This window comes from Myripristis murdjan, chromosome 23 (genome assembly GCF_902150065.1).
Source record: "Myripristis murdjan chromosome 23, fMyrMur1.1, whole genome shotgun sequence".
In the NCBI taxonomy this organism is placed as follows: Eukaryota; Metazoa; Chordata; class Actinopteri; order Holocentriformes; family Holocentridae; genus Myripristis; species Myripristis murdjan.
Window position 1 is genome coordinate 3,140,167 of NC_044002.1, and position 288,358 is coordinate 3,428,524.

Consider the following 288,358-nt stretch of genomic DNA (forward strand, 5'->3'; position numbering starts at 1 on the left):
ACTTAAACCGAAAGCCTATCCATTTGATATTGCATTAATAATGTAGTAGCTACTTACTTACTTGTTCAGTGAAGCTAGGGTTTCAAAATGTAATTACCTACCTTAGACTGTTTATCATTTTGTTACTATTATTATTATTATTATTATTATTATTATTATTATTGATGTTATTATTGTTATTGTTATTATTATAGTAGTAGTAGTAGTTGTAGCCTAGTAGTAGTAGTAGCCAGTGCTGGGCAGTAGCGGCCTTAGAAGTAGCGACGTTAGTACTAGTTTAACTACATTTGTCAGTAGCGTGGTCGTAACGCCGCTGTTTTCTAAATCAAACAGCTTTTAAGCAGTGAAACTGGTTTACTGATCAAATAGCGCGGTAGTGTCCACAGAAACTACATTTTCCCAGGCATTTCTGAACCTTAAACGCAGCGGAGCTTTTGCTGCGGTTTGACACGTAACAGCAGCGGGTGACGTCGCCGCAGCTCACGGACCCGCACATGACGTCACATACCTGTCCGAATTGTCTGCTGCAGCGGGAAACGAGCACGCAGGTGATGAAGATGACAGAGGAGGAGGAAGATGATGATGTTGTAAGAAAGATCAGGATGCCTGTTTGCCAAACAGGCATCCTAGGGCATATTCAACGACGTCTCATTGAATTCATTCATTCATTTTTATTTGTTCCTTTCATGAAAATGCACAATAATACAATATGAAATTGGTACAAAAATTCGCAATACATATTTCAGATTTATGCTTTTCATGATTGGAAAGTAGCAGAGAGAAGAATATAATTCTTATTTTTTGTCTGCCCCTTACTTGAGCACAAGGAATCTTGGATAGTCCATCATTTCCAGTTACCTAGCCTTTGCTCATCATTTACCTATACCATCGACTACACCTTTGATTACAACAACATAAAACAAAAACCCATTAAGTAAAAATGTACAAGCTCAAAACAAATAAAGATAAAGTTCAATTTCAGGTGCATATTTCCTAATTTTTACACCAGCACCAGAAATACACATTTGTTTTAAAGTGGTCCGAGCAACTTGATGCTTAAAATCAAATCTCCTTCTGTGATTTTCATCTTCTGAGGTAAACACAAAAAGTTTTTGCATGTTCTCTGGCAATACTCTATTTTTGGCTTTAAACATAACCAATAATGTCTGCAGTTCTATTATCTCATTAAGTTTCAATAACCCTGACTTAGTAAATAGTCTATTGGTATGTTCTCTAAATTCAGCTTTGTGAATGGTTCCAACTGCTCTTTTCTGTATTAAAAATAATGGCATTATATTGCTTATGTACGTGTTTCCCTGCACTTTTACAAAATAACTAAAATAAGGCAGTATAAGTGCACAGTACAACATTCTCATTGTGTCACAATCTAAAACATACTTAGGTTTGTTCAAACTGAAAATATTCTTAGACACCTTTGCTTTAACATATGATATATGATATTTCCATGTCAAATTTTCATCCATTATAACTCCCAAAAACCTAAACTCAGATTATTTCTTAATATTAACTCCATCAATAGATAATGAGACTTCATCCTTTCTTTTTATTCGCAAAAAACATAAACTTAGGGTTTGTTTTTTTTTCAAATTTAAGGACAACTTACTTTCATCAAACCAAGATTTAAGCTTAACCATTTCATTTTCAATGTTTTCTGATAATGTTTTTAAATGATGTCCTGAACAGAAGAAATTTGTGTCATCTGCGAACAAAACAAAACAAACTGCAATAATTTTGAGACTTCACAAATGTCATTAATATATAAAATAAAAAGTTTAGAATATGTTTGGTTGTAACGTTTTTTAACAGAGAGCAACATGCCTCAGAGGTAGTTTTCCTCCGTTTTGTGGGCGTGTCACAGGTGTTATCCAATCAGCATCAGCCTGTATTTAAGCCTCCGCGATTTAAAACGCTAGTGGTCCATTATGGCTTCCAAGTTGCTATATTAGTGCAGCCTATGTTTAACATGTTACCCATCATTTGAAGAGGTAAAAGCACATGTATGTGGTAAGTATGATGATAGATCAGACATAGATTATTGTTTTTCTTCAATAATATAGCAACTTTTATTCAACTTAATACTGAAAACACACTTTTATTCCATTTTATAAACAGTGGTTGGTAAGTCTACGTCTAAGTGATAGTTCAACTCACAAGAGGTGCATTTACAGCAGAGAGCAGATCCGTCACCTGAAATGTTTCTCTTCTCGTCCTAAAATGAGCGATATATTATAATGTCTATAATTTCATTACAACATTCAGCTATGCAAATTAAAAACGACTTTCATTGACATAGATATACTGGTATGATACCTTACATGTTTGCTTGATTTTTTTTTATGTAGCCCTACCTGGAAAAAAATCCACCAGCCGCCACTGCTGTTTGGAATGCAGAGGCAGAAACTTGTTCCCTCTCTCTCTCTCTCTCTCTCTCTCTCTCTCTCTCTCTCTCTCTCAGACACACACACACACACACACATATCACGTCATTTATTGCCAAGCTGTTACTGTTTGGAGCAGGTTTCTTCTTTTGCTCCTGTGGTTTGAACCAACTTATTGAGTTTTAAGGTCATTTAGTAGTCATCGTAGTAGTAGTAGAGGTAGTAGTAGTAGTATCTTACTTGTCCCCTGGATCAAGTCAGCTGATTCAGATTCAGATTCAGTCTTTATTGACAGACACAAGGTCCAATAAAAGCACACAACAAAAGCAGATAAAGCTGACAAAATCTTGTTATCATTACTGGTATTGTTGTTATTATTATTATTATTATTATCTTATCTCTCTCCTCCTTAGAGTCAAGTCAGCTGATTCTGCTGGGTGTTTTAAAAAAATAAGTGTATTTAAAAGAACAATATTACGCCAAGGCTTTTAATTTGTGTTTTAATTTTCAATTTTTTATTTTTATTGATTTATTTAGTTATTTATTGGCTTGTGTTTATCCTTTCTCTCGCTTGTTTTTGTATCTCTATGTTTTTAATCTGTTTTAAATGTCATTTGTTGTTTCACTGGATCTTATTTTTATGTGTGTGTTTTTTATTTTTTCTTTTATTCTGACGCATTTGTAACTCTGGTTTTTGAGAAGTACATAAAATCGTATTTACTTACTTACTTACTTACTTACTTAGTATTAGCCTACCACTATACTGACTATTATTATTAACCATCTTGGGACACTAAAACTGTCCTTTAACACCCAGGCTGATAAAATACACACACACACACACACATACACACACACACACACACACACACACAGAGCACATACAATGAGAGGGGGGGGGAGAGAGAGAGAGAGAGAGAGAGAGAGAGAGAGAGAGAGAGAGAGAGAACCAGAGTGTTGGGGAGGTGGACAGCACTGACTGGCTGATGTAAACCTTTAACAGAAGGCCAATATTGATCTAATATAGCCTATCAAACCAATATGATGGTCTAACCCTGTTTCCATCACAAAGCAATGACAGCAATTAATTTGATTAGAGCTGATTTTATTCTATTTTTAGCCCTATGCCAATTCTGAGCAAACTGCACAGTCACATTCTTCTTGTACTTTAATCCACCTCCATATGTTTTGACTTTGCTCAGTATGTAGGTACAGAGCAGAGGAAGGTGAAAATGAGAAATGAGACTTCACTGGGCTGAGACAGGGAGTGAAACAAACTAGACGTTCATTGTTTGTCAGAGAGACACAAAGGAGCCAACCAGCCTGAACAGCTGCTCTGAAACTTTCACTCATTGCTGAAACAATGTCTTAATTAAGAAAAAAAAATACTACAGTCTTGCCTGGTTCTCTTATTTTCTTCAACTTTTTGATTAAGCCCCATGTAATACTCCAATCAATGGGAAAAAGTCAGTCGTCTGATAGGCAGTATGTGCTGAAGGTAATGTGACCAGCATTCATTAGTGCTGTCTGCCTCCCTGTGGTAGCACCTCCACACTGCTGTTACTACGAGAATTTTTATAATTAGGAAGGGAGGGAGAGGAAGACAAAAGAGAAGAGCAAGACAAGGAAGAAGAAAAAACAAGAGGAAGAAGAAGGAGGAGTAGAGAGCAGGAGCAGAGAACCACGAGGCAAAGAGGAGGACGACGATGAGAAGAAGAAGAAGAAGAGGAGGAAGAAGATAGAGAGGAAAAGGAAGATAAAAAGAAGAGCAGGAGTTGTTGGACAAGAAGATGAGGACGAGGAGGAGGAGGAGGATGAAAAAGAAGAAGGGGGAGGAGGATAAAAAGAGGAAGAAGAAAATTCCACAGATGGTTTTGAAAAAGACTCTCAGTCACCAAATCTAATTTATAATGATGTTAAAGTCAGGGTTAGAAGATGAAGGATAGAAAATGAGAAAAGATGAATGATAGCTTGGTTATTTTAAGTAGGCACTTTTTCTGATCCCTGATCAGACCTCTGTTTGTTATTGATTTATTGACTGATCGATTCTGATATTTATTTATTGTAATTTTTTATTAATAATTTTACTTGATTGTATATTTGTGTGCAAATACTTTGGGATTAATGTTACAAGTTAGATCTTTTTTGTTTAAAGATTGTTTTTAGAATTTTCTCTTTGCTGTGTTTTGTGAATACTTGCTCTTGTACTGGCCAATTTCATTCTACAAAAAAGTTGGAGAAGAAGAAGAAGTAGAAGCAGTTTGCCTAGCAGCAGGCGTCTATCACACAGGCAGTCTACAGGGAACATAGCTGTGCAAACAGTAAGGGGTTTATTGCTATTCTGATTTGAAAATCATCAAATGTTCAAAGTCAGCATGATGGACCATTGAGACATAACGTTTGCTTATTGTCTGCATCATGCAGATATTTTGAGTGCTTCTGGAGCTGAATGTGGCCTCGTTTACCTCCATTATAAATGAGGCTGGCCAGCAGGGCCTGCCTGTCTGGTATGAGGCAAAGCTTCTGCTTTAGCTGAAAGTGTTTGCTACCCACTGACAACATGATAAAAAGAACAAAAAAGTAGATGTCAAGAACTTCTATGTCCATGCTATTATCAGAGAAAGCTATGTTTCTTATTGTCCTACCACTGCACACCATTTTCTTTCATTCAACTCCAAATAATATCAAAACCAAATAATGATAACAATGGATCATATAAAATATCATATAAAATAAAATAAATCAGGATACAAATCAGAATCCTTAAAAATCTTAAAAGAAAAGGTAAGATAAATAAAATAAAATAAGCAAGAACTGAATAATAAATCAAATCAAATACATTTAAGAGAACTTTCACTTAAAAATTGGTTTGAAGAAGTGATTTAAAAGATGATCATCTAACCTTAGGTTCTCAGGCAGGAGGTCCCACGGCTGAGGGGTCTTAACAGCAAAAGCCTGGTTACCTTTGATAAGAGCCAGCAGGGCCCTAACTGAGGATCTCAAGCTGTGCTCAGGCTCGAGCATAGCAACTGCCAACCGTTCCAGCTGTGGGCAGGACATGGCTTTCTGACTGAGGCTGAAACACAGAGAACTGCAATAATCTGACTGACCTTAAAAATAAAGGCATAGGCAACCTTTTCAGGATCTGCTGATAATGAAAAAAACTAATTCTCATGATGAAGACCACAGTTATATCAGAGGAGATGAGCGCTAACAAAGAGCTTCAGTCTAGCAAAGAGCTTTAGCTAGCAATGGGACCAGATATGAACCTTTTCACATAAACTCTACTGCTACAAATGAAACTATGAAAACATTAGTTGACATGTTGTTGTAGTGATAGTAAGACCTGTAGCTCTTTCAGTTCCAACAAGCGGGATATTTTCACTTTGCTGGACAGCTGGTTGGTCTTCAGGGTCCACACAATATTGTTGCACTACAAGGGCAACTAAAGCCCACCCTACCCTGCTGGAATGGATTACTATGGAACATGCAGGCCCTAAAACTCAATTTTATTACAGTTATTGACTTTCAGGAACTCTCAAATCTTGGTGGATGATAGAGATAGTACTCAAGAATGATACTCAATAAGAATATCCCTGGGATTGTAAAACCCCTGGTTTTACCATCCCTTTAACATTCATAGCCACTATTCTAGGATTGGATGAAGCTGAATTTGGAGGGATAAATAAGAGGATCATAGATTTACATTCATTTATCCGGGGGCGGTTTTGAGAGATCCAGCATTCAATATCAGAGAGGCAAGACACAATATGCCCCAATTTGATGCATCACCAGGTTTAAGTGGGACATAGAGCTGCATATCATCAATGAAACTGGATGTTAAATGGACTGCATTACTATAGCAGTCCATATATATATATATATATATATATATATATATATATATATATATATATATATATATATATATATATATATATATATGTATGTGTGTATATATATATATATATATATATATATATATATATTCTGTATATATATATATATATTCTGTATATATATATATAGAAAGTTCTGTCACAATGTATAAAACTACCAAGTACAATGCAACCAAACACTCTACACAGGTCAGGTTTACTTTACGGATGTCAAGTGACACCTAAAGTTTCTCTGTTTTCCATTTGTGTTCTATTTTCATATATTGCCTTTTGCTGTCAGGGGATAAGGTTTCATGTTGTTGTTATTGTTGTTTTCATTTAAGTACAATAGAATCAAGGATGATAAAGGATGAATCAAGGATTTAGACAATATATATATATACATTAGTTTAAAAAAGACTCTACACTTCCCAGCAAAAAAAAAAAGTCTCTTCATAGGCCAGAGTTTTGTTGAGTTGTTTGTTTGTTTGTTTGTGAGGTTTTGTCCAAAGGTTAAATAAAGCCTGTGAGTTTCAGAGGGTCAAACACAGACAGCATGGGTAAATGGTACTTCATCTGCATGGTCAAGTGAGAGTTTGAGTGTTTTCACACCACTTTCTGCCGAGTCTGGACATTGTGCTCCTTGTAGGTTTATTTTCAGACACTAGATGGCACTCTTGTACCATAAGAACACCACCACCAGTATCTGCAATGAGATGAATCAAAGAATGCCTTGTCAGTTTCTATTCGACCTGCAGAGCTGCTAAATGCTAATTTTCACTGAATATCTGGGGGCTTACTGAATTTTGATCCTGGCACAATGGTAATTAAATCATAGAAATTGCTAGTCTATGACTGTGTATCATAAGCAATCTTAAGGTGGAAATCCACTGAGTGTGAGAGGCATTATACAGCAGCACTTAAATAACAACATCGTCTAGATACTTTATTTTTCTCTTTTATCCACCTAATGTTCAGCTGCACTGTGGCAGCAGGGATGTAGTTTCCACGGTAACCACAATGACCACATTCCAGGACTCCCCCTTTATGGAAAGATCAATGAGGAGTATCTATCTGTCCGATCTGTCCATGTTCCAAGATATTCATTAACTCCCCACGAGTTTCCAAGAACACATTTGTGTTGCTGTTACTGAAGGATAAGCGTGCAATAAACTGATTACGATAGGTCATGATCCTCCTTCAGCCTTTAAGGAAGATTAGTCATTTGCCAACAGATTTGACCCATGCGGTTCTGCTGATCTGCATTGCCTCAGATCTTGCCTATGTGTTATCAATCGCCTTCATCCAAGTCATGGCAATAGGGTGACACTGTGCCAACCATGATATCCTGTGCTGAGATATGGGCATCTGTCTTGAGGGGATTATTGCAGAACTCTGGCACATAATCCCTTTTTTTTAATGTTTAACATATTTTAATGACTTTTTACGAGAGTACACAAGACAGGGCAGCATGAAAACTGAAATCCACCTTTCTCAGAATCCACCTTTCTCTGAAAACTATAGAGTTAAACAGTACCTCTGATTTAGTGTACAGAGTCCCTCAACTTTAACAAGGTGGCAGTAAACACAGTTAAGGCATTATGGCAGGAATAGTAAGGTATGTGGCACTCAGAGCCCCTCTCAGACAGGATATGTAATATGGAGCGTACTACATGGATCCTAACTGGATTACAAGCTGGCATTGTGCCTTAGCACTATTCTCTGGACAGATCATCAGTTCTCAGGAGGGCCCATCAGTCGCTTCATTGTAATACTCTGTGTTGGATCTGAAAGCAACAGGGGTCTTCCATGCTGACAAGAGAAATGTGGCTCCAGCCTCTGTGCATTAGATGAATAAACATGTGCCTGGCTGGCAGAGCTGTGGGGCCCACTAGACACATCAGGCACAGTTCCTTGGGCCCCATCTTCTTCAAAATAGGGCCCCAAAACACAATCAGATTTTTTTGAAAGTTCATTTAAAGCATTTTAACCCAAGAAATCTGATATCTATCCAGCATCACTGATCTGACCTTTAATTTCCCCTTCTGATTTGCTTATTTCCAACATTTAGCCCTCTGAAACCTGAAGAAATTCACTTGATTTCTTTCAAAAACATGGGAAAAAGGTGATGAGCAAATTTGTTTAAAAAAAGGTGAAAAAAATCAAGCTAATTATTTTAATAAATCAATGAACAATCAGTGCAAAATTAGGAGAAAATTAGCCAGAAATGCTACAAACAAGTAGTAAAAAAAAATTACATAAAACTGTATGTAGAATTATTATAATTCTATATTTAAAATGATATTGTTGTTTCTCTTTTGGACCCACATTGATCAATTTTCGGTAAAATGCAGGGGACGGCACTGCTGGCTGGACATGTGTTTCCAGAAAATTACTCTGTGAGTCCCCCTCTTTTTCCAGAGTTGTTCCATAGTTTTCAGATGGAGCACCTTGGCTCTGGTGTGAGCACAAGTCTTGAAACAACTATGATTTGTTTCTCTCACAAGGTGTGCATAAATTAAAATTAAAATCTAGCAGTACTGGCTATTATCCAGTCCTGTTTGTCTCCCTCAAACAGCCAGTCTCTCTTACTAAGGAGCAGGAGAAGTAGTCTGAAACGCTCTCTGTGAGAGACAGAAATGAATAGGAAAGCCTGAGGAGGAGCTGGATATAGCAAACTGCATGTTTTCCTCGAAGCTGTGCTAGACGGCTCCGCTCGCTGGCAGCTCCAAATGGCAGCGAGAGGCAACTGTTTGAATTTCAAGTACCTCAATACCAGGAAATCCTGTAAGGTGACGTCAGTAATCTACACAGAGAGTGCTCATGTTTACCAGCCTGGCTGCCCTGTGATGCTTTAGACCAAAGGATACCAAAGCCACGACAGAGACTAAAGCCCTAATGTTGGTGAGTTGTTGAGCTTAATCTGCCTTGTTATTGCTAATCTGACTAACATGCATATGAATGTCCGCCTCTCTGTTTACCTTTTTTTGTTATATGGCTGCAATGTTTGTTTACTGCATATTTCTGTATTTATAATATCCATAAAACATTCACAGCTAACATTTTCTAATCTTAGCTATTGTGCACATAATTATATAATTTTTGGGCTGAAATACATAATAATAATATAGAGCATTTTAACAGTGTGAATCTATATTGGTGATGGGACACTCTTCTCTATTACATCCCATCTTCCTGATTTAGGCCTTAGGGATTTTAATTTTTTTTTATTTACATTGTTTTCATATAATAGCAACACTTTCTTTACCTTGCATTCATATAATCTTTTTCACTGTTTTCACTGTTTTTTTCTGTTCATTTGGTCTGTTTTCGGTTTGTAAAGCTTGGCAAAGTGCCTTGTAGCTGTGTTTTGAAAAATGTAGGTAATATAAATGTAGGTTATAATTACTGTTTAAATCTTGACTGTACTCAACCTCTGACTCTCTCCTCCTTCCTGTTGTCCATCTTTTTGTCCTTGATCCGTCTTCTGGTGAGGGTCACCAGGTTAGAGAGCCAACCAGGACTGAGCAGAGGAAACAGATGAGTCACAAGTGTATGTGTGTGTGCATTCATGCATGTTCAACAAAGTGCGGCAAGCCCCGGCCTGTTGGCCAGTTGCCAATTCCCTCTAATCAGGCTTCTGGGAAACCTGTGTCCATGTGCTGCTGCATTTTGGACACCAGGCAGTTAGTCAGTAAGAAAGCCCCAAGAAATTCCCCTCACCGCTACCGGCCTCCTGGAGCTGCGTAACAAGACGTCTGCTCCTCAGCTTTTTGTACAGAACTGTTTTCTAATAAGCAGGGTTTTTTTTCTGTGATTTTTATATATTTATAATTATCTGCCTTTTTGTACACTGGAAAAATCTCCATCTTAACAAGTCATTTAGACTCATATAATCTTGTTTTTCTTCAAACATGGTAAAAAAAAAAAAATCATCATTAATAAATTATTTAGTCTAATCTAGTTTTTCTTGGAATGAGATAGTGGGATGAGATAATCCCATTAGTTTCCAATGCAGTTTCACTTGTTTCAGGATTTTTCCAGGCAGAATAAGGCAGATCAGCCCACTAGGCTCAAGAAAAAGACACCTGACTGATCTGGAAACAAGATGATGAGCTTTGGAAAAAAGTGAGATTATCTTTCACCAGCAAATTTTCCACTAGTTTGAAGAAAAACAAAATATTTAAGACTGAATAGGAGACTAGATGATCTGGTAAGATGGAGACATTTTGCACTGTAATAAATCACTGTCACATTCTTCTGTCTCAAAATGCTCCTGTGTATATTAGTGAATCCCTTATTTTCTCTATTCTTATTTTTACTGCTTTCTTTGCAGTATCCTCTGCTGCAATGATCCAATTCCCCCACGGGGATCAATAAAGTTCCATCTAATCTAATATACATGTGAAGTCAAGTGAGTGTGCTTCTGGTAGTATGTGTTTGCGCTAAAATTAGTGTGTGTGTAGTGTGTGTGTGTGTGCGTGAATATGCAACAGAGACACACTGTAACCTTGCTGCAGCACTGAGCTTTACCAGGAAGGCAGATGCTCTTCTGGGAAGCCAGGCTCACACAGGCGTGGGATCAGAAAACAAGCGTTTGAGGCAAAAGAAGCATTCATTTACATGTACTCAGCTGCAGATCTCTCACTCACTGTTTTTATGATTTTCAACAAGAAAATCATTACAACCACATTACAAATATTCCAAAACCAGTTTTTAAACCTCATTACAGTGTCCAGTGCTGTTTATTTGTGCTGTTTGTCTGCCAGATGTTACCCTTCTGCCCTACTGGTCCACTTCTTCCTGCTTTAATTATGCTACACTCTGTATGTTATGTGACCATGTGTTGTTTACATTTTGCTTAATTTATTCACTGCATGTCTCTTGCATTTAAAGAGCCATATCAGTGAATTTGCATGTTTAGCATAATGTTTTCCAACTCAGTTACCAGAATAAAATGTTGCCAATTTACATTTCTGCAAAACAACACATATGCTGAAATGTCAACATTTCTGAATCATAAATATGTTGCATATCAGCATTTAGACCTATAGCTGATGGGGTGGAGCCTGCATCAGCATCATGTGTGAATGCTAGCCAATGTTAGCTCGTTAGCCACTTTAGCCGCTAAGGTTGAGGAAAAGATCATTGTCAGTGTTAAGGTTAGGAAAAGGATTGTTATCATGGTTTAGGTTTGGAAAAAAAATCATTGTTAACGTTAGGAAAAAGATCATTATCATGGTTAAGGTTAGGAAAAGGTCATGGAGAGGGTTAGGAAAATGAGCGTCATCATGGTTAAAGTTAGGAAAAAGGTTGTCGTCTTGGTTAAGGTTGGGAAAAGGTCATGGTTAATGTTACAAAACGATAGTTACTCGCTAATATTAATGTCAGCCCACTGAAAATGAACATGGCTCTTGCTTGTCACAGGAGTTGAACTGCAGTCTACAGAGGGAAAGTCCTGTGCATTGAGACATCCATCACCCCACTAGTTTTCCTAAAAGCAGCAGCTCTGTTGTGTTTTGATGACTTGAAATTGGGCGGAGTGGTTCCTCTACAAAAAAAAATAGTCCCCAGGGAAATTTTTACTATACACAACCAATTATCAGTTCTGTGGTTTCTGAATGCAGACAATGTTGTTAGCTCCAGAAGCAGAACATCATAAGGCGATTGTTTCAACCAAAAATTCATGATTTTGATTATATGTTGTGAAATCCTTAGTATCCCACATGATTTGTGAAGTATTTTGTTGCAATGTAAATGTGGGGAACTGCAGTAAACAGACCAAATAATCAGAGTCACATGGTGTGGTCCTTTCACTGCTTTCTTGCTGCTTTTGTAATTATTGTTTGTATACATGTCTGTGGCATTTTCATGTCAGTTACTGCTGCAGTTTCTAACCTTTTAAACTGTTTGTGACTCATCTGACTACTTGCATGCTTGTCAGCTGCATTAATGCTCAGTTTGATATCGTCTGTGTCTATATTTGTGTTTAACTGGCATTTAACATCTCAACCAGGAGCTACAGCTGGAATTTACAGACAGATAAACAGACACATAAGACTGGATTATGTGTGTGTGTGTGTGAATGTCTGTCAAACACACTGACATTTGAAGATGAGTTATGTAACGTTTCTGCTAACTCCTTGAACCCTTCTTCTCTCTTTCCATGTACGTCCTGGTTAGTGAGCTTATAAAGACGGTTATCAGGAGATTAAGAATGAATACCAGCAAATGTTTAACCACATGCCCACCGGACTGGAGCAGCAGAGGATGTGCATGTTTAAATCCAGACAATTACCATTCATGGAATCAGAGCACTTGTTGAGAATCTTTGAATGCTTCCTGGAATTAAATGTAGGGCAAACTGTAATGACAAAAAAGCTTTTGTCTTCAATTTGTCATATTTTGTTATGACCCAGCTCTTAGGCCACAACAAAAATGGGAGACACAGCAAGATGAAGGTTTAACAAAAATATTACCCATTCAATTAAAGTAAATAACTAAAAAAATAACTAAATCGGGGTCCCACAGGATGTCAGCAAAAGAAACACAAACACACACGTTCACAATGAGGTCCTCACTGCAGTAGCTTTGTAAAACCAGAGAGACGACAGGAACACACTGGAGCATGAGAGATTGCATCTGCCACCTCATTAACTTTGCCTTTAATATGTCTGATCTCCAGCTCATAGGACAGTAGGAACTGTAGGAGAATAGCTGTAGTCCACAGCATTAATGGGCAGTTTGCACACCTCAAACAGCAAAGGAAAGTTAACAGGTTGTGATCGGTAAACCAGACCCAACACACACCTCAAAATGCTGCAGTGCCCAAGGGGGGTTTCTACTCATTTTTACATTGCATTTGGTAATTTTGTGGTAATTTTATTGTCATTTTTTATTCATGTATATGTGTATTTATTTATATATTACAATTGTGGGAGCGTTAATTTAATCTGAAAAATATTATTATAATAAATTAAATATAGGGGCGTAGTTTTGTTGCCATTTTTTTTTTTTTTTTTTACTTTATTACATATTTTAAGCTTATTTATTTATTTATTTATTTATTTAAATAGCTGGTGGTAATTTTTCAATATTCCATGTGTTTATTTGGTAATATCCTATGTGTTTATTCATTTATTTTGATTTTTTTCTTTTCCCTTTAACAAATTTTTCAGTATTTTGTTCTCATTACCCCACACCCTCCTCTCCCTGAGGAAATCAGGTGAATGTGCTCAGGTTTCAAAGGGTTTACAAATAGCCTGTCTAAGCCCCATATTATCAGTCCCACCCTAATGTGTATAGATTCATATTTATCAGATGGATTTGGATCACGAGTGCATGTGCGCACTTATTAACCCATTTAGAAACGACTGTGAACAGAACAAGATGGCACAAGTATATTGATTGGTCACAGCAATCAGGCGGACACTGAGCTGACATTTTACCTGCTGACGTACAGCAGACGATGTGGACCGCCGGCTAATTTGAGCATTTGGGCCCTGCAGATAAAATAAGTGAACTCCTGATTTTAAAAACTCAATTGTCCAGATTTTTTTTTTTTTTTTAAATTTCTATTAGTGTTAGTGCTCCAGTGTGGAATAATGTAATAAAATGTCTGCTACTGAACATCAAGTGGCTTTAAAAAAGTTGCCGTCATATTGTACAACATTACTTCTGTAGCCTGACTGTACACTATCTGCTTTACGTTTCCTATTTTTTCAGTCATTTTAGATGCTGTTGGGAAGAAGATGGTCATTATGTGTATAATATAGTTATATAATGTAATTATATTATCCAGGCTACATTGAATTGTACACTCAGTGGCCTCTTTATCAGCTCCACCTGCACAATCTAGTCCAATACAATCCAACTGTTGTGCCATAAAGTTTCCTTTCCTGCTGCCTATAATACTCAGCTTTTCTTTTTGTTACAGTAACAGAGGTGTTCAATCACTTCTAGTACGTTTACATGCACACCATATTCCGATTTGGGTCAATGACCACGTTTACATGCACACCATATTCCTGTATTATTCAGAATATCCTCAATATTCCGGTTGCACACAAGTCATGTAAGAACGCACCAAACCCGATTAAGGTCATATTCCAGTTGGAGAATATTCCAAATAAGACCCCAGGTATATGCCTGTTTTAACCAGAATATTGTGCCATGTAAACACCTTAATCGGAAAAAGCCCCGTACCGGAATATTCAGTTATGTCTGCGCATGCTTGATTCACAATCAATCCTGGGGCGTCTTTGTTGTTATGGTTACTGCAAGCGGGGAGAACGACATGGTGAAAAGCAGCAAGAGCCAGCAATTTTGGAGTGAGGAGAAGACTGCAGTCTGCCTTCAGCTAATGAAAGACTTAAATATCATCGAGTATATCGATGGGAGAAAACACCGAAATAGCGACAGCTTCTTCTTCTTCTTCTTCTTCTGTATTGTGTACATTTTGTGGCTACATTTATCAGTATCCTTCATCAACCTGAGCAGTTGAAATGCAACCAGCCAGATGACCAAGAGCTGCTCTGAGCTCTGGTTCTCTCACACTGCCTGTACCCTGCAGCTACATGATGCTGCACTGTGCACCACACACAGCCACCATCTGTCTCGTGAGCGCAGGACAGCCAAGGTTCAAGAAGTCAGTGTGTTCCTTTAAGTGGCAAAAGAAAGTATGCAAACCAGTAGCTAACAGTTTGGCCTGCATTTGCATCGAAATATTTAATTTCTACAAACTGTAGCTCCTGCCATCAGGAGTAAAAAAATCAAAGTTTGAGGGGTCAGCCCGTAAAACTGGTTTCATGCTTCCTTGAAAGCCAAGAACATGCACTTGATTTCTTTGGGGGGAAAAAATATATCTATATATCTATATCTATATCTGCACACACACACACACACACACACACACACACACATATACACTCCTGATCAAAAATTTAAGACCAGTTGATAAATTGCAAGAATTTACATTTTGCACTGTTGGATCTTAAGAAGGTTCTAAGTAGAGCTTCAAAATGCAAAAAGAAGAAATGGGAGTGGGACAAAAAAAAAAATATATATTGCAAACAACCGTTAAACTGAATAGGCTGTTCATCAACTGATCAAAAGTTTAAGACAACAGCCTTTAAAAGCCCAAATCTTCACAAAAATGTGGATTCAGTGTCATTTTCTGTCAGGTATCCACACTGTCATGACCTCCTGATGGCAAAGGCAAAAAAGCTTTCTTGGTAATCACCTCAAAAATTTGTTTCGGCATGCTTGATGCTAGTGTTTCCAGGAGGCTAGTGGGAATGCTGCTCCAAGTGGTGAAGATGGAGGAGATATGTGGAGATGTTGCAGGGGGCATCCCTCATGACTGAAGGCCATCGTCTGTGTGGTAATGACTGGGTTTTTCAACAGGACAACAATGCAGTTCACAATGCCCGCCTGACAAAGGACTTCTTCCAGAGAAATAACATCACTCTTTTGAACCATCCTGTGTGTTCCCCTGATCTAAATCCAGTTGAGAACATTTGGGGTTGGATGACAAGGGAAGTTTACAAAAATGGACACCAGTTCCAGACAGCGGATGCCCTCCGTGAGGCCATCTTCACCACTTGGAGCAACATTCCCACTAGCCTCCTGGAAACACTAGCATCAAGCATGCCGAAACGAATTTTTGAGGTGATTAACAAGAAGGTTTTTTTGCCTTTGCCATCAGGAGGTCATGACAGTGTGGATACCTGACAGAAAATGACACTGAATCCACATTTTTGCCAAGATTTGGGCTTTTGAAGGCAGCAGTCTTAAACTTTTGATCAGCTGATGAACAGCCTATTTCAGTTTAATGGTTGTTTGCAATAAATTGTTTACCCAATTTTTTTTTTTCTCACTCCCATTTCTTCTTTTTGCATTTTGAAGCTCTACTTAGAACCTTCTTAAGATCCAACAGTGCAAAATGTAAATTCTTGCAATTTTTCAACTGGTCTTAAAATTTTGATCAGGAGTGTATATAAAATTAGCAAAAAAGTGACAAGAAATTATCCAAAACAAAACAGAAAATTAACAAAACATTCATTTAAAAAACAAAACAAAACAAAAAATCAGAATCAGAAAATTTTGATTTTAATTTTTGATCCCTGAGGGGAAATTGGGTAAAACAAGAGAGCTATATTTATGTTGATTCAAATTATATATTTAAACATTATAGTACCACAAAAATTATCAAATAAAATGTAAAAAAAAAAAAAATTTTAAAAATTACCAGAAATCTACAAAAAAAGCAAAACAAAACAACAACAAAAAAAAAAAAACCCTCAAAAACTTAAAGTCAAAAGTGAATTGTGTCTAGAGGGTTAAATAAAACCTTTCAAAATAAAAACCTGGGTTCCAAACAGTTAACTAATCTTGCACGTGTGTGTAGAGGTGTGTTCATGTTATTTATCATGACTGGTGTTTTGTCGGGACGTTGTTGATGTTGCGTCAGCCTGCTGTCGAGGCGTGCCCTGCCCTCGCTGTGTGCTCACCTCTAAATCATACTCCAAACTATAACGTGTCAACACGATTTATGGTTTGGGTTGCATAATTGTCCTTGCAGTGGAAGTGCTACGTGTAAGAGATACAGTCGAGAGCGGCCCGAACCCAGGCCGCTCTGCGCTGAAGCTCTCTGTGTGCTTTATGGCCCAGAGAGAGCACCAGCGTCCGAGTTAGAGCAGTACACCACAAAGTCCTTCACATCAAACTGTCTACATGTCCAGCCTTATTAAAATGCCATGAAGGGACAATCAACACCTAACAAAATGCTGGGTTATTTCACTGACCTGCCTGCTGGCTCCAGGTTCATGGGGTTGACCTCACTCTGGGTTGGACATGCAGCCCAAAATGGAGGCTCAACTTCCTTCGCAGTCATTAGCAGCCATTTTTAGCCAGACGGTGACCTGAGCTGACTCTCTGCCCTCCTTCCTCCAACGTGTAACAGGAAGCAGCAAGATAGTTAAAGAGTAATTAATTCATTTTCACACTTTATGTGAAATGAAAAAATAACATTAGCTTGTTGATTTATTAACCTGAGCTCACACAAGATAACTGTTAGTGTCAGCTAGCAAGCGCGACCTATAAGTATAGCCATATATAACTGTAGTTTGCATTAGCTAGCACTAGTTTTTGCTAATAGTTAGTTAGTTAGTTAGTTAGTCAACAGTCCACAGGCGACCGTAGGCCCTAACCAACACCAAAACAACAGAACCAACGCTAAGCTCACTCTTCAGCGCTCTACTTGGCTTCCCGCTAAAAAAATAGTCAGGAACCAGAGCAGTGTAAACATCCTGTCTAGCTCTCTGCCAGCCGCAGGTACGCTGTCTCACCACGTCACTGTCACAGGTGCTGAGGTGACAGACAGGCAGCACACGTCATGTTCACTGACCTGCTGGAAATCTCAGTGACAGCACTAACAGTCTGTTTCTTACTTAACTATCTTTTAGCAAAGTGACACTCAGAGCAGTGAAACATTAACATGTCAGTCCATCAGCTAGCATCAGCTAACATGAACTATGTATAGTGTTTTCATTGCTATTCACAGGTATATATAGCTGTTTACAGTTCTAGATATTGATAGGCATTGTGCTAACAGCTAGCACAAGCTAACAGCTAGCACATGCTAACTGCTAGCATCTCTGCACTCCATCTGGTGTTCTCTGGGTGTCTGGACTGGAAACTGGAACCCTGTGTTCTAGACTTCAGACAGTCACAGACTTTTCCTCCAAATATTGAATATAATCCTTATAGTTATGTATGTTATGTACAGTTTGTCCAGTTACTTATATGTATAAAACTGGCTATAATTCCTAAATGGTTAATGCCACTGGTGCATTGTAAAAGAGGGAAACCTCAACTGTCTTCCGAGAATAAATAAAGGTTTCAATCAATCAATCAATATTTTTTTTTCAACCTATTAAATTAAAGCTGATCGTCTGCACTTCAATCACATCTTGATTATTCCATTTTAAAGCCACCAGTGGTGGTATACAAGGACAAAATTATGGATATTGTGTCACTGTCCAAATACTTATTGACCTAACTGTAATTCAGATGGGCAGGAGGACTTTTATACATTTTATATCGGAATGTATTGGAATGTTCAATTAAAAGTTCAACTGACTTCTTAATACAAGGATACAAGGAAGTTTATTGGTCATTATACAACAGGTTGTATAATGAAATTAAAATGCAGAAGTTGATCAAAATTTAAGTGACACTGATACCGGAACTCCAGATTTGTGGAGCTGCTTTTCCACCATGACAGGGAAAAGACTTGCCAATGCAGTGAAGATGCTCCAATTCAACATCAGTATGATAGTGGCCTGCTGGCAGCAGCATCCCCACGAGACTGCTAAGGCCCATGTCAGCTGAACCCTGGTGCACACACCAACACGTCATAAACACACATCTGGTCAGTGTGAGGCCATGTAAGGTATTTCCTGCAGGCGGCTGCTGACATCACCAGCCAGCCCACATGGATGTGCACATGTCCCGTCTGGTAGACATGAAGTTGTGCATCATGTGAGTGGCAGCGTCTGACCAGCGCTGTCCTGTGCCGGCCCAGTCACTGTCCCTCAGGAAGCACCGCAATAATAAGTCACTAATCACACACAGGGTCAGGGCTGTGAAAAGGGACCAAGGCAGTAGAGTGACTAGAAACTACATGGTTGATGTGATGTTTCCTCTCAGCTGTAAAAGGCTGAGGACAGAGCTCAAAGTGGATTCTGTCAGATGGAAAAACAGTGTTTTTCTCGGCTGATCGCGCGATGACCGCGATGAGCCACATGTTTGGCCAGTTTCTGATGCTTATACGGGAAAATACAAAATCTGTGCTGATGACTTAGAGTGTAGCAAAGAACAATTTTTCAGTCATAACATGCTGAAGTAATTAAGCTCTGATCTAAAAATAAGACAAATATAAGACAAATATTCAGTTACTAAATTAGAAAATAGAAAAGTCATTGGTTACTTGAGCAGGAACCCATGGATAGACTGTTTTTTTTTATTTTTAAGTATTTCTTTTGTCTTTTTTCAGGTGATTTTTTGTGCATGTTTTCTGGTACTTTTATTTGACATATAATTCAGTAACTGTGTGGTACTGTTAAGATAATTTATTAATTTTTACATAAATTTTACATTAAATGAATTACATTTTTACACCAAATGTTTGGGGATAATTGGAGGTAATTATATCGCAATGTTTGTGTAATTTAATTTGAACTACTACTTAAAGTTTTCTCATAATTTATTGCCAATTTTTCAATCAGAAAAGAAACTACTTTTTTTTCTTACTGTTATCGTTACTGTTATCGAGCTAGTAAACTAGCTCGGGTTTCAAAAGGTTACGCACAGAGGAGGCTAAACTCTCACCTCCACTGGTCACATGACAAACCTCAAATATAATTCCAACTGGAAGCAGCTCACTTTAGTAGACAACTACACACTGCCTCGGGCTGATCAGTAACAAGTATCCTCAAAGCAAAATTAGATTTGTGGTTTAATTGCTGTGACTTTCAACTTTCAACCTTTAATGATAGCGCCCCCATCAGGCCGAGTGGTGTAATGTTTTTAAACACTGGACTGCAAAGCCAAACTGCATGAAGTCAATCCGTGTCTGATTTCATCGGCAAAAAATGATTTACACATGGTTTTTTTTTTTTTTTTCATGACACTATCTAATTTTGGGAAGAATATGGCCATCGTGTCTATATCATCAGTATATAATTTAGAGGGAATATGTAGCCCAGAACGTCCAGAGTTGTCTTGCTATTACTAATTAAATATTTGAACTGTTTTCTCAGAGAAATCTGGAAGGACCTCAGCAACCTCAGTACAATCTTAAAACTTGAACTTTCTTTTTTGTTTGGTGCTTCGATTTTTTTTCTCCAAATTTTTATTGTTACTTTTTTTTAAACACGCGCTCTTAAATTATATATATTTTTTCTTTTTCTTCCTTTCAAGTTTCATTTCCCTTTTTTCTGTTACAGCTGAATCCTATTACCCTTGCTGCTGCAGCCACCTAAATTGCCCACAGGGATCAATAGAGTGCCATATTGTCTAATGTGGAATGGAAAATTCTTGGTGTAAGAGGAAATTATTGAGAGAAACAAAACCATTTTGGTCTCATCATACGACCAGTGTTTGTTTCAAATAAATCCCTCGATCCAAAACAACAACGAAACCTTCATTTTCCCCCACAGATAGCAGCATTCAGCTGGTGAAGTCAACATGGGTGAATGTCTGCAATAAAAAAGTGAGTAAAAAGAGACTTCGATTTAAGCAGCAGGTCTCAGAGATGCAGCTGAACATGTTTCCTAAACCTCAACACAACCAAGCCTTCCCCTGTTTCACATAAAACATCATGAAACTTTATTGATCTCTGTGAAATGATGTGGTTTCAGCTGCAGTGGAAACAGGAAGAAGCGGGAGACTTGAGTGCTAACACCAAAAACAGAATTTAAAAGGATTAAAGTAATACTAGCAAACACTAGAAACGATGAAACCAAATAACAAAGTGAGCTCATTAAAGGCATGAGTTGTTTACATGTTAGTAACAGACTGAGTCACTTAATAGGGATAAATACCCATGGAATAAATACAACTTTTCTAGAGGGGAATAAGAACATGTGCTTATGCCTAAGGACATATTGTTCTATCTCTATTTTCAGAATGTCTTCACTACCATGATTTGTAAATATGTTCATTTTGTTACTATTTGTTATCATTTTGAAAAATTATTTTATTTTTATTGTGTTTTTGATTTGATGAACCTTTGCTTTTTACTGCTGCTGTAATAATCTCATTTCCCTACATGGATCAATTTATTTGGATCAATTCATCTAATTGTTGTACATAGTATATAAAGGTACCCATTAAAAACATGTATAAATATATATATAATAAATAGTATAGAATGATATAGCAGTATATACACACACACATATTAACATTAACAATTATGTCATGTGTTTAAATATGCCCAAAGGAAAAGTGTTATTTTATGAGTAAATATATGTATAAATGAGTAAATCTAGCTGAGTCTAAGTGTGTGTTAACAGACAAAATAGAAAACAATTTATATGCATATTTGACGAGCAGCTTGCTGTGTTTGCCAGCTGAGGCATTTGAGAGAAAAACTTGGAGTGTAAATAAAGCAGGAGTGACCGGCTGTTGCCTACCTGGCCTGGCCTAGTTTCCCCCCCGGCCGGCGCTCTGGGCCACTCCAACAACAAAAACAATGACAGAGGGCTGGCTTGGAGAGCTGGGAAAGCCGGCACCCTTTCAATATTTCCAGGGTTTCTAAGAAATAGAGGATATAAACCTGGAGTTCACAGCTTTCCCAGAAACTCATAGGACTGGCGTGAGGACATTGGATCAAATCACGTGCAAGACTTGACCGGAGCTCAAACAGTGTGTGTTTGCATCTTTGTATACTTTCATGGAAAGGAACACAAAAATATTAACAGTACAGCCTGCATGAATCTTCAAATAAGAAAAGAAGAGGCAATAAGAGGTCATTTCTTCTTAGCTTGATTTTATTTGCACTTTATCACATTTCAACAAGTAAAAAAATAATAAAAGAAAAAAAAACAAAACAAAACATCCAATCAATTGTACCAAAGTTGTGACTGGTTTAAACAGGCTTTATCAGATAAATATGTGCATAAAAAATCCACAAGGCACCAACAGCTGGACGATTTTGAAAGGACTGGAAATCCCATCAGACCACCTTAAAAACTTTGACACAAACAGAAAGCTGACCTTGGTACTGGCTGTTGAGGAATTAATGAAATATAGTGAGAGGAGCTATTGTTGCCGTGTTGGCCGTGTGGGTTGTTGATTGCTTCCAGGCACAATGGGCTGTTGATGGCGCTTTACAGCGAATCAAGTAAGTCCGTTATATATCTGTGTGAACTTTTATTTCACTGGAATTCCAGGAAAATGTGAAAACCACTCAGTGAGCCAGACACCCAGTCAATTGAAGCTCGAGATACACACATCAGATACAAGTTAATGCATGTCCAGGGGAACAAATGATGAGCGGATTAGCCACAGGATGATCTGAAATAAAAACCAATCAGCAATACACACGCTATGTCCTCTATCAAAATATTAAAAACTCCTGTCACGCTCACAACCAGTATAATCCTGATGTTCCAACTGTAATTAGGGCCACAAGGTTTAAAAGCACTACATGTAGCTCATTAAAAAGTCATGGAGTTCAAAAATGATTAATTTGGAGAGAGAAATATAAATATAGCTGAGAGAGCTGTCTGTAAGAATGCTGGCAGGCATGAGCTTCTGCATCATATGACACCACTCACAAGCATCTAGGCCAATCAGTGTTAATTATAAGCATTTCAAAAATTCTAATTTTAACCATGTGGTGCCCCAAATTGGCAGATTTGCGCCAAATGTTGCTCATGCTCTCCACTGTGTCATGTCAACTTAGCAAACCAGGTTTGGAGGAAATGGGCCAGTGATGCCATGGCCTGATTATGTTTCACGTAGTTTTGTCCCAGTCAGACAACCGGCCGATGACATCTACACTTCGGTTCCATTTTTAACGATCGTAAATAGCAAAAAATTGCCTTAGTGACCAATGGTTGACACCAGTGGTGCAAGAGGCAAAACTGTCCATCTCAGCGAGGAGCATAACAAACATGTGCAATGTTCTGTATCAAATTTGATGCCTCCTGATAGGATTTTGTTCTAAAATTTTTGGTGGACGTACGGCTCACCGAGGACTTGATCCTGATGAAATTTCATGTCGGTATGTTCTTAAAATGTTTTAATCGCTGCTGCAATTTAATTGGCTTGTGGTGATCATGTGGTTTGAAGCTGCGACTCCTCACTAACTGAGCATCAAGGAGCTGCAGTGAAGATGTTTTCTACAAAGTTTATCTGTTTATTAACTTTAGTGTCCCTGAAGGAAATTTGCCTTGGACACACTGTCTGCTGTATCAAATATACCATTCAGCAGCAACCAGCTCTCCATTCAGTCGCATCTTAGGCACGCAGACGCTCGCAGACACACATACACACACACTCACAGAGTTCATACAGCAACACAAGTAACACAGAAATACAGTGCAAAAGAACAAATCAAACCGATTCAATTCAAACCTTTGTCTCATAATGTGAAAACTTTAACTCCAAGGACTGTCTGACTATTTTATCCAGTAATATTTGGAGAGATTGGTAATGCACATGTATGGCTGCTGAGTGAGCATCACTTTTCCTTTCAGGGAAAGTTTCTATCTGGTAGTCTGGAGGAGAAATATAAAAGCATCAGCATTGGTTTTCACATTTGCTGTTTCAGCAGTTCAAGAGAGTCGTTTGTGTCTCATCAGCTCTGAAATTAAACTGCTGCTATTAGAAAAGTTGGACTGATTTACCAGTATCAAATCAACAAAGCTGATCTGGTGTGATATGCAATGAATCAGAGTCCATGATCAGCCAGAGGCCAGGAGCAGCCAGTCAGATTCAGGTTGTTACCTTGTAAAGTCAGAAAAATATCATGTGACCATCTCGTATTTACCAGGTGTTTGTGTTCGGGTGGTAATGGGTCACTGACATTTATAATGGCCATGTCCACTGGGAGGTCAAGAAGCACCAAGGGCATTATCCACTTAAAGGGACAGTTCACACATTTTGAAAAATGTGATATTATTTCCCTCTCCCCTAGCTGTTGTGTAGGACAGTAGTGGTGCTGTCTTCCTCTCATTGTTACTGAGTGCTGGCTGGATGCTCCAAATGCTAACTGTTGCAAACTGTCAATAAGTGAGACAATGTTAAGATGAGAAAAAATAAAGCTTTGCTGGCTTTTAGTCCTCTCTTTTTTGCACTTTACACACAACAATAACAGGACAGAAGGAGGATGGGAAGTTTGCAGGCTTACAAATCCATGGCAGATCTGGAATGTTAGGAATAGTGGTGGGTACATTTCTCTGAAGCTGCTGGAAGGCGCTGCAAAGGATGGGAAAGCTATCTGTCAGTGGAAGACCTCCTCCAGGATAGAGGGGTGGATGTCTGCAGCCTGGAGGCTCTGGAGGAGCTGCTGCACTGTGGCTTCCTTCCCAAGAGACCGCCGCCATTGGATGAGGCCAGCCAGGACCTGCCCGTGGGTGCTGAGGGAATGATCGGCTCGACAGCGAAACAACGCCTCCGCAGACAGTCCCAAGTCCAGGAGAACTGACTCCCATTCGGGACCGAGGCGGGAGGCTAGCCGGGACAGCTCCCGGTCGGACGGAACCTTCTGGAGGACTGCTTCAGGAATGTGCCAGTCATCTGCAGAGAGAAGATGAGAAACATAAGAGGTAGGAAGCCATGGGCGTTTGGTGACAGTCCAGGCTGAGCAGGCCACAGACACACTGAACCGTTCAGATTTACATTAGCATACATTTACAATTTGATTTCTTCAGCATTTCCAGAATTGGAGTTACCACCAAAACGGTACTGATCGTCTCTGGCACCTTTTTTGTCTTTTTTGCAGCTGCCAGCAAATGGTTTTGATGCGTATCTGTTCAAATCAACATGATAAGTTTGCAAATATTTGATGGCCAAGTGTGCTGGGTAAACAAGCAGCTTACGTAACAAAAACACCACCAATTTACTATGAATGAGATTTTCAAATAAACCTGTTAGAAATAGTAAAGTGGCAAAGTTTCATTCAATTTAGGGCAGCAAAAATACCCACACTACTAATGTTCTGCCAAATCCTTTTTTTTTTAATTTCATTTTATTGTCAGGCAGTTTAAACAACCCGACCTTCAAAATGTAAGTGTGGGCTCATTTCTCAAAATTTGATCATTGTCAGTTAAATGTTGATGACTTTGTTAGCTGCAGAAGCAGAACATTATAAGGCGGGTGTATCACCCAAAAATTCAAATTTGAGAATGGAGGGATTATTTTCATTATATGTAGTTAAATCTTTAGTGCCCCTTGAATGATTTTCAAAATGGTTTGTTGCAATGTAAAATGTGGGAGAATTGTAACAAAGGGGATAAACATTCAACATTCAAAATCACTGTTACGGTCCTTTAAGCAAGTGGTTTTCCAACTTTTTGCAACAGGCTCAACCCAGCTCCATCAGTGTGTGAAACAACAACCTGATACTGAGAATATTTTGTTCTTTCTGTTTTTGCTTCTTTTTCTCTTCTTTCTCCTTGTTTTCAGCTGTATCACTGCGACATATCAATCACTAATCCATTTTCAGCTTTTTTTTTTTTTTGTCTTGGTTTCCTTGGTTCCTTGGTTGAACAAATGTCCTCACTTGACAACCGCGGCAGCAGATTTAAACCACAAACACAAACATTTGACACCTTCGGGAAACCTGGAGGGAAAACTGAATATAAAATGTGCTTTAGCAAACTCACATTTCCATTTTTTTACTGAACTTATTATAGCATAGGCTAATTATTATGGGAATTATGCATGACTCATATTTTGAATTAACATTTTTAAAAAAAATCTCATGTACCCCCAGCAGCACTCCAATGTACCACTAGGGGTACATGTTCCCCCATTTGAGTCCATGCACTAATTTCAGCGTGCATGGACTGGATGGGACAGTAAAACTCTCCATTGAGACAAACTGATGAAATCCTTTTCCATGGATTAGCAGCAAGAATGGAAACAAGAGTGAATGTGCAACACATGCAACCATGTATACATGAACATCCACTAGAGTGCAGGGCGGGATGCATATTTTGGTCCGAGCCCAACCTGAGACGGGAGTGCAGTAACCAAGCCTGACCCGAACCCGACAGGCATTCTTTTTTTTGTGTCTGAACCCGACCCGAGCCTGAGATTTCACTTGTCCTCCATTGCTAGGTTACATTTACCAACTGAAATAGCCTACGTGTTGCCTTCAGTGTCGTCACGTAAACTCCAGCACCACACAGGAAGTTACCGTGAACAGACAGTAGGTCTGTCATTTTTCACTAAAATAACACCAATGTGACCGAACCCGACCTGAACCCAAACATAATTTCTAAAATTTTGTCTGACCCTGGCCTGACCTGTCGGGACCCATGGGCTTGGGTTGGGTATCCACATTCAAGTATCCACAGGTACACGCCTTCATACACACATAACCACACATACACTTGACCTCCATGGCAAATTTCAGTACCCAAGAGTGAAAACAGTAGCCATCAAAGGATGGGGAAATTTTTGTGGACCGCCCCATAGAGAGAAAGGAACCTTCAACATGCAGGTAGACCATGCTGCCTGACCGATACTTAATATTTACTAAGAGCGCAACACTGGCCTGAAATATTGGCAAGCTGATATATCGGGCTAATACTAACTCTAGGTACTTTAAAGTGGATCAGGGGGTTGTGAAATTTTGTATCCATTCATTGGTCAGAAGCATCAACAAAAAAATACTATCAGTTCTTTCACTGTCAACAGTTTGATGTTGCAATCTTTCAGTGTTGCTTACACTCATTCTGTTTGTTTTCTTTCAGGTCTCTGTGACACAGAGGAAATGTGTGTTTATGTCTCTGTGCAGGAGACTGGAAAGTGCAAAAAGGTTTTTCACCGCACATAACCTTCGCATGTGTTTATCTAATAAAGTCTATCCTGTATGTGTATGGTCCCACTTGACAGGCCGTGCAGCCATGAGAGTTGCCATTCTTTACAACTCGGTGACCTGCTGGTTGTGTAACAGCTGCGAGCGTGCAGGCAAGGAACTATTCACCGTTGTTCCAGGAAATAAGCTTTATAGCTGCCTGCAGACACCCAGCATCAAGTCACCCTCACAGAGGCAACGGAGGAGAGCAGCGGCCACGGTGAAGATAGAAAATAGGCCAAAGGGCAGACGCTGTGAAAAGATGGAGATGATATAAAGGGATCTTTCATTTCCTGACTGTGTTTCTGCTTTGCTTATTTTTCCTGTTTCAAGAACTTTTCCCTGCTCTGCTTTTCCTTGAGAGAGCTCAAAGTCTGAACAAACTCACCTAACTCGCAATTTAGAGCTGAGTAGCTGAGTCTGACTTGAGTGCACACTAGTTATGCCTGTGCATCACACTGGGAAAAAATGTCACAAAGAATGGGTTTAAAAAGAAAGAAAAAAAAACACTTAACCATTATTGATAGAAAAAACCCTCCTCCCAAGTCTGCACACTTTCTTCTTTTTTTCCCTCTCTGATACAGAGAAAATACAACATTTAAACAGATGTTTGGACTCTCTGTAACAGATTTTAAAACATCTTTTCAACTTGACTCGGCACCACAGGAAAGGTAAATAGGAAAAAAATCCTTTCATCCAGTCACAATGAAAATTTCTCCATGAAAGAGAGAAATATGCAAGAGTTTTCTGTATTAAGACTTCTTTTGTCATCGGCACATTCAAATTAGCAAATATTTCATAAGAATTGGCCCATGTTGCATATCAGAACATCATTTTACCCTCGGTGGCGAGGCAAAAAGAATTGTCCTTTTTCATTCTGATGAATAAATACTTCATTTATCTCATTTATAGAGGGAGCTGTAAAAAACATTTTCACCAAGTAACAATTATTATTATTATTTTTAATGAACAGTGTACAAAATGTATACGGCGAAGAAAGCCTCTATAAAAAAAAAAAGCAGCAGGTCAAATTTGGTGGGCAGGTTAAGTTGTGTTTTGCATACAGGGACTAAGTCATGTTACATTAACTGATAATTTTTTACATTTATTTATTGCCTCTCTTTAAAACGTTTACCCACAGTGCAAGAAAATGCTGTTTACTGCCAGTTGTGCATCACAGTTTAAAGGATCATACCAGTGATTTTGAATGTTTGGCCTCTATACTTCAATTCCTCCACATGGCAACATGGCGACGTTTTTTGCAAATCAGGTGGGGCTACGAAAGATTTCATAACATATTATCAATACAACATGTAATCCATTTTCAAATATGAATTTCTGGTTGAAACATCCACCTTAAAATGTTGTGCATCTGTTGCTAACAAAGTCATCACATTCATAAACCACACAAATGATAACTGGCTGTGTAAAACGCTTGCCCGGGGACTATTTTCCTTGGTGGAGGGAGCATTTCATTCCGCCCAAATTCAAGTCCTGAAAACACAACAGTGCTGCTGCTTTTAGGAAAACTCATGTGGAGGACTCTATTCCAGTGATGGAATACTGGTGTGAAGAAAGTTTGAAGCCTCTGAAAGTTTATTTTCATATTGTAGTGGAATGAAAGGAAACCAACGCCTGGATAAAAGGTATAAAAATGATATGGGAGTTCTAAAATATGACTGCTTGCTTCGGGAAAAGATTAGCAGAAATTAGGAGAATGAAGTCTACATTTTGTAGATTTTATGCTTAGTATGGAAAATAACTGGCATGGTCCTTTAAATAATGATTCAAAAACAAAACAAAAAACAGCTGGCTCCATGGATCACAACAAGTGACTGTGTGAGTGGGTTTGAGGAGAGACCTTGTGGAAGCTGATCTTTAGCCTTGGGTAACTGGGTACACACTAGTTAATCTGAGGTGAATGGCTCTGAGTGATGTGTGATATTTGAGTTCAGCTGTATCATATGAGCTAGTGCATGGCCAAAGTGGAGCAGAGTGTGTTCAGCGGATACTAAAGCACCGAGGAACATGACCTGGACAGCTTGTATTTTCCTTCCTGGCCTTCTTGCTTGGCAACTGGTGGATCTACTTTTTCTGTAGGCCCTATCATTACGCAATAACTTCATGCAATGATGTGAGGTCACATGATGGTGAAATATCCTCATTAGTTGCTCCATGCTCCGCTGACTGCCAATCTCTCAACTCACTTCATGGTGCAGCAAAAACACAACCAAAATACCTTTTTAGCACGTTAACCAATATAAAAATCAGATTATGCCAAAAAGAAAAAACAAGCCCTGGTACCCTTTTTGGTGTAATTACATTTTTTGAGAATACTGTCCAGTAAGAAAAGAGATATTTAATTTCCTCAAAATGGATACTGGAATTTACATTGCCATAATGTGCTTTATTGGTTTTTGTTTATGTGCTAAAAGTGTTATTTTGGGAGTGGTTTTGCTTTTGATCAGCAGCCTGGGGAAGCATGGGGCAGCTAATGAAGATACACTATATTGCCAAAAGTATTCAGTCAGCTATCCAAATCATTGAATTCAGGTGTTCCAATCACTTCCATGGCCACAGGTGTATAAAATCAAGCACCTGGGCATGCAGACTACTTCTACAAACATTTGTGAAAGGATGGGTTGCTCTCGTGGTACTGTGATAGGATGCCACCTGTGCAATAAGTCCAGTCGTGAAATTTCCTCACAACTAAATATTCCACAATCAACTGTTAGTGGTACTATATCAAAGTGGAAGTGATTGGGAACAACAGCAACTCAGCCACGAAGTGGAAGGCCACGTAAAATCACAGAGCAGGGTCAGCGCGCATAGTGCGCAGAGGTCGCCAACTTTCTGCAGTCAGTAGCTACAGACCTCCAAACTTGATGTGATCTTCAGATTAGCTCAAGAACAGTGTGTAGAGAGCTTCATGGAATGGGTTTCCATGGCCGAGCAGCTGCATCCAAGCCTTACATCACCAAGTACAATGCAAAGTGTCGGATGCAATGGTGTAAAGCAACGCCGCCACTGGACTCTAGAGCAGTGGAGACGTGTTCTCTGGAGTGACGAATTACGCTTCACGTCTGGCAATCTGATGGGCGAGTCTGGGTTTGGCGGTTGCCAGGAGAACAGTACTTGTCTGACTGCATTGTGCCAAGTGTAAAGTTTGGTGGAGGGGGGATTATGGTGTGGGCTTGTTTTTCGGGAGCTGGGCTTGGCCCCTTAGTTCCAGTGAAAGGAACTCTTAAAGCTTCAGCATACCAAGACATTTTGGACAATTTCATGCTCCCAACTTTGTGGGAACAGTTTGGAGCGGGCCCCTTCCTGTTCCAACATGACTGAGCACCAGTGCACAAAGCAAGGTCCAGAAAGACATGGATGAGCCAGCTTGGTGTGGAAGAACTTGACTGGCCTGCACAGTCCTGACCTCAACCCGACAGAACACCTTTGGGATGAATTAGAACGGAGACTGTGAGCCAGGCCTTCTCGTCCAACATCAGTGTTTGACCTCACAAATGCACTTCTGGAAGAATGGTCTAAAATTCCCATAAACACACTCCTAAACCTTGTGGAAAGCCTTCCTAGAAGAGTTGAAGCTGTTATAGCAGCAAAGGGTGGGCAGACATCATATTACTATGGTTTTACGAATGGGATGTCACTCACGTTCATATGCGTGAAGGCAGATGAGCGAATACTTTTGGCAATATAGTGTATTTCCCCACCATGTGACCTCATATCACATCCAGGGAACTATTCAACCCAGCGTTCTGCTTTAAGAAACCTGGTGGTTGTTGCTGCTTTGGGTCTCCACTCAGCTGCACAGTCCTGGCCACGCAAACGTCCTAACAGCAGGGAAGGAGCTGACTGACTAACAGACTTTTCCACCTGACTAGAATTCATTTGTGAAAAAACTGCACATTTAAGGAAAAATATGAATGTATTTAAATGTATTGAGTAAAAGTATCAGCAGCTGCAATGCAAAAATATTGGCATGAGTATGGACTTTGAAAAACTACTACCAAACGGTCAAACTGTAGTGTGTGGAGGAGCAGGGACACTGTGAGCATTTGGTTTGTTACGCCAGGATATGAACAACAAAGGGGCCTGTCACCTTTGGACAGTATACGGGAGACATGCCTGCTGACTCTGAACCAAAACTCACGTCATCAAAACCCTCCGCTCTGTGTTCTATGGCTGGACTCTTCGCTTCGGCAAATAACAGTTGTAACAAGTGGATCAAAACTGTTTGCGATAAAAGGTTGTGCCAGGCGAGATTTGCATGAGGTCACCTCCCACCCCCGCTCTGTCACCTATTTTCAGCCTCCCCTCTGTAAGGCATCAACAAAACAAGGCAAAAGCCAACTGTGAAGCTGGATTTTCATTCATGTATATTGTATCAGCAGTTGCTGTGTTAAAGTAATAGTACATGGTTTTTTCTGACGTCTAAACGTCTCCAGAATAGCTGGAAGACTATTAGTTGGTGCGTTAGAAGTGAGTTTCTTTTTGCTCTCCAGATGAAAGCATCAAATATGAACAGCATTAACTCATGCTAGAGCACAATAACAGCTTAACCAAAACTAATAAATCCTTGAAAGACTCTTTTCATCCATTCCCAACATTCAGAAAATTCAATTTATTCAATTCAGATGAGATGATGGAAATACCTCTAAATGGCATTTTGGGTTTTATGACATTTCGAGAGTTTGTGCAAAAATCTGCTTGACAGTTGGATGGAAAGAAGGCTAATGACACAGGCAAAGTACGCACAACACCCACTGACAGTATAAGCACATGGAGAAATACACACACTCTAAGTAACCACTAGTAGCCACCTTCTTGTTAGCGGCAGTTAAGCACCACGTGAAGGCAAATTTGTGTGTTGGTGTTTGGTACGATTTCAGCCTCTTAACAACAAAATTCCCTTCATTTCTTTTTTATTTTTTTATTTATTTATTTTTTAGATATATTTATAGTAATCATATTTATCTATCTCTCTATATTTTTTGGGGTAATTTTCAAGTAATATTTTTTTCTTGTCCTTCGCTAATGATCTTTCCCCATAATTTTGAAAGAAATCAAGTAATTTGGGTAATATTCTTGTTTTTTGTGTGCTAATTGTTTGTTTTGTTTTCTATTTTTTTGCTGATTTGCTAGTTGCCTTTAACCCTCATGTGAAATCTGATGTCAATCCAGCATCACCGATCTGCCATTTAAATATATATTTTTCATAATTATGAAGATTGTTTTCTTGTAATTAAAACATGTAACCTTCAGGCAGAAATCAAGTGAATTTGCACAGGTTTCAAAAGGTTAAAACAACATGTCCACCATTGGTAATATGACATAATAGTACCTGAACTCAAAGCTACATGCAAACACGAGAGGATTTCAAAGTTCACCGACACAAATGTGCACCTGTATCCTCCTGTTGTGCTTTTGGATTTGCTCTCCATGAGAGGCGTTGTCCCAGCAGACTGTCTTCTCATTGGACAAATCCACCCCCTTATGCCACAGAAAGAAAGGCTTGACGTGGCAACTGCACATGACTGAGGTGAGGCTCTGTGCCACTGAGTCAGGAGTATGACATAACATGATCTCCGGTTCATGCCGAAAAAAATGTTTGGTGCACTCAATCATAGAAGTAAGAGCATTGCTGACATTTGGTGCAATGTAGAGCCGAGCTTTCCCTCTTCTTAGAAAAACTCTCCACTTCTGGCAAAATATGCACGTTTTCTATAAACTTCTACTTTATGAGTATAAAGAGAGCGGGTGGTCCACCTCTGTTATGTCTTTCCCTTTCGTGGAAATGAGTAGGAAAACATGTCGTGTACATTTTCACACAGAAGGGTGAACACAATGTCTAACACTTCATAAGCAGACAAACACACACACACCCAATAAACACACCCTGTAAAACCAGGCTCGGACTGGTCTGCTTTTACGTAAACAAAAAATAATCAAATCTTAATGGAAAGTCTTTTTTTGCCATTTAAAGTTGGATTTCAAGAAAAACAGAAATGGAAAAATGCAAACACTCAGAAGTACAATGCTGTACTGCATGGAATAAAGGTGATGGTTTGGTGGGGTGAGCTGAATCTGAGCACAAAAGTTCACTGAATTAAGAAAAATAAAATTCATCAGCTCAAGACTTTTTATACAGTAGCCATTTTTACACGTGCACAAAAAACAGGATCGATATGTACTTACAGAAACACTGAATTTTGGTAGAGGTTGGGCTGTATGGTTACTTGGACATGACACGAGTCCACATGGTGGTAAAATCTCCTCATTAGTTGCTCTGTGCTCACCTGGGCTGCTAATTCAGTTTCTATAGAGCGGCAAAGCAGCTCTTAAAATAACATTTTTACTGCATAAACAAATGCAAACAAAACAGATAATGTAAATATAAAAAACAAGAAGTTCCGGTACCATTTTTTGTGTGTTTTGTGTGTAAATACAATTATCTGTGAAAGTACTATCAGGTTGTTTCTTCTGTAGTGTAGTTTTTCTGTAGATGCAACCTGCCGGATCTACTTTCCAATTCAATTCAAATAGGAAAATAACAAGAACAGAGCTTTTTTTTTTTTTTTTTTTTAATAAAAAAAAAAAAAATGGGTACCAGGTCTTTCTGTCTTTAGAATATTGGAATAATCCCCTTTGTTCACACTGGGTTATGTGCTAAAAGTGTTCATTTGAGAGCTGCTTTGCCGCTCTATAGAACTGAATGGAGAGACGCAAACACAGAATACAACCCAACACTCTACCAAAGTTCAATTCTGCTTTAAGGCAGTAACAGGAATTAAAGCATAACTCAGGTAAATACCACACTCTGATGATTATTCTAGTGTAATTACAACAGCATATGGAGAACCCCCATTTTGCTGGCATTAACACAGACCAGTCAGAACATGGACACACCTTAACTGTAAGTGTCATCAAGCTGCTCATGTGTAGGCGATGACGTAGTCTGCCTTGTCTGCCTATTCACAGTAACAAGACGGAACATGTAAAGCAAGATTATTAGCGGAAAGGTCACTTGGTAGAATCATGTGAACAGTTTTACTGCACTATTATCTTTGGTACTGGGCTGGCAGTAGTTGCAATATTGTGCACACGTAAACATGGCCAGTGTATACGTTATGGCTTAACCAAACCTTTTTAACAGGCAGCTTCATAATGCCAAATTTGTGGTGTACAATAGAGACTCACTGTTACATGCTTACATATGTGGAGTGAGGGAGTGAACACAGCTTTGACCTGTTTAGATGAAAAATCGCTTAATTCCTTGTTTGACTCCCAGGGAAGAGTGAGAGACATCTGACTCCCTTGGCTTTTCAGAGAAAAGCACAGCTTGGGGAAAAAAAGATGCTAGAGCTTTGTTGACTACTCTGTCCACAAAGCATGTCTTGTAAAAAAAAAAAAAAAAAGAATGTCAAGTTAAACGGTTTAAAGTGTCTCCAAAATGGACCACACACACACACACAAAAAAAAAGCCACATCAGGTGTTCAGGATGAATATGGATCTTGAGCATGTGATTGGTCCACTGCCAGTGTCTCTCTGGGCCTGTGTTAGCTTCTGCAGCTCTAATAGGGAGAGGCTGCTCCTGCCAAGATTCCTGGAAAGCAGGAGGCAGGCAATAAAAGAAGGGGGGAGTCTGGCCCGGGCGCTGCTCGCCAGGAAAACAAGAACACAGCCCTGCCTGCTCCGTCATGAATTTATGGTCTGTAATCGGTATGGCATGTCTCCAATACCCCGTTCTCTGCAGCAAGGGAAGGGCCACATTCTCCAGCCCTGTTTCCCAACAATACCAGGAAAGGACCGAAGAAAGGGGCTTAGTCTATACTCCATCTGATAACAATGGCTCTTCGGGCCATGCCAGTGGTACTTAAGTTTTATATTGCCATGGTAAACTTACGCAAGTCTCACACAAGTTACTGATTGCTGGGAGAAGCTACACAAAGTCAGGCACAGAAGAGAAGATAAAAGAGCCACTGGCTAAGGCGCAAACTGCGTTTGATTTTAGGAAGAGAATTTATTACAGGCTGATTTCATTAAATTTCATTGAAATTCATGTTTTATTTGGAACTGGTTTGAAAAAAAAGTTCATCAAATGGTGACACAACCGTGTAGCTCAGCACATCAAAGAATAGCAAGAGTGTGATGCCAGATTCCTCTATCACACCATGAAGTAATAAAACTATGAAATAATAAACCCTCTACACCCTTCAAAAGAATAGTGCTGTCTTCAAAAAATGGTAGACTACCTCCAGCAACTTTTACAACAGGTCACGCATATGTGGAATAACATAATCAATACACCACATTCGTAGTCAGTCAATAGTTGCCATGTTCTCCACAATTCCACATGACATCAGATTCCTGATAGCTGCAGTAAGAGACTGATATGGTCAAATATGCTTGGCGACTCCCCTGGGCTGCTAATCCACAATACTGCATTTACATCTTGTTTAAAGATGCTTACTGTGTTTTTTCTCAAACAGAGTTAATAATGGGAGGCAAATGCTGAGGTGAATTTTTTTGTCCCAAAATAGGAAAGATCACTTAAATATAGAGCCTCTTAAGTAAAACTGGCTTTATTTGGAAAGATGACAAAAAGGGTAGTGTTACTTCCATCTGCCTGGAAACAGTTAACTAACGTTATTATTTCCCTCCTCAGAACCTGAAAAGCGTATTATCTTTGCTGGCCAAGAGCCGATGCATAGTTGTAGCACTGAAAAGCCATGGATTAAAAACATCTTATAATGTGAGATATTATTTGTGTCTTCAAACAGAATTCACATGTAAATCTTATGACATAAAGATGATTATATAAATATCTCTGCAAATAAACAACTGTGTCTCAAAGCAAGAACTGTAGTGGCTGAGATGTGGGATGAGCAGGAGCAAGGCGATGCCTGGAGCTCCTCCACTCGGAATGAAGTGCAGAGTGGCTTCGTGAATTCACAGATTGCACAACTAGGACGTGTTGCAGGGACATACTGACAACTTGTAGTTTCCCTGACAGATGGGACACAAGGACGACGAGGCCTCACTAACAGTGCATGGTGACAATGCAAGGTATGTTGTGGACTGCAAACTATATATTAGGATCGAACAATGTGGCAAAAAAAAAAAAAATCATACTGTCATTAATTTGACAGACATTGCAAATACATTATGAGTCACAATTTAGTAGGAATGATAATTTTTGCATTAGAATTTTCACTGAAAAAGATATTAAAATAGCAAACATGGAAAAAAATTGGAGCCAAGGTTGTCTCTGTAGCTTCATAAGAGTTTACTAATGACAGTGTTTTGTGGCACATTTTCCCCAAAACATTTGCAGCAATTGGCCAAATTAAGATTTTGATATTTCGATTAATTGTTCAGCTCTACTGTACAGATTTTGAGCATTTTACAGCTGCATGTGTGTGGGGCATTTGGTTTAGTTGTCATGGCAGCAGTCACTTCCCATCTGCAAGCTCATCTCATCTCATCACATCACACTTCTCTCCCCCCTGAATCATGTGCTCTCTCACATATGTTCCTGCTATACTCACTTTAAAATGCTCTTATCTTTAAATAGAAAAATCCCATCTACTCTAATGCCAGCTCTTAATTCTTTTCCAAGCACTTAAAGCTTATTCTCCTGTTGCACTGGTTGCAAGTTGCCCTGGTTGAGTGCTTCAGCAAAATGCCTGTATTGTTTTAAAAAATAAATAAATAAATAAATAAATAAATAAATAAATAAAAATCATATTATGGTCTGTTTTGCCATATGGACCTCTGAGTGACTTACAAGATTAACAGTGTTGGAGAGTCAAATGGAGACAATCATCTTGAGATATTTACAGTTGGGATATACGGAGAGGGTTGCCTACTATTTAAACTCATAATTTTACAATGACATAGCAATAATAATAAGGCATAAAACCAAAAAATTGCTTTTTTAAGCTGAAATTTGCAAATGCCCTCGCTGTCATGTAACCATGTACATAGGCTATTATAAATACAACCATAAAAAACAATTGCCATACAAAATTATAAACAGCAACAACAACAACAAAATCTCCACCCTTAACTCACTGTAAATCAGAATGAACTGCATGACACTGAACAGTCCGCTCAGCTGGGAAAAGAAGCATATATATCAAAATATTGCTCCTCATTCTCACTCAGAAATACTTTATGGAACTATCTGAACCCCCTCACCCCAAGAAATCTTAGACATGGAAAGTGCAATTGAGACTGCACGCTTTCTTTTAGTGTTTACAATATTCCTTTGTGTGAAGCTCTTAAATCTGGTATGAAGAAAAATGAATAAAAAGCCTCCCTGAAGGAGCTGGCTTTATTTGTGGCTACTGTGCCAAAGTTTTAATTTGCGGAACGCTGAGGAAACACAACATCCCGCTGTACTGAACAGACTCAGGACAGGGAGTCTTCATCCACTCCCGGCTGAAGCACAATCTGTCAGCAGAGCGGAGAAGCAGGGACAAGGGAAAAATGGGCCTCACCAATGCTAAATTACTAATCAAAACAATTAAGACTATTCCTGGAGCACATGAAAACATATGAACAAGCATCTCTCTCTCTCTCTCTCTCTCTCTCTCTCTCTCTCTCTCTCTCTCTCTCTCTCTCTCTCTCTCTCTCTCTCTCTCTCTCTCTCTCCTCTCTCTCTCTCTCTCTCTCTCTCTCTCTCTCTCTCTCTCTCTCTCTCTCTCTCTCTCTCTCTCTCTCTCTCTCTCTCTCTCAGCTTTAGCTGGTTACTGGAGAACTCCAACACACTCCATCCCATTCTCTCCTGGGTTCAATAAGAAAAGCCAGTCATGGTATTTTTACATAAGCAAAACATTCAAATGCAACTGAGAAAACCATTAAGGAGCAATTATTTGCCTCAAATGCAGTGTTCATGCTTTGCCTAAATTTGGCACTGTGATTCAGAAGCATCACTAATTTCCAGCTGCTACATGGACTTGTTTCAATTATCTAAAACAACAATGACATCAGGTTTTGATGTCAGTCCCTCAAAAAAGGGCTTCTTTCCTTCGTTCAGCAATCAAATCCATGGTAGATTTCTCCACTGACTAGACTAAATAGACCAGAATGCAACCGCCAAGACATGTTGTGGTGGGCACAATCACAGAGATGGCCAAATTCTCTAGCCAGCCACAACTTTAAATGACTATATGGTACACTAACTTTATATGGAAGCCATGAGTTTACGCAGGTTTTCTTTGGGCGTGGCTGAAAGGCATTCTAGGAAATGTAGGAAATCACTGACTGAAGTGCATGAGGCCAGTTGAGGGAATGTGGGCACAAGTAAACAAGTAAATGACAACACTTCATTCCAAAACAAATCCTGGAATGTGTTTAGCACCACTGATCAACAAATATGTAACAGTATGAGAGCAAGGGGGAGTTTATTTATACATGATGTTTTACTGCACTGGTACCATCTCCTGAAGTGAAGGTTTTAAATCTGATGGCTCCCTGAAACTCTATGCACACATTTTTCCCCACTGTCATGCCAGTGTGCATGTGCTCAGGCCTGTGGTGCAGAAGAGCAATGAATGGGCGATGGCTGTCTGATTTTCAGCAGGATGATGTGTTAGGAAATTGGGATGGTTACAGTGAAATGCCATTTTGACAGCATCTTGCTTACATAATTGGATGTGTGTCCAGTGTAAACAGGATGTTGGGGTGGGGCATAACATGGAGAGAGGGATTGGACTATGTTGTGAACTGATGGGGTTATCAGTGTCCTTTCAGGGACACAAGGGCAGTTTTAACTAGTGGGAAGTTTAATTTACACCATAAACTAATTATTTGACCTTCACAAACTATTTCTCTGGTAGTAAAATTAATGGGGTTTTGGTATATGAATGGGATACATTCCATTTTTGGAGTGTATCATGACATGGAAAATTAGTGTTAAGATAATCTTATTTTGGTTATGGCTGGAAGTTCTATATGCTTTGACTAATGGTTTATGATTTGGTAAATCCACTCTTTATATGTTTATGTAAATTAGAGACTATAACACACTATACAGCGTGTCTGTGGGGATTAAGATCGGGCGGAGTGATATGACGTACATGAGTTAAGGCTAATGTACTTGAACCAATATGTCACTCAGTACGTGTCAGGAAAATATCTCCAGTATTTGTGTCTGAGGAACTCGCTCGTTTTTTATGAGGTCACTGAAGTATCATAAGAATGCCTGAAATGGATTAGGCTCCGTGTTTTCCCCTGAAAGCCTCACCTTTCGAGGCCAGTCCCGCTGCTCGCTGTGCCTGGAGCTCCTGCAGTATTTTGTCCCTCAGCCAGCTAAACTCCTCCAGCGACCTGAGAAACGCGTCGAAGGCGAGCGGACCGCGGCTCGGCAGGATATCCAGCAGCCTCAGCGTTTTCTTTTTGTTGCTTATCTGCGACTCAATCTCCTCAACCTGACTCTCCGTTAAAACGCTCTCCTGGTACAGGAATGGAAGCACCGTGTCGCTGACTAGCAGCTGGTTTGACAGCTCCACTCTGTGTTTCCTGAGGATTTCTCTGTGTCGTGGCTCCATGTTAGCTGCACACAGACTGCTAACTAGGAGTCTGCTGTCTCGTAAAACCATATCGCCTCATAACTCAACAGAGTGACTCAGTTAGTTCATGGAAACTAGTTGTGGAGCAACAACTAATCCAGTTTCGGTGGTTTTGCTCAATAATATTTGGTCCGACTGGAAACGTGCCAGCGGAACCAATGTTATGATTAAAAAAACGAGGTTAACGCTCGTCTAGTACGGTATGATGATCAAGCCAAACGCGCTGAAGAGGTCGACGTGTTTGTCAAAATAAAACACAATTTATGACGGCCTGGGAAGAACTGCTCAATTTGGCTTCCATGCAGTGCACCAGGCTGCACTTATACCAAGGAAATGACTGTTGTTTCCAAAATCCTCTTGTAGAAAAATACACCGTTAACAAGCACTGTGAACCAATTACAAAAAAATATATATTTTTAAAATTATAATTATTTTAAGTGTCGCGTGGTGGATCATCTGTGGCGAATTTACCAGAAAACCCTGCAAATTCATGAGATGTTAAGTTATGTGCTCCCGCGTTATTTTTAACCCTTTGAAGGCTGAGTAAATTTTCTTTATTTTTCCCCAAAACAAAGGAAAAAAGGCGATGAGTAAATTAGCAAGACATGACCAGAAAATTAGCCAGAAATTAGTTTAAAAAAGCACTTTAGAATTACTTTAACTCTATATTTAAAGTAAAAGAAACCTACCCCAAATTACAAAAATAAAATTGCTGTTACTATAAATTGCCCCATAAATAAGCAATTGAATAAGTAAATACACAAAAAATAATAATAAAAATAAATAAACTGAATTTAGCTTAAAAGGTTAAATACAACCTTTCAAAATAACAATCCGCCCACTGACCTCTGGTCCTCAAAGGGTTAAGGTGTCATGGAAGTGATTTGAGAGTTTGATTTATCATACTCAATACAACAGAGATCTGCACACATTGAGGCAAGAATTGCCCTTATTGTGAAGTGCGTTTTGCACTACTCCATTTTTAACCATATATTGCCAAAAATACATAAGTTCAGAGGAGGTAGCATAGTTGGGCATGTGATCCTATTTTAAAACATTATACCTAAATTAGATGACACACATGTGAGAATGTGTAGAAATCTGAAGCAGACAGTCTGTGGTGCTGTGGAAGGAGGGCATCCACATGTACTTAAGGGAAATCAGGGACAAACCCAGGCCCACCCAGAAAATACCATCAGGAAAAAAGGCATGTCACAAATTTGCAGGAAATGACAAAAAATTACAAAGAAACCAGTAAAATAAATAAATTATATATATATATATATATATATATATATATATATATATATATATATATATATATATATATATATAATTTCTTGAGAAATATAATTTGATATTCAAAATTAAATTACTATAAATCACAAAATCACTGGAAACAAATGGAAAAACAAGAAAATTATCAAAAATATATCTGTCTAAAGATGTTCATAGAGGTCTTTTATCAAAATTGCCAGGACCCCATAAGATATGATATAGTGCCATATGATACAGGGAGACACAACCAATATCAGAGTAAGAGTGGAATGAGAAATACATCTGCTTAGCCTCTGTAGGGCATGTATGGCAAAATATTTATAAAAGCAAAACAACTGACAGCGGATTCTCCCTCCTGATTGCTTTTTTGACCCAAAAAGATGTAGACTAGGCCTCCAGCCATGCAAATGAAAGGAAGGGTGTGGTCCTTGTTTTCATCAAGGAACTGCCTGTGAAGTAGTGCCAACAGAACTAGTTCAGCTAGTTGACCACACTGCTAAATAATACAGTGCAGTACAGCAATACAGCGTCAGCACTACCAAAGAATAAACCAAGGACATTTTCACACCTGTAGCTGTTTTCTGTAGTTCAAATCGGTTGCTGCTTTGTCGCATTGTACATTTGGTTCAGTTTGATTTCACATGGGAAAGAATTCAGATGAAACAAAATGTATCAACAAAATGTGGGCTGTGTGCCAAGTGGGAGCTGTCAGCCTGCTCACCGGTCAGGGTCACACAGATACCACCAGCTTGAAAATCACAGAAAGGAAATGTCTGTTTCAAGGTTTACTTTCTCACTTTATCATACAATTCGGCCAATCCAGTGTCCAACATGGGCATGGAGCGCCATCAGCAGCTTTGACATTTCTTCATTATTACACTGCTGTTTTGGGCTAGGCTCTGTACCAATATTTTGCCTTGTTGCTACATGTCAACAGGATTCCCTGACAATTGCTGGTTTCACACCTGATATTACTGAACAGATACAGTAGGATTATGAAAACCATCTTCCAGTAATCTTTGAAATGCTTCAGCCTGTCACCAAATACCCTCATAAACTTGCTTTAGTCTTTAGTGCTTTAGTGCATGCTCAAATAGTATTCAAAAAGGTCAATTAAAAAATAACTGATTCTAGAGGTGTTACCTGCTGCATTATCAGATGCATTATCAGCTGTAGACATAACTTGTGTTCACATGGACATCTTGTATCTTCTGCACACACTGCCAATGTCTGCCCTTATCACTGGCAAAATCAGCTCAACAAGCTTGGTGCAGCCTACCTAATATGGCTAAATTCATAGCATTTTCCGTGTGGATGCAGGTTTGCTCATGCCTCAGATGTGTGTTTAAATCTCTATGCTAATCCATGTTGGTCTCTTCGTGCTATAATACCCACTAGCAGTAACTTTGCCAGTTGGCTGGTAGGGTTGGTTTGTTTGTTCCAATTTTTCCAAAGAACCTCTCTGTGCACATATAGTCACAGGATACAGAGACATAATACCTTTAAGTTTCTTAGGTGTAAGCTACACTGGTGTTTTAAGAGTACAGTGGTAATAAGCCCAAGGCTTCAACTTGTCACAACAGCCTCATCAAGGTCACCTGCACCTCTCAGGTTGCACCTAATCCCTAGTTTGATGCTCATTTCTTTGTCTAAATACGTTCTGCTGCTATTGTCATTCAAATGTTATATGTATATAGATTTTATTCATATATTTGCATGTTCTAATGGTGCTGTTTATTATTTAAGATATGCCCTGTTTTCTATAATGTTATACATAGTGTTTTTTTTTTTTTTTTGCTATGACTGTGTCTTGTCACAGTGACCCACGTTGCCCACAGGGATCATTAAAGTTTCATGCTATGTTATTTTAAGACATTAGGAAGCTGCCAATGTCAACAATTCAGTGAGCCGTTTACTTTCAAAATGCAGTTTGTTCCAGAGTAAGTGTTCCTTGAAGTAAACTGTAAAAGTCAAACTAAGTTACATAATCGCATAAGTTTCAGTTACTTTTGATTGATGTAGCCTCCAAAATCCACAGAATTCACAGTGTAGTACATCTCTCCAAACTAAGGCTTATGGTCTCAAAAGGGCCAACGCTGCCATTTAAACAGTTTTCCATTCTGCAAAACAACCCTTGACAACTTAGCCTAAGGCAACTCTAGCAACTCTGTTTCAGGAGGTGCTGGCAGATGAACCATTATCCTTGGACATATTCCCAAAAGAGTGGGAGATCCCTTCTGACTTTGGCATTGTGTAATTTCAGTTCCATTGAATTTTCATTCACTCTCCCATTGTTCCGAAAGCCAGTGGTAGAGGAAGAGTCGGCAGGGTTTAATTCCAAAGAACCTCTACAAGCAGCTGATTTTGCTGAGTAGCACCTTCAACCGGAGGGAATCAATTAGTCAGTAAGTCAGCTGGAACAAAAATCTGCACAGTCATGGCACAGGACTGGACACCAGAGGCAATTCACTGACCACAGCGATGACAAAATGAGGAACCAGCAAGACGGTGACCTTTGACAGATTTTGCAACGACTGGTGAATCTGCCACTATTCACCACTTCTCTCCTGTAGGATCTACCTCTGCCAAACTAACGTCTGCCTCACTCGAGCGTACAGAAGATGCTAGCGGATGATCCCGAGGCATTCCTTGGCATCTTCAAGGGGTTTGTAGATACTCCCTCACATCTTCAAACGATCTAGAGGCATTGGTTGTCGTCTTCAAGGGGTCAGCAGTTGCGTGTGGCATGAATAGTAGACCTTTTACCTGCTTCCGGGGAGCAAACACCAAAGCTGTTTGTCTGATGTTGGTGGGACAGTCACTTTGGTTCCATAACATTGTCCTGAGGGGAGGTGGCAGCCCCTTCTCCAATCAGCTTCATTACTCATGTAGGCAAGTAGGGCTGGAGCAATAAATCGATAAATGCAATATATCGCGATACTTCCTCTTGTGAGACGTTGTTGATACACCTGAGCCCAGTATCGATATTATTATTGAATGTACTGGCACTCCATTTGTTTTGAGTTTTCAACTTCATTTGCACAAAAGGCATATTTTAGATCCTGCGAGGCACCTTTGTTCCCTGCCTTTGGATATTTTAACTGTGACAGTTCTGTCATGTACATGCTGCAGTTGCTGTGCACATTAAAACACTGAAAAACATGACTGATTCCTGCTGGAAAATTATTTTGCCTTTTCTGTGGTGTTTTTTCTTCTTCAGTTACAGATACTGTGATATGTCATAGCCGATTAACTTAAATGTATTGCATATCACAGAATCGCTTGTATTGTGATAAAATTGTTACCATGGGTAAAACATCTTGGAATTACCCAGTTATTCCAACCCCTAGTGGGCACTGTTTCAGCTTGGTATTTCAACTCCAGAGGATTTTTTAATAAGGTGTCTTTTCTTTTCTGTCTTTTATCCTTGAGACCAGAGGATCTCAAATTGGGAGGTGCCGGAGGGTAATAAACAAGAATTTCATGAAGAATTAGGAACTGTTTTTTTTTTTTTAATAGTTATCAAAAGGAAACATGCTGCCGAAAAGTCCAAATATGTGTCATTTGGTTAAAGAGATAGTTCTAGGGAATTTCACAAACCAAGAGGCAGCTCTTTTTATGCATTGTATGCAGTTTGAGGTTAGGTCATACCGCAATGTTAGGCTCTTCTAGCACAGTTGTTGGATGTCTGTGGGATCAAATAGCACTTGATCCTACAGACACTGAGGAATTGAGCTAAGCAAATGGGTGCACCATTTTGAAAGAGTTGCCCAGGGTAAAGCCCTCAGTCTCAAACTTTGAAAACCTCTCTTCCAGACTGATGTGTGGAAAAAGAGGGCTTAGAGGAGCAGAAGATGAGAAGTAGAAGAGATACATGTTACGTGTTGAACTTAAGCCATTCCTATTGAAGTGATGACAAATAATGACTGACTGAAGAGGGTTCAGTGTCTGGTTCAAGCACACATTGACAGTCCTGTTATGGGGATTACGCTGATGATCTTACAATTAGGGGATCGTCTGACTAATTACTATGCCACTCTGCTCCCCTCAGATCTTCACAAAGACTTTTGATAAACTTTTGTCAAGTTCTGTAACCTGACTGGATGCTCACTGATGTGCAACTTAGTTTTCAAGCTGCCTATGGTTGGACCCCTTCAATATTTAAGATACTGAATAATATCATAATGGTTCTTAACAAAGGAAGTCCATGTGACTGTGATTATTGACACTGCAAAGGCTCTTTACTCTGTGAAGCATCTTAACCTACTGACAGGATTCACTGACCTGGGATTTGCAAAGGACGTTCTGGCCTTTTTCAGGAGCTACAGTAATGGTCTGAGAAAGTACAGCGTGTCCCCAGGTTTCCATTCACAGGTTGATCAGATACCTGGTGAAAACCTAGTGTCAAAATGTACAATGATTGTATAAACACCGGAACATTCGTAGCACATTCTCCTTCTTTATTCCATTTTCCATCCGCACTTAGGTTAACTTTGAAAAAATGATATTTATGTTGTTATTGCCTTGTGTCATATTACCTTTAAAGACCTCTTTGTATTAGAGCTGTTGAGAATTTTTATCACACATATTCTCTAAAATATGAACTATTTCCTTGATTTGGATTCCTTGATTGTGACAAAAAAAGAAATTTTTATTTGAGGTTGTGGACACAGTAGGATGATGTTTTGTAGATGTGTTAGGTAACTGATATTAAAATAGCTGCCCTGGGGAGTGATGAGCTGCTTAGGCCTCATGTGACACTGAGCAAATAAGACATTGAAATACAATCTGTTGACTGGCTCGCATTAATTTGATCCTCTGCACAGTGAGATTATACTCTGTCTCCACTCTTGACTTATTAGCAGTAAAGTATTCCCTCTTGAATGGGTTGATGCATGGAGGGTTTTTGTTTTGTTTTGTTGTTCTGCCCCAATATTCTACCTAAACCAGCTGAAGCCATTCAAATTTCAGTCTCACAATCATGTTAACATAGAGTTGTTAAACTGAAGTTAATAACATTAATAGAATTTTAGTATATACATAAATATTAACATACATTTATATTCCTTTTGATGTTTTTTTTGTGCTTGTGTCAGGCACAACATGCAAGCACAAACAAGTGCACATAATTTACATGTTGCAAATGAGTCAAAGCTAAGAGGCTTCAAACAGCACTAATGGTCTTACCAGAGCTTTACAGCACTGACACCTGGCCCACTAAGGGACTTACTCTGCTCTGAGAGTGTAACACTGACAGTTGTACAGCTTTCATTCAGCTACTACATACATGACCCTGCACCTGATACGGCAAAAGCTGGCAGCGAGCCAAAACAATGGATTATTGCAGCACAAAGTATAGCCTGGTACCTAACTACTGTCATTTCAGAGTGTACAAGTGGATTCCTGTTGCTGATAAGGGTCATGCTGACATATTTGCCTACTTCAAACACGTTGGTCATCTACCCTCTAATCTGTCACAGTTATCTACTTATCGTTATCCACAACAATAAGGCACAGATCTTCAGTCCAAAGAAGGAAGTTGCTTTGGGTTACTATGTAAAGCAGCTCCAGTTTATGCCTCAGATGCAATCAAATTACAGTTCCTCTTGCTTGAAATTGAACAAGTTAATGAGTAGTTATATAACAAAAATGAGAGGGAATGAAATGATTAAATGTTCCCAAGTGACTGACTTCCCCAAAATGTGCTCCTATCAAGACAAGTTAGCTCAGCAAAAGCCTCTGTGACTCCAAACTGGCCAATGAGGGAGGTTAATTACACCAACAATATTTTAGTTCTAATTATGAATGTTTTACTGAGAATGATTCCTGCGTATTTTAGTGTGTATACAATATGCAGAGAGGAGTTTAAGTCAATCGAAACGGAATAGAAAATAGAAGTTGTTGCTCTATGTACCTTTTGTCATAACAACCCATCTGACTTTTCAACATTTCCTTGACTGGTATTTGGGTAAGGTATGGGCACTTAAAATTCTTCCGTTGTCCTATAGTTATCAACCAAGGAATAGTAATTTTGCTGTCAAAATTTTAGACACCACCCACTAAAACTCAGACAGCAAATGTCATTAGTAAATCAAGTAAATATTGAGTTATCAGGTAGCAAAGTTGCATTCTGTTGTTTATTTCGTATTTGTTTCCCTTACAAAAAACATGAAACAACAACATGATAAAGCACCGTATAAAAATTTTATTCATCTCATAAGTGGAATTCATCCAGACCTGCTTCTATACCATCTACTGATAACAACAGCAACAATACAGAGGCACAATAGCCGCACATCTCATTCAATGCTGGCCAGCATGTAGAAGGCAGACTGGTGATCTTCAACCCAACTGCAATTTTTTTTGCGCAGCTTTCTTAAGATGTACCAGGAAACACAGTGGGGCACAATCAATAAATAGTTTAAAAAAAAAAAAAAAGAAAAGGAAAAAGAAAAAGAATCAGGTCTGGAGTTTCCCAAAGCATTTTTTGCTGCATAATCACCAATATTAGCTGATTCTGTATTGTCACAGCCAGAGATGTGATGTGTACAGTAGACCCACCAAGTAGCAGAAAAATAGACCATGATGCTGCTCATTTATTATCTTGCTCAATGCTGTTTTATGTAGATACTACAAAATTATTCATCTAGAATATTTAAGAACTGTCTGTATACTATTGCAGGAGGATGAAGAAAAGAAAACTGGTGTTTGGCCTACTGCCTACTGTATATCACCATGAAATCTTAGCTGAATGAGCAACAAAGCACCCCTTCCCTTCAATGATTAGCCTACAATACAAAAATAAACACAGATAATGAACAAATTAAAACATGATTTAGAACCAAAGTCAACACAGTGTCGGATGCTCATGTCTCAGACATGACAGCAACAATAAGAGCATCAATATGTGGACAAAGGTGTGCAAGAACCAACCCCTGACAGAGGTCAAGCCCTGTTTACCTGAGTGACCTACTGTAGAATGAACACCTTGCCATGAAAACAGACTACAGCCATGCCCTCCCATCCTCAGAAACCCAGAAAGTTCTGTGGAAGTGACATGGCAAAGTCGAGATCAACCAGGACCCCAGCCTTGCGCTTCTATTTTATTTTTCGTTCCCTGGTACCCTTTAATGGACCAGAGGTGACACCGTTACAAACATTACCCATCTGAATGTTAGAGGTGACCAGTGCTGAAGTCCAGAATGAGCGTTTTGGCTGGCCTGCCATGAACAAAAACAAAAACAAAAACAAACAAACAAACAAACAAACAAAAAACATGACCATAACCAAAATTGTCTATACACATTTATCACCTTACCCATTTTCAATGCTGTTTTGAACAGAATCAGAGACTGTGGGAAACATTCAATATGAATCGCAAGGGCAAACTTAGAGCTTTGAAAAGGACCATACCAGTGATTTTGAATGTTTGGCCCATTTACTCCTGTTTACCCACAATTTACATTGCAGTAAACCGTTTTGCAAATCATGCATGGACACTAAACATTTCACAGAATGTAATAAAAAATACTCCATTTTAAATTTGAATATTTTGTTGAAACAGCCAACTTGTAATGATCTGCTTCTGCAGCTAATAAAGTGGTCGCCATTCATAAACCACAGACATGATAATTTCCTGTGTAAAGCAAACATTTCCCCAGAGACTATTTTCCTTGGTGGAGGGAGCGTTTCACTCCGCCCAATTTCAAGTCATCAAAACACAGCAGTGCTGCTGCTTTTAGGGAAAACTAATGTGGACGACTTTATTATGGTGATGGAATACTAGTGTGAAGAAAATCTGAAGTCTCTGAGGTATTAACATTTTGCAGATATTACACTAAACATGCAGAATAACTGGTATGGTCTTATTTTACACTTCACTCACTTATACACTGAATCTTTCTTGTCTTCATTTTATTTTCATCTGTTTGGTGGCCTCACACGTGTGTTGCGCAGCCACGTGAGAATAATGTTGAGTTCCAGGTAATGTTCAGCTTTTCACCCATCCAAGGAGTTTGGATTTTGCTCTGATGTGATTGGCCTACAGTCTGAAAAATATATGGTGATCGGCAGGGACAAAGGTGTCCGAGGCCTTACAACATTATTGTTATTGTCAAGTAAAGCTGTGAGTGATCCTGCATTCAGACTGCAAGCAACATAATCAACAAGTCCCTGGAAGTTTATACATTTCCTTTAGAGCTGAGTGATCAGGGAGACTCAAACATTTCACGGCTGTCAGCAGCCAATGAAATTTCCAAAGACGACTTCCTTGTTTTGTTACTGATGTGAGTTTATTTCATGAACAATGGTTATGCTTCTTGGTTATGCTTCTCAAGTGTGAAATGGACAAAGAACTGAATCCAGCCTTTCAAAGCTTCTTAGTTCTCTGTCACTACCAGAAAAAAAAATGTAAAAAAAAAAAATGTTGTAAATGGGAGCTCAAGAATCATTTTAAAGAGATCTTTTTCTGTTCCTTTTTGATTAAGGCTGTTTAATTAACAATTACAGGATGGCAATGTTGACGTTAAAAAAATCATGTTACAAAAGACAATACACAAACAGCAAAACTACATTATTTGCCTGTTGAAAATTTGTAGCCGCAGTCACAGACACATTTGGAGCAAGTGACACCAAGTTGCTTGCAGTGTGAACGCCCTGTTGTCGATTTATCCACCAATAACACATTTTACTGGCATTTGGCTCTTGGCAGGTAGGATATTCGGATCAGGTGATGACAACACCACACTTCTTACCACCTATCACCGCCAGTCCCTCGAAGTTCTATGAAGAGATTTTTCTACTTGTGGGGTCCACGGCATCACTCACAGGGTCAAACAGTGGTCAAATGGGCTTTACACGTAGCTGATGCATTGCACTTGTATTATTCCATACTGTAGATGAATTGCAGTCCCATGCTCTTTAGTCCCTACACGTTGTAGGTGTAGTCTGTCAAGTAGTCTTTCAGTCTGTTGGGTAATGGCAGCTCTTGGACCTGCCTGGTAGTCTTGTTGATGGCGATGCGGCAGAGGTGCTGCAGGGAAGGGATGGCAGTATAGACGGGCTTGGTCAGGAGCAGCTGTACCGTCCCATTGGGGGGCGCCGAGGGCTGAGAGTTTGACGCCCCTTTCTCAGTGGTCCTGGACAGCTGGACGTAGTGCTCCACCAGGTGAACCACGCTGTCAAACTGCTTCAGCTTGGGCTTCACCAGCACCACAGAGTCCAGCTTGAACTTGCCATGCTTGTACTCTATACGTAGGTTTGTGGGGCCTGCAGATGTCATGGCGGAGATGGTGAAGAGGTAGTCCCTCTGGGAGCTGTCGCGGACCAGGAAGGTGCCCTCCGAAGCATCCTGGAGAATCTCTTTGGCTTCGTTGGCAGTCAGGCTGCCCCAGTACCAGCCTGTTCCACAGAGACACCAAGCAGGAATGAACGAAGTGTGAGGGAATGCTTAAACCAACACTGCCAAAACGAAAATTACAAGAAATGCATATACACCACATACAACTGAAACACAGCAGCTCCTGGTGATGGAGACATGAGCTTTTGAAATGAGTGAATTAGCCATGTTTTCATCAGCTGCATTAAGGCAAGGCAAAACAAAACAAAAAACAAACAAACAAAAAACAAGGAAATGGAACAAGCCTTTCAAGAACTGACTGAAACCTAGAAATGGCTTTTCAAGAATTAATCAGTTGTACTGACTAAAACTCATGCAACCACAAAGGCCCCCTTTTTCTGTGGGAGACACCAAGAATGATGTTTCGGAGAGATCATGGTGTACAGTTATTTTACAAATTAGATTTCCAAACATCAAAGCCACTTTTGAACTGTTGCAGAATGAAACTCAATTTGTTCAATTGATCATAGACAGTTTATATTATTAATTCAACAAATGAAACTTTTGTGTTACACTAAGGGATTTTATTCAGTTTTGTGGTTTCCATTCAACTTTGCTACATCTGTAGATCATAACACTGAAAAAAAAAAATACACTTGAACAAAACCCAGTTCATTAACCTCCCTCTGATATACAGACAGATAGACAAGAAGGCAGAAAAGTTTCACAGATCTTTTCCACACTGTCAGCAATAAAATTAAACAGAAACACTGAATGCTTCAGTTTTTGGGATTTTTTTTTTTTGGCATTAAATTGTCATTTTTCCAAAATCCAAATTGGGGACATTTATGGAATCGTCAAAATATATATTCACATACACTTTTAGAACGTGAAGGTGAAATTGTCAGCTGAAGTGCAAGGCAGCAGTGGTTGTGTGGTTGCCTCCTCTGGCCTCAAAACAGCCTCACCCTGACAGTGAAATGGCCCAGACTCTGCTGCAGCACGTCTCATCGAATCACAACTGCAGTCTGCTCTCAAGACCGGGTTACACCACCACTACATCACTGAGCACTTTTCAAGGCAAGCCTCGAGAAAAGACTCTTACATGACTGTGGCAATTACAGTCAAATTCAAAGACTGTGTCAAATTCATAAGTTTACAAACTTTCACATCTACATATTTTTGGCAGCTCAACCGATAGAAAAAATATCTTTCATTTTGTAGGTCCATAAGCTGAAAGAATTTAAGAATGTGAGATATTTATGCATATGTGCATATTGTATTTGTTTCCAATAAAATATTAGTAAGTTCCAAAATATTTATGCACACACACACACCCACACACTGAATCTTCAATGTGACTGACTGAGATGGGAAATACGATGAAACCACAAGGCCCTACCTGTGTTTTTCAAGTCTTTCATGGCTAATGCAATGCGGCTCTCGTCCGATTCTGCAACCCTAGAATCGCTGTCGGCTCTTCTGTCGCTCTCGATGGCTTCTGTAGACTCAGATGACTGGCAGGTCATTGGAGAACTACCTTCAGCCTAATTGTAGGCCCACAGCAGAGACATGGGACAGGGTCTGTAGCAGCCAGACGCTTCACGGTGCTGGACGGGGAGGCACTGCTTGCCTCTGGATCTGCAAACTTCTTAGATGCTGTCCTGCAAAATCGACAAATCAAATTAGGTTTGATTCTTCTAGGCAACGGCTAGAGCCATCTATGGAGTGGCTTCAACCAGCAAAATATTCTTCTAATCTATTATTATCATTGTCATAAATTATCTTCTGTATTATGATCATCATCACTATTCAGGCATATTTGGTTTGACTCGTCTAGCCCCACACCTTTTACTCTGTCACGCAGAAGTTCATTCAGACTTAAGAGTGAAAAGAATGGCAATTTCACAAAATCACGTTCATACGCAAAAAAGCACGACTTGGGAACCTATTACACATCGAAGGGGGTCTCTTGGAAAATTCAGAAAACCTATGACGAACAAAGCCGCAATTTTTTACAATACCATCTCAACTTATAAAACGAGTTTACTGTGCCCGATGCACGCTCTTCGGCGTTAGAGTACCGTACAATCAACCAGCGAAAAATGTCAAAACCTTGTCATTTTATTGAATTGAGCGCTGCTTAACCGATCACATATAGAGACAATTTAAGATAATACCAAAAATAATACTTGAAATATATTAACCAACCTCTATGGGTTTGAATATATGCCGATAAAGAGGTAACATTAAATCGACAGATTTTTTTTAATACAGGCTGGTGTACCTTACCACCTTACCTTTCTCTCCATGCCAGAGTAAACGGAATGTACAGGGAACTAACTCACTGGATACCGCATGCCATCAAAGGTGATGCAGAGGCGGATATTCTCTACTTATCATCACATGTGCAATTACAATAAACCTATATGATATATTTTTATTCACTGACATAGCACACATTCACAACTATATACCTGAATGGGTCCAGTGTTGCTAGCCTAAAAGCTAGCTAGCCCGGTGCGTTGGCTTTGGAAAAGCGAAGCCAGTTTCCTCGGTTTTCAACACTCCATATCAGCTGCACTGCCTGAATGAAGCGGCTCCTCTCACGGATAATTCTGCTAGCTCGTTCGCTCCTTTAACTCGGTCAGGGTGTACAAGACGGAGATGGAGGCTCAACCGTCGACGGTGTTTCTCCAGCTTCGCCTCACTCACTTAGTGTATGTGTCAGGTTAAGCTTTATCCGAGCGTCGACCTCCTGCTGAAAGCCATTTACTCCCATAGTATCCGTCACTCTGCTGGCAACACGCGCGTATACGGATAACCAATAACCAATATAACCAGTATGTGTGCCATTAACACAAAAGAAGCATTTCCAGGAACTTTCCAGGAATCGTATCACGTGGTGTACAGCGGAGCGATTTAAGGTAGTCTGAGCTGACACGCGCTGTTCTCCTCGCCCGCTCCGCGAGCGCGCGTGTGTGCGTGCGTCTCCCTCTCCCTTCCCTCCTCTCTTGCTGTCTTCACGTGCTGTAGGAATTTAGTAAATGTCATGATCAACGAGTCGAGCGAGATTGACTAGTCGAAATAGGATATGTGGTAAATATGACTTAGAACGTCGAAATGTCAGTGCTGCTTGTGTTACTGACTCATGTTCTCTTTTTCTCCTATACCACCTTGACTTATCTCTCTTGTAACACCCTGCTTAACACCACTAAAGACACTTTGTCATTATGTCGGACGTATTTACTGATTTGCAGCTAGGATCTTACTAGGAGCACATGAAGGCAGCACCAGTCCCTCCGTTCCAATGGCAAAAAACATCAAAAATGCTGCCCTTTCATACAAATACAGTTTAGTTCTATTCAAGTCAGTTTAAATTATGAGTGCACGTGTACCTTATGTCTACTATGACAGCGTGCATAAATGCATGATACATAAGATTAGTGTTAATAGATAAGCTGCCGCTATGCAGAGCGTAGAGAATACAGTGAGAGAGACGATGAATAGCATATGACATTTTTTTGTTTAGACTGCGCCATAGTTTTTAAAGAATGCTGTATAGTGTTAGAAATCGCCCCGGCCAAATGTAATGACACCGGAGAAAAGAACAGAACATACTGTAATACCAGGGTATACTAGCGATATGAGGTGCCAGCAGGCCATCTGGCGGACAGAGGAATGAAGTGCATCACGATGAGTCCGATAGGTGGCAGCACCGATTCCGAGCACCACAAATCTTACCAGCGAAGAAGAAATTAAGCGCGGGTTATTTGCTTATTTGACTGGCTGTGTTAACTGCTACGAGTTTAACATCAATTCAGCTTCAATACTGGCGAGCTGTTTCTCATGCCTCGTTTAACAGCCTGGGTGAGTGCGTTCATATATCCTTTCACTTAATGCGACTTGGCGTTATTTACCACAAGTTTGCTAAGTTGGTAAAGCTAACAGCTACCAGTTTAAGCGTAGGTTAAGTTAACGCACCTCCTAGCCTACTTTGGCCAGCTTCCACTGTCTCCTCTTGTAATGGAAAGCTAGACCAATTTTCCTTCGCTTCCTTTCTGTTCGGCAGTAGTTCGTACCTGACAAATGATGACTTTGAACCTTTTATTCATCGATAGAATGCTCCACTCTTTAGTATGGCATACGTTCAACACACTAAATCAGTGATAAATGTCGATAAGCCAGAGCATTTTGGGTTGCCTGGATTTTTGAATGACCTTTTGCCATACAACAACACAGCATGCTGTATTTGTGTTGCTTGTATTCCTAATTTAACACTAGCATGACTCCTGTTTATGTAATCTACAAATTTTACTGCTGGTGACGCCGAAGCTTGTTGACAGCTGGTATCCGTGTGTTAAAGCAGACATTACAGTGGCAACACAGGGCAGATATTGTTAACCCTTTGCCATGCCGGCCCTTTCTAAGACCCATATTGGTGAGGGGGCAGGGGTTCAGGGGGAAGTAAAAAGTGGTAAACATCACCTGAAGGCAGGCAACCTGAGGATTCATTTGATTCATCTGTGTGTAAAGTTATTCTAGTCATAAATCTGTAGTTCATATTGTGTTTTGGTTGGGCTCCTACTTATTTTTAAAATTTATTTATAATCTATATGGGGTAGAACACCATGACTGGGGTATGTGATAGCCGTTCCCATGCTCAGTTATGTGTCATAAATTGTTGCCGCAGTTTTTATAGCATTCCTTTCACATATTTGGTGCAAAATTTAATCATGCAACTGATGCAACTCCAAGACTGTTAAGGCCCCAGTCTGCACAAATACACCATTTTACAACAGGCCAAAAGAACACATTTGGACTGCATGGTTTGTGGCCCAAACTGCATGGCATTCGAATAAGGTGGGCATCTCTGCAAAGGGGAGAGCCGTGGCTGCCCAGAGAACCCATTTTTATCCAGAAATCTGGAGTTCAAAGCTCAAGGGACTTCTTTGAAAATGGACATGCCAGTTTTTCCCTGGCCAAAATTTAGTCGAACTTTGCAGCAATATTTAGCTCATCTACCATAGCCTAGAATAACATACTGAGCCCTCTACAACCTCTGAAACACAGTACGTCAGCAGGGCCCATGGCCCATCAGAACCTTAAGGGGTTAACTCAGGTAGCCCACTTACTAAATAGTCACATATTCTAATTCATAGTGAGGAAGACATGGAGTCTGCGGAGAACCGTTTTGCCCACTTGTTGCAGCCCATCCGTGAGCTGACCAAAAACTGGGACATCGATGTGGCTTCTGAGTTAAACGACTACCTGGAGGAGGTAATGACTTCCCTGTGTTTCTTGTTCATGATGAATGCACGGCAGACTTCTCAGGCCTTTTCAGAAACTGAGGTCCAGGATACTGTGACAAATTACAGATGGACCTACTGAATGGGTAGGGCTACATGATATGGAAAAAATTTCATACCTTGATATTTATGTCAAATATCTCAATAGTGATATGACTATGGCCTCACACTTACTGGAAATTTTAAGTGTTGCAACAGTGAACGTTAAGCATTCTTCAAAAAACAGCATGACAACACCAACTTGATACAGAAAATGCAGTTACTTCACAAAGTATTGGCTTGATCAGAACAGACCAATCAGTGTCTTAGGTTAACTGCTAACCCTAAATTTGATATCATCCATATCATTGCCTTTTTAGATATTAATATCTTGCCTGTTCATAATGATATGACAACAACATACTGTTCAGACCTACCCATGGAAAGGTTTTTGTGATGGTGATACAAAATCACAAGGTGATGTTTATTGTTCCTCTGAGAATACTGCATCTGCCAATACAGGACCATCAGGGGCAGTGTTTTACATGACTATAATTGTGTGTAATAGTATTGTGCTTTAGTTTTCTAATCATCAGAAAATACTCCTGTCCTCCTGCCCTCATAGCTGGATGAGATGTGCATCACATTTGATGGAGGGAGGATCAAGCTGAACTTTATAGAAGCAGCACTTCTTATCCAAGGTTCAACATGCATCTACAGCAAGAAGGTTGGTATACAACATGAAATAAAAGTCATTTTATCTAAACCTTAAAAGCCTCGTGCCCAGTGTCACTGCCATATTGTCTCTGTTTCAGGTGGAGCTCTTGCACAGTCTAGTCTACCAAACCCTGGACTACATCAACGACAGAAACAAGAAGTAAGCTCCTGGTCTCCTCAAATCAATATGTGGCCCATCATAGGAAAGATGGCTCATATTAGAATGTCTTCATATTTCATACTTGATCAGCCAAAACATATAATACAAGCTGCATTATCTAAAGGTTGACAGTGGTATGTGAAGTTTCATGTGTCACTGAATTCATTAATGTCTTCTTTATTTTGGACAGGCGTGATAAACAGGCAGCCTCTCAAGACAATGATGAGGAGGGAGCATCAAGCAGCCATGATGCAGATAATGGTGCTGTGGTAAGAAACACAAACATCGCTGTCTAAAGCGAAACCAAAAGATTGGCCATAAAACACTTTGAAGTAGAGGATGCAAAGTAATGTGCAGATCCATCCTGAGTTGGGGATTTGGGGAGTTTCCGGACACAATCACAAATTACTGAAAAGAGAACAATGTCCGCCCACTCTAAATCAAAGCTCTTGCACGATATTTATTGTGCAGTGTTTTGATTACCACAGTGTATATAGGTCTGTGTGTATAGCCCATCTTACCTTAACATTGGATTTTGCCTGATGAAGACCATATTGGTTGAAATGTTTGCCAAAACAACTTTTCTAGGTGCATTTTGTTGTTTGTCAGTGTATTTTTGTTACCATAGACTTTAAGTCACATTCAAACTGCTGCAACATTGGACTTGTATAGCAGAAAATGCCCCTCCTTAATTCCTGTGTTTTTGTCTTACCTGCTCTCATTCTTTTTTTGTTAGAATGACCCACCTCTAAAATGACATGAACAGACTACTAGATCATATTTGTGAGATAGCACTTCATGGGGCTATGAAAGATGATGAAATTGTGGTTCAGGTATTTATGTAGATATGAAAACTCGCTGTGTTCTATTGACTTCTGTTGTTGTGGCTGTCCTTTCTTCCTTTGACGGTCACCAGTGCAAGAAAAAGATCTGTTCTGTACAGTGTGAAAATAAAATCCACATGGATTTTCTGACCACTCATAGTCTGGGTGCATTGCTGCATATTATCTATGTATTGCATAAAGGATAATATATGAATGGAGCTCAAATCAGAATAATCTAAAAAAAGGGGAAAAAAAATCAGATTCCATGAACAAACAAAACAGACTTTGGCCACCTTGACCTGTAGTGTGAGACATGCTGCAGCAGGCTTGCTAGCTTCTACACTTTTATGTTCACCTTTGAAAGCAACATATCACACTCCTTCTCTAGGGGTTGATGAAAGACATTTCTATGAAATCACTTTCTGAAGAAGTAGATGAGGCGTGTTGAGGGAAAGTGGGTACACCAGAAAAGTGAATTATGTGAGTGGAACGAATTGGCCTTAGGGCTGGGCAATATGAACAAAATGAAATATTGCAATATTTTTGACCGAGTACCACTGTATTGTAGGGATTACTACTGGTGCTTTCATAAAATATTTATGAAAGAGATTTTTGATAATCAATCATTAGTAATTTGGATATTATGATCAAGCTGCTAGAAACAAATAATAGAATGACTAGAACAGTCTGATAAGCTAAAAAACGCCCTCCCTTTACTGTAATGCAGCCTTTAAAACCAGGAAAAGGCATCACTTATGCCAAATCTCAACATGATATCTAAAATCCCAGATGATATCTAGTCTCAAGTCACGATCAGTATTATTGATACAGCATTGATATATTGCCCAACCCTAATTGAATTTCAGCAGCTGATGTATCATGGAGTCCTCTGTTTCCTTTCAGTTTTTGTGTCAGGACACTGTCTCAGAGAGTTCACAGGAGGCTGATTCCAGCACGGTCAGTGAATACCTGCAAACAAATTAAAATATTTAGAGTAAAGTTGAATCAACTTTAGAATAGCTTATTGTGACCATGTAATTGGTATAGACTAATTGTGTCTACCTTTTTAAATCTCTCATTGGCCTGCATGGGACTGATTGCAATGTCAACTGTGTGTTGTTTAGTCGGTGCATTTGGCGCATCTCCCTCCTGAGTCTCTCATTCTTCCTGAGACCCACGAGAAGCAGAAACTGCCCCTCATCAGGTGAGTGTCAGGTAGCTCAGCATTAAGGAAAACACACTAACCTTGTGAATCCCAGGAGCCGAACAAAATTCATTTCAGTTTTCCTTAACAAGTTTTTTTTTTTGTCTAATTTATTTAATTATTATGATTTTTTTAAAATATATATTTTGGGGCAATTTTGTGACAATTTTGTATTTTATTTATTTATTTGAATTTATTTTGTAATTATAAATACAGTTCTCATTAATTTCCACAAATTTTAATTTAATTTTAGTTAAATTAGTTCTGCTCATTTTTTTTTTTTTTTTTTACCAATTTGTTATGTTTTTTTCTTTTTTTTTTTTTTTTTTTTTTTTTTTTTGGCTAATTTGCCTATCACTTTTCCCCAATGTTTTTGAAAGGAGCCAAGTGAATTTGCTCTGGTTCTACAGTGTAACTTTCAGTTTACACTGTGAAATTGAATGAAATTCTACAGCTCTTAATTTTTTATATTGTGGGACACTGTCATCTAAATGGTGAGTGGGTGTAGACATAGTCCTATAAAAACAGAAACTCAAGCACTGCATGACAGTGATTTAAGTGGGAAACTTACATCACAAGACATGAAAGTAACTCCCATGTCTGGCAACACATTTTGGAGCTCCTAACACTGCACAGTTAGGACTTGAAGCAAGAGAGAAAAGGGGGCAACAGTTCTTAGACCTCAGCTATTTTGTGTCCCTTTTTGTAAATTGTTCCTTACAGCCTTGAATCAAGAACTTTTAGTGTGGCTATTAATTGGATTGTAAGTCCAAACTTGCAAATACACTAATGCTCACAATTTTTGTTGTGTGCTGCAGCCTGAAAGGCGAGATACTGGGGAGTCACAAGGACTTCCGGATCAACACCTTCATCCCAGGTGCTCAGGATCTAATTCTCCTCATCCTGGGTTCAGCTTGCTCCAACTTACTTGGGAACAGTCAGTGCACTGATTGCTCCAACTTACTTGGGAACAGTCAGTGCACTGATTGCTCCAACTTACTTGGGAACAGTCAGTGCACTGATGCCCCGGCTGGCATCCCCATGCCTGAGCAGCAAGGTAGGTCAGCAGAAACACTGACGTGTCACTTGTTAACATGACAGATTGATACCATCTTATGTTAAAGAATTGTACAAAGTGTTTAGGAGATTGTCCCTGTGACTGCTGTATCTTATGTGCAGTTATTCATAGTAAATGTACTTTGCCAGCATGCTTTTGGCTCACAGCAGTGTTAAGTTTTGGTTGTTGATCAGCAAAAGCCACAACTTCAGGTGTCACAGCAGCCTGAATGAATGTAAAACAAAATTTACTGCACCTGTTAATGTAGTTGACTAAGCCACCCAGATATTAAATCAAACTTGAATTTTGGAAGGGTGTTGGTTGTGTAGTTACCTGGTTGTTATGACCACTTCATAAATAATGATGGGACAACATTCAATAACTTTCTGAGTTTTATTCTTAGTTCCATGGACAATTGTAGAGTGCCTCCATAGTTGAGGTTCCTTCTGCTGTGGGTGAGTCTTAAAGGAGTATTGAACTTTGGTCGAGTGATGACTGGTACAGTTCCCTGGATGTGATGAGTCCACATGGTGGTGAATTCTCCTCATTAGTTGCTCTTTGCTCCTCTGGACTGCTAATCCACAATTCTGGACTTCTGTCTCCATTCACTTCCATAGTGTAGCAAAATTGGTCCCAAAAACACACTTTTTAGCACATAAAGCAGTGCCAGTAAAGTGGATTATGCCAATATAAAAACACAACAAGTCTTCTTGGAGAAAATAAAATTGGATTATAATCTTGCACCTTATAGCACTTTCACAAATTATTTTAAGTACATGTGGGGAAAAAGTGGATACTGGGAGTTATTTTTTCTTTCTTTCTTTTCTTTTTTTCATAATACACATTGTTGGTGTTTCTTTATGGGCTAAAAGTGTTATTGTGGAAGCTGTAGAGAATACAGCAGTCCAGGGGAGCACAGAACGACTAATGAGATTTCACCACCATTTAGGCTCATATCACCACTTACAACCCAACACTCTACCAAAGTTCAGTTTTGTTTTAACATAAATACCACAGGAAATTGAATGCTGTAGAAATAAAGTTATCATGGGATATCGATTGCTCTTAAATGTGTCATTGTGGGTCATTCTTGGGTTTGAAGTGTGAAACTTACTTGTGCCTTTGGTTATCACAACCAGGTAACTATACAACCCACCACTCTACCAAAGTTCAGTGTTGCTTTAATATTTCATCTCAAGGCGAAGTTGAACAATGAGACAGTCTACTAAAAACTTTGATTTCCTTGACGTAAATGCAGTATTTGATTGAGGGTGTAAATGTAAGCAGGTATTTTGTCACTTGCAATCTGTAGACAGGGCTAAGGCCATTTTCCGTTTGAATGTAGCCTTATCTTCAACTTGTGTTTCTGTCCAGATGCAGTACCTGAAGCTGCAGCGGATGCTGGAGTTGCTGTGGCCAATGATGATGAGGGGGGAATTGATGAGGGAGAGGAAAACTTCCTTCCTATAGAGGACAACGGTATGGAGATGGACCATGAACCAGAAGAGCATATTGAAAGACACCAGGTAAATATACTCATGTGATACAAAAGAACATATATCACAAAAACCTAGGTTCATAAGTTTAAAATTGGAGACAAATGCAAGGTATCCTGAAAAGAATAAAAATGTAAAAAATAAATGATCTAAATTTAAGGCCCTAGAAAACATGAAAATGTATGTAATCCGGTGAGTTGAAAACATTGTTTTGTCATCATGATGGCTTTGTGCATCCTATGTGCTGCGTTACAATGTTCAATGAGAAATGGGCTGCTTTTGCCATGTGGGTTTGTTCATTTTGCTTTTTAAATAGGGTTTAAATCTGGTTCCAGGTGGCAATAAAATTATAATGAAAAGCTCAAATTTAGAATTCTGAAACCTTGAGAGATGTTAGAATCCATGATGTTTGTTTTTGGTCTCTCCCAGGCCCCTAGTGAAGGCAGGATGCTTCGAGAGAGACGGGACATCGAGCATGACAAACAGCGGAGGGAGGAGGAGAAAACACATGCTGTAAGCCAGTGTCTCTAATAGAGTCAGATAATAACCACTTGCCAAGCTTGTAAAAACCTCGTTTTGGTGGATAAATCAGTAAGGGTCTGGTTGGTAACCTCTTGAGATGATTTTGAGATGATATTTTAGCACTGAAAACGTGTAGGGTGGCGCATTTCTCTGAAGCATGTTTATAAATTTGATAAGTTTCATTCATTCATTATTTGCCAGTAAAATTAATACGATTTTTTTTTTTTTTTTTTTTTTTTTTTTAGTTGCCAGCTTCTGTCAGGTGACACAAAATGTTAATAGCAGATGCTGGTTTCTAATTTTCTCTGTATCAAACACAAACAATGAAGAAACTGTTGGAACTCCTTATAGTTGTTTTCTCGTTTGATTTCAGGCAAATGTGTGGAGGTTACATGATCCCTATGCCATATTTGGGGAGGACAAGTCACTTAAAACCGGTAAGGAACCACTGCTCACAGCTATCCCTTCTTTATAAAAGCACACAGTAATAATCAGCACACATTCACTGTCGTACACTGTCTCTTGACCTGCTAGGAAAATGCTACAAGGTTCCTGAGGGCCTGGATGATGGAGGAAAGAGGAAACGGAAACGCCCTTCTTCACTTCAAGACTTCAGGAGCTGGTTCACTGGAATATGTAAGGGACTGTGTACAGTGTGTTTAAATTTCTTAGTAGTCTCTGTGTGGTTAGACTGGTTGTGTTGTGATGTTTTTGTCCTGACAAACTTGTTTTCCTTTGTGGCAGTTGATCCCCCTGAGCACAAGTTAAAAAATGGGCCCACTTTTACAGGTAATGACTTTGTCACATGCTGTACTATAATACTACTACAAAAAACAATACATTTTACTTGTATTTCCTGATTAAGTAATATATGTAAAATAAAATATAAGGAGGCAATAAGAGAGGAAACACATGGGTGAAAAGAAAATACGCAGATCCAAACACTTGCCAGGTGCCCAAGCACGAAGTGGTAGCAAGTTGAGAAGATAGTACCCACACAATCATCCATGCAAGTATTATGTATTTATATATATATAGAAGTACAGCTAACACTATTCGATACATCTGACCATTTCTTTTGCAGACCTGAACTACATTTATTTGAGTACAATGAAAGACAAGTTGAAGAGTCGCAAGAGGATCTTAAGAAAAGAGGTAAGGGAGTGAATAAGTACTTTATATACAAGGTGTCTGCAGATAAGACTTAAAATGTCTTAAATTCAATTAAAAATAAAATCAGTTTGTTACAGGACCTCTTTGCTATCTAACCCAAAGGATGCTGATATAATTACAGATCATATAATCAATAGCTTGCCATACACCTATCTAAAATTTACCTCTGCCTTGGACCAGCTATACAGCTCTTACCTTTATACCTGCCTGCCCATTTGAATACAAAAAAAATAATTTGTCAAAAAAATATCAACTTTACTTAAATATTTTTCTTCAAAAGCATTAAATGAAACTCTGATGCCTGTATGGAGGATCTGTGGTTCTGTATATTGTTGGATGAGCGAGTTAATAATGTGGCCTTCACCTTTTCAGGGTGTGGTTATTTCTGATGAGGAGCTGCAGAGGACGTTGCTGCAGCCAGAGGAGCAGAGGGAGCAGGAGCTCTGCCACCCAGACCTGCAAGGTGACCTGCCACCCACCTCCCATGATGCTGGGAGCCATGTTCAGCCCTCAGGATTCCAGCTGTATACGTTGTTGGCAAAATGATGGCAATTCAAATATTAAGCTACCACAGTGGCATAAATAATAATAGAAATATGAAATTTGGAAGTATCCTGAAACAAAGGGGAAGATAAGAAAATGGGATTCTGGAGTTTGCTGCCATTCATTTTGATGATATTAGCTCCTAGCCTATATATCCTTAACATAGGTTTTACTGTTGCTGCACCCGCTGACCTAGTGGTGTATAAGAAGAATTGAGTAACTGCTTATGTGTTAATGTATGAACACCAGTTGTTCATTTGTTAACATGGTTAATGTGTATAACTCTTTGATAAAGGTCCAGAGGCAGACAACTCAGACAATGAGCATGAACCCTTTCCAGACGACATTCCAGCAGAGTTTGGTGGTGGACAAGACTTTATATCGCCAGGTAAAAATACACATACTGTCTCAAGCCTTTTATTCTTCAGAACTGGGTCCATCTGCTCCATCTGTCACACTGTCTCAGTCTTATTGTGCCCGGAAAGCATCACTGCAGCGCCATTCATTTTCCATGAGCAGAAAAATATTGTGACTGATCGGCCTGTTTTCTTGTTGTGGCTGAATTTGTGGGTGACATCACTCATCCGCAGCTAAACCCATATAAGCATTGCTATTTGTGGCATCCAGTCTGTCACTGCAGCAGCACTGGTGATAATAATAATAACAATAACATAGCAACCAGACAGCTCAAATTGGCCTCTTGACAGTAGCGCAGCCACGTGATTGGTAGCGACCTGAATGTAGGGTCAGTCTCCTTTACTGGCTTCCTGCACATAGCATGCATGTTGATAATAAAGTGATAAATAACAATGCATTAAATGGCTTTGGTCCACAAAATATTATTATTATTATTAATGAACCTTCTCTGACAGTGTATAGGTCTGTTCCCCATATTCAAAGGCAGGGCCTATTCCTGAAAGGGTTGCCGTTTTAGTAAAAGCTCCCTGCCAAGATGACATTTACATTGTTTATGTTTACATTGTATCCTTTAACTTAATTTCCCTTTTCTCACTTTGATCCTTTGATCTCCTTTTGCTATTACGCTATTAAGTTAGTTCCCATGAAGTGATTTTCTGTTTGCTATGAATTTACCTGACATGGGGCATGCCAATTGTCATCACAGCATCTTGTATCATCAGATTTCTAGTAAGGTGTGTTTGATCATAGTTTTTTTTTTTCTGTGTTCTTGGTGATTCCAGAAGCCCAGAAAGATGAACTGAGCTATGAAGATCTTGTCAAGAAAAGTGTGGTATGCATTCTATGTGCACTGTCTTTATTCACTGTGTACTTAATACATTTCCTCCAGTTTAGGAGTTGTGATCTTGTGATGAAGCCAGATTTGATTTAGACAATTTAGAAACACAGTCAACATTTCTTCATGTCATGGTAAAGAAAATACTATTTTTCTTTGTCACATAGTTACTCGTAGTTATCAAAATGTGTTTGTCCTCAGGGTAGCTTTGCTGTGACTTGGTTTTCTGCCACGTGAGGTCACAAGTAGCTTTAAAAACTGTAATTTTATGGTAGCTTTCCCCAAAACAGCCAAGTCTAACTGCTTTTTGTTAAAACTCTTTCAGGAGCAGTTCCTGGTGAACTCACGGGGTTACGCCCAAGAAACAGCGCTGTCTCGAAGAGTCAAAGACTGGGAGGACAAGATCCGTCCTGAACTGGCACTGCAGGTACGGCACTGAGGCTGATTTTACCAAATACTGTGTATCTCCAGTGCCCTGTCTTTTCAAATAATGATGCAGTTTCTCAGCTTTGTGTATGTATGCTATCTGAGGAGGCTTTATTTTAGCTGTGTTTTTATTAATATTTAACTGGGTGTGTATAGTTTCTTTGTTTAGGTGCAAAAATTTCATCTACATCGGTTCATTTCCAGTTGCTGCTTATTCCTAATCAGAGCTCTAGGGGACTGGAGTCTCTCCCAGCATACATTAGGTTAATTCTCTGCCTCTTTTAACACTAAAACGTTAATGAGGCTAGAATTGGCTTGCCTTCTACTGTGTTATTAACTTGCATGCTAAAATTTAAATTTTGAATAAAAGTGTGGGCATTTTTTATTTAGCCTTTCAGTTATAGTCTGTTATAAATCGCAGTCTTTTTGTTTGCCAATTTTTGTATTACTATACTGATCCTGATCCAGTATTTTAAGTTAGTAATTATTTATTTTTTAATTTTTTATTTATTACAGGTGGGAAAAAATGTTGGTGCTTAGAATGCAAGTTGGTTTACAATAAATGTTAAAAGCTCAATGTAAATTTGATTGACATGCTCCTGATCATTGTCTTTTTCAGTATGATTCAGCTTGTGAATTGTATCAGAAGATTCCTTTAGTATACAATAAATTTGATGTGTTGTAAATAAATTGCCACAGTAGTCACTGTAAAAGCGACTTTGACGTCTGACTGTAACTGTAGCATCTAAATATAGAACTGCTTCATCTCTAGATGAAAGTAGGAATTTCTGACTTTGCAGCGTAACTTTGCTTGTCTGTTCAATTTATGTCAGCAACAACATAGTAACCTGGAAGGAAATGAATGCAAGAAAGGGGATGGCTGTTAATCAGACTGTGTACTCTCTAAATATAATCAGTAAATAGGAACGCTGACTGTTCCTTCTGTCACCTGCTATCTGTCTCCAGGAGGAGCGCCCGGCTTTTGATATCCACGACTATGGGGACAGGATCGTCGGGGCTTTGAATACTGTGGGCAACAGGAGGTCCTTTGCCTCAATCGTCCACGGCTTGGACAACTTCGAAGCTTGCAAGTACATGCTGGCATCACTGCAACTGGTAAACACATTATTCATATAACAACCTTCTGGCAAACTAAATGTATTTATTACATTTAGATTGTAGCTTTTTACATATGGAGGAAAACAATCCATATGTAATAATCAGAGTAAGAGACTTCTTACTCTGTTCGTTTTAACTGAGTGTTAAGTTGCCATACAGATTGCCTGTTTGTCTCTGGTGTCTCCCAGGCCAATGACTACACAGTGGAGATCGACAGTGTTGAAGGGCTGGAGGAGAGCCTTGACACCATGGGACTGACACTGCTTAGTACACACAGGGCCACGGAGCGCTTCAAAACCCTCAAGGCCTCAGCATCATAGGGGTACCAGGACTTGGCTTCCAGATAACAATTTAAAAAGTGGAACCTTTGATTATTATATGTATATTTTTTGTGTTGGTAAGGTGGAAAAAAGAATTATGTGCAACATTGCTTTGTCTTTTCATTTATACCTCCAGTCTATTTTGTGTTTATGTGCTGTAGTTGTATTGCAGTCCAATGGGGCAGAGGTAATATAACATTTTGAGTGATATTTTACTTAGGTAAAACATTTTATTTTTGACAGCTGACCTTCATGAATATTAACCAAGCTGCCCTCAGGGATTATCTCTTTACTCCTCTTTCTCTAGACTTCCTGGCATTTCTTTATTTCAGCATACTGAATATTAATATTATGAGGGCTCATTTTCCTGTAAATCTGTGAATTTGTACTTGCTCTTCAAAGTGACACCAATGTGTGCTAACTGAAATATTATGACCTGTACAATCTCGCACTATTATCAGTTCACTGTACACTGCCAGTGATTCAGTAACGCTGTTCATCCATTCATTCCTCTTATGGTTTGTATTAATGCTCTCTGATGAGACAATTTAGTGGACTTGTCACCCAGAGGTAACTATACAACCCAACACACCACCAAAGTTTAATTTTGTTGTATGTACATGAAAATATCAAGGTGTTTTATAAAAAAAAAAAAAAAAAAGTAAAAATTGGCTATTTGCAGTCATTTTTGCAGTATCAACATGGCTCTAATATTCAAATTCAGTTTTAAATTCAAAACCTTAAATTCAACCTTTCTGATTTGGTGCTCAAGTATCAGATAGGAGAGCACAAGTAGCTAATATGAAGACGACTCATAACGCTGTATGCAGCACTCCCATGAGGGTCCCGATGTAATATTCCATGACCTAAAAATATTCTTTGTGGTTAATTTTTTATCAGTCATAATAAATTAATATGTGAAGAAATTAGTTCTTAAATACTTTCTGTTACTTGTATATTCCCTGACTCCTGGATTACACATGAGAATTACTTGAGATTATTGGAATTCCATGAGCAAAAGTGCTGAGTTTGGGAAAACACAGTAGGGGATCCACAGGAAGAAAAGCAGCTGGGATCAGGGGGACAAAGTTACTCAGTGTTACCAGCCCAGATTTTCCTCAGCTGCACTTGGTTAGTGAAGAAAGAAAAACATCATCCAAGTGAGCCTCAGCATGCTTCTGAACCTTAGAAACCTGTGGAAATCAACTTGATTACTGACAAAAATAAAAATAAATCAGAAAAAAAATTACCTCATTTGTAAAAAACAAAACAAAAAACAAGTAATTACAAGAAAACTATATAATTATGTACTTAAAAACACAAGAACATGACCATAAAATTACCCAAAACTTTTAAATTACAAGAAAATTATAACAGTTTTGAAAATAAATAAATTAATTAACTGATTGAAAAGAAAGCTGCACTCCCCACAGGTTGCTGGGGTTTGAAAAGGTTAATGCAGATGTTAGTGTGCTCCGGCCGCATGCTGCTTACCTCCAGCTAAGTGACAGTGCGTCAATATGAATGACAGCTGATGAGGCCGGAGTGCCAAAAAAACGTTGCCTTGAGGAGGAAACATATTGTAGAATTGTACCATGTTGCATACTGTAGCTCTCAGGGAGCATGTGGCAATATTAAAGAATGACAGCACACAAACATGTGGTGCCAACTTTGATTCTTCTTCCAACACCCACTGTCTAACACAAGTACATTTCCTCTGACAACTGGGCCATGACACTGACAGACAGAAATATACTTTAACAAAAATATTCATGAACTAAAATCACATCCCTCATCATTTTCCAAAAAGTTTATTTCTTTCAAATCTTGTGCAGATTTGTACCTGTTAACCTTTTCCCACTATGAACTGCTTTCAAACTAACTTTATGAACAAAGTAAAAGCCACAAACTGTTTCATGATGTGTTTATATTACGTATAATTTATGTATCCTCACACCAATCCACTAATGAGGCATCAATGGTGTTGAACAGTCAAAACTGCACTAGGTGTGTTTTTAAATGTATAAATATAGTTTCAGACTGATTTTTTGACCTGTGGCACAAAAGAATAGAAGTTTGACCAACTGATTATTTCCCCTTTCAAAATAAGGTGGATTCTGTGTAGCTGATACACTGAAATCTCAAATCTCTACCCATGTAATTCTGCTGGTGGTGTATGGAGGAGGTAATATTATAGTTTTGCATTTTTTTTTCTTTTTTGTTTGCAGTTCCGTTTAGTAATTCTAGTTTTTATTTTAATTTCATTTGTTTTTCATTTATGTTTTGTCACAGTGAGTAGTTTAGTTTTAGTTAACTATAATAACCTTTGTATGGACACTAGTGGGGAATCTTGTGCACACAATAAAGCATCAATCAAAACTTCCAAACAGCAGTGAGCCGCGCTCTATCCAGAGACAGCTGGACTCGATGTGTTCAAATGTGTGCCGTTCTCCTTTTAAACCCATTATGAGCTGCTACACTCAAAAAGTACAGCATGAAGTCAGTGCATATGTATGTATGTATATAGTAGAAAGAATCCCAAACCAGTCAGGATTTATAGGTACTTAAAGTTTAGTTTTCTTCCATTTACATTCTGGAGCTGCCAACATATAAAAGCTGCCTGGTGCAGCTTTAATGTTCTGTCCCAGCAGTTCAAACCATCCTCCAAAGCTGAGGTATCAAACAATATCATGGCCACAATGTGTTGGTTCTGATGAAGCTCGCTCTCTTATAGCTTCACATGGACATTCATGTGGTTCTTGATGCTCTCGGTGATCTGCTCTGCATTCTTCATCCTGTTGTAATAGTCCAGAAACAGGCCGTCCGGGGTGATCAAGTAGATGAGGATCGTGTGGTCCACTATATAGTCCCCATCGTCGTCCTTAGGGCCCGGGCTGGCGTACACTCTGTAGTCCCGTCCCGCGTGCTTCACCTCCTCGGCCGTGCCCGTCAGCCCGATCAGACGGGGGTGGAAGTCCTTGACGTACTTGGCCAGCGCGGCCACGTCGTCCCGCTCCGGGTCCACAGTGATGAAGATGGGCTGGACAGGCGGTAGCGAGGGCTCCTTGTCCAGAGCGGCCACCACGGCGCTCATCTTGTCCAGCTCGTCTGGGCAAATGTCGGGGCAGTGGGTGAAGCCAAAGTACAGCAACACCCAGCTCCCCAGGAAGTCTGCTTTGGTCCTGCGCTGCCCCCTGTGATCCACAAGGCTGAAGTTCCCCTGACCCAGAGCTACTTTCTTCAGCTGCTCCACACGCTGCCTCTGCAGCTTGTACTGCTTCTCCATGTAAACGTACCACCACGTGCCCACCAGGCCCCCGCCAAACAGCAGGGTCACCAGCAGCCTAGTCCTTAACTTCACTCTGGCAGCTGCTGTGGAAGGGTTGGGGCCCTGAGAGAGAAAGGATCTCAGGGTCACAAGAGGAAGCTGATGATGCCTTCCATGCCACAAAGAGCCACAAAGTCCTGACATCCTCTTGACGGTGTGAAGACGTCCTCTGGTTAGTGGTTCTGATGACAAATGCATCTTCTGCATGACAGAACTGGGGAAACTCTGCTGGGTGCCCGGCGTCATCAACACGCATCTCAGAAGTCTTCCTCCACTGCGCAAATCACCTGCCAAACAGCCGAGTCCCAACATGTTTGTCTCCACACTGGTGTCTGTCTCCAACTAGGAAAAAGACAAGACGCTGTGTGAGTACAGTATCTTTCAACTTCATTTAAACAGAATCTCTTTCTCAGGACAGACCTGGTCAAGAAAACGTCAAGACCAACAGAAACGCAGCCCACCAACACACTACGGCTGCACAATATGGACAAAATTTCATAACTCCACATTTATAACAAATATCTCGATAGCAATATGACTATTGGTTCACACTCATTTGAACTTTTAAGAGTAGCAACTTTGAAAATTAGGCATTCTTCAAAAAACAGCATAATAATATCAACTGGATGTAGAAAATGCAGTTTCTTCACAAATTATTTCATTGATCAGAACAGACCAATCGCTGTCTGAGGCTAAACCTAAATCTAAATTTGATATCATCCATAATGTTGCTTTTTGAGATATTGATATCTCACATGCTCATATCTAGGTAATGATATGATAACGAGACATCATTCAGCCCTACAACATACAACACCATACAAAGTCAGAATCATGTCATACTGTCTGAATCACAAAAGACAGTGATATATCTGCATACAGTGCGTAAAAAAAAAAAAAAATGTATATATATAGAGAGAGGGAGAGAGAGAGAGAGAGAGAGAGAGAGAGAGAGAGAGAGAGAGAGAGAGAAAGCATGGGAAGTAAAGTGATAATTCTGTGCTCATAAGATGTTACAGTAATTCAAAAGTGCAATACACCTGTGTACATAGGTATGCTTTTTATATATCCTCAATGTCTTAGTTCTGTGTATATATATATATATATATATCTACAGTACAGGCCAAAAGTTTGGACACACCTTCTCATTCAATGCGTTTTCTTTATTTTCATGACTATTTACATTGTAGATTCTAACTGAAGGCATCAAAACTATGAATGAACACATGTGGAGTTATGTACTTAACAAAAAAAGGTGAAATAACTGAAAACATGTTTTATATTCTAGTTTCTTCAAAATAGCCACCCTTTGCTCTGATTACTGCTTTGCACACTCTTGGCATTCTCTCGATGAGCTTCAAGAGGTAGTCACCTGAAATGGTTTTCCAAAAGTCTTGAAGGAGTTCCCAGAGGTGTTTAGCACTTGTTGGCCCCTTTGCCTTCACTCTGCGGTCCAGCTCACCTCAAACCATCTGGATTGGGTTCAGGTCCGGTGACTGTGGAGGCCAGGTCATCTGCCGCAGCACTCCATCACTCTCCTTCTTGGTCAAATAGCCCTTACACAGCCTGGAGGTGTGTTTGGGCTCATTGTCCTGTTGAAAAATAAATGATGGTCCAACTAAACACAAACCGGATGGGATGGCATGTCGCTGCAGGATGCTATGGTAGCCATGCTGGTTCAGTGTGCCTTCAATTTTGAATAAATCCCCAACAGTGTCACCAGCAAAACACCCCCACACCATCACACCTCCTCCTCCATGCTTCACAGTGGGAACCAGGCATGTGGAATCCATCCGTTCACCTTTTCTGCGTCTCACAAAGACACGGTGGTTGGAAGCAAAGATCTCAAATTTGGACTCATCAGACCAAAGCACAGATTTCCACTGGTCTAATGTCCATTCCTTGTGTTTCTTGGCCCAAACAAATCTCTTCTGCTTGTTGCCTCTCCTTAGCAGTGGTTTCCTAGCAGCTATTTGACCATGAAGGCCTGATTGGCTCAGTCTCCTCTTAACAGTTGTTCTAGAGATGGGTCTGCTGCTAGAACTCTGTGTGGCATTTATTTGGTCTCTGATCTGAGCTGCTGTTAACTTGCCATTTCTGAGGCTGGTGACTCGGATGAACTTGTCCTCAGAAGCAGAGGTGACTCTTGGTCTTCCTTTCCTGGGTCGGTCCTCATGTGTGTCAGTTTCGTTGTAGCACTTGATGGTTTTTGCGACTCCACTTGGGGACACATTTAAAGTTTTTGCAATTTTCCGGACTGACTGACCTTCATTTCTTAAAGTAATGATGGCCACTGGTTTTTCTTTAGTTAGCTGATTGGTTCTTGCCATAATATGAATTTTAACAGTTGTCCAATAGGGCTGTCGGCTGTGTAGTAACCTGACTTCTGCACAACACAACTGATGGTCCCAACCCCACTGATAAAGCAAGAAATTCCACTAATTAACCCTGATAAGGCACACCTGTGAAGTGAAAACCATTTCAGGTGACTACCTCTTGAAGCTCATCAAGAGAATGCCAAGAGTGTGCAAAGCAGTAATCAGAGCAAAGGGTGGCTATTTTGAAGAAACTAGAATATAAAACATGTTTTCAGTTATTTCACCTTTTTTTGTTAAGTACATAACTCCACATGTGTTCATTCATAGTTTTGATTCCTTCAGTGAGAATCTACAATGTAAATAGTCATGAAAATAAAGAAAACGCATTGAATGAGAAGGTGTGTCCAAACTTTTGGCCTGTACTGTATATATATATATATATATATATATATATATATATATATATATATACTTACTTATATATATACTTTTGCAAATTAGGATCATTGCACAACTTGGATTTATTCACATGTTTCTACATAATGCACACATTTTATTTCTAATGCACATAGTTTTATATGCCGTTTTTTTTTTTTTTTTTTTTTTTTTCTTATAATGTAACTGATCCTTATCCTATATTGTTGGAGTGAAATAACAACAAGAGGCCAGAGGCAGAGAACAACTGAATGCTTAAATAATTCATTTGAAAATATATCAACACATACACTCAGTGGCCACTTTATCAGGTACACCTGCACAATCCAATCCATTCCAGTCCAACTGTGCTGTGCCGTAAAGTTTCCTTTCCTGCTGCCTATAATGCTCAGCTTTTCTCTTTGTCACAGTAAGAGAGGTGTTCAATCACCTCTGTGTTTGGCATTGAGCTCATAGTTAGTGCTGCTGTTGGACTGGACTGCACTTTATTGAGAGGTGTTTTAATATTCTGTCCCCCCTCATTTATATAAACAGAGTAGAACAAAAAATTAGAAACACCTCTCAATATCATGTAGTCCAGTACAAGACCTCTGCAAACTACAACCTCAATAATAAGCACAGATTTAAACTGACACATTCTTTACAATGTCAACACAAACTGAACATTATAAACTTTATTAATAGGTAGAATTTATGGTAGAGCTGCTGACCTGAACTGCATCAGACTGTACGTGGACCTGATAAAGTGGCCACTGAGTGTGTATGTATGTAGGCTATAGTAAATTATGACATTATGAGCATATAAATGCATATATGGAAGCAGTATTAATGCAGTCTGTAGCAATGAGATATGGGACTCATTAGACAGACGAAATTTACAGTAATTTACATCACGTGCCAAAAGTGATTTTGTATCATCAGTAGAGTAATGGCAGAGCTGTGTTTAAACACCAGGAAGCACGCGGAGGGATCCAGCCTCGCGCTGCTGGAAACAAAGCTAGCAAGCTAAACGGTGTGCTGGAGAAGAAGACATATAGGTGGGACAAAACGTCGAGAATATGAAAATAGTAATACCTTCAGTTGAGGAAGCAGTCGACCTTCCTGGGTGGACTCATGTAACACGGAGGCAGCCGGTTGTGAAACACATGACCTGCATTTACCTAACGCCGCTTTGGATTCACCGCAGCTGATTCGACGGAGCGGGAGAGCGGAGGAAATGACGGTATGGCTGGAGAGACAAATAATAACGGCTTTATTTCTCCGCATAAAACTGCTGTATCGATATGTTCCGCTTATAAATGAATGAGGTAGACCATATATATATATATATATATATATATATATATATATATATATATATATATATATATATATATATTTAAATTGAAGATTTAACGAGTACATACATACGAGTACTGCTTCTTAATTAACGTTTGACTTCTATAATGGTGTCTTGTAGTTGCGTCCCCTTCTAAAAAAAATAACAATATAGGGTATATTTGATAAAATGACCACATCATCAGGTTACATATCATGAGTACTGTCTGAATAACCATACTTCAGTAAAATTTGCAACATTTTCAGTATGAATTATTGACCAATATACCGTCACAGGTTGAGCAAAAAGATATAAATGACAAGTATCACGTATAGATGATTGCTGTCTCTCTCATGCAAAAGAAAATAGGAGGGGATAGTGTTCAACACATTCTGCATCATAAATCCCAATTTCATCCAACAGAAATTAACATTGCATTTCTAATCAATGCGTATATCATTTCTCTGTACATTGTTCTTATTTTTTTTACTACCACTATTACTTATATTCTTCTTCTTCTTCTTCTTCTTCTTCTTCTTCTTCAATGATATAAATCATTCTTGAAAATAAAAACATACATATATTTATATCTATGCATGTGTTACATATATATGTACATATATATAAAAACTGACCATGATTATTACACACATAGCTATGGCACTACTGTGGTTTTACTGTGGTACTTTATGGTAACCATCCAAACCACAGTACTGTTATTTTCTGTTTTATTTGTTTGTTTTCAGGGATTTTATGTGATAACTATGATTAATTGGTAGTAATAAAAACAATTATTAAACCATCTAACCACGGGTCAGACACAATACATTTCATTTTAGTCTTGTGTCCGTGAGTAGCTACACTGCTCTCAACAGGCAAAGTGACTTTAAGCAGGTCATTTTGGTGTATGTAGACGTATTGTTTGCTGTATTATCAAAGTCACTTTAATGACTTCAATATCAAAGCTGCAATAAAGCTAAATTGTAAACTATCATGATGTAACTGTGAGGCCGTGTCCTTTGCTGGTTTTGAAAAAAAAAAAACAAAAAACAAAAAAAAAAACTCCCAATACTGTGGAGTGTCTTCACCCCTGAGCCCTGAAGCTCCTAATTCTCAGGCAGAAACAGCAATGACGAAGCAGGATTATTATTCCACTGTTTAGTGTGGTGATGTATGACTTCTCCACTAGATGTTTCTGTTGGAGCCCGCTCTGCTCTAATTAGATAGCTTACTGCTCCCAACTTAATGTGCTTTTAATGTGGTACAGGGCTCGCACCATGTTATAATTGGGTGACATGTACGCGCACTCGCACACACACCCACACACACCATCACTCCTGTATGCAGGCTATTCTGCCCCTGTGGTGATGGTAATAACATGCCAGCGTTCCCCTCTGCGTTACGTATTTCAGGCTACCGTGGTCACTATGGAACAAAAACAGTAATTAATCTCTCTCTCCCTCTCAGGATATACATACTCCCACAATCACTCATCTGAATTTCTCTGTCCTCTGCGTCTTGCCTTCACTTCATGCAGTGCAGTGAAACTCCATCTTCCTTTGGCTTCCATTGCACCAGTGCTCCCCTCTGATGAGTTTGCCTCTCCTCAGCTGGGCCTCCATGTTTTATTAATAAGCTCTGTAGGCAACAGGGCGGCAGAATCCAGGTCATATCACAGTATCTGACTGCACTCCACCAGCACCAGCACACACACACGCACACTGGACAGTTGCTCATGTCATAAACAGGAATGTTTCATAATGCAGCCAATATCAAAATATGACATGAACTTGTTGAGTGATGTTTTATAATGTCTCTGCAGTTTTAAAGAGATAGTTCACCCATTAAAAAACATATCACTTCACCCCCAGCTGTTCTGTAGGACAGTAGTGGTGCTATCTTCCTTTCATTGTTACTGAGTGCTGGATACTGGCTGGATGCTCCAAATGCTAACTGTTAGCCTCCTGCCATTGAGGTGGACTTCCCCCCAGCTAACGTTCTAAAAAATAACCACCTTAATCCACTCAAAAAAGATTTAACATCACTGTACAAGTGTCACTTTATAAAACTAAAATGCACATAAGACTACTGAGTGCAATTGGACAGTAGCTTTGCTCAAATTACTGTTTATAACTGTATTTTTCCTGTTATCAACATACAGAGAGATCCGTTACCTTCTGCATTCCCTGTATCACTCCTCACCAGAGCAGCAGTAGCCACCACAGAGACAGAACTAGGTTGTTTGAGTTAGCAGTTGTTTGTTTTCTTCATTTAACATGTGTACACATGTTTGAGGACAAAAATAACTGCTTTCCTTGGAGTACTCAAAGACAGCTGGCAAGTAATGTTCTGGCTGTCCTACAAAACAGCTAGGGGGTATTTTTCAAAATGAATGAACAATACCTTTACTTTTACAGTTGTGTCAAAATGACAATCATTATGACCTCTAAAACTCTAAAACTGAATTTATGAGATTTTAATACTTAACTAAGCCTTAAATGTAGGACCTTTTTTCAGACTTTTTAACGACACATGCAAACCCTGATTACTGTGTTTATATCTCAAAGAGTGTCCAACGGCCAGTGGAGATCTGGCAATCCAACTATGCAGATTCTGTCACTGTGCATCTCTCTGCATCATGGTAAAAGTGATTAGAGCAGCACATTAAGGGCTGGAGTAGGTATTCATGCAGTTCTCCAAATGAAATTTGTCATCAGAGAGTGATGAAAGTGGTTAGTTTTGCCTCTGTGCCACCTAAAGTGTTACGTCTCAGCTGGCTTCCTGAAGCCCTTACATAACTGACACTGCAGTGGTGCACAGAGATGCAGAACACAGAGTATTTACAAGTCCTTGAGAACTGTTAAAAGCACTACATTATCTATATTTAGTACCTAAAAAGCCTCAAATATAGGTATGCCTCATTTCTTTTTTCTTTTGTGTTTGCATTGCATGTCTGCTCTTTTATCAGTACAGAACAGGGTCAGCATTACCATATGTGCCCTATCTACTTTATTAAACACAGCTGGATTTCATGCCACTTAATAATAATTTCCTTATGTTTTTCTTAATCTGCGCAAATGTTCAGAAGCTGTGTTCAATAAGAAAGCTTTGTTTCTCTCATGTGATTGAAAAGTGGACTTCAGTTCCAGGGAACAAGTCTTTTAGTGCACTAAAAGCTGTGGATAACATGGAACGATATGTTCCTGATTTTCAGTGAAATTTATCCTTGTCTGGTATAAAGAATGAAAACTAGGTCATGGGTTAGGTTTAAATGACCATGGTTTGGATCAACATTTCATCTACAGCAGAAAACAAAATATTGCTGAAGACAGAATCCAACCCTGGAGGCAAGGCTGACACTGATGTTGGTTGGCAGGCTCCTCAAGTTAAACTGTGAAACCTCCTGTAATCTACATCCACATAATATTAAATTTTTGACCTGATTACTCAGACTGTCTGCTTTTGGTCAGACATATGTAAATATCAAAACTGCATCGGGGAAAGCTCCTCTGATCATAAGAAACCTGGTTTAGCTGCCTGCCTTCTTCTTATGTTAAAGTGGTTACAGCAGCATGGAAATGCCTTGCTGTTTTCACTTTTGGGTTCTACTCTTTGTATCTTGTACACACTTGCACAGCATTATGGGCACATTTTGATGTTTAAAACAAAGCAGCAAGTTATACTTAGTGTTACCATTACTATTGGGGTCATCATTTCGTTCCCCAGTATTAGAAGTCAGCGACTGATCTCTCCTCAGAACATTCTGTTAAATGGTTTATTCATGACAGCTTACATTTTTATGATGGGAGCACAGACACCAAAATCATCTGTATAGATCACTGGCTCTGCTGCTCCAGTCTGATAGTTTAGCATACACTACACTGAGTGATAGCCACCAAAACCAATTTCACCTTGGGGATCAATTGTAGTTCTTAGAATGCTGTTTGTATAGACTTTTTTTAAAAACTCTTCCTTAAATCCAGATGGGTACTTCTCGAGCAGAGGAGGAACCATGAGTGATGTAAGTGTGCGGTGATTGGTCCAGACATAAGCGTACGTTGATTTCACATCTACTGACCTCATGCGCCTTGCCTGGTTGCTGGATGTCATAGCAAAAATACAAGCTAGCATGTTTAAATCCCAAACCAAATAAACATTGCATATATTATATCATAATAGCATTCACTTTAAAGAAACATTCATTCATTATTCATTCAAAATTGACTGACTTGGAAGGCACGTAGGTCCCTTGCCAGACATGGTGCCAGAAGAAATTATTTACAGTTGGTAGGTTCATATTCACAATACAAAACAACAACAACAACATCAACAAAACAGTCTGAGGTTCATAAATAAATTGTTGTGCGTTTGTCCTTTTGTTCATCACAGTGGCATAACTTCTAAACGGAGGCTTCTAGACGGAGGCTCCCACGTCCACTACTGCGGCCAAAAGGGGGTGTAGTAGTGGATGTGGGATATCACAAAAAGGCTCATAACATCTGAACAGATTCACACATCATCACAAAACTTTAGCCATATATGTCATGACCCACAAAAAAACCTGATTAACTTTTCAGGCCCTTCAGTCAAAAGGGGGCGTGTCAGTGGGCATGGCCTGCTACACACACTAACATAACTTCCCAATCATAGGCACAACACCACAAAATTTTGTCTTAAGTTTTGCCCTGGGCTAAAGAGCAACAAATTAACGTCACACTGACTGGGCCACATCCATTTTGTCCCAAGCCACGCCCGCTTCAGTTTCTTGCAGTTTCTCCAAAGTGTGCTCTGACTCGGCTGTTACTACTGACCCAAGCTGTACTGCACTGTATAATTTTAGCATTCATACCTGCACTAAGCATAGTAACTGGGTATATTGTAATCAGTGGCATTGCTGTGTTGCAGCAGTAACTCTTGACAGTTTTTACCTGCTTTGGATTAAAGGTTTGGCAGGTTGGTTAAGGGTCCGGTCATGGCCTTGGCTACCAAATTTCTTTCAAAGTGGGACATCACATTTGGCCATATGATAATACAAGGGGCATATTATGCAAAAGAGGATGTACCATGAGTGTAGTGCATTTCTAGGCTTACTTTTAGATTAAATATACTGTCTAACTGAGCTGCTACAGGCTCACATTTTCTCGATTTTGAGAAAATGCTGGAGACCTATTTTCTTTATCACACAACTTCTGCGTGATAAAGTGATTTATATGGTTTGCATGATATACTAGAGATAATGATCTAACAGGGTCATGTGGATGGATTTGATATGTATCTCATCACTACAGCTCTGAGAAGCTGGTGAACTACTTACACCTGAATAAGACCTTAACCAGAGCACGGTCAAATGCCCGGTTAGCCCAAGCAAGTAAAAATAGCCACAGTCACTCTGCAGCTACTATGAAGGATCATTTGCCCACTGAGTACAAGTAACCTAAAAATGCCTCCTCACAGACAGACAGACATGTTTAGTTTCTTTGCTATTCATTGTTTATATTTTCATCAAGTGGCCTTTAACGTTATCCAGTGGATTTGTGTTGCCTAGCAACCCTCTTAAAAGCAAGCGAGATGTGCAGAGTCTGCTGCATTTCCATTTTTACCACACAGGCCACAGAGGCTTGTGAGTCACTGTGTGTTCCAGTGTGTGATACCTGGTGTGAATTCAAAAACATGATTATGGCTCATGGAGTCAAATAAAAGCGTGGATTTCTTCTGCTTTGTGTATCTCATAGTAAATAAGATGATAAATAAAGTGGCACCAGTATCATCTATATGAGCCAAAATCAACACGTTGTCAGAAAAGCATTGATACTTTGCTTTTTGTCATATAAGTTACATCAGTTTGCTACCACTTAAAATGATTTATGTTATACATTTGCCTCAGAAAGATGTATGTCACTCTATAAATATGGGAAAATTCTATATCACAAAGAAAAAGACTTGAGTTTAGGTGGGTTTACCCTCCACAGCATCCCTGCTTATAGCGCTCATGCACAGAAAACTGATTGTGCACACTGCAGTAAAATAGCTGTAAGGATATTTGGTCCTCATTGCAGGACTAACATACCTGTCCTTGTGCCAGGAAATGGTTAATAAATAACGTCATGGAGGTTCATTGGGTATTCATGTCATTCCCTCTCTCACCGTGCCTGTCTCTGACATGGATGGCTGCTGAGATCACAAGTGACGTATGCCCTCGCATCAGGTGAGAGAGGGGTTAATGCTTAGCATCCAAGCAAGGGGCAGAGCGAGAGGGGAAATAGGACAGGAAGACATTGCTGGACGCAGCATCTGAGCCATAGCTGGGGAGGTCTGCATAGTTAACCCACTGTGAAGAGGGAATTAGAGAGCGAAGAGAGAGAGGGGGAGGGAGGAGCGAGCATCAGAGGGGAAATGAATTGCGAGCTGCTGCAGAATTAGTTGTCAGCACGTTGAGCTGCATGGTCTGGATTTCACTTAAGGTATTTACTATGTGTGTATGTCTGTGTCTATATAGCATGTGCATTAGCAGCATTCAATTTTGTGCATTCAGAAATAAAACAGTAAAGAGAGATGAGAGAGAACTGCAAATGAGTGAGCTTCATGTAATTAAGTCTTGGCAAGTAGACAGGCACATAAAAGCAGATTGAGAGAGAGAGAGAGAGAGAGAGACAAGAGGAAGTAGACTGCAGTGCTGGGAGATCAACAAACACAAAGCAAGGTCATATAGAGGAAGAGGGAAAAAAGAGAGCGAGAGAGAGACGCTGGGGCTGCATGGTAAATAGCAGAGTGACGGAAAAACAGGTGTATTGTCGCAGTTATCACATCGCTCTCTCTCTCTCTCTCTCTCTCTCTCTCACTCTCTCTCTCTCTCTCTCTCCAGCACTCGGTCCATCCATGTCTCTCAGCTCCAGGATGAAGGGGCTGCAGCGGCTGAGTCTGCCCGGAGAGTGAGGAGCCTTCCTGGGCTCCGTCTGCATCGTCCTCCCCTCTATTTCTCTCTCTCTCTCTGGGACGTTTCCTCCAGCCTCCCTCCATCTCTCCAGCTCTGCAGCAGAAGTCAACATCAACATCCTTCTTTTCAAGCTTCTGCCAAACCTTCACCACAGTCATGGATGGACTGCGTCTGCCACCAGTCATAGAGGAGGTCATGGATCCCTCTGGTTAGTATGTGTGCATGTGTGAAAGGTGATAACGGCTACGTCTACATCTGTGTCTATGTCTGGATGGAGTAACCTCACTGTTGGCAAGTTTCGCAGTGGTTGAAGCCTGAGTATCCAGACTAAGGTTTTATTCAGGTTAAGCTGATTGTTGTATACTCGGCTCTGATTAGCTAATGAAAGCATTATTAGGTCTGGACAAAGCATGCCAAAAATGTCCATTTTTTCTCTTCACTATGCTTTGAACGACTGCAAACTGCTCTAGGAGATTTGGCTTAATCATAGATGGGAACAGTAAGATATTCCAAATATGTGCAGTAATTTTAGCGTTTTCTCAAATAAAATGTCCATTTTTGAAGCTGTTTGTATACTAGCTAGATGGTGTTTGCTACTCAAAAGTTTATTGATTCTACTCACTTACACAATGTATTAACTGCATTGTCTAGTGGCAGTTTATTTCTCAAGTGGGCGGGTTCATGAAGGACAGCTAATCAGTGTGGTTGTATTGTAGGCCGACCACACTGCCATCCACAACCATTTGTCAGCTGAAGCGTTCCCAGATGTAGCTCTTCTGCAACACTCTAACAGTCCTTCCTAGAGGCAAGCGAGTAAATAGAGGACAAGAGTGCTTCGTAATCGGTGTTTACCTGATCCATCTGAAGCTGGTTCATTGTTATCAAGCTTGTTGGCAAAGATGACAAAATTCACTGAATATTTGAAATCCCCCAAATTTGAGCAATCACCACCCTTATAGCTCACTCTGATCATTCTGATCTGATATCATGAGCTCTGCCTCTACCTAGAAATTATTAGATTGTATTCATGTTGCCCCTATGTAGTTTTCTCATCAGCACTACGTCAAACCTACATCAGTTTTTGATGTCTTCCCTACTTTGTACTGATGTAGTCTGGAGATTGTTTTAATGTCACGCCTCTGTAGTAAAACTGATGGAATGCCGACATTGGACCTACGTAGATAAGATGCTTTTTCCGATGTTAGTTGATTTACTATCTTAGATCTACAACCTGTGTTGGGTCAACGTTTGTGTGCTATCTTGGTACCCGTTCAGTTCCCTTCTTGAAGACGTCTTTGTATCATGGACGCAATGGTCCATATAGAACCCACCTGCTGTACACATTCCTCAGCCATGCTGGTGTAGGGATGGAGCATCAACACATGTGGAGCATTTGGTATTCAAACTTCTGAAATCAGTCGGGTGGTGGCAAGTTTGCAAAAGTTCCTCATGTGAGGAGGAGGTAGCCATGGAGGCTGGCTACTGGTAGTTATTTGGTTCCAGTCCTGCTTAATTGTTTTGGGGGAAGCTTGCAAATGAATCTAACTTGCAACTGAATGATTCTAAATCAATATTTCATGTCAAGTGTTTAATGACTTTTGTGAGTTGCCACATAATAGTATACAGGGAGACAGTCATTATCACAAAATAAGCTTTGGCAGGGTGATTGAGGACCCCAAACTCAAAGCTGAGCACTATACATTATCTCACATGCACCTAACAGACCCTTTGACTGAATATTTTAAATACCTTAATGTCTTGAATCTAGAAAATCTGTCTGTTGTACGTTGTGTGTATATTTTGCTGTACAGGTCGGGGTGTGTGTGTGTGTGTGAGCAGACACATACACACTAGAGTTTTTGACTATGTCAATGAGTCGTGACTTCTGTAGGTTTGTGTGTGTGTATAGATGCTCTGCTAGTCTGCCAGCCTCTGTTTACTGAACAGACGGATTAGTGGATCCAGGCAGGCTTTACCTCAGAGGGAGGGAGGAAGAGACAGCTTGCCATAGTGACACCTTTTATCAGCCAGGGCAGAAAAAGGGCACAGCAAGATATTACATTTGCAATACCTTTGTTATTACAATATTGAATGGTTGTTACTGCTGAGTATACGTTGAAGTCCTCTGTAAACTGAAGAATAGATACGATGATTGTGATTCTGTGCAAAGCCCTTTCTTAACTGTCAAGTGCAGTTCAGTGCTTCTCTTTGGTTGGAATCTAAATAATGGAAGCTTTTTGCTGGCTGTTGTTTCATTTTACAAACTCAAGTGACACATTCCTACTTTATGGTGCTGCAGCAGAATGAAGAGATATATTTGTTCATTAACCAAAACTTGCGCACTTATACATTTTTTACCATCAGTTAGCCATGCTTTTCCTCTGAACACATGATCCCTGTCATAGTCAGTTTCAGTATCACTGAATATTCCTACCAACCCTTTGTTGGTTTGATCTTGCTCACTCAACTTATAATTGCACTACAAAGTTGCCTGAATACTGCTAATTGTAGCTAAGTGTCTCTGTCCTGTCAATGGCCTCTGGATTACTGGTTATATGCACTATATGCTTGATGATGACTAATCAGCGTTTCTTAGAAGTTTGAGCTGTCGTTGTTGAGTGTTATGTGCAACCTGTTAATTAGTGAAGACACACACTGCTTTAGCCAGCAAATTTAATTCTGTGTGTAATATTATGTGGCATATTCCCAGCAGTTCAGAGTCAGGGCTTTGGTTAATAACAGTTACGTTTACTTGAGCAGGTCTCAGTCCACCAGTCCACCATGTCTCTGAGGAGAAATGGAGCATGTAAACCTTTGGGTTTTCTCTCCTTCTGTAAACTGCCAGCTTTGATCAGAGCCAAAGTCCGCTATGATCTTAAGAGGCTGCTTTGTTCTGGGTTTGACTGAGCTCCATTAGTGCCTAGCACCAAACACTACGTGTGGTGCTAGGCATGAGCTTTTATATTGAAAATCTCTGGGAATAACCTCTCTGGGGATTGTTGCAGCACTTTGACTGCATGTGGCAAGATTTTCCAGGCAAAATTTGCCACAGTAAAAACATTTAATTGTAGGCTTGACCCCTTTTCTATTGTCTGTGCTCTTTGTGTGCTCATCACTAGTCCCTTAAGTCAGGCACACACTGATTTAAGTGTCCCAGACAATCCCAGACAAATCACAGTAAAAATGTCAGAACTTTGCATGCACCATGTGAGAAGGTCAACAGATCACATCCAGATTTCCCAAGATGCAATCTGGAACATCCAACATTGGCCACACTGGCCAATTAGGTTGCAGCAGGATATGATATCACTCTGTTTACTGCAAAGCACACAGATGAGCAGACAAATACAGTGGGTATGACTGCACCTTTAAGTGTGTCTGAACTCAAACTCTCTTTAAAAAGACTGTAGATGTTTGGTCAAGATGGAAGATGTCTTTAGTTGCTTAAGTGAAAACATCTACAATAATGACCTATTTGGCTTTCCATCTTGTGGGGTCTTGTTCTGTGAGGGCACCTCAACATCTCATCTCGACATCAGTTCTATTTGAAGACTGTATAATGTCCAAACTCATATTGTCGCCTCAATCTAAAGTGTGGCACTATTTTGATGTAAGACGGGATTATGTTGCTCGGCAATTTATCCTGCAACATTTGGTTGTGTAATATGTTTCTGGCCTTGGTCCACCAGTGAAAATACACAGTTTCCAGTGCAGTTACTGACTGGTTAACAGGGACAGCAAAAACGATGCTTTCCAGCTTCTCATACTGTGTAGGCAATAGATGAGGAGGAAATGTCGTCTCATATAATGCAGCTTCATGGATGAGCTGCATAAAGATGAGATTTAAGACTTTTTGCAAACATTCCCTGACAATATGTTTAAGTCAGTCATGTTCACTTTGGCTGATTCCACTCAGGAATCTGTGCCCACACACAGTCAAAAGTGCCGCAACAATCCCCAGAGTGGTTATTCCCAGAGGTTCTCTTTGTAAAGATTCGTGACTTGCACCATCCACTGCATGTGGTTCTAGTCACGAACAGGGCTAGGTTTCAGTGAGAGTTTGCTGGCGAGCGTGTGCATGCAGAGACATTTTGTATGTGAGCATTTGTGCTTGAAAAGTGTGTCATGTCTTGTCAAGGATGTCAGTCTGCTGCACCCAAAGCCATTGCAAAGTTACTGCATCGAATATTATTTGCCCCAAAACTTTCAAATTTGTTCATGTCAGCTGAACTGCGGACTACAGTAGAACTATGACTGACGACTGACAAGATATTATTTTAGAAAGAGGTCACCAAATGATCTTCTAAGTGGAATCATTGGACATGAATTGCAGTCATTTTAAGTTATGGCTTCCAGTTAAATTTCTGGAGAGTCACTTCTGGACTCGAGTGCCCAGACCTGTCCATACTGACATTTATGGCTACATTTGTGGTATTTTGTGTTTTTCCTTACCGTTTATTTCTTTATGTGAGAGGAATGCAAGACCTGTCCTTACCTGATCTGACTGGCAAGTCACGCACTGCTGTTACTGCATACAGGCAGGGAGGGAAGCAGGAAGAAGAGATGCACAATGAGGAGAACAGAGGGAGAGAGAGAAAGATGGTGATGGAGCTGCTCCACCCACAGCATCTAACTTTCCTTTGATCTGAGTGCGACATTCTGCATTGACTGTCTCTCTGATTCTCTCCTTGTATCCTGCCAGCTTCTCTCCCTCTCTCACAAACACTCAAAAAAGATGTGGGGTGGCGTCGTGGTGGTGGGGGTACCAGTACTTGAAGCATAGACCAATATATTGAGCCAGTTTTGGCTATTTACTGAGTGCTGGATACTAAAGTCACCTCATCCACCTCTGTGACCGTTGTAGAGCGGCATACTGTGACTAAGCCTCAAGCATGTTACTCATGGTTGTTAGGTGACCTTTCTGATATACAAGGCATGTCCAGCTCTAAATTAAACCTATTTTTATTTATTTTCATTATAATATTTTATAATAATTTGGACTTAGATTGTTATGAGAAAATATCTTTGTGATGAACAAACTTAGGAATAGCCATGGAATTGCCATTTTGATGCTTTTAAAAAGGAAGACTGTAAATGAACCACAAAAGACTGAGACCTAACTGACCTACTTGTCTTCATTCTAAGCAGTCACTCAATTTCAATAGTCATCTGTTTTTCTTGGCTCTTTTTTGGATTGTTGATTTTGTTGTGCAGCAAACCTAGTCAAGCTGGACCCTGGGGATAGCCATGTTGGTCTGTCCATCCATCTGTCTGTTCAACATTTTTCTTCAAGGCAACCTGTCTTGAAATTTATCTGACGGATTGCCATTAAATTTGGTGAGCACGTTCATGCTCCCCAGAGGATGAACCCTGTCTGGTTATCTCATGATCTTTCCTCTTGTGCGGGCCTTCTCAACCAATGGGTTGTAGCCGGCTGATGGGCTGTGAGCACCCTTCTAATGAGCCAGGAATACCATTTGTAGAAGTCTGCATGGGTCCAGTTTTACAAACCTGTGTCCAACCTGTACCCACAAAGCTGAATACTGTAACCCTTCAAACCTTTACTGCAGTTTTCCCAACTTGTTAAGGCAAAACCGGCAACCCAATCGCTGTGAAATACATCCACATTCTGTTTAAAAGGTTATTTTAACGCTAGTTTGGCTAAACAGCAAAGCTGTTCACAACGTCATTCTCACCATCTCACCTTCAAGGATGAGTTTTCAACAATTTGATGTTCACTACTTCATCCATACTTATGATGATCAATGTGTGGTTTTGATTGCTTTGATTGTCAGGCCAGTGACTTCCTCTTGTTTTTACTTCGTTTTTTGACCTGGCTGGATACTGTTCAAAGAGGTATGGTAGCTTGTCACAATTTCAGTCACAGGCAATAACTTGGGATGTTGTTGCCATATCATGTTTTCTGGATCTAGACCTGTTTATGCATCCAGACCTTTTTTTTTTTTTTTTTGTTGTTTTTTTGTTTTTGATAATGACCTTTTTTTTTTTTTTTTTTTTAAAAAAAAAAAAAAAAAAATAATAATAATAATTAATTTGATGGAAGGACTTTCATTGTGGCGCAGTCATTAAAAATATGTTAGAGATTGTAATTATTCTAATTGAAATTTTTGAGACATTTATGGACAATTCAGATTATTATAATAATAATAATAATAATAATAATAATTCAATTTATAAGAAAAACTGGTATTAGTGTCAGCACTTTATTAGTAATCAAAAGAACAGATTTACCAAAAGTTGACGAGTACATTTATGCTCCCCAGAGGATGAACCCTGTTGAAACTGGAGACTCATGATCGTAGTAAACTCAAGTCAAAATGTCTAATTAATTATTTGATTGCCACGATATTTGGTCAGTGCATTCATTCTCCTCAAAGGAAGAATCCTTGTGTCCTATGACACCGACACTGGCTCTGAGGGGCAGGGCTTAGCACAACCAGGGTGACGTTTAGCCACAACTTTCCCTGAGAGAGAGGAACATAGAGAGGAAGAAAAGTCAATATTTTCATATCATAAACACTCTTCATGACTTCTGTTCAGTGCTGGGGCAGGTCACAGATATGTTTTTATGACAATCTCCATATGCGTGTCTCTGTGTGTGTACTCCTGTTCTTTGTGTTTTCTTTTTTCAGTATTTCCCAAATCCTACTGTTAATCATTGTGACTCAAATGTGTCCAGGCTGAGAATGTTTTTCTGGATCGATCCATAAATTCCAGTAAAATAAATTGAGCAAGGACTCTACAGGAGTGAACATTAATACCAACGATTAGAAGATCATCTGCTTTAGCTTTTGATGTATGTTGTACGTAAGATGTGTCACGTTGCTGATGCTTGGTTCCAAGTCTTGTGAACATTAGTCAGTGGTATTTTTTTCAGTCATGCGATTATGTTTTATATGACACTGCAGATGTAGAAATGATCATTTTTTGACATTTGCTTGAACTACTTTTTCAAAGTTCCTTCTGTTAAAAACATATTTCTCTGGAGGCAAGCTTTGATATAGTTGGGCTTCTTGTAACTTGTAGACTTTCTAAGTAGCTTCTCCAGCACTGTGTACTCATTATGTCTTGAGTATAAATATATGAGAGGCATCACAGTGATGGCCAGGGCTGTTTTCAGACGACGCTGAAGATGGAGGGCTGTGGTGCTCAGGTTGCTGATGCTGAGCCATTGATATTCCAGCTCTGTCTCCTTTGCTCTCAGCCCCTTGGATCTATGGCTTTTTTTTTTTTCATCAAGGCCACCGTTGATTTGAGTGTGAGTGTGTAGACGTGTGTGCTGGAATAATGTTCACTTGGGGAGTGATAAAAGACTGGTGCCGGCCAGATTGATTTATGATGGGTTGAAAATGGAAGGAGGGAGAGGGAGAAGGGTAGAGGCATGGAGAGAAAGAGGGACGGGTGTTATGCTCCTCAGTATTCAACCTGCACCTTCAATGTCACCATGTCCTGGTCAGACCACTTGAGAATTTTAATGTGTGTGATGTGTGTGTGAGAGTGAGATAGGGGGACGCTGCGTGGGTGTGTTACTGAAGTGAAAACATATGTTCTAATTTCAGTCAAACAGTGATAACAGAGGTGTGACATGTAAATGTGTAAAAAGACACACACAGATAGGACAGCCACACCTAAGGGCTTATTATTTATTCTATCCACATTATTCATATGACGACCAGCATTGGCCAGGTTACCACATGATAAAGAATGTGCCGGTCATGTCGGATTTATCAGGTATGTGAGTTTCCCACATGTCAAATCACAGCCATGTTGACTTGCTGCAACGTTAGCATTGCCAATCAATCTGACAGTAGCCTAGCTAGCAAAAATCCATGGCTATTTCAGGGGGTATTAAAGCAAAACTGAGCTCTGGTAGAGTGTAGGGCTGTATAGTTACTTGGGTGTTATATGAGTCTACATATCTCTCTGTTCACTTCCACAGTGCAGAAAAATAGGTCCCACAATAGCACTACACAATAGTACAATTATTTGTTTAAGTACTATCAGGTCTTTTCTTCTCGGCTCAATGCAGTTTCCTGCAGATGCTACTTGCCAGATCTACTTTCCAATTCAAATAGGAAAATGGGTCAAAAAAGTATCAGGACTTGTTGTTTTTCATATTGGCATAATCCACTTTGTTCTTGTTCGTTTATGTGCTACAAGTGTCATTTTGGGACCTGTTTTGTCATGCTACTGAAGTGAATGGAGAGATAGAAATTCAGTATTGTGGATTAGCACCCCAGAGGAACACAGAGCAACTACTGAGGACATTTCACCACCATATGGAGTCATAAGACACCCAGGGAGCAATACAACCTAACATTCTACCAAAGTTCAGTTTTGTTTCTATGTAAATACCACAGGCAATTGAATGCTGTATTATTATAGTTTCCCAGGAATACCATTTCTCTTAAATGTGTCATTGTGGTCCAGTCATTGTTTATGTGAATTTACTTGTGCCTTTGGCTATACTGAAAACAGCAACTACATCATGTTGGGCATTGTTTGTGGCACCTGGAACCCAAATTGTCGAGCCTGGCAGAGAGTTCACGTGGTCCCTCCTGGTGAGAAACTTATACCTGACATACCTGATTTGACATCACATGAACACAGGATGAGTGATTGTTCTGCAAGACACTGTGGGTCTCAGAGTGATGTTCACAAAAGTTATCCTTAAAATGGTGTTTTTGCACAACCTGCAATTTTCAGTTGAACTTTTTGAATAGACATAAAAAAAAGTCTTTTGACATTTTTTGGACTGATCACAGGTTTCTGCAGACCAGGTAAAGGCATAACCAGTAAATATATTTGCCAAATTTTACTGGTCATTCTGACTGGTAATGGTTAATTTTTATTCCAAAAATCCTAAATGGTTACCACACATTTATGGCAGACATTACGGAGCTAAAGGCAAAAATGCTCATCATGTCCAGATACAGTAAGTTTCACATGTCATCCAAACTCCCTTTTCTATGAGCCTAGGGGTATTGATAATGCTCATTTTTGAAAGTGCTGATACACAATATTCTGCTGATCCAAACATGGTAAATATAATGAGCACGGTAACATCCTCCAACCTGTTAATGTCACATTTGCTGTGGATCAGCCAGCTGCATATGGAATGATGCAACATTTAACAACCTGAAGGCCTGTGTTTGGCTCCCTCTGAAAACCCAGTCACATTCTTGATGGGAATGCATTCAGAATGAATTGGAGGGGATGCTTTCCAAGGGCAAAGCTGTCAAAACGGCCCCCGAAACTGTCAGTCAGCTACTGCATGAAGTCAACATGGTGAGAAATATTTTCCTCTCCCTGGACTGGTTATTGTTGGGAAGTACACACATTCTCCACTCAAGCGCAACCTTGAAAACCTCCAGTGTCTTGTGGAAAGTGTGGACAGCAGTTTTCCAATCACACACAGAGTTGTCCTCCCACAGCAGCTTGCAATGGGCTTGTTAAGATGTAATTTAGTGTTTACCAAAGACCAACAAGATCTAGTTTTTTTTCTCATATTGCAAAAAACTGCAAACATACAGTAGTTGCTGTGAGTTGTGGTAATAGAATTCATAGCTTCCAGACCATGGTCCAGTCCTATAATTCCATACCTCTAAAGTTCAAAAAGTTCCTTCTTTGTTTATCCTTAGCTCTTGTTTTTTTTAAAAATTATTTTTCTGACACTTCAGTTTTGGTCATAGCAATATATCTGATTTTGTACTCGCTAAAGCTACTAGTTGGAGTAAAATGCCTAAAATGAAGATGTAGATGTATTTCTGTGTGTGTGTGTGTGTGTGTGTGTGTGAGTGTGTGTGTGTGTATGTGTGTGTGTGTGTGTGTGTGTGTGTGTGTGTGTGTGTGTGATTTAAGGTTATTATTGTTAATGTAAACTAACGAAGAAGGAAAACTAGGTATGAAAAAACATTTTCATTAACTGAAATGAAAATAAAATGGGGTTTTCCAGAATAAAAACTAATGGAAAATGCAAAACTATAATAACCTTGTCTATCCCCAAATCATATCCATTAACCTCATTTGTCACTATTTCATCGCACATTCAAAATATAAGCAAATGTGTTATATTGCTGTTATCACCCTACAGGAAGCCCAGAGGCATTTTACCTTGCTTTGACTGCAACACATTATGTTCAGCAGTGTTCAGAGAGACACATGGCAAGCTATTAACCATCGCAAATGATTTTTGAGGCATTGTGTGTGTGTGTGTGTTTTGTCCTTTATCTGCACTAAATCACCCGCCTGTATGGTGCCACTTAACTTGCCCGTGGTGACCATGGCTTCCACAGTGCAGCTTTATGAGGCAGTGGTGACAAGTGAGCCGTAACACCCTGCCACCTGCATCTGAGCAGCTGCTGCGACTGGACACATGGACAACAATGATATTGTTGTGCAGCTGTTAGGATGACAGGGGAGGACGGTCAAGCTCTGTAGTCTCAAAGGAACCATCCAAGCTCTCTTAAACAGTTCTCATTGACCTTGCTTGAAAACGTTGCTTAGAAACGTTAGAAACGTTACAGGGAGAATGGGCAGGTACCTCAGGACGTTAGGATTAAATGGAATGTCCTTTCCTTCAATGGATCATGAAGGAAATGACGATTGATATTGACTGTTTTGATGGAAAAAATCACAACTTCAGGAATAATTTGCCTACATATAGCAAACTTACAATCCATATAATTTAAAGCAATATAAAGCCAACTAACTGAGGTATTATGTGACATGTCTACCCTTTGCATCATAAGCATAAATCTTTTAGAACATAATGATGGATTGGCTTCCCATTGTTAAGTTTCTGTACTTTTAAACAAACAGCTAAAATGACTGTGCATAACCCACAGATGAATTAACTAAGCACCAATGATGTGTGTGAAAAACTTTAAAAGGCAGTTTGCTTGTTTTTTTAGGGATATGTCTGAAGTATCCATGACAAATCACCTATACAAAAATATTTCTAGAAATGTAGTGGCATATTTTTTTTTATGATGTCAGTGGTTTGGTAGATTTCAAGTTCAGATCCGTGTCACAATATTTAGCTGCAGGTACATAAAAAATCTATGTAATCTATCAAATAGCCTGAGAGAGCAAGCACTTGGCCCATCTGTTTTCAGTTTCTCAAGCTGCAAAAGATGGAGATCCATAATCGATCATTGGTTCAGTTTTCCTTGCTGGAGGGAAGCAACAAAGGTGACTGTGGCCTATATGAACCATAATATCAGGGGATATTTTGGTTTGTGTTTACTATTAAATGCCTGTGAAAGGTGCCTGAGCATTAAAATTCCTTTCACAAGCATTAAAACACAACAAATCTGACGGCAATCCAGCATCACTTTTCTTGTAATTAATTAAAATATTTTTTGCTGCTTTTCAAGTTTTTTTCTAATGTTCTTTGAGAGGAATCAAGTGAATTCACTCAGGTTTCAAAGGGTTAAATTGTTTACATGTCATACTTGAACTTGAACTTGACAAATCTTGGTGAGATTAAACCAGAATGAAGAAAATGTTAAAATGATCCCTCATACATTTTCACTACTGTAACAATTTCTAGTGAATTTAATTACAGTGGAATTTAATGAGGAGGAAGCCCCCCAAGGACCCCTGGGGGTCCCAGGATCTCATTTTGAAAACCATTGAAATAGACAACTGGGACGCTCCTCATCATGGAAGAGATTTCAGGGGCACATCCGTGGGGGAAGATTCCTCATGTCTGTGTACCAAGCTTCTGAAAGACAGATGTAATGAGACTGTCTCAGGCAGAGAAAGATGACAGCAGGCAGGGTTAAGGAAAGCAAAAAGTGAGGAATGTAGAGTACAAAATGAACAGGAAAGGGAGAAGAAAGAGATCAGGGCAGGAAGGGAATTAGAGCGGGGAAGGAGAGTGATGATGGAGTGATTATTGAATGATCCCTGCAGCCATTAAGACAATAATAAAGGGCTTGGATTGGTTCCTTGCCAAGAAGCTCAGCCAATCAGTAGGTTTAAAGGTGCAGACGTGTAGGATGTTCATTACAAAGGGTGGAAGGGGAGGAGGAGGAAGGATGCAAGGTGAAAATGTCTCTTATAATCAATGACAAGGTTTAAATCAATGGTAAAGCTCAACCTCCAGAAACTGCAGGGAAAAAATGCCACTCAATTTACTTTATGTATTAAATGTGTGCGTGTATGCATCTGTGCATGGTGCGTGTGTGTGTGTGTGTGTATGTATGCCATGTTTACCTCAGTATTGTGTCCCCTAGGGCTCTGTTTGCCTAATCTGTCTGTCTAACTGCTGCTGCTAACAGCGTTTGAATGACAGAAATAGCCGCTAGCTTCTTCCCTCCCACTCATTCATGTCTGGATGATAATGATTGAGACAGATTAACAAGTAAATTGGTTGCAGTCAGTGGCAGACCCAGGCAGAGACCCCAGTTATACTGCTGTGATGAGAATTGTTATGGTGTCAGTTTTAATGAGTCAGACGGAGTTTCAGGGTAGCATTAGGAAAGTATGTTCAAACACACATCCTCGTACTTCTATCCTTATGAGGATCCTCCATTCACTGCATTCACTATATTAGCTTCCTAACACTAATTCTAAGTAAGAAGTGAGGAGTGAACCAAACTGAACTTTGGTAAAGTGTTGGGTTGTAGTTAACTGTGTTATGTGAGTCGACATGCTGGTGAAATCTCCTCATTAGTTGCTCTGTGCTCTCCTGGGCTGCTAATCCACAACACTGGATTTCTGTCACTGCATTGAGTTCCATGGCGTGGCAACACGGCTCCCAAAATAACACTTTTAGTGCATAAATGAATGCAAACAAAGCAAATTATACCATTATAAATAACACAACAAGTCCTCTGAACCAGACAACCACATAGGTTCATTGTTGCTACCCCCTAATACAATCCACAGGAATTAGCACCCCAACTGGCAGCAGCATGTGCATGTGTCAAAATGGTCAAACTTTGTTTATGTGTGGGCACCAAAATACTTATGGTTATGGTTAGGGTAAGGCTGAAGTTAAGGTTAGATGACCTTTAAAACAGAACTAAAGGTTGTAATAAGCTGAACCGCAGAAAATCAGCAGCTGTGATAACAAGCCAATAGTTACTGTTACTACTGTATATTGAGCCTAGTGAAGGATGGCAGGTGCAACTGAAGAGTCAATCAGATGGGGGGTGGAGGATCAAAAAGTGAGGCTGTGATTGGATCACTCTTATGTGTGAAAGTAGCTCTCAATCTTCTGCACGAATGCTCCTTCGACTCAGGAGAGATCAGCTGATAGGGCTCTCTCTGCATAGAAAGGCCCTCAGATTCTTGCTGTTTCAACATGTTTTCTGCACCCAATGACAAAAAAAAAAAAACCTTTAACGAACAATTTCAGTTACAATTTTAGTTTACCATCCCAAGACATCTGGATATAGTCTCAGAGGTCTTTGAATGCTGCAAAAGACAGCCTCCACACTTTGAAGTCAGCTTTAGAAACTGCTGAGGTTCCTTGGTGCTCACAGGTGTTTTTCTCCCCTGTGACTCCACATATGTGATTCTCCCCTGTTAATTACTGTTTTTACTGCCCGTCGCTGACTCATACGTCCCTCAGTCACACGAATAAAAACATGTGGCGTAAACATACCTGCGCACACACTGGTTTAGCACGGTGCTGTGATCCATCAGTGCCTGCATTGCAGATTGAGGTGCAGATAGGAGACTGCAGCAGATGCGAGCAGAGAGGGAGAGACAGAGATTGAGAGCTTAATTAGCTGATGACTTACAGAGCTCAAACTTGACCTGAGGCCGTCCTTCATGGTGTAACTACATTTACTAGCAGCACCAGAGGAACAGCCATTCTCTACAGTGGTATGGAGGCATGAGTGAAGAAAAAATGTGAGAAGGAGAGAACAGAAAAGAGAAGGAGCATGAGGATGACAGTATTAATGACAAGATTATAAGATCAAGTGACAGTAGAAAAGGGGTGGATGTGATTGGGGAGAGAGAGGTGAAGAGGTAAAGACAGTGTGGAGGGGGAACGGGGGAGAGAGGGATCTATTTTTAGACGTCCTGATGACGACAGACAGGGATGAAGGACGACAGCAGGAGGACTGATGGGAGGCTCGGCTCTTTACCTTTTGCTCCATGACTTTAGAGATGAGACTGTTAATCAGAAACAATATTGCATCGGAAGCATGCAAAATATGCATTTTCACATACCAACAATCAAGTGTTTATATAATCGGACTTTGTATTGGGATGGTAAATTATTTGAAAACATGAAAAAATACACAATATAATATAATCAACAGTTAATTTGGGTATCTGACATTTATCTAACTTAATTTTCTTCCTAAGTTTTAATGTAACTGTAAATTTAATGATTCTCAGACGGGAAATTGTGCAAATTACAGATGTATCAAATATATCAATATGTGCATTATAAATGTAAATAAGTATTTCTGTGGGAAAAAAGTGGAAAAAACAAAGCCATATAAACAGAGGTGAGAAACCCTGTTTTTCCTGGTGATTTCCACTAGATGGAGCCATAGGACAGTGAGTCTGAAAGTGAGGCGCTTGAGGGATTCCTATCAGGTCCCTAGCAAATTGTTGAATAATTTAATTTCTCCATAATTTCTCCATGTGATACACACAAACACAGACATGTATTTTGACTTGTTTTATTCAACCATCTGAACAAAATAAGCTTTATGTCTTTCAAAAAATGCATTACAAAAATAATTTCTTCAGCCTTCAAGAGGCATTAGAAATACAGTGAATGGGTTGGGTTAATTCACAAGACTTTATTCCAATCAGAAAAGTTAACAATAACAATAGCTGTTGTGGTCACAGAACCATAAAACAGGGCTAATTCTCTGGATAACCTCTAATTATCTGGATGTGAAAGCAAATTAGTGTTTTAAGCGTTTTAAGCCGATTAGTGCAAACTTTGGAATGTTAGACTTTTAATTGCCATTTTTGAAACTTACCTTTAGTAAATATCTCTGTGTGACTCTGCTTGAGATTTGATCAAGCAAAATTCAATTTATTTGAATTTGTTAAAATGCAGAAAAGATTTGTAGTTTTTTTTTAACAAGCAAAAGCAAAATTGAACATATGAGTTTTGGCCTTTTTTTTGACATGGATGGAGGTGGATGGATTAGCACCTTATATAAACAGGGAGAATCTGACAGCATTCTCACCGATGAGTTTGTGTATGTCATAGATCAACATTACAAGAAAATGACCACCAAAATTAGCCAAAAACTACCCCCAGAATTTGGCAGAAAGACAAGAAAATTACCATTAATATTTCCACAAAATTTTGTAAACAAAAACAAAAAACAACACAAACAGCACCCCTTCCAAAAAAGACTGAAAGAAAGAAACAGAGAAAAAAAAGTGAATTTTGTTAAGAGGATAAAATAAAAGGTTTTCTCTTGGTTTCACAGGGTTAATGTGATCTGTGTTGATATGATCTTAGAAATGCTCGGTACATCAGCAGTAGTTGTTTTTTCCCCTTTTAAACGAGATCTAATGAGGCCCTAATCAGCTGTTTGCTGGGTGGTGGGATCAAAGCATTTTTGTGATATCAAATCCCCCCACATCAGTGAGGATTTACAACTTGAATCAAACCAGCAGCATAGGCAGAAGTTGTCGTTTGGGCGGGCCTAAATAAAAGTGAGTGGGCCAACATTTCCCAGTAAATATTGGCTTACAGTACAAATTAGAATGACAAATAGATGCTGCTTTCATCAGGCTTATAACAGTGACAAATGTGGACCAAATGCCCTTCAAATGTTAATAATGTCACAAATACAATAAAACAATCCTCTACAACATGCTCAACAAGCTGACCAGTCGTGTTCACAGGATGGAAACAAAATTAAAGCCAAAAATGTATCCAGCCTGTCCAACCATCAGGTTAAAAGAAATGGGAGGAAAAGAGAACGATTGAGATTGCAGTGACAGCAGGTGAGTGCTGCAGCCTGTTGAATGAGTGGCTGTGAAAACACCTCTTGCAAAATAAAGAGACGGCAGCATGACACATTCAAAATTAGAGCCATCACAGGCTCAGTGGTGTGATGTGTTATTACAGCCAACCAGCATTACACAAGCATGCAGTCATTCAAAAAGACAAATTGAAAACTCAGAGGGAGAAACCCTAATCCTTCATGCATGCATCATATTGTTGCCTCCGAGTGGTTAGCTCAGTGGCCTGACAGCTAAAGACAACACTATAATGAGCAGAATATTACACAACTCAGCAGTAAAAGGTAGTGAAAACAAAGGAAAAAGAGTCTGCCAGTCACTGAATTAAGACAGGATGGCACACTCATTCACTTGTATTAAATCAACCTCCTCAAATACACTCTGACCTGTCTTGATCACAAGCAAACCTGAGAAAACTGACTTGATTTCTTTCAAAAACTGGGAACAAAGGTGATGAGCCAATTAGCAAGGAATGACCAGAAATTCAAAATTATAAAAAATAATAATAATTAAATAAAAAATTGCAGTTACTGTAATTATATATTTAAATGAAATTATCATAAAATTGCAAAACTATAGAAAAAAAGTATGTAAAAAATAAAAGGAATTAAATTGAGTATTGTTCAGATGTTTAAATAAAATCTTTCAAAATAAAAGCCCACCCACAGGCTCCTGGGATGCAAAGGGTTAAAGTCCCCATGAAATGGGGACTTTTTCTAGTTCTTGTAAAACTGAGTATCTTAAACAGTGACATCATCCTGCACTGGTGGGTGTATATTAAAATTTCAACCAATAAAATGTTCACAGATCTTTAAACATGCACTCTCATCTACTTTGTCCCTTCAAAATAAAATTGTGTCTTGTGTCTGTGGCTGTCAGAACTAATCACATCCTGGGTAGCTGACTTCCCACTACATATTCTGAACATGAATTTTATCGTGAACACAAACTCAGTTAGGACACAAAACAAATTCATTTTCACTATTGATTTATTTGTTGTCAGTAAGCCTGCCTTGGCCTAATACTGTCTTAACGCCTGAATCAAACACTAGCTGATGCTGATGTCTCCTCTCTCTCTCTTTCTTCTCTCTTTCACCCAGATGACCTGTGTGACCTCAAGGTGGAGAAGCCCGGCATGGGGGGAGACACTTTGACGGCCAAAGAGAGGGAGTCCATGGAGGAGAACTATGAGAGGGAGGAGAAGGAGGTGGCGGTAGGGAATGGAGAGAAGGGCCAGCAGGAGGAGGGCAAGGAGAAGGAGGTGAGAGAGGAGAAGGTGGAAGAGGAGGAGGATGACAGCGGGAAAGGAGGAGGGGGAGAAGAAGAGGAAGAGGAAGAGCTGGAGGAGCTGAGGGCTCAGGTGCTACAGCTGCTGCTGGAGCTGGAGGAGACCAGGGAGGTTTCCCAGAGACATGAGGAGAGCTTCCTGGAGCTACAGGGTCAGTCCCACTGTGTGTCTGTGTGTATATATATATATATATATATATATATATATATATCTGTCTGGTTTCTCAGACAATGGAGTGAATCAGCAGGGTGCTGATCAGCTATCTACCCTGAGAATCTGAGGACCATCACACATCACCTGCTTATTCTATATATCACATTCCTCCATGTGAGAGCGTATGACATAATATTTTCACATCCATCCACAAATAGTGGTATGCTCTGATTAAAATATGGGTGGTGAAAACAGACCTCAGTGCATCACATTCTCTATACATATAGTTCCTCCATCCTCGTATTTGTTAGAATGTAAAGGCAGCAGTTTATTTGGACAGTCCAGCAAGTTGCTCTGTGCACCCCTGGGCTGCTGATCCACAATACTGTATTAATCCCCATTCACCTCCATAGGAAGGCAAAGCCAGTCCCAAAAACAAACACTTTTGGTGCATAAACAAATGTAAACCAAGAAGACTTTACCATTATAAAAACAAGTCCCAGTGCCCATTTTTTGATGAAATTAAACGTCTGTTTTCTTGTTATTTCCCTATTTGAATTGGAAAGATCTGGCAGGTAGTGTCTGCAGGAAAGGTCCAGATAATAACCTTTTGCCAGGAAGAAATGACTTGATAGTACTCTCACCAATAATTGCAATTAATCAAAAAGGGTACTTGTTCTTTCATATTGGCATATTTTACTTTGTTAGTGTTTGATTATGAATTAAAAGAGTTATTTTGCTTTGATATTTAACAACTTCCAATCAACTTAGAGGCTGTTCTTGAATTCTTCAGCTCTTTGCTAAGCAAATGTTCATGCTTGCACATTTTAAAGTGAGCGAGCACCATCCTTAGCCCGTTGTCAGTTAACCCTGCTTCAGAGCAGAATTAGCACAGGCTTTTTTGGGGTTAACCCCAGAGCTTTCCCCAAACCCAGTGCCAACTATAGCCAGTGTGAATCAGGGCCAGTGGCAGCAACATTAATTGAGACCCAGTTGCAGAGCTCATGGAATAGACGTTAGCCCAGGGCTTCATGGTACAAGTTTGGATCACTAACCCAGGGCTAACTCATAGCCCAGGGTTAATGAGTGCTTGTGTGAAGACGGGATAAGTGAGCTCTGGGCTCTGTAAGAAAGCTCCTGAGGATACCCCATAGCTTAAGCAAGTGCAGTGTAAAAAAAGCCCTTTGTATCGTCTTTCATTTGGACTGTCTAATGTTAATATGCAACTTAGTATCAATCAAACTGTGATGAACCATAACCAAATGCGGACCGTCTAAATAAAATAATCTAGACATAAACTTTAGGTACAGATGATGTACAAATGTTACCACTCCCAGGGTGCAAACAGCTCAAGACATTCCCTTCTTATTCGTAATATGTTATATTAATCATATAATAATTTTCCACACCGAGCCACCGACCTGTGGTGGTAGCAATGGGGGGATAGGGGAAGAGCTGAACAGGTCGGTGTACTTTACAAGAGCTCTACTCCAGGCCTTTCATACCAAGTAACCCCATAGTGACAACTGATGTTACACAAAGCTTTGGCAGTGGCTCTCAAATGCTTTGATTTCAAGGACCCCCAAAGTGATACACATCAGGCCATGTATTTGATAAGATGTAATATCAGGGATCCTCATCTGATAAGATTTAGTTATTCCATAAGTGTCTATACTATAGCTTTGCAGATTAACACTGAAGAATGTGAAACCTTTGAACCTAATAGTCATTCTTATACATCCTTTCATTTGGCTAACTTCTAGGCAATGAAATAATTGTGAAATTAGAATATTCCCTATTTTTCTAAGGACCTCCTGGAGCCAGGAGTGCCATTAGGGCCCTAGTTGGTGAAGACAAAGGTGAGGGGGTGATTCCATAAGGCTGGAAAAATTCTGACCATAGTTTCTTGTTAAGTCGCTGAGATGAGGTAGCTGTGAAGACTCAAGGTGATCGTTTCCTAACCTAACCTTTACCCTAACTGATACAAAGTTGATGCGAAGATAAAAGTCAACTGATAAACTATTGATGCTAAGTTTAATTTTTCCAATGGACAGTTTAATCTGAAGTATCTACATCGTCTCAACTGTGAATCTCAAGTGATTCAAAGTTGATACTACATTCTGTACCAACACTGGAAAGTCCAAATAAATTGTGTCCATTTAAGCAGCTGGTAATGCACATACCCAAATCTGTAAAATATATCTGTTTGGAAGGTATACAGTTTTTACAACTCATCTGCACGCCAAGATACTTTTCTGTGCGTGCCTGTTCATGTGATGACACAAGAACTGAAACTAATAGGTAAGTGTATTTATGTCCCCGTATGTATACTTATGTTCTTCTTATTATACTATTTTTCTTTGCTGTATTTTATTACCAGTTGTTGCTGCAACAAGTGCCCAGATTCCATGTAGAAGTAATTAAAGTTTCATCTTATGTTATCGTACTTTAGTGCAGAGTTTCTCAGAAATATACTCTTAATCCCAAACAGCTCCATGTCACAGTAAACGTGCTCAGTAAATCTGCCATAATCTCTAATCTGGCAGGATGACAAGTTACCAAAACTCTGTCCCATAAAACAAGCTGCCTCTGACTTTTGTTTTGTTTACAAGCCCCTTGTTGGCTTGTAACTGGACAATGTGAACTTAAATGAACCAAATACAAAAAAGTCAACTTTTCCACTGTGAGTTAGACCAAGGAAAATGACATATAGCTGTCATTGCACCCTAATTCTCTCTGCACTCCATCCTGATTCCATCCTCTGTGCTCCCAGGGCTGCTGGAGGAAGAGCGTCTGGCCAGTGCCCACCAGGCTGAGAGCTTCACCAGGCAGATTCAGAGACTGCAAGGTAGACACACACACACACACACACACACACACACAACTCAGCCAAAACTATTTCATTAGCGCACCTCCGGTTGTGACAAATGAGCTTAATGCGATTATATTCCCCCCATGTCTCCTGATGTATCAGTGTTGCTGCACAGAATAATGTTTATGGATTAATGACCTGCCATTTTCTATCTCTCTCTCTCTTTGGAGCCTCATGGCAGTGGAGAGGACATTCCTTAGAGCAGCTAATAGAAACAGCTGTATTAAACTCTTCACTGCCCTGCCATAACACAAGCAGTGTTGTAATACAGGCAGCTAGACGATATTACATCCCTCCCATGGCCCAAAGCCTTGTGCTTTTCTGTTGTTTGTAGTGAGGATGAAAGGATTTGTCGTCCCCAGAAATGGATTCATATCTGAGTGAGTGAACTCGAGCTGATGGTGTCCTTTCATCAAAGATCATAGGAGCTGGGAGGGAGGACTAGGAATTAAAGAGACTTGAAGTTATTAAAGGAGTGTAATAATAGTAAGTATTTTTGAAAGGAGTAATGTGAAAACAAAGCGTTCAAATGTGATGCATTACATTCTGTCTTACAAAACGTAGTTGATTGTTGCATTAGGGAGATATACTGTGAAATCAAAAAGTGAGAAGTTATTGCAAATCCATCCAAAACTTCCTTCCCTGGGAGAGAAGCAGCTGTCACTTTCCACACTCTTACTCTTACTTTCCACATGCAGAGGTTCTACATAAATATCACTTTTTCACATGAATTTTCTTGGTGCATTGTAAGACATTGGGCTCATTTCCTGAAATTTCAAGGTTGGACTTGTTCTAACTTTTTCCACTATTACAGACAGGAATTGGAATCTAAATTTAATTGGAGGAGAAACCTGAGCAGGGCGCTGTGTTAGTGTCTGTATTTAGAGAGCAGACCACCCAAGGCCTATAAAGTATGGAAACACATCAGTCTATCCTCACGTGTGCGTGTGTGTGTGTGTGTGTGTGTGTGTGTGTGTGTGTTTGTTCATTCATATTGTTTTAGACCTGTGGGGTAATCCCAGCATGCTTAGCGTTCTTTAAATGCTCATTAGATCGATATTTATCTATCTGTCTATCTATCTATCTAGAGAGATAGATAGATAGATAGATATTTTGTTGTGTAATTGCTTTGGCAGTATAAGAAAAGTCTTACCATTCCAGTAATACTTGAACTAGAAATAAGGATATCCGCACACTTAGTCAGTGCAAATTTCATGTCAAAGTGAAAATTGCTCTGACTAAGTGTGCGGATATCCTTATTTCTACTTGAATTTTTGGATCCTCCAGCACTTCACACAATCATTTGAGCCGGGTGGAGCAGTAGAACTCCTACATTATCAGCAGTACTTGAACTGAAATGAACTGAATAAAAAAGTAAATGCAAAAATCATGCATAGTTTGTCTGGATCTGAGATGTTTCTCTCCTCTCCTCTCCTCTCCTCTCCTCTCCTCTCCTCTCCTCTCCTCTCCTCTCCTCTCCTCTCCTCTCCTCCAGCCCAGCTTCGTTCGGTGCAGGAGGAGATGGACAGTCTGGAGGAGGAGAAGGAAAGTGAACTGGGGGAGGTGCAGGAGGAGCTGCGTTCGGCGCAGGAGGAGGTGTTGGTGTTGCAACAGGCTGCTGAGGAGGCGGCGGCGGAGAGGGAGAACGACATTGCCTCCCTGCAGGAGGAGCTGTGCCGCCTGCGGGCCGAGCTGCAACGCCTGCACGCCACTGCCCAGGAATATGAGCTGGAGATCACCACGCTGAAGGCTGAGATCAGCATGAAGAGCCAGCGGAGAGACACTGACACTGAGGGTGATGTATCAGACTGCAGCTAAACAGCAGGACATGCAAAATGCATGCTCCTCTTTAGTCTGGTTCAACAGTATATGAAAATGATTCTCAGTGTGACATCCCCTATGTCATCAAAATGGGCTAAACCACACCATGCACAGTAGTTGCAAATGCCATTTGATCCCGAGTCCAGTAGAATAGCAACATAAAAGTTGCTTGTCTGATTTCTTGTGCTGAACAAAACCTGACATAGTGCCAGTTAAGCAAAGGCAAAGACAAGCAAAATGAGGCACTGTAGCACCCCTATAGGAGGTTTCTAAAACAGCACCTATATGCTGGTTGGATATTCACAATTTAGAGCTTAAATTGGTTGGCTTGACCTTGCCAATGATTTTTATACACAAGTAATGCCCTTCTGAGTCTAGTAAAGTAATTAAATGTCCACTAAATCAAGAAAAATCAGCATGGAAATTTAGATTTTGTTTGTATTACTTTACATTTAGCTACCCAAAAGGTAGGTGCAGCATTCTAAGGGCCCAGCGACATACTCCAAATTTATCTGTAAAGAAAGTGTTTCAGTCTCATACTACATTCTTGAGAGACCTGTATGCATGTACTAACCAAGTGTAATCCTCAGAGCTGCTGATTCAGGCCAGCTCATGTCCTCACTGTGAATACAGACAACATCCTGCGGTGTTATACAATGTTTTCAGGATATCTGACACACACAGGTACATTTATTTCTGATTATATCAGACAGCATAACAGGAAATATATTTACAAGCAGTGGCAAACATATGAGGAACAAGAAATTGGAAATCTGGCACAGGAAATAGACACTTCAAGACCTTTGGAATTTTTTTTGTTTGTGCAGTTTTGCCCAAATCTGAGGTACAGCTTTAAGAAGCAGATCTTGTGTTTTAGTGTCATAATTTATATTTTTCAGAAAGATAATGGGGGAGCTTATGAGGTAGGGACTTATAAATTACACAATGTAATGTCCTCCAGATGCAGCACTGAGTCACTGAGTCAGAAATTTGGCACTTGTTTTAAAGTGAAATGCACTATGGTATACTAGGTGTTGCAGTACTTTGTTTTAGCCTTTTAGGCAGCTCATCAAACTGCAGATTTTGCTCATTTTAATTCTAATTATTGTATCTGTTGCATATCCCAATAAACAAAAGCAATGTCATGTCTTTGAAAGAAATGAATTGTAAAGCTGAAATCCATGTTTTCACTGTTTTCCCAGCATGTTCAGACTATAGCAAACATGTAACAACGTAGGGTGGCAATGACATTCTGGACTGTCCTGACCAGTCTCAGGGTGCCTGCGACATAGACTAAGACATATGATAAGATAAGATATGGATTTCTGTTCTGTTGTGGTTGCTACTGATAGGCTAGTTCTACAAAGTAGCTTTTACTAACTGATGAAAATTGTTGCTATTTTAGTGCTATAGCTTTTTGCACTTACCCTGATGGAATGATGTATTGCTGTTCTGTTTTTATCAGGACTGTAGATACTTATTTGATGTGTTTATATTTTTATCTGGCTGAAACCAAATTATTCCCCGTGGGATAATAATGAACACTGCAAAGAGTGTTGAGGGATTATACCTGCATGCAGTATGTAATGCCTCCTCTGATTACAGTGGTTGGATTTTGAAGGCTACACTACAAAGCTCCTACCATTTTACATCTGTGGTGATCCACTAGAGACTCCTTTATCATTTGGAAAGAAATGTACACAGTTATGCCTCTGTCTGTTTTGCTCTTAGTCTTTACTATCACTCTATTTGCCCTGGTTTTGCTCTTGTTTTGGACCCTCATTGGACCTGGTTTTGACTTTTGACTTTACACCTGGCGTTGGAATGGACTTTGACTCGACTAAGGTGGTCTTGACGTACAGCTCTGGCAGAAACTCTCCACTTTGCACAGTTAGTCAAATGGGACTATTTGGCTACTCAGGCTTCTTAGCAGGAGAATGTAATTGGAATATATGAGAGATTTGGGACTCATCTTGTAGCTGTAGAGTTGCCAGGTCTGAAATTATCCCCACTATTTTCATGTAGACCACAGACAGAACATGCCAGAACACATTAAATCACAGCTTGACGTTGTTATGAAAGGACCAAATGACTATATAAAATTCATGCTTGATTGTTATATGCAGTCATGAATGGTGGTAGTAACATAATACTGTTTATGTTTGAACATGATCACAGCTGGGCTGATTTCTATAACTGTTTTGCATTTTCAGCATCCCAGCGCACTGAGCCATCCAGGGAGGCCCTTCCATCTCTATAGGATATACATTCATATCAATATGTCAGCTGTGTTGTAATTAGTATGAGAAAGCATGATTTGGAAATAGTTATTTCATAGTGAGTGATGGGTCTTCTGATTTCAGACCTGGCCCTCATCACTCAGCAACCCTTGGAAAGAGAGGAGAGGTGAGCCAGACTCCCCAAGACTAATGGAACGGTTTAATTCCCAGGCTGATAAGTAGCACAGTCTAAAAAGCAAAATTGGGATGAAATCCATCCTTGCTAATGTTACGATTAGGTACTCAGAGTTAATGAAAAGCCTACATTCAGGAAAAACACAGGCACAACCTTTTAAAAGATTTACAGGAGTCCCGGTATCTCTCATTTGTAGCAGCACCACCTCATCGATGTGAATGTGACATTAATTAAACTGAAAAACAACTGGCCTGTTTTGCATGTGGCATAATGAGATTAATAGCCATGCCTGTAAGGAAAAATAGTGAATATGAGCAGCAGAAGAATCTGATAGATCACATAGCTGATCCCTCAAGCTTACTTACTCTTATTCTGTTTTCTACTGGCTGAGCCTGAGCGGAAAAGTTAATTTGTTGCACTTTTGTATTTGGTTTATTTTTAGTTCACAAGTGAACCAGGGCTTGTAAACACAGGCTACATGGACTCATATGTAGCTTGTTTACTGGACAGAGTCCTGCTCCCTTTAACTTTAGCTTTGCATGATGGACATGTCTCTGCTCTTCTTCTCTGGAGTTCACACCAGTTAAAAAGCCCATGGGGGTGATTCTATTAAAGGATGTTAGCTGGGGGGAAGTCCACCTCAGTGGCTGGGGGTTAGCATTTGGAGAATCCAGCCAGTATCCAGCATGTCCTTAGGGTTAGGGTTAGCTCTCCTTCTGTTTATGTGTTTAGAACTACAAATGTAAAAGCTTTCATGAACTTGGTATAGATTGAATCATTATTGTGTAATATCAGTGGGTGATAGAAAGTAGCAAAATGGACCTTTATATAGAAGTATGTTACTTTAAAGACCTGCAAAAGAGAAGCACTTTATACCAGAAACTTGTTGAATGCCTGCCAGCAATAATATCTGTGTATCTGTGGGTGCGTGTGTGTGTGTGTGTGTGTGTGTGTGTGTGTGTGTGTGTGTGTGTGTGTGTGTGTGTGTGTATGTGTGTGACTGAACAGGTGATATGAACCAGCTGAAGGAGGAATATCGTTCACTGAAAGATGAGTGTCAGTCGCTGACGAATGACAACAAACACCTGAGCAGCAAACTAGAGCAGCTGCAGCAGCAACAAGCCAGGTGAGTGGTTGAGCTACATGCCAATCAATCAGCCTTCCAACCAGAAATTTCCTGGAATTTCCACACACTGCCTTTGTGCACTATTCATTGTTGGACAAAGGTTGCGGACGGATATCTTCACCAGGTCTTGGATTTTTGTTTCATACCTGAAGTACAAACTTTGCACACTCATCACAACTAATAGCCATAGTTTTTTCTCACCATCAATTTCCAGATTTTACAATGAATCACAATGTTGGTAAAATTATCCCTCAATGAAAACTGAAACTCCTCATTTTTTAGTGTTACTAATGATGTTAATAATGTTCCATTCCATTTCCATGTGGCAGAGTCTTTCCTGTGAGCCAGCATGAACAATAAGCAGGGCCCTGACTCTGTTGGAGCGAAATGGAGAGGAACCTTAATTAATGTCAGTAGTAACACCTGTGTTTACCTGCTATTCATGTCTAAATGGCTGCCATGAACACGGTATATTGCTGCTTTGTCATGAACTACAAATTTTGTTGTGTCTTTAATTATTGCACAATGCTGTCATCCATGTACATGAATTTTTCATGTAGTTGGACAATAATTACACAAATACAGTCTCACCATAATTATGCATCATAATTCATTCTCCTTTTTCACAAATTTATATTTGCACACTCTCCCAATGATTTCATTATTTATTTCTTAACTACTTTGAGATGTTGTTGCTGAAAAAAAAAGCTGAGACAAATAATAGCCTGCTCACTTTGAGTTATGGCTGAACTGGCCTGTTCCGTCCCAGTCCCTTTCCCTGAATAAATGATGCTGAGAGTGAATCTGTAATGAGTTAAGTGCTGCACTGCGGGTTACAACACCAGAGAAAGAAAACAAAGCGTGCACATGCATTCACACAATCTTTCAAATTGTCTTTTTTTTTTTTTTAACATTTGCTCGCGATCTAATGTGTCCTCTTGGGGAGCAGCTGTGACGACGATGTGTACCTGGCTGTGAGAGTGGAATCAGAGGCAGAGAATGAAGATGAGCCGGAGGAGGACGACCCGGTAAAGTCTTATGGTTACATCACCCTGTCCCAGTCGCAGCCTGAGCAGCAGGGCAGGGACCCGGTTGATGGCTCCATCCAAAAAAACGTCTCCAGCGACGGCATCGGCTCTGAGCTCAGTTCCCTGAAGGTTCAACTCAGACAAGCGGAAGAGAAGGCGCTGCAAGTACAGAGAGAGGTAAAACTCCCCTCACTTTCAAAAATGAGTTGATGTGGAGCTTACTATCACCATAATTTTGCAAATCATGATGTATCAGATAAAAGCTGAATGAAGCAGTGAAATTTGATGACATTTCCTTAGTAATATTTTTTTTCACTTTCACCTTTCAACCACCAACATTTTTGTACATTTGCCAAAACAAACAAACAAACAAACAAACAAACAAACAAAAAAAAACAAACAACGAGGTTGGTTTGGCAAAATTGGACCAATGAATAGTTTAATTTCATTGCACAACAGCTGGCTTTGCACCTCCTAAAATGTCTAAAATATCTGTAAAATATGTGTCTACCATAATTTCCAGAGATGTTAGATGTGTTTCTTCTCCCACGTTTCCATATTTCTCATGGTTATATGATAATGATTGTTACATTATGGTTTGTGTTGTTTATAAGATGTTTACATTTCCACTGTGGATGTACGACCATTGGTAGGTGCTTTAAAAAATAAACTCATTTGTGCTGTTTCTGACATGTTTAAGTCTCCATAGTGGTTATATGGCCATTTTTGCAACATTTTAAAAGTGTACATGAATTTTGCTTGACATTTGGATGGACGTGTAGCTATAATCTCTCTCTGTCAACTCTGTCTGTCAATTCCCACATCAGTGTGAGGGACTGAAGGGGGAGCTGGCAGAGCTACAGCAGCTGTATGACAGTAGCCAGCAGGAGAGAGTGGCGCTGGAGAGAGAACTGCAAAGCTGCAAGGCGGAGCTAGAGCGGCTGGTGGGCAGGAAGTCACAGGTGAGAGGTCAAAGGTCATGATCCAGCAGTGGGTTCCTGCTCCACAGTCTGCTGTATGTTCAGTCTGGGTCTTATCTTTGTATCTTTTTTTTTATTATCCTTTTTTTTTTTTTTTTTTGACAAGGTTTTCATTGTACATACAGTGGTGCACATGTAAATCAGTCTTGAGCAATATGTTTGTGTTTTTTGACTGACCAGCTGACCAGACGGTATGGTTAGCATGCTAATTAACAAATACTGACATTATTGGACCAAAAAAGCCATCATTTTTCTCTTATTTATCATAATTTTGAAGACTTCCAAATTAATAATTGGATAAAAGTAATTAATGACATTTCCACAGTTGTTTGTGTAAGAAAAAAAGCTAAAAATTCTTTGGAACCTTAACTAGATTGATGTAGTTTCAAAAACAAAATGCAAAGTGTTTATCACCCATGATGAGCTGTCACACACAAGTGGAGTTGTAATGATTCTCCTCTTAGTTTCCTCCTGAATAGTTTTGTTGTTGTCTTTGAACAAAGATAACAGCTAAAGACCAAAAGGTAAAGATAACAAAAAGAGAATTAATAAAAGAAATGGATCTAGCTAACTGCGTATTTTTATTGGCTCAGCAGCAAACTAGAACAGCAAGCTAGCAAGTCATTAATTTATCGGCCAAGGCCAGTCACAGAACAGCCAGCTATGAATTTAATGTACACCGCAGTGTTAGCTTTTTGTTAGTAAAATAATATCTGGGTTTGACAGGAGCAGCAGAATTCAGTGGATCCAGTTTCATTTAAGAGAGAAACATGCAGGTAAAACTGTCCAAGTTTTAAAGACCAGCTTAGAGCTAAATTAAACTTTGGTAAAGTGTTGGGTACCCAATCCTGGTACCCATTTTTTATGTAATCACAATTATTTGTGAGAGCACTACCTGACTGTTTCTTTCTGGTGCAAGGTTACTATACTGTGCAGAAGTTTGCTACAGATGCGATCAGCCGGATCTACTTTCCCATTCAAATCAGAAAATAACAAGAAAAGAGCCATTCAGAAAGAAATGCACTATAGATCCTTGTGTCAGTGGAAACTGCTGTTGTTCAGAACTTACAATATGGCCGCTAGGGGTGCATTACATGACATCAAATCCACCTCAGTGTTCATCAACCAAGAACACTGAGTATGTATCGGGTAGTTACAGGCAGAGAGGCAGAAAGTAGGGCAAGGAGTAAAACATTTTGAATGGAAAGCAGCTTAGGAGTCAACAAGTAATCGTATAGTGAAGGGGCAAGGTAGGCCTAGGAAGGAATCTAAAATTTCAAGGTAAGTGCAAGGACATATTCACATGCATATAGTCCTATGATACACCACTAACACATACACTGCTACTTGAATGACAATATACTACAAATCCATTTTCTCTCCACCATGAAGTCTGTCTGTCTGTACTGTGTGCATGTGGGTCAATAACAGCTTGGTCAAAGCACTCTCTGGATGCCTCATTGGTCGTCTTGCTTACCGGTTGTGACAGCCACATTTTTTGGCTCTGTTGATGTAGCCGGTTACTAAGCGTTTGTTGTGAGCTGTTCTGAGCCTGGCTTCTTCCCAACATGTGTTGCAACAGGGCACTTTGTTATCGTCAAGCAGTCATCTGTCTGTTCTGTTTCTACTCAAATTAGCGCTTCCTCTTCCTTGCTGAGGCCATTACCACAGAAAGTGCTGAACAAGAGCTTTATTCCAAATTGTCCAACTGAAAAGATAAGAAACATAGCAATGCTTAGAGACATGCAGGGTCCATCTATTTGGCTGAACATCACAAAGACATCCAAACGAAAGGATTTGGATTCTGTTGGCCCTGCCTCACTACTCTCTATCATGTCATTCACTTTTGTCCTTGTCCTCCATAGCAGTAATTTACCTTGTGGTTAAAAAACCGCAACCTAATACCCACAACCTGTAACCCACATTGCAGTGCTGCCGACAACACCCAGGGGTTCCCGCCGTTCGGGATGCATTCGATTGGAAAGGCAGCACTTCAAAGTGTAGGCAGAGATCTTTAAATGACAAGATGTGACTTTCAGTATGGATCTGGAGCGGTCATGAACTGCTTTTAAAGCTCTCCATCTTGTCTTTAACCATCTTTGATGCAGTTCTCTAATTGCTTGCTCTTTCTGTTTCCTCCCTTCCTTCCATGGTCATGTTCTGTTGTAATCTAATCGCCATCATCTTTGTTGCACATGAAACTAATGCAATGGATTATATCAAATTCACTACAAATTTGATGGTTTTTGATGCCTTACCTGCCTCATGTCAATCTGTCTTTTCTCTTTCTATTCTTCCTATCTTTGTTTCATGTTTGATTTAACCATGGATGGATCTATTTTCTCCCCATCCCTGATGTTGAATCATTTGTTTTCGCGCACTCCATGCCTGCCTTTCTCGCTCACATGCTCTCTGACTGGGTTATTATGATTTTATTATTTTGTTTTCTCTTACACCCCTCCTCTCTCCATCTCCCTACACTCCCTTTGTCTTCTCCTCAGAACTGCACCCCTCCGTCTGAGCCCCCTGTTCTCTCCATCCCCTTCATAGGAATGATTGTAATAGTGGCCTTGATTTGGTGCTGGTGGGAGGAGCTGGCATCCTAGAGGGGACCAGGTATGGCCAAGCCCTTCTTTCTCTACCAGACACTCTGCTTTTTATCACATCCAAGAGTGGCTGAATAGGGTTGTATCCACACTAACTCCCTGTATGAAGCTGTTTGTGCATATGGGAATTACTGACTAAATCAAGGTTCCCACAGGTCATGGAATTTCTGCGGAATCATGGTATTCGGAGGGGTGTACTCTAGAAAAGGAAAATCAAGTGATTGGATCAATTCTCTGGGGACGTCAGGGAATCCAGGAATGTAGCAGAATGTAATCATCTTGTTCACATAATCATTGCATTAGATAATTTTCAGTCTAATCGTGGTGGAAAGCAGATTGTTCACCTCTTTAGAAAAACAGTGTATGCAAACCAGAAAGGAGGAGCATTTTTAGATCATGGAAAGTACTCCAATTTAGAAATTTATGGAAAAGTCACGGGAACCCTGATATATGTGCTGAATCAAGTTTTGTTTAATGGGACAGTGATTACCAACTGGCGACCCACACGCAAAATCCATCCCGCTAAAGCTTCTCATCAGGCCTGCAGAACATCAGTGAATTCAGAAAATACGAGGAGGAAAAAAACATGTTCTTTATATGTCTTTATATCTAGAGGTTTTTTTTCTTCTCATATTGACTCAACACCAAAAACAGTTGAGATGGAAATATTTTTATTAGGAATGATTTACCGATCCCAAACGTGTGTTGGACCTGGCGGTTCTAAAGACTTTCTGAATCAACCTGTCAGCTTATTACTAGTTAACCAGTAGCCACACAACCTGATGCAGGACTCTACCTCACTCACAAAGCTGTGTCTGATTGGCTGGGTGTGCACTGAATGGCAGCAGTCTGATAGGTAAAGCTGATATGAATTCCTGTCTTTTGAATGTCTTCTTGTCTTTTGAAAGAATGGAATGCAGCTTGTGCCGTATCTTCACACAAGTATGGGGACGTTTTCCACGAATCAGGACACTGCGTAACAGCATCAAAGCCGGTTTAAGTTGATTAATATTTCCTGCCAATCAGGACTGCATTCTGCAGATTTGAGCCCTCAACTTTTCAATAAACTGCATCCTTGGTGGGGGTCTGCACTCTACTAGCATTTTGTAAAGTTTCTAGTTATTATTCTGGATCTTCCATGTTTTTTAGGAGTTAGTTCACACTAATACAGACTAATAAAATAGGATTAATTTTGTAAGAAAGTTACAATGTTAAACAATAAAGGGCTAATTAGACCTAAAAAAAAAAAAAAAAAAAAACTCAAGTTTTGTTACTTGAAAATCTGGCCCCAACAGTGTTTGCTTGGAAAAATTCTGGCCCTTGAACAAATGTAGTTGATGACCCCTGATATCTACCCTTTGATTTAAGCATGGTTAGAGCAGCTCTGTCACTATAAAACTTCTTAGCAACAATGATGTCACCATCACACATCATACATGAACACTCAAACAAAGGCATAAAAGCAAACAGTCCCACCTCAGTGACATTTGCGCCAAATGGGGTGGAACCAAAATGGCAGTGGAGGGTTGCAGAAATGTTGGAGCAAACTGCGATGAAAAAAAAAAAAAAAAAAAATTCTGGCTAAAGCCATCAGCTTTTTCCTCTGCACAGCTTGCGCGCTAATTGAGGTGGACAGTGAACTCAAGTCATTGACTCATACTAGTTTCCAAATATATCTTCATGCACAGTGTGACTTCACTGTAAGGAATGCCTCAGTTAAGCCTCTGGGATAAAGACTGGGAAATAAGAATAAACAGCCTCTGGACTTGTGATTTGATAGCCGTGAATAAAAAGTAAAAATGAAGAGAAAAAAAAGAGAGTTTCACACTGGCTTGTCTGTTTCTCATATATGTTCTCATCAAGCTGCAAAGACTGCTTTTATTCAAGGGTCCATTACACTTAGTCCCGGGGAAGACAGTGATGAGTGGCCGGATAAATATCTCCATTGGGACTATGCAGAGATTGTGGCTTTTGCCAAGATGGATGACCCAGTGCTGATTTTTTCACCGCTGTCAGGGTCCAGAGGCAGAGCAGTAGCCAGTGGGGGCCAGCTAGCCTGCAGCCGAGCCAAACACTTAGAGGACTTGGCCTTAGATTGACTCACTCCCTCTACAAAATGCAGCCAACTGGGGTAGAATGTGACTGATGAGGCATGAAACTCATGTTGCGATGTCTAAAAGTCAGAAATTCCAACTTCCTACAAGGTAAAACACAGTGCAGTGACCCAGTTCCAACTAGGAAAGCCTGTCAGTACTGCTTAACCCTGAGATTTCCAGGATGCACTTATCTGACAACTGCAAATACACAGTATTACTTATTGCTTTCCGCAAAAAAGACTACACGATACAAAACAAACACTCAAAGAAAAAAAGCCTATTACCAACAATATAAATGCAATGCAAATGCAATTGTTAAAGGTTATAAATCTTTCATCCGTTTCAAAAACTCCTGGATGACATCTTTATTCCTATAGCTTAAACAAATGTTCAAATGTATCAGTTAAGACTAATATATAACAACTGATATAATCAATTCAAGGAATTTTATAATTGTTTGGGAATTGTGTAAGGCATGCATTCAGTGTTGTATCCTCTCCTTGCCAAAAAACACTGAATGATGGAAAATGTATGTATCATTTTTACTATACCAAACATGTTCTGGAATTCATGTAACTATGTATTAATGTTAATGTTTATTCTGTATGTCCAATTACACCTTTGGCACTCATAAGCCCAATAGACACTAGTTTATAAAGAGCTGAGGGCCCATTTTTAGATGGATGCACAGCATTACTTTTAACATGTTTAACATCACACAACACACCTTAAATCCATCCAAACACTTGGTAGCACACGGAAATTTAAAAAGTAACACTTACAGTTGCTAACATTCTGTGCAAACTAGCCAGCTCTGTTTGCCAAGCGAGTTAACATTTGCTATTGCATGGGGAGCAGTTCCTCATGCAAATGAAGTCTCACAGGCATCCATGTTTATCCTGTGGTTTTTCTGAGCTAGACCTCTGGCATGCACAAAGGTTGTAATTACACACTACCAGTTGAGAATTTCTGAATTTCTTTGAATGGAAGGCAGGGTCATACCCACCTCCCCAAACCTCAAGCTGATAGGTGGCTGACAGCCGTCTAACTAAACCCTGGGATATGTTAGACATCACTGGTTTGGGGGTGTTTGGGGATCACAGTGTTTTCCAGGTGGTGGTGTGAGTGAAGTTGATGTGATCAAGGCTGACGAGTGTGTGAGGTTTCCATGTTGGCGATTTGGTCATGGGGCCTGTGTGGTGGCTGTGAGCTTTAGCAAAGCTCTCACTTTACTGGGTATTTCCAAGTTGACATCACTGCAAAAATCACAGTCGCAGAAATGCTTTGATGAAATAACAGTGTGAAACATGAATGGTTCACCAAATTCCTCAGCAGTGAAGTTATGTGTGTATGTGTGTGTGTCTGTGTGGGAGGGTTAATGTATGAACACAGTGGAGTTGTTGCCATTAGTTCACACGTGTAGCTTATGCAGTGTTGTGGTCCAGTGAACGTGAACTTTTGCCTTTGAAATATAACCCCATATGAGCACTTCTTACTCTTCACTTAGCCTGGGCTAAGACCCCCGTTAACACTGGGCTAATGGCGTGTTCACACCAAACACAAAGTGAATTTTCACGTCGCGGATTTGTGTGAATATGGCCGCAAATTTTTTGGTGGAATTGAAAAATTTAAACTCATGTGATTATGTGAATGATGTGAAAATGCAAAACTCGCGCTTTAGCATTGACTTTGCATGTAATTGTGCCGTGTGAGAAACTCGCTTCACATTTGGTCTGAACACACGATAAGACCTCTGTTAGCCCTGAGCTGACTGTCTTTTCACACTTTGAATGTAGAATGTGGGACATCTCCACCGTAACCCAGGGCTACGATCTGCAGCATGAATCAAGGTTAAAACAAAGTGTGTGAGCCCTGTGCTAACCCAGGGCTAACAGTTAGACCCGGGTTAATGAGTACAAGTGTGAATCGAGGCTAACCTAACCTAAGCACTGGTCTGCAGTCAGCCCGGGTCTTAGGTTAGCTTAGAGCTAAGGAATGCTGTGTGAGAAGAGCTGTGGTATTCTTACTAACATTATTATACCGTCTTTCTCAGGAGAGTGATGCTGAGGGCTGGAACCTGGTGGCGGCAGTTGCCATGGCAGCCATTGTAGTTCTGGTTGTCCCCAGCCTCATCAGGGCCTGAGGACGACACGGGAAGTGACCTCACAGTGACCCTGGGAACTCTGGGATTGCTATCGCCCATCCAATGCCACTTCATACACACATATGGCTCTGTGCCGTCGCTGTCCTGGCGTCTGTTCCTCGCATCCCCCTGTTTAGTGGAGGGCATCATGCAGCAGCACTTTCATGCACACACTACACACATCAGTGATACTGAGCGCCGGAGGGAGAGGCAATAAGATGGTTGAATATACAAAGCTGCACACAAAGACTCTCTTTGCTCTTGCTCTGCACAATCTTTTGGGTCAGCCTTGCCGTTCAGTTGATTGATGATTGGTTATCTCTGTGGTTTTCAGCCTTGTGCCATTGTGACCCAACAGTCTGCAGGTTTTCATACGCGCAGTTGTCACTTTGTGCCATCTTGTCCAAAAGTTAGTATCTCTGACATTTGGTGTGTATAGCCCAACATTCCTGTGAAAATTAGGGTTTCTTCCAAAAATGCCAAAAATAAGGGTGATTAACCGTGACATAGTTTAGTTATCATATATGTTTTAAAATATATCCACCACCACCAACTTGTGAATTGTGATTGTGAAAATTTTTTAAAAGATTTTTTTTTAATGCATGTGACGTCGACTACAGTAGCAAAGAGGAGGTCAGAAGCGACTTCATTTCTCTCGTCTCCTCCTGACTGTTATACAATCAAATTAAGATTTTCATAGTGTTGCTTTGAATAGTGATTATAGTTTTGCTCACAAAAAAGATACAATAGAAAGATGCAAGCGCTGGCATTAATTGATGCGTTTTATTTCATGGACCATAATGTACAGCTAGCCACTATGTAGCATAGGGTCTCTTTCATAATCCCTTCATATTTTCTCCAGGTATTTTGGACTACAGACCAAATGGAAACTTTATAACCTACAAATCTATGTCAGACTTTGCTTCTCTATTCCAACCAAATACTAAATCAGTTCAGCTCACTGATTCACACACTTAAACCAATACAATCATCAGCTGTAATATTTAGCTGAAAGGAAAACCTGCAGACTTGGTGCACGACTGAAAACTACTGGATTAGCTTATTGACTAAATGCTTTGCCTTATATTTCCTCTTTGAATTAAATATATTTTGCACTCGTTGAGTTGCACCCGTGATGGGGAGAACAGTTTGTTAAGAGAACTAACTGTAGCAGATAAAAGTTACCTAAAATGCCATAGTACGTGCTTGCTTAGCCTTATTCTTAATACACTACAACTCTCCTTCAGTCCTGCTTACTCCTCTGCAACCATGTCCAACAAACTTACAGTTACCTTTGTTCAACAGACACAATTCATTTTGTAGCATGGGTTGAGTGATGTCAAAGCAAAAAACAAAAAAAAAAGAAAGAAAAAAAAACTGATAGATTGAAGAAAATGAATTCAGTCAGCTATATTTTAACTACCTAGCCCTTTACAGAACAGATTCCAGTGTTGTGATGTCTGTGATTTTTAACCCATACTACATTCTCTCTCAGATCTTTCACTGTATTTGTATGTTTATAGTACTACAGAGGTATTAAGCACATCTACAGAAGAAAATTACAGTTTTATAAATGCATATAGGTATTTGTCAGGCAAAAATCATTTCCAGTTAGAGATTGTTTGTGACGACTGATTTCACTGTGTCTGGGTAAAGTTCAGATTGTGCTTTAAGATTCAGACGGATATTTTTGTACATAGACAAGTTTTAGTTTTCAGCGGATTCTAGTAGGATTAGTTAATGTTTTGATGAGAGAATGCTTTATTTTATGATTTTTTAAGTGAATGCAGTCAATGCGGTGACCAAATAATCACAGAATAAAATAAGACGTAGGAGTCTCCCTCCCTTGTCCTTTAACTCTGTGTCCTCGTTTGGTTTGCACTCAGTGACGTTAATTGGGTTGGCATGAGGCATTTCCAGTAGGTTACACAACTTGCACAAATGACTTGTAACTATAACTTAATTAAACCCACTGTTGACTGCTTGCCTTGGTTTCTAATGACGCATGGGACATTTAACAAGTCATTGTAAGCTTCAAAATGAAAGACATTCCAGCTTATCCACAAGCACTGGCAATGCAACACTACTGAGAATGACCTATATTAACCTTTTTCTGACTAAAATGACCACAAAACTGAGTGTTTGGCAAGCTTTGGCATGTAAACGGCCATGCAAAGGCAAAAAACTAATTCACATTGACCTCATGATGTATGGACAGTGCTGAATGAGAGATGTGTTGCCTTTGACCTGTGTGGGGTCATGAACTGGGTCCAAGCCTAATGCAGTGACATGAGAGAGCAGGCCTTTCCTTATATACTGTAGGAATTTGAATTGAATCTTATTATTTTGATGAATAACCTGTTGATTACTGTGTTGTTGTATTTTAATAGGGTTAAGGTTGGTGTGTGTGTGCTGTGGGTATTTGACCTTATTACAGTATCTGTCTTAATACCGGGACATTGTTTAGTATGTGAGCTGCACACACTACATACTCTAACAGGTTCCACTTTGTTACAAATGAGAAATCGCATGCTATTGCAACCCTCATTTTTTGCATGATAGATTCTAGGTGTTGGAAATGTAGTTTATTTGATTAGATTATTGTTGAAGGGTGAACATAGAGAGACATATTGTACATAATGACACCCCATGTTTGATGTTAGTGGTAATATGATTTTAGAGAAATAGAGGAATGCGATATGAAGTGGTTGACATGTGTGGTTTAGGTGAGCTGAGGCTCTGAAGTGCTCTCTAATGGTGTCCTGTGTGTAACATTTTCCTTTGTGCTATTGCAGTCCATGTATACTGTCCCATTTGTCTTGATATGGTGATAAATGTACACACATAGTTATTTCATTTCCTTTGGGACTTGTCACAAATGTTTCACTCGAGCTAACCTGAAGTAGCAGTGAAGTCTTAAGAGATTTTGTGAAATGAGCATAAATGCCTGAAAAGGACGGGCAGAGGTTTCCTTTTGTTTATCTGAACATGAGCCAAACCTAACCTTAACCAAAGTTGCTTTACATGCCTTTAGCTCACTCTTTCACGAGACAAACACTCTATCCAATTTGCGTCCAGTTGTCATGTAATTCAATTTGTGTTTGAGGAGGATAATCTTCACATTATTTATGTCCACAACAGGAAGTCTGTTTCAGAGTTCATGCTCATTTCGCATTTCTTAGGCTGGACTGTGAAACTACAGCAAGTCTCAGTAATTTCAAAGGGATGGTTCACCCATTATGAAAAATTGGATATTATTTCACTTCCCTCCTCCAGCTGTTCTGTAGGACAGTAGTGGTGCTATCTTGCTCTCATCAGTCCTGAATGCTGGATACTGGCTGGATGCTACAGATGCTAACCGTTAGCCTCCTGACTTTAAAGTCGACTTAAAAATCAGTTTTTAAAAGGAATATGTTTTACACCATCTTGGGCTGTCAAAATTCTGCTGCACATCCTCAAACTCAAACTCTGTTTATTTAACAATTTGAGTGGATTAAGGTGGTTATTTTTCAGAATATTAGCTGGGGGGAAGTCCACCTTAATGGCAGGGGGCTAACAGTTAGCATTTGGAGCATCCAGTCAGTATCCAGCACTCAGTAACAATGAGAGGAAGATAGCAGTATTAAGTGAAATAATTTTTCAAAATGGGTTAACTATCCCTTGAATGTTTTGGTTGTGATGTCTCAACAGTAAATCAGCCTGTTCTCAAGACTTGGTTCCTTTGTCCATAAGGCCATAGAAACACAAAACCTTCCTGGAAGGGCAATGCATGCTGATATTATCATGTACATATCTCTGTACTTATGTATTTTGTACTGACATGTGACATGATTTGTACTGTAATGTAAATAGAATAGAGTTAAAATCTCACTCACTGCAGGCACTTACTTTGCAAGGGGTTATTTACTCAGTTTTTTGCATTTAGATGATTCCAAGGTAGCTTTAAAGCATTTCTGCAACATTTGCAAAACAATGTAGCAGTAGATATAGTAGGCTAGTGTCTTGATAAAGGGTAGCTACTTGATAGATTTTGGTGTTGCATGTTAGATTTAGAGAATGAGAATTAGTGATGTTGCATGCACTTAGGTGGATAGATTCAGTTGTCTGTAGCAGCCATAGGCAATGTTAGGCAATGCATACTGAATATGATAGCGGAAGCATGCATGTTTACTATAATCAAATTCTTCCATTAGTTACTTTTGTCAATAGACTGTTTTATTACCATACTTGGTAGGTAAACCCACCAATTCCACCTCAGATGGCTATTCTATTCTCTTCTATAATGGTTGCATAATTGTGATAAATATATTGACTTTTCTGTTGCACTTCATACACTGTAGCAGTCACTATCAGAGAATGTATATGAACTATGCTCTTACCTACACTTCCAAACTTTCGGTGTGTCAAGCAAACTGGCATGTCAACCGGCTGCTTGCTGTATTGCTGTTGTTTCCAATGACACATAATATGCTAAATGTTGTTCTGTGTGTTTCTGTGTCTGTTTCTGTTCTTTTCTTCTCTAAAGGACTGTATCGAGCTGTGTTTCTGATGTTTCCGCAATCTCAGCACTACGCTAATGTCTCTCTTTTTATTTTGTGAAGATTTTGTTAAACATGTCTGTACATTTTGTAAATGAACAGAGAAATTAAAGTAGTTTATCCTTGCCTTTCATGTCAGACGTATGTGTTAATGATGCATGTGGATTTTTTTTTCTGTGCATTATGTGCATAAACAAGCTCTTTTTCAACCCCTTTGAGTTTTTCCACATTTCAAGGTGTTGCAGCTTAAATTCAAATGCATTTTGGATACAGCTTCAATCAGTTTGGAGTGTCACTGTCACTAGAAGGGGGTTGAATACTTACTGACTCCAAACATGTCAGCTCTTCACTGTATTGATATGTAAAGAGGGAAATTGTACATTTGTATATTGCCTTTGACTTTACAAGCTATTGTGTGTAGATCAGTGGCAAAAATCCTGATTTAATCCATTCTGAATGGAGCTGTTTGAACTTCAGTAGAGTGCTGGGTTGTATAGTTCCCTGGATGTCATATGAGTCCACATGGTGGTGAAATATCTTCAGTAGTTGCTCTGAGCTCCTCTGGCCTGCAAATCCAGAATGCTGTTTTTCTGTTTCTCTATTCACATCCAAAGTACAGTAAAACAGCTCCCAAAATAACACTTTTACAACATAGAATGAATGCCAACAAAGTTGATTATGTCAGTACAAAAAGCAACAAGTCCTGGTACCCATTTTTTCATGTAATTATAATTATTTGTGCAAATGCTAGTAGTTGTTCTTCCTGGTGCAAGCCTTATATATAAATGTCCTGCAGCTGCTACCTGCTGGATCTACTTTCCAAGTCAATCAACAAAATAACAAGAAATGATAATTTAATTTGCTCAAAAAAAAAGGGAACCTGTCCTTTTTTTTTTTTTTTTTTAAATATGGTATAATCCAATTATTTGTGTTAGCTATTGAGGACACCATGTAGACATGCATCACACCCAGGTGACTATATATCCTAAAACGTTTTGATTTAAAATCCTAACTGATTTTGTGAATACACTGCATCGCCAACATTGGAATTCAAAGATTGTTTCGTCTCCCATTGTAAATCTGCTCAGATTAGACAATTAGGAAAGGATGGTGTATCACACACTACCATAACTAAGATTATCCAGTCTTCACACTTTGATTATGTGGCAGTGACAGAATTAACATGACAAAAACTTACAAGCAAATTGTATACTGGTTCCACTGTCATTTTATATTGTGGCCTATGACCTCAACACATTACAGGACCTAGATGTTGGGTCATAAATATCATATTTAGCTCAGATCAGCCTATTGGTGGTTCAGATTAAATACAAAAAAAACTCACACTGTCTGAAAATTGTGGTCCATTGATCAAGGCTCCAATCAGAGTTTCCTGTCCTGGGTTTTGGATGGACACACTTGGTGTTGATCAGCCCAGTAATCCTCCAGTGTGTCCCAGCCTGCAGCCCAGAGCTTCCCTGATTCACAGCGGGGGAATGAAGATGATCAGCTGTGGTGCAGCATGGTCTCCTCAGTCTGCCTTGCTTTTACTCACTGCTCTTATACACAGAATCATGCATACATAGATCAAGAGCTAAGTGCCAGAGCCTCTCACACAGATGCATTAGACACCACGGCAGTACACAAGAACAGAATGACATGCTTTACTGACAATAACAATGCCACTGAAAACCAGGGGTATGTGGTCCATTGAGGGTCCAGCAATTCCATTTCTAAAATTCATATTAAAAAAAAGGTTGTTCTTGTTGATGTGTGGTGTGTATGTGTATAAACTTCATTTAGCCACTGATAGGTTGACACTACACACCGAAAATAACTGGATCAAAGGTAAAAATTTCGCCCAAGCATGTTGTCAAATTGGTCCATTTTCGGCCTGGTTGATGAGTCGCCGCCAAAAGATACTTTTCTAAACTTTTAGAAGCCACTAGCCTTGCAGCAAGCCGCCAGCAGCTGGCTCTCAGCTGCATCGTATGGTGCATGCACGCAGCCAAAATGCACAGTGCTGCATGGAGATGTAGCCCCACCTAGTGGAAAAGTCACGCCACGACACATCAGAAAACAGAGCTGTAGTCGTCCAAGAGGAGACCAGGAATCCCCAGAGTCCTTGAGGGAATTCTGTGAGTGCATGAATAGTTTCCAAGGGTCCTTGAAAGGTTTCCAGGAGTAATTTAGGATGTTCCAGAGGTCCTTGAAGAGTTTCCAGGGGTCCTTGAGGATGTTTCACAGGTCCTTGAAAGGTTTCCAGGATTACTTGAAAATATAGTACTTGATAGGGTCCCAGGGGTCCTTGATTGTTCTATTGGTTTTGATGTTTTTTGGGGGGTCCTTGAAGGGTTTCCACAGATCCTTTAGGGGCTTCCACAGGTCATTGAAGGGTTTCCAAGAGTACCTGAGGTGGTTCTGTGAAGTCCCAGAATGATTTCCATGAGTATTTGAGGAAGTCCCAGGGGTACCTTAAGGGTTTCCAGCAGTCCTTGAGGAGTCCATAATGGTCCAAAATAAGGAATAATTTCATTTTAGTGTAATTAAATCCACAATTTAATTATGCCACCTAAAAATGTGTAGGAAAGACTGTGGTCACAGGTTTCACTCTCTAAGTCACTGCTTCCCCACATACAGTTCAATACTAAATCAACAACTTTAAATTTCCCACATGGCTTTTTGGGATAAAATTCTTCCCAAATGGGATTCTGTATGATTGGGGATCTGAGATATGAAAATGTTTGTGCACCCCTGCTATGGACCCCCATACCCTAACTGATTTAAAACAGCCACAAACACCCTAAGTTAGCTCTAGTGTAATAGTAGAGCACAATTATAATTAACTGTAGGTCATAAGTCACCATACAATCCCTGTATGAGTTACAAGTTATTCTAGTAGTTATTATTATTGTGAAAGAGGTCAAGAAAAGAAAGATCAAAGGATTGGATCCACACATTTCCACCATGAATCATACTGTGGAGTATAACTGTAGCTTGGTGCCATCGTCCACGTGCATGATGCTGTCATGAGTAGCTGACCGGGGGAGGTAACAGTAAAATTAGTACACTGCTATAGGGATCCCTAGCTCAATAACATATGAGATCACCTACAAGAGGGGTAAGATGGAGATATTTTCAGACTTGTGTGTGGGCAAGGCTGCAGCCCCATCCCCTGCTGGCCCCAGTGACGGAGTTAACCCTTGCAATTACAATGCATCCTCTGAAATCAACATCCTACACCCTACAAATTAAAATCAAAGTAAAAAGTTTTTGAAACTCTCCAGTATGTACATTTTATTTCATCAAAATAAAGGAAATTAGTTCTTTGAAACCTTAATGGACCAATGTCAACAAACCAAAACCTGTTGTTTGTGTTACACACAGTTAAAGCCAAGGAGTGGCTTCTGGTTCAGTGTTCATAAATATACTACACTGTATGATTATAAATAAAAATGTATTTTTAAAAAATGACTGGTGGTTAAAAAAGGCACACCAAGAAAAATAGATCATAAAATGGTCAGATCATCATGTAAAGACAGTGTCAGAATATGATATATGTACATATTTAATGATACAATTTTTGCAGGGACACATGTACTACACTACAATACAAAACAATATTCAAGTTAAAGTTTTTTTTTTTTTTTTTGCTAATTTGCTCATCGACTTTTTTCTTCCATGTTTTTGAAAGAAATCAAGTGAATTTTCTCAGGTTTCAAAGCATTACTGGGGATAGAATGTTAATAAAATGTGCTAGACACATGCAGAACAGCTGGTCTATAACTTTGACTTTGAAGAGATCTCTCTTTTTTATTTATTTTTATTTTTTATTTTTGAATAACTCATCTCTCTGTGGGTGTCTCCTGCCCGGAACAAGAGTTTTGTCAAATTAAAGTCCCAATTTCTTCTTGCTGGCTGGTCACAAAAGAAATACTGTATACATAATTACACTGAAAAAAACTTGCTCATGAACAATCCTTCATAGTATAGTCAGGATAAAAACATGGAAACACATGGCACAGTGTGTGTCAACCATCTCCAGAGCCTGTATTTCACAGGTGGCCAGCCCTCCAGTTCAAACAGGCCTATCAGATGCAGATTCTGTAATGGAGGAGTTCTAGTAATTAGGGGACTGAAGTATCACCCTGGGGCCAAATTTAGAGGTGATAAAAACAGAGCAAAAAGTTGATTATGCGGTTAAGGGGGGAAAGAGGGAGTAGTCTCAGGAAAACTTGAGTTATTATACACAGCTTTGGCCTTCAAGGTGCTAAAATGGGATGTTTTATTTATCATACACACCATTTGGATTAACACTTAAGAAGTGCTGTGAATTATGTGAGACTTTTGCCATGTTGGAACCAAAAGACTGAACATAAGAGTACAATTTTGCAATTCTAGTAGAAAATATAAGCCTAAACTGTTTCTTTATGCATCTTTACCTTAAACAACAAAACTTTACAAGTTATTGCAGATATTGAAAATGCTGAAATGCTTTAATAGATCAAGATATAAGCACACTATTAAAATGTGACCGAGGGGACAGTGGGCTTTTATTACTTGAATTCTCAGCCGAGTCCAGTTCAACAGTTGAGTAATAATAAACCTTCCAAATGAAAACCTGCAAAGTCACCTAAACTGCCAACAAGGTTTTGGTGATTTTAAAATCTTTTTTATTATATTGACTGATCTGATTTTAATTCAGGATCTGTAGAGTATCATTATTAAACATGTATTTTTACATTTTTTCCCCCAATTTTTGGGGTACTTTTTGCTTCAAAATCACTCAAATGTAACAAAACAATTTTGAGAAAATGACCAGAAAATTACCCAACAAATAAATACATACATAAATAAAACTTCAAATTAGAAAAAAACAAGAAAATAATTTATTACACTTGTATATGTAAAACTAAGTTACAAGAAAAGTACTAAATAAATAAATAATCGAGTAAGTCATGTGAGAGGCACCTTGTGTTGTGCTGCTCATGCTGTTTGTACACACACAGCGGGGTGCTGCGCCTCTGACTGACACAGCTCTGGATATTGTGACTGGATATCCAGGGATGAAGTCATATTTTTCCCTCTCATAATTATTACTGGCGTCTTGGGACTATTTTACAACCGGTCCAGCTCTCCCACTTAGGACAGCCTAAAAATACGCGGAGGTGTCACTCTGTCCCGGAGCCCCGGGTCAGGCCAGTCACCGCCCCCGTCTTCGGTGTTACCCAATGGGCTCTGGCCTCCCTATCTCCGTAGGATTAGAGAATACCCATCCTGTAGTTGTATATGGTCATGACAGGGGCATTCCAGGGAGTCCAGGGGAGTGACGCCGAGCTTTTTAAACCTCAGCCTGCCCTGGAGTTTCATTTACCCACCCAGTGTCCCTTCCCTCACCAGGCCTCCAACGCGCCGTTCGCGCATCTGTCAACCCGGAGCAGGGAGTGTGTCCGGAGAACAGCAACACCACTCTCTGCTGCTACTGTGCTGCTGCTTCAACTACGACCACATCCTCCTTGTTGAGCCACCAAACGCTCCGATGACTCTTCCAGGAGAGAGGATAAACTGATTCTTTGATTCTTCTATTGATTAGGACACCAAGCGCGTGATTTCCCAGCTTCACCCTGCAGCGCAACTTTTGCAGCAGCCCACAACTTCTCTCTCCTGACTTCATTTCTCCTCGGTGAAGTGTGTCACTCCCAGCAGGCTTGGCACTGCCCCGCAACACTTTTTTTCCCTTTCTTTTCGTCCCACTGTTTGTGGTATAAAAGGGGGCACGGAAAGCGGCAGTATGATGAGCAACAACAGTTACTACGAGCAGCAGCTGCCGCCGCAGTACTACCAGGGCACCAACAACGGGGAGGAAGAGGAGGAGATGCCGGCCACCGAGAAGGACCTGGCCGAGGATGCTCCCTGGAAGAAGATCCAACAGAACACCTTCACCAGGTGGTGCAACGAGCATCTCAAGTGCATCAACAAGCGGATCAACGACCTGCAGAAAGACCTGAGCGACGGGCTCAAGCTGATCGGGCTGCTGGAGGTTCTCAGCCAGAAGAAAATGTACAGAAAGTATCACGCCAGACCCAACTTCAGACAGATGAAACTGGAAAATGTGTCGGTCGCGTTGGAATTCCTGGAGAGGGAACACATAAAGCTGGTATCGATAGGTGAGTTGCGCAACGGACACCTTTTTGGACACTTTACGCAAACATTACGCACCGAATTTCCCGGAACAAGCAGCAGCAACAGTTTAGTGGCCGTGGAGCGACTGGTTTAGAGGGCGTGTGTGAGCCGAGGGAGAGGCTCAGATTTAGCTGTAAAATAACTTCGAGATATGTGAACAGTTCCGCAGCCTTGGCCAGCTCATTTACAGGCATGCGCCTGGCTGAAAAAGTAACCCCAAGTAAAGTTTCCCAAAAGTTTTCTAGCCCATTTATCTGAAACCGAGTGCCATGAAAGAAGCAGTGGTATCAGTGAATGAAGTCAGCTACATTATTTAGCTGCTCTTACAACCGCGGTGCTGAATTAGAAATTAAATTGTGAACTAACTTGTGGAATAATTGTGGGATAATAGTAAAATTCTCTGGAATTCCTATATCTGGAGGGTAATACGTCGGGGTGCAGGAGGCATATTCCAGAAGCTACTAGTGTGGGTTCCCAGAGATTCCCATATTTAATGTTAAGGACCCTGAAATATATGCACAATGGTCCATAGACCCCCATTTAAGAGGATTTTGCTCCAAGGAATCCCTGGAAAAACTGTTTTATTGCTAAATTTGGAGAAAACAAAAGCTGGTGCAGCCAAGCTATGAACAAACTAGGATCACTGTAAATTTCACGTAAACTGGTTATCCTTATTTTACATTTTCTTGTTGTTCTAACTTCCAGAAAATGTAAATTATTCTATTCCTATTTTGCTGGGTCCCTGGTTACACAATCAAGGACCCCTGCCCGCCCAGACCGAATTTGAAAACTACTGTGGGAGCCAAAGCCCTGGTGCTCCATGCATGTTTGTGGCACGTCTACAGCCTCAGTTTTAAAAAGCGATTATGCTTTACAGGGAAGCCATAGATTCCTCTTCATACCGGGAGCAACTTGCTACAGTTTTCTGAATCAATGACAGCAGTGTGTTTCCCCAGCTCACTGGCACAGACAGAGCAGTCGCTAATGTGATTTGGGATGGAGGGATGATCAGTGGACAGGAGATTGCAAATAACACAATTCACCACATAATTTTATCAGGTGTTCTCAGCTCAGCCCAGTCTCCTCTTTACAAGAGAGGATAGTCTCGGCATTCGTTTAACTATTTAGGGCGAGGTTAGATTGAGTGTATTTGGTAACAGGCATTCATGAGCATGCAGAAAGGTTGAAGGGATCTTGTGAGTATCTAGATGGTGAACTCTAACTTTATCTGCACTCAGTCATTACATCCACCTATTTCTTTGCAGAGACAGACACTTTTTAGGGTGATTACTAGCAACAGGGACCCAAAGCATAAACTGAGGTCATTTGAGGATAGGAGCCTTTAAAAGGAAGAGCGGCTATATCTTGTGAAATTGTAATTGCATTCATTTATGATGGGGGCAGACTGGAGGTCATAGTGTAGCCTCCTTTTTATTTGTCACTACATCACTGCTCAAGACTTGAGGTATTTTAAGATTACAGTGCAATCACATACAGTGCCCTTTACATCTGTGGAATTCTGTAGTTGCATTTGTATACTTCAAAAAGAAGTGAATTTTTGCATCTGCAGCACATGAAGTCTATAAGAACACCAAGAGCCATCATAACAGTGAGAAAGGAAACAGGCAATAGTCAAGCTACTGGCAGACAGTGATCAAATCTGTTTATTATTGATGGTCTTGCTGTATTTATGTCATGTGGGAAAGATGGCAGATACAGTTGAGAAATACCATTTTTGCCCAGCTTCCAGATGATTCTATTGAGGAACTCAGTTTAAGTGACACGCTCTGATTTCTCTGAATTCCTGAATTCTGATGTCACTAACATGGAGGCATTTGTAGTTAACTGTGCAGAATGCTATATATAATTTCATTTTTATTGCATTACAACTGTTAAAATGCCACTGTGTGGCACTGACTGTGACACTGACTTCTGATGGAGCTTTGGTATTGGGTTGATGTTGTAATATGATTGCTGTAAAACAGGAACTCAGATATGTCAGCGCTGAGTTAATTTGTGTTACTTGCAAAAAAGATTATCAAGAACAAGGAGTTTAGAGAAAGCGGCCATGTTTTTTTGAGGATACAAACTGAGTCTTGTGTCTGGATGGTCCCTCTGTTGTCTGTGTGACTGTGTATACACACACATCCCATTTCTCACCTCTCCATAGGCTGCATGTCTGTTGTCAGGTCAGTGTGCGCTCCCCTGTGTGAACTCTCTCCATGTCATGGATAATTTGAACACATTCATCACATTAGGTGGACCAGCCTATAAACACATGGAGAAGTGCTGCAGTCGGAGTTCTACCTCCCAGTCAATAAGAAAATAGTGGGGCAGTAAACAAGCGCAGTATAACAATCAGTTTGGATCGATGAGCCGCTGAGTGATTTGCAACCACAAATGTACAGTCAGTGCATTTTTTCCTGGAGACAAACACACATCCTAATTGTGCTTTTACTTGAGAGAAATCACTTAAACTGATGGACACAATTGATCTGATTCTACAACACAATCATTTAGGAACTACAAAGTGTTAGGAAATAAAACAAATTAATCCTTCAAGCAAAATTGAACTTTGGTATAGTTTTGGGTTGCGTAGTTACCGAGGTGGTCCACATATATTCAATATGTCACAAAATGACACTTTAAGCATATAAACAAGTTCAAACAAAGCAGATTATGCCAGTTTCTTCCTGGCGTAAGGTTACTGTGCATGGGTTTCCTGCAGATGGTACCTGCCGGATCTGCTTTCCAATTCAAACAGGAAAATAACAACAAAATTGCCATTTAATTTCCTCCAAATGGGTCAAAAATGGGTACCAGGACATGTTGTGTTTTTTATATTGATATAAACCTCGTTGTTGGTGTTGGTTTATTTTCTTTTTATTTTGGGAGCTGTTTTGCTGTGCTATGGAGGAGAGTGGAGAAACAACAAACACAGTTTTCCAGAGCAGCAGTTCAGCGTGTGCAGAGTGACTAATGAAGATATTTCACCACCATGTGGACTCATGTGACAGCCAGGGAACTATACAACCCAACACTCTAGCAAAATACAGTTTTACTTAAAGTGCATGGTGTTGGCTTATGACAACAGTTACGTTTGTCTTGCCCACTCTCAGGCTAATCTAAGTTCACTACTGTTCACTAATTTGACAATCTGTCCTTGTTATTGTGGAAGTCCACATGTCCCGAGAGGACGATGAGTTGGCAAAGAGACGAAGAAAGTCTCTAGAATCAACCAAAGTGTATCAATGGACAGCTGAGACCTCCCCCTTCATAAATACCTGACAAAATGCTGTGATCATCATTATAATTCAAGCATACAGTCTTTTTACAGATCCGTCCTGTTTGTCCAGACATATTGAGCTACAGGAGAAAAAAGACAGACATATTTGATTATAGTTGTAGTTGGTGTCAGGCTGGAGTAGTGTAGTGTAGTGTAGTGTAGTAGTGTTACCACTTGCTGTAGACTCAACTCATTCTCCAAGCTCAGCTGTCACAAACAAACGAGAACAAGTGGTGAAGGCTGTTCACATGGCTAATCAAGACTGACTGAGCGGTGACGAGACAGAACTTTCCAGAGGGGCAACTTGTGTTGCTTTCCCAATCGGTTTGAGGGCAGAGGATCAAATATCAGAGGAAATATGAAAACACACACGCACACACACACACACACACACACACACACACACACACACTACTCTTTGCCCTTACTCCAACCTAGACCTAATTCTATTTGTAACCCTAAACCCCAAATCTAGGCTAAATTCAAACATTGTTAAAAAAAAAAAAAAAAAAAAAAATCAAAAAGTGATACATCTTGCATTTCTGGGCATTGCTGTTGCCGTACTGAATGTTTCTTGTTCCCATGGATAACTGGACAGCTATATACGCTACACTTCAGCATGATGGTCGGAAATGTCTGAGCAATCTGTAAACATCAATAGTAAACTTTAGATTTCCCTGACAGTCAAAGAGCAAGGGCCTCTATCTTTTGCTCTTCTGCACTGACTGTAAGAATTACACAAGGGGAAATCCATCGCAAAAAGATTGCAGTGGCCCACTGAGCACTAGGATTTCTGCATTGCATCTGTGTTTTAGCTCAGGATCTCTTTAGCCTTTTATTGCCCTGCTTTTACTCCAAACAGTAAATACATTGTTGAGTATTTAAACACTGCATTAATGACTGTAAATATCAGAAATATGCACCAAAGGAGTACCCGTGTACAACAAAAGCTTTATTTTTGTCTTACACCCCAGAAAACATTGCCTGCAAAATTGTTCAAAATGTTGAATGTTTTTCAAATGGCTTATCAATGTACATTTGCTCAGTGGATGACATCTTAGCCCAAAACCCAAGCCCTAATCTCTATTAGGCCCTTGAAGAAATAAGTATTCAAGAGCCATTTGTCTCAGGAGAATCAACTGATAGGCCTCTCTCTGCGTACAAAGAACTTCAGATTCATATGGTTTCATGATGTTTCCTGCACCCAATGAACATTTTAATGAGAAATTACATATTTTAGTTTCCTGTCCCTTCAAAACTAAATCTGGTTCGCACGAGGATAGAAGTCCAAGAACTTGCAAACACATGGTGCTTGAACCAGGAAGTAGGTGCAGGAAGACTGGTAAGTTTCTGAGAGTTGGAAGTGAGTGTTCAACATATGGTCACGTTCTTTCCAGTCTTCGTGGTCTGCCAGGGGAAAGCCAGGCTAGAGTTTCCGTATGCTGTCCTCTGATTACCCTTCATAGTCCCACACGTCATCACCCAGCCTCTGCTCCCCTTCCTCAAGTTAGAGAGACAAACAGATATTTCGTGGAATACAACTAGCTCTGGCACTGGGGCAACATGCAGTATAGTAACAACATGAGGTTTGGTTGATTGGCTAGCTGGTGATTGATGGCAAGACAGCTGAGCTCTGGTCTCCCTCCACTAACAGCTGCTTAAAATAGACCACATGGCCTGGAGTGGCAATGGAAGAGAGAGTGTGGGGGGTAAACCATTAGGAAAATGCTTAGGGGAATGAGGAAGAAGATAGGTGCTGGAGAGAGGAACTGGAGAGGCTTAAGAGAAGGCATTCTCGAATGTTTGAACATCACAGACGCCAAAGAAACACGGATCAGACCCAACAAACAAAGATTTTCTCCTAGGGAAGGTTTTTTCTCTTGCTGATTGACGGTTCGATTGTATTGGCTATAGTGTACCTGCATCTTGAAACTCCATCTATCCAAGGGCATAGACAGGTGATTATTAGAGGTGCAACAATGACAACAATGACAAAAAATACTTGAATTATCACGCAAATTCTGGGAGTCATTCTCTCCATTCATCCCTGTCCAACAGATTTCTCAGGATCAACGCAGGATCATGTAATTCCTGTCCTGCTAGACCAGGGCAGCAACTGAAACAAGAGGCACCATGGCGCTGCGTCGCCTCTTCTCTGTCTATCGGTCCGTCTGTCTCTTTCCATCCTTTCCTTTCTCTTGACCTGCCTGACTCAGTGATGAGGGAAACAGCAACGGAGTGATCTTGGCATTCTCCAGGGTTCACATTAGTAGCTTTTTGGCTCACATCGCTGCAGTGATTTTAATAGAGGAAAGTTGATCTATCTCCAAGGTATGCTCCAATGATGAGGTGTGTGTATGTAGCCTATTTATACATGTGTGTTTTAGCATCCATTTTCCTGGACTAGATGTTGTGCTTCTGTGACGGACTTGAGCAGTAACCATGTTAGCAATGACAAAGAAAAGCAGAGGAAGGTAGCGGTAAAAATGTAGTCCCCTAGAAATGGTGCAGTCCCTGGACCAATCAGTCACCTGGTTTTGACTTGTTATTGTAGCACCACCATGAGACCGGTCCAATTTTGAGAAGAAAAAAACACAATGGTGTGATGCATCATGCCTCATGCGTGAGCTGCACGGTTGATGAATCTACCACCTGACCTCAATGATGGCTCATACCCCCAGGATTTGTGAATATACCGCAGTATCTGAGGTAGACAGATGAACAGCCATGCCAATGAATGACGGGGAGACTAGAAGGAATTTCATTCGTAGGCACAAAATGAAAGGGAAGATACGGTTGAAGCAAGACTGTCAGTTTTGAGGTAATTCTCCCATGTGAGCGCTAAACGTTATCTGTACAACTCAGCAAAGCAGGAAAGCAAACTGTCCAAAGCTACTTTGAAATATGCAAGCCTCAGTGGACCAATATTCTGGATCCCTCTTCCACTAGTTTTTTCCTCACAGGAATAACAAGCTGCCCCCCTTCTCTCTCTCTCTCGCCTTTTTCTCTCTCAGAGTACCTAATTATTACCATGTGTCATAGGCAGTCAGCACAGAGGAATGCTCAAGCAATGCCAGGACCCCCTCTCACCACGCACACGCACATGTACTACACGCTAGACCGATATTGTTCTCTTTGAAAATATATCGGGGCCTTTTATCACAAGTCAGTTAGTGGACAGTCAGTGTGGTTCACTTCTGATATGAAGGATATGATGCAGTGTGGAAATGTAGAACATACTTCGAGCCACTCCAGTTATTACGACTTCAATGAAAACACCTCCAGCTTTTCAATATTCCTTTATGAAGCTGATTCTTTTGACTGGATGCCCCCCGACCTTTTCAGTTTTCCGCACACATGTTGAAGTAAATGAGGCAAAAGTTTTCAGCAGCTTCATACTGTTGTGGAAAACGTGTGAACCATATTTAGCTTTTGTCAGTCTAGGCTCGGGAAACCCTACCCAGGAGACTCTGAGGTAGATGCAAATGGAAGCAAACTCAAAGAGGTCTTCGGTCACTGAAGCGATCCTTCTGCGTTGGCTGACAAGGAGGCCAAATTACCCAGGAAGGTACCAAATCAGAGAGGACAGCATCTGCTTTGAAGGGAATATCCATTATGTTGATCCATACCATGAGCTAATTTTAGCAGTCACACACTTCACTTGGTTAAGTTTCTCTCCAACCCGTTTTGAATTGTGTAAGGTGTAGCTGACAAGTTTTTCTCAGAATCAGTGAAAGTGGAAAAAAAAAAAAAAAAACAGCTAACAACTGTCAAAGCAAAAACTAAAAATGAACCTTGTTGGCTTGAGACAAAACCATGATCAACATATTGTCTAAAGATTTTTGGGGTAGATTTTTTAAAATTACGTGGTTATTGAAAACTGTACAATTTAGATAGATAGATACTTTATTCATCCCGAAGGAAATTCACAGTTTTCAGCAGTATCCACAGAGTACAAGATTAAATAAATAAAAAATAAAGAATAAAAGATGACGCTAGAGATCTAAAGATCTAAGTACCCAATGTGCAAAAAACAATGTGCATTGATGTATACAATGTGCATAGATGTGGGCAATGTGCAAATTTACAGTATAAACAGATGATAAATAGCAGCAAGCAATATATACACTATAAACAAGGAATATATAAAAAAAATAGAAATATGAACAGTTTAAACAGCAGAGAAAAAAAAATTGATAACGTTGATATCCTCTACATGACTTTGCTTTGCTGCACATGCTCATGGCAAAGACGTTAACCACGTGCAGCTGCAACTTCCATTGTTCTCCATCCATTTCAACAGTTTTTCATTCATTTCATTTTTCACTTGTAGCTTTCTTCAGGAGCTCTCCCTTCGTGTCTCTCCATATGTTTTTGCCATCTGACTTTATATTCCACATTTACGGGCATGAGGATGTTTTCAGCTGTGTGTGTACTTGCGCTTGTAACTCAGTCATGTTGACCAGCTCCAGTCACTCCTCGCTGGCTTTTGCACACACAGCAGATTCCTGTGTTTTGGTGTTCTTGTGTGAGCAGAGACATTTTCACAAAACACAAAAGGCTGCTCGAATTTCCCAGCGTTTATATGTGCGTCACTGTCCTTCCATAGTTTCCAAATTCGAGTGGGAAACAAATGAAATGTGGCCGCCGTTGTGACCGGAGCGAATCGTCTGACTTTTCAAGCGTGTGGATTGTGGTGCGAGTGCAGCCTGCAATTTAAATGTACCAAAAAGTTACACTTGTAAAATGTGCAAAACCTGTAAAACCTAACCAACAGAACATACCACCAGAGCCACAAGTGTGGTCAGGGCAAATGTCTGGACATACTTTTAAGACAAACTAACTAACCCTAACCCTAACCCTAAGAAAGTACAAGAAGAGACGAGATATTAGAAGACATTTGTTTCATCGTAAGAGCCTTTCGACATCTGTCATTCTTCACTGTCAACGGTTATTTCGTGTTTATTTGCCAAAGCATGTATCTTCTGTGCCCCAGTGTTCAAATGTGCGCTGCATACCTATTAGTTTGTTGCCCTGTCTAAATTACCCTTGCACAAATACTATTACTACAGTCTCCTGGGCATCAGGAAGCTTGCCAGATTTCCACACCCCTCCTCCTCCTCCTCCTCCTCCTCCTCCTCACCTCCTGACAGATGGGATGACTTCATGGCTCCTGGAGGAAAAAGGGTATCAGGAAAAGCCCATGTGGGTCTCGGGATTACACAGAGATTATTAATGATGAGAAGGTGACGTAGTGTTAGATATGGAGGAATGGTGTATGGAGAAGAATGCCCTTTTGTGTAGTGCTCTTACTTTTCAACCTCTGAGCCTTCAAATGCCTTGGCCTTTCTCGTGCTAAATGTAAGGCTTTTCCACACAAAATGAAATATTTATGTTTAATTTCACCGCATTATGTGAAACCAAGTTTCCACGGTGCAACTGTACAAGTATCTTTTAAGCTGGTGCAGTATAATAACAGAAAATCTATATAAACTGGCCACAGTTATCCCTATTGACAGTCCTACAACCCTGAGGTGTATTGGGCGCCTCCCTCTCCCATTAATCCTGCTCCACAGCTCTGATCAAGTGAAAATGTTTTACTGTAACTTAAGTTTTGGGCCATCATAAGTGATTGCAATCATCGGTAAATGTTTAAAAAAAAAAAACTGATTTCTCTAATAATAATACATTTTACTTAAAGGTGATTTTCAAGAAATGTAGAGATACTTCGTAAGGTGAAACACGAAAACAACTTTTTGGCTGAAAATTGGCTAAATGTTCCTTTAAACCAAACAAAGGCTGTCAAGGTGTTGAGCTGTAACCTGTAATGCTGCATTCATATGATGGCCTGGCTGAGAGGCCTGCAGAGTGACTGGGCGCTGTGGGCGGTCACGGCTGAGCGGCGGTGAACACCATGGACCGCACTGACTGGGATGCAGCAGCGTGCGGGGCTCAGGGGTCAGAGTTCAGGGGTCAGGTTCATGGTGGCTCCATGGTAAGAGGAACCGGAGATGGACTTAGGCCGATGTGGCGACAGTTGTCTGGATGAGTGGATGCAGAGGTATGTGCTTGTGTGTGTGTGTGTGTGTTTTGACCAAAATGAGTCAGTTCCATCTGGAAAGAGCGACCGAGGTGTGACATCATCGGCTACGTTTTCATCCTATGGTTTCCATGCATGTTAAAAGGTTACTCCAGTCATCTGGTCGTGGATCAGATCTTGTAAACATCATGACAGCTTCAAGTTCCTTAACCTGAGTATGACCCTTACCAGAGGACGGCTCATATCTGGGCTGTTGGATGCACGTAAACACAGCCAATAGCTGACAGGAGCCACTTTGTGGTCTGTTTGTGGAAGGCTCTTGCTCTTCTTGTTTCATCTCTGTCCTCCTCCCACCTTTTCATCTGGTTTTCGTCTTAGCAGCTTTTATTGAGGATGAGGAGCAGCTGTTTATTTCTGCAGTGCGGTTGCATCTTTGTTTGTATGCGATGCAGCAAAAGTAAAGATGAGACATTCAAGCTTTGCTGGCCGTCCACACCTTGTCCAAAACAGCCGTGATGTGTCCCAGGACTTAACCGTGTGTCAAAATTCTATCAGAATCAGACTCAGCAGCTGCCATCAGTCTGCAGACACTGTCATCAAAAGCCTGACTGGCCCTAAAAAGGTGGATAAACTGTTGAACTGGTTGATGCATTTATTGGTTCATTCGTTTGGTCAATCCTTTTTTGTGCAGTCGTTCATTTGTTCCTCACAAGAAATCACGGATAACGACAAAACTTGATCACCTCTGTGTTTCCAGAGTATTGCCGATTGGTTCCAACGTGCAATTACAGATCAAAACAAGATGATGCATTTCTTAAAGTGACCCAGAGGGAGGCTAGATTATTCATAGGGGCCGACATGTCTACTTTTCCTAGTTTATTGCGTGTGACTAAGAGCTATGGCCTATGCTTTAGTTGTGAGTGTTTCTCTTTTTCGCCCTACTGTCATCAAACCCGTCTGAGAGATGCAGAGAAATAACATATTGCCGTGGTGCAAGTGATCGTTGTTCAGTAATTCATGATCATTATTCACTTGATCCGGTGCTGTTTTCTTTTGAAGCTTTCCAAAACAGCTGGCTCGGAGTTGCGGGGAAGTGTAGCGGGAGTTGATATTGGAAACCCTCTCCCTCCATCTGTTGCTGCCGTCAGCTGGTGTCCCACTGTGCTTTCTGAAGAGTTGACAGACTTTGCCTTGCTCTGATGAATGGCTGTTAGGGGCTGGTAGTCATGGTGGTGGTGGGAGTCAGGGGTTTGAGTGGATGTAGCTTAGTCACTCTAAATATGTCTCATTTAGGGGGCTTAAAGGAGCCTATATGTGCAGGCGACCCACCAAACAGCACAAGTCTGCACATGGACACACACACACACATGCTTACACACCAGGTCTAACAGCTGCCCTGTGTTTCCTGTTGCAGAGGAGTGGTGTTGACTGATCCCTCCCATTCACTTTGAGAAACAGCTCTCAAACAGCACATTCCCCCCTCTTCAGAATATTTCCTGGCTTCTAATGCGTTGAGTCACTGTGTGTATGGCTTATGAGTGACAGCCTCTTCCTATACTGTCCCTCAAGTTTACATGTGAAACCCCCTCCCTCAGCTGCTGTCTGCGCTCTGGTCTTATTCAAGTTAATGTGGACCTTTGGTAGCCTGGTGACTGAATTCCCTTGTTACCATGAATAAACCAGTTAAAGGGATAGTCCACCCACCCACCCCCCCACCCCAGCTGTTCTGTAGCACAGTAGTGGTGCTATCTTCCTCTCATTGTTACTGAGTGCTGGATACTGGCTGGATGCTCCACATGCTAACTGTTAGCCTCCTGTCACATTTTTACACATATAATCATAATAATTACAAATAGTTTTCTTGTACAGTAAAGTTTTTCAATTTTTTGTAAAGTCACTTTTTTTTCCCACAATTTTTTCCCATAATTTTCTGGTCACTTTCTGGTCATACATTATGCACATGGGGATAATAAACTTACCTTGAATCTTGATGTATGTATATGCATATACACTCTTCTGCTACATTTTGAAATATAAAATAAATCCTAATATAATTAAATAGTTTTCTTGTACAGTAAAGTTTTTACATTGTTTACGTTTTACATTTCCCCCTTTTTTTTTTTTATTGGTCACTTTCTGGTCATATTCAGCTGTTTTTGTTTTTTTTTTTTCCCAGCTATATGAATATAAGTATTTTTTTTCTACTAATGTTCCTGTAGGTTTTTGCTAATTTGCTCATCAGCTTCTTCCCATGTTTTTGAAACAAAAAATCTCACTTTAATCCAGCATTATTTCCATAATGTATGCAATATATGATTTTAACTCAAGAATGCAACATATTGCAGTACTTCCTCTTGTGGTACATTATCAATACACTTGCACCAAGTAGGGCTATTTGAAATTTTACCTTAATTTGCACAGAACTCTTCTGTCTTGTCCTGTCATCATTATCGTGGGTATCGTGACAGTGTTGTATTGTAGCCCAAATTGGGACTGGCCTGTCCCATCATGGGCTGAGCAGTCAGAAAGAATAGAAGCCCTTTTTGGTTTATGATTATATTTATAGTGAACTGTCCTGGAGAAATTGGAAAATATTGGTGAATGGCAGCATCAGGTGTGAAATGCCTCATCTTTGTAGTGTGACTAGCCTGCGGGGACTGGAAGCAGAGCTGTTGTTTAGTGTGAGCCGCCCACGTCAGGCCAAATAAGAGCAGTTTTGTTTTCTAACCCAGGCTTAAGATAAGTAACTGGCTTAAGAAGTGGATTCTCCCTGCATGTAAACATAGCCAGCGAGTGTGTGTGTGTGTTTCCCCTCTCTACTGTCTGCTGACTGTCACACTGCTGACCTACTCAGCTCATGTCTTTCAGCATTGCTGTGTGTCTGGGTCTTCCAGGGGAGCGTGAGGCTAACAGCATGATTGAGTTTGCTGGTAGCTGCTGCTGGCAGAACGTGTAGCTGCAGAAACCTCCCGGCCGCCAGTGTGGGCCAGACCACATGGCATGGAGGGAGGGGGGGCTAAGGAGGGGCAAGACAATGCTGCCTATGTGTGAGAGTCAAGGGGAGGGGCGAATGGTCGAGAAAATGTTGTGGAGACTCAGTGTGTGTGTGTGTGTGTGTGTCTGTGTGTGTGTGTGTGTGTCACTGTCTGTCACCCTCTCTAGGATTTGTTGACCCCTCCAGCTGTTGGCTGGAAATGCCTTGGAGCAACTGTGATGGCAGCTGACACTGCATGGGAGGGTCACTGTTTAAACACAGCACCCAAATCACCTACACACACACACACACACACACACACACACGCACGCACACGCACACACATGCATTTGAAGAGGCGCTCATCATGCATTATGTGTATCAAGTGTGTTATAAACTCCTTGTTAGTGCATGGTCATTCCATTTACAGTCAGAAGATGATGTCATGTACCACAAAACATTAAGGCTGTTGGATGCATTATCGGGCGGTTGCACAGTCAGTGCAATAATATTACATTTATAATTTGTCTAATGAGTCCACCACAGTAAGAAAAATGTATTTAACTCTTTGAAACCCAGGAGTCCATGGGTGGGCATTTATTTTGAATGGTTTGAACAAAATTCCCTTTATTCCTTTTAAGTTTTAGGGGTATATATCTATATCTATTTCTATATGTATATATATATATATATATATATATATATGTATGTATGTACAAATATGTATATACACACACACACACACACACACACATACATATATATATATATATATATATATATACATATACACACACACACACACACACACACACACACACATGTATATATCATCAATCAATCATATTTGCCCCCATGTTTTTGAAAGAAATCTAGTAAAGCTTTCCAAATGTTCTTTTACCTTATAAAGGTGTAACTTTCCACTTCGATCCAGTGTGTGTGTGTGTGTGTGTGTGTGTGTGTGTGTGTGTCCAAACTCTTGGCAGCAAGTCCCAGTGTCATACTATGAGCATATTAGGAGCTGAAAGTTTTCTCCTCACATCAACTACAAGACTGAAACAAAAGAGGCAAATTTACATTAGAAAGTGCATAAGAGAGAGAAAACAGTTATTATATTCCATGTGAAATACAGCAATTCATTGTTAAATTGATCTCTGATATGGGCTTGATATGTAAATGGGAGGGGGATTTGAGCTTGTGTCCAAAGGTAATGTCAAAATGTCTTCCTCTAAAACAGGACTGTTCTTACAAATCGTCAAAAAACAGCAGAAATAATGAAAGATGAGAGTTCATCCTTCTCCAAAAATTGAGGGGGTCCCATCACCCTGTGTCTCACTACATCTACACATTTGAACTTGTGCCTCTCGCTCTGTGTGGAGTCCACTTGGCCCACTGTGGCTTGCCAGGTTCCATGTGTCTGCCGCTAAATCAAACCAAACAGAGCAGAGAACAAAGCTGTATGGTTTTCCTCTCCGTTTCTGTGTTGCTGCTAACGGCTCATCATTGATTTCTGTGCTGGGGCTCACATTGTTGTGGCCCCAGGAAGAAAGCTGCGGTTTCTTCGAAATAATCTGTAAAGAATTAGAGCTAAGTGTTACCCTTTGGAGTGAGACACCGGGGGATGAAACACAAAGGTAGTGAGGATCAGAGCGCGGAGCAGTGGCTGTCAGATTTGGGTACAGGGACCATCGAGGATCCTTGAAGGGGCTGCGGTGGGGTTGTTGAAGGTGTTGTAGGGGTCCAGAAGAGGATACCAGGGTGTTAACCCTATAAAGCCATTTGTATCATATATGATACACGTTTTCAATTCCGTTTTCCGTTTTCAGTTTAATCAATACTAGACCAAAATACTGTTGTACACCTTTGAACACTTCCCCTGTTCACCCTGGACCATACCATTGGCACTTCAAGTACACATCATATATCATACAACAGTAAGATCATGTAATAACATATTTTTTTAATTTTAAATTTTTTTTTTTCGATTTTGTTATAGGACTAAATAAAGGTTCTTTCATAGTTTAGGCTTTATAGGGTTAAGAAGGTTCCCTGGGCTTTCATGTGGTTGTTCAGGGGTTCCACAGTCCCCTGAGAGCTTGAGGAGGCTCTAGGAGTCATTCAGGGTGCTCTAATTAAACTGCACAGTATGAGAATGGGTTTCCGTGTGTAGTGTAGACAGATATTCACTTTACCAGCACATGTGCACACCATAACTGTATTTTAAATAGGTGCATAATTCAAACATACTACTGATAAATTTACCTACATTGTAATGCATAATGACATGATTTTGCTAAGTCACAGGTTGTGTGTGTGTGTGTGTGTGTTTCTGTCGGTCACAGTCTCGAGGATATCGACCCCTCCAGCTGTTGGCTGGTTGCGCACTCTTAGGACTTTTATAGGTCACAGGTGATGCATGCGCGCGTGTGTGTGATCCCCCAGTCTTTAAATAGCTATGGCTCTTTGTACTACACTCTCCTGGCCGATGAGGATAAACAACACACACATTTATCCAGCTGCCACTGCCAGCCAGCCGCGTGTGTCTGAGGAGGGCAGCAGGTTGTCACCTGGCTTGCATCTGTGTGTGTGTGTGTGTGTGTGTGTGTGTGTGTGTAATGTGAGCTGCACTATTTCCTGGCATGTTGTGTCAGATAATATAATATTTTCTCAGATTTTAATGAAATAACACTCAAAATGCCTCAAAAACATAACCAACGCGATCACTGCCAGATAATTTTTTTATTTGCCGGTTAAAAGCATACAGAGATATTATAATAATTAAAAACATATACCTCTGTAATATAATGTAATTATCGCTGGCAATTGCAATGACATCAGCCCCAAATATAATAATATCTGGTTTTATTACACTTGAGTAATTTACAAGGACATTTGAGAACATTTTACCAATTATTACATTATCCAGTAGTTATTCCATTATGAGATGACATAGTCACTTATCATCCTGCTGTGTTAAAACATTGTGTGTATGTGTGTGCGTGTGTGTGTGTGTGTGTGTGTGTGTGTGTGTAGCAAACTGCCCATGTGATTACTCTCTAGCAGCTTTTTGACATTGTCTCTAGCTGTAGTGTGTATACAGTGTGTGTGTGTGTTTTTTCAAATTTGGTCATGCTCGCACCAACTTTGGGAAATTCTGTGGAAAAGGTGTATGGTGTGTGTGTGTGTGTGTGTGTGTGTGTGTGTGTGAGAAAGAGCGAGAGAGAGTTCACACAAAGCCTGCCCACTGTGTTTTTCCCTGTTGTGGATACAATCATGGAATCACATTTTCCCTCTTTGGGGTCGGATGTCCATTATTCACTTGGGTCCTTTCACTGTATCATGTTGACATCAGTGTAAGGAGAGAAGCACACACACATACACACACACATACAGTTGCACACACATGAACAGGAAGAGCCATGTGCAGCGATTAGAAAGTGCTAGCCTGCAGATAGGAAATGATGTGAGCGGAGTGTCAATCTGCTCCCCAGTCAGCAGGAAACAGGAGCTGCTGCAGTGTGTGTGGTTTCCTCATGGAGTCCCCCCCGCTCATTCCTGCAGAGTGCTGACATGTGGACTTGTTTCTCCAGGTCTTTTGACCCTTGATTGGTCATTAGCTGAGGCTTGAGTAGATGCAGAATGCATACACACAAATGTAAATACAAACATGCAGGCTAAATGAAGAGGCGGGATAAACTTAGCCTTTTTTCCCTGAAGGATCCAATAAGGAGTGCAGCAGGATTGATGTGTGGCTCATTCCTGACCAATGGTGTGCAGTGTCTAAGTGCATCTGTGCAGTGGTCAGCAGCTACAGAAAAAGCATTGCATTTCATTTTGTAATCATTTATTCTGTTTGTTCCGGGAACAAAAAAAGAAAAAAAAAAAAAAGAAAATGTATTCTCACACAAATACTGAATCATCCAAATATTTTTACACCTGTCAGGCAAATTGTCAGGTCTTGCTGCTGATGCTTTGCCTTTTGTTACATTACGTAATGATAGCTAGTCGGCAAATTCTAATTAAATGCCATTTATTTAAAATAATCATCAACCTCATGATGTAACTGTTTGTGAGATACTTGTTGTCTGTAGTTATGTGGTCAATAGATTTTTACAGATTTAGATTTTCAATAAAGAATCATTAGCAATATGGAACCCATTTATTGTAGCCTTGCAGCCTTTAAAACCAGAAAAAGACAACACGTATGTCCTATCTCTATATTACAATATCAAAAATCCCAGATGATATTTAGTCTTATATCATGATGCTGATATCAGCCCAGCCCTAGTTGTTCATGAAGTAAAAACATAGCAGCTGGAGGAAGAAGAAAGTGCAAAAGTCCTGAAATCCGATTTATTATTAACAGCTGCATGAACGTGAAAAATTCAGCTGTGGCCAAATTTTCTCTGCTGAAATACTTGTTGATCGTCTGCAAATAAGATGACTTTCCCTGGTCATTCGGCTCTACAGGAAATAAATGGACGTAAGTTGACTTATTGATTTGACCTATTGATACAGTTTACTGTCACCGACTCTACGGATTCCTGTTTGTTCTTAAATCCAGGTTTTCTGTGTTGTATCCATTTACTACAAGCAAGCTTTCACTGAACTGGCATCATTATTCATAGGTTTGGGAAAAAAAATGCTGTTTGATGAAATGTATCACCAGTTGGCGACACACATGTGACATGACAAGACAATAGTCACCCTCACACAGGAAAGTGATCTCACCCTCTTTTAAATATGATTGTTCATGGGTGCAGTCCAGGCTGGTCAAGCTCTCTTGCCTGATGGCAGCCCAGCACTTGTACTGTTACATTTACACATGTACCAGATGATTGTGAAGTGTGTGTGAGCATGTGCATTAAGAGTCTGGAGAGGTCATGTACAGTTTAGACAGCATTAAAGAATTTCTTGATTTGATCTGGACATCCTAGGTTGGGTTTCTGCCTTGCGGAGGAGAAAATTAGTAACACCCTCCCTACAACAACTGCTGTTGAGGTGTCCTTGAGCAAGGCATTTAGCCAATAGTAGCCTAAGGTTGTATTGGGCAGCTCCCAGTGTTAATGTGTGCAGCTGTAGGAATATAACCTGACTTACCGTGGATAAAAAAAGCCAAGAAAGTGTACGGCTATAAATTACTGATAGCATGGCAGTTGTATAAGGCCATTACTGTGCCCATGCAGACACTATCCACTTCAGCAGTCAGAAGCTAGACAAGCAGTGGAAACCAGAGAGAGAGAGAGAGCTGTTAAAGAAAGAATGGTTGCTGGTGTTTTGCCAGACACCTTCTCAGCTCCACAACAAGAGGTCTGTTTGAATACAGCTTGTCCTGTGAACGCTGTTGGCCCAGTAGGACCCGACACCCACTGACAGTTAGAGCGAACGGACGACATTCGCCGGTCGCCCAGGGTTACCAAACAAACAGCCGGCCCAAACGAGAAACTTAAAGGTCGCCTCACTACAAGACGCAGGCAAAACAATGGCCTCTGGATAGAAAGGCTGCATTGTCTGTGGAAAACAAGTTCCCTTCATCGTCACCCCCCTCCGTCTCTTTCTGTCCCTCTGGGTGACTGGAGAAAATGTGTAATGTGTGATGTTCTGAAAGCAGGGCTTTATGGAACTGTAGAGCAGAAAGGGGAAATGATGGAGGGAGAACAGAGTTGGTGGGAGAGTGGGAAAGAGGAAAAGGGAGTCCGAGAATGCACCAGAAAGATGACGAAGGAGGAAAGGAATTAGTAAAGAACAAGGCATTAATAAACATGCCTTCCCCATGAAGGATGTAGACCTCCTCTGGGCCAAACAGTGACAAACAAACCACTTTGTTTTGACTTGTAATTAAGTGGCACACTTTTGAAACTACTACTAAAAAAAAAAAAAAAAAAAAGAAAAAATAATAATAATAATAATGGTGAGCTGTACAAATAATGCAGTGTCCCCTTTAATTTTTAAAAATGTCATAATGCCATGATAATATGCCTAATTTCCATACATTTCTCCAAAGTTCTCCCAGAGATATCCCACATTGTTGCCAACACATGAGCACATTTATGATCAGTTGTGAGATGCATCACTTCCCTAGGTTTTATCAAAATGCAATCCCAGGTATCTGTCATTTTGCAAATAGACGAATTAACAAACAACGTACAGTAGCCCTGCCTTTCATGCCTATCAATCAGTTACATTTTGAAAAATACACAATTTTGAGACACATCATCTTCCCAAGTTTCGTCAAAATGTAATGAACAATATCTAAGATATCCTGTGTGACATCGATCCATAGACCTTGTGCCCAATATTGTTTGGGTGAACAATGTAATACTCTAGATGGATGCATGTAAGAAGGCTCTAAGGAGCCGTTGACAGATTGAGACACTCCAGATGTCTCTGGAGGTGGTGGTGCTGATGGGGGGGGGGGTGTATTCTTTAACGCCAAGCACAGAGCGGTACAGCATGGTTCAGATCAGTGTGGGAGGTTCTTCTTATCTACTCACCGGGCCACCCAAAGGTCAAAGGCAAGACAGAGAGACTGAGCCACGCTGTCAAACTTGGATGGACATATTGTCTCTAGCGTGTGAAAAAAGACATACTACTGATGTCAGAAATCCCCAACTTCTCAGCTGTGTTCTACATTTTTCTTGTCCTCTGAGGAAGATAAAGGCAACTGCTATTGGACTAATTATCCACTCCTTTTAAAGCGAAACTGAACTTTGGTATTGGTATGTTGGGTTGTCTAGTTCCCAGGGTGTGATATGAGTCCACATGGTGGTGAAATATCCTCATTAGTTGTTCTGTGCTCCCCTGGGCTGCTAATCCACAATACTGTATTTCCGTCTTTCCATTCACTTCCAAAATAACACCTTTAACGCATAAAATAAATGTTAACAAAGCGAATTATGCCAAAAAATAAAAAGGCCCAGTGCCCAGTTATTGAGGAAATAACACATCTCTTTTGTTGTAATTTTCCTATTTGAGTTGGTAAGTAGATCAACAGGTAGCATCTGCAGGAAACTTCCGCATAGTTATCATGCACAAGAAAGGAATTACTTCATAGCACTTTCCCAAATAATTTAAAAAAATGGGTACTGGGTCCTGTTGTTGTTAATATTGGCATGATTCACTTTTTTTTTTTTTTTTACTTTTTTACATTTTACATTAACAGTGTTATTTCTGGAGCTGTTTGCAACATTGCAACAAATGGTAATAGGCTACAGTAAAGTATAAAGAAGAATATATCAAATTGGGAGGGGGGATACAGGAAATACTGAAATACTTTTCAGCACAAGGTATACTACGATTTAATGTAATGGCCAAAGTATGGATCACAGCAGCAGAGAAACGTAAGTTACGATAAAAATTGCACAGCTATCCTTTGTAAAGTAATTCTTGCTTTAAAGGTTTAGTGTACCTCAGTTGTTTTGGCATGAAATAAATATTGCATATTTGCATATATAATAGCAGCTACTTCAGTCTGAAAATATCAGTATCATCCTTCAAAAACCTGCATTAGAAACTGCACATGTTGTCAATAACATCCACTATTTCCATATATCTACTGTTCCACGATTTACAGTTGTGTTTGAAATCCCGCCTGCCTGTCTCAGAGTGGTTTGTCCTCCCCAAGCCGTCACTCCGTCTCTATTTGTTGCTCTTGGCTCGGGGGCATTCCTCCATGCCTGCCCGATGTGTTTGATCCTCCAACTAACGTCCAGGACCCTGTGGTTAAGATGGGCTGTCGCTTGAAAGCTGTTTGTTTGCGCCGTCTGAGGTCAGCGTGAAGTTGGGCGAAAGGAAGCAACTCATGCTCTCACTTATGTTTTGACAAGTGAGAAGTGTACATGCCTGCAGTGGTTAGCTGCGTCCAGCGGAAGATAAAATAATAAATGAATCTGAATCACAGTCGCTCTGGGGTATTGGCATGCTGACGGGTCTAAAACATAAAGTGAAATTTAGACAATTCTTGCAGGAATTCAGTCCACTGCAACAGCAAATAATACTAGAATAAACCGAGGATAAATAGAATAAGAGCATAAAAATAGAATTACAAAAATATGGCAAAATGGGGTTGTGTGAATATTTTGCAATTGGCAATTTCAATGTCAAGAATGCATAAAAAAAAGTCTGGCTTATTTGCTTAAGTGTGTGTGTGCCAAGTAGGTTGTCCTCGAAAAGCACAATGTATTCATTTACTCCACCTCATAGTGAAACATGAGGTTTTCATTATGCCTGTTTTAAGCATTCAGATTAAGAATAGTTTTTCCTATGGTAGGAATATAACGACCTGATGCAATGCTGGAGAGACAGAGTGAGAAAAGAAGGAGGAAGGAAAGATGGAAGAGGAAAAAATAGATAAGACACACAGGGAAACAGGACAGGCAGGATTGGAGGGTCATGTTGCAGAAGTTTGGCGTAGACTGACAAGGGTGTGTGTGTGTGTGTGTGTGTGTGTGTGTGTGTGTGTCACAAGAGAGAGAAACAGAGAGAGTAAAGGGTGGTCTAGCAAGTAAGTTTAGTTTGGTGTCACCAGCAACAACTCTGGGTGGTGGAATTCTTCTCTGTCCTTCTTTAGATTCCAGGGTGTGTGTGTGTGTGTGTGTGCTTCTTATTTAAACTGACCTCATTCCAGAGACCTAGGGTTGAATGACATCATCCTGTAGTGCTGTTGTACATCCACTTTGCTGTCCAGCTCGATGGATACCTCGTATTACAGCTTTGCGGGAGAACGTCTCCTGACAGCTAAAGCCAAAACAATCTGGAAGTGCAGACTCCGTGGGCCTGCGGTGCTCGGCCTCTCTGGTGCCGTGGTGAGCCACAGTGAAACAGAGAAATTGGGACACCAGCTTTTATGGTTTATTAAATCTGTTGTGCAATATAATGCATGATCACAGAGTCATGGATCATAGAGATCACAAAGCTTTGTTGAAGCGTCATAGATTAGCTTTGAGTATTGAACATGGACAACACATTTGTCAATTGAAATTTAATTTGTTGAACGGAAAGCGAAAGTGGGATTTTAAAGGGATAGTTCACCCATTTTAACAAATTTGATCATTTCATGGCAGGAGGCTAACAGTTAACATTTGGAGCATCCAGCCACTATCCAGCACTCAGTAACATTGAGAGGAAGAGAACACCACTACTGTTCTACAGAGCAGCTGAGGGGGGGGGTGGGGGGGGGGGGGGGGGGGGGGGGGGGAGTGAAATAATATCACATTTTTCAAAACGGGTGAACTAGCCCTATAAGGTCTTCAGTATTCAGAAATGCTGTAAGGCAAGGTCAGTAAAGTGCACACAGCACGCTCATGTTAACCAACCCATGGGGTCTGTGATGCTTTGTGTCAGTGGATGCCAAGTGGAATTGTGTGTGTGTGTGTGTGTGTGTGTGTGTGTGTGAGAGAGAGAGAGAGAGAGAGAGAGAGAGAGAGAGAAACACTACAAAAAACAATCATCATCCTGAGTAGATGAGGGAAACACTCAATGCAGCTGATTAATAACCTCTCTGTGAGTGATGGTGTGTGTGCTCTCCAAGTGTGTTTTCAATTTTGTACTTGCAAAGTAATGGCAACAGGGTTGGCCAGGGGTACAGGAACAGTAGAGTAAATACAGATGTGTGTTGTTGTGCCAGCAGAGGGGCTGAAGGCCTAATACCACTGCTCTGCTCTGGCTTGAAAGCTCACTGCTTCCCTCAGCAGCTGAGGGCCAATGCTGCCCTACTTGTCAGAACATTATGGATTTGTATGAGACACAAGCAAAAGTTAGCAAGCCGAGTTGCATGCAAGTCAGGTGTTAAATGTAACCAGTGCAGTTTGTGACCACTGGTGGCACTATAAGCGCATAAGATGAAAACCAGGTCTGTGTATTGTTTGTATTGCATATTCCTCCACAACACCATATGGCAGAACGGTAATATTTCTGGTGAGAAATTCTGAATGAAAACACAAGTGTGTCTACTATGTTTAGTACTTTTAATTGCTGACCCACATGCAAGGGAGCTATTGATAATTGTCATGACAAATAGGCAACAAAACAGAAGTTTAAAAGGTCCAGTCCAAGTCTTGGGTTGTTACACACACAAATTAATTTATTACTGGATGATGCATATTTTGTGGCACTTTTTCAGTTTCATTTTTTAAATAAATATGTGTTTGCATTTATCTCATTTATAGCAAGAACCATTTACTCTTCTGATAGCCAAATAACATAAAACCGGTGCAGCTTTATTGATGAAAGAGAGGAGAATTCTATATCATCCTTTATCTCTGTCTCTCTGCAAAAAACCCCCACAACAAATCTGTTTCCTTTCACTCCTCCTTCCCAGACTCTAAAGCCATTGTGGACGGGAACCTGAAGCTCATTCTGGGTCTCATCTGGACCCTCATCCTCCACTACTCCATTTCTATGCCCATGTGGGAAGATGAGGATGATGAAGATGCCAAGAAGCTGACCCCTAAGCAGCGTCTGCTCGGCTGGATCCAGAACAAGGTGCCCCAGCTTCCGATCAACAACTTCCACCGTGACTGGAGGGATGGCAAGGCCCTGGGAGCCCTGGTGGACAACTGTGCCCCGGTAAGAACAGGCCCGGGGCCGCAGGGGCCGCCGTTTTGGATCAGTCTGCTGTAATAGAAAGTGTAGCACTGTATCATATGGGTGAAGTCCGCTGGATGATTCGTGATCGCCACATGTCTACTCTACTGACGTATATTTTCTTGTGAACACTTTGAAGCTACAATTACTGACCGATCATTCAGTATCTGGTATGGACATGGAATGTGGTTAGGATGGAATTCTTGTTGCCATAGCAATAGCATTACCTGAATTGAGAGCGATTTCATGCTGTATGTCCAAGGGCAACATACAGCAAGCTATGACTGGCTGCTTTGCGTTTGGCAGGCAGGACTTAGGATCAGTCAATTCCAGCAGTTGTCGTCTCCAAAACAATAGGCAGAAGTTAGCTAAGGCTAAAGTGACCTCACTGCCTGACTGATAGTGCTGCCTGATGACAAAGACACTGTTTGTTTATCTGGTGTATATGCTAGAGTTCCCAGTGTGGGGAAGCCCCCATGGTTATATTATGGGTGGATCTGATACAGCAGTGCATATGACATCACTCCTTGGGTGGGCTAGAGAGCGAGCAGATACCATGAAAATGCTGCACGAAAGCGATTCTGAAATACAACATTTGATGCTACTGCCCTGATGAATGTGACCCATAAACCACATTAAAAGGAGAATTGTTTAATAAAATTTGTTACACAGCTCTGATCGGACCACATCGGATCACATGAGGCTGTGGCAGATAAGCAAAGTACGCTGGGGGGAGGGAGGATGGGACATACTCTGTGTGTTCTATTCCTTTTTCCATCCACAATCCTCTCCTCTACCGTTTCTCCCTCCCTACCCTTTAACCCTTCACCCCGCAAAAATAGAAGCAACCTTCCTGCCATTATAAAACAATCAGATGAGATGAGAACAGCCGGGCGACAGAAAGATGATAATGGAGGAGAGGGTGTAAAAAATGCTGTCATTCAATCCTTCAGCCCACGAGAGCTGAAGTAGCTGAAGCTGAAGTCCCGGGGGTCAGCCAGATGGACTTGTACAACAGCTGCCCCAGGCTCAGTGATCCACAGGGGAGCTGTCAGTACTCGAGACCCTGGCCTGGTTGTTTGTAGGAAAGCTCCCTTTAATTTAACCCACGTTCCTGGCAAAGAATCAGGTCAGCTGAGATCCATATCTAGTGGACTCTCCTGACGCTGCATCAGTGTACGAGTTCCTGATTCAGTGCAAAGCTGATGCTACTTGTGAAGGCTGATAATGCAGTACCTGCCAATGGGGCTGAACGATGTGGGCAGAATTAAATATCACAATATTTTAGACTGAATACCTCAGTATTTATATTGTGATGATACTGAAGTTATATGCTATATCAGCTTGTTACAATCCCAGATGATATCTAGCCTCATATCACAATATTTATATAATATTGAAATATTGTCCATGTCCGGCTGATGACAATGTAGTAAAAATCCAAAAATAAGAAAGCCGATCGTGTGATAAAAAGCCAATAATGTAATTAATGCCGGACTACTTCATCTACTACTTGAGCGAATGCCGGAGTTGCTAATCTGGAGATTTGATTGGATTCCCATTGGGCCGCTAAGTGTTTGGGCTGGTGACTGCTTGGGAATCGATATCTGAAAAAATTATCAATTAATCACTGAGTGCACTTATTTTGTAAGCTGGCTGGTGACTTCTCAGCTGCCTGGGCCTGGTCTCTCCTGCCTCTCCTGCCTGTGTGTCAAACACACACTTCTAATGAGAGCCCCAGCAAAATACTAGAGCAAAATACACCTGAATGCTGGGTGGACAAACCCAGGCTTGCTTAAGAGTGTGATCCATCAACTAACAAAATACAGACATCTTTTAGAGTCAGTACACAGACTGAACTCACATGTAAACAAAAATTTAAAAAAAGCGAGGGGACAGGAAGAGATAAGGAATAAAAAAGGTAGGCACTAGATGCAGCAAATGTTGCAAGCTCTGTTTAAATAAGCTGTCAACTGGTGGCATCAGGCTCAGTATGACAATCATAATGATGTGACCATTTTTAAAATGGTCACCCCCAATTGTGTATGACATTTGTTGCTTGTTTCTTTTGCCAGCGGGCCAGTTTATTGCCAAGGAAGTGCAGAGCAGCTAGGAGCCCACGAGGGTCCATTGCTACCACTATGAATGCTAAAATTACTGCTCCTACTTCTACCAGGCTGGGAATAGGCTCTGGAATGGCTGGTCAGAACCATGAACCTCCTAGCCTGCAAACGATTTCGACTGTGTCCTGCTTGGAGCTGGTAGTCAGCTGAGCAGTGCCAGGATGATGTTCTCATTTGCCAAAATGACCAAAGCATCAAAACTAGCCAGCTGTCATCTCAATTCCAACAGGGTGAAATCAACTGTGTTGCATCAGGTCCAAAAGAAGAGGCAAAGAGAACTGGAAACCTTTCAGCAGTTTTTTGTAAAGTTAAGTGGTCATCATAAATATTCTGCTGTCCCATGCTCGCCCCAGTTCCCCTCAGTGTATTCAGAGAGTGGTGTCCCATCCAAAGCATTTGGACTCCTTCACATATTGGCCATAATTTCTTGTCTCAGAGTTTCTGCTGAGCGGAAAATGCCAAGTTTATGGAGATGCACTGCCAATGAAGAAAACTGGCAGCTGTCATCAGGAGCTGGATCTAAACTAATCTGGGAGCCATTTCAGGTGAATGTGTCAGCCCTCTCCGTATGTGTGTAAGGCTGAGCTAAGTGTCTTAGTTAGGTAGGGAGTGGTGGTGCTTCTTTGAGTGTTGCAAGATTTGTGGTCTCACATATTGAGAACTATTGACAGAGGACAGAGGATGTTGTATTTCCTGTAAAGCCCTTTGCGACAAATTTGTAATTTGTCATTCTGCGCTGTATAAATAAATTGAATAGAATTGAATATTGTTCTGTGCATATGGTACCAGTATCTACAACTTTTTAGAAAATAAAAGCCTGGATAAAAGTGTTGGATGTCTTTCATGTTGTATGTGGGTGACATTACAAGACATCTGATTAATGACCCAATTTGATTTTTGTCTATAGTATAGCTCAAAAAAGCTCCTGGTTCATAACTCTGACCCAAGTAACACCTCTTGCTGAAAGCTGACAAGATCAAGCATGATCTCTTCCCTAATCTGAGCTGGCTTTGGAGGTGGTATGGAGAGTTCTTTATTGCCATGACCTTGAGAGATGTAATCACCTTCTGAACTTTACCTCTAAATGGTCTGCTTTGGCCATGTTGAAGAAGTTTTGGAGAGCAATACTCATGGTGTATTTCCTTCAGGTGGCTGGCTATCATTTCTACTGAATAAATCAGTGATGTGAGAATGTACAGTATCTTGAACAGCTTTTGCAGCAGTTGGTTTGGCATTCACTTTTGAACCTTCGAAATAAATACAGCATGCACATCCAGTGCTTGATGAAGATCCTTATAAGGTAAAAATGTTCATTTGATTTGACATGCATTTTTTGGAGAAATTTGTAAAACAGTGTGTGGACTCCATGTTTTCTGTTGATCTTGAAACTTGTGCTGGGAAGCTGACAGCGCTTGTTCTTGTCTTGTTTTTTTAACATTATCTCTGCTGATTCCTGAAGCGGATATTTAACTTCCTTACCCACATCCTTTTTATGTCATCAAAGCCCTTTGGCACAAAGGTTTTAAGGGTTGTCCTCTTGAGAACATGTTTTCCACCACAGCTTATGGCTTGTCCATCCTTACTGAATGCGTAAACCAGGACATTAAGACACAGGACAAAAGTATGAGGGTCTGTAGTAATTTCATGGCTTGTTTCATCTTTTTAGTACTAAGCTAAAGCTATATGGAGGAGTATGAGGTATTATTTACTGAACTTTGAAATGCCCTACTAAGTTCAAATCAGCTAGTGACACATATTAAGAAAAAAGCGCTGAGCACACTTCAGTTTTTGAAGTTTGCAAATTTAAAAGAAGAGGTATAATGTAACTGTTCCATGGATACAAAGGGGCTGATACCAATAACAAATCAATTGATTAGATTAGATGAAACTTTCATTGGGTCAGTTGGTCATTAAATTGGGTCATTGCAGCTGTGCAGAACAGGATCCAGATATGAATCTATCAGCAAGATACAGATCAGAGAGAGAATCAGATTAAGAGAGAGTAATGAAGATACTCAGAACATTGCTGAACTTTGTCGCTTCTTGTCTGGCATGCTCCAGTGGCAGCATGCCAGGGAAATTAAACCGGAGCACTGGCTGAAATGTCAGGAGGAGAGCTGAAAAACGATTCAAGACCAGTTCACCAAGTCATAAGTTGATGGAGAGTGATGGAGCTAAGCATACATCATATCATCATGTCAACATTTTCACCTAAGCACCATCTAGACAGAGCTCCACATGAGCTGGTTTCCTAGGAGTTGTTGTTGAGCAGCTATGCAGCCCTGAAGTGAGCTTCCCAAGGTGCAAAGACCCTAACTCTAACCCAGCTATATCAGCAAGCTGAGACATAAGGAATGTCAATCTGACATTTTGTGAAAGAGTTACAGTGAGAGATTTTGCACCGGTGCTACAGGGAATTAACATACATCCAAGGATGCACAGGCTCACCTCAACTACCTGTATGACAAGTGGCTACTATACAATTGTCTTTTTGAGGATTTGAAACCCTGAGCTCTGCACATCAGAAATCACTTCAGACTGCCTTACCCCTTCCTTGCAACTCCGTAGGATACCATAGCACCAAACCCAGTGCATCATCCCATCCTGGCTGTGGAAAATGGGTGCAGCAATGTCCAGGAATTTGGTAACTTCTGAGGGGGAACAAGAGTTTAACAGTCTAGTAGTCAGTCATTCAAGTCACAGCCAAGGCAGACCGCAGAGAGTAGTAAAGAGAGTAGAGAGTTAAAAAAGTAAAGCTAACTAGGTGCTGCAGAAAAACAAAATAAGAAGCATGAAAATAATAGTTTTGTTTACAGCTTTTTTTTTTTTCTAGTTCTAGTATTCTTGCCACAAGCCTAACAGTGAAACATGAGCTGCTGGATGCATACTTTGTTTAGGTCCAAGGTAAGGTATAAAGAGGATGGACTGAAGAGTGTGAAGGGATTCAGGGTGTCCCATGTTTGCTTTTGTGAATGGCCCGAAAACCACTTATGTCCACCTCAGACAGACAATTTCAATCATCCGTTTCCAACATAGCTCAGTTAGAGACATCTGACTATGTGCCCTTTTTTGCAAAGTATGCCCCTGAATCTATGCAAGTGACAGGGAAAAGAGGCAACATTTTTTTTCTGAAAGAGGAGCAGTTCTGTGGCTGCTGAGTACAGGAGACTAATTTGTGGTTTCCTGGACTTTGAGCAATTTACTCAAACACTGTATGTCCTGAAAATCACTGGCTGTTTGCCTTGGCCTGGCCCAGCAGCGCCGTAAACAGGACAACAACAAGAGTTAGAGGAACACTCCTTTGCAGCCAGTCATTCTTAGGTCTCTTGGCCATATGGCATGGGCCTTTTGAGATTACCGAGAAAGTGGGTCCTGTGATCTGTGAACAGCACTGGCTGGATATATTGGAAAAGCACCAGGTTTTTTATGTGAACCTCTTGATAGATAGACATTAGAGCAGTTGTGGGCACATGTTGGTAAGGAAAAGCTGCAGAGGTATTTCTACTATACTAAATAGAATGTCTGGACGAATTGGGGACATGCATGGCAACACACAGCCTGGTTGCGTAAACCTTATCAGGTGAAAAATCTGTCTCCTCTCTCCTACAATTTGCAGCAACCCTTTAGGGCTAAACTCATGGCTGCACCCATGGACTAAGTAAAGGATATAATGCCCATGGGAGGCTTTAGACACCTTTTACAGCAGTTGGTATAGTTCTGTGTTGCTAGTGGCCTAAAGTAGAATTTCAAGGCTAAGGTTTTGTGCCAACTTCTCAAAGCAGAATGGAATTTTGGCCTTTGACAAAGACGTCATGTTTCTGGCTGTAGAGCTCACTGAGCCTTAGGGAAGGCAAAGTACCTGCCATTGTTGGATCTCTGTAATGGATGCTCAAGTCTACTGGCTTCTGTTTAGAGAATTAAACGAAGGAGGGGTTTACATTTGGCAGGACTCCATGGATTGTGGCAATGAGGCACTAAGCTAACAGCTAAGGCGGGATTTGGGCATAAGCATGCACACACATTAACTTATCTTTTCCTCTTCCATTCCCAAATGCATTGTAATATTATCTTTACAAATGTGCAAGGTTGGTATATTTACATTTCGCCCCAAATGGAGGCACATTAGGTTCAGCCAAATCATTGGTTATATCAAAGGGTGCTTGTTAAAGAGAATGACCTTATGTATCTATCTTTGTGTCTATGGGGGTTGTCTGTGTACCACAAAGATATATGGGCTATGTGTTATTCTCTTTGGTGGGAATGTTTTTTTTTTTTTTTTTTTAGTTCTATTATTTTCGTGGTAATTTATTATAGTTATGTCCCTCTTAATAGATTTTGTTCTTCACACAAGCTCTCCTTTTCTCCCTGTATTTGTTAAGCATCAGTTTGCCTCACACCTCTAAATTCATTCAGCCTTTGGAAACTAAGTGTCCAAACTAAGCTAAGTTTTCTTGATGAACCTGCTCTGTGCCACAAACTCTGTAGAACAACAGCAGAGGTAGCCAAAGCTTGGGACAAAGTGAAATGCACGAAAAGTGGAGGTGAACTTCAAGTAATAGATTAAGAAATACAAAGACAAATCTCTCAACCTATACCCCACCCCCCTGGCCCCATATGCGTGTTGATAGTCTCTGCCAGCGTGTCACTCAGGGTAAATCCTATTATCGGCATTATCATAGAGCATGTGCTTAAGCCTGGGTATATTCTGCATCTATGAATTGATCTCATGCAGTAAGGCACAGTGGGTTAGCACGGACACAATTTGTGTTGGTCATCTCTGTAGAAAGATCATTTTCCTTTATATTTTATTTATTTATTTAATTATTTTTCACAAATACTGTTTGAGTTGAGCCTCTGTTTCCATCTCCTTTCTGGTGAAGGTAACCCAAACCTGATTATGATGTCTGTGAAAGAGGGCCGCTGTTAGCTGGAGAGGATTCTTTTAGTAATACTGTTGTCTTGTTCTCCAGGTCTGTGTCCGGACTGGGAGACATGGGATCCTAGCCAGCCGGTGGAGAATGCCAGAGAGGCCATGCAGCAGGCCGATGATTGGCTCGGGGTGCCACAGGTAACATCACACTGACTTGATGAGACAACATCCAACTCTGAGCAATATTTTTTCCAAAACTAGCAAAGACAAATTTGGTGGAAGTACAGAATCTACAGAAGACAATGTTCTGTGCATCAGGCTAGATGCAGTAACTGTTTCCAATTTGTCAGATTAAAAGCTGGTATCAGCATGGTCACAGGTGGGAAATGTTCTCGTGCACAGGACAACATGAACCAAAACTTGACAATGAAATGCAGAGGATGATGTATGTGGTTTACTGGAGTTACTTTATGTGATTTCTGAGTCTAGAAGTCCTTCAAATTCCAGCCTCTGCCATTTGAGGTTGTCAGTTTGTCAAAATTAGGTACATAAAGTACAGGGTGACCCAAAAAAACGGGAACTTTTTAACAATCCAATAAAACCAAGAGTGATGGAAGAAAAATATTGTATTCATAGTAATTGAAACCTGAAAACATGCCATTTAAGAAACAATGATGGAATTTTCATTTTTTAAAAATTGTGCTGCCACTTGCTCATGTCTGCCAATACGCACTTCAAAAATTCCCGTTTTTTTGGGTCACCCTGTATTACATTGCAGAAGCCCAATTTCTGGTGGCCATGGTGTGTTCTGGTGGGTAAATACAATGCAGGGCATCAGTCTGTCCCTCCCTGTGTGTATCCTGTCCTATCCTATATACTGCTGTCTAGCTAAATGGATCCATTCATGTTAAGTGGCATTTGCAGTCTTGAAGTATCATGGCATGCATTTATGTTTTGGAATACCAGAGAAAGTCCTGAGGAGATCTGTGTCTTTGATTAATTTGATTTGCTTATTTTATGCATGCATTCTTTAAAGTCATACTATGCAGGATTTTACACACATGAGGTTTTGCCCCTTCAAATTGTTGTTAGCTCTCTGCACCCTCCACTACCAGAAGGGGGACATACCTTTGCTCTGGTTGGATGAAACAGAAAGAGATGTTCTCCATGCCATATGACCTTGTAGAACATATCACCCAACTTATTACTCATAGATGTAATTACAGCGATTGAAACTTACACAGCCATTTGGTTAATAAGTTACCTGTCTAAGCGAAAACAGGCAAGGTCTAAATCACTGCTCATCCTCTCCCTTATTTTAATTTGCCAGAGGGAAAAGCTGCCATTTTGAAGAAATTCAGTGTTATGTTGCATTCAAGACAACTGGGATCCTGAGAACTCACTGCTTCTGAATATAACATCTGACATGTAGCTCTGACATAAAAGTAACTCAGCCTGGGGGCATTTATAGTGAAAGGTTAGAACAAAATAGGTGTTTATGCTTAAAGAGACTTTCAAGTTTCTGTTTGTACCAGGCATACTCAGACCTACTTAGGGCTGGATGAATAAAAATAAATAATCATAAATATAACATAAATGCTTACCTTAGGTGCTTTCTCCTCTTTATGTGCGATAACTGTTACACCAAAGCTTTTGCACTGAAAGCCAAACAAATTAAACTTGCTTCTGGGCATCCATATTGATCACACCAGAGCCACTCGAACGCTCTGACGTGGGAAGTAGGTAATTCCATGTGGAAAGTTTCCCAGTTAACACTGAATGTACCACAACCCCACCACAGGTTACTGCCCAGAGACACTGTGTTCAATGTGGTCATTTTAAATAGTTAAAACCATCAAATCCTGGATAGTGTGCCTTTAACTTTTTGTAACCTGGGTAAATTTGTTCAGCCACCAGACATGTGACACTGACGCAGACTCCACCACACTGAAGTTTAAATGTTGACGTACAACATATTTTTGGTTCAGAAATGTTGACATTGCAACATTTGTTGGTTTGCAAAAACATAAAACATAAAATGGCTGCATTTTATTTGGCAACTGGCTTGAATATAAAGTGAATTTTGTTAAGAGGGTAAAATAACACCTTTTAAATAACCCACAGGCTCCCCGTGGGCTTGGAGACTGTATGTAGACTAACATCCAAACCCAGCTGAGAAAAGGCAAAGTCTGTGTTTGTGTCTGGTTGAGTTAGTAGAACTTGATTACTTGATGAAAATTGCTATAATTGTGATTTCAAAGTCAACGCTTACAGGCGGGATTAGAAAGTTTGCAGGAAAACATTGTATGGAGAAGTCTGCTTTGCATTACATAAGAGTGGGTGAGAGTGAGGTGGTGCATGGAGGAGTAAATAATAGCAGGGATGGAGGCCTGGGCTTTTTCTCAAGCTGCTGTATTAAGTGTATTCACATGTTTGGAGGGAGTGTGGACTGGGGCTTTGTGCTTATTAGTTGTGTATTTACGGTAGTTTTTTCTACCCATTCTGATCTTAATAGTACAAATCAAAAAGTAGCACAGATCAGATCCACTGGGCAGATTTCACCACTGCAGCATCAGATGTTATCCATTTAGAGGTGCTAAATGCCAATATGGGCTATTTCCAGACATGTCCTGTGGCCCTGCAGCCAAGGGTTTAAATTAGCTGGCCCACGACCTGCAAGCACGGAGGGAGAGAAAGTGAAGACAATGACTCAGTGAAAAGAGAAAGCAGACAGCAAAACAGCCTGGCTGGACAAGGCTTTCTCCTGTAGAATTAGACTGGGAGCAGATGCGTTGCACAAAACCAAAATCATCAGGTAGCCACTGAGATCGAGATCTCTTTTTCAAGAGCCCCAAATATACAGAGCCCCTCAAGGGACATGGGAGAGCAAAAAATGACATGCAGGAGAAAAAAGAAATTAAATACTTTTGTTAAATATGTTAAGTATTTTGTTTTTTCTTGAAAAACTTTGCATTCTCCAGAGAAGTATTCAATGTTTTTTTTTTTTTTTTTGTGCAGCAGTACTCCTGGGTCATTGTACGCATGTCAGTTAGTGTAAACAATGGAGCGGCTTGTAAAGTTTTACTTTGAGCTTCACATATAAAGACATTGTGACTTTGATGCAAAACATTCTCAAGAGAATGAAGAGAATGCAAAAGTTTTGGGAGAGAATGCAGAAGTTTACATTTTTTTTTGTTTATTTTTTTCTCCACCATGTCCCTTTAGGGTCTAAATCTAAAAAAAAAAAAAAAAAAAAAAAAAATTCTACACAGTATAATTCACTTGCCCCAGTGGTCAAACAGTGATTTGTCACTCTGTACAGCTACAAGTTGAAATCTTGAAATGTTCCCTGAAACATTCTGGGATATTTTTTTAAATTGATTTACAGTTAACATTTTGAGTAAATTAAATAAATAAATAAATAAAAAGAAAAATAATAATAATTAAAAAAAAAGAATCTAGGATGCAGAGTAACACTGCAAAAGGCATCTGCTATGTATGAGCGTGTATTAATCCTTCCAAGTCAGTGTGACTGTGAGCTCATGAATTATGTTTGGAAATAGAGTGCTATTCCACGCTTTTCAGCAGTGAGTTTGGCTTGAACAGCTGGCATGTGTAATCTTCCCATGCCTAAACCTTCTCACCACACTCCCCAGTTTATAGGGTTTAATTCTATTGTATTCTATTGTATTCTATTGTATTCTGTTCTCTGTGTGTTCTTGTATTTCTAGCCTTGTGAGAACCAGTTTGAGTTTTTGACATTTTGGTTGAGTTACGGGTTAGGGAATAAATGTAGCCAAGGTGTGACCTTATAAGGATAAAAGTTAGATGGAGGGACAGATGTGTGTGTGTGTGTGTGTGTGTGTGTGTGTGTGTGTGTGTGTGTACATGTACATGCATCCACCTGTCTGGCAGAGGGTAATGAGGGACAGGATCCATTATAAGAGCAGCTACTTAACTTCTAACAGCTCTTTCATGTGTTTACCAGCTGCTACAGAGCTTACTCACCAACTACTTACACACACCCTCACACACACACACACACACACACACACGCACAATTTTCTATTATTTTGTCATTTTTGGCTCTAGAGTGATTAGACTCATAAGAAGGGGGATTGTCTAATCATGGATTACATTATGCGACTCTGAAACAATTTTACCCCTGGCATTTCTTTCATCTTTCATCCCAGTCTTCCTCTTGTTGTTCCCTAGCCATCAAGAGAAAGCACATTATGATTTTGGACACAATGCAATTAGGTCTAATATCACCAGAGCCGCTTTGGATTTTCCGCTCCTTTTTTTTGGGACTCTTTCCACTGCCTATTAATTAAAGATGCTCTGTGTAGGCAGACATATCTGTTCATTAGCTTGTGCCCCCATTTAATTATCCTCTTTGATGTGGTTTTAGCAGAAAGACACTTCATTTAGCTCTCAATTACGGATTCAATGGAGCCACTTAGTTATTAATGGTATCATCTGAGGCTTTCCAATGCAACGTTCTGTATTTCTGTGTTCTTTGAAGTAACCTCTCTTCCTGTTGCAGGTGATTGCCCCCGAGGAGATTGTCGATCCTAATGTGGATGAGCATTCTGTAATGACCTACTTGTCCCAGTTCCCCAAAGCCAAGCTCAAGCCAGGTGCCCCGCTGCGGGCTAAGACTCTGCACCCCAAGAAGGCCAAGGCCTATGGCCCAGGTGGGAAAGAGGCAACCAAAGTCAAATACCTTAGGCCGTTTAATTGGTTTGAATTAGTTATTATGACAAGTGAAACCTAGTTTAGCTTTAGTTCCAGGCTTGCCAGCTTCTTTGTCAACAAGCCGTCTAGATATTGTCTAGATGAGCTGTCCAGATGAAACAGCAGGTAAACACAGGTGTTACTAATGACATTAATGAAAGTTTCATTTGGGCAAACAGAGCCAGAGCCCTGGTGTTGTTTATTCAGGTTCACTGGAAAAGCTCTGCTACATTAAATGGAACAGAACCTCAGTTAATGTCATCAGTAACACCTGTGTTTACCCTGCTATTTCATGTCAAAATGGCTGCTGTGGAAAAGGGTCTATTACTTAAAAACTAAGACAGTCAACAGTGATGATGGGCTCCCACTATTCAAGCAAAGCACTTAACAAAATAAATAAATAAATAAATAAAAAATAAATAAATAATTAAAAAACTCAGCACAATGCTTTTGCCCACAGTCACTTTACAAAACTTTACAAGCAGTCATGTGAGTGCTAACATACACTTAGCAGTAGACCTTTTTCACAGCAGCCATTTTGAAATGAAATAACAGGGTAAACACAGGTAGGCTATTAGTATTGTTTTCTTCATTTCTTCAATAGTAGGACCTCTGCTTCTGTGTATGTATATCATATGGCTGAATTGCTAATCTGTAAACAAAGTGTTGGGAGTGAAAACAGGGTCTTGCAGCTTCTCAGTTAGTAGAACAAAGTTGATTTAATGTTCCATTAACTGCGTAAAAAAAAAAAAAATAATAAAAGGCTGATATGAGTTAAATAATGACTATATACTACAGAGAACCAGACAGGCAGACAAGAGTTGAAGAGAAAAGGGCTTTGCTGGCTCCTTTTGGCTCTTCAATTACTGCAGTCCAGCCTCATTTTTGAGCTTTTTTTCCTCTGATTTAACCTTCATCTGGTTGTTTGAAATATTGGATTTCTATATTGCAATATCTGAATATTGTTTGTTATTTTATGATAGGTATTGAGCCTAAAGGCAACATGGTGCTGAAGCCAGCTGAGTTCTTGGTTGAGACAGTGGAGGCTGGTCTGGGTGAAGTTCTGGTTTATGTGGAAGACCCAGAGGGACACACAGAGGAGGTGGGAATACAAACTCTTATTTGCTCTTCAGTACTACTAAACCGACAAAGTGAAATTAATTGTGCATGTTTAATACCTCACTACCATGTGTTTCAATGATTATATTTACATGCCTATTATTTTTCTCTTTCAAAAAGGCCAGAGTGATCCCTAACAACGACAAGAACAGAACCTACTCTGTTGTCTACCTGCCCAAAGTGGAGGGTCTTCATAAAGTAAGCACAGAAAGAGCCTGCAGTTTGAGTTCATCATTCATTTGAAAAGTCCACAGTAGAGTCTGATGTTTCTATGCTCTCTGCTCCTTCTAGGTTAAGGTGTTGTTTGCTGGGCAAGACATCGATAGAAGTCCCTTTTTGGTCAGTGTGTCCAAGGCCATGGGAGACCCTAACAAGGTCCAGGCCAGAGGGCCAGGACTCGAGCCTGTGGGCAATGTGGCAAACAAACCCACATACTTTGACATTTACACCGCAGGTAAATCAAATTTAACTCATTGTTGCAACTACACCACTTTTGTCTGGAATAACCTTGAAGTCTTACTGTATGTTCAGAGAGAGATTTACTTGCATGAATTTGATTGCATGACATAAGAAACGATTGGGAAAACTGCCGCACTGACATGCAGGCGGGTTTGATGTTGGCACACCGCAGCGACAAAGGCTTAACAGCCTTGTCCTCAAGCCAAAAAAAGCAGACAGAGCATTATTCCAGTATTTAGCAGAGTGAAAAACATGACCTCTTTACTAGATGTTTCTGTTAGATCTCTGCTCTAATTAGCGAGGTAACCCCCTTCTGGGACTCTGCCACAGACCTTTTGATGTGACTGCAATTCCTACTAGTTGTGGAGAGAAGTTATAGATTTTTATTTTGTTTTGTTTTGTTTTACTTTATTTTTATTTAAACTTTATTGAACCCTTCTTCAACCTTTATTTAATGAGGGAAAACCCAATTGATTTGACCCAATTGATCTATGGATATAAAAGATCTCAGGGAAACCACATGCTACTTTAATGAATTAATTGTCCATTTGGGAAAAAAAATAACAGGCAACTGAATAGTGAGTCCTGCTTTCATGTAAGCGGCGGCCAAATTTCTCACTTGAACTGAAACGGACTCATCTCAGTTTGTGTCCGTCTCACTCCATTCATTACCCTCCGCTGACTTTGCATGCCTTTGTGCCTCCTCCTGATGCCGTCACATTGTTCCGCTCAGCCCTGTTTTTGAAAGATTTGTTCTACTTTTGTCTGTCCCCCAGGGGCGGGTGCTGGAGATGTGGGTGTCATCATCGTGGATTCCAATGGCAGGAGGGATACAGTGGAGATTGTTCTCGAGAACAAGGGAGACAGTATTTTTCGCTGCACCTATGGGCCCGTCCTAGAAGGGCCTCATACCATCTATGTGACCTTTGCTGGGCAGCAGATACCCAGAAGCCCTTTCACTGTCCACATCTCTGAGGGTAGGTTATATACATGCACACTCACATGGGAGTGTACATACTTTACACATTAATCTGAAAAATTGGACATTTCTCTTGTTGACTTTTTTTGTCCCAGGACATCTGCTGCTCTTTAAAGAATCTGAAAAAGCCTCGAATTATGTTCAAATATTTTATTACAGGTACTATTTTTTGACAATGGAATGGCAGATGACTGGCATTCCTTTGCTATATCCACACGATTAATACAGAACAAGGATAGTAGTGGGTTATGCATTGTGTCTCATTTATTAAAAGCAATTCAACTATATGTCCCTTCACAATTTATTGCCCAGTGCACTATTTTGTGTAGGGTTCATTTATAGTGTCACAGCTTTCATTAGCCATGTTTGTTTGGATACAGTTTGTAAGATCATTTGTAGGTAGCATTAAAATGTCTTAAAGGGATAGTGATATTATTCACTGAAATATTATTATTATTTTTTAAATGGGTTAACTATCCCTTTAAAACGTTTTGAAGTTGGCTTTCTGAACCCTGCACATACCAAGTAGTCATTTAGTAGCTATACCATTGATCAGGTTTTTGACCTTCTCCACTGCCCACCTCACCTGATCCTCCTCCTCCACTCCTGTTTCTAATCAGAGTGCCAACTCAATGCTAATGTCCAGACTGACTGATGAAAAAACTAAAGGTTTTTGATTTCCATAACAGTCTAGGAATGAGTCTGAAACCCACAGTACAGTATGTCTGGTTCCGGTTTCTGATCTGATCTGATCTCATCATGATGGGACAGTGTGTCCTGGCTTCTCTGAGTAGCGGGGTTTGGCTGAAGCTGTGTGCTCTCATGGTTTTGGGCTGTGGTGTTTGGGCCTTCCTCTGGGTTCTCCTGGCCTTCTGGTATGGTGGTACGGAGGTTTCCGTCCTCTTCCTGCCTACGTATGTGTCTTCACTGTTGTTCCCTCCCTCAGCTTCACAGAGTGTGCTGCCACCCGGCTCTCCGGTGCAGATAGTACCTCAGTCCATACGCACCCCACCCTCAGACAAGACAAGGAGAGCCCCCCCTCCAACACCGCCCAAACCCAGGCGACCAAGTTAGTACAGGCCAGGGGGGATGTGACTGGAGCCTGCTTGCGTTAGCCTGGTCCCTCCTACCTCAACTCAAAACCATCCCCTGCCTCAGACCCCTCCTGACGGGGCTGCCCAGCTTGATAGCATGTGCTGGCACTGTCTTAGTCTTGTGGCTTCTTCATCTTCTTCTACAATCCAGAGAGAGAGAGTGAATGACTGTGAAGCCCCCTCTGGACGCCATTAGTAGTTACTAGGGAGAGTCGGGTGACTGGTAATAATTTTCTCCAGACCACAGGAACTTTAGTATTTAGTCCCATGACAAACATGCCAGGGATTTTGTCTGCCTAGCCTGGCAAAAATTTAAAGGGATAATTCACCAATTTGAAAAACAAAAACAAAAACAAAAAACAATGTTATTTCACTTTGCCCCTAGCTGTTTGTAGGACAATAGTCCATCTTCTGCCAAGGAAGAGGACTTTCCTATGATAAACATTCTTAAAAAAAAAAAAACATAATTAAAAAAAAAAAAAACATTCCATTTTGGACCAAAAAAATTATGCAACACAATCTCAAACTTTCTTTATGTAACAGTTTTAGGTAGTTATCCAGCACTCTGTAACAATGAGAGGAAGCTAGCACCACTACTGTCCTACACAACAGCTGGGGGGGAAATGAAGTAATGTCACTTTTTTTCAAAGTATCTGAGCTAATCCCATCAGTGTTGGCAGCTTGTTTTTCTCATGTAATTTCTGGATTGTGCATCAGGAATTACAATCACAGGGGCTATATAACTCGTGGTGGGCTGTTCTGCAGTCTGAGTTGATCTCAGTTACTGATGCCCTTGAAGTCCTGCATGTTTGCATGTTTTCATTTCAACCAGACACTAAACCAGTTTATTTCAATGATTAGCATCCGGAGAAGAGGAACAAGTCAGGGAAATCAGCTGCTGTAGGGTTGGGTTGACATGAAAACCTGCAGACTCTGGGCTCACTGGCACACAGTTGAGAACGACTGCATGATGGTAATTTTAATCCCGCGCGGACCGATGTCAGGCGTTTGACACAGTTGCTGACTTTTGATTACATTAATTACAAGTAATACAAGTTTTCAGTACATTATTCGTAAATTACTGGTATATGTCATCAGAATTTTAACCTGGATTTCAAACAATCCTGCTGTAAATCTCTTCCTTATCCAGAGGAGTCACTCAGATATCTGATATGCACGGGTAAAATGAAATGACTCACCTGGTGATGTTGTCCAGAGAGGGCTTCAGTGTGTGTGCAGGGCCATCTCCTCTGAACACCTGGAGGCAGCACCAGGCAGCTTCTGGTTGGTTTGGACGGTCACTTTACAGTCGCTCAGCAAGTGGATTATACCCATCATACATCATACTCATTTACTATATTCAGGGCAAACCTGATACTTGGGTAAACATATTCAAAACATGGATGATTGGGTGTTGTATTTGAACTAATGAGTGACAATAACAAGGTTACAGAACCAAAAAACTAACCATTTTTGAAAACATGCTCTTACTGCCAACTGCAAATTCTTAAGTGTGCATCAACTGAAAAGAGAAAGGCGCTCTTATGATATCTGGCCCGTCCTTTCATTTGATGAGAGTGAGTGTTGGTGTGACCATTCAGATGTGTGCACTGCGCACACTTGTTCCTTCCTGTTCTTCATCATCATCATCATCTGCTTACATCCGCTTCCCTGTTCAAAATCAGTAACCCACCCCTCTTCCACCTTACCCTGCCGAGCTAACTAATTTCATGTAACAGTTTGTGTTTAGAGTTCTTGGAAAATTCTACTGTTATTTTAATCCCAGATATTTTACCATAGAAAATAGACCAAATTATCTTGTACACTTAGCTTTAGTGTGGGTACAAAACTGTGTCAAATGATCTGTATCTCTATAGGCTCAGAATCTCAAAAGAAGAAAAAAAAATCTCAAAGAAGAATTTCTCTTGGTGTCATCTCCTTTTTCTCATTTTTTCCCATATCTTCAAGTCATGAACTTAAACCTCCAGTTCTTTGTTCTTTGCCTCAGTGTTCCTCAGTATGATAACCCCTGTTTTCATTCCTGTCCCTTGTCCATCTCTCCTGCTGCTTCTCCCTGGCAGCCACAGCAAACTGCTTCTTGTAGCGCTGTTCAGCTGACTAACAGCGAATCCTCTGCAAAAGAGAGAGAGAGAGAATGTGTGTGTGTGTGTGTATGTGTGTGTGTTGTCATTTATCCGTCTGGGAAGTTTTAGACTGAGGACATTTTACTGAAGAGTTGTCATTTTGCCCAGAATTTAAAAATGTATAGCGTTATAACTGAATAGAAGAGATTTGTTTCAAATCCAATTATAATATAGAATTAGACAAACTGGTGTTAGGTGATAGCTGCATTTACAATCAGACTACAAATCATTTAGAATCAACCACAGTACATTGAATATGGACAAATTAGCTTTGAGTCTCTTTGCAGTCTGTCACACCAACAAATTAAATCCATGTTTGTACCAAGGCTGGTTCTCTGTGATCTACTTAGTAAATGTAACTTTAAGTTTAATTTGCAGTGTTGTCTTATGTTTAGGGCTTTGATGCGAATTAGAATTATATTTGTACATTTTTAAAATTTTATTTATTTATTTATTTAGTTATTAGTAGTACATTTAGGTCAGGGTTAGTTTAAGGGTATTCTATGTAATGAATGTAATCCGTAGATGATCCTCATAAGGATGGAAATACATGGGCGTGTGTGTATGCGTGTGTGTGTGTCCATGTGTGTGTGGGTGTGTTATTATTGCCTGTTTCCCAGTGTAACCACTTCTCCGTGTCTCCTTTTAATGGCTCCATAGCCTGCAACCCCAATGCTTGCAGGGCATCGGGGCGAGGTCTGCAGCCAAAGGGCGTCAGGGTGAAAGAAGTGGCTGATTTCAAAGTGTACACCAAGGGAGCAGGCAGCGGAGAGCTCAAAGTCACCGTGAAGGGACCAAGTAAGTTGTTAGGATAATGACTTTCAGTGTGTATGAAGGCATTCATCTTCAAAATGATTCCCAAAAGTGACTTTAACAATAAACATTGCAGCATGCAGCATGTGAGCCAGGCACATTATAGCCAGCTCAGACACGATGACTTGCGTAAGGGCCCAGAGGAAAACTATGATTATTGTGAAAGTGTGTGCATGAATGTTGTTTGAAATACAGATTTACGATACGTGATCTTTTCAATTCAGAGGGCCTTGAGGAGCCGGTGAAGGTGCGTGAGGTGGGAGACGGTCTGTATGAGTGCGACTACTACCCCATCCTGACAGGAAAATACAACATCGCCATTCACTGGGGAGGACACAGCATCCCACGCAGGTTGGACTTTCTGCCACTCTAATTAATCTGTCATCTGCATGTATTATTACACTGACCCATACAGTGAAACCTCTTCTGTCCAATTAACTCAACTGGTTTGAGAACATCAATTGCCTTGATTTCCTTGAGGAAATCAGAGCAATAAGTCTCTCTAAGTCTTTGCATGGTGTTTGGATTCATATCGGGAGCATTCTAGAGAGCATAACCTGTAAAGAAGCTGCAGACAGCTGCATGACCATTTGTAGATACAGTAATGGTTTCTGACTAGACTTAAACATATCCAAGGTCTATCTCTAAGATGATGATATTGATCGATATTTTCACTTAGTATCAATTCTATTGGATCGTTGGTCATTGGGTTGATACATTGATCCACATCAGTGGATCGGTACACCCATGCTGAGTATACAATTGTTGCTTTCTTTTAGAAGGCACAACACAGGGTTATATTTGGGTAGCACTGATAATAGCTTACATTACAATCATGCTGAAAACATGGATTTTCTAATTAATTATGAAAATCAATAGCTGAATTTGTTATTGAATGTACACTTGATTTTCATTTTAAATTAAGTCTTGAAAATCAGCTTTTTTTTTTTTTTTTAAATAGGTCAACAGCTGAAATATTAAAGGGATTTGTGCATGGATTAAGAAGTTTTAAGGTGCTGAACATTTGGATTTTCTACTTAATTTTCCAAAATCACCTTTATATGTCCCACTAAAGGCTCTCAATTTGCAACTGAATCTGAGCTTTGAAATTCAGGGGTTGTTAAGACGTCAAGTTTGCCCATTTTAAAAATGTGGAAGTGTATGCATGTCAAACTGAATCACATCTGAAAGTACTATTTATTTTCTCTCAAACACACATTTACCTCATAAAAGTTTATACCCTGCTCCAGCCATATCCATAAGTGATCGTGTCATGTCTCAAAATAAACAGCACATAGTGTTCACAACACATTTACAAGTGTTTTCAGCTCGATGATGTACAATTAACACTAACATAGTTATCCTTTTATTTGCTCAGTTGAAAAGAAGAGCCAGTGTTTATTATCAGTGTTGGGATCCTTGTTCATTTGAAGATATTGTGGAAATTAATACAGCTCTCCCCATTGATGGAATTTTTTTTCAACTGATTCTTCTTCAGTTTCTGAAAAAAAAGATGGAAATCCCATTCCCCTCATTGAAATAACTTTAGAAATATAATAAACTGAAGAAACAAGTCACTTACCAGACATACCTCTCAATGTTCTGACTGCACATCTGTTGCAAGTCCTAACTTTGCGATATGGAAAAGAACAAGCACTGAATCCATGTTACACTTCGGCCAGCTTGGCACTTGCTTAATTGAATCACCCGTTGTGTGAACTCATGTTTCTGTTGTGGCAGCAAACATAGTGTATGCTTCACCAGACAAGCTAAACCACATCTTTATAGCTGTATCCCACAGTGGCATATGGGTAGTAAAGTTTATTGAAATTGGCTGCTGGTTGCCTCTAAAAACTAAAAAATCAGCTGTCTGTTCTCTTGGCATCGTGTGCACACTCACAAACTCTCCCCAGCAATATACTCAATGAGTAGTTACACTTTACACCTGACAGTAACTTTTCTGACCCTTGGGGACTAAGGATTAAGTCAATTTTATGGCCACTGGAAAAATACGTTACCTCAAAATCAATAAAAACCTGACAGTTTGTGATGAAAAATTATATATTATTGGAATGACGAAATACCCAGTCGTCCCTCAAGTATTACAGAAAATTGCACAGGCCTTCTCCAGGCTGAAGAAACAGCACATTTGATCCAGGCGCCCATCGCATTTAATGACAAACAATCCCCAGCAGTTCTGGATTTTATTGTTGTTTGCATTCCTACAAGCCTCCACTCTGCACCAATCACAGCCCGCTGCAGTCTGCTTTTAATCATGTCTTGTGGCAGGGCTTTAATTTGTTTTCTTTTAATTTGCACTAACTTAAAATGTAACAGTTTAAAAGGAAAAGTTCCAGAGTGTAAATCGGGGAAAGTAACTTGTGACTTGTTACTCCAAACAAGGATTCTGAGTGCTCTAATACATTACGTGTTATGCTCGGCACTGTTTGAACAGTTGAAGAGAATTTAATGCAGTGTCTTATTTAACATCAGAGGTCATTGTAAATGAGTTCGTTTTGGATGAGGGCTAGGTGTACAGATATGACAAGGATTTCAGTTAAAAAAAAAAACTTTTTATTTTCTTCTTGCAAGATAAAGGTAAATTAAAAAAAAAAATAGATAAATGAAAAATCAACAAACTCACATTAAATGCTTCTATTTCAAGCAAATAGACCTGCTGTCTATCCAAATATAATTTAGGGCAAAGCTCGCAAGAGCATTGTGCCCCACAGCATCTTCACTCTCCCCTTACTCAAGGCAGACTAACCCTGCGTTCCAAATCGCATACTTATACTTTTTACTTTTAGTATGTACTGCAGCTGCCCTTAAAAAGTATGTAGTTTAGTATGTATTGGGACATACTAATTCTTTTTTTCCCTACTAAATAGTATGGTAGTATGGGTATTGGAACGCAGGGTGAGCTTATATCCCCTGAACCTGGCCTCCCTTACTAGACCAAACCAACTGTTCTCAAGCACAGGGTAAATATATACATGTCACCTATAGTTCAAACACAGCAAAACAAGGAAAACATTTCCAAACCCATACAGAAAATAACCTTCCTCAACAAAGTAAGTACATGTCATCTTAATAAGTCCACATCCATTCATATATGGAAAACAACAATTTTCAAATGAATGGAAGTTACCCTGGCTAGTGGTATGTCCTAATGACATCACCACCCCTATAAATAGAGCTCTGCACACCTGTCTCCCCTTTGCTTGTCAGCCCAAGTAACCTGATGTGATAAGTATGTGTGTTTGTATATAGATTGCAATACTATGGTTGAACCTCTTTTGAGATGAATAAATGTGTTTAAACCAAATCTTTGTTATGTCGTTTGTAAGATGTTTTATATGTGCAGAAAGTTTTTCTAGTTAAGTTGTAGAGATGTAAACCCCCTGAATACTACGTGGCATGCATTGTAGCAAACAGGTTGTTTGGACCACATGGTTGAGAAATTAAAGGTGACTATACTGCAACAAAAGAAACAAGGGTGAATATGGATGGACATATGTATGAATGTATTTGTTAACAAGAAATAAATGAATACAATGTATAACTAAAGAAAATGCAGGCAGTTGTAAATGTTAAGTGGGGAAGGCAGGCCCTGTCTTCACCACAGTCATGTAAACATTGGAAGAACTGAGCAAGTGGGAACACTCAATGGTAATGTCTTCCTTTTGCTTTTTTTTAATGTATGTAAGGTCTGTATTACATTAAAATGGTCAAATTTAAAAATATTGAATATCAACATATAATGTCGGCTGTTGGAAGCCTCAGTCCAAAATATCTTATGGGAATCTACCTTCAAAGACAAAGGTGCTTGGGTGTGTTTGAAAATAAATGTCCAACCCTTTACAGCCATCTCCAAAATGATAAAGAACTGAGTTTCAATGATAAATTTGCATACATTCATTTTGAATCTTTTCTAGTCTTTTTACTAGCCACTGTGTTTCTTGCAGCCCATTTGAGGTGGTGGTGAGCGAGGATGCAGGTGCTCAGAAGGTGCGGGCCTGGGGTCCGGGCCTGGAGACTGGCATGGTGGGGAAAAGTGCTGACTTTGTGGTGGAGGCCATTGGCACGGAGGTGGGAACTCTGGGTACGTCTGACCACATGACCTTGTCCTACACATAGATATAAAGAGGAACACACAGGACATGCAGCTAGGAGGTATCAAAAGTTTCAGAATGGGCGAACTATTCCTTTGAGCTTGCATGCCCCCTAACATGTCATCACTGTAGTCATTTTCTCGCGCAGTTAAATGAACAAGAGAATACTGGACCATGGGTGACTCTGCAGGGGTGTAAAACATATGCAGGGATGGCTTGTCTCACCACACATCTCACTGTTTATTTGCAGGCTTCTCTATCGAGGGTCCGTCACAGGCCAAGATTGAGTGCGATGACAAAGGGGACGGATCGTGTGATGTGCGCTACTGGCCTACAGAGCCTGGGGACTACGCTGTGCATGTCATCTGTGATGACGAGGACATCAAGGACAGTCCCTTCATGGCTCACATCCTCCCTGCAGCCCATGACGTCTTCCCAGAGAAGGTTAGATGGCCCTTAAGTGAGGGACACAGCAGAACCTGACTGATTTTGATGAGTTTATCTTTTACTTGGAAAACAGTGGAAATTTTTCCTTGGATATCTATTTTGTTGAATCTGCGAAGGACATGAGTCTTTGAACTCTTGCATTTACACGGGCCCACTTCTTCAGGATCGTCATCTAGATATTGCACTGAACATGTGTGGTTTGTCAAAGGTTTAGTGATCACTGATGCCATTGTGTTGATCAAAAGATCTGTCAGGTTGTTAAGGCAGTTTGCAAGGCTCAGTTGATTGATTCTTATATTTCAAGAGCGTACGTCCACGAACATTTGATTCTACCAATTTAACTTAAGTCAGGCGGGCATCCCAGTCAGCATAAATTGTCTGAATTGTCAGAATGAGCAAAACTGCAGTAAATTGCTCCAATAATCCTCTAGCGTCTCCCCAACCTGACTGTCATTTCACTTTACATGATCCTGACTTTTCTGCTAAGTCACAGGATTTGTAAGTAATTTCAGTTCCATATGCGTTCTCTTGACAACATTCCTGATTGTGCTGAATGTGCTCTCCTCCTCAGGTGAAATGTTACGGCCCAGGTCTGGAGCCAACGGGCTGCATTGTCAACAAGCCTGCTGAGTTCACCATTGATACCCGAGGAGCCGGTAGAGGAGAACTGAAGCTTTATGCTCAGGTATGAATGAAAAGTCATTGCATAACAGTTTTAGCATCACCTTATTAAATAGTGTTAATCCCTTTTTACCTCCATGATAAAGGCCTTCTGACTGCAGTCTCTGAAGTCTGTGTTTGTGCCTCTAGGATGCAGAAGGCTTCCCCATTGACATCCAGATCACAGATAATGGAGACAGCACCTACTTCTGTGTGTACATTCCCAGCAAACCCATCAAACACACCATCATCATCACCTGGGGCGAGGTCAACGTCCCCAACAGCCCCTTCAGGGTAAAGCACCTAGATGAATTTAATATACTGCTGCAGCTGAACAGGAATTGTACAGGACAATTTGCAATGCTAATATCAAAAGATGAAATTTTAATTTTTGAATGAATGAAAGATGAAATTTAATCTTAAACCTTTCAAAGCCTGTGTACAGGCTTTTAAATTATATTTATAATAATTATAAATAGCTGTTTAGTTGTTAGTCTTAGTAATATTTTACTAATTTTCCACTCTTTTCACTTTTTTTATTTTGTCATTTTCCCCCTATGTTTTGATAATTTTCATGTCATTTTCAGGCAATTTCTTGCAAATTTTCTCATCACCCTTCTTCCCATATTTTTGAAAGAAATCAAATGAATTTGCTCAGGCATGAAATTGTTACATGATAAGTATAGTTTTCTTACAATTGTTTAAAATATTTCTGATTAATTTTCAGTTTCTTTCAGTTTTCTTTCTTTCTTTCTTTCTTTCTTTCTTTCCTTCTTTCTTTCTTTCTTTTTTAGTTTGTTTTTGTATTTTTTGGCAGTATTTTTGTTATTGGTCTGGTAATTCTTTGCTAATTTGCTAAAAGTACCTTTTGCTTTTAAAAGAAATCAAGTGAATTTGTGCAGGTTTCAAAGGGTTAATGGTCCCCGTTAAGACATCAAGGTGTTAAAGCCACAAAGAATAATATGTTACACCACAGAAACGACTTCAATATAAAATTAAATCAGAATCCAAGCAAGAAATAAATCCTTGAAGCTGCTACTGTAGTATACAGATCTGTTTTAATGCTGCTGATTCATACTCATATTTGTTTGATTTTAATTGTAGCATGTGTGTCCATCAGTCTTAGTGTGTATGTTTCTGAATCAGGTGACTATTGGAGAAGGCAGCCATCCAGAGAACGTGAAGGTTTATGGACCGGGTGTGGAGAAGACAGGTCTAAAGGCCAATGAGCCCACCTACTTCACTGTGGACTGCAGTGAGGCAGGCCAAGGTTAGCCTGTGGAACACAGAAACCTGCTTAGGAATAATGTACATTACATTTTGATACATCACCCTGATCTTACTTGATCAGTGATCAGAACATTGATACTGAAATCTTCCACATGTCCCACAGTAAATTCTTGGCTTTGAGGCTGTAGGTTAACGTAACTGCCCAACTTCGCCACTATCTTGTACTGACTAAATGACCAAATTTAGAGCTGCTACAAGCTGTGAATTTCTAATTTGAGATAATGCTACTGGCCTACGATCAGTCTACATACAGTACTCTATACCAAAGTGTTCTCAAGTCGAGTAATAGGACAAGCCATCAAAAATTTGGTAAATTTCTTGGTAAACGATCTTTTCTCACCAACTTTACCTTTAATGTTCTATACAGACATCACCACTGGTTGTGTCAGTTAGATCAAAATTTTGATTTCTTCTTCAATTTATGACAGACCTTGAGTTTGTGATTCTGCTGATCACTTTGCAAGTGTGGTTAGGCCTGGCCATATGACCAAACTTTTATCACTATAAACTCTGATTTGCTCTCGAGTAGCTTCAAAGTCAGAAAAAACCCCCCAAAAACATATCGTATTGTTCAGCAATTTCACATCCACATTGTGTATTTGTCAACTGCAGCACTTCACTGAAGATACTTTTACTCTACTTTTTTATTCGGCTTCATTGCATTTACTGTCTTTGTCTTTATTTTACTTTGTAAAAATAAACTTTGTTTTGATTATTATTACACCCAGGTGATGTCAGCATTGGAATCAAGTGTGCCCCTGGTGTGGTGGGTCCTGCAGAGGCAGACATTGACTTTGACATCATCAAGAATGACAATGACACCTTCACAGTGAAGTACATGCCCCCGGGTCCTGGACAATACACCATCATGGTGCTGTTTGCCGATCAGGTAAAGCACTGCAACAGAAAACAACTTTTAAAAATGTCCACCACAGAAATAAGGTCTTACTCTGACCTCTCACCTTTAATCTTGAAACAGGAAATTCCCATCAGCCCTTTCAGAATCAAGGTGGACCCTTCCCATGATGCAGCTAAAGTCAGGGCTGAGGGACCTGGACTCAGCAAAACAGGTGAGTGATGTCATGACAGCAATCTGATATATGTTACAGCAGAGGTGCAAGACTGGATGCTAAAGGAAGAAAGAAAAAGTAACAGGCAGAATGAATTCATTCAAGTTCATTGACAGAATACTAATAGGACTCATGCAATTTTGCTGTAGTTTCAAAGGGAGACAGTAAGCAAAAGCCAACCAAAAGCAGAGCTTCAACAAGTTTTCTAGTTTTTAGGGTTAGCCACAATCACTAATCATAATAGCTGGACTGTGAAAGATGTCAACCAAACGCTCCATTTTGTCAAATCTTTTATCAAATTCCTACAAATATTATATGACTCTGGGCAGACATGGATGTAAACTGCAACTTGCCAGGTTCCCATAGGCAGACAACTGTGAGGAAATTCTAGTTTACTGTGTAGAGTGGCAGCATCAAACTTGCTTGAAAGCTGTCACACAGTTTCTCAATTTATTCACTAAGTCAGTCGATCAAGCTTTTTTTCCCTCAGAAGTGAAGTGAGACAAAATTTGTCCTCACTCCCTCTCCCTGTAACAATGTACAGTGACACTTCATGGTCTGAGCAATGCCTCCTAGTGGAATTTATTTCCATATCAGTTAACTTTATATGCAGCTAAATATTTCCTATTTATTTTCCAAGGTGTGGAGGTGGGCAAACCAACTCACTTCACTGTGTATACCAAGGGAGCAGGCAAGGCCAAGCCTGAGGTCCACTTCACTGGAGCAGCTAAAGGCGAAGCTGTCAGAGACTTTGAGATCATTGACAACCATGACTACTCCTACACTGTCCGCTACACTGCAGTGCAACAGGTAAAACCCATTATCCTTATGATTTATTATATATCAAGTGGTTTTCTGTTTCAGAAAGCTGTGTTAAATGAAGTGTGTGTGTTTCTCTCTGTCTCTGTCTCTCTCTCTCAGGGAAACATGTCTGTCACAGTGTGTCATGGAGGCGACCCCATTCCCAAAAGCCCCTTCAACATCTCTGTTGCCCCGCCACTTGACCTCAGCAAGATCAAGGTGCAGGGGTTGAACAACAGTGAGTATGAACTGGCAAGCACATCTGACTCATGTTTTTTATCGGATCCACAGGGAAATGAAGCAGCATTTATCACATGGGAAAGACCCTGTCAACCTAAACCCTTTGTATTTTATGTGGCTATATTTCCACGCAGGAAACAACTGAGCTGTTGACCATTCTCCAGTTATGGTCTTATTCAGGATATTTACATGAACCTTTGCTACTCTGCTTGCTCAGAAATTGAAACCAACAGTTCCCATACCACAGTAACCTGTTTAATATGGGAGTAAACCAGGCAACTAAACCAGGTTTCTCATCATCAGAATATGAGAATACCAAGTTATTCTAACCCAGTTATGTGTTCATGTGTTGACTCAGTGCCAGGTGATTTGAATAAGAAGAAAAGAATGTCCTCTTCTTTAAATAAAACTACTGAGTACACAAGCAACTGGCTTTTTTGAATGCAGCTGATTGCAACTGGCTGACATGACAGATAACACTGTCAAGAGATTGTTGAGTTGTCTTCATGCATTGTCAGTGTTCATTTTATTTTTTTTATTTCTACCCATTTAAATAACCTTTTTTCAACAAGAAGTTTAACTCATATCCACATTGTCTATTCTAGTGAAGCATATCACATTGCATCTGACAGTCAGGTCCTTGTAGTATGAAGAACAGAATTATTCTCCTCAAGCACAAGTTAAAAGTTTGATATGAAACTATATGGTGTTATAATCATCAGAAATATTCAAATGGTCTCATTTGCTTGGTGCATACTAATAGTTAAGGTTTGTTTTATAATTACAATTCAAGCACAGCATTATCCTTTGCTGTTAATTTTGATCCATTTTCTGTTCAGAAAATAAAAGAGATGAGTGATATTTGTCTCCCAATTTGAGGTTGTTACACAAATCCCACTTTTTCGACACTTTAATGACTTGCAGTTTTTACTAGTTGCTGTAGTTTTACTACAAAAAAAAAAAGAAAAATCCCTTAAAACTTTGTAAATCATGAATTGTACAAGAAAAGCTGCAGCAAAAGGCAAAATCACACAAAATCTCTGTATGTATTTCTGTAATGAATGTAATGAATAACCATGCTTGTGCATCTGTTGTTCTCACAGAGGTGGATGTTGGCAAGGATCAGGAGTTTACCATCAACACACGTGGCGCTGGCGGCCAGGGCAAACTGGACGTGAAGATCACTTCCCCGTCACGGCGACCAATCCCCTGCAAGCTGGAGTCAGGCACAGCCAACGACATACACACTGTGAAGTACATTCCCCCCGAGGAAGGACCCTACAGAGTGGACATCACTTACGATGGAAACCCTGCACCGGGAAGTCCGTTCACTGTGGAGGGTGTCATGCCTCCAGACCCTTCAAAGGTAAATTATAGCAATCCAGGAAACAGCATGAATGCTCACCCTGTGTTCATGTAAAATTGGGAGAAACAGAAGATCGGGATGACATATTCTTGCAACAACTTGCAATACCAATATCCAAAATCAATTCAAAATCAACCGTAAACACAATGCTGCAGATAGTGCTTGCTCTAAGCAGAGATGATTTTGTTTGCAGTAGTTTTTATTATCCGGACTGCAGACATCTGTATTGATACTGCTAACACCTGCACTGACACACTGATGATATTTTTTTTTCACCAACTGGCAGCTCCTATTTGGTTGTCCATTGTAGACTGTCTAGAGGGGGAAGTTGCAAACTACAGATATTTATTTTTTCATTAGTATGAGGAGTGCAGTCTTTCCCTTGTGGCACACACATAATTACATCCAGTTTCCATTTCAGCTACTGTCAGAGAGTCTTGACGTCTTGGCTGGATATATCAATTCCAAAATCCACCCTCACTCTCTGCTTTCAAATTCATCACACGTCTGTACTTTTGGTCTCTTTTCTTTTTCCCTCTTCCTGATTTTTCCTCCTGATTCTCCCTCTGCATTTCAATCTCTAAGGCGTTTTTTGTGCCTTTCCTCTCACTATCCCTACACACTTTCCTCTTACCTCTATCTATCTTCTTTTCCTTTCCCTCTGTCTTTCAGCCCAGCCTTATATTGTTGACTTGCCAGCCTGGTGTGGTTCAGAGCTGGAATAGAAACTTAATGAAACATATTCATCACTCCGATCAACTGGGAAGCCTGGTTATATCCAGATTGTCTTATTAGACATAAATCAGGAGGTTGAGAGAAGGGCAGAGAGAGGGGAAAGGAAGGAAAAAAAATAAAAGCATAGAGAAAAAGTAAATGTGAGCACATGGGACTGTGGACCCGTGTCTTTGTGCAAGGCTCTGGAATCGACTTGGTCAGTCTAGCTATCAGTTACGTTGCACTGGAAAAAGTAAAACTACAGGAAAGCTGCACTCAAGTGAAATATGTTTTTGTTGAATTTAAGTTATTCAGAAAAAGGTAATTCAGCACAGCAGTTTACAGCTCAGCAGTCTAAAAAATAATCACATTTACATCTGCACAGTCATATTACAAATTACATGGCTGCAAAGCATTTTATTTGAAGTGTAGTACAAAGTCGATTGTGTTTCTGTCCAAAACCAAAGCAAATAACTCTAATCTGCTTCATCAGCTGCAGCTTGTTAATGAGTGAAATTGTGCCAGAACAGCTTTTCAACTTTTTACTCATTTTACACAGACATTAAAAAAACAGAGAGGAATCCATCTGGGAAATGGTGGATATCAATTTCTCCACTCAGAGTTGCCTCAATGCACCATAACCAATAGAGCCAGCAGGCACATTGTGATTTGAGAAAAAGCTGTACTGCTCAGCAAGCGTTATTAGGAATCCCACCAGTGTTCTGGTCAAGATATGCCTGCTTAGTTAGTTAGTTAGTTAGTTAGTTAATTAGTTAATTAGTCAGTTAGCATTATGGTTGAGTGAGGGCTTATGGGCAACAAATAGGCAATAGGCAAACAAATTTTTATCACTAATCACAGTGCATGTAGGTGTATCTTGGCCAGAACTCTGGTGGGATCCATAATTTGTTCAACAAGTAGTTGGCAAGCAGGGTATGTTCATATGATTGCATGTTCACCTTTGATCGAAAGCAGCAAGTTTCCTCCACTACTGCCATGGGGTTTTTCAAAAGGCATTCTGGAAAATACAGGAAACCATGAGTGGCAGGTTGAGTGAAGTCCACCTTAAATTTTTAACACCTAGATGTTTTCACCAAATTAGTTCTCACCAAAAGTGACCCCTAGAGCATTCACAACCAATGTGCCTGTGGCGGTATGCAGTGGTGGATGTTCAGCGATCACAAAGCCATAGTATCCGCTGGACTTCATCCTGGGGACACAATAACTCCCGGAATGCATTGTCTTTGATCCTACATGTGCCTGAGGCTTTCAAAGACAGATAAAACTTCATGCCTTAGAGGCTGTTTTCTCTGCCTCTACATACTGTACATACTACTTCAAGATGGCACCTTAGGCATTGTCTCTTTGCCTTTGTCTCCCAGGTTCGTGCTTATGGTCCTGGTCTTCAGGGTGGTGTAGTTGGTAAACCAGCGCCCTTTGCCATCGACACCAAAGGAGCCGGCACCGGTGGGCTGGGCCTGACAGTGGAAGGGCCCTGTGAGGCCAAGATCGAGTGCCAGGACAATGGGGATGGATCCTGCTCTGTTTCCTACCTGCCTACTGAACCTGGGGAATATGCCATCAACATCCTATTTGCTGACCAGCACATCCCTGGATCACCCTTTAAGGCCATGGTGCAATCAGTGTTTGACCCCAGTAAAGTGACAGCGAGTGGCCCTGGGCTGGAAAGAGGCAAGGTCAACGAAGCCGGCTCCTTCACAGTGGACTGCTCCAAAGCCGGGGAAGCTGAGCTCACCATCGAGATCATCTCGGACTCAGGGGCCAAAGCTGAGGTGCATGTCCAGAACAACAGTGACGGGACCTACTCCATCACCTATATCCCTCAATTCCATGGCATGTACACCATCACCATCAAATATGGCGGACATGCTGTGCCTAAATTCCCTGCCCGTGTACAAGTGGACCCTGCTGTTGATACCAGCGGTGTAAAGGTCTATGGACCAGGAATTGAACCCAGAGGTGAGAATTTGTTACCATTTTTGGGACATTTTAAATATAATGATTTCAGTTTACTCAGTGCCAAATAATAGCTTGTGTACTACTGTATGTGGTTGAGCATCTACTGTAGTTCCCTGACTAACTGCTGTTCTGAGGTCTGTTTTTATTATGATCTGATTGTAGTTTTCCTATAAGCAACTTTGTCGCACTCCAAACTATTTTAATTTCTTTGGAAGTCATATCGAAAAGTCCATCGGGGAAGCGTTACAATATTGCCTCTAAGTGTTTCCCCTAAGCCCGTGGGGCTCTTGAGAGTCTTCCAGGGGGTCCTCAGCAAAATGAGGAGTGTGTTTGTGATACACATATAATATGCACACACAGTAATTACATTATATTGTAAAAGTACTTTTTTGTGTAATTCTTTCCCTTTTTGCAAATTATCTGGTAATTTTTTGTGCTATTTTTATGTTCCAGTAAGGTTTTAATCTTCCGGTAATTCCAGTATTCACCTTTTTCCCATGTTTTTGAACGAAATCAAATGAATTTGCCCAGGTTTCGAAGAGCTAAATAATTTAAAACTATAAATGACTTCTTTCATATCAGGGTCCTTAGGAGAAAACTACTTGAACATGGGTGTCCGTGGCTTAATGAAAGTCAACTTGGGGGTCCAGAACATGAAACAGTTTGAAAAGCCCTGCTCTAAGGATGGGTTTGGATGGGTTTTGCAATCTTGGGGGCAGATGACTTTAGCATTTGGTGAACTGTTGTTGCTCTCTTTTTCTCTGTCCTTATTATTATGATGAAGGGCTGAACTCAGGACAGCCATTTCATACAGCACAGGCTGAAAGCTCACTGTAAACTAGACAAAGCCAAAGAAAAATTGCCAAGAGGAATCGGGCTGCCGCATGCCTAACATTCATGGTTCACTTTGCTATATGTGTCTCTCATTAGTCATTTGCTGATCAGTGACATTTGGAAGTGATATAAGATTTCTTCTGCTGTTGATTGGGAGTGAGTGGTGTAATTTTCCCAGACATGTTGTAACTCTGTCATTCGTGCTGTATGTTATGTCAGCCAGACGCACAGCTCAATTACTCCAACTTCTTTCCCCTAGAGAGAAACAGTTTCTGAAGACTGAGACAGGGAGAGGCAGAGTGACACTGGAAGAGAGACTAGGGGAAATACAGTAATGAGACAGAAAAAAAACTTCTATTTGAAGGCTATACTGTACAACACAAAATAATAGAAACATCACATAAAAAGGACTTTTGTACAACTAAATACTCATTACAAAGTCAGTTCATTCAATTCTCTTGTAATAGTTGAGGCTGCAGTTTTATGTTATAATCATTTGTGAGACTTTTGCTATACTGAATAATTTTTCAGCTGTTGTGTTCGTGTGTATTTTTCAGGCCAGCCCAAAGTAAAATGTTAACATGGTCTTAAAAATACCGGACTTGTCCTTTAATAGTGTCTTGCCTTCATAATTCAGTGTATTTCCGGTGGAAACGGGATATAAGGGTGGGACATATTGGGGGAGCTGTGGTTCCAGAGAGGACGGGTTTTAACAAACAAACATGGCAAAAGGCAGCTTGGAAATCATGACTCTGGTGTCACTTTTAAAGTTGCACAGTAACAGATTTTATATGATGGGAGGCTGTGGTTTTTCAAACCTCTGTAATGATGTTGGTTGGAATATTATGCTTGGAACTTTAAAAACCAGCCACAAAAATTTTTCATTTCATCTATCGCTAATTGGCGTTCAGCTTTGTATGATTGACCTCTGCAAATGCCTTTGTAAAAAAAAAAAAAAAATCATTTTTCATGGGGTCTATCTACTATTTTGTCTGCCTCCAGATAATTGGAGGTTCTGCTTTACTGATGTGTCTTTGTGTGTTTGTCTTCTCCACAGGGGTCCTGCGAGAAGTGACCACCCATTTCATTGTGGATGCCCGCGCTCACCACAAAAGTGGTGGCAGCCATATCAAAGTGTGTATTGTGAATCCTTCAGGTGCCAACACGGACGCATACATCACTGACAAGGGCGATGGCACCTACAGAGTAGAGTATACCGCCTACGAGGACGGTGAGGCTCTGAATATTACTCTGAAACCTACCACTGTGTGGCATTTCTGAGGGGTGGCGGGGTGGCCTAGTGGTTACAGAGATTGCTCTTCAGTTGGACCTTGGAACCTAAACTGGCAAGCAGATATTCTTGAAAAAACATCGCAACCAGCTCCAGAGGGGCTGTTCTGTAGCTTGATCTGTTAATTCTCTGTTGAAAGAGAATTTTCCAGTATGGATCAATAAAATACTGAATTATGACCACTGGACAGTGACTAGATCATAATGTCTGACTGGACTGGAAACTGTCTCAGTCATTAAATGGGAAGACAAGGATTTTCACCAACTGGTTCTTCTACAGAGTATAGAGGCAGTAGGAGGGCCTGGTGATGCTTTATGAATGTTTTTCCAGTGCAGCACATCATAATTTAGAAATGTAATGTCTTGTGGCTTTCATAAAACTTTTGTTTTCTCTCCACCACAGTAAAGGGAAAGAGGCGAGCGAGGCATTTGAGGCTCATGTGGCTTGAACACTTGCAGAATGATTTCTTCTTGTGACAGGCCCTTAAAGTGGTCATCCATAAGATCCTGTTGTGGTGCTCAGAGCTTATTGCTGTTGTGCTGCTTTAATTTCCATATTTAGTATTAAGTCCTCATTACTATGGTATTTTTGCACTGCCCTTTCCAGACACCACTTGTCAGTGTGTGTGATGTCTTTTTCCTTTGATTTTCTGGTGATGAAGTTAGAGTATGTGTAGATTGGCAGTATTTTCTTTGACCATAGTGCCATAGTGGTTATTGTCACTCATACTACCGAATTCCAAACAAACCATAAATGTAAAATGTGCCATTTTCTGTGTGCCAGAGGATTTTTTTTTTTTCCAGGAAAGAAGTACCAGACAGCAAGTACTGCGAACAGCAAGTGTAAAAGCTTTCGTGAACTGGCTATAGATTGAACACTATTACGTTATATTATGGAAATGAATACACAGAGTCTGATCAGAGATGGCATGAGTGGAGAGAGAGTCGTTTATCAAAGTGACACAGGGAGAGATAGAAATACAGGCAAAAGAAGTGGAGGACATATTGAGTGAGAAGGGAAAAATGGAAATAGGTAAAATGAATTGAGCTAGCGGGGTCTTTGAATGCTCTGTGAAAGAGAAAAATAGAAGGAAAGGGAGAGGTGGGTGTGTTGGGTGACTAGTAAGGTATTAATAGCTGGTGCCTGTCTGCTGAGGGCAGATGGTTTTCCACTGATAGCGATGTGTGTCATGTTCAAGCCCATTGGATTGTGGGACAGAAATACACAACCTTGTGGCGGCTTCACTTGCCTGGAATTTTAATGAAAGCTGATTCTCTCTCTGTCTCTCTCTCTCGTTCTTGCTGTCACTGTGTGTCTCTCCCTCACCTTTTTTCTTGCTCTCAGTTGTTCTTACACACACACACACACGCACACCCTAGTGGGACGACAATACCAGAGAGGTTAGAGAAGTGGGCTTGTGGGTAGGAGGTTGCCAGTTTGAAAAGTTGGAGTGGCTGGAAAAATATGACTGGGGGACAATGAAAAAAACTCTACCTCCCTCAACAACTACTGAGATACCTTTGAGCAAGGCACCGAACCCGCAGCCCAAACTAATGAATGAATGAATGAAACCAAATACCTAAATTACATAACTTAATCCAGTTCTCTGTGGCCCTTGACTTGACTGACTCAGAGTTTACAAATGACATAAAAACTGTTAAGAAATTATGAGCCTTTTTGTGACTACCACACCCCGTTTTGGCCAAGGTGTGCAAAAAGTTAGTGACTTAGTTCTTTCTTGCCCTGTGATCAACCTTCCCACCAAATTTGATAGGAATCAAAGCATCTGTTTAAGGTCATGCCACTGTGAGAAACAGATGGACCAACGGAGGCACACTGATTGACTGTCCACCTTGTCCACTTTCATCAACTGGGGGACAACGATACATGCAGTACTTTGTTGGGTGGCTGAGATTTGTGGCCAGTAGATCATTATTGGTGTCAGCATACAACATGGTGGCTTCTTCTCTGATTCTACCTATCTGCCCGTCCCTCTCTACAGGTTTGCATCTGATCGAGGTGCTTTATGATGAGGTTGCAGTGCCCAAGAGTCCATTCAGGGTGATGGTGACGGAGGGCTGTGATCCAAGTCGAGTCCGGGCCTATGGTCCTGGTCTGGAGGAAGGGCTGGTCAACAAACCCAACCGCTTCACCGTGGAAACCAGGTACTCACAGCTCAACAAGGCATATTTACCAGAAGTCCATATTGGCAAGACAAAATGGAAATGAACCTCTTACATTTGCACCAAAATTTCTATACATGAACACTTTGATGTCCTAAACCTTCTCAGTATTAGAGGCACTGCAATAATGCATTTAAAAAATATATCAAATTACTTTACACAGTAAACATGAAAAAAAAGAGAGTAACTTCCGTTTTATTCATTTAGAACTAACAGACTTGGAAGGAACACAGATCCCTTGCTGGACATTGCACTGGAAATGGAAAGACATAAGCAACAAGATTTGGCCTACATGTTATCTAGAAACATACCGTTGATTCTTCCATTATTTCTTCCTTTCCCTTTCACTTCTACCCCGTTTCTTCATCAGAGGTGCTGGTACTGGAGGTCTTGGTCTGGCCATTGAGGGCCCCTCAGAGGCCAAGATGTCATGCAAAGACAACAAAGATGGCAGCTGCAGTGTGGAGTACATCCCATTCACTCCTGGAGAGTATGATGTCAACATCACTTTTGGAGGCCTGCCTATTCCAGGTAATGAAATGTTCTGAAAGTCTGATCTGCATTGAGAACCTGCTATTGAGTTCTGATCACTTTGCTGGAAGTCACCACTGTCTGGATAGGTTAATGCTTTATAGCTGCTTTATAGATACCTGTGAAGCCTAATTTTAACTCACCTTTTCTGTGTGCTGCAGGGAGTCCGTTTCGAGTCCCAGTGCGGGAGCTGGTGGATCCCAGTAAAGTGAGGTGTTCAGGTCCAGGCTTGGGAAGTGGAGTCAGAGCCCACGTGCCCCAGACCTTCACTGTAGACAGCACCAAAGCTGGGGTGGCCCCCCTGGAGGTCCAACTCTATGGGCCTACCGGTGAGACACAGACACAGACATGTTGGTCTTACTGTGCCACTCACTGCATTCACTACGTAACTCCCTAAACCCCAACCTGATCCTGAATAACGAGTATTGCATTTGGCATTTTACCATTAATAAGTCAGCACCATGTTATTTACAGTAACAACAAATGAGTCGTTTTGAGAACACTGGCAGCCTCTTCCAGCCCAGACCTGCTTTGGGTTTTACATTGTATGCTTCCAGGTGGGATTTGGAGGGAAATCTGTTTATTTGCTTTATACCACAAAACTGGAAGAGGATAGATAGATAGATGCTCTTTATTGTACACAAGGGAAATTCCACTACCAGAGTGCTGTTCTTCCACAGCAAACAGAGTTAAAGCTCTAACAGTGTCTCTAAAAGGCAGAGGGAAGAAAAACATATTTATTCTCTGTGACAGGAGACTGGCTTAGGAAATGTGGTCTTGATTTTGTAAAACAGACAGATTTTTTTTATTTTAAATACACATGTATCATAATTATAAATAATTTCAGTGTTTTTACAAGTTCAGTTTTTACAAATTCAGGGGGAATTTTCTTGTTATTTTCTTGTAACTTGTAACCAATTTCTTGCTAATTTGTACATCAGTTTTTTCCCTGTTTTTTGAAACAAGAAATCTCACATCTGTCCAGCATCACTTATGTTTAAATATATAATTGTAATAACTATAAATATAGCTTTCATGTCGTTTTCATTTATTTTTTCAACTAATATTCCAGCAATTTTTTGCTAATGAGCTAATCATCTTTTTCCAAGTTTTTGAAAGAAATCAAATGAATTTGCTCAGATTTCAAAGGTTTATTATACCCTGATGTCACAATTAATTGAGACAATGATATTTTGATGTTAAAATATGCTGCCAATAAGTTTGAATTTCTCCTCTGGTTGCTCCTCAGGTGTGGCTGAACCTGTCAACATTACAGATAATGGTGATGGTACACACACTGTCAACTACACCCCTTCCACTGATGGCCCATACACAGTGTGTGTGAAGTACGCTGACCAGGAAGTCCCTCGCAGGTCAGGGCAGCAGACAGGTTTAGGATCTCTAGAAATCCAGAAAACTCGATTTTTACAGAAATTTATAGAAATAGATTTTTCATGATCGCTTTGTCCATTTCTTATGTTTTGTCACATTCAGTCCTTTTAAGATCAAGACCTTGCCAGCTCATGATGCCAGTAAGGTTCGTGCCAGTGGTCCTGGCCTGAATGCATCTGGTGTGCCAGCTAGCCTGCCTGTTGAGTTCACCATCGATGCCAGGGATGCTGGCGAGGGACTGCTCACTGTTCAGATACTGGTGAGTTACTGAAAAGTATTTTAGACATTCAAGTCCAGATAAAAATAGATTCAATCTAAGAACTTACTTTATTCTCAGACCTCTTTCAGGATTCCTTTTAGTCCAGGACTTGGCCATTTCATGTTTTTGAAATGAGCCCTAAACATGTATGTCTTGATACATTTAAATTTTGACTATAATTAGGGATGCACCAATCAGGTTTTTAGGGCTAATTATGATTCCTGATTTTATTGCAATATGATGCCTGATCACCAATCACATCACCAATTTTAGCTTGGTTTGCTACTTACTACAGCATATCATGTCATTGTGATCAGAGTGCAAAAGCAGTAAAAAAAAAAAAAAAAAAATCAATCTAGCACCTTATTCAACAGGTTGTGACACTGCTGACATAACTATGTTGACAGTTCATTATTTTCATTCAGCAAATGAACTTAGGAACCACTAACTCTCAAAATGAAAAGACAAAGTCTGTCTCTGAAATTAAAACAGTAAGATCACTCAGAGAACAGATGAGAACAGTAACTATTAGAAAATCTCTTAGAAAATCTATTAGCCAATCACCTTATGACTTATTAAGAACTTCTGTCAGCCTGTTATGACTGTGGCCAATTGATTGGTGCATCCCTGTCCAACTGTTCTTGCTCTTCTTTCAGTTGTTTTTTGATCTGATACTCCCTTAATCCACTATACAAACACATCACTTCCTCTCCCACCCATGGGGGGGCTTGTTGCTGTTGCTGCAGGGTCCAGATGGGTGCAGGCGCGAGGCCTCTGTGTTTGTGGAGGACTGGGGCAGGAGGGTGTGGGAGAGACATATAGTAAAGGGCACCATCCCCTTCCGTATTCTTAAGAAAGGCTGTGTAAGGCCTACTCTCTCTTCTCTGGCCTCCTTTTTCACCTCCCTCCTCTCACCTTGTCTTATGTCTCCCTCTGTTCCCTTCCTCCCTGCCACCTTTTTCGCATAAACAGGGCTTCTGTTAGATTTGTGAAGTAGTTTCTAGTCCTGCTTTGACACCAGTTCTGCTTATTTTTTTTAGAGGAATCATTAGAGACCAGTGACCCTCTAGCCTCACCCTCTTTACGGTGTTTTTGTTTTTCTGCAACCATTCCCCCAGTTGCTCCAAGTGAGAAGCAGAAGCAAATTATTACTATTTTGAATACTGGCCGATGGTCCTAAGACTTATGTAATAGGTTTCACAGGGAATATTTTCTGGGCTGTAACTTCACTATATGTCAGGTGGCTGGGCCCATCTGAAACTGTGGAGGCTGGTGGGACAGGAGCAGGAGTGTTTTGGATGTGGAAGTTCAAGTTTCTGTTTTGCAGAAACAGCAGGCCACAGCATAATATTCTCCCTTCATCCTCCCTCCCCCTCCCCTGGTCTATGTGGACTGACCTCCATTGAGTTTGGCTAATTGGCTAACAGGCAAATGTGGTTTTTAGCACACCACTAACCAGGATGCTTCCTAAACCTGCCGCCACCATCCATTCTGCCCTTTTGCTGCATTCTGTTAAAGTATGTATGATGTCATGCTGAGGAGAAGACAAACAAGGTTCAGTACATGTGAGTCCTATGCACACCAGTGGTCTCCAGCCATGTGCCAGTGGAAGCCATCCAGATACAGTTTTCATTCCAAGCAAACACTACAGCAGCTGGCTAAGCCGCCTTAAAACACAAAGGAAAAACAAATGAGTGAAATCAGTATCTGTAGTGTTTTCCTGGACTGAAAATTGAGGTGATTTCTCAAAAACAGGGCCTTCTCAGTTTTGTCATCAACCAAGTCACCATCTGATGCATGCTTGCTCGGCATATAAACATCCAGGATCTTTACTGTCCTTACTTCTCAACATTTTTTGTTTTGAAATTGTGCTTTAGCCATTTTATAAGCCATATGCATCACAGATGACACAAGAACCCACAAGGATGCATGTTGAGAAACACTCTTGGACAGTTCTCAATGACACATGGTTGAATACACTGGTGCACCTTACTGTATATGTATGTACTGTACTGTACCTCGGTTTCTCTCACACATACATATGAACAAAAATACACAGCTCATTTCTTAACCCTGTACTTCCAGGATCCTGAGGGCAAGCCAAAGAAAGCTAACATTCGGGACAACAGGGACGGGACGTACACAGTGTCCTATGTACCAGACATGACAGGACGGTACACTATCACCATCAAATACGGAGGAGATGAGATTCCCTACTCACCCTATCGAATTCACGCCCTGCCCACTGGAGACGCCAGCAAGTGTCTGGTCACAGGTCAGGAATAAGATTCACTCCTGTATTTTAGAATGAAACTGTTGTCATTGTTTGCTGCAGCTGTGAGATATGATTCAAAATGCACACAGAATCACAAATTCTCCTCTTATTTTTTCTGCAGTATCAATTGGAGGACATGGATTGGGTGAGTATCCTATTCTATGAAACCACTGTACAAGCTTTCACTGGACGTTCTGTATAGACAAGGGTTTGACTGATGGATTTGCAAAGGCAGACACTGATAGTGATATTTTGTGTTGATACTGAATATCTTTACATTTTCATTTTTTAATGCCATGAAATCTTCTTCATCTCTTGGCATTCTTTCTTGTAAATTGCATCAGATCCATCATATTGGACATGGATAACACTGACTAGACCAGCTCTGATTTTTAATATAACGCCAACAGTGGCCTGATACACTGGCAAACCAAGATATTGGTCTAATCCTGATATGAATGGAAGAGGGAAAGTCATCGGCAGCTGTGATTAATATTGTATTGCACCACCCATCTTGACAGGGTCCGGTCTCGGCCCCACCATCCAGATTGGAGAGGAGACAGTCATCACTGTGGATGCGAAGGCTGCTGGGAAAGGGAAAGTCACCTGCAAGGTGTCAACACCTGACGGGGCAGAGCTGGATGTGGATGTGGTGGAGAATGCAGATGGAACTTTTGACATTTACTACACAGCACCAGAGCCAGGGAAATATGTCATCACTATCCGATTTGGTGGAGAACACATCCCCAATAGCCCCTTCCATGTGGTGGTGAGTACTGCATGCACCGCAATGGCCAGTCATTGTCAATATTGTTGATTTCATGGATATCTCATGTATTTTTTATTCTAATGCATATATTGAGAGCGACACAGTATCTTTAACATCGTGATTCACCATAAGGATATTGTGTAGCCTGGCATCTCTCCTAACAAGTGAAAGCTAGCTGAGCACTAGTTTCATGTTTACCATCTTTTACCTCTATTCAACCAAAACAGGTGTAGTTCTTTAACTGGTTCTGTTTGGGATTCTTGGAGCCATGGTACTAATTACTGAACCGGCCCACAGTTCCACTCCAAACACAGCAGTTTGGAGTGGAACCACTGTGATGAAGGTGTCACCAGGTTGCTGGCCAGTCTGCTGTTTTTTTTTTCTGGACTATGACCCAGCATGCCATCAAGGAATTCATAGTACCACTTTGTTTGGAGTCTTTGTAGCCCTTCAGTTTTTCACACTTCTTGATAATTAGCTCCAAGGTTCTAACAAACCCAGCCAAGGCCATCTCTTCAGCAATCTCAAGATACAGTTTATTTTTTCTAGTACTCCCATCTTTTCCTGCAAATCAGGAGCTGTCCAAATTCAATTTCAATTTCAATACCTTTATTGTCATTGCACCGCAGAACAACAAAATTGTGTGTGCTTCTCTGTGGTTATACACACAACGACAGCAAGCAGACAAACCAGCATCAATACAAAAACATGGAATACACTAGTTAAAAACGGAGAATGCAGCCAGCAAATAGGGAATTGAAAGCGGTAGTTTTGTTTCTTTGGCAGACCACTGCACTCTTCAATTTCTCTGTTGTCTCCATCTTCCCCTTTAGAATAAAATACTTAAGGTCCTACTATTTTTTGGTTCCAGCTGGGAACCAGCTTTTTAGGCTCTGATCCAATTAATTTGAGTGTTCAGGCTAGTTGTTCTAGATTACTACCATGTGAAGACAGCCAGTAGTAATTAGCCATGGCTGACAGTAACCAAGGTGAATACTAAAATAACAAAAGGACATAAATCAATATTTGCAACGATTCCAGTTTTTAAAAATCAACCTGAAATGTAACAATGAAAATAAATCAGCAGCTCATGGCTCATTACTACAGCATTACAGCTAGTCTTACTGCTAACATACGCTACTAGATTAACTTTACATCCTCAATAAAGGATTAAGTCCATGTAGAGCAAAGACATTCAACAAACAATAAGCACAATCGAAATCAAACCATTCCTTTTTGTAAAATGTTACAACTTACCTTATCAGGACAACAGAGACTTTGAAACGAGTCCTCTAATAATCAGCCTAATGCCTCCACAAGCAATTTGAATTGAGTAGAGGAATGTCAAATGGAAAAATCAATCATCCAATTTAACTGCAGTGAAAACTAGTATCAGCAAGAGCATCAGCTGTTTTGTACACGTTGCTAACAGAGACATTGCAGACATGGCAGTTCATCAAAGATCTCATGAAAATTCTACAGACACAGCCATGGAGACGGTGCACCTTCATACAAGCCCTCATTAAGATGAATATACAGTGTTATCATTTGGCTTTTGAATGGTTGTGTGTGTATGTGTGTGTGGGTTCCCTAAATGTTTACCTTCCCTCCCTGCTAGGCCAGTGATACCATTCCTATAATAGAAGAACCATGTGACAAGCTACAGTTACAGCAGCCCTACGCTCCCTATGTGGGCTACCCCCCTCACTGGGTATTATACACCTTCATCTCAAAAGTCTGCTCTTGAGACATCTTTCAATGCAAACTGTACTATCTGCCTTCTTTCAGTCTCTATACAGTATCTGCCATGTTGTATCCTGGCTTAAGGGCATATACAGCTTTGCTGGTGCTTGTCCAGACCTTTCACTGTCAATAACAACCCAGATCTAATTATCGACTTTCCCCCGTTGCTCCAGCATGGTGCCAGCATGAGTCTTTTATTTGCATGATAGTCCTGCCCATTGTTCTGACCGTCTCACTAAGCCTCTCTGCAGGCTGGCCTTGGATTCTGGCCTGTCCACAGTCTCTGCTGCTGATTCCACCTCCACCCTCCCTTTCCTGGCCATCAGCTGGCTCATATCCCAGAATTCAAGTAGTAATTGCAATGCTCCTCCTCTTTCTGGCTCTGGTCTAGGCCACCGAGGATCCCATCACCCCTGTCGACGGGATGGAACCCATGCTCCGCCCCTTCAATCTGGTCATTCCTTTCACTGTACAGAAAGGAGAGATCACAGGTAAGATTGTGTTTTGTGTACGTGACTATTTTTGATACCTGCATGTAGGAACTGAAATGAAATGTTCAGCCTATTAGCCTGAGTAGCTAGTGGTCTGACCAGCCACTTATTAGTAATGATAGGGATTACAGAATATTCGTTAAAATGATGATCTTTCATTTTCTATATCATTGTATTACTGTACGATTCCAACATGGTGTTAATTTCAAGGCCTTTGAGTATGCATGTGTGTATGACTTTGTAGAAGAAAGATACTCAGGGTTTCTGGTGGTTGTGAAATTTCAGGAATGTCATGGACTTTTCAGAGGTGCATTATATTGTGACGGGGAAATTGAATGACATGTTAATTATTTGCTGAAATCAGGAAATATCAGGGACATTAACAAATGGGTCACATTATATGAATATGGCAGAATATATTTTATTATTTGTTTCACACATTCATGGCAGCAGGTTTTTGGCTCACCTGTCGTGGAAATCAAGACTGGAAGACAGCACTGACAAACCAAGGAGATAGATGTTAGGCTATGGAATTAGACTGAAAGTAATGGAAGAGAATTTGACATCAGGAACCCTGCCCTGGATATACTGATACATTAATTACCTGACTGTGTTCTGACAACCAGGTGAGGTGCGAATGCCCTCCGGTCGGACAGCTCATCCTCACATCACCGACAACAAGGACGGCACGGTCACCGTGAAGTACTCTCCCACCGAGAGAGGCCTGCACGAGATGGACATCAAATATGACGGCAACCACATCCCAGGTAGAAATAACCCTCCTGCCCACACACCTTTAACATTTTAATGCATTAGATTATCTGAAACTTAATATGGTAAGATGCAAAGTTCTTATTTTTACTCCAGCTTCCAGCTTTTATTGAATGAACACTCTGTTCCCAAAACATGGAAACTCTCCAATGTTATTCCTGTCCCTAAGACAAGACCAGAGGAGGAGTTTAAATACCTTTTTTGATGGCACTTTTAAGTTTTGCAATTTACAAGAATGCATTTCTTAAAAATCAATGCAGCTCTTGTATCTAATCAGGAAACTGGATTGAATATATGCCAGGGAATTTTAGAGAAACAGAAGTATGTGTACATGGTATAGGGAGTCTAATAACAAAAGTAGACTCCAGAATTATACACATGGCCAGTAAAATTATTGGAAAAGAGCAGAGACAGTTGGGATGTATAGATAAAATGCAGGTGAGACAAAAAGCTGGAAATTTTCTGTCTGTCTTCATCCCCTCCTTAAAGTATTTATAAAACTGCCCTCGCGAAGATGCTGTAGAGCCATTGCAGCAACCAAGAACATCTTCAAAACGTCTTTCATATTATATGCAATAACTCTGCTAAACTCATAAACACCACTCACAGTGGAACTGTAACCATTATTGCTGTTTGTATTCTGCATGTTGTGTGTTTTTATAATTTGTACATTTTTGTGATTGACTGTGATTATGAGTTAACCAACTTGTAATAGTAGTACAGTTTTTATTTTCAATATATCTATCTTTGGTGCTAGCAGCTGGTTGGCGCGGTCTTTCTGCACTGTAGTTACCCTAGACCAGTTCAAAAATCAAACAATGTGTCCAGTACTGTGATGTCTTACCAACCACCAAGTTTTTGTTCTTTTTCTTCCAAACAAACTTGTAACTTAAAAGGCATCGCTTCCTGTGGCCCAGGAGGATTTTTCTCAGAAAAGAACTAGCAGACACCAGAACAACAAATGTAAAATTCATGAACTGCCCATGGGTTGAATCAGTATTGCGTTATCTCAGTCAACCATAGAGGGTAGGGAAACAGACATGTTGAAAATGTTGTGGATTGTTACTTAAAATGATTGGGCCTGAAACATAAATGTATTAATTTTAATCAAGTTATTAAACAATGTATGTGAATAAAGTTTCTTATTTTTCTGTGTCTTACAGGAAGTCCTCTGCAGTTCTATGTTGATGCCATTAACAGTGGCCATGTGACGGCCTACGGACCTGGTCTGAGTCACGGCATGGTGAACAGACCCGCCACCTTCACCATTGTTACCAAGGATGCTGGGGAAGGTATGCTACCATGATGTTATGGAACTGTAAACCATCAGTGAGGCTGCCACAGTATCAGCATTTACTGTGAATGATGCAGCCAAAGCCTGTAGAGAGAGAGAGAGAGAGAGCCAAACCATGATCACTGCCTGCTGTGACAGAGTACAGTACAGTATTATGACCATCGGGGGCAGTGCTGAGCGCTTGTTCAACAGAATAAAATATATAGTGGTCATTGGGGCTAAGTGCTATAAAATGATCATTACATTTGACTCCAGATATTTCCCTGTAACTGGACTATTTCTGTCATTGTTCCACAGCCCAGTAGTTATAATGAAGCTGTTCATTTGAATATGTTTAGCACTCTATGTCGCCCCCTGGAGGTGGCCTCACATATATCTCCCTCTGCAGACCGGCTCTCTGACATCCTAAGAGTGTCAGCATAAAATTAATGTGCAAAGAGCAAATAGTTTCCATAAATAAATAAATAAATAAATAAATATGTGCAGACCATGCTAAGCTTAAATTATGACCAAGTTTCCACAAAACACTGGCAGTTACTCTGCTGCTAATATAATAATAATAATAAAAAAACATGGTATCTAAAGAACAACACAACAAAAACACCAGTAAGAATAGGAAGAATAATTACATACATTCATTACCATTTCGTCCCTATGAAGAAGTCATATAATCTACCTCAGTGAGGCGTACGCCTTAATACGGGGTGCACACTCTACCAGGTGAGCCACCGGGACGCCCCAACAAGTCAGACTGAACTACTTTGTGCTTCAGTTTCTCTGTTGTCTTTGTGCTCTTACCTTTTCAATCTGTGTTGCACTTCAGCTTCTTCCTAATGATAATTGATTTGCTCACAGTATATGTAACTGGTAGCTTCCACATCGCTGCCCTCCCCTTCACTCTTTCCCTCTTTCTCATCCTGTGCTGAATCATCCTGTGTGTCCAGGTGGTCTGTCGCTGGCTGTGGAAGGTCCCTCTAAAGCAGAGATCAGTTGTAAGGATAACAAGGACGGGACCTGCACTGTGTCCTACCTGCCAACTGCTCCTGGAGACTACAACATCATAGTCAAGTTTGATGACAAACACATCCCCGGCAGCCCCTTCACTGCCAAGATAACTGGTACTGTGCAATGTGTGTGTGTGTGTGTGTGTGTGTGTCTGTGTGTGGCTAAGTTCCAGCTTTTGAAATTTTAACACAAATGGCAACAAACAAAATACAGCATAGCTGTATTGCTGGGTTGAAATGCATAAGGCAGCTTTCTGATCATCAGAAAAAAGTAAAAAAAAAAAAAAATTGAGTTTTCTAAGAGCTGATTTGTATTGAGCGAGTGCAGTTCTTTATTGTCATGTAATATATCTTGTGCTGACAAATGCACTTGATAATATTTAGATGCACCAACTAATGTCCATATTGCCATGATGGGTCATCTGTCAACCACTTTTCAATTGCTGAACTGTTGTGAAAGGAGATTACTTTAACCTAATGCATTTATTTATTCAACAAATTGTTTGCATCTCCATTTATTGCCTAGTTTCTTTATTTAAAAAACAAAACAAAACAATAACTTTCCATTTGTACAAACTTTTCTGTGATACTGAGTAAATTATATTGAAATTTGCTTTGTCATTTGTCTGCCATCACATTTCATTGACAATACAGTAAATGCCATTATAATTTGACATGTTTTGTTGCTGTGGCTGCTATTAAACTGCCCATTCAGTGGTTATGATGCTACCCAAGGCTGTGAACTATTTATTTGCAGCATCTTTTCTCATTAAGTGGTGCTGCTAAAATATGAGAGCTGTCGTCTGTATCCCTGACATTCTCAGAAACACACTCATGTTTGACATAGCTGACGGGAGTGTAGTTTTCACTTTCGCCTCGCTGTCTGGTGTCTAGGTGACGACTCTATGAGGACGTCTCAGCTCAATGTGGGCACAGCGACAGACGTTTCTCTGAAGATCACCGAGACAGACCTGAGCAGTCTGACGGCGACCATCAGAGCGCCGTCCGGCAGCGAGGAGCCCTGCCTGCTCAAGAGGCTGCCCAACCGTCATATCGGTAGGAGCTTTAACTGGACTGAGTGCAAAGACATGAAGGCTGCTCAGTTTGCTTCAGTTTTTCCAGTTCCATGATTTTCTTTTGCATGCAGCAGGTCAACAAAAATGTGTTCGGCGACAGAAAAATATGGAAGTCAAGAATAACTTGAACTTCACCACAGCCATCAGCAATGGAGGAAATGCTTCTGTCAAAATCAGTGAAAGCTGCTGGGTGTTGTGTTGCCTCTGGTGGAAGATTTCTAGCAAACAGTTTTTGAGTTGCAGTTGTGATTCTAGTGATTCTAATCTGTTAACCCTTTGAAACCTGAGCAAATTCACTTGCTGTCTTTCATAAACATGGGAAAAGGTGACATGGAAATTAGTAATAAATTACCCGAAATTTAGCAAGAAATTGGTTTAAAATATATAAATACACAAATAAAAGTTACAAGAAAATTACCATGAAAATGCCAAAAAATTAATGAAAAAATATCTAAACTAAAAATTAAATACTAAAATAATCCATGTTAGAAAAACAATTAGTCAAACCTTATTCAGAAATTAACAAAAAATATAAGAATATAAGAAACGTATTTATAAGTATTGTAAATAAATATTTAAACTTATATTACAATTAAATTACCATAAAAGTGTCACAGAAAAGTGTTAAACACATAGGCGGAGTTTGCGGGGGGGGCGGGGGGGGGGGCATTGCCCCCCCTAGCGTCTGAAATGTGTCACTACATTGAGTCAAAAATAGGTCCAATATTTTTTTTTTCCTGTATGCATATCTATAAACATTTAAGCAATGCAATAAAATAAGATTATTTTCAGAAATAAATCTGAATTACATTATGTTTGGTATTGTAATAAATAAAATAATAATAATAAAAAATGTTTGCCCCCCCAGCGCAAATTTCAAACTCCGCCTATGGTTAAACATCATTATAAATGAATAGCAGTCCACGCAGGTTAAGATCAACACATTGGTGACTCTGTATCTCTTACCCTCAGGTATCTCATTCACACCAAAAGAAGTGGGTGAACATGTGGTGAGTGTGAAGAAGAACGGAAAGCATGTGACCAACAGCCCCTTCAAGATCATGGTGGGCCAGTCGGAGATCGGCGACGCCAGCAAGGTGAAGGTGTATGGCCAGGGTCTGGTGGAGGGACACACGTTCGAGGTGGCCGAGTTCATCGTCGACACCAGGAATGCAGGCAAGGCTACAGACAGGCTGCAGAGTTTGGAGGTGCACTCTGCAGAGTTTGGAGGTGCACTCTGCAGAGTTGAGGACTGACTGAAATAAGAACCCTTTGGCCTCAATGACAAAAAATGTGGCATAAGAATCTAATCAGAGTTGGGTCCATGATGACAACCGTGTAGACTTACCCTTCAGTTTTCTTTCCAGTTCCACTTTTTTGTTAGTCGAGTCCACAGGGTCCTCACTTCTGTTTTACATAGAGTTTATACTGACTGTATAAATAGGTGTTGATGAAATGAATAAATCATATCTCTGAAAACTAGACTATGCAGGAATTTAAAGCTATTCTCCAGTTGTTTGTAAACTCACAGAATTTCTTTTTGCCTTTGTGCATCCACGTGAACTAAAAATTAATGTTTCAAATTAGGGTTTGTGACGCTAAGTGAAAATGAAAAGAAGTTTTTGAATATACAGCACAATACAGGCGTGAATCTTAGGCTGAACAACAGTTCAGTTTGATTCAAAATTGACTGGCAATTCAACTGAGGTATGATTTTTCATTTTTGGAATGATTCAGTTCTGTTTGAGTTAGTATACGGTTCAGTTCAACAATTTGATTCAGCACTATTACATTACATTACACAATGGCTTCGTTTTTAACCAGTGTCACCAGATTTGAAAGAACAACAGTGCGATTTTCACCATATACATAGCATTGTTCATATTTCTATTTTTTCTATATCCCTTGTTTATAGTGTTTATATTGCTTGCTGCTATTTATTATCTGTTTATAGTGCAAATTTGCTTCATATTTTGCTATCCACTTTGCTGCTGTAATGCTTGAAATTTCCCCATTGTGGGACTAATAAAGGAATATCTTATCTTATCTTATCTCGAACATAATTAATCAAAAACATGTAATCCCACATGTTTGGCTATTCATAATTAAACAGGAAAATGGATTTCATCCCCCAAAACATACATATATATGCTATATATTATCAAAATTATAATTCTAATAATGTGCAGCTGATATGCAAGAAAGTTTAATGACATAAGTTTAAGTTTTTTTCTCACAATATGCAACATATAAAATGTTATTCCGGCAGGATAAAAGTATTTTTTCCCTGTTCACCTGTAGTCCTCTGTTGCCAAGTCCATCAGCAAAATTCATCCACAGTGAGCGTCACTTTATTTCCCCCTCAGGTTACGGAGGTCTGGGCCTGTCCATCGAGGGGCCAAGCAAAGTGGACATCAACTGCGAGGACGTGGAGGACGGCACATGTAAGGTCACCTACTGCCCTACCGAGCCTGGGAACTACATCATCAACATCAAGTTTGCTGACCAGCATGTCCCAGGTGAGCCTCACTATGGAATATTCCCTGTTTGATCTCTTTGATTACTGATCATGATTTATGACTCCTGATAGAGGCCCCTGTCGGTATAAGCTGACGTTTTGGTTGAATTCAGCAAGTGTTGAGAACATACAGTTTGAATTGTCAATCAGCTGTTATTAACCGTGGATTACTCGGTCCCAACAGGAAGTCCATTCACGGTGAAGGTGTTTGGTGAGGGCAGGATGAAGGAAAGCATCACCAGGAAGAGACAGGCTCCCTCCATCGCTACAGTGGGCAGCACCTGTGATCTAAACCTCAAAATACCAGGTGGGAACTGAGAGCATTCTGCTTTGATTCGCTTTGTTATTTCCCTCCTCCTAGCTCTACCTCTGCCTATCCTCTTGGCTTCCCTTGTTGCCCAGTATACTTTTCAGCACCTTCCTTTGCCAAAGCCTGTTTCATCCCTCGCTCTCTTACCTGTCTCCTGTGCCTTTCCTCCTCTGTTTGTCTTCCTCCCTTCCTCCTCCCTGGCTCCCCAACCCCCCTGCTTTAGGTAACTGGTTTCAGATGGTTTCAGCTCAGGAGCGTCTGACCCGGACGTTCACGCGCAGTAGCCACACGTACACGAGAACAGAGCGTACAGAGATCAGTAAGACCCGTGCAGGGGAGACCAAGAGGGAGGTTCGCGTGGAGGAGAGCACCCAGGTCGGAGGAGACCCGTTCAGGGATGTCTTTGGAGACTTCCTGGGCAGAGAGAGCCTGACTGGCTTCAGCGGGATGCAAGCCAGCAGACAGCCACTGCAAGAGGGTGTGTGGGTGTGTGTGTGTGTGTGTGTGTGTGTGTGTGTGTGTGTGTGTGTGTGTGTGTTCTTGGACTAACATTATTGTGAGAACCAGTTGGAATTTGAGAGATTACAGTTTTAAATGGGTTCGGATTAAGGTTAGCTTAGGGTAATGGGTTCAGGAATGACTGCAGTCAATAGAAACTCCTTTGAGTAGCGCATGATATGTGTATAATATTGTATTGTTTTGATATTGTATAAGATTTGGTAAGCATATGATATGATTTTTGTATCTAAATCCTCGACCACCATCATAATAATTATTGTAATTACATCACATATCACATGTTACAAAGGTGTAATGTAATCATTGTAAATAATTACAGATCCTCTATTTCCAAGGCACAGGCACAGGCCCATATGACATTTTAGTCTGTTGTGATACATCTATAGCAAATTTATTGCCTCAATTTTAGTCTAACTGCAGGTTGTTCCCAGTAGGTTTTGAATAGATACGCATGTGTTTAAGTGTGTTTGAGTGTCTCTTACTGCTTTTGTTACAGATTTCCACCTTAACCTGACTACTGCACAATGCTGTGTAACACTTAAATAGCTAAGTTTGCACAGGGAATTCCATTCGTACCCTGGTTATTTGAACTTGGTTTTGCACTGATGCATGTAAAGATCATAACTGGGTTAGGTCATACTCTAATGATTAGAAACCTGGGTAAAAGGCCCAGGGTTCTTACAAATTAAGCTGGTTACTGTGATACTGCTGTCACTTTTGGTTTTCACAATCTGCACAAACATACTACTCAAACATTATGGGTACAATCTGATGTCAACAAACAAGCGGTGCTTGCTTACTGTTGGGATCAAGTCTTCCCCCCTTAAGTAAGCTCACTCATACAGGGGCAAGGAGCATTCTGTTTTCATTCAAGGTCACCTTAAAGCACAACTGAACTTTTGTAGTGTAATTACAGGTGAGAAAAAGGGTACTGGGACTCGTCATTTTTTATGTTGACATAATCCACTTTGTTCACATTTGTTTATGTGCTAAAAGTGTTATTTTAGGACAACTAATGAGGATATTTCACCACCATGTGGACTCATATTACACCCAGGGAACTATAAAAGCCAACATTCTACCAAAGTTCAGTTTTGCTTTAAACAGAATATGATCCATAGCCAAAGTAACCAAAGACTCTCAAGACTTTGTTGACAGCAGAACAAACCATCTGATCGCTGTCTATCTTCTCCCTCCTCCTGTGCCTCCTCCTCATCCTTCTCCAACCATCACCACCAATCCCTTTTCAGGTGAGGGAGGGAGTCAGGAGATGACGGCTCAGGTGACCAGCCCTGGAGGGAAGACGGAGGATGCTGAGATCATCAAAGGAGAGGACAGCACCTACAGTGTCAGGTTCATCCCCCAGGAGATGGGACCTCACACTGTTAATGTCAAATATCGTGGACAACATGTCCCTGGCAGCCCCTTCCAGTTCACTGTAGGGCCCCTGGGAGAGGGAGGGGCACACAAGGTCCGAGCTGGGGGCACCGGCTTGGACAGAGGAGTGGCTGGGATGCCAGGTATGTTATAGAAGTCTTATTTGTTTATTTATTGGTTTACTTTTTGCAAGAGCTAGTTCGATCTCAATTCTCAAACATTCCACTGTTGTTCTGTTCTGTCACTAATAAACCTTTCCTTTACACTTTGGCCAAGGACACACTAAAAGCCTTTAACAGTGTGATCACAACTTTCTTTGGTCCAAAACATAGTGGAAAAGTTCACTATTTTGTATTGCTGCGCTTGGTTTATACAGTTTCATACTGCCCAATTACAAGTAAAGAGACTGGAAGAGGGGCAAGGCCTGCATTCTCAGGCAGGGTGGGCAAATCTGGTAGAGATCAGCCCTGTGACCTTGCATGACGTAGTAGTGGGATGCACAACTGCGGCTCAGTGTGATATGTGTATCTGTGTATTGTTTTGCAGCTGAGTTCAGCATCTGGACCAGAGAGGCTGGCGCTGGTGGTTTGTCCATTGCTGTAGAGGGGCCCAGCAAGGCAGAGATCACCTTTGAAGACAGGAAGGATGGATCCTGTGGAGTGGCCTATGTGGTTCAGGAGCCAGGTGAGACATGTATCGGCTGTTGTGAAAAGGTTGGGTTAGGTTGTGTTAGATTTTAAAACTTGCGAAGCAAAACAACCGCTCCAAGATTGCTTGTGAGAGATGGTCTCGGGCTCATTTCAAGAAAAACCTAGTGTGGTTGCATTGCACCGAGAACAAAATTTGACTTTGACTCGACCCAACTTCAGGAAGAGAACCAGCCATGCTATATTTTATTGCTAGAAGGTGTGGTAGGAAAACATTGACTTGCCTTCTCTGGTTATTCAGATATCTGATTGCAGTGCCTCTTCTTTGAAAAGAGTAGATAAACACATTATGTATAACCCACAGCCTTAGCAAGTGCTCATAGTGAGCAACATTTGGTAGGAACATCAAAGCAGGATTACTGACAGTTTCACCAAACTGCAACACTGGCTCCATGTGCGCACTTGTATCTGTGAATTCTGTACACAATTTGCAAAAGGTATTTTTGCATTTTCTGCCAGCATATATTCCTGACCAATGAATAGACCATTGCGGATACACTTTCCAGACACACACGCCCATCAGCATTTTACATTTTCTGGTCCTTTTTAAATTTGTGCCATGTGAAACCGAATTTAACCAAATAGAAAACAGACAGAAAGTATCAATTTGAAACTGATTAAGACCAGTCTACATAATGGTCCTATAGAGGAAATAGATTAATACCACTGTGGAAAAAGTCCTTTTAATAAATGCCAGTTAATGAGATTATGCATTACATAATCACCAATAAATTACTAGAAAACACCCAGTAGAACGCATACCTCTGCCAACACTAATTGTCAAGATATGCCAGTTCCACCAAAAATTAATCACACCCAAAACCATACCCCCTTTGGCCAATCAGTATAGAAAGCTGATCTGTGCTTCCTTGCCACATGACCAACCTCTCCTCCAAGTTTCATGCAAATTCATTTTTCGCTTTTTGAGATATCCTGTTAACAAACAAACAGGCAGACAAACGCTGTGGGGCGAAAACATAACCCTTGTCAAGCTCCACTGGCGGATGTAATATATTACAATATACTCTGAACATGCTGTTGCAGTGTGTGACAAGTAATTATATTAGCAAGTTTTATGACACTGTTCACTCATTTTAAGAGACACTTCAATACATTTAGATAAATTATTACATTATATATTGCTTGTTTCCATTGTTCAGGTGACTATGAGGTTTCTATTAAGTTCAATGATGAACACATCCCTGACTCTCCGTTCATCGTCCCCATCGCCACTTTGTCTGATGATGCTCGCCGCCTCACCATCACCAGCCTACAGGTAAACACACACACACACACACACGCACACACACACACATGGCTGAGTCACTGAGGTCACAGCTATATGAATAGGCTTCTCTCTCACTTGAACTATAAACTCATCATGTTAAACCCACTGGTGTGTCATCCTCTATATCAGAGCTGCCATTTTGATTTGCTATGAAAAGCTGTGAATAGAATTGTGGAAGTGAAACTCTGCTACCTCCCCGTTTTAAATAAGCCCTCTATATTGGGCGTTTGACCTTTGTGGTTAAAAGTGACAGTTAAAGCCGCCCCCCCGCACTCATTAAAGCTCTCCATACCTCCTTCTATTTTAAGTGCTCTTAGCTAATTTAGAGCATACACCGTAGCTTCCAATCTCCTTTGACTGATAAAATTGCAGCTTGAGCTTGTTCTTTTCCTCCCTCATATTCCTGTGTTCTCTCCTCAGGAGATGGGTCTGAAGGTGGGGCAGGAAGCCTCATTCGCAGTGCAGCTGAATGGAGCCAGGGGGCTGATTGATGCCAAGGTCCACACACCGTCTGGAGCTATAGAGGAGTGCTACATCACTGAGTTGGACAGTGGTAAGAGTCACAAACTATCATCAAGCGTTACAGCTGCACCATGTTTTTTTCTGATGTAAAAATACACCAGACTAAATCATGAAACATGTTTGCAACAGAAGGGTGTCCCATGCCCCCTTATTTAGGCAACACAGATTCAATAATTTGCCCTAATGAAATTTTGGTGTTAAATTGTATGGTCACTTGCAAATTGAAAATGTACATTTCATGAGCATTATTAACCCTTTGAAACCAAGGCATCTGTGAACGGGCTTTTACTTGAAAGGATTTATTTAACTCTTTGAACAAAACTCACTTTATTACTTTTTCTTTTTCTTTTTTCAGAATGTTTTGGTAATTTTTTCAAAATTTTGGGGGGTAATTTTATGATAATTTATTTTTTAGATTTAATTTAAAATATGATTATATATAGATTTTTTTTTTAAATGTTTTATTTATTTATTTATTTACTAATTTTCTGATAATTTTTTGCTAATTTGCTACCTTCCCCCCATGTCTTTTGATATGAATTTGCTATGGTTTCAAAGTTAAAACCATAAGAAAAGTACAAAGTATGAAGGTATTTAAAAGGAAGACATTGCTGCTTTTGACTTTTGCCTCTCTTGTCCTTTTGTTATATTCTGATGTAAAGTGATCATAGTAACTCTTTGGCAACTCTTTCTTAAGGTAAGTAGGTATTGGCTGAACAAAAAGTCATTGCAGGTCACCTTTTGATGTCACTGCATGTTGGCATAAATCAGGTGGGGTCTTAAATATTGTTGAATCTAGCAATAAATTGGCTATATTGCAGACTGGCCAGATTGGTAAACAAAAGACTTCTTTGTGCTGTTTAATGCTGTTCTGGGTACTGAAGTCTTAACAGTTCAATTTCTTACTGCTAGTTGCTCCCATGTGCCAAAGTTGCAGTGTTAAATGTTAACCACAGGCACTTTTAGGAGTGGCTGTTATGGTGGTTCAGTAATAATTTAACCAAAGACAAACCGGAGATAGAACACAGCATAGAAAACATGAGTTCAAAACTACATTTTTGGAAGTTATTACTTGAGCTAACAGACCATAGCAATTGGTCAAAGTCCATCAAAGGTCAAACCTCACAAATATCATTCTTTATAATTCTCTCGACACAGATCAACATGCCATCAGGTTTATCCCAAGGGAGAATGGAGTACATTCTATCGATGTTCGCTTCAATGGCAGCCACATTCCCGGCAGCCCCTTCAAGATCCGAGTGGGAGAACCAGGGCAGGTTGGCGATCCAGGCATGGTATCTGCCTTTGGACCTGGCCTAGAGGGAGGAACCACAGGTAGAAGTCACCCATACTGCTCTCACACACATACTCCATCCTTCTTTTGTGTTGGCACTGTGTAGCCCTAAGTTGCACTACATGAAAATGCATGGAAATACATAAGAAATTAGTGATATATTGAACACACAACGGTGCTAAAGAGGAACTTCTTGATACATTCTTGATATTTTGAGGGAAAGACCTTGTGTCAAGCTTTGAATGTTTAGAACTGATGAGGTGTCTTCCTCTGTCCATTTCTGTCCTCTTTGTAGGTGTACCATCAGAGTTTATTGTGAACACATGTAATGCCGGATCAGGAGCGCTGTCTGTCACCATCGATGGGCCATCGAAGGTAAAGATGGACTGCCAGGAGTGTGCTGAAGGCTACAAGGTCACTTACACCCCTATGGCTCCAGGGAACTATCTCATCTCCATTAAATACGGAGGACCCCAGCACATTGTTGGCAGCCCCTTCAAGGCCAAAGTGTCAGGTAGGTCATCTAGACATCAGCACCACACGGACTGCGTGGTAGATTGGACTCCAATTAATATTATTGTAGTGACGGACATTGATAAAACATGTGAATACTAGCTATGTCCTACTTACATTCTTGACACATGTGAGCTACTTAGCTGCAAGCAGCAATGCAGAGGTTACCACAGTGTGACAGAAATGCACTGTGTTGCCTGATAGACCTGCAAGGCATTGTGGGTATTAGTCTGTGAAAGTGTCACATCATTGCTTTTTTTTTCTTTCAAATCTTAACATATCAACATGTGGCTGAGCAAACGGCGATATATAAAGATAATTAAGCCACGATCAAACAAAAAACAGGAGTGTCCTGCCAGTGTACACAGAGACCCCTTGGTCTAGACGCTGCACTCGGGATAATATCTTTTTTTTTTTTTTTTTTTTTTTACTTTTTATTTTTAATAATTTCAAGTTTAATGCACCATTGAAACACGAGAGAAAGGAAGAAGAGGAAAAAAAGTACTTTCAAAGAAAAAAAAAATAAATAAAAGGTAAGGAGGTCAGGTGTGGTATGGGAATTAGCCAAGGCAGATACAAAGGTACAGCACATATCTTAACATGCTATCCCATTTCTTCTAGTATTTATTCCCTTTGTCTTTCTGTAGATGATGGGTATAAGTCATTTTTTCCATGGAACGTATATGTTTAACGATTCTTATGAAAAGGTCCACTGTTTGGGGATTTCTCTGTAGCCAGCATTTGGTGATAGCTTTTTTAGCTCCAACCCAAAGAACTGTTAGGAGATAGGCATCTCCTTTACATAGATTTACAGGGGAAACTCCAAGATACATAAAAGAAAATGACACATCAATATTAAATCTCAAGATCGTGGACATCAGTCGACCCAAATTTTCACAAAAGGGTTTAATACATGGGCATAACCAAAATATGAGCGCATGGTCTACTCTCATTGAACCACACTCCCTCCAGCATGGGAGCTAGGTCCCAGTTAACTTAGATTTCTGCTTAGGTGTTATAAAAAATGAATTAAGGACTTCCAGCAAGAAACCCTCCACGTTCGGGTTAATATCTTAAATGACGAGGACTGATTTGAACGCCACCTCTAGCAGAAAGACATAATGCAATTTCTACTTTTGTCAGACCTTGATTGTAATACAGTCTGAGGCATTTTCATCTTAAAACCTCTGTGCATGCTGCCATAGCACTCCAGATCTCTAGTACGCTTGTTATCGAGATAATGAGATCATTTAGAGAAAACAACTTTTTTTTCATGACCACGATTTCATAATGTTGTTATTTTGAGAAAACAGCGCTTTTGTTTTCTCATGTAACAGGTTAATTATCTTAATATCTTGAGAAATCAGACATTTGTTTTCTCGAGATTAAATAATTAACCTGTTATCACAACTAAACAAGCTCTGTTATCCCGAGATAATGGCATAAATATTTTTTTAAAGCAGATAATTATATTAAAATGGCATTAATAGCTTCTGTACTCACACGTCAGCAGTGCAGTGACACAAAAAGTTCATTCAAAGCTTACCTTGTGGTTGAGAGTTTGCACTTTCACCACATTTTTAAGACTGTGTCCCTCAAACTGTGTCCCTCATTTCCAACAAAAAACCTCTTTTATTCTTTGCTTTCTGTTTCTACAAGCGATCTGCCAGTTTAGAGACAAGGAAGGAGGTGTGGCCTTGTGTATTCACCATAGACTGTATTTACAAAACACAGTTGGTGCTTTCAACACTCTCTAGTGGTCAGAAAATCGCTTAGCGCAGCTTTAATAGGAAAGCAGAGATCACTTTAAATTGTCGAAAAAAAAAAATTGAAATGGACAGTTCAATTTTCCAGCACAACTGCAGTGAAAAATATCAGCAGGGGAATGAGTCCAACAGCTGGTGTACAAAGGTTGCACGCACAGTCATTTCAGACATAGCAATTTAACAAGGACCTATTGAAAATACCACAGGCACTCAGACACATCCGCACACGGAGAAGCTGTTCAGGTAGAGGTAAGTAATGTCTTTGTTAGGCCATTGTGAATCTCGGCATCTTAAGAGTGTCCTTAACGCTCTTTCTCTGACACACGCAGAGGAATTCAATACAAGCGCACACAGCTCTTGTGTTTAAAGTTCACACACAGTTCTGATGAATGCGACTGGTAAAAAATCCTCTGTGAACCTACTGTTCAAGGGTTGGCTCTTTGCAGACTTCACATCCATCCCTTGCTTGTATAGCTGCCTTAATACAGACCATTCATACCAGGTGAAGAGGGGAGCTGGTTCAGATTTGTTTTCTGTGAAACTGTTAACATGTGGATGTAAAACCAATCAAACGAATGCTTAGAATAACCTGCCACTGACCCACTTCACCGCTGATGAGAAAAGCTCGGAAAAACCCATACATGACCCTCTCGCTGTTCTGTGGTGAGTAAAGCCACCATGCTAACTAACCCCCTGTGCTGCTACAGGTCTTCTATTATGTGTGCTTGAGGAAGTGGGAAACGATGGTAATCTGTGTTGTCATAAGGATGGTAGATTTCCTCAGTCCACCAGACATGGCAGCAGATTATATAAAACAGGGTGTGAGCAACCACTGATTTTTTTTTCCCCAACCGCCACTGCAGCTGTTTTGATATCCTATTAGAAACTCACAGCACAGTCTAATGTGCCATGGGACTGTCCAGCCATAAAAAAGCAAACTGTGCTTTCTATAAAGTTTTATTTTGTTTTACTTCTAATACAGAGAAGCAGAGAATGTGTCTGTCTGGGTCAGAGACTGTTAAAAAAAAAAAAAGATACTAGAAGCTGTGCTGCTTTCACAGGAAGTCAGACCTTGGAATATCTGTCTAAATATGTGATTTGCAATTACAGCACATTCATGGTGTAACTTTGACAGAAATTTATGCTTTCAAGAAGAGGAAACTCTGAATTTTCTTCCATGAGGTATACTGAGTAAGCTAGCATCCATTTTACTGACTTGACAGCAAAAAGGTCATGTTGTCAAAATTAGCAATTAATATTAATAATAGTGTGATGTCAGACGTCGTGTGAGCTCATTTGTTGATAAATTAAACTTAATTTAAAATTAATTTGCCACCCAGGTTATCATCCACTCAAACTGAAGGAGAATCCACTGTGACTACACTGGCACCAGAGAGGCAGCAAATGGAGCGACAATGAAACGAGGAGGCTTTTAAACATGAGAGAGATAAAAATTCATGTTGATGGGACAACAGACTCTGAACCTCTATCAGGCTCTAACTATCTTTGTGCTTTCAAATATATAAAAAAACAGGCAATGATTAAATGTAAAGCCACAATATGCCATTTTTCTCCTTGAGGCAGCCCTGCCCCAGCACTTGTCAGTCATCTTGATGAGCTGTCATCTAGCCTGGGGCTGAGATCTGTAAAGCCGCCACAGGTGCTGAAGAAGCAGACAAACGCTGTTGGTCATCTTTAAGCCTTTCCTGCTCTGCAACAGCATTTTTGCTCTGGTCAGCTGTGCACAGAGGGCTTAAATCTCTTCAATTCTCTGTCTCTGCAGGAGCTCGTCTATCTGGTGGCCACAGTCTGCATGAGACGTCATCTGTTCTCGTGGAAACAGTCACCAAGTCATCAGCGATGGGTGGGGCCTTTGCTTCCCTGCCTAAATTCTCCTCAGATGCCAGTAAAGTAATCTCCAGGGGCGCTGGCCTATCAAAAGCCTTTGTAGGGCAGAAGAACATTTTCACAGTAGATTGCAGCAAAGCAGGTAAGGGATGACACATGGAAAACAGAAATGCATGAATGTTTTAATGTATGTACTAATGCTAAAAAATCTGATACTTCAGCAAACAAGAAAAACAGTCAAGCATTTTGACTAAAGTCACCACAGAAAGTGCCTTTAATTTGATTTTAGTGACTTAAATGTTCGATAGACGTTTTTTTTCACAGCAGCCATTTTGGCTTGAATAGCAGGTAAACACAGGTGTTCCTAATGACATTAATTTCACTTTAGGCCTGCCAGAGCCAAGGTACTGTTATTGTGCATGCTGTCTCACAGGAAAGACTCTGCTACTCTTAACAGAGCCTTATTTAATATCATGAGTAACACCTGTGCTTACCTGCTGTTTGACTCTGACTGCAGCCAGTGACTGCCTTTAATTCCAGTCCTCACTGTTGCAGTCTGCATGTTTACAGCCTCTGGAAGTGAGGGTGAAATGGAATTTTCGCTTGCAGAAGACATTTGGTCAAAGTAATGTTCAAATTGAAGGTTTAAGAAATGAATATCAAATTCAGTCTTTCACTATGGTACACATGCCACCTGGGTTCACATGACAAAAAATAAATCCATGTCCAAATCTGTGCCCTAAGGTTCAAAAACCATAACCTCAAATCCATGGTAAATCCAATCCTTCAGATTTGTCAGTATCAGTATTTCAGTTGTCCTTACAACGCATAAGCATTGAGACTGATGGCTGATTGTGCTTTCCTTCCATCTGCAGGCACTAATATGCTAATGGTGGGCGTCCACGGGCCTAAGACCCCCTGTGAAGAGGTGTACGTCAAACACATGGGCAACAGGATGTACAATGTCACATACACCGTCAAAGAACAGGGAAATTACATCCTCATTGTCAAATGGGGGGATGAGAATGTCCCTGGCAGTCCCTTCCATGTCACTGTCCCTTAAAAAATGGACCCTTGTACACCTGTCTACTGTAGCTCCAGAGCCTCCTGCCCTCCCACATGCACTAAAGATGCAAAGACTGTTTTTGCCCATTCAAGGGGACAGAACTGAGTATTCATGCCTGGTGCCAAATCTCTCATTGATGCCTTCCTCTTTGACACCACTCCTGGTGACCTGCACTGACAGCAGTTGCAAATTCAATGGAAAACAGGTAAAGGAGGGTAAACTATGATCTCCATTTAGTGGGCATCCCTACCACTAAGGTGACAATTACACTCTTATCAATAATACTCAGAAAAACATTAGTTTTTATTGCTTCAAGCATCCTATCTTCATATAACCTACACCAGTTTTATGCTACTTATGATGTACACTATGAATTTTATCATAAAAAAAGACTATAAACACAAATAAAAATGTGGATAAGCTGATTTGAGGTTGGTTTAACCTTCCTCTACATCCTGGTTATATACTGCACAAATACAATCCATTGTGTCCACATGCCATCTTATCAACCACCACACCCATTTGTTGACATTACTGACAGCCAGGTGACAGCAATGCTCACAAACCTTTGTGTCAAAATCCATACAAAAATGTTTCTATGGTGGTATGCCGTGGTCCCACATTCTTTTATAGTCCCCTACACATCATTTAACAGAGTGTCAACTGATATATAAGTTACATATCAACAAGAAGTTCTTAGCAAGCTACACCCACATGGTTAGGGTTAGGGTTCCAGCTGGGTGAGGGCTTTCTTGGAGACGCCCACAGGATTTAAGTTGGGGTTAGGGTTAGGACATCTCTTGGACAAGCCCACAGGGTAAAGGTTAGGGTTCCAGCTGGATGAAGACTTTTGTGGACATGCCTATAGGGCTAATGTTAGAATTCTGGCTGGTTGAGCGCTTTCTTGGACATACCCACAGGGTTAAGGTTAGGGTTCCAGCTGGGTTAGGACTTTCGTGAATATGCTTGCAGAGTTGAGGTTCGAGTTCCGGTTAGGTGAGGGCTTTTGTGGACATGCCCAAGGGGTTAATGTTAGGTTTCTGGTTGGTTGAGGGCTTTCTTGGACATGCCCACAGGGTTATGGTTAGGGTCATTGTTGAGTGAGTAGGGAATGGGCATCAAGTCAGCAAACTGAATGGCCAATCACAGCACTGCTTTGTGTAACTTGCCCAGGACTGTGGTGGGATATATACAAACATGTTGTTGAAATATAGTTTATGGCTAATTGATATGCTACTGAACTATTGTTGATATTTAACTTATATATCAGTTGACATTATGTTGCATATCTATTGGGGACTATCCAAAGAAAGTGATTATTACGCCTCATTTGTCCTTGGTGTGTGCTGTTGTTACGCCATGCAAAGGTAACTTCCTTGTAGAGGCAATGGATGCTTATGGTTTGAAGTTTGAAGATCACAAACAAGCCTAATTTCCGTTCACAACGCTAATCTTTTAGGGTGTACAAATTTTGGCAAACCACCAGTATCGTTGAACTGTCTTGACTTAGACCAGCTTTGTCAGCCATGTATGGATCTAGATGTCCATTTAAACCAATCTTTTGTGATGTCACTGTCATGCATGTCAGCAAGCACTTTTGTACTTTTTTGCAAATACTGTGGATTGCAAATCTTTTGTGTAATTTTCCTCAGATTCTCCTTTCCTGTTATTTTTCCCCATTAATTTATGCATTAATGTTTCAGCACAAGATTGTACAAAGAGGAAACAGAACTGAAATTGATGGTTAAATCTATGTGTATGGTGATAATTTCACAGTATGCAGATATACTGGCACCCTTTACTGCAACTTGGTTGTTTGGAAATGTCCCACAATACTGCAGAAGGCTAAACGGCTAACCAAGGATGTGGACAAGCTGTGCTGTGACTGTTTCATGGGGGGAGAAAAAACTATGCTTTTAACTTTATTTATTCAGACCTTCCTTTGTTTTCTTTGACAGAAAATGGTCTTATTGTTCATTATGAGTTGATTTTTTTTCCTTCTATATTGTGCCATTTGCTGACCTGGCATCTGCTGCCGTGGACAAAGAGCTATTGATGGGCTGAGATTTTTTACTAAAGGAAGAAAGTGCGGTGTGGCAATCGATTCTTTTGTGAATGTTGAATGAAAAACACAGCTGTTACAGTGAAACAATATTATAGAGTGATATTTTATAGTGATTTTGTATGTATCAAAAATGGATGAAAGAAATAAAATTCTTAATTGTTTGATATATTAACCTTCAATTTGGCAAGATTGTGCAGGCATAATAAAAATTTATTTGCTAACTTGCCAGACTTGACTTGTCTGGTGTCTGATTAACACAGCAGAGTGAATGAGATCTGCGCCTCCTTTTAAGGCCTTTACACCAACAAGGCATTATTTTAGGGTAATAATTTCCAATAATATTATGAAACTATTGGAAAATAATTTGCTGGAGTTCATTCCATCAGATAAAAAAAAAATCACCATTCTCACACATTATGTTCAAGAAATTCTTTCTTTCTTTCTTTCTTTCTTTCTTTTTCTTTCTTTCTTTCTTTCCAGAATGAACACAAGATACATAAGAAGCAGAAGGAAGCCACACAATCAAACTCTTAATTTTTTTAGACAGCATTTCAAAGCATATTGCCCTCTTCAGGAACTATAGGAAACAGGTGTTCTACATCAAGACAATCAACAGAAGCATAGACCTAGAAAATATAAATCGGTCCTCCAATATAGATTAGAAAATGTAGAATGGCCATTTGTGATCAAGACCCTCCATTAACATATCAGTGGTTTTCCACGGACCTAGTCAGGCCTGATAAAGGGCCTCTCTCAGTCATGAATGACCATTCTACATTTTCTGTTTTATTTTGGAGGATCCCCTCTATATTTTCTAGGTCATTGCTTATGCTGATTCTCTTGATGTAGAACACCTGTTTCCTATAGTATATATATCCAGTTGAAGCAGTGTGTTGCTTTTATCATGAAGAAGGCAATATATGTCCAAATGATGATATCTAAAAAAATAGAGTTTGCATCAGAGTTATGAGTGTGTGGCGAGGCAGCACATTCATAACTCTGATGCAAAATTTAGAACACCCAAAATATTCACTAATTAACCAAGTTAAATGCTGCTGTTAGTGTTTTATCCAAGGCAGACTGGGGTCTGGCTTGGTTTGGAGGTTTGGACTTCAGCCAAAAACCTCAACAGTCTAACCTACATTTTGTTTTCATGAAGCTGCTGAGCACACAGCCGATGCTGAGGCCCACTGGAGTGTCATGTCAAGGTTAGGAGGGTTTCATGTGACTTTATTGTGTTGACATGAGACTTCTTCCATGGCAAGCTGTTGCTGAGCAACAGCTTGCCAAACAACATTTCCTCTGAGATTCAGATTATGTCTTGTGGAAATATCCATGCAAGTCTTATGTGTCAGTTAACGTGGATTGGACAGTTTCATGTGAAAAGTCAAATAAATAACAATAGAATAAGAGAATAACAATAGAAAAACAAAGAAACTTTATTTATGTAGCATTTATCTACAATCAGTGAGAATAAAACCAGGAAAAACAAAGTGAAATCAAAAGCAGTGGACAAAATAAAACACACACACACACACACACACACACACACTATAATAATAATAATTTAATAATGAAAATCAGTAGTACACCTTAACCAAATGCAAAATGAGCAATATTAAAAATAATTACAGCAGGATAATAAAAACAATGTGGTAAAACAAAATTAAATATTAAAAACACACAATAAAACAAATGAGACAAAGACATTTTAACAAATTTAAAACAAAAAAGGCTTTCATAGAAATCCAGATTAAAAATAAGCATGCCCTAAGAAATTACAAGAAGGCATGTTTACAGCTTTGGTTAGTGCTGAGGAAAAGCTTGCTCTGAAAACTTCCTCCGCAGAAAAAGGGAATGACAAAGGTGAGTGTATCAGCCCATCTTTTCACTTTCACAAGACCGGGCTAAGCAACCACGTTTCCCAATTTATATGTTCACTCTGCAACTTTCAACAACAAATTCAACAACACACAGACCCCTAACAAACAAGTCATCCAGCCCATATGATCTCATAGGTCATTTGTTCCAACCCTCTAATTTGACCCACAGCAGCGGGTCTAAAGGCTCTTTTACACAAAGAAATGACATGAAGCTGAGGTAATATAAGTGCTATATATTTTTTTAAAAATATTTATTAATGAGGAAATACTTAGATTACTGAATCTTATGGATGATTCAGACCACAAGAACACACTCAGACCTTAAGACCACAAAATGTGGGATTCCCTACCCCTACACGTGATCATGCAAGACAGAGGGATTAGGGCTAAGTGGTAGGGTCAAGGGGTGAATTGGGATTAGGTCTTACTGCAAGGTCAACCCTCACTCCACCCTCACCACCAGTGCTGTCATCTCTCTCCTGCCTCACCTCCTCCCTCTCACGGCTCCACCTCCACCATCATCGGCCGCCAGTGCTGCCACAGGAGCTGAGGACGGTCGGCCAGCTCCAGCTGCTGCAGCACGAAACACATCAGATGTTTCTATGCATTTGACAGCATCTGCCTCAAGGGCTTGTTTTTTTTCTTTTCTCTTCATTTCTCCGTGCCTCCATTGCATTTCCTTTCTTAACTTCTGTCTGACCTGTTCATGGCATGATTGATTGGCGTACTTGATTGACAGCCGAGGCCCAAGGGGGAGGGGACCTTGGCCCTCGACTGTGATTGGGCCAGTCCAGTGTCAAGCCAATCAGACCACAACAACAACCACAAAAATATGTTGTCCAACCTAAAGGGCCAATGTCAGAATCAATTAGGAATAATGGGCCGATCTACCTGTTTTATTGGTCAATCAATCAGCATGAAAAAAAAAGAAGAAGAAGAAGAAGAAGAAAAAAGTGTTGTTTGGCCCAAAAGACCTGAAGACCCGCCTGGTACACCAGATGGCCAGTCCAGCATGGCTGCCTACATATTTCCTTTTGTCTTTTACATTGGCATGAAAGTTAAGCAATAAATCCACTAGAGGGCAGCGCAGAGTCTAAAGTTTCTGACAGCAAAAAGCATTGTGACGGTGGAGGAAGTTGTTCGTTTCCGGAGTAAGAGAGCTAGTGAGCTTACATTCACTAGCAAACATAAATTCCCACTAAAAAAATACTTGGTTAAGGTAAAGAAAAGGTTATTTTTAAGGTTAGGGAAAGATTTGTCGCAATGGTTAAGGTTAGGAAAAGGTCAGGTTCAAAGTTACATTACACTAACTTTTGCTCATATTAAAAACTGACCTAACTGCCTCCCTTCTTTCTTGGATTTTGTCGCTCCAGTAATACCACACCACAACGTCGTTATTTATTTACTATATGTCGTAATAAGCTGCTGTACAAAAGACCTATGGGGTCATTTTTTGCAGGAGGAGAGTCTCATAAAAGTATATTGAATCCACCAAAGGAGTCAGTCTAGGTGTTTCTTGCCAATTGTCTCTGTGTATTTAGAAGGTTCCAACTAGTTTAATGAACTGGATGAATCATAACCAAACAACCAACAGATTTCAAGTGAGGTCAAAGTGGCATTTCCTTGACACTGACCCTCATTTCCCTCCTTTCAGAGATATGGTACACAATGTTGCCTTCCTCCATGAATCACAATCCAAAAGTCAGATGGAATCTTGTTGATCAAAATGCATAAATTCGGCCTTGGCTAAGTTTTAGAGGTAAAATCCTCAGACAGACTCAGCAGCAGCTTACTTTTTTTTTTTGTTGCATCTCTACGGAACCGGCTCTTTCTTTCAGATGTGTTCACACTCTCTCAGTCTACTCACTTTTCCCCCACAGGGATCTTTAAAATTTCATCTAGACATATCACATAACCAGGGGTAGAAACACTGCTAAGATATTCTGCTCGAGTACAAGTACTGTTACTTTGCTGAAGTTTTCACTTCTAGGAGTAAAATTACCGGTGTAGAAATAAGTGAAAGTAAACTGTGGGTTATTTAAAATGTGCTCAACGATAACGCTTTACAGAAGAGAACATTCATCTGTATCATCCTCCTCATGCAATCTTAAAAAAAAAGGAAAAAAGGATGACAGGTCAGATCAAGCTAGATTGTTTTACCTGAAAAAAGGAAAGCCAGATTACACCATTTCTAGCTCCACAATCATTATTTTATTACACCAAATAAACAAGACCACTCAAGCATAATGTTACATTCACAGAACATGAATATATGGACAGTTTTCCATTTAATTCTGTTTTTAAAAAAAGGAAGAGGAAAAAAATCTCTTGCATAATTTTATACTCAAAGGTCATGACTATATAGATAGTTTTTTATTTAATTCTGATTAAAACAAACAAACAAACAAACAAAAAAAAAACAAGCATAATGTTACAGTCATAGGTCTTTACTATGTGGGTTGTGCTTGATTTAATTTTGATTAAAAAGAATGACAACCTTACAGTTCAAAGTTCATAAATATGGTCAGTTTTCATTCAAATTTAATTCTGATGAGTAAAAAAAGAAATAAAATCCTATTCCAGTTGATTCTTATTGTTTCAGCCCCATGAGTGGTTGGGTGTCTGAAGCAGCGCGTGTAAAGACGTTGCTCTTTGGTAGGAATGCTTTTGAAAATGTAGTCAAAACACACTGGTGTAAAAAAAAAAAAAAAAAAAAAAAAAATCAAAAAAACCCCATCACCCCAAAAAGCCACAGTTGCAGTGACAAGAGTAAATGTAATTCTTTACTTCCACCCTTGGCAAAGACACCCACCCACACACACGCACACACACACATACACACACGCACACTAGTATCTGACCATGTCTTTGCCCATGCCCAATCGGTTGCTAATGGAACGTGCACTGCTTCCAGTTCATGCCTCATCCATCATTGATAGTGAGTGGAATTGATATTCTGCAGGATTTATGAAATGGAAAAGGCCTCTAGCCACCAGAGAGGCAGGCCAGTCTAAATTATTAAGCCACTGTTATAGACCTGAGGTGTTGTGTGCAAGTATAGGCTGTGAACACACTGGATTTCCAGAGAACGGGCACGTATTAACATGCTGATTTACAGCGGTCCTGCTCCAGATAAGACAAGACTATCACATCCCCTCTCTGCTCCACAGTCATCCCCACTGCCTGCGTCCGCTTAGAGATGCAGCGAGTGGCAGCTAGGTGGCAGCAGAGCTTTAGGAAACCCCAGCCACACACACACACACACACACACACACACACACACACCACTACCACCATGAAATGTGGCATGCAGATATTCCTGTGATGGAATAATGTTAGCTTTTTAAATATTAACCAGTGCAAGGACATGTATTTACTGAGGTAAGAATGTAGGTTCATATACATGTAACCCTTCATGTTTCTGCAGCTGAAATATGAGAGCATCACAAGTACCGGCAAGTGTTTATTGAAGGGGAGAGCAACAGAAGTGTTGGATTGGCCTTTTGAGGGAAATTTAATTCAAGAAAGAAGAGGGGATGAAAGAGGAGGGATGCATGTCTTAATGAGATGAACGAGGCTGAATTAAAGGAGACAAGTAAAGGGAGATATGGCATAAGGCGCGTTAGCACTGCCTGTATTGACACACACACACACACATAAACACACACAGGCATGTCTGGTCTTGCATATTATTTTGCATGATTTCCCCTCCAATCCTCCTTCTAGTGCAGTGACACCTGGGGAATCAACAGCGGAGGAAATCGAAGTCTTCGCCGCTCGGTTTCTTTCCCCCCCCCGAGATATTTCATAGGTTAAAACGCTTCGTCAATAATCCCCCGCTGAACCAACCCCCCATCTGCTGGGGCCATATCATTTCTTTTGCCACTTCATGCCTTTAATAAACAAACCCCAGGAATGCAAGACAGATGATTGCACGACTGGACTCATTTTCACTAAGTAAATAATGTGACAAATGAACGCTAACACTGCCATAAGTGACTGCCATGCGACTCCATCTCTGCCTGGATCCAGTTCATGGAAGCTTTTACGCTGACTGTTCCAAACACCCGGTGTCTGCACGGCTCTTTCTTGGGAGAATTCCTCTGGCGCGCAGGTATTGATGTGTTTTATGCTTCCGGTTTGTTTGGAGAGGAGGAAAAAGGAGAAAAATATATTTTTTTTTAGTTCCATTGTGACTTTAACAGAGAAGAATTTTCTTGCAGAGGGAATGCAGAGAAAATGTTCCCGCTTTCTTTTTCCCCTCGCCGGGCCTGTTGCTATGGGAGAGCAAGAAGAGGAGCGAGGAGGGTGTGCTGGTGTGTACACATGCTAATGTATGTATGCTATGTGGCCCCCTGCAGCCACTCCGTCTAGCAAGAGGAGGCATTAATAAGGGTATTATTAGGCCAAATGGATGGCTGGTAATTAATGCCTCTCAGAAAGAGGGGGACAGTTGCTGAAGAGGGGAGACGGAGGAAGGAGGGACAGCAGGACAATGGGTGCTAAAAATACCCCCTCCTAATTTAACCAGCCGGATTTCTAATCCAGGAGAGGAGGGGAGGTGATGTATCGTCCCAGCCCTCCCCACCATCACTTGTTAGCAGCATTGTAACACCGTCCTCCTCTCCCTCCCACGTCTGTTCCCGTTATCAGCCTCGCCTCATCGCCACAGCGCCTCCCAAACCAAACTTTACTGAAAGCCCGTTTTTGCAATCAAATGCAATGCAAAGTGCTTTACTGTTATATTAGAACATTAAAGATAAAGAAAAAACATGAATACACACCAAAAAATAGTAAAATGAGAAAGTGAAATAAAAAGTTAAAAATGAATAAGAGACAAAGCTGAATTAAAGGAGAAAAAGGTGATATTTAAATGAGGTAAAATGAAAAAAAAAATCAAAAATGTAAGAAGAATCTGGGTAATATCTGAATAGGATTTACAGTTTAAAATACAAAGCGAGGTGCAACAACATCTTCTACAAGACTGATTGTCTTTGAGCATAGGTCGAACCTTCTGCCTTCTGTATCTAAACAGACTGTAGTAGTAGTAGAACACCTCCATCCACACCTCGACAGCTTAACTGTTCCTTATACAACTACAGAGTCTACTCCTACATGAGTTCACTCAAAGCACACTACAGAAAACACTGTCTGGATTGCTGAACTATCTTAAAGGGATAATTCACCCATTATGAAAAAATAATATGTATATTATGTCACTTCCCCCCAGCTGTTCTGTAGGACAGTAGTGGTGCTATCTTCCTCTCACTGTTACTGAGTGCTGAATACTGGCTGGATGCTCCAAATGCTAACTGTTAGCCTCCTGCCATTGAGGTGGACTTCCCCCCCAGCTAACATTCTTGAAAATACCTATTCAGAATGTTAAGACACAAAGTTTTAGTTTAATGATGTGTAGCAGACTTTTTACAGCCTGAAATGATATAGGGGTTGGGAAAGAAAAACAAAAATATACATCAGCAGTAGAACTATTTTCTTGTCCCATCCCAGCTCTCTGTGTTGGTCTTGAGTTGCAGCGCCTGAAAGGTGCATGAAATGTTTGCAATGGAAGGCTGAGCAGTCCGCTTGTGTCTCTGTGGCGGCTGAGGCTTGTTTGGCGTGGAGTGATACAGGAGGTGCAAAACTTACTGGATTTTTCTGGATGTTGATATTGAACAGGAAAAATACAGTTATAAACAGTAATGTGAGCAAAATTATTGTCTGTGTACAACTTATTGTGTAGTTGTACCTGCATTTTAGTTTGGGAAAGTGACATGTTCAACATTCTTTAAGTGGATTAAGACAGGGGAAGTCCACCTGAGTGGCAGGCAGCATTCCGATCATCCAGCCACGATGAGAGCTACATGCTGAGCAATAGAAATAAAACCTTACATTAAATAAATAGAAAAATATACCAAAAATTAAAAAAATCCTGCCTTCAGTCTTCACTACATACCTTCATTGCTCCTGAGCCCCTTTGGCAATGTAACAATATATCAAAATGTAATATCACAATACAAAACTGTTGCAATTTACTTCTTTGCTGTACCAGTCACAAATGTGACGACTGCCCTAACACAGTTTCACAATCTCTCCACTGAAATTCTATTATTTGCACTTTGTAATGTCAGCATTTAAGCAAGCAAGTCCATATTGTGGCTCGGAAATTAACCTAATTCTGCATAATGCTATTTTGTTGTCCTTGAACTTTTCTATGACAGTGTATCATGGTCATATGGAACCATGACACCCATATCAGGCATCATTGTATGGGATTATGAGATAAGCATACTGTTCTTAAAGGTCCATATTTTCATTTACCTTACATCATTTTTACTGCTCGCTGTGATGCGTCATATGAGCTGTTATAACTGATGTCAGATATAGAATATGTAAACTGAGCATAAGTAGTAGTGCTCCTCCCTGCTGAGAGCCCACATGCAGCATCATCCATATTGCATGCCATACCTTCCTCTTTTTCCGTGGTCTGTCTGCTGGAAAAAGATGCACTGCAGAACATCCTGACAGTATTTCAAACACATGACTGTACACCAGCAATCCCCCCCCCCCACCCCTCCAGCATATGGTTTTCTACCCCCTTCCCCCATTTCTCACATTCTCTGCTTTTGCTTTTATTTCCCCTCCCATTTCCTTTCATCTCTTAACCCAGATTCACAAGTTAGACAAAAAGACCGAAACCTGAAGGAACCGGGTCATCTGTGTCTGCAGGGGCACAATAAAGCTGTGTGTGTGTGTGTGTGTGTGTGTGAGTCCAGTGTGCACCGCAGTGTACGGGCGGACGAGGAAAATGGATTCAGGAGCCTTTTCTCCACCAGATTAGCCGGCTAGGCAGAGCAAGAGGATCAGTTCACTCTCATTGTTCACCAGAGGCATTACAGGATTACAGGTATTACCCCGGCAGACCGATGTTTGATTTTTGCAAAATGGCTCCCACTCAAACACGATCACGTGCACACACGCGGCATTCAAAACAGACGCCCTCTCGACGTGTGCTTCAGCTGCACCCTCACCTGCACCTCGGGGCTTCTTCCTCTCGCTCTCTCCATGGAAGCTGTGTGCGCAGTAATGAATGCAGTATAGATTGGGGAGATTGGAGAGCCTACGTGTAGCTGCGAGGGGGGTAAAAGGTAGCCCCATGTGGGAGGACAAGCTGTTTTGCATTTGCTAAAATGTATAAAACATCCACAATGCATTATTCAAATGATGGAATTGTTGGCCTCCGAGCTGTGATCCCAGTGGTTTCCTGGGAGGTGCGCATCCTAATTGAAAACAGCCTGGATTTGAAAATGATTATCCTCTTTCTCCTCCTCTTCTCTTTCTCTCACTTCCCCCCCTGCAACAGCATCTCATGCACACATGCACACACACACACACACACACACACACACACACACACAAACATGGACCCCCTCTGCACCCCCTGAACCCACACACATGCAGCAAATGAGAGGATAAAGTAGCTGTTTTTGCATATTGGTTGTTAAAAGATGATAACCCGGGACCTCCAGTTTTGGGGGTTTTCACTTAATCTTTTTTTTTTTTTTTTTTTTATTACACCAAGTGGACATAAAGTAAAGACAGTAGACATACAGCACAAAACACAACAGCCAGCACAATTGCAGTTACAATGACATGTATATAGGAAGGATGTGTGTGTGTGTGTGTGTGTGTGTGTGTGTGTGTGTGTGTATGTGTGTGTGTGTGGGTGAAGTAACAGAAGGTATAGTGTTATTATATCCGATATGGTATAGATAATATAATACGGATAACTAAACAATAAAGTAAAGATCAAATAAAAAAAATTTAAAAAATAAATAAATAGATACTACTACTACTACTACTACTACTACTAATAATAATAATAAAAAACCATACATATATGCACGCACAAACATACACATACATATGCATACACATGTTATATGTATATACAATAATATAATGAGAGGTAATATAATGCATTATGATGTGATGTAGCACAACATGATATGACACAATATAATATAATATATATAGCACTATAAGAAATAATATTACATAACATAATATTTCACTGTTATATAATTAATATTATAATTATAACACTATAATTATATAATTATACTATATGTAATAACTGTATAATTATATTATATATAATAGTTATAACATAACCTAATGTAAATGAATATAACATGGCAGCGACAATCATCAGAGTAGTAACTGATTAATGTATATATTTATATATTGGTATGTGATAATATGTATTTAGATATGTTGATATATATTGCAGCAGGGGATCACTTAATCTGAATGTGGAGGTTGAGGAAAAAGCCTGCAACAGCTTATAACTTCTGGTGATAATGATTCATATGATTTCAGTCCGTTTAACATCTGGGATTCAATCATAATTCAGGAGATTTGAAGGAAATTCAGGCTGTCAAGGGCCATGTAAGGCAGTTCCCAGCCTGTTTGGCTCATGATGCCTTAAAAGAAAGTGATGCTTGCTCATGACCCTTGTCATACTGCAGGCTGCATATGCAGAGTGGTGAACAGTCCAAGCAAAGAATGTTCCTTTTTTTTGGGTTGTTTTGTTTGCTTAGTTATCAGAGGAGGCCTACAGGCTTAAAACTGCTCAGAATTTCACAAGATTTCACATGAAAAAAGCAGAAATTAGAGAGAAAATACACATTTCGTGTAACAGAAATATACTTTTTTCCTATTTCATAAATTGTCTGGAAACCACCCAGTATTCTATCACAACCCCTGTGGGCTGGTCCCAACCCTCAGGCTGAGAGCCACTGATGTAAAGTGTTGTTTCAGTGCTCTCAGTCCAGTTAAGCCTTAGTCAAATCCCCATAAAAGAATACTTTAATTTTTAAAAGCAAGAATTATGGTTGTTAAAGGTGGAGAATTCAGTTCTCATTAAGGGGCCATTTTAGCGGTTTCCCTCTTTAATTTCCCCTTCATCCATGCACAAAAGTATTTAATTTTGGAAAAGCAAAATTAGTAAGGATAATTAAGCTGACAAATGAAGGGCTTTGGTTTTCCAAAGCCAAGGGTTTCCAGCATATGTCATGGGTTGAGACAATTCTCCAGCCTTTTGTCTTTAGAAATCTTTTCTAAACTTGTTGAATAGAATTCCTTAGGCACAGAAAAGCTGACTTGTTAGAGATATGAAGTTCCTGAACGCATTAGCCAAGTTAATGTGTCAAGGCAGGGGAATGCAGCCGAGACACAATAGCTGGGTTCTGCGGTAACAAAAAAGGATCAAGTTGGTTCATGAAGCTAGCGGTGGTTTCATAATCCGTTTGGTTTTGGTGGGACTTTGTGGTTCAAATGAGGCGAAGGCGAGCTGCACTTAGCACAAAAATGGAGGGGTACCCAAGAGTGCCGTGGCCAAGCCTCGCCTCCCTCCAGCGCCCTCCTCCCATCCAATCCCGCTGGTTCTGAGTGAGAGGTGGAAAATTGGGGTGAGCATGAGAGCAGAATATTTTCTCTCTCTGGGTGTGCGTTCAGTTCCTCGCGGAGTTTGGAAAAATTGGAGGACCATGCCTCAGAGTGCGTGTGTGTGTTGGCTAGTTGGAACAGAAGGGATGGGAGGTTTGGGTGAGTATTTTTTCATCTGACAACTAGGCAGTGGGTTTAGCTGTGACAGCAGCAGGGTTTACCAAGCCAATCTGACTGTCCAGCGGTGGGTCAGGACCTCTGCATTTTTTTTTATTCATCTGCAGACTCACAGCTTGGACCATAATGCACCTGGCAGACTACTTGGAGCCTCATCGCACTGCTGAGGCCAGCATGCCTTCATCTTTTTTACAAAATTATGAGCGTCTGTTTGTTCCACTGTCTGCTTTTATATATCTATATAAATATATTAAAAAAGTTTCCACTGCTGGAGCCACACATGCATGTGAAGACTCTGCAAGGCGGAGCAGAGGATGGAGGAGGAAGGGTGGGGTCACGTTTGGAAACTGTCCCCTCTGTCCCCCACACTTTATTCCACTGAGAAATTGCAACGTGAGCTTAAGTCACTAAATAGTGAACCCGTGCTTCATCCCAATTGTATCATTTTTTCCTGTGTTGTTGAAACACTTGTGAAGGGGTTGCTCGCCTGGTAGAGTGTGTGCCACTTGCTAACGTCCTGATTGCAGCATCCCGGGTTCAATTCCCACCTCAGGCCATTTACTGCATGTCATCCTGTCTCTCTCCCCTGCCCTTCCTGTTCCTGTCCACTGTGACTGTCAAGTGAAGCAGAAATGCTCGTGAAAGGCATCAGATGTTTTTGAAAACTTTTCAATCTTTTTAAATCACTGCATTAATGTGTTTTCTTTCAAAGTCATGGGGAAAAAGGTGACAGACATATTGGCGAGAAATGACCCAATAATTAGCAAGAAATTATATTAAACAAAAAGAAAAAAAAAAATACTAGAAATTTACCAGACAAATTGCAATTACTAAAACATTCCTGGGAAAATTTGCAAAAAAAAATATTTTGAAACATTACAAGAAATAGTGATTACACAATATATTTTAAATTAAACTGCAAGAAAATAATCACAAAAACCGGCAAATTGTTATGGTTAATTTAGTCACTAAATAGTTCTGCTACTCCTCTGCTACGCCTCTTTTTTAAGTGTTTGTGAAAGACAGCAGATGCTTTTGAAACACTCTGGAGCCTTTGAAACAAACAGATTCACTTGATTTCTTTCAAAACCACCGGGGAAAAGGAAAGAAACAAATTAGCAAGAAATGACCTTAAAATTTGAGAAAAAGAGAGAAAAAAAAAGACTAGAAAATTATCAAAACAGACTACAGACAACTGGTAAAACTATTTGAAAATTAGTTTAAAAAAAATAGAAGAAAACTACTTAGAATTATTTAAACTGTGCAGTACATTTAAAATGAAACTGTAAAAATTCCCTGCAGAAATGAAATAAAAAATCAATACATTGTGTGAAGAGGGTGGAATAAAAATAAATAAATAAACAAAAAGTCTTACTTTTGAACACTCCATCCCCCTCACTTTTAAAATGATGGCTTTTCCCCTGCAAGGCATCCACCTGCATGCACGCTGCCTTCCACTCACTCCTTAACCTAAGCAGCTCCTGACAGCCAGTCAAATGTGCCTGGGGTCTTCGGCTGCTCAAGCCTGTTGCCAATTAGCTACTTTGTTCTAGTCAGTCAAGGGGTGCCCGCTCCAATTAATGTGCCCGCTAAGCAAGCGAAGATGAAGCAGTTGTTAATTACCTAGCCTGTCTTGCTTAGATTGGCCGGCGTGATCAGTAAATTGTGTAATTTCCACAGTGGCTGGGGCCGGTTGCCTGCATCACCGAAATGGATTCGCTGTCTCTCGTGTGTTGTCGCGCTAAGTGCTATAATGGTGAGTACACTTCATCCAGAATCAAATTAGAGAAATCACATTTGCACCGTTGTTATATCGAGCAACAGAATCCCCCCCCTCGCCACCTCAAGGCTGGTAAACACAAATGCATTCGAGCTCGTCGGCTTTTACTGACACATGCGGGACTCTTAAAAAGCAGAGCCCACTGGGCGGGTGGATGGTGTTTTTAAAGAAAAGAAAATTTATGCTGTTATAAATTTTGCATTTCATGATTGCTTGCTTGGTTGAATACTGTTCTGACCACGCAGTGTTAGCCATTTCCCACATTTTGCAGGAGGCACACTACAATCAGTGCATCCCACCAATTTGTTTGGTTTTAAAATGATGGCCATAGACATTCCCGTGTGAAAAGCCCCGACGGAAGACATGAATTAGCAAATGTGTTTGTTCTATCGTCCATCATCTGCATCACTGTGCCCTCTCAACAGCTTCCCCACCTCAACATCTAACCTGTTTACACACACGCACACACACACAAACGCACACACACACAAACGCACACACTCTATTTCCACTGATGGTTTTTTGAGCAGCACAGCAGTAGGGTGCTGAGGTACCCAATCCAACTCAGCATGAGGTATTAAAGCTCAACTGGAGTTTCCGCTGCACTTCTGAGATTCTATCAGCTCAGTGGATGGAAAAGTGAGAAAGAGAGAGCAATGTCTGAATTTGACAACAGCAACACCCTGAAAATATGGCGTTTGTGTGTGTGTGTGTACGTGTGTTTTCTTGTTTTGACCCATATCCACAGACCATTTCCTGGCTCACCATACCCTATAGTTCTCTTAGAGCGGCTTAATTCAAAAGCGACCCACTGGGATCTCGGTAGCAGTTTGGGAAAGTTGCAATAACACGGTACCTGCAGACCGAACATGACCACTCAACTTTGCGTCATTTTGCCCAATCGAAAGTCTGCGTTTGAAGCGTTTGAAGCCGCTCCTCAGATTATTTTTTTATGATAACCAATTTTTTATTTAGCAATTTTTTGCCTTTCATCTTGACCAAATACCATCTATGATCATCTGTACCGAAAACATCTTGATTTTAAAATATTCCCTGTAATTACAGAATGTTGGACATCAGTTAGGGGAGGGGTGGTATTGTTCAAAACTTGAACATTTAATTGGTTGATTTTTTTTTTTTTTTTTTTAAATTCATACTGGCCAAGGAAGAAGTTACCATTAAAGGTACGGTGCTACTTAATAGTAATACTTAAAAAATTTAAACTGGGTGAAGCATCCCTTTAAATGAACTCTTGGCTATTTGGATAGTGCATCCTTTAAGTTTCTTTGCATCTCGTTCAAGGGCAGATCATTACGTAGGGGTGTGTGTGTGTGTGTGTGTGTGTGTGTGTGTGTTGGGGGCAAGCGTTCCTGTGTGTCTATTTCTCATTAAGTAAAAGTAATGAGAGCTCAGGATCTTAAAGTTACGCTTCACCAGAGTGAGTCTCTTACTGTAGGTACAATGGCTACAGCTGACTGAATGTGATGGGTTAACTAGGGTAGCTAATAGGGTACCTAACCCAACCCGCCGCTTCAACTTCACTGTGAACTTTTCTGAAACTGCACATGAATGTCCTAATTTCATCTCTGCAGCGACAGAAAAAGTTCATTCACAGCTTGAAGTGCAGCTGCAAATCTGCAGGTTCACCACATTGTCAAACTGACGCTCAAAGACAAAGCAATCGAACAGGGACTTTGAGAGAGCAAAATGTGAACACTTGCCTCTTTACTTTCAGTTTCTCCAAGTGATCCACCAGGGGAAGGAGTAGCTTTGTGTATTCCTAAAGTGAACATGTGCTTTCGACAGGTTTTCGTGGTCAGAAAACTGCTAAGTACAGCTTGAAACACCTGAAGGACTAAGGGCTCTATTCTAACAATCTAAGCACATGGTCTGAAGAGCATGGCACAACTGCATTTAGACTCTGTCCAAGTCCACTTTTGCAATTTAAATGGCGTAAAAAAAAAAATCTCATTGCACCAGGCACATTGTTCAAAAGGGTTGTACTTTGAATCTTAATTAATCATGGGTGTTTTTTGGTTGGAACATGCAACAAACCAATGAGAGTGCCAACTCCAACAGCCAGGTAAGGAACACTTCTTAGGAGAAATGGATCTGTTTGTGCACAAAGGAAAAGCAAGCATTCCATTGTGTGTGTGTGTGTGTGAGTGGAACAAGCAGAGTGGATGCGTGTTGGCGCCCCCTATGTGGGTGCGCATCACTATCTTGATAATGAGCTTCAAATAACAGAGAAAACTGTGCCACTGACTTCAGACCTGCTTTTTGTTGGTCAGTCGCACATTCGCTTTCAACTGCAATGTGCCAACAATGTGCCTGACAGTTTAAGACCAGCACGCCCATGGGCGCTCAGATGGGTGCCAGTCCAATTGCTATTCACACAACATGGGCACGAGATGGGCTGAAACCAACAAAGACACTTTCATCATGCTTGGCGCTGCTTTGTGGCAGGTGTAAGACAGGACACTGACAATCTCTGCCCTTTTCTTCGATTATTATCTCAAGTTCTAGAGAAACTAACTGCAACTGATCATGTCATTTGTGAAAACGTGACACTGCTGGAAATAACGGCTGATAACCGGGAGAATTTCCGAGGCAGATTTTCGCTCTAGGGTGACTGGCTCCCATGCTGGGACCATCATGCTCACTTATCGCTAAAATTAAACTTCTTCAGGTTCTCTGATTCCGTCATGGGTCTGGTTCACATCACCACCCATCCTATGATGCCTATTTACTCACTAACCCACCACCTATCCCATGCTGATACGTCAACGCTGATATGTGTTCGGTTTTTCACCACCACAGAGGAATAACTGCCATTATTCGTGCTAGCTCTGCAGGTCAAAGGGGTGTGTCCTCTTCCAGCTGTGTGATTTGATTGGCTGGCTGCAGAGGTCAGTCGTTGGCATCTGTTCTTGCTGGGTGAAAGAGGAGAGCATTTGTGTTCAATTAGCTACCCTGTGGGCCCAAAAACACACACACACACACACACACACACAACACATATTCACCATCTGGAGGGAGGAGAAGCGGGTGTCGGGATGGGTGAAACAAAGAGGAAAGCAGAGACTGAAACAAAGGCAAAGAAATGAGGCACCTGGAGCTTCAGGAAGTGATAGCTACAGCTGTGAATTTAATACATTTCATCAAGAGAAACATTTTTCCCCACTGCATGTCTAGACACTCTGAATGTCCCTCTGTTAATGTGAATACTTGGCTTGATTTTTCCACATCGTGCACCCAGTTTGTCTATGGGAGTCTTTTTAAAGGTGCACTATGCAAAATTGTCAAGGTGACTTAAAAGACTCAACAATTTTTTTTGTTTGTCGGTTTGCCAGTTGTCAGAGTCTAAAGCTCCTCACTTAAAGGGATAGTTCACCCATTTTGAAAAATGGGTGAACTATCCAACTGTTCTGTAGGACAGTAGTGGTGCTCTCTTCCTCTCATTGTTACTGAGTGCTGGATACTGGCTGGATGCTCCAAATGCTAACTGTTAGCCTCCTGCCACTGAGGTGGACTTCCCCCCAGCTAACATTCTTAAAAAATAAGCCTTAATCTACTTAAAGCAGGTTTTGACATCACTTTTACAGGTGTTGCTTTCTGAAATGAAATTGCACACATGACTGTTTATAACTGTATTTTTCTGTTATCAATACCCAAAAGATCTAGAAACTTCTGCATTTTCTGTATCACGCCGCACCCTGAGGAGTAGTAGCCACGACATAGACAGAGGTGGATTTGGTAACACTTTTATCTTTGTGAGTGTGTATTTTTCATGTTTTTTTGTTTGTTTTTTTTTAAAGTCCATGTGTACTTTCTATGTGCACTTTGTAAGTATGTGTTCTAAAAAGGTAGTATATAACCAAAGCTTTAATTAATTTAAATACTCACTAAGTTACCTTTCAGGCACCTGCCAGCCACTGTTGGGGCGAAGCTGGGGGGAAGTCCACCTCAATGGCAGGGGGCAGTTACAGTTAGCATTTGGAGCATCCAGCCAGTATCCAGCACTCAGTTACATTGAGAGGCAGAGGGGGGTGGTCGGGTTGGGGGGCGGTGGGGGTGGGGTGAAAACTGGGTGAAGTATCCCTTTAAAACAACCCCTGGTGATTTGGATAGTGCACCTTTAAGTTTCATCTCATCTCTCTCCCAGGCAAATAGATTGTTAGATGTGTGTGTGTGTGTGTGTGTGTGTGTGTGTGTGTGTGTGTGTGTGTGTGAGTGAGTGCTCCTGTGTGCCAGCATACTCTGCAGGCTCACATCCTCATCCGCCAGCCTAAGTGTGGTCCTGCACAAGGGCTTATTACCTGTAACAGCGCATCTGATTAGGATTTGTGAGGCCCGCAGCCCATCATAATGATCTGTTGAGAGACAGAAACTGAGACAGAGAGAATAAAAGCTGTCTTTTTTCTTCTCTTTTTTTTCCCGCCAGTCTTAAACCTCCATCTGCTTCTTGAGTCTTAATGCCGTTCCCTCCTGTGTTCCCAGCCTTCAAATAAAGAGATAAGCACTACACTGGATCATTAGCACCGTCTCCCACCAACTCCCATTCCCCTGCACCCTCCACTATTTATTTGCCCTTTCTTTTTCTCCCCTGCCGCCCTCCTCGCCGCCTTCCCCTACCATGCAACCCCCATCAATTTGGGCAGACAAAATTTGATTAGCTCATACCACCCCTCCATATTGCCATACTGGCTTCTGCTCATACCTCCTCCTCATTATCATCCTCCACACTCGCGCACAGACACTGCCAGCTCAAACTCTGAGGTGTGAAATAGAGGGACCGATTTATATCTAATTGACTGATCACTGTATAAGTAGAGTTAGAGCGTCATTTTCAAAGATTGATTTTTCAAACTTTTGGTCATGGTTAATTAGAGCAGCCGTGCAATGCTGCAAATGTCTGAACAGGTTCATCAGGCAGTGCTTACTTCCTGTGAGATGTGCAACAGACACTTAAATAGCAGACATCTAAGGAGGGAATGTGATGTCATACAGTTTGATTGGTTCACCTCCAGCCAGTGGGGCCATTGAAAAAGCATTGCCTCTGCTGTAATGATGTCCTCAATAGGCTGGCTGGCTGTGGGACAGCACAGCACAAGCCAGCAGTCATTCTTCATCATCCATGGTCATACTATATGACTAAGGATGTGTGTGTGTGTGTTTAGAATACTGTCCATGTGGTTGAGATGTGTGTGAAGGTTATGGCTGTGTTAGTGTTTCTCATGTGGATGGAGGTCAAACTCAATGGCTTGGCCTTGCGTGTGTGTGGGCGGTGATGGGCTGGAGCACTGGAGGTTAATGTGAATAAGATGTGTATATAATGTGTGTATCATGAATGAGCCAGACAATGACCCAAGTGAGTCCGTTTTATCCTCTCACTAGGCATCAGTTCATGTTGGCAGCACCAAATGGCACTCAGACGTACTAGAGCTTTGGAATGGATTCAGAATTCGGATAAATCTGACTTCCTACATGGAAAAGTGTAAAGGAACGCCAGTGAAGTCTGAGTCAGAATTACAGAGAAGACCTGAAAGCTCCAAGTCTGCCAAAATACCCAAACAAGAAACTCTACCTCTGACTGTATTTAGTTGAAAAGATGTTCAATCTGTCATTCTCTGTAGTCTTTATTTCATGATGGTACAGATTTATGGCGGTGTGGTCTTGTAATTTGATGAACAGACCTTGCACTAGCAGTGAAGATGACTAGCTATTGATTAGCTATCATTACTGACTCTCATTATCTGTCAGTCATTTTCTGTCAAAAAACCTAACAAAATAAAACTAACAAAATAATGAACCTAGATGTGAAAAAACAATTTTGTTAACTGAAATAAAAACAAAAATGAGGGTTTACAAAAAAATATAACAAACTGAAACTGTATTGTGTGTTTTCAAAACTAACTAAAATGAACTAATATCATGGGGAAAGTCTTTAATTTATGTCTTTGTGAATTTCCATCATAACTAAGTCTAGTATTTTGGCTGGATAGGAAATCTACCTTTCAGTTTTTCCAATACTTGGTTAATATCATTCTGTTGGTGCAGTCACACAAGTAAGCGCCTTACGTGTTCATGTTGCCAGTCTGTCCACGCTTGGCATCATGGCGGAGAAAGTTGGGAGAAAGACTAAAATTAACATCGAAACTAAAAAAAAAAAAAAAAAAAAAAAGTGAAACTAAAACACAGCAATTAAAATATAAATAAATAAAATAAACAAGCAAGAGAAGAGTGTACAAAACATTGGTGGTAAGGAGATTCGTTGGCTGAATGTACCCTAGTGCTCATCACAGAGAACTTCAAAGATGTGACAAAACAACAGCAACAACAAAACCACACAATTAAGCCCTGTGGAAAATCAAGGCACTTTTCTCCAATTTTAAAACTTCCCTTTTAGTAGCAGCCTGCAGCCATCCTTCCTACAAGGAGACGCCTGCAACTGGTTACTATCTTCCGATGATTTGTCAAAGCATAAAAGCTTTTTACATTAAAATCTTGCTTATTGCGTCTTTAGGTTTTTAGATGAGGGCTGTTTCTCTAATCTCAAATGTAAACTTTAAATATTAATATTCAGTTTTATATCAAATTATCAACTTTGTATCAACCTAACCCTGGTATCACTGAAATGTCCAATGTTAATATTCAACTAACTTTAAGCCAAAGCCTCAATTTAGTATCAACCTTAACCCTAATTGAGTCAGTTGATACTAAGTTGAGTATTTCCATTGGGCGGATTGATGTAAAGCACATTGTCTCAACTGTGACACTCAAGTGATACAAAGTTGACGGTAATGTGAATATTAAGATTGAAAGGTCTAAGTAAAGTGTGACTGAGATATAATGTTCATATTTCCAGTAGGCATCATTTTCTTAGCATGGTTTGGCTCTGAATGGTTAAATTCGGTTTGACTTGAAAATGTTACCGAGTGAATGCCGGAGAGACTCAAAAACATATTTTTGGGGTCTGTACTCATGCTGCTGCAGGAACACACTCTCTGTTGAGCTTTTGTTTCAGCCTCTTGACTGGGACAGAGGTCAGCTCTTAATGAAGACCTTGTCTAATTAGTGCTCCTTTCATAAGAATAAAAAAGAAATCCAGCATAGCTCCTCTGATTAAACTATGAGTTGTTGTTGTTTTTTTAATAAGCAGTAGGCCTCAGTGGAATTCTGTTCTTGGTCTATTCGGTGTGTTACATAAATGAGGGGATTGCTTTCACCTGTGTGTGTTGAGCGCCTCCTGAAACTCTCAACCTGATTGGCTGGCCTTAAGGGGCAAGAGAGGCACTGCATGCCACAAAGAGCCCTGGGGTCAAAGCAGGAGGGAGATCAAGATGAAGAACATGAGAGTAGGATCTTTGTTGCTAAAGCAGATACAGTTTTGGCACCTTTTCTGTGAGGACATTTTGGGCTGGTCCTCACAAGGGAAACAAGGGCTAATTCTGGCTTATTAAGGTAGAGGGTTAGAGTTAGGTATAATTTGGTTATGGCTAATATTAGGGAAAGGCTGCGGAGAATGAATGTAAGTCAATTCAGTTTCCCCACAAATATAGTAACAGTGACGTGTGTATGCATTTTTTTTCCTTTTTTTTTTTTTTTAAATGGACTGTCAGACCCTTACAAATACAAGGTAAAACATTTATTTCCAACATGGTCCCAAGATGTTGAAAGACAAAGAAACAAGGAAGCACAAGACAGTCAGCATGAAAAACCAAACAATACAACACGGAAACCCCAAAATACACCAGCACTATTTAAGACATTTAAAAAAAAAACAAAAAACAAAAAAACGTAGCTAAAACAAACAGCTAAAATAACAGTTTTCATTCTAAATCAGTGACGCTGTTCTATTAAAAGTCCCGACCTAACTTTTATACTTGTGGCTACATTTTTCACCAAAGGCACTTTACATGAATGCTCACTAGCCCTGGTATGACAGTTATGCTGACTATGGACCATTTTTATTTGAGAACACAAGTATTGAGGAGCATACCCACTGATAATAATGTACATCTGATGCAACTTCTGCTGTTCTACTCTGAGCTCCTGGCAACAGTCCTGCCCCTCTGAATTCATCACCACCAACATGAGTACAAGGAGATGCATTTCAAATTTTGCATCACCTGCAGTTTGTCCTGAAGTGTAGTTGCAAAGCCCCAAGCAGAACATGCACAGTCCAAATGACACTGCATCAGTGATAACACAAACTCCTTAACAGGAAAGTCAAAGTCCTTGTTCTGTAAAGCAGCCACTTGGATTTGCTGGAACACTTAGATTATATTTACAAGAGAGTGACTTTTTCAATATTATTCCTAAATATCAGACGATATTCCATTGCTGCCATATCTCCTGTCCTGGCCGTCCCTCTGTTGTCATACTCCTGTGTCTGTATATGTGTGGTTAGCTCATCAAGCCCCGTCAAACGCAGCAGCTGCTCTCGAGTGTCATGGCGTCACAGCTGTTGTTTGTTGGGCTCAGAGGAGATGTGGAGATGAGATTTTCATCCTGCCGCTCCGATTATGCAACATGAAGTGAATCGATTTTACAGGCCGTTAATTTACCGTCGCTGCAGCTCATTAACTTGCAATTTATCCCTCACTTCACTCTCTTTCATCGTCTGTAATTACCATAAAGTTTACCTGAATTCACACTGAATTCCTTAATCTCTGTCATTAAACACTTAATATCAACTATCACTTCAGTTTCTTACACTGTAGAGGACAGTTTGTGGGGGTGCACTACTACTACTAGTTATTTTCAGACTACTGAAATGCACTTGCACACTGATTAGTGTATAAGTAGGATCAGGTGTGCATCTCATCTTTGGACACCGATGGGATAAGACCTTTTTTTTTTTTTTTATTACCTTTTAATTTAAGCTTTGACTATTTTATTATTTTTTTGTCTCATGGACTTACAATTTATGTTCCTTTTTGTTTTCTTCTAGATAAATATGCTGATACTTTATGTCTCCTTTTTCGGAATTGGTAGGGGCTGATGATAAATTATTGGGTGCTTAAGGCTTCTTCTGGTGCAAAGTATCCCCTCATTACTGTCTTATTTGATTTTCTCTCTGAGTAAGCACATTTTATTACTAAGTAATCTCCTAATTTGCAACATTTTTCTCTTAAGTGTTACTTATTGCACATTACTGTGTCCTTTTATGTAAGGTGAATGACAAGGTTGAGATTAATGAGCCGCAGTGACCGCAACTTTGCAGGCTGTAAATTAATGTTACCTACAAATTCCCTTCAGTAACCTGAGTAACCTATCTTATAGAGGACTTTCAGGTGACTTAATATACCCTCTGGCGACCATATTGGAGGTCTTTCATTTATAGGTGAACAACCAAAGAGGATATAGGGACAGAGCAAGAGGTGTAAGTCAGGCCAAAATGGATGACCTAATGAGCTAACACTAGCGGTTCATTATGTGGCAGAACTCGGTTACGTTATAGAAATTACATAAACCATAAAAGGTCATATGCATACTGTGCATTGATATGACCAGAAAATCCGTCCCTTTCATACATGACACAGGACAGTTTGGCGCTAAAACGTTAACTAAGTTAGCCGTTCAAACCAAACAGGCTACATCATCAAATCACACCTTGTGGATGTTCGTTTAAAAAGATCTAGAGGATGACAGTCTGATTTTAAAGTTGCTGCAGTGTCGCTGAAATCAAATGATTGCTCAAACATTAAAATGCATCCAAGCCAGTTAAGTTTGCTCATAAAGTTGCCTGTAGGTAGTCACTTATTCAACAGCTGATGCTTTAGTCAAGGTGAGGGGAGTGGCAGGTTAACCCTGATCATAACTGATAGCAGTGCCGTCTTACTGGAAACAGGCCAACGAAACAACAGCCACGCACAACTTGGCCATCTGAACAAAACTCAACAAAGCTTTTTGACTGGAAACTGGTAATTTCTGCAAAAAATAAACCCTGATACATTTTTTTTATGTAGATATCATCAGCATATTTGCTGACAATGTATGCACGTACACTATATTACCAAAAGTATTCGCTCACCCATTCAAATGATCAGAATCAGGTGTCCTAATCACTTGGCCTGGCCACAGGTGTATAAAATCAAGCACTCAGGCATGCAGACTGTGAAACAAGACATTTGTGAAAGAATGGGCCGCTCTCAGGAGCTCAGTGAATTCCAGCGTGGAACTGTCATAGGATGCCACCTGTGCAACAAATCCAGTCGTGAAATTTCCTCGCTCCTAAATATTCCACAGTCAACTGTCAGCTCTATTATAACAAAATGGAAGCGTTTGGGAACAACAGCAACTCAGCCACGAAGTGGTAGGCCACGTAAAGTGACGGAGAGGGGTCAGCGGATGCTGAAGCGCATAGTGCAAAGAGGTCGCCGACTTTCTGCACAGTCAATTGCTACAGAGCTACAAACTTCATGTGACCTTCAGATTAGCCCAAGTACAGTACGCAGAGAGCTTCATGGAATGGGTTTCCATGGCCGAGCAGCTGCAGCCAAGCCACACATCACCAAGTGCAATGCAAAGCGTCGGATGCAATGGTGTAAAGCACGCCGCCACTGGCCTCTAGAGCAGTGGAGACGCGTTCTCTGGAGTGATGAATCACGCTTTTCCATCTGGCAATCTGATGGACGAGTCTGGGTTTGGAGGTTGCCAGGAGAACGATACATTTCAGACTGCATTGTGCCGACTGTGAAATTTGGTGGAGGAGGAATTATGGTGTGGGGTTGTTTTTCAGGAGCTGGGCTTGGCCCCTTAGTTCCAGTGAAAGGAACTTTGAATGCTTCAGGATACCAAAACATTTTGGACAATTCCATGCTCCCAACCTTGTGGGAACAGTTTGGAGCGGGCCCCTTCCTCTTCCAACATGACTGTGCACCAGTGCACAAAGCAAGGTCCATAAAGACATGGATGACAGAGTCTGGTGTGGATGAACTTGACTGGCCTGCACAGAGTCCTGACCTGAACCCGATAGAACACCTTTGGGATGAATTAGAGCGGAGACTGAGAGCCAGGCCTTCTCGACCAACATCAGTGTGTGACCTCACCAATGCGCTTTTGGAAGAATGGTCAAAAATTCCTATAAACACTCTCCTCAACCTTGTGGACAGTCTTCCCAGAAGAGTTGAAGCTGTAATAGCTGCAAAAGGTGGACCGACATCATATTGAACTCTATGGGTTAGGAATGGGATGGCACTTCAGTTCATAGTATGAGTAAAGGCAGGTGAGCGAATACTTTTGGTAATATAGTGTATATGTACATGTTCGGTGTCTTCCGATGAATATAACCAGGCCAGAGTTGTAACAATTGCACTTCTACTTTTTCTACTACAGTCTTCGAAAAGGTCATGTCCACGATAGACTTGTCCAGAAGAAGCTGGCTTTAAATGGCTCTTCCTCTCTGTGTTCATAATCACACAGTCACACTCAATGTTAAGTTTCTTCTGCTGAATCGAACAATCATCAGGATCAGCTTTTTATGGTACATATCTCAGAAGATGGCGGCATCACCTGGGCTATGTGTGGCTGAATTAGCTGTCCATCTAACTGCTTATCCAGGAAACCAAGGCTCTGGTCAAGGACAGGCCATGTTAAAGGCCCTGTGCTATACACTTTTCCAGGGTTTTATTTTAACTGTTGATATCCCTAGCAAGATGTATCTGTGGTTTTGAGTACCTGTGGTCTGCTAAATATAGTTTTACAGCTCCTCTCTCTTGCCTTTATCCCAGAGCTCTGGCCTCATGGTTCGTTTAGCCAATCAGAGGAGAGAATCACCACCTCTCCACTGATTGGCTAACTGTTTTCTGAGTGACATATGGTCGGGCCATTCGCAGGCAAGTAACCACCTCAAATCTTTTTATTACAGGATGTTTCAGAATGGTAAGTTATGTTTGTTAAATATGTTGTAACGTTAACAAGCAAATGTCACAGTACGGAGAAACGCTAATCAAAATAACAATGGCTGGTAAAAGGTAACGTGTTTTTTCAAAAATGAATGTGAAAACTCCATTGACTTAACGACAGTCTTAGTTACTATCCACTCAATAAGATGCAAGGCTACTCTGTATTCAATACTCTACCTACTTGAAAATTTAGCAAACACCGATGGTTCAAAGTCTGGCGTTTTTAGTTGTAACAAACATTTGTGTGTGAGCTTGTTGCCTGGGGAGCAGAGGCGGGCCGTGGGCGGAGTCACCATCTTCATGACATCATGAAGTAACGGAAGTGCAATCCGCTCGTTTTACAGGGAGAGTTTCAAAAAACGGGCTGTGTGCACTTCTCCATTTATCACAGGTTTAATGCATGAGACAGTATTTATGTGGCCCCCAAGACCTTCCCTATCACGCACAAACAACAAAAATTACATCTTTCATGCCATGGGGCCTTTAAGGTAGCATAGCGTCCAGCTGGAATGTTAAATCTACGTTTGGTCAAAAAACATTTTTATGAATCCAATACAGTAACTTACCTTCAACCAAAGTTGAACTTGTTCATATTGATTTGGCAGTTGTACCTTGAGGAGGTATGTTTTGGTTCTGTTTTGGTGTCTGGTCCGCTCCACAGTTCAGTCTCGGGACAGATATGAGACAGTTTTCTCTCTGCATGGATATTTCACCGTAGATTTTCTTCATGTCCATGGAGAAAGATGTATTGCTGGTCCAAGGGCAGCATTTCCTACGCTACGAAACTGCGCTATCTCTTCTCAGGCTCCTCAAAAAAACAAGTGTTTTGGTCTGTACACAGGGCCAAAGACAAGCCGGCTAACTGTGCCACAGCTGCTTTTGGAAATCCCATTCACCTTTAGTTTTACTGAAGTAACCTCCACCCACTTTCCGTTTTTTCAGGAATCTTTCATTTTCTTGCCTCATGATTACATAATTAGACTTTATTTGTGCTCAGCTAATTCTCCAAACCTGCAGCAGTGGTGCACAGCAGGATTTTGATGCCCCGGCACTGCTTCAAGAGGAGTGATACAGATGCCACTGGACAGAAAGTGAAACACAAGCAAGAGAGAAGGACAGTTTAAAAGTAAACTTCAGTTTGTCACCCCCCCACCGCACCCTCCTGATCATTTGTCCTGAGACCAGTTTGGACATCACTTCCCACTACCCAGGGGGGAACATTACATTATAAATAATGAGCAGAGTTGGTCTCTCTCTCTCTCTCTCTCTCTCTCTCTCTGTGTGTGTGTGTGTGTGTGTGTGTGTGTGTGTGTCTCTATATAATTATAAGACTGTTTATAGGTCCAGCGCTGTCCTCTGTGTCTCACACACAGCCATTACCGCCTGTCCAATGGATGTAATGGATGGTGCTATAAGTGTGTATATGTGTGTGTGCGTGAGCCAGTGTCCTTGGCCAGGTGTACCTCCCTCTCCTACTTTCTTTCTGCTTTTACCGCCACGCCGCTCTCTCCATGTTACACATTTTTCCATTCCACCACCTTACTTCCTCCTGTCATCCATATTTCCTCCACTTTGCCCCATTTTTTCCCCTTCTTCTCTTACTTTTATCCTTTCTTTACTTTTCCTTTTTTCTTTTTTGTGACGTCCCACCTCCCTCCATCATTCGGGTACAGTGCTGTTTGACCCTGGCGTTAGATTTGTAGACAGTTATGGTTTACAATGTGGCTCTCCAGGAGTCGTGTGTGTGTGTATGTGTGTCAGGGTGTCTGCAGGTCCTTAGAGTTTTAAACACAGTATTAAAGCCCTTGTGTTTGTTCCACCTTGTAATGGCCTTTAATTAGTAAAAGTTAATTTTTTTTGATGCCATGAACTGTGTAAAAGATGTGCATGAGACTGTAGTGTTCACAGTAGCACAGCAGTATTTTGCATCACAGGAATTCCAGTTGGTCACAGTAAGTTAGACTCCCATGCATCTTCACTCCTGACATTTAGGGTTAATACAATATGGCTACATGTTGTATCACTGTATCACCTGATCCTGAGCCAGTAGTGAATCAAACAGAAGTTCTATTTGATTTTTTTGATTAGAGCACAAAATCATTATTTACAGTCTCAAAGGCCTTTACAGGCTCACAAGCTTACAACAAATAAATCAGGATGATGCCCTCTGATTTGAACTGTTATGGTGGGCAAGAACCCACAGATAATGGAGAAAAGGGGGAAAAAATCCACAGAGCAAAGGGGCCCCTTGCTGGCCAGTCAGGAGTGCAATAGGTGCTGACCCAGTGGACAAACCATCAAATTACATTAGCCAAATTAGACCAAATGGAAAAACAAATCACATTGCAAAGATTACAAAATGTAGAATGAGTATGAAATTAAATTAACTAATTACACAAGATCAGGACAAGAATATGAAAGGTACATTATAAAAGACAATGCACCATGGGAGGAAGATGGACTCACTCACACAGTCACACAGGGCATTCACACTCAAAAAGGGTTAGGGTTAGGACACATGCAAAAGATGGGGAGGGAAAAGGAAAAACATTTTTGCTGCTGAGCCACATCCCAATCTCAAAGACTTAAAGAGGGAATCAACACCAGCAGAAAACATCTGCTGCACTGCCCTCTAGTGGCTGAAACTTTCAGGCATGTTGCACTTTGATGAGGAGCATGTGTCTGCAGACCCAGAGACTGCAGATTCAGACCCGCAGTTCTGGACCCGCAGTTCTAGACCCCTTGTTTTTCACGACAGCGCCCTCTATTTCATTGGAGACAAATAATTACCCTAACCCTAACCCTACCCTAACAGGGGTCTAGAACTGCGAGTCCATGCACTCATGTATCTGAATCCTCTCCTCTCCTTCTGCCATCCTCCTCCTCTCCTCCTCCTCCTCCCCCACACTTAACCACAGATGATTCTGTTGCAGCTTCCTCTTCTTAAAACAGTCTTTCCTCTAAACAGTCTATATGAGTAATATACTCAGCCCATTCCGGCGGTGTCCCGGTATCAGTCCGACTGTGTGCGTGGCGAGGCTCCATCGGGGCGTGCATTGAAGCCGCCTGGGTGCACTCTCGTAACAGCCCAAACTTTAGGGATAGCGGATATCCACTTTCCCTAAAGTGTGTGCGCAAGATAGCAACTTTAGGGAAAGCGCATGAAACACGCCCACGGACGCACCTCCAGGCGCAAATGACGGAGTCGGCATAACGGATAGCGGGTAGCGAGGGCGCAAGATACCGTTTAGGGATAGTGGAAGTTCCCAAATCCGCAATTTGCGGGTAGCGGGTGGCACAAGATAGGGCCCTTAGAGTTAAAATTGAATATCAACATGTTTTAAATGTCACAATACATTGATCACTTCCTGGGCCCCCTGTCCACGAGACACCCTAGCTACTTAAAAGACATCTACTATTTTCTGAACACCATATGGCCCATGATGGTGCCCTCCCAAGCTTTCCTTTTCACCATTGATATTGACAGCTTATACACCAATATTAACACAACCATGGGACTGAAGGCAGTCCACACAGTGTTCAACAGGTACCTGGACCCGAAGAGACCGGACGAAGAGATCCTCCGATTGTTGGAGATATATCTAACTAATAACGACTTTCTCTTTGATGACCAGTGGTATCTACAGGTGGAGGGCACCGCCATGCGCCACAGGTACGCGCCCTCATATGCCAATCTGTACATGAGCAAGTGGGAGCGAGAGGCCTTGGTCCTATGTCCGCTAAAACCATGTTTTTACCTGAGGTTCCTTGATGATATTATAGGTGCCTGGCCGCACGGCCTAGAATCTTTCAGGGAGTTCATCGACACCCTTAATGACCACCATACATCCATAAAAATTAAACATTCCATCCACCCACAACAGGTCAACTTTTTGGACACCACCATTACTCTCACACCTGTCAACGGCTCCCTGAAACAGCTGGCGGCTAAGGTATTTTTTAAACCTACAGATACACACGCGCTTCTGCACAAGGCTAGTTATCATCCAGCACACACCTTCCGTGGCATTGTCAAATCCTAAATTCCACGTTTTCATCGCATTTGTACACACTCAGAGGATGTTGAGGAGGCAACCTCCATCCTGTTTCATAGCTTGCAGCAGCGGAATTATTCCAAAAGGTTCCTCAGGAGGGTGAAGGCGGACACGCTGGCGGCCCTCGCTCACACTCACCCATCACTGGACGTGGCCAGGGACACATTGGCCACCCAGGGGGCGCACCGGTGGGCGAACGACCCCGAGGCCCCTCCCAGTGCTGTGCTGAGGCTCCTCCCACTCATAACCACCTTCTCACATAAATACAACAGATTCCATAAACTTATCAAAGGCAGCTTTGAGCAAGCTCAGATCCAACTCCCCATGTTGGCACAATATAAGGTCATCTTGGCCCTTAGAAAAAACCCTAGTCTCAGGGATATCCTGGTTAGGGCCACTTTTTCTCAGAGTGGGGCTGCCTTGGAGGAGCACTGGGATGCAGAGGTGGTGGCTGGCTCTTCTCCCTCCAGTGATTTACTGGAGGGAGACTGATCAGGAACAGGAGGAGTATGTACTGAATACAGTACATACTCCTCCTGTTCCTGATCCTCACCTCACCCCTCACCCTAACCCTAATCCTAACCTTCATCCCCTTCCCGTCATCTTAAACCCTGACCCTCATCCTCACCCCAACCCTAACCTTCCCCTATCCCCTTCCCTAACCCTCATCTCCTTTCCCCTAATCCCAAACCCTGACCCTCATCCTCACCCTAACCCTAACCTTCCCCTATCTCCTTCCCTAACTCTAACCCCAATTCCTTCCCTAACACCCCCACCCCCTCCACCCCCCCAACTGAAGCCCCCCCCCCCCAACTCAAAGTCAATAGTATGTGTCTGCAGACCACTTTGAGCCACACCCAGTCAGTGATGTGGCAGCAGGTATTTTCAGCAGCTGTCAGTGAGAAAGTACCTGCTGCTACATCACTGGGTGTGGCCAGAACGGCAACTTGCCTGAAAGTTTCCACTTGAAGGCAGTGCAGCACAAATTGCCTGCTTTATGTGATTTATTGTGGAATTGCCCTTTACATTTAGCTTCTTGAAATCTGCAGCAACTTGGGTGCATTCAAATATACAGCAACAGACATGTAATACAATCACTTCACATGCGTTTGGTTTTTATTAAACGTTCATGGATGCTCACATGACTGAGGAAAAACTACAGCAGACATTTGCCTACATTGTGTGTGTGTGTGTGTGTGTGTGTGTGTGTGTGTGTAATTAGTTGACAAAAGCTGTAGGAGGGAGGTCAGTTTAGCCCCAGAAACAAGATAAAAGACAAATAAAGTATTTTTTTCATTCATTTCAATTTTTACATTACTTACTTTGCTGAATTATGTCTAAATACCCCATCTGCTTTATTCATGTACATACTATTTGCCTTTGATGTATCCTGTTATTACTTGTTGTGGCACTGACTCAGTTTCCCTACGGGGATCATTAAGGTTTTATCTTTTAGCTTAGGTTGTCTTTATGCAGGCTGCAAAACAAAGAATTGGACTTTATTTGGCCATATAGAATGACAATGACCAAAACGACGACAGGGCAGAGTCGGATTTGTCTCCTTCCTCCCACATGTTCAGTGTAGGCTACATCAATGAGCTTTTTATAACTTTCTAATTATTATTATTATTATTATTATTACTGTTGTTGTTATTCCAACTACTACTATATTATGAGGAAAAGTTAGATTTTTAGACCTTAAGGAGTGAGGATAATTTAGCCATGCTCCATACCAGTGATTTGTTTGGCCCATTTACTACAATTTCACCTCATTTTCCATTACAACAAACAATTATGCAAATTGTGTGGGCGTACTCACGATTTCAAAACATGATCCAAATCCCTCCATTTTCAAATTTGAATTTTTAGTGGACTTTTATTATGGTGATGGAATACCTGTGTGAAGAAAGTTTGAAGTCTCTGAAAGTACATTCTTATTGTTGTGGAGTGAAAGGAAACAGGGCTGGATAAAAAGGGAAAGGAGAGTTAAAATAGAATTAGGTATTGGTAAAGGTTAATTTCTGAGTTTAGAGAATTATTATAGTCAATGGAGGGTCCTTATAAGTATAGAAATACAAGGTGTGCATGCTTCAAAAGAGACTCTGCATTTGTGTTTGGATCTCTGTGTCACACATCATTAACAGGCCTATTCTCAGTCTGACATTCGACCCCTGAATCTGTTTCTGATGCACTTTGCCTTCCTCTCTCTCTCTCTCTCTCTCTCTCTCCCTATCAGTCACTCACTAAGAGGTAGACGGAGAGTGAGGAGGATGAAACGTCACGCTTGACTTTCATTAGAGGAAGAGACATGGAAGGAAGATGAAGAGACAGGGAGCTGTGTGTGTGTATGGGGGAGTGGGGGTGGGGGTGCAAGAGGCATGATGAACAGATGAGCAGAGGTAATGACTGAAGTAAAGGATGATAGAGGGAGAAGTGCAGCGAGAGCCCAACTCCTCCACAGAGTCTGTCGGTTTTACTGAGGAATGGAGGAGGGGATGAAGGGATCATTCCCTCTCAAACGAGCCAGAGCGAGGGAGGAGAAACAAGTGCTGTCCCGGGGAAGCTCCTACGTGGTTGTATCATGAAATGAGCCACGCTAAGCTTGTCTGCCCGCCGGCATGTTACTGAAGTTGTTCTGTTCATCTGGACGCCGGCACCACAATGGGCTTTTGTAGCGCGGCATCAAAAGGAGAAAAGGCTCGCTTTGCTTATTCCAAAGGCTGGACAGATGATGGGGGCTGAGGGCGGACTAGCGGAGCACTATCGATGGAAAATAGTGAAGTTAAAATGTAGGAAATGAATCAATTTTTGTTGTCACTTCATCGTAGGGCAGCAGGGGGGCCACAGATGAGTCTCATGTGTTCAGTCGCTTCTTTGCTCATCTCAGACACCACTGATTGGATTCTGATGACACTTGGAATGATAGATACAACCTCTGTGTTCTGTCATTTTCAGAGTTGTGCTGATGAGATCAAGAGATGGGATCAAGTCATTGTTTTGCATGTCACAAGTCTCAGGTCCCAAGTTAAGGGTCATGACTGACAAGTCCCAAGCTCTGACGTTCTGTGTCCTTAACAAGTCATAATGCACTCAGACTTTACCAGTCCTAATGCTGCTTTAACAGAGTAATAATTAGTATATTCAATTTACAGAAATCATAGAGGGTTTTTCTGATTTGCTGATGTTTAAGGTACAAGATAACACCCTCAGTCTTTATCATACCCCGGGGGAGGGAGCCTCAAGAATGGGTTAGTTCCATAGTTTTTAATCTTTGACTCTGGGAAGGGCAGGCTGTCAAGAGTTCAAGTCGAAGAAAAATCACATATCACTGGAGTTCAAGTCAAAGTCGGGCTGCCAGTCTTTCTTGATCTTGTCAAGACGAGTCTGAAGGAATCAAATTTGCGATTCGAGTCCATACCTCCACTGCTGAGTCATTTGTTGGTGATTTGGTGTTAAGCTGTCGCTTCGGATAAACGGGACCCACAATGCGTGATGCGGTTAAACAATCAAAAAACACTTTAATACTGACACTGGTGGTAACAAGCAATGTTTGTATATTAGAAAGGGTGCATATTTTTTATAGCCTAAACACAACTTGTGCAGTGTTAAAATCAATTCATTAGCCATCCAAGATCACCTATTCCAATCGCAGTGATTCTCCTGTCTCTTAATCTTTTTGTTGTCATCCATGAGCAAAGACAAAGGAAAAAGAAATGGACATGGTAGCTTGCTAACCAGGTACCTCTTTTATGGTTCAGCAGCGAGCTATGTATTTAAAGTGTTCAGATTCATACCCATATAGTGGGATCCGCTGCTGCATGTGAGTGTAATATATCCAAGTTTGGTCTAATAAATCCTTCCCTGTCATAAGAATGAGAGTTTCTCCGGGTGTGTATTGCTCCCACATGAATGAAGTAGATGTGGACTGAAAACAACATGATTTTGAGTGGCGACACAAAGCTAAAAAAAAAAATGTTTTGAAGGATGCAGAGCAACACACAACCATCATGTTGATGGGCGCCGCAGTGCTGGCTTCTTGTCGGGCAAAATAATTAATTCAGTTGAAAAGTGGCTGCAAAATTCAGTGGATCCACTCCCATTAAAAGAGAAATATGCAGATAAAAATGTCAAAGTTTTGAGCCCCACTGTAATTCATACTGTGACAGGGATGATTATGTGGAAACCCCATTTTCTCCACAGCGACAATGTGTTGGGTCCAAAATTCCATGTGGGCAAGGTTTGTAGTTAAGATTACTTCTAAGGTGAGGACAAGGTGAAATATTTCTTCTGATCGACTGATCATTTGTGTGAGAAGCATGGTAACTATGGCTTTGTGAATATAGTTCACTATACAAAAGAAAGGCAATAAAGGCCATTCTATGCTTGTGCAGCTTAGACTAGGTGTACCATATATTTTCTGCAATATTCGGCCCCACTGTTTGTGCTTTTGTCAGAGTGTGTGTATTGTGAGAGAGAATGTAAAGGGAAAGTGACTAAGATGTATGACACAGTGAGAAACAACATGTAGACAGGTAAGACAGGTGGAGGTGGTAGGCTGTATGCAATGTATGCCTCACAGAGCACAGTGTGCTTATTGTTGGCTCCAGTCGGCATTGTCTATGAAGCAGGGAGCATGAGGTCAGGGTCGATAAACACACCGAAAGATGAGAACATCACTCGAAAAAATGAAAGATATGGAGAAAAATGAGGGATGCGGCGACAGGTGAAGGGAAGATGAATACAAGGAGAGTGAGGGCAGGTTCACTCTATTCTGATTTTTCAAACTGCCAGCGTCTCTTTTACATAAACTGCAGTGGGGAAGCAACTGCAGAGTGGATGGAAAGCAGCCACATTGGAAACCTGCTGTTTTTTTTCTAGAGATGAGTGGGGCATTTTCTTAAGTTGAACAGTTCAGCTTTTTGGAGGAGAGTGCATTTCAGCAATATTGTGCTTTCACTTATGACTGCTTGTTGCCTGTTAATTCTTGCATAGGTTTATTATCTGTCTGTGATGTTTTTTTTTGTTTTTTTTTAATGAACCATCAACCTGCTGTGGCACTGCAGGTGGAAATTAGCCTGTATGGCTAAAGGTGGAACATTTACATGATTGATTCAAGTACTCATGTTCATTAATGTGGTAGCACTTCTTCCTTCTTTTTTTAGGTGCATTTTTATCAAACAGATCTTCAGATAACAGGCTAAGAGTAGACGCCACATAGAAGTGGTATACATGATCTGAAAGCTGGGAACCTGAAATTAATTTGAGGTGTCAAACAGTGCTTTGTGTCCAGTTATTCAAGTCATAAATCTGTAACAAACTTTGTGTTTTGGTTAGGTGCCTATTGATTTTATTTGTAGAGAGTATATGGCTTAGGACATTATGATGGAGGTATATGATGGCCATTCCCATGCTCAATTAAGTTAATAAGTTGTTGGAGAAATTTGTTAGTTGATGCCATTTCTTACACAGATTTGGTGCAAAATTTAACCATTTATGACCACTCAAGAATTAATAAGAATGGTCAGAAATCCTTCCAAAATACCACATTAGGACACCAAGACCTTGGGCATCACCACAGCAAAATTCATGCTGTGATTTCGTATCAAACTTTTGACATTTGGAAATTTCTGTAAGAACTGCATTTTTCTGTGATTGGATGGCTAGCATTCAGTTCTGGAAATGTCTCAGAAATTCCCCCTCATTAGCAAAATACCTAGAAAACCTGACATCCCCTGAATGCCCTCTGGAGGTCAGAGGTCAGAGGACATCGCTGAACATTACCATGGCAGTTTTTCCCCTTAGCAAAATTTAGCCAGACTCATTAGCTTGTCTAGTTTCATATGATACCGTTATAGCTTTAATGTACAAGATTTAAAACTGTGCCTGCTACAGCCTTTTGAAAGACAATACTGTATATAAAAACATTTCTGGCATAATAAAACAAAACAAACAAACAAACAAACAAAAAACAGTAGTTACGCAACTTACCATAAAAATGCAGATCATTATAGCTGCATTGTGTCATCATCTTATCTAATGTGACTCTTTTCATGTCACGTCACAACATCAATGCCAGGGTCACCATCATGTCGTTGTTTTTTACGTGTGATGCATTACCATAGTGTACCATCCCAGCAGAGAGACTACAAGGAGAACTGGGGGCCTATAGGAAGGCTGCATGCTTCTCCACTCTCCATATAAAGTACATCGTTTAGATCACCGACATGTGTCGACAGTTTGCCTTCATCAGGGTGTCACAACAATCCTGAAGGAAAACTCCTGAAATATTTCTTCCTGCAACCTTTTTGTCTGCCATATTCACCCATGAATGAAAGAAGCATAGTCTATTTTTTTAAAAGTTGGACTACAACACAAGAAAATACAGATTTGCCAAACCTTGTTTGATAGCAGTTGTAGGATTGTGGCGGTACTGCTGTGCTCCTCTGTGTGCTGACAAAAGTGACCAGTTGACCAAGAACAAAGATCATGCCATTGCTAAAAGCTGTAAAGACTCTGGTCTCTTGCTGGCGCAGTTAAAGCTTTCGGTGCCTGGCTGCAGCCTCTTTGGCCCTCATGTGGGCCATGTCCTCCATCAGCAGCTGGAAATGGCGTTCCTGCTGCTCTCTCTGTGCCTCCTCCATCTGCTTCGGGGTGTCCAGGAAGTCATTGTCCTGATTTTGCTGGATAAGAGGAAGACGAGTACAACTAGCCAAATATTTTTCAAAACCTATATGTTGCTATTATGTTAATTGCATCAATACTTAATATTACTGTACAACCACCCCAGGAAAAAAGGGATACATTGACTTCTATGTTGCTATTATGTGCATTACATCATTACATGTACACATCTTACTCTTACAGCAGGACTTGGTGCTGGAGTTGGGCTTCTATTGGTCAGTGGGGGTCTAGAAATATCAACTGTGTTGTGGGGCACAAAAGAGTTGGCAAATTAAAGCAGTAAACCAGTAGAATTACACCGGGCGTGCTGGACTTCATTCATTTAATACTGTGAACAGCGGGTATAATGAATGCACATGGGAAACCCAAACAATAGCCATTGTGTAATGCAGTCATGAGCACATATGTTTAAAAAAAAAAAAAAAATCCTACATGTGGTCATATAAATGGATGACTTAACCAGTCAATATTGTAGAGCATGATGACTACCAGGCGGTACATCGACCTGCACCACCATCGACTGCAAAGGAGTAGTCGAATCCAATGAAATGCTTGAACCTGCACATGCAGCTCTTTGTTGTTTTTCCTGCTGGATCCATGGTGGTTATTATTGTAATCCTTGATCTTCTTGTAGTTGTGCTTTATCTTCTCTATTTTTTGGCTTTGCTGTGCGCTGGATGCCCGGCTCCCCACCGATGCTATGCAATTTTGGCATACACTCTCATTATGTGTAACAGAGTGGAGCTCCTGCTGTATGCTCCCCTCTCCTCAGATGGTAATGAGGCCGTGCACCTCGTTGTTTGTCCAACTTGCAGCATCCATTCTTTTGTTGTTGTGTCGGTGCTGGATGAGTTACATGGCTGGTTGTGTTGCTACCCTATGGGGACAATGTATGTTAACAGAAGAGTTGCCACGCTGCTTCACCAGTCAGGATTGACTTCAGTGTAACTCCTCCTAAAAGTTCCTGAAACTCAGATTTTTTGTTTTCCATCTCCTCCTGAGCAGGGACTAAATCAGGTTTGAGGAGCTTAACATGTAATGTTGACGATGCCAGTGGAAAAGCTTCGGAAAACAGTGAGATGGCACGTCATCTGCCACCTCCCCACTTCCAATTTGAAAAACAGCGAGTGCACAAACACAAAAAACATGTATCTCAACAGATATTTCAGTTTATTTTTGGTTTTCATGAACTTATTTTACTGTTGCCAGCTGAGTAGCTCCTCGCTTTCTGCTGCACACTGCATTGTGAGACAGCAGCATGCAGGAACTGCACACTCAAACAAGACTAGGCCAAAGCCTACAATATGGCCGGGCCACGGCTGTTCTGACCTCAGTTCTGTGAACAGCGGCTGCACTGGAGAGCAGATTTTAAACCCTGATTATTTCAATTAGTTAAATATTCAGGCCTCCTGCAATAAAAAAAAAAAAAAAAAAAAAAAAAAAAAAGACAAGTTTAGGGCTTTGATTTCAATTAATAACATTAATAGTGAAGTAAGTACAGTCTCTGTTCAGCAGCTGTCCCCTGCAGTTTACGTTGTAACATGGATTATGAATTAGGAGCAACAGGGGGGGTCACACATTACAAGATCTTTCACCAAGAATAATCCTGGACAAGTCTGTCTGGTCTCCAAACTGTGTTTTGTGATGACAACACGAGAAGTGACAGGAAAAAAGTGAGTGAGAGAAAGGATTGGGATATGGGCAGCAAACTGAGACTTGGAAGTAAATAATTATTTTTGCGATGAAAACATTGTGTTGCCTGTTCAAATTGTGGTTCAACAAGGTTACAACTAGTGAAAAGCCCGTGTGTATGCCAGTGTCATATAGAAACTGTATTAGTGTGTGTGTTTGTGTGTGAGAGAGAGAGAGGGAGAGAGGGAGAGAGAGAGGATAAGACTGTGTTCAGGGAGATGTGGATGACAAGAGGAGCCCTGTGTCTTGCGATCTCATTGGCTGCAGCTCGCTGTATTTAGCCTGCTAGATATCTGGGATGCATCGATGAGCCTCTTGCTTCATGTATTTGAACAGTTCACACGCAGCACCAATTTGCGAGTGCCGATCAAACACCGGTTCGTCTCTGATCTGGGGCTTTTGTTGTTGAACTGCAAAAACTGTCGGCAAGTGGAAAATCAGGGCTAAAACTGTGTCGTGAACTACTCGTTATTTGCACTAATAGCCACTAAGCCATTTGGAGTTAGTCTTGTTGCAGAGGCGGTGCAAAGCATAAACTCATGGACTGCTTATTCTCTCTCAATGGTAGACAACACACAGCCGACTTATTTGGTTGGCCAACCAGTGGTGTTCCTTTTGATCATTCACTCACACCGTCACCGACACAGCGGCCTCTAACGCTGGCCCGATCCTTGGAACTGCCAAAAATGTACCAAATGTATCATTCTTCAGTTTGAACACACTACATCCTCGGAACTAAGAGTAATAGCTGTGTACATTTTGGCTGTGTTGGCCATTTCTGGTAAATGTGAGGGCAGCTTTTAAATGACTAATTTTTACTGATACTTTGTTTCTTGTCACCCATGCCTCCAAATTATCAGTAGGAACTGCATAAGTACAACGCAAGAAAACACAGAAGCCAAAGGGAGAGACCCAGAGGGACAGGTAAGTGCTTGCTTAGATAAGTTATAACCAGCTTTGTGCTGTAGCTGGACACTGTGGCCGTGGCTAGCAGGCGTTGCTGGACACAGGGAGCATAATTTAGTTCCGTTCCATTGGACGTAGTAATGACCCATTCATGCTGTGGTATTCTATGGAGTTGTTTTGCTTTGCTGTTCCTCATTTGTAGATGTTTTTTTTTCTCTGTCCTCTGCCTGTCAACTGCCTCAGTTCCCTGAATACCGCCCCACACACTGCGCTTTACATTTATTGATCAGCTTCCTTGTTTAGTTTGTCCTAGGCCGGATCAGATGTCTTCCCCTATTTGTCTCGAGCTAGTGAGCACACTCACATCTGCTACAATTAAAAGTCCAAGCTGCCATCGCTTAAAGGCAGCTCCCTACCCCTGCCCAACACAAACACACAACTGTTTAAGGAAGGAGTGTAATTAGTTTAAAGTTGAAGGTCCACATCGATGATTTTGCACGTTTAGCTGAATATCTGCAAAGAGTATAAACTTTACGTTCCTGCTAATCTGTTCCCACAGCAGGCAGTCGTATTTTACAACTCTATCATTTTTCCTCCCCTTTTATCCAGCCATTGGTTTCCATTCATTCCACTTTGATATGAAAATGAACTTTCAAAGACTTCAAACTTTCTTCACACCAGTATTCCATCACTGTGATGGTCTTCCACATTAGTTTTCCTAAAAGCAGCAGCACTGCTGTGTTTTGATGACTTGATATTGGGTGGACTGACATGGTCCCTCCGCCAGAAAATAGTCCCAACTATCAGTTCTGTGGTTTATGAATGTGAGGACTTTGTTAGCCACAGAAGCAGAACATTATAAGGTGGGTGTTTGAACCAAAAATTTAATATTTGAAAATGAAGCGATTTTGATTATATGTGGTATGTGTGAAATCTTTAGTGCAGCCACGATTTTAAAAATGGTTTTGCTGCAACGTAAAATGTGGTTAGATTGTAGTACATGGCAAAAAAAAAATCAGAATCACTGGTGCTTTAACCCATAAACCAAACCTTAAATGTCACCACTAACCTTGACCCCCCCACCCTAAACTAATCCTGATTCTAACCTTAACCCTAAACTCTGGAGTTCATGTCCTAATGCTAAACGAGCCCCTTAAATAGGTGAGGAACTGACTTTAAAAATGCTCTCATTCGGAAGGTCTAAAACTCAAACTAGTTCTCACAGTGACAGAAACATACACACAGCACACACACACACACACACACACACACACACACACACACACACTCACCAGTTCCATCTCACCTTGGTGTCACCTCCAGATGTGAGCCGTAGCTCTGACCACGCATGATGGCTGGGTAATTGGTTTCCATTAGACCGCACTGTTCCTTCCTTCCCATCAGGCCGTTCAGGAAGGGGCTTGCCCTCAATTCCCCGCAACCTAGACACACATGCTGCACCTTGTCCGATAGCCCTTGCAAAGGGGAAGTCAGATAGATAATAAGGAATGTACATCCAAACCAGAACATCATTTACTAGCTGGTGCGGTACAGAGACGAGGAGGGTGCAGCACTTTTTTGGATTCATAGTGATCTGTCTTCTGGAGGATCCTGACCTCCCTGAGTTCCTGTCAAAGTCACCAGCCAAAACATGATGCCACTTCTGTTACAAGGGCCGCGAGGCCCCATCTGAGGACGTCAAGATAAACTAGTCATGATTTACTGTGTGGGACATCTGGAGACACAGTGAAAGTTCTACGCTTTTTCTCTACACCTACAGGGCATCACTGAGTCTGTCTCTCTAACCCTGTGTTTACATAGCACTGCAGTTAAAGGGATAATTCACCCATTTAGATAACAATATTTTCCTGCCACCTCAGTGGCAGGAGGCTAACAGTTAGCATTTGGAGCATCCAGTCAGTATCCAGCACTCAGTAACAATGAGAGGAAGAGAGCACCACTACTGTCCTACAGAACAGCTGGGGGGAGTGAAAATAATATTACATATGTCAAAATAGCTTTTTCAGGTTTAACTGTGTACATGAACTGCTGATGCCCTGTGACTGGATCACCTTGTTGCCTTGAGTAAAACAGATTAAATAATCCCCCTGTCGAGAACAATAAACAGGTGCAGTGCTTCCAAGGAGAGAAGCTGCTGGCTCCTCATCAAAGTTGCTAAATGCTACAAACAAATTTGCATGAATGTATATTTGCTACAGAACCAAGCCAACAGGGGAGAGGGTGTATGGGCCAAGCAAATAGCATAAATCACCAACCAAGCAAATAGCATAAATCACCATCAGTACTGCCTAATGGTTATGAATGAATGAATGAATCAATAAATTTAAGTGCCACTAATCATTGCAGGACTACAAAGTTGAAAAAAGTCATTGAATTTGTCTCAAGTTACTTCTTAGAATAAAAGTCACCAAGTTAAGTGTTATTTTGTCCAGTTAGAGTACAGTTTAGCCTACAAGTTTAATTTTAAACCTCTGAGACCTCTGAAATATTTGTCCCTCAGAACAAAATTCCCATATTTCTTTCACAGAATAGAGAGAATATTTTTCAAAACTAATACTAATCCTAAAACTGAAATTAGTAAATTTTGTTCAGAGCATTAAATAAAACATTTAACAATGAAAATCCATCAGTGGGCTGCTGGGTGTTTGAAGGTTAAACCAGTAGACGTTTACCCGGAGCCGGGTAACTGTGGTTGAGTGTGAGTGTGTTGCCTGTGCATGTTAGGTGAAAACTACACTGGGAACGGCCTTGTTTTCAAGTGAGAGAGAGAGAAAAGCCAGTGTGTGGATAAACCAGATGGGAGTACTATAGCAACACCCCTCACACTCGGTGAGGATTAGGATTTGCATACATCCATAGTGATGAAGACAAGGCTTTTTACCGCTGCTGGTGGCCCTGGAGTGTGATTTTCCAACACAGCCTGGGCTGCAGGATACCAGCTGACTCGCCTGGCAATCAGCTGGCACTACACTGGCACATGCCAATCCCAAACCATTTGCAATGCCAAAGAGAGGGCTGGGGAGTACGAGATGTGGACAGATATACAGAGCAATGAGTGCCTCTTACCTCCCTCTGCCTCTCAGCAATACTCAGCGTCACTTCAGTCACATTGGAAACAAGAGTCTAACTTCACACATGACTGTGCCGTGCTGTGGAGTGCTGCACATAATTGAAATGGCCCCCAGTACCTTACACACCAATTCAGTTTATTGTCACGAGGAGCTACTCCTATCTGGGCAAAACTTTAAAAATTATAATTCATTAACATAAAGATCCATCTGTTTGTAATCAGAAAACAAACAAACAAAACAACTTTGACAGTCACATGTGAAAATGGTAAATTCACACGTGAAAAGGTTGAAGTTGAAACAGCTGAAGTTGACATACCTGCTCCTGTTCTCAGGGTTTGCACGATCACCTGAAATTAAAGGACCATACCAGTAATTTTGCATGCTTAGTGTAATATTTACAAAATGCATATGCCATGTTTCTGGTCATCTAAAATTAAGGTGGGTAAGTTGCAGCAAAATGGGTTAAACACTTGACGTAGCAACATAGCAACATGCCTCCTCTCTGCTTTGTGAGAACTTGTAGGTGTGTATTTCTGTTTGTGTCTTCTTGCTCATGTTTGCCCAAACCTGTCAGGGTCCCCCTCACCATCATTATCTCACTTAGCTAAATAAAGAAGGATAGTGGGAGTCGGCATCTACAGTGAGTCCTCTGTGGAGCAAAAACACCGGGACACTAACAGCAGACATCTTTTAATTAGCCTTAAAAGTGACGGTGCCTCCACTTTCAGTCCCTCTCGGCCTCCCCCACTGGTTTAAACACTGCAGTGCACTGGGTGGAGAGGAAAGTCTGATTACATGAAGGCAAACTAAAATACAGTACAACACTATGGAACAACATCCAGTGATGTCCACCTAAGTCCAGTGGTTAACCCTGGAAAAAAAAAAATATTGTGGTTTTAGTGGCTAAACCATTGGCAGTTCAAAATATGCCCTTATATGTGGAGGTAATTATTCTTAGGATATGTGTAAGATATGTCAAGTTTTGTGATGCCGCGTAAAGGCAGGTGGGGTGGTTCAGTTGTTATGTCAAACGAGTGCCATGTTCATTTCTAGCGAGCTAAGGTTAGCTGGCTAATATTAGCAATGTGAAAGTGGACCTTAACCATGACAAGGATTATATTCCTTACCTTAACCACGACGACAAACATTTTCCTAACCTTAACCACGACCTTTCCCTAACCATAACATGACCTTTTCTTAACCTTAACCAGGTAGTTAGGGTGGCTAACAAAAAACAAAAAACAAAAACAAAAGTGACTAAAGTAGCTAATGAGCTAACGCTAATTTTAACTTTTTGGTTTCCAGAGACATAAAATGTCAGCATATTCTGGTGACTGAGTTGTATCTTCTATATCAAAACACACCCAGGTAAAAAGATCAGATTTCAGTACACTTATATTCAGTCATGTTTGTTTTTCTGATGAATTTTTGAACAGCCAGCACAAAGAATGAGTGCTAACTGTTCCTATTTTGGGAAAATAACTAACTAACTAACTAACTAACTAACTAACTAACTAACTAACTAAATAAATAAGTAAATAAGTAAGTAAATAAATAAATCACTATTAATAACTTGAACATAGCTTGATCCCAGTGTTTTTGCCACAAAAGCATGTACAGAGGAATAATGCATTTACTTTTGTAATAAAAAAAAAAAAAAAAGTGGCTTGTTTTTAAGATAATTATCATTAATTCATGAAAACCTTTCTCAGATTTCTAAGATAATTATCTTAATTCTGAAAACAGCTTATTTTTTCCCATAAACAACATTTCTCAGAATTTCTCAAAAACACAAGGCATATTTTTTTCATTAGTGAATGCATTACGCTCTACTAAAAATGTACAGTGTGTTGGACAGGAAAAGGACTTGTAGTGTTGTCTGGTGTCATAAAAGCATCTTATGCAGAACAAACTGTACATACAATTGATAACCTAAATTCAATTCTGCTGACATTTTATTTAAGCCCACTGTCTCTGGGATGAGTATCCAGGGAAAGTGGGCTTAGCAAGGCTGCAGCTTTCCAGCAACACTCAGCAAAACGCTATTACTCATTTATTCTTTACTTTATTTCACAGGAAATTCTGCAAACTAGAAAGTACATCCCCGGGTTCACACTACAGTTGGTCAGATGCTGGATGGGGTCGGAGACTTCGACTGCTTCTGCTGTGTAGGGGAGAAGGGGGTTGGTTGTACTGCTTTTATTTACCTCAGAAACACCCTCGTTTATTGATCCTGTGAAGAAGGTCTGGAGCTACTTTACTCTACATAAGCTTACTCTGATCAAAAGGTATGAACTGTCAAATGGAACCTGTGCTCTTGTGACAACCAACCCCATCACAGTGTTGGGTGTCACCGTGTTATTCTAATGAGGAAAAAACTCACAAAGGAAAACGGAGTCTTAAAATGTAATAAAGCATATCTCATGCATATATAAACGATCGAAATTCATAAAATCATGGCTGAAAGTCAAAACAGCAATAATGAAAATATTACAATAACAACAGTAACAGCCATCAGCAGAAACTACCATATGGGGGAACTCTAAAACCAACATTTTTGGACAGTGCCTTCTAGGGACCAAGATATTGGCAGTGATACAGTAAACCATGTTTTCCCCTGTTAACTAAAATGCATTTTTGTTTTAGCCATATTTTAGTCATTTGAATTGGATCAGTTTTAGTCTAGTTTTTGTCGATAAAAACTTCAGTGGTTTTCATAAAGTCGGTCATTGTCTATTTTTTTTTTTCATGAAAAATTCCTCCATCAAATTAAATGTTAGTGACCTGTGTATATACACACAGATTGGTCTACATTTCTCATTATAGCTTCTTGTATTTAATATATCTGATTTGTGTTTAAATACTATACTTAATAATGAAACTAAAGTTTGTTTGTATCTGGTTCCTTCCAAATTGAGGTCAGGAGCTGTTTTAATTCCTCTGTTTCTTGCTTTTTTTTGCCTCCTTTTGTATTTGTTGACCAAAATGTAATGAGATTTTGTCAGCTTTTTGTCAACAAAGGCTCATTTTTGTTTAGTTTTTGTCACGTTTTCATCTTGGGGAAAGTGTTAATATTTAATCATAGTTTTAGTCAGCAAAATCACTTGTTCAACGCTGAATCAACAGCAACAAAACCCCTTTTGAGATGCTGTCTCCTGGACAACATCTCATGAGGGTCCGTGGTCTGGTGTCTCAGAAATTCAGGTCTACTGCAGCCCCATCATTTAACTGTGCTGTGGACTCCACCTGGACTCTGAGACTGTTTTTTTTTTTTTTTTTTTTTTTTTTTTTTTAGAGTGATTGTGGCCAGAACATCTCTGCCTGCTCCATTACTCTGCCTCTGCGGAGTCTTTATCTGCTCCTCTCTCTCACTTTTCACCTCCATTTAGATGGCTCACAACAGAGCTACCGTGGCAGCACAATGCGCGGGACTCCCAGCGGTAAACAAGACTGTAAGAGATAAACGTGGAAACAGAGCAGCTGCTGTCTGTCTGTCAGCCAGCTCAGCTGTGGCCTGATCCCTGTGGGACGGGTCAAGCCTGTCTGAGACCACAACGCCACAGCTGGAGAGAGAGGCGGCAAGAGAACCAGGGGGAGGAGGGGGACACATCTGGAGAGAGCGGAACTCCAGAGTTGCATGGATCTTATGTAACTTTAATAACCGATCTGTCACCCAGTTGTAATGACAAACAGCTGCAGGAAGGGCTGGGGTGGGGCGGGTGGGTGCAGCGGTGGTCAGGGGTGGGGGTTGGCAGTTCAGCAGGGCAGGACGGGGGGATCATGAACTGCATTTAATTCCCCGCTCCCCCCCTCACCCACCAAACACCTCATCAGTCCTTTCTTTTTTGCTCTCTCTCATTTCTGTACCGCTTTTTACCTCTAAATCTTTCTGCTCAGCAGTCTGCCCCCCCCCAACCAGAGTGTCATTCATTATCTGGAAGGTCACATTTGAACTTACGTATGGCGCTCTCTCTCCCTCTCTCCCTGTCCCCCTCTCTCTCTCTTTCTAATTCAGAGAGAACGGGATGATTTTGAGAGTGAGATGAGGTGATGGATGAATATTAATGTGCTGGTTCAGGGCTCAGGATGGAGGAAAAAAGGAAGCAAACACCATCTCCCAAGGTGTCAGCGGGGCCCGGCTAATGTGCTGACATCATGGGAGCCATGAGAGGGGGAAAGCAGCCAGGCACAGGGGCTCTTGCCCGGTGAAAGCCGTAAATGGCACCAAACGGCACCAAATGTGTGCTGTTTTGGTGCCATGGCTTCGTTTTAGGCTTATTAATCAGTTTTAATGCAGAGTGTCCATGGGTCTGGGAAAAGCCTCAAAGTGTGAGATGATCTAAATGTTAGGCCTTAACCCTGTTCTGAATTAAATCTGAGTGGACATGCAGTGCAAATCAGACCGCTAATAAGCCAATAAGTGGATTTAATCCATTTTAATTAACCCTTTGAAACCTGAGCAAATTCACTAGATTTCTTCCAGAAACATGAGAAAAAAAGGTGATGAGCAAATTAGCAAGGCATTACTCCAAAATTAGCAAGAAACTCCTAATAAATTACAAGAAAATGACATGAAAACAGCTCAAAAAGTATATTTACAATTTGCAATTGCAAATTGTAGTCTCTATGTATGTATGTATGTATGTATATATAGATATTTACATATGTATTTTCTTACAAAAAATGACCAAAAATGACCACCCCAAAAATATGTAAATAAATAAAATTACCACAAAAGTATTAGAAAAAATGAAAAATTGCCATGAAACTATCAAATAACTAAATAAAAAGAAATGCGCGCCCACACACACACACACACACACACACACATCTGTCAGCATTACTATACAATTCAGCTTTATCTATCCCTTGCTGACCCTGAGAGAATCCCTCACCCTTTCCTCTCACCAGTCTCTCCTTCTTTGTATCTCTCTATTTCCACCTTTTCTTTTGAATTAGTTCCCCTCAAACGTCCACTTTAACCCTCCTCCCCCTTCATCTTTCTTTCTGCTTACACAGCTTCTACAGTTTCAACATCAGAAAACACTCTTCTGGGAAGGTCCAATGTCAGATAAATCTGTTCCATAACCAACATGGCAAACCCTCTACATACCATGCATGGAGACACATTTGCACTTGAACATGGACATCTCACATCATACATGGATGCATACAGTGTGGAGCACATGCACTTAACACTCTGCAGCCTGGCGGCAGACAATGAATGCCTAGTGACACAAAATTGCTGCCTCTGCCCTTTTCAACCTATTATGGAGCTTAAGACTGTGGGGGAAGATGCTGCGGCTGGTTACACAAGACAAAACAACCCTAGGTCAGGGCTAAACTCTTCCCAGATAAATCACTCACCCGAGGACACAGTCAGAGGCATGTGTATGTGTGTGAGCATGTGTGTGAGTGTGTTACGTGTTCAACGGCAGGGTTTAGAGGGGTTATGTGTTCCTCTCTGCCTTGTGCCCAAACCCAAATAGTCACTGGGTGATTAAAGAAAATTAGTCAATGTTGAGATTAAAAAAAGACTTCACCTGGGAGATGTGCGAGAGAGGCGGGGTGAAGGGGAAAAGAGAGAATTTTGCGATGAATGGGAGAAACAGCAGAGCAAAAAGTAGTTGCAGAATGATCCCTGCATGCATTTGATCGGCACAAAATATTCATATTTCATTATGGCACTATAAACGTTCCTATTAACCGTTTCAAAAGTGAGCAAATTCACTTGATTTCTTCCAAAAACATGGGACAAAAAGGTGACACGCAAATGATAATGGAATGATTCATAAATAAGCAAGACAATGGTTTAAAAAAAAAAAAAGAAAAAAGAAAAAAATGACTTGAAGATTAGGGGTTTAAAAAAGTTTAAAATCACGCGATAATTGTATTTATAATTACTATAAATATATTTAAAATGAAAAAAAAAGCACAAATGAAAAAAAATAAAGAAAGAAAGAATGCTAGATAACAAACTATGGACAGTTATCTGTATGAATTGCATGCCCATTTTTTGATTTACAGTTTTCAGTGTCAGCTTAGGTAAAATGAGGGCAAACGTATATGCGAGGAGTTACATTATTATGACAAGGAGGCAGAACACGCGTTACAATAATACTTTGCCATATATATTCACACTGTACTGCTACTGACGGTGTGTTCACTTGAACTCAGACCTCAGAATTTCCGTCTTGTAAATTTCAACAATATTGCATTCATTATGTCAACTCATTAAGAATGGATCCCTTTTTGTGGGTATTCCCCATGCAGGAAAATTCAATTTCCTGTAGTGAGCATTCATTTATTGTTTGACATCATGAACGCTGTAAATTTACTAATATGATAAATTACTCACCAGGTCTAAGAAATCATGTCATATTACACCAATACTTGCCGGCCTACACTGGTTACCGGTTCACTTCAGAATCCAATACAAGGTACTACTGTTTACTTTTAAAGCTATCCACGGCTCTGCTCCCAGCTACATCTGTGACCTCATCCACCATCACACCCCCAGTTGCTCTCTGCGGTCAGCTGACCAGGGGCTCCTGGTAGTGCCCCGCACCAAATTAAAAACTAAAGGTGATTGGGCCTTTGCAGCAGTGGCACCACGCCTCTGGAACTCGCTTCCTCAGGCTCTGAGAGCTGCCCAGACGGTGGATAGCTTTAGAAAGCAGCTTAAAACACATATTTTCCGGCTAGCCTTCTTAACATAGGCCTGAGGTTACGCCTTCTCCGGGTTCTTTTATTTTCATTTGTACACTGTATGGTCTGCTCGTTCTTGCTGGTGAGATAATGCACTTGCACTTTATGTTGCACTGCCTCTTATGCATAGCTATGGCATTATTGTTGATGATGTTTTTGTTGTTGGTGATGTCTATGTTAATAATGATGTGACGGTCACCTGACTGTTTTTGTTTTATCTGTTTTTACTGTACAGCACTCTGTGTATTCGTACTGTGAAGGGTGCTATATAAATAAAATTTTACTTACTTACTTACTTACTGGTACTTGCTGGTTTGGCCAACATAAAAGTGAGCCAAACAAAGTGTAAACACTATAGCATGAAAGTAAATTTCATCTGAGCTGACATGAGTAAAGAAAAAATGTTAATTAATTAATTAAGGTTCTTTTTCATTGAGGTCTAACAGAGCCAGGGTCCTGCTGTTGTTCATGCTGGATCAGTGCAAAGACTACACTTACAGAACAGAAGCTTAATTAATATCATTAGTAAAACCTGTGTTTTCCTGCCATTTAATGTCATAATAACTGCTGTGAAAATGGTCTTGGTATAGTTGTCACCCATTTTCAAATGTTTATCTTTTGAGCATTTGGCTGGAAAAAATAAATTATTGTATTATTTCTAATTATGTTCTAGACACTCATTTTTGTGGAAAAAAAATAATGACTAGTCACAGGAAATGGGTGCACAATAAAATTAATGACAGGACTAATGGCTGATAGCATCCTGTTTTGCACTTGAGCAAGCCTGTTCAGATCACACCACGGAGCGATACCGCCAGGCGGCCGCTCGCCCCCCCTCTGTTGAGGCTCGGTGTTTGGGTTCAGGCTGAGGCTACGCTGCTTCCCAGCTTGTTTTTCTTCCAGAGGGATTTCCACACTTGTGACCTCATCCGTCTCCCCCGGTGCGACTATCAGCAGAGCCTATTCATCTGGTGGCACTCCTCCCCATGTCCTCCCATCAGCCTGGCTCATCACCCTCTCAAAGCACATTCACAAGATGGAGAGGACACGGAAGTGTTATGAATAGCACCACAGCTGAACTTATTTGCTTATCCCTGTCGCGGCAAAGCCCTTCATCCTCATGGATGATGGGCTTTGCTGCTCATGCTTCTCTCTGATTCTGAGGTGCCAACACCAAAATCTGATGTTTACTTTGTTTCAGATCGATGAGAAGTTTTCTGTTATCAGGCTCTAGTGTAACCGAGCTGGACACATTCAAACATGTTGTGATGCCATGTAATCTATCCTTAGCCAGCAAACCACAGGAATAGGAAAAATACATCAATGGACATAGGAATATAAAATACATTAGCCTTGTTCAAAGCCCATAAATCACATGTTCCCATTTAAGTGTGAGTTCTCAGTTGAAAATCCAACTGGGTCAGTCCGTTGTAGGGTGGGGAAAAAAAGCTGACGTAAGCAAGCTGTGCCTGAGCCAAAGAGATCAGAACATATTAGTTAACACTGGCTAATGTGAAAATGGATGATAAAGTTACAGGTGCTGCTATCAATGTTTTAAGTAAATTACAAGTAAAAACACCCAAACAGAGAAATGCTGTGAGCTGATGGCATTTCTGAGATTGGAAGATGTTTTCTTGCAAGTTTAATTGAATTTATTGACCAGCCCCTCTGGAAAGGACATGTTAGAGTTAGCCTAGCTCTGTTTCAGTGAGTTAGTCACCATGGCTAGCCTGATATTAGCCGAATGCCCTGGAACAGAGCTACAATTAGCCCGACTTAACTGAATCATTCATCCAAATGTTTTTCATTGACTTTCTGGCAAAATAGACCTCTTGCATTTCTTATGAGCCCTTTCACCAACAACTTGACTCAGCATAAATGAGACAAAGTGTCAACACTACTAACCTAACACTATTCATAATTTTAACCTTAAATTCAAGTCCTAATTACTAAACTAAAGAAAACTAAACTAAAAAATGTGAGGACCACTATAACTGTGCCATGCTGTAGGTCTGGGAGCCTATTACTCTGAAACCCCAATAGTTGGAAAAATGGACCCAAAATGGGAATGAAAGCCCATTAGTTCCATGGTCTGTTATCCCGAAAACAAACGTCCATTGCTTGGAAGGCCCATTGCTCTGACAACACACACTCTGGAGTTGGAGTTCAGTGACTGACGGTGTTGTGCTGAGTTTTGCATCCCTGCCAAGAAATGTATCCACCCCTTTTTACTCTAACCTTAACCCGAGGACACCCCTGCCTGAACTTACACCAAACAGATGGAGTGGACATTTTTGAGACCATTGGGGTTTCAGAATAATGGGCCTTTGAACCAATTGGGAGTCCCCAATATAACATCACGTCACGTGTTGTGCTACTGAAGGTCTAAAACTCAAAATGGCTCTTCTAAGGATATAAATACAAGAACACACACACACACACACACACAGAGTGCCAGAGAGTTTCTCAGCCACAAAGATAATGATCCAACTCTAACGACCTCTCCATCCACAGAATTATCACCTATGCAAATGTATGCAGACAAGTGAGTATTAAGTAGTTTAATGTTACAGTGAAAGATGTGTTTGCCTGCGTCTACAGGAGGTTAATCATCCCTTTCATCAGATGGGCGACTGTCTAGCTATTCATCTACTGTCTCACAGGGGAGATAAATGGAAGAAAATAGCACCCGCCCACGTAATGCTTCAGGGTGAGTGTGTGTATGACTTGCCTGCAGCTCAAGTAATTTAAAGTAAGGGTGTTTATTCTCAAGGAAATTACACTGCTCTTCCGTAAAATCAACATATCTTGTGGAATTTAGATAAAGGTGGTGATTAATACCTTTTTTAATACTAGAAATTAACCATTGATAGTAAAAAAAATACCTTTACAAAAACAAAACCTACATGTGAATTCAATTTTCTGGTTTATGTGCTATGTGTAAGGCATGACAAGTTTATTTATATAGCAACTTATCATACACAGGAGCTATTCAAAGTGCTCTATGGGCAAAAGATAAGGAAAAAGAAAATAAATGGATTTAAAAATATAGAATAAGAAATAAAATTACAGACAATTTTATACATGTTTAAAACCAAATTAATAAATAAATTAATGTATTAGAGAAACGAATCAAAGCAGCAGAAAAGTCTTAAACTGCCTTAGTTACAATGGGAGATGATTCCAGCAGTAGGTAGTAAAATAGCTAAAAGCTGTTTCACCACATTTGGCTCCAACTCTGGGCACCACTAACTGACCATTCCCTGTAGATCTGAGACACCTACCCAGTTTGTACTCAGCAAACATACCTGCAGTATATTTTCTGCCCAAACAATGGAGAGACTTAAGACAATGAGCAGGGCCTCAAAATCATTTTGATATTTTACTGGAGGCCAGTACTTCCAGGATCTAAGAATTAGAGAGATGTGTTCTCTCTTCTTGGTGTTCATCAGTGTTATAGCAGAAACATTTTGAATGACTTACCATTGTCTAATGGTCTTGTTGGGGAGGGTAGTAAAGAGTGAGATGGAATACACATTGAAATAAATTAGAGATTATGATCTTTTCTAGACCTTGCTTCAACAGAAAGATTTCCATTTTAGCTATGTTTCTACAATGCCAGAATGATTATTTTGCTACAGCTTTACTTAAAATTAAGATCCCATGAATGATGACACTAAGATTCTTGACGTTTGGTACCTTTATTCTAGAGAACAAAAAGGTTCTAGCCATCTTTAGTGCAGAAAATAATTATTTCAGTCGTCTTTGTTTAATTGAAGGAAACTTTGTTGCATCCAGTTTACTTACCTATTTGGTGAGAGTGCTAGATACATAGATAAATTAGATAGAAACTTTAATAATCCTTTACAGGAAATTACAATGTCACCGCAGCTTCATCACCACAACAAACAACACCAACAACAACAGTAATAACTTTGTGGCAACCATCAAACCACAAGGTTACAAAGTTAAAAAGACAATAATAAATACGAACGCAACAGGCTGCCATCTCACTAGTGCCATGAAAAATAGACTTTGATGTCACCTGCATAGCTATATTTTGCAACCTTATTGTCTTGGAGAATTTGAATAAGTGAAAGCGTGTAAAGGTTGAACAGGAGGGGCCCAAGAATTGATCCTTGTGGGACTCCATGTGTTATGACCGTTCCCTCAGATTCATAACTGCTTATACTAAAGACATATCTGCCTTTAAAAAATGGCCCGAAACATGTATTTTATGATCCACTTCGTCAAATGCTGCAAAAAGATCCAAAAACACCACAATCGTTAGACTTATCATTATTATTGAGGGGATTTCATTTAAAATCTTTAAGAGCATAGTTTCACTGTTATGATGTAGATGGACACCTGACTGACAGTTGTCAATGATGTTGTTTGTCTACCAGAAATTATTGATTTGATCAACCCAACATTTCCTCAATAATCTTGCTTCAGACAGGAAGATTTGAAATGGGCCTGTAGTTACTTAATGTTGAAACATCCAGGTTTCTCTTTTTCAGAAGGGACCAGACAACTGTAGTTTTTACTGATGCTGAAAAAATGCCTTAAAATAGCGAACCATTTACAATATGCAACAAATCCACTGCCAAAGGACTAAAACCCTTTTTCATAAAGCATGTAGGCAGAATATCTACTGAGCAGAATATCTAGTGAGTGGATGGTTTAAGATGTCTCCAAAAATGTTTGTCACTGTTGTAAATTCAGACATAAAGGCCTTTCTTTTTGCAGAGGCTGATAAGGTTGTAATGTCTCTACAGGGCTGAGTGGCACTAATACCTCTGATATTTTCAATTTTGTGATGGAGGAAATAACAACAACAAACTCCTTGCCTTTTTTAGCTGACAGGAAGTCAGGGGACTGAAGGGGTTTTCATAACCTATCAACAGGGGCAAATAAATTATTGATAAATTGTTAATATTTCCATCAATGAATGTCTTGCTTACTTCAGGTTTGTAGAGACGGAGCTTATCTTTGTAGAAGCCACAGTCAATCTTATGTTTACTTTTTCCATCTTCACTCTGCCTTGCGGCATTCTCTCTTCTGATATGCTACCATTGTAACATTTCTCCATGGAGCTTTCTGTTTGCCACTAATTATTTTAGTCTTAACAGGTGCTACTGCAACAATGACCTTGAGTATTTTGTAATTAAAATGATTCAGAAAATCATTTGCAGACCCTATTTTTGTGATTCAGTAATTAGATAGAGCCTCCATAAATAGGACACTGGTAGTCTCAATCATGTACCAATTTTGACAGTTTTAGAACGTGTCCGAATAAATGGAGAAACTAATGCCTCAAAGAAAATGCAGAAGTGATCAGATGGAGATAGATCCCCAACATTTCCAACAGGAATACTAAGGCCCTTACTAATGACCAAGTCTAGTGTGTGACCTCCAGTGTGAGTCAGGCCAGTTACATGCTGTCACAGCTCAAAAGTATCAAAAAGGCACAATGTTTAGCAGTTTTGTCATTAGGATTGTCTATGTGAATATTGAAGTCATCAGCTAAGATCAAAAAGCTAAAATCAGTACACATACTTGACAGCATTTCAGAAAAGTCATCAATGAAGTATGCACAGTATTTTTATTATCATTTACTATTAATACAATGCTTTGAGGTTTTCACCACGGTACAGAGATATTCAAAGGAACTGAATTCACTAAGTGAAATCTGCATTGAATAGTGTAATGAAAAATAGCAGTCACACCACCACACTTTCTGCTGACTTGAAAAACATTTTAAAAGTTGAAATTTGGGGGTGCTGTTTCAGTGAGAACTGCTGTGCTGCTGCAGTTAATGAACAATGTGTCCATTAAAAGTATAAAATCTAGTTGGGGTAAGGTGATAAAATCATTAATTAAAAATGACTTGTTAGTCAAAGAACAAACATTAAAAACTGTGACTTTAAACAGTCTGGAGTTTGGATGGAACTAGGCGGAGGTTGGACAAATTAACTCTGGGAGCCGCTGCACTCTGTTCTCTCTTACCAGTGATTGAGTACACTTTGTTCTTTCTGATGCTGGTCAAAGCAGGAATGGCAGACCTTGGAGCTGCTCCTCGCTGTCTGGCTTGGGCTTCGGAAATTGTTCTATCTCATGGCCTCTCATGCCTGCTGTAGGATCATTTGTCAGTTCTGGAACAGCAGAGGCCCAGAGTGTCCTTGTTGCTGCTAATGCTGCTCTCGTGTTGTTCAAGGCCTTAGACGAGAATGCTTTGGGTGAGGAGTTAGGGGAGACAATGGGGGGTGAGGTGGTAGTGCCCAGGGGGTTGCTCGGGGTGAGTGGGATCATTTCGATACCAGATTTCACTAAATCTTCGATTTGGCTCATGAACCTGAGAGGAGAAACAGGTGAGATCGAGGACACTGGGGAGTTGGAGGGGGTGGAGACTGGGGTTGGGGGATCCAAGACAAAAGTGGAGGGAGTTTGGAGGGGGGATCCAGGGGAAGGGCTGGGGCAGTGGTGTCACAGTTGTCATCATGGCGCCGTAGTTCTGGCTGTGGATGAGCTCTTTGCTGATGAGCAGTACGGCAGGAGGTTGTTTGGTGCTTCAGATGTTGTAGAAGACTGTCAGCCAGCCATCTTAGCCCACGGCCATTTTGGTGCAGGCCTTACCTTTAAAGAGATCATCACATTCTTCGAACAAGTAGAAGCTATCAGTGAAATGTGTCTCCTTCCTCTCCTCTCCTCACAGGTATTGGAGAGTATCCAGTGCAGGTAGTCGTGCTCAAATGATTTCTCCTGTCAATAGTAGGAAGTGGCACACTGATGAGAGCTTGTATCTCTAGCTCATCAAGTCGTAAAAAGTTTAAGACTGGTGGTGTGGTTCTGATTGCCCTCTTGCTGGTGTGTGCTCCCACATGTATAATAGCTTGTTCAATTCCTGGGAACACAGTCAGTACATTGGAGAAAAGTCCAGTGATATCAGTCACATTTGCATGTGATTTTTTTTTTTTTTTTTTTTTTTTTTTAAATTCATATCACTCATGGCACTGTCTCTCAAGAGGCGTATATCTCTCCCCTTCAGCTCTGGGCCAGGTTCCTTGTCTGCATGGGCCTTCGGTTTTCTCTGTGTGCCGGCCTTAGTTTGACATTTCTGCTTGTGCACTGGATCACCATTTTTTATTTATAAAAGTTCTTCCCGACTCTTGTTCACCTCATTCAAACAATAGTTAGAATCTGTTGTCAAGCTGTATACTTGGCGAGGGTCATGCTTCCACTTGCAGCACCTTTCTTCCTCATTCTTTGATTTGATCTGGCTTGGCATCGAGTCTATGCCAGGTTGAAGCAAATTTTGGCAAAGAATCATTTAGCATTGTCACTAGCCCCAGACTTAGTTGTCTTATTATACACTGATATAGGGAGTATGGCATGGACTCTTTTCTCTGCTTCTGTTGTGAAAATCTTCACCTGGAGCTTCCTGTAGGTATCTTGAACAGTCCGGGCATAGTGAGCCTGTCAAGGGTTTTGATGGGTCGGAGGTACAAGGAGGCATTGAGGAAATCCACCGACGCTCTACTTGTCCCACAGTCACAAGTATAGTGTCTGTCAGTGATATCTCTCAAGTGGCACACTCTGCTGCACTCTGCTTTTAGACAAACATCGAATTGCTCCAAGTTCCCAAAAAGTTAATAATGATGACTCACAGTCACATTTCCAGTTGCTAGAGTTGAGTATTGCTTGTGGAGAAGTAGGGAAAAAAAAGAAAGCAAGGTAGACAGCAGAGAGTGCGGGGGCAAAACCTTCTGCGAACATCAAGGTCTTGAACATCAATTTGATGACATTAGTCTGTATGATCAACAACTGAGAGTAAACATTATGTGCCACCAGTTCAGACTTGGTAGGAAATCTGCTGAATTGTTTCATAGCACAAAACAGAAAGAGGACGCTGTTTCTCAGCACAAATGAAGCTAAAGCTTTAGGAGTTTCTTGAAATGGAGGAGAGTAGAAAAATCACTTTCACCATCCCACTGTGGCATGGGTGGGGGCAAGATGGGCAACATCAGGTTTTATGATAAATCAGATGCTGCCCATTTCATTTTGAAAAACACTTGCACTAACAAACAAATCAGACAGTTTGTCTCTTGTATTTATGGTTATTATAGCAAGCTATCACAGTTAATCTGACAATGATATATTTATTTTTTTAAAAATGATGCACAGAGTACCTTGATGCTGCTGCGAGCAAATTAAAAGTTGGATGCATAATAGACTGATGGTGGGGGACAGACTTCCAAACTCTCATTAAAGCCCTCAGAACATCTGGGAGTCACATTTACCAAACAAACTATATTTATTCATTCACACAGACATGCAAATATTTTTTTTTTTTCAGCAGTACCTTGGGTAAAAGCTGTTTTTAATTGATTTTAATTACTGATTTCTTTGTATTGTATCCTTTTTTATTGTTTCATATTTGTTTTATATATTTCATTATTACTATTTAATACCATTTATTTTTGTGTTATTGTTATCTGGCTGTTGTACAGCATTTTGTAAAATTTTATTTTGAAAAAGTAAATGGATGAATGAATGAATGAATGATGTAATAAGTAAAACAGGCAAAGGCCCTGAACAATCACCTTTCCACCCACACTTTTTTACATGCATTTTGATGGATGAAATAAAAAACGCTTTAAGGGGACAGCAAATGCCAAATAAAATCTCAAAAATGCGAATACATTTTTTTTTAGACTTGATTGAGATGAATAGATCTTTTTTTGATAAAAAGAAATGTGTTCATTTGCGATGGAAATGAACACATTGCCAAATAAAAACAGCACATATGTAGAGCTGCTGTCACTCTGCTGGTGTATGGCCGTAATGTGAACAAATTCAGATGGACAGATGAAGAAATCAAATCAGTTGTCTGTCTTGTATCTGCAAAGAACAAACAGCAATATTAGACAAGAAAAAGCAGCACAATGACTTACTGAGATTTGGGCATGCATCATTTGACATGCTGACAAAATGCATGCTTACAAAATTAGAGACACCCATGTGGCCAGCAAAAAAACAAAACAGAAACTGATTGCCAATGGCAACGTCATCATTCCCACACACAACTTAGACATAAGTTATGGACACACACTTCAATTTGCTCATTTTATTTTATTTTATTTTATTTTAATTTATTTTTGTGGCGTTTAATTATTTTCAAGCAATTAATTTGTATGTATTATGCAAATTCAGCCATTGTCATCCAAAGTACCATGACCAAACAGCTTTTACCAACAGTGCAACACTTTCTTTCTCATGAATTGTGCAGAGTGCACTAATGGCTGATTTTGTAGTGAGCAGGACAAAACAGACATTCAAAGACAAAATTGCTCAGCATAAATATGCAAGCAGGAGTGGACATAAGGATTGGCTATTCCATGGTAAAGCATTAGAAAATGACCCACAGCCCAGCTTCCCTTGCAGCAGTTGGAATAGAGCTCGTTCCTGTGTGAATTAGAGGACGTTTTTCTGTTATGTACCCTGAGCTTGACTTTCCTTATAAGTAATAAGGAAATATAGTTTAACATGATTACCTGTGCATTTGATGTCACCATGCTCAATCCCGCACCCTCCCAGTGTTTTTTTGTTTTTTTTTTGTCCTACATATGGACAGTTATCTGATTGTATGCTGTGAATATTGCCTGTTCCCATGCCTACTGAGGGCACCATGGCCTAACCACATAAATGCTTATTCTCCCTAAAATTCCCCTTTAATTAACTTCAAAGTTAGAACAAAAAAACTTTTTTTCTGTGTTGTACGATATCACATACAAATTCTGTATTTGCTAGTTGCAACTCATTGAAGCTTCATCACACATACTTCTGAAATATTCAAACCCACGATGCCATTGTTTTGTGGCAGCAACATGAAATGAAATAGTTGATAACTTGTGCATCATTTTATACACATTTCCCTGTAATAAAGCAGGACATGTTTGGGATCTTTGGAAACCTTAGCATCTCCACTGGAATTTCAAACAAAGCTCTGTGGGTTTGAGCAAAGCTTGGCTGGGCAGTAATGACAAACTCGCCGAAGGGACTGGCAGGGTAGAAGTGGCTAAACATGTAAGCACATGTAAAGATCTGAAGGCATTTTTTAGCATGCGTAAGGCAGTCTTTGAATGGGACCACAGCAGAAACAACCAAATGTGCCTCAAAAACAACTTCAGTGCCATGTTAGCTCTTAACACCCTCAATCTGTTTAACTAAAGATACCCAAAGATGACAGATAGGAGAAAAGGCCTGTTCGATACATGTTGTGTGACGCAACTATTTTTTATTGTTTAAATTATTACTTTTTAACTGTAAGTACTGCATGTGTTAACAGACATTTTATTGCTGCTTTGAGTTGCCCCTTTTGAACAACGCATGTTAGACGAGCTCTTTTCATATCAGTTAGGTATAGACGGAGCCACAACTCTGATGGTACTTTGATTCCAGCCTGAATACTGTATGCTGAATCTGAGAGTCAGAAGAATACATGGTGGGAGTAATTGAAAAGGCGAGCTTGTGCAACATCCTTGGCTTTGATCCAGTGGAGTCAGCTCACAATTGCAAATCACGATTGTACTGAGAGATTCCCAGTGGAATGTATGTGATAAAACTACAAGGGAGAATGAAAGCAGTGTTGGGATAGGTAGCTGTGGATATGCCCAGTGGAGAGCACACTGATTGAAAAGTTTGAGATTGTTTCTAATTTTCCTGTTGGGGTGGGGATACCAGTGTGTCCCCACCCCAACAGGAAATATTCTACATTATCAGTATTTGTGACTCAGTCTGGGCATACATAACTCCTTTCTAAACCATAATTTTAAAATCTCAGGTCATCATAATTGCCTTCAAATCCTAGAAACTCTCATTTAGACAGACCTCTCTTCCCTCTTTTGTGCTGTTTGCCTCTTGTTCTGCTTTGTTAGCTGGTTGACAGCATCACCCATGCTGTTAAAACTAAGTTAAAGACTGTTCCATTGCTTTTAATTCATCAGTTTTATGGTTATTTTATCTACTTTATTAATTCAGTTTTAAACGTGTGAAAGTGCCTGTACATTTATTTAGCTTTTTTTATGCTTTTCTCTTTTAAATATCTGTACCTTTTATTGTCCTTTTCCTTATCTTTTGCCTGTGTGCCTGATAAGGTGCTCTATAAAAAACGTGCCTTGCCTTGCCTTTTCTGTTTTCCCTATGTGATATTTGCCACAAACGTATATGTTATGAGATACCTTTACCCATAAAAACAGCCCTGTTACACGTTATGCAGCATGACAATGGGCACTGAGATTATCTTTCTCCTCCTGAAGTATCCTTGGTGCTCTGTAGATGGTGTCTTCCCCTGCCTAGAGAAGATGGATCACAGAGCTAAATCTGAGACTGTTGTTCTTCCTTAGAGCTGAAGTCGCTTTCACACCTAATAGTCTATTTGCATGGTCCAGAGTTGTATCATACATTGTTCCTTTTTTTCATTTGATTCAGCTGCCGTTCACACAGCACAAATAAAATCGCACCACCACAGGTAAACCAAAGTGGCATAAAGAGAAGAGGTTCTTTTCATATGTGTCAACTTAGTATCTATCTTTAATTAAAAATAGCAAAACAAAGCAATGAAAGCTCGCTCCTCCATTTCTTCCAATAGCACCTAATGCAGCATAAAACCAGCAGTAAAGTAACTCTAAGGACATGAGTGAGGAGTGGTATGGACCTTAACATTTATGACAGTAATCCATCTTCTGTCTATGCGTCAATAGAGCAGAGAATGATTGGACTTTTCGCATTATGAGATCAGGTACAACAGGTTATAAATTCCTTTCTCAACCCGCAGTGCAGTTACCCCTCTCACTTCAAATGAGGCACTCAAGAGATCACTTGGAACTGACCCGAGAATGCCTCTTTCAAATGGACTGGTTTGAATATTTGGTGGCACCAGGGTTCGATTAGGGCGTTGTCACCTACCCAAACAAACTGAACTACATTATGTTCAGCTAGACCAAACATGGCAGGTGTGACAGTGACCTGAGATGAAACAGTGTCCTCTTCTCTTATTTGTTGGAGTCAACTTATGAATTTGTTAGAGAAGGTAGAAGAAGGAAGGAAGCAGGGGTCCCTTGGTCGAGACATTCCCTTGGACAGTATAGTGGATCATCTATCGAGGGAGTGGGAGTGAGGGTAGCCAAAGTGTTTTTAATATTCCTCGGAAATCATCTAGAGTAGCCTCTTCTGTCCTAAGGCTCTCCAACATTTAGTGCAGATCCCCTGTTCTAGATGGAATTCTATAGAATCCAAACATTTGGGACTGAAAGCATGTTTGGCATATTAACTGGCAATATGGATAAATGTGTGTGTGTGATAGCATGTGTTACTCTATACCTCAAAGAAAACTTAAATAGCCTGAATGTTGGTGCAGATCCAAGATGTATTTTACCTAAACAGAGGGATGATGATTATTTAATTTGTCTATGGCTTTGTGATATAGACTGATATCATATTGCCTGATATCATATTGTTTTCAAGAAATCTCAGGTCAGTTGTAGGATGTAATACACACAGGGCTAGGTCTTTTCTTTCCTGCTCACTCATGTACGAATTATCATATGACAGTGCATATCTCTGCCATGGTCATGGTGCCTCTATTTGCAGATGAGATTCATCACCAAATAAAAAGCGTTATTCTTCAAACACATCTCCAACAACTGCAATAGGTCCTGGTCTGGTCGACTTTTGTAAACCACACCAAACTTTTCCTTCTTTTATACATCATTTGGAGTATCTCAAGAAGCAGAAAGGTCTCTCACCTTTAAGGCACCAATCTTCCTGGATGGTCTGGCTACATTACAAGCAGGCTCACACACTGCAGACTCAGCTGATCTTTGTTGGGGATCATCATTCTCTGAGGGTTGTAAATGGCACCATGCCGGTCATAGCAGGAAACCACCTGCAGTTCTTGAAAATTATTTATGGCGGGTTCAGATGAGGTCATGTTGTTCTGACTTTGTTCGCTCATCTTGATTTGTGCCCTTTCCATGTTCTCTAGGGCAGTGGGGTTGAGCAATTTAGTTCCTCAGATCCCATTTTTGTGTTATGAAGCTCTGTAATAGAAGCTGAATGTGACACAGCAGTAACTTCTGCATCAGGGTAGTGGGGTTGGAATTTTCGGCCTCACCACTGGTTTGAACTGGGAACTGCTCTTTACCTCCAGTTTGATCACACAGGGAGTTGTGAGATTTCTCCTTTGGCATGGGTGGAGTGCAATCAGTCTGAGGCCATATCTTTGTTTGACCCAACCTAAGGCAATGTGTACAGCTGCTGGGTTTATGGGAGTAGTGCTGAGAGACATGATAATACTTTTGTAGTGGTTTTGTTACACTGTCATAATACTGCCTGCAGACTAATTCATCTGTGGGTGAAAATGGCTGTATAAACTCAATAAGTTCCCTCACCTGTCTCATCATCCCCTACTGGGAATGTGTGACTGGTGATAGCTTGGTCTGCAGTTAGCTTGTAATGCACTGCCTGTGGCAATTTAAAATACATTTTTGCTGTCTGACTAGTTTCATTATCTGGGGGCTGTCTCTTTGGGGGAGGGGGGTTGTCTCTCTCGATTTGGGGTTTTGAGATCCCTACCACTCATCCTCTCTACATGATGTACATACACTGCTAGAGCTAAGGAGAGTAACATGACTAATTTTACCCCCTCCCTCTCCCTTCCCACTTGTTATACTGGAGTAAATTTCCTTGCTCCTAGAATAAAACATCATTGTCAGTCTTGGGTCCTACCGGAACTTGGGCTTGGATCTCTGCCAGGAGAGCCAGCTTTTGCCGCTCCTGCTGCTCCTGCTACCCCCTGTCAGCCTTGTAACTCCCTCCTGCAGAGACAGGCCTCCTACAGTAGTGGTTCCCAAACTTTTTCCCCTGGAAATAAATCTCAATTTCAGTCCACGTTAGAATCCATTCAACAAATAGTCATATATAATTGATAAAACTTCGAAATAAACCTATCAAAAACACAATACCATTTCAGTGAAAATCACTGATGAATAAAATATTATGAATAAAAAGTAGGCTTTTTGTTTTGGCTGAAAATAATGATGAAATTCTCCTCTCAACTCTGATTCTGACTTATTATTTTACATTTGGACTGAACAGGTAACTGACAACTTCAAGAAATATGAATATAGCAATAATAATCATGACCGAAAGACAGTTTAAACACCATGAGAAATGGAGAGAAACACAAAATATCACAAAAACTGTGTTGGGCACATTAGTGGGACACATATGCCTGCTTTCGGTGGTCTCTTATGTTAGGGGGAGACAGACGAGAGAGGTTGGGAAGGGAAGGTTAAAAGCACCTTGATGGCGCTCTCTGATAGGGATGGATACTTTGTGCCACAAGCAGCCAAAACCTATCCAAACACAGCTTGCACACAGCTTATTTCATTTTCAGTGTGCGATCCATTAGCAGCTCCATGGGTTCATCTTGAGCTTCGCTACCTAAACCTGTGGTTGGTGACAACAAGCAGTGAACAAGGTAGACACAAGCTGGAAACAATGGCTGTGCAACATACAAGCTGTACAACAATGCCTGGAAACATATATGTTGTACTTAATGCAAGTTGAAAAACCTATGTAACACATTCAGCAGGGTCAAATCTGAACAATATCTGTTTTATTCACTTATGAACTCCATTGTGCATGTAATAAAATAAAGCTTATATGTAAAAGTAAAGTTTATTAAGTGAGAGGAAAAATTATAATGAGAAACAAGCAAATCCTGCAGCACCCCTGGACAGTTGTCACAGCACACATACTTAGGGACCCACTGTCCCAGCAGAGGATTCCTCAGGTTTTTGTATACCCAGACCATATATTCTTCAATTCACCAAAGGCACAGGATATCCGACTTGCTATTTAAGCTTTTAGGCCAGATAATCAGCTAACTTCAATTTGCCTCCATATTAATTAGTTAGTTCAACTTTAAGGCATGGTCACCGAGCAAATATAGGTTGTTTAAATAGTTATAATGTCTGATGGTATTTTAAGTTTGTATCATCATGCTAAGTGACCTGGAAGTCTGTTTTATGTTTCAGTAACTGTGTGTCATGTAGTCCCATGAGATTTAAGCCATTTAGATGGTATGACATGAAAATAAAAAATTCATTTATTCATACAGCACACAGTATTCAGTAGTTATCACTAAGGACAGCATGCAGACAACATTAAACAAAAACAACATAAACACATCACTGAGGTACAGAACAGTATATAAGAGTCTCACAAGTAGGGTGCAGTGGGTAGCGTTAACCTTAAAGCGTACAAGTCAAGCAAGTCAAGTCATTGTTTGGGTTAAGCAAGGCACAAAACAAGCCATATGAAATTTTGATCTACCCCTGTTCCTACATTTTGAATCAGTTAAAAGAAAGTAGTCATGAAAAGTGGAGTTTTATCTTCAGTATTATTGAACACTGTTGTAGCCTGTTTACACCTTATAAATATATATTTGATATTTGACATTATTCTATGACATTTTGTAGCGATCGATAGCAAGCGTCCTAACTGAACGTCAATGGGACTCTTAAATTGCACTATAGCCCCCAAAGCTCTAAAGGGCTCTAAAGTGAAAACAGAATCACAACACAACAATGTTCTGTCTCCTGCCCTGGCTCCCCTTCAGGACGGTCACACCATTTCTCCTTTGTGATGAGTGATACACACATTTCAACTTTCTAATTGGAGCCATTGCTTTTCTGAATCCAGCCATTATACACGTCTTTCTTGGTAAAACAAAGAAAAGTAAATGCAACACAAGACACAACACAAGCCAATGAGATGTGGAGCAGTGCTGATCACAAAAACCATTCACACAGTTACAGATGGCCAGTACCAAAATACAAAGGTGAACACATTAACCTATAGGTTCAGGCTCAGAGTTTCCCATCCAGCTATAGGAAAAGTGAAAACTTGCCTTCCAACTGAACTTTGCAAAGTCAATCAATTAATAACTTTATTTTTCCCATGCAAACAATCAACAATCTGAAACCATAAACTGTATGAACTAGAAAGTAAGCTATCAATGGGAGCTCGCTAATAATATGATGAGCCTATTTACCAAACACAAAGGCCTAGGAAAAAACGTGGGTAACACCATATTACCTAAATATTTAATATAAAAGCTATATAAAATATAAAAGCAGAAAGCTACCTTTCTGAATAGCTGCAGGCTGAGCCGGTGCAGGTGGACAGCAGCAGCTCACATACCAGTCCTGTTTGATATCCAATGGACAGCAGCACTTACAAAGCTCACAAGTCCTCTGCTGGTCTGCCATGGTCTGGTAGGTTGCCAGGTTTGCATGCACTGTAGTGGAAATCATCCAACCATGTTTCAAAAACAAAACATCTTTCCTCAGTATCTTGAGAAAAGCAAATATTTAATTTAAAGAGGGTCAAGTCTTTTCATGTCATCTGTCTCAAATCTATGTCAAGGCTCAAGTTATGAAGTCAAAGTCAAGTCGGGTCTTTTATGAATGTTAGTCAAACAAGTCTCAAGGCCTCAAAGTTGGACTGGAGTCCACTGCCTCTGGTTGGTAAGGTGAGTGCATGTGTGTTATGTAGGTTTATTTGTGTGAGTCACAGAGAGTAGCTGCTTATGGGATGAGGGAGTATCTGTATAGGTCATTTTGTATGGTGGCACAATATGCTAAAAGCCCCTCCCCTAATGATTAAAACTGCCTTTATTGATTGAAATCAATGTAGAGTAATTTTTAAAATAAAACACTCCTGAGGATTTAGGCATACTTGGTCTGCTGCAGGTCAGGAATCAATCTACGACCTATTATAAATGTATCATCCAGTGTGCTTGCTGGGTGAGTTCAGCGGTGACTTCTCACCCGCTCAAACAGATTGGCAGCCTCAACACGCTGCTATTGACAAGACACGGAGATGAGAGCAGATGGTGGGGATAACAGCAGCCCTCTTGCAGACTGACCAATCCCAGTTGTGTTTTTATGAATCCTGCTGCAGCTCGGGCCAGAACACGTCCATAAGCTCTGGGACTGGTCCGAAAATTTGTGGAGCCTGCAAAGAACAATGTGGCATCAAAGCACAGTGTTGGTGTGGTGTGTTTAGGATGTGTCACACAATTGATTGGTGTAAATAAACTACTCGCTTTTTAAAATGCAGATTGGAAGTTTTACGGTTATGTCTTAATCCCACTACTGTCCCTATAAACATTACTGGTGTTATTTTTTTAATCATACGAGCATATTAAATATGCCAGGGAAAGTAATAAATAAAACAGTGTCAGTTTGTAATTATTGATCGTCTAATACATGTAGTAGTATGAGTAACCGCTGCCGAGCCCCCACCCCCATCTCGTGACCAGGCTGCAGAGCGGGCTGATCTGAGGCATGAAAATGACTCCCACTCCGGCCCTGACTGTAGCTGCAGTCGTGCTCAGTATTGTGAGGAAAGCAGGATAGGAGAGTATGAGAATCTCTGCTTCTCAGCCATTGTCATGAAGTAGTTGGACTTTGTCACAAGGTTTGTGGTTTCAGAGTGAGAGTAAGGCAGAACAGTCAATTTGCGCTGCTTAAAGAAATAGTTCATCAATTTTGAAAAAAAAAAAAAAAAAAATTACATACAATTACAATAGGATCTCAATTATCTGACCCTTGATTATATGGAATGACCAGTCAACCACATGGCCATTTCCTTTTCTTTTTTCCCCACTACAATACAAAAGCGTACCAATCTAATTCTACAGCTCTCCTGTAAATTCCTCTAGCATTCATCAGCTATTTTTTTCCTGTGTGCATACATGTGTGTGCACCACTGCTGCAAGTGAGTTCATGTTCGACAAAGTCCTTTAAAGCAACTTCTGTTGCACTAGCAGGCCTACAAATTCCTTATGTAGGGCCTGATGTTTGTGCTGGTTTAAAAGCTATTTGTTCTCCAGTAAGGAGACCAGGAGTCTCTTATTGTTCCTGCATGTGTGTGTGTGCACACCGCAGCCACAGTAAGTGATTTCTTTGATGCTGCCACTGTCCCAAAGTCTTTGCAGACAATTGTAATTTTACTTTGAGGCAGATTAAAGGCTCTGTGTGTCACAAAAGTGCTTGGAAACGTCCTTAAAGGTTTTTATACATGCTTCAATTATCCAAAATATCAACAATCCGAAGTACCTTCATTCCCAAGGGGTTTGGATAATAAAGGTTCTACTGTATTTCACGTCCCCTCTAGTTGTTATGGAGGGCAAGAGTGTGTGCATTTTAGTTTGGGGAAAAATGGCACTTTAAGGTGATGTTAAATGTTCTAAGAGTGGATTAAGGTGGTTATTTTAAAGAATGTTAACTGGGGGGAAGTCCAGCTCAATGGCAGGAGGCTAACAGTTAGCATTTGGAGCATCCAGCCAGTATCCAGCACTCAGTAACATGAGAGGAAGATAGCACCTCTACTGTCCTTCTAAGTGAAATAATGTATTCAATAAGGATGACCTATCCCTTAATCATCATCATCATCATCATCATCATCATCATCATAATGATAGCAGTGAATAAAAATGGTTACCAGAATAAAGCAGGTCGTCCATATAACTTGCTTTAAATGCATTTATAAAATTTTTCTGGTGGCTTTCTGTTTACTATAAAGGCACAGTTTGAGAGTAATGAAAGTGCACAGTGCAATAGCTGTGCTCAGGTCAATAGCATGCCCTCTTATTATGATGAGTTTTGAGTGTACTCAGTCTGCAAAGCCAGTGGCTGATGTAATCTCCATTGGCATAATGATTCTTATGCCCTGCTCAAAACCTAATACACACTGGCAGTCAACCAAAGTGCTGTTACACTTTTCACCATGACTCTGCTTGGCTACCATCCTCCCCATACCTTGACCTCTCTCTCCTTCTCTCTCTGTTACTACAAACATGCAGAATTTTAACTTCTGTGCACCAGAGATATTATATTAAAACCACTGCAAACACTACAACGGTTTAAAAGACTCCAAGCAATAAAGAAAATCTCATTTTTGAATCAGAGCACTATGTCATCGAGGGAACTTTGAAACAGTGCCAGTGTGGGCTGTAATGTTTAGGGCAAGCAGTTTGGGGGGAATAGATTTTGGAAGCCTTGTTTTTTTCATAAGTAAACAGCAACTTCAGACTGGAAGAAGCTGAACTACAACAAAGCATCCCTCAAGACATATACAGTTTTGTTGAAAGTTACTCAGAATAGTTCATGATATTTAGTTAAAAATGAGCACATAAATAGCAAAAAAATAATGCAAAAAATTGTACTTAATCTGAAATAAAGTGAATTCTTGCTGACTGTGTTTCTAATGGCCAGACCCATGACAACTGTGGGCCAGGAGCTACAGTCAGTAAGCTTATATGGCCTTAGCTCAGTGTTTAACATACAAAAATAAGAAGGCTTTTGTTTGTTTGTGTGTGTGTATGTGTGTGTGCGTGTGTGTGTGACAGTCTGGTAAGAAATCTCAGCCAAAGTTGCAAACATATAGTCCATTTAAATAAAAGGAGAGAGAGAGAGAGAGCTTTTCGTTTAGCATTCCTCACAGTGAGTGCTCATTGACTGGGGCCGATAAATATGTGCGGCGACAAGGACCAACTGTCGCATCATCTCCAGATAAATCATCAGCGTCTCATCTGCTGCGCTCATTCAGTGCAGATAAGACCACTCAGCACATTGACCAGGGCTGAGTGGAGGCTCTGCCAGCACAGAGATGCAGCCAGGTTGACTCAAAACTAAGAGACTGTCTCAGAATATTATTTCCCTGCAGGAGAGAGCGCATCCCATAAAGCCCAGTGTGATCAGTTCACTTTAAGATGGTGATGCTTGTGTGGTTATACAGGGGTGGCCCTGGGGTAGCCGCTCTGCATAAGGCCCCCCAGTTTAGTTCAGTCAATATTTTATTAAAAAACTAAGAAATATTGTAGTTGGGTGGACATTTACCAAAACTTCAGTGTCAACATTTCAGTGATGTGATTTTTTTTTTTAGATGTTTAAATGGCAGTAGCTGCTTGACTGATGAAAATAGTGTGGAAAAAAACTTCCCTTGCTAAGTGTTTGATATTCATCTTCTGGGCTGTTGCCGCTGATGAACGAGGAAAGCAGTCTGCCACTCCCCCGACAATAAAGAAGGGTCAAAGTCAAACTGTATTTCCAGGAACAGCGTAAAACAAACCAACACCAGTTGAAAACAGCTTTGTCCACAGCGCGGTCCAAATTTAGAAATGATCACAAAAGCCCATTCTGTTGCCGCTCCCAGGAGAGATCCAAGGGAGAATGGCTGTGCTGCCTGGTCAGAAGGACGCCGTCCCAGGAGGCGTCTCCTCCCAGGGGACCGTCGCTGTACCTCACGGATGCTACTGGGCCTCTGATCAGTGCTAAATGGAGGTGAACTGCCAAAAGACTGTATTTGAGTCTGTTAATGATGTTGCTGAGCTGCATTTTTAGGAGACATTGAGGAGCTTTACATTTACATTTGGAAACTATATAACAATGGGTTTTGGGTGAGTTATTTTTTTCTGTCTCGTTAGGTCTCTGTTCTGTTTTCTGTAAACTGTGGGCCTGTAAAGCCCTCACAAAGCCCCCACACAGTGATTTGGAAATTAAAATAATCTTGATCTATATATTTCCAGTGGTCTAGACCTACAAATTGATTTCTTTTAAATAGAAGTCACGTACCAGTAAAGTGGCGCGTTCTAAAAAGAGCAGTGGTTTATTAGCTCATTAGTCACGCAGCCCCGCAGTGTAGTCAAATGCCTTGACCTGATCCTACAAATCCTGTTATATCTTGAAGCTGAGCCTGAGAGAATATTAAGACAAAGGGCAAAAGTGGGGACACCTCCGGCTTTTTCAGGGGGAAAAAAAAAATGTAGAAGACAGACCAAAGGAAGTGAAAATGAGGGATGGGGGCAGCAAGAGAGATGAAAGTGATTTAGAAGGTGAGAGCCAGACAATGACAGAGAGAGGGAGCAAGACAGAGACATTGATGGACAGAGAGACAGGAACCAAGAGACAGAGAGATTAAAGAGATCTCTGCCACATGTGTAGCTGGACCTCATGGTATGCTAGTTCTCTGTTTTCACAGATTCCAGTATAGCAATGCTTGCAGTTCAGTCAGTTCAATGTTAAAGGCACCCCGGTGGCTCATCGTGTGGAGCATGTACCACATGGTGCTGGGGCTGGGCTGCAGCAGCCTGGCTTCAGATCTGGCCTGGACCCTTTGCATTTTACTCTCTGTGCCCTCGTTCCTGTCTCTCTCCACTCTGATTATCGAGTAAAGCAGAAATTCCCCCCAAAAATCTTTTAAAAAAAGCCTATTTGTCTTCTTTTATTTATGCCAAATAACCTGTAAGTGTTAGATATATGCAGGGAAAAAGCCTCCCTACGCTCAGAGGAGTTTAGAATAGCAAATGTTAAAGAGCTTTCATGGCTACAGGTTGGCTCATTACTGTACAGTGTCAATTAGTGAAAAAGTATCAGAGGTAATGAGCATTCATTTGTATAAAACATGCTGCAGGATTTTGCTTTAATTTCAGTTGAATTTTCAGTCTGATGGTGCTCATAAAACCTGGACACGATCTGGAAAAGTCCATAATTGTGTGGAACCTGAGGCAAAACGGGATGGATGCCGTCTCTCGTCCGGCAAACAGCAGCAATCTGAAGTCAAACCTGCTGCCTTGGATGTTTAATTTAAACTCTAACAGTAAACTTTAACTTGGCAATCAGATCCATTAAATCTAGACTAAGATCGATCTAGAACTATTTCAGTCCATTAGAGAAATTTCAGTTTAAAAAGGTACTTTTATCTGTTACTTGGCTTAACACATCTGGGAAACTGCCCCCTTTTTTAGAACAGCAACTGTAAAAGCTCTCATGAACTGGATGTGTTTTAAGTCACTACATAACCCCACTCTGTAGTATAATAATAGCACATAATGATCTTGCTAAAACAAATGATTTCTTCCTGATGTTTACTGGACTGTGTGTTACCATCCCTCTTTGGAGTACTCAGCTCAAGCCTGGAATTCATCCCAGTGTATCTAGGCTGCCCTATAGCCTGTTTCTTCAAGCAGGTATGATGCAGGGGAGGCTGGGGGGGGGTTTGGGGCTCAGCACAGGCAGTTAGAGTCAGACAGATAAAAGTGAGAGAGATCTCTGCATCCTGAGATCTGAGTCCTGTGGGCTGCACATTGTCAAGGAGGTGAGGTGGCAACACGCTTTGATCTAAAGATTTTGCTTTCTACTCCTCTCTCTAGGGATGGGCGGAAACATGGGTCGAAAGTTCAAATGGCAATATTTTTAAGGACCTCAGATCTGAGGATGTTTACATTTTCTCTTAAGCTCACGTCTGTATGTTTTCTGGCATACACTTCTCACTCTCAGAAAACTATGTGACATATTTATTGTATTTCCAGTTCATTTATGTATTCTGGCAATAAATGAGTGCTTCTATTAATAGCAGGTAGCTTACATAAGTAGACTCTACTTAGCCTGTCAGTAATGAGTGAAATTTACTGCTGCATATTAAATGTCCTGAAATAATTTCACAGGATGCCCAAGAGTGATTGATGAAACAAACTGCACTCATATTCTGTCACTGAAGGCTGCAATGGAATTTTTTTCAGCCTCAGAGTGCAGATATTAATAGGGTACTCATATGTTGCAAATGATGTATAACTCACTTATACATTACATCCAAGAACAAATGCAAAGGCAGAGTAGAGAATACAAATACACTTCTTTTTGACCAAAACAGTCCTGGTTCTTGAAGTGGATTTGATCAGGATTCTCAAGACGTTAACTAGTGAACTGTCCTGCATGTGCAGCAGTTTGGAGTGAAGGCATTGTGATGGAGGTGTTGCCGGGTCGCTGGTCACTGACTCCAGCACTGCTGTGTCTGAATTCAGCTCCTGTTTGCTGGTTTGCTGCTTTATGATTCAGTCCAGCGCCACTTTTTGCTAGGTCCTTTTTGGATTCTCTGTACTCCTTCAATTTTTTTTCACTTTTTGAACCCAGCCTTTACCAACTGTTCCCCAGTTTCGAGACACAGTTTACTTTTGCCAGTTCTCCCATCTTTTCCCTGAAATTCAGATGTCAAAATTCAAAGCATTAGATTTGTTTCTTCAGCAGACCACTGCATGCTCCTTTATTTCTCCATCGTCCCCATCTTTCCCTGTAGCACAAAACGCAGCCACTCTTGTTGTGGTCATGTTTCTGACTTCAGGTCCGACTATTTTTTTGGTTCCAGCTGGAAACCAACTATCCCAAACCACTTAATTTTTGGTCGAAATGCTCAGAATGGTTCAATATTTGGGTTGAACTGGAACAGAACCAGGTCTTTGCTGGTCGAAAAGACCTAAGAGAAAGAGACCCTGGCATTTTCACTTAAAAAAAAAAAAAAAAAAAAAAAAAAAAAAAAATTCACATCATCATCACCAAGAAATATTTTGACATTTTTAAGTACACAACAGCCTGATGTGTGAAAGGGTCACCCCTCCCCTGTCTTACCTCTCTTGGCCTCAATTAATTCCCTTACTTTCATTTTTCCCCCAATATAACCACCAGCTGTTTTCATTTTTTTGTTTGTTTTTGTACTTATACTTATTCATTATTTCATTATAATAGATTATTTTTCTCTTGTCCCCTTTTGGAACAAGTACTCCCATCCACTGGGGTTGGATCCACTGGACACTTATTCTTACATACATAGTCTGTTTCTTGCCTTAGTTTTAGGACTCCTCCAGTTTCTACTCTGGGCTTAGTAAGAACTGGTATGAACTTGTTTGTATTTGTAGAAAAGTTGCTGGCGAAGCCCGCATGCCTTTGTCCCCTCTGCCTGCACCCTGCCACCCTGCCTCCCTGCCGAGGAACAGAGCCTCTTTGTGTGGGTGGCACAGAGCTCTTTGTGCCCGCCAAAATATGAAACACATCTTATATTCTTTCATATCCAGTTGCCCATGGCAAGGGGAAAAAATGATTTTCATTAGAGAGGGGATGAAGAGTGGAGAGAAGGAGTGAGGCAGGGAGGGAGGAAGGGAAAAATAACACACCGTGAGGGAACAGTGAATGAAAAATGAAGGAGAGAGCGAGGCGCGGTAGTAATAATGGATGTGGGATGTGTGGAGGTGGGCTCTATAGGCTTCGACCCTCCAGTTACTCTCTACAGGCGACCTCTGAAACACACTCCTCATTTACAAACAGACCTTTTATCTTATCTCAGGCCCAAGTGGCATACACACACATACACACACACACACACACACATGCTGAGTCAAGATCATGCTTTGTGAGTCTTGCTATGTCCCAAAATGAAATCAATATATCGCAATGTCGAGTGAGTGCACAGCCACACATACACACAAGGATGAGCACACACTTTGATAAAGGGGGGATAGAGAGTAATTAAGTGTGGTGAAGGCTATAAAATTCTGTGAAGAATTCTGGCAGTCCATATGGTTGATAGTATCCGGGTTCCCCAAAGTCTTTGACGTGTGCGCGTGTGTCTGTGTGCGTGTTTGCCGGCTCCATGACAGGCTAAGACACTGCAGATCATTCTGGGCCTCCATGTCTAAGAGCCGCAGTCCCCGTTGAGTATTTAGCCGATGAAATGCAGACGAGAGGAGGGTGGATGAATTTCGGGGAACAGATGCTCAACTGTCTTTTTTATCAAAATCAGGCTTGAAGCTGCAGGGGTGGCAACGCTGGTGGAATGGGTTATTTGCGCCTGCTACTCAAGGTCTGCTGAGCTCTTGGAGGCGCAGGAGAATAAGACGGTGCAGCCTGACCTTCACATGCCAGCAGCGAAACCTCACCTGGGTTTGTTGTTTTTGTATGTGGCACCGATGATGCTGGTGGCACCGCTTGGCCTTTCCCTGGAGGTTGGGCCAGTATCAGAGCTCAGCGCTTGGTGGACAATGGGAACGCACATTTAAGGGATTTAAGAGCCACTTTAGAAACATGAAGAACCGTCAAATACTAGAGAACCACTTTAGCTCATGGTTCCTCATTAAATATTTCATTTAACCAACCTGTTCCATCCTGAGCTATTTTGGTTCTTTAGAGATGTTTTCTCATGATAAAGTTCTTTGAAAAATAATTTCTAGTTGCTCAAAGAACTTTGATTGATCTCTGAAGCACCTTTGGGGATTCTTTGAACCTTTTAAAGAAATAGCTCTTTAATTAACTGTAGTCTGGAAGGTTCTTTGTGGAACCATACTGGTTCTTCTAGCATCACTATGAAGAAGTACTGCGGTTCCAGCTGGAGCCTGTATTTTTCATTTAAGAGATGAAATTTCACTGCTATTTCCATTGATCTTTTCACTTCCCTCTTTTGTGATGTGAATATGGCTGGATCTGTTTGAGGCCCCTTCGAACTGTTTACAGAGCTGTTTATTTAACGAAGCACGGTCTCAAAGGTTCTTTGCGATTCCAGTTAACTCCGTTATTTTTCTGGGTCTAGCTTAGCCTAGCATAGTAAATCTACTTTAGTTAACTTACAGCACTGACCTTTGTGAGAATTCACGTTGCCCACTCAACAAAACAGAAACATCAGTCAACAGTGCATGACTTTTTTGAGCTCTTTGGTTAAAAATTACGATGTAGCTCAACAAGGCGAGAGACTATGAATGTTGATGTTAGTGAACTGAATGTTTTATACAGTATATTTGACCTAAGTGGCTGCTTATTGATCAGACTGCGTCTTCCTGTGCAAGCTGTTATAATGGGGTATAATGTAATGTGATCCAAATTATACTTTCACACAGAAAAGTCTGCATGCTTTTGCAGACGTGCACATAAACCCTCATACACATCTGCGCCTTGCTTCCCACTCAAGGTTTTTCTGTGTATTGGACTATATTAATAGCAGTTTCATGTGGTTTTCTATCTCTGCCCCCTCTTTGTTAATAGCACTGTTGGAATACTAAATTATTCCAAAAGACAGAGAGAGCGAGAAAGAGGGAGAGAGAGAGAGTGTGTGTTCAGGAGTGCTCACTGGCCAGCAAACAGTGTAAATAAACACTTCAGCATTAATTAATTGCTCATACATCCACTGTTTGTCAATGAATGAAAATTACTCGCTGAGAGGAATGTGCTCATTCCTTCTTGTGCTGGTTTACTTTCTCAACAAATGCTTGGCATTAATAATGACAGCTGTGAAATTCAAAGGTGGAATTGAACGATTCAATCCAAGATTGTTCTGGGGAATGTGGCCTGCTTCTGTCAGTCGTCTGGAGTTTCTATCCAGCTCCGGAGCTGGATTTGGATTAACGCCTATAAATAAGAGGTGGGAGCTGGTTGGGCCTCCAGAATGACTGAGGAATAGAATGGGGATGAAACTGAACAATTGATTTGAGGTATACTATGAAAGATGTAAGTATATAATGGGTCTAAAATGTATTGGCTGATTAGTCATGCCATTGATGACACGACACAAAAAATGCAATTTATATAAACATACTGCACAAGCACACACAGAACTATGCCTGGCACAGAAGTTACTACCTGTTCTCTTTCCTTTTGTATTTTAACACTAAAATATGGATTCATATTAATGCATTATTAACTTGCACAGAGATTTCTTTTTTCTTGCCTGGACTTGTTTTTGGTGATTTGCTATGAACTTGACTGCATCTAAGTGGAAGGAGAGGCATAGTACGGCATGTGTCAGTAGTAATTAAGCAGTGCGGCACAGTTTCAGTATCAAGGATGATTGGGATTTGTGACTGCATCAGCCGTCTGCTCAGACCAGGTCAAATGTGCCTGGAGCAAAGCACAGTTGTACTCAGTGCTATTCTCATGGCTTGGTGATGCGTGTATGAGCAGATCCAATTTAGCAGCTTAACAAACCTGTTGTGGATGATATGCTGGCCAATTTTGTTTTGATATAAATCCCTCAAGCATGAAAAAATAAGAACATTTTTCATTTTTCATTCACTTAATTTCATTCACACATGTAGCAGTGGTTGAATGATGTTGCTTTTCCACCGCATGGTACGACCCGACGTGACTCGACTCTACTCGCCTTTCTTGGTGTTCCATCAGGCAAAAGTTGTGGATACTACCTGGTACTTTTATTGCTGTCAAGGTTCTTAGCGAGCTGACCCGGCACTAAAAGGCTCTGTGAAAACACAGCAGGCCACTGATTGGTCAGAGAGAATTGTCACTAGGATCATCAATGCGTCATGGTCACCACTGCGTCATCATTGCGCGACATGGGACATTCTTTTAACAAGAGTCGTCTCATCGTCTGAGCTATGACTTATGATGTCCCAAACTCCCCTGTATTTTGCAGCAGTCTTTTGTCTTGCTGCCTTCAGCCTCCTCAGAGACAAAAGCTGTCTCCTTGCTTTGACAAACAGCCACATACAACCATGAACATCACCCCTTCGATATCCTCCTTTGTTCCCGTGTGTGTTGGGTTGGCGTTGCATATCTATAACGACCAGCTACACTGAGGGGGTGCTATCTGCAGTGGAAAACAAAATTCAGAGAAGTTACTGGTACCAAAAGCGAGTAGAGTCGAGTTGAGCTTGCCATGCGCTGGAAATGTGTATCATAATGCATGGAGTAGGGACTGTAGAAACGATGGCATCTTCTATAGAGGTCAGGGGCTGGCTGGTGAAAGGCCTCTTCATAGCCATCCAGCCTCTGCTCTTTGGCTGTTGAATAGGTTTGTTAGGAGATCACACATTTTGATGAATCCTGCACTTAGCTGGAGTGTTTGTGCTCTAAATTATTATAGTCTTGTAGGAGAGAGCGCAAGTCTTTGGTGCCAGGTGAGGTCACCTTGCACGGTAAACCAAAGATCAGCCAATAGCAGATGGTAAATTCAGCGGCATGCTGTTCACCATGGCTTCACAATTTGGGTTTGGGGTTTAGCTAGTCATTAAAAATAAAGGAAAAAAAGGGGATTTCATTGGTCATGATTGAAGTCGGACCCACCTAATAATGTATTCTTCCTAATCCCACCCGGTTTCCAAGTGTGCTGCAGGGTGCACTGCACGTTACTGGCTACAACATTACCCAAAATCAGTTGCCATGCCTTACACCGCCAATTCATAAAAAATAAGCCTAAAATGATACTTGCTCAGTGTGTTTAATAAAAATTTAATTCTCATGAAAACCTTAGAACTCATCCCATTATAAATGTTCTTCAAATGAAAAGGCAATGTCATAGGCATCCAAAGGGCAAACTTAAGTATATAAATTACATCTGAAACTAGAAAACACTACATTTCCTGAAGAATGTTTGTGTGCATGAAAAGATACTAAACTGAATTCATTCGAAATGAATCTCTAAATAAAAGTAGAATCTGTGGTAGCGCTGCAAGTTGTAGTCTGGATGCGGACTACAAAACTACTCCTTGATGGACACCAGGCACCCCAGGCCTCAAATAATTTTGTGACTATGATGAATACAGTACACACAGATTTATTTAGAAATATGAATATGAAAAAAAGATTGTTGAAACATTGTTGTGGGGTTTCCTTATATACATGATTGTCTAGGAAGGTCTCTGGCATTGCAAGGGTGGCACTGTTGCCGATGGTCTTTAAATGTCCAGCAGTACGTGTATCTTTAACAGAAAAGCAGTGGAGTTTTGCTGATTTGAGTGGACTCAAAGGTAAGGTAAGCCAT

The 288,358-nt window shown here is 40.5% G+C and overlaps 6 protein-coding genes and 1 long non-coding RNA gene across 11 annotated transcripts; 4 read left to right on the plus strand and 3 right to left on the minus strand.

The window, feature by feature from the left end:
• Positions 1 to 21,822: 21,822 nt before the first annotated feature.
• Positions 21,823 to 39,722, minus strand: cradd (CARD and death domain containing adaptor protein). Its single transcript, XM_030046265.1, has 2 exons — positions 39,140 to 39,722; positions 21,823 to 24,589 (listed from the first exon to the last, which is right to left on the minus strand). Exons 1-2 carry the CDS (start codon positions 39,492 to 39,494, stop codon positions 24,294 to 24,296), a joined length of 651 nt encoding a protein of 216 aa, XP_029902125.1. The 5' UTR covers positions 39,495 to 39,722; the 3' UTR covers positions 21,823 to 24,293.
• Positions 39,723 to 46,927: 7,205 nt separating this feature from the next.
• socs2 (suppressor of cytokine signaling 2) lies at positions 46,928 to 53,052 on the minus strand. Its single transcript, XM_030046059.1, has 3 exons — positions 52,557 to 53,052; positions 51,482 to 51,743; positions 46,928 to 50,141 (listed from the first exon to the last, which is right to left on the minus strand). The coding sequence occupies exons 2-3, from the start codon at positions 51,606 to 51,608 to the stop codon at positions 49,669 to 49,671; spliced, it is 600 nt and encodes a 199-aa protein (XP_029901919.1). The 5' UTR covers positions 51,609 to 51,743; positions 52,557 to 53,052; the 3' UTR covers positions 46,928 to 49,668.
• A 772-nt stretch (positions 53,053 to 53,824) lies between these two features.
• Positions 53,825 to 66,912, plus strand: ncaph2 (non-SMC condensin II complex, subunit H2). Its single transcript, XM_030046090.1, has 20 exons — positions 53,825 to 53,949; positions 55,242 to 55,359; positions 55,993 to 56,094; positions 56,183 to 56,244; positions 56,435 to 56,513; positions 57,972 to 58,025; positions 58,193 to 58,272; positions 59,091 to 59,329; positions 60,704 to 60,855; positions 61,255 to 61,338; positions 61,721 to 61,784; positions 61,882 to 61,983; positions 62,092 to 62,136; positions 62,432 to 62,502; positions 62,893 to 62,983; positions 63,359 to 63,451; positions 64,263 to 64,312; positions 64,641 to 64,742; positions 65,708 to 65,857; positions 66,049 to 66,912. Exons 2-20 carry the CDS (start codon positions 55,252 to 55,254, stop codon positions 66,178 to 66,180), a joined length of 1,860 nt encoding a protein of 619 aa, XP_029901950.1. The 5' UTR covers positions 53,825 to 53,949; positions 55,242 to 55,251; the 3' UTR covers positions 66,181 to 66,912.
• Positions 66,913 to 67,975: 1,063 nt separating this feature from the next.
• Positions 67,976 to 73,468, minus strand: sco2 (synthesis of cytochrome C oxidase 2). The gene is made up of 2 exons (XM_030046092.1): positions 73,336 to 73,468; positions 67,976 to 69,850 (listed from the first exon to the last, which is right to left on the minus strand). Exon 2 carries the CDS (start codon positions 69,818 to 69,820, stop codon positions 68,909 to 68,911), a length of 912 nt encoding a protein of 303 aa, XP_029901952.1. The 5' UTR covers positions 69,821 to 69,850; positions 73,336 to 73,468; the 3' UTR covers positions 67,976 to 68,908.
• A 6,382-nt stretch (positions 73,469 to 79,850) lies between these two features.
• Positions 79,851 to 97,746, plus strand: LOC115355332 (uncharacterized). Its single transcript, XR_003927869.1, has 3 exons — positions 79,851 to 80,040; positions 80,442 to 80,721; positions 97,601 to 97,746. It is a non-coding gene; the product is annotated as an uncharacterized LOC115355332 (long non-coding RNA).
• A 75-nt stretch (positions 97,747 to 97,821) lies between these two features.
• Positions 97,822 to 118,581, plus strand: LOC115355525 (sarcolemmal membrane-associated protein-like). The gene is made up of 7 exons (XM_030046376.1): positions 97,822 to 97,939; positions 100,715 to 100,789; positions 102,309 to 102,608; positions 106,058 to 106,175; positions 107,125 to 107,380; positions 108,031 to 108,165; positions 114,939 to 118,581. The coding sequence occupies exons 3-7, from the start codon at positions 102,335 to 102,337 to the stop codon at positions 115,026 to 115,028; spliced, it is 873 nt and encodes a 290-aa protein (XP_029902236.1). The 5' UTR covers positions 97,822 to 97,939; positions 100,715 to 100,789; positions 102,309 to 102,334; the 3' UTR covers positions 115,029 to 118,581.
• Positions 118,582 to 125,357: 6,776 nt separating this feature from the next.
• LOC115355524 (filamin-C) lies at positions 125,358 to 211,587 on the plus strand. Of its 5 annotated transcripts, XM_030046375.1 has the most exons (50): positions 125,358 to 125,733; positions 148,368 to 148,615; positions 155,726 to 155,824; positions 160,173 to 160,323; positions 161,347 to 161,465; positions 161,603 to 161,680; positions 161,774 to 161,936; positions 162,718 to 162,918; positions 163,867 to 163,989; positions 166,819 to 166,956; positions 167,196 to 167,322; positions 170,937 to 171,073; positions 171,334 to 171,527; positions 172,102 to 172,215; positions 172,341 to 172,484; positions 173,337 to 173,460; positions 174,209 to 174,369; positions 174,460 to 174,550; positions 175,191 to 175,360; positions 175,472 to 175,589; positions 176,695 to 176,957; positions 179,054 to 179,651; positions 181,543 to 181,716; positions 183,779 to 183,941; positions 184,330 to 184,490; positions 184,652 to 184,819; positions 185,740 to 185,863; positions 185,985 to 186,141; positions 186,888 to 187,004; positions 188,227 to 188,416; positions 188,538 to 188,561; positions 188,938 to 189,185; positions 190,804 to 190,896; positions 191,320 to 191,419; positions 192,046 to 192,186; positions 193,354 to 193,482; positions 194,429 to 194,602; positions 195,383 to 195,544; positions 196,537 to 196,740; positions 197,931 to 198,083; positions 198,267 to 198,389; positions 198,616 to 198,870; positions 200,162 to 200,431; positions 200,835 to 200,972; positions 202,156 to 202,271; positions 202,704 to 202,836; positions 203,964 to 204,140; positions 204,395 to 204,613; positions 208,162 to 208,368; positions 209,102 to 211,587. In XM_030046375.1, the coding sequence occupies exons 1-50, from the start codon at positions 125,358 to 125,360 to the stop codon at positions 209,287 to 209,289; spliced, it is 8,445 nt and encodes a 2,814-aa protein (XP_029902235.1). In that variant the 3' UTR covers positions 209,290 to 211,587. The 5 variants fall into 5 exon arrangements, with proteins under 5 accessions (XP_029902235.1, XP_029902231.1, XP_029902232.1 ...); XM_030046371.1 differs by lacking the exon at positions 186,888 to 187,004; XM_030046372.1 differs by lacking the exon at positions 186,888 to 187,004 and having other exon boundaries at positions 148,368 to 148,612; positions 155,723 to 155,824.
• Positions 211,588 to 288,358: the final 76,771 nt, after the last annotated feature.

Bases quoted from the DNA above. Each gene is read 5' to 3' on its own strand.
- cradd (XM_030046265.1), bottom strand. From the start codon at position 39,494: ATGGTTTTACGAGACAGCAGACTCCTAGTTAGCAGTCTGTGTGCAGCT. The intron at 24,590-39,139 runs GTGAGGCTTTCA...TTCTCTCTGCAG, and splicing joins AGCGGGACTGGCCTCGAAAG to ATGACTGGCACATTCCTGAA.
- socs2 (XM_030046059.1), bottom strand. From the start codon at position 51,608: ATGACCTGCCAGTCATCTGAGTCTACAGAAGCCATCGAGAGCGACAGA. The intron at 50,142-51,481 runs GTAGGGCCTTGT...TCTGTGGAACAG, and splicing joins GAAAGACTTGAAAAACACAG to GCTGGTACTGGGGCAGCCTG.
- ncaph2 (XM_030046090.1), top strand. From the start codon at position 55,252: ATGGAGTCTGCGGAGAACCGTTTTGCCCACTTGTTGCAGCCCATCCGT. The intron at 59,330-60,703 runs GTAGGTCAGCAG...GTTTCTGTCCAG, and splicing joins CCCCATGCCTGAGCAGCAAG to ATGCAGTACCTGAAGCTGCA. The intron at 65,858-66,048 runs GTAAACACATTA...GGTGTCTCCCAG, and splicing joins TGCTGGCATCACTGCAACTG to GCCAATGACTACACAGTGGA.
- sco2 (XM_030046092.1), bottom strand. From the start codon at position 69,820: ATGTTGGGACTCGGCTGTTTGGCAGGTGATTTGCGCAGTGGAGGAAGA.
- LOC115355525 (XM_030046376.1), top strand. From the start codon at position 102,335: ATGGACAGTCTGGAGGAGGAGAAGGAAAGTGAACTGGGGGAGGTGCAG. The intron at 102,609-106,057 runs GTGATGTATCAG...GTGACTGAACAG, and splicing joins GAGAGACACTGACACTGAGG to GTGATATGAACCAGCTGAAG. The intron at 106,176-107,124 runs GTGAGTGGTTGA...CTTGGGGAGCAG, and splicing joins CTGCAGCAGCAACAAGCCAG to CTGTGACGACGATGTGTACC.
- LOC115355524 (XM_030046375.1), top strand. From the start codon at position 125,358: ATGATGAGCAACAACAGTTACTACGAGCAGCAGCTGCCGCCGCAGTAC. The intron at 125,734-148,367 runs GTGAGTTGCGCA...CCTCCTTCCCAG, and splicing joins CATAAAGCTGGTATCGATAG to ACTCTAAAGCCATTGTGGAC. The intron at 198,084-198,266 runs GTGAGCCTCACT...CGGTCCCAACAG, and splicing joins TGCTGACCAGCATGTCCCAG to GAAGTCCATTCACGGTGAAG.